Source organism: Hippocampus guttulatus, chromosome 13 (assembly GCF_054856545.1).
Source record: "Hippocampus guttulatus isolate MCC_2025c chromosome 13, RoL_Hgut_1.0, whole genome shotgun sequence".
NCBI classification, from domain to species: domain Eukaryota; kingdom Metazoa; phylum Chordata; class Actinopteri; order Syngnathiformes; family Syngnathidae; genus Hippocampus; species Hippocampus guttulatus.
In genome coordinates, this window is record NC_141273.1 from 16883282 (window position 1) to 17101770 (window position 218489).

The 218489-nt window shown below is 45.3% G+C and overlaps 8 protein-coding genes across 10 annotated transcripts; 5 read left to right on the forward strand and 3 right to left on the reverse strand.

Annotated features, from left to right (window-relative positions):
* Window positions 1–34320: 34320 nt before the first annotated feature.
* zfp36l1a (ZFP36 like 1 zinc finger CCCH-type a) lies at window positions 34321–39825 on the reverse strand. Its single transcript, XM_086127687.1, has 2 exons — window positions 39598–39825; window positions 34321–37668 (listed from the first exon to the last, which is right to left on the reverse strand). Exons 1-2 carry the CDS (start codon window positions 39646–39648, stop codon window positions 36616–36618), a joined length of 1104 nt encoding a protein of 367 aa, XP_085983813.1. The 5' UTR covers window positions 39649–39825; the 3' UTR covers window positions 34321–36615.
* Window positions 39826–39986: 161 nt separating this feature from the next.
* On the forward strand, window positions 39987–103844 carry plekhh1 (pleckstrin homology, MyTH4 and FERM domain containing H1). Its single transcript, XM_086127714.1, has 32 exons — window positions 39987–40095; window positions 41153–41230; window positions 41882–41928; window positions 85757–85922; window positions 89156–89218; window positions 89283–89432; window positions 89647–89730; window positions 90177–90258; window positions 90327–90506; window positions 90911–91629; window positions 91710–91788; window positions 93585–93676; window positions 94305–94455; window positions 94515–94651; window positions 94952–95062; window positions 95155–95241; window positions 95647–95808; window positions 96183–96263; window positions 97033–97215; window positions 97279–97390; window positions 98174–98286; window positions 98421–98597; window positions 98687–98784; window positions 99186–99363; window positions 99708–99863; window positions 99994–100091; window positions 100414–100555; window positions 100878–101032; window positions 101329–101458; window positions 101623–101706; window positions 101789–101935; window positions 102765–103844. Exons 4-32 carry the CDS (start codon window positions 85776–85778, stop codon window positions 102918–102920), a joined length of 4254 nt encoding a protein of 1417 aa, XP_085983840.1. The 5' UTR covers window positions 39987–40095; window positions 41153–41230; window positions 41882–41928; window positions 85757–85775; the 3' UTR covers window positions 102921–103844.
* Window positions 44415–54806, reverse strand: LOC147196723 (uncharacterized). Its single transcript, XM_086127715.1, has 2 exons — window positions 54606–54806; window positions 44415–45194 (listed from the first exon to the last, which is right to left on the reverse strand). The coding sequence occupies exons 1-2, from the start codon at window positions 54633–54635 to the stop codon at window positions 44562–44564; spliced, it is 663 nt and encodes a 220-aa protein (XP_085983841.1). The 5' UTR covers window positions 54636–54806; the 3' UTR covers window positions 44415–44561.
* A 936-nt stretch (window positions 103845–104780) lies between the features above and the next one.
* slc25a21 (solute carrier family 25 member 21) lies at window positions 104781–180129 on the forward strand. 3 transcript variants are annotated; one of them, XM_086126824.1, is made up of 11 exons: window positions 104781–104949; window positions 105066–105168; window positions 154011–154059; window positions 165515–165598; window positions 168441–168507; window positions 169491–169550; window positions 173322–173429; window positions 173505–173669; window positions 176815–176996; window positions 178976–179028; window positions 179117–180129. In XM_086126824.1, exons 2-11 carry the CDS (start codon window positions 105093–105095, stop codon window positions 179176–179178), a joined length of 906 nt encoding a protein of 301 aa, XP_085982950.1. In that variant the 5' UTR covers window positions 104781–104949; window positions 105066–105092; the 3' UTR covers window positions 179179–180129. The 3 variants fall into 3 exon arrangements, with proteins under 3 accessions (XP_085982950.1, XP_085982951.1, XP_085982949.1); XM_086126825.1 differs by lacking the exons at window positions 104781–104949; window positions 105066–105168 and adding an exon at window positions 150656–150689; XM_086126823.1 differs by lacking the exons at window positions 104781–104949; window positions 105066–105168; window positions 154011–154059 and adding an exon at window positions 162440–162577.
* A 1684-nt stretch (window positions 180130–181813) lies between these two features.
* Window positions 181814–187743, forward strand: LOC147196725 (uncharacterized). Its single transcript, XM_086126822.1, has 5 exons — window positions 181814–182708; window positions 183272–183812; window positions 184025–184102; window positions 184171–184397; window positions 184561–187743. The coding sequence occupies exons 1-5, from the start codon at window positions 182533–182535 to the stop codon at window positions 184565–184567; spliced, it is 1029 nt and encodes a 342-aa protein (XP_085982948.1). The 5' UTR covers window positions 181814–182532; the 3' UTR covers window positions 184568–187743.
* A 3533-nt stretch (window positions 187744–191276) lies between these two features.
* On the reverse strand, window positions 191277–198642 carry pax9 (paired box 9). Its single transcript, XM_086127888.1, has 3 exons — window positions 198510–198642; window positions 195300–195926; window positions 191277–192780 (listed from the first exon to the last, which is right to left on the reverse strand). The coding sequence occupies exons 1-3, from the start codon at window positions 198511–198513 to the stop codon at window positions 192593–192595; spliced, it is 819 nt and encodes a 272-aa protein (XP_085984014.1). The 5' UTR covers window positions 198514–198642; the 3' UTR covers window positions 191277–192592.
* Window positions 198643–206050: 7408 nt separating this feature from the next.
* Window positions 206051–208116, forward strand: nkx2-9 (NK2 homeobox 9). Its single transcript, XM_086128176.1, has 2 exons — window positions 206051–206252; window positions 207509–208116. Exons 1-2 carry the CDS (start codon window positions 206051–206053, stop codon window positions 208114–208116), a joined length of 810 nt encoding a protein of 269 aa, XP_085984302.1.
* Window positions 208117–213560: 5444 nt separating this feature from the next.
* nkx2-1 (NK2 homeobox 1) lies at window positions 213561–217923 on the forward strand. Its single transcript, XM_086128074.1, has 2 exons — window positions 213561–214221; window positions 216831–217923. Exons 1-2 carry the CDS (start codon window positions 213735–213737, stop codon window positions 217580–217582), a joined length of 1239 nt encoding a protein of 412 aa, XP_085984200.1. The 5' UTR covers window positions 213561–213734; the 3' UTR covers window positions 217583–217923.
* Window positions 217924–218489: the final 566 nt, after the last annotated feature.

Here is a 218489-nt window from a genome sequence, read left to right on the forward strand (position 1 = left end):
ATGCGGGTAACTGTCAGATCTGCGTTCCACCACGCGAAAAAGACTCTTTTTAGTGCCACTTTTGTGACCCCGTCCTGGGTCAGCTGGTGCCAGGTCCCTCGTGACCCTAATGAGGACAAGTGCGAGAGAAAATGGTTAGGAAAAGGATGACGATCTGGTTTTGTCTCCATGCCAAATGAAGATGGCTGCTGTTATGCAAGGCACTCCTCCTTGCCGTATAATCATTCCAAGCTGATTCAGGTCCTAACCTACTTCTTTACACAAGCGGGGTGTGGAGACTCTCATGCTGCTGAATGGCACCGTGAGTCATCACAGGCCGAGCGAGGAAATAAACTGCTTGATTGAGGCGTTGGGAGGCCACCACCAGGGGGTGCTAGAAGAGTGACCACAAGAGCAGGAAAGCGGGGTGAGGTTTCGTGAAAGGGGGGGGCGCTGTCAGGATGCAGGTCACACTCTAGTTATCCCCCCCTCCACTTTTCCTCTCTCATCTTGCTTTCACTTGTTTTTCTTGACTCAGCCATCCCTGCCTCGCTTTTTTTTCCATTTTGGGCCCAGCCATCCACACACTTATTGAACACAGGATGCATGCGTTTGCTTGGGCAGCTTTTCCTGCCGTCCCACAACAGCGTGGGACCAGTTGGAGGTGGCAGTGTGACCCGATGCCAGACATGCTGATGTCAATAAAAACGTTCAGGAGTGTTTGGTCCAAATCTTAAAAGTGTGTGGAATAACCATCCCACAATAGTGCGTGCCCACCGTGTGATGGAGTTTTTTTTTTTGGGGGGGGGGGGAAATGAGAGAGAAAATATTGCTTTTGATGGCCTGATGTTGGACATGCTTGCTGGATATGATGATCATCCCAAATACAATTTTTCGAGGAACCATCCCAAAATAATTTCCGCCAATTCATTTCGACGTCCCACAGCAATGTGTGACGAGCAAGATTGTTTTTTCGGGCGCTGAAATTTGAAAATGCTGTTTGGGATGACTTGTTTTGATGTCAACACAAAACAAAAAGTTTGCAAACGCAGGGCATCCTCAATGTTTTTTTCGCCAATGCATGTTGCCGTCCCACAGCGGCGTGTTACCGGTATGACCTGCAGAGTCATTTTTTTTCTTTCAACTTCGCTTATAACGACCACAAAAATATATTTCACGATCAGAACAATGTCTCTTGCCTGTGCAATTTGTCATCCCACAACAGTGTTGTGACGCCTACGAGTTGTTGGCGCCAATATGACGTGATGACAGAACATGCAGATGAGTTTGAAAATGACCGTTTTGCTCACACTTCACACGAATGCATTTTTTTTTTTGCCATCCCACAGCAGTGTGTGTAACTAGCACGAGCGGGAGATTTGATTGGAATAAAAAAAAAAAAAACCAATTCTTTTGATGACCTGTTGTAAACACGAAAAATTGTTTGCAAACGTCTTTTTTCCATCGTAACGAATGCTTCTCGCTAACGCATTTTGCCGTAACGCAACAGTGTGAATTGGCAGGGCCCGGCTGTCCCGATGTCAGGCGTAATCATGAGTTTGGTCATTTGTGTTTTTGTCATTTGTTTCTTCTCCCTTGACGTTTTTTGCCATCCCGCAGGAGTGGGCGACCAGCTTAGCTGGATGTGTCTGCTTGAAGTCCACATGCTGCATTGCACAATTGCCAATCTGGGCATCATTGAAAAGGGAAATAAACAAGCTTTCCAGCTGGATTAAATGTATTGGCAGTGGAGCGGTGGGTTGGGGGTTCAAAAGCGAGTGGGTGGGGTCCATTCCGGGATGGATGGATGTGGAAAAGTGCAGCGCTGCAGAAATGCATTCCAATGTGGAGAAGGGGAGTCGCGGGGTGCGTTGGGTTCCACGACTATCATGTTCTTTGCGGCTTTTGGCCTCCACCGTCGCCTAATGGCAGGAAAAGCGCGGCCTGTATAGCGATGATTAGCGGTAAAGAAGAGCCCCCCCAAAAAAAGAGCGAGGGAGAATGTTTTGGCCTCCAACTTTCATTTTTTATAGATGAAACCCTCATTTGGCAGAGCCGGGGGAAGGCGGGAGAAAAAAAAATCCCAGGCATTGAAAGAACAAAGCTTGATTGACTGGCTTCCTGAAAGAAAAAGCCGCCTTGTTATGCGATGTCCTGTGTGTCCATGCATGCTGATACATGTTTGGGGGGGGGGGTACTGGGATGGGGGTTGGCCTGACTGCTAATGAACTCGGGGTCCAGTGATCTTGGGGCGGGGGGCTGAAAGGGCTCTTTCTCCTGCCGGGCCAGCGGCAGTCAGCTGCCCAAGGAGCTGACCTACGGCTCTGTAATGATGTCACCGCCGCATTCATCCGCGGCGAGGCTGCACGTCTGGACAGCAATCAAATGGCCCATTAAAAACCGTCCACCGCTTCTCCTTTCACGTCGCTCGCCGATTGAGACGCAGCTGCCGCCGCCAAGAGTCGCGCCAAGCCGACCTGTTTATTGACGCTTCGGAGCGGCGCAAATTGCATCGCGTACGGAAACCTCGAGTGAGATTAACGGAGCGGGTTCGAACGGGACACCCGCTGCAAACATCGGTAACAAACTCGAACCAATATCAAATACTACCATGTCTACCCGTCTCACATCTGGACGACCGGGCCACCCTGTTTCTACTTTTCGGGGGAAAAAAAATCCAAAGCGAGACTAAGGGCACAGAGAACACGGAGCATGGCAACAAAGTGGAAATTGAGGGGAGTGAAAGCAGTGAAGCACTGAGAATCGCCTGTGTTTACCTCTCAGGAAAAAGAAGGAAAATATCCAGGGTGAGACTAAGGACAAAGAGGATAAATAGCTGTCGCAATTTGGAGACTGTGGGCAGTGATAAAAAGGAGAATCTTTTACTTTTAAGGGCAAAAGAAATTAAAAAAAACAAGACTAAAGCCATCGAGAATAAGGAGGACTGCAACAAAGTAGAGACTCGGGGCAACAAGAAACCATTTAGAGTATCCTTGATTTACGTCGAAGGAAACTGAATAAAATATCCGGGATGAGATTCCCTATGTCCTTGTTCTCACTCTTGCTATTTTTTTAAAAATATCAGCCTTTCACTCCAATGTCAAAGTTGATCTTCCCGTGTTATTTTACTGCCAAATTCTGCTTCCCGGGCCCAGAGAAAGCAAACATTTTTTTGGACATTGTTCATGGTCTTGCTTTCTTCCTTTCTGTCTGTCTTTCGGTTTTAGTCGTGTTCATTGAGCGCTTGTCACCAGGGGCAACGGGGGGTTGAGGGGCTGGGGGGGGCTGTACTCTCCACTCCTTCCCTCCCTCTCTTTTCTCCTTCACTGCTTTTGGCAGCACGCTGGGATTCTTTCACAGCGGCTGCCCGTTGCCAAGACAGAGCAACCAACCCCCTCCCACCTCCCCCTTACAAAATAAAAGCTGTGCAAATGAATGTGGGTCACCGGGAGTCAGAAGGGGCCTTTTCATCCATCTCCCCTTTTTTTTTATTCCTCTCCAACGCTCTTTGCACTCTCCTTTCACGCTGAAGTCAAGGCCGACCGACCAGCAAACAAAACGGACAACGAAAACCCACTTAAAAAAATAGCAACAACAACTACAAAAGGATCCACAGCAGATGTTTAGCCGGTCTCGCTTCCTGTCACCGGCTCGCCACTTCCTCTTTCCCTTCCCTTTTTGTCCTTCTGATAGTGGCGCACTCCCCCAACCAGCACACCCGAAAAAAAAGTATGTAAACACGAAAGATAAAAAAAAACAAATACAAATCAACCAAATCAGACAGTTTCCAGCCATGCTCCCCTGCCAACATTTGGAAAAAGATAGTGCTCACCTTCCCACACCCTAAAAAGAAAAAGACAATTGAAATGAGCAAACCACCGATCACGAGATGAGCCAAACTTTTCAACGACCCAACAGGCAATGTATCCACTCTCACCTGCACACCCCCGAACAAAACTGAATTCATATAAGCGCAACAGCTAAAGATCAGCTAAATCTGTCAACATTTGATGCCACACACAGCTCTCAACCTCCCAAATGAGATGGTGCACCACTTCTCCTGCGCAAATGCCCTGAAAAGGCGCGTCATGCAAACCAAAAAGCCAATCATCATCAAAAATCGAACAAAACATTTCAATCGCACAACCCCTCCCACATCCAACCTCAGATGGTGCACCCAAACCACAAAAAATGGAAGCCTCACCTCCCAACTGAGATTATGACCACCCCAAACATTCATGTAAATCCAAAATTTTAAAGCACGTTTTTACCCACCTCTCCATGCTCTGAAAAAGTCAATTCAAAAAAATCAAATCAAATCGTTAGGCACCCCTTTCGACATTCTGACACCCAAGGAACACCCCTTCTGACCACCCACAAAAGAAAATGTAAATACACAACCCAAAGAACACCTCAATCAACCGAACTTTTTATACCTAGCATTCCCATCAGCTACCTGACTAACATGGCGCACCACCTTTCCCTTGTAAACACCTGTGGAAAAAAAATCAATTCAAAGCGCAGGCAAACTCTTTCATGTAATTTGCTAGACCCTGTGAAAGTCAACGCCGGCGCAAGAGAAGGGAACTTAATCCTCTGCGACATCATGTACCGCATGTACGCAGAGACTGACGGAACATTTTACCCATCATCCCCCGGGGGGCTTTTCCCTTTCAGCGGACGAATACGAGGGCGGCTGACGCTAGCTGACATTTTGCCAGCGGCGTGGCATACACGGCGCCATTGTCGCCGCTGAAACGGGAAACCGGCGGCGGGCGCGGCGTCCCGACAACCCGATATCAATCTGAGGCGGTCGCGGCCCGTCCTCCTGACGGGGCGGGGGGGAGGTACGGCGGCGATATCGAGACGCGAACGTCCCATTGTGGAGGTCCCTCGCCGGCTTGGGAAGCGAAGACGCACAAAGACGAGCAAAACAGTGGATGCTCTCTTTGGCGAAGGGAATACGAGATGATGTTATCTCGATATTCGACCGAGCACCATATCACCACACGGCCATTAGGAAAAACCGTGGATGGACATCAGCTGCTGTCCTAGAAGGGGGATTTGATGGCTTGTGTATTTGACTTGACTTTTTATCGGGGGGGTGCAGAGGTGCGCCATCCCTGTGGAGATCTTTCACTGGGTGTGTGCTCCAAATGTTTTTTAGGGAAGGCTGATTTCGACGTGCTTCAGGCTTGACTCATGACTCTTCTTAGGATGTGTGCAAAGGTGTACCATCCCAGTGGAGCTTTTTTTTTTCGGGGGTGCGTTGCTTAAGAGGTTTAGGAAAGGCTGATTTTGGCATTCTTTGGCGTGTGTGTGGTTTGTGTGTATTTTGCTCTCCTTTTCGGGATTTTCAAGTGGTGTGTAGCTTAGAAATGTTGAGGAGCGTCGGATTTAGGGGTTCCTTGGATTGTCATCCCCCTGCATACCCTCTCAAAAAAGTCAATTAATGTTCACGTTCCAAACGAAAGCCCAAGTCCGCCTAAATCAACCGTCGAAGGCACGTCTTGACAGAGCTGGCACACCCCCTCAACCCTCACACACCCTAAAAGTCCATTGAAATACGCAGCCAAATTTCGTTGAAATAAGACTTTCCAGAACTTCTTCGGCCACGCACCCCTTCAAGCATCATGATTTTTAAACAAAGCGTACCCCCTCGCATGAGAGTGAGCCGTTTCTGCTAGGGATTTCGAAGACTTTAAGGCTGATTTGGCAGTTTTTTGGGGGGGCTTGTTTGTTTTTTCAGAGCACAAACCGGGGAGAGGGGGTACGTCAAAGTTAACCAGAACAAGCTCACACCTGTAGAGCGAGTTGCCAAGTTTTCCATCAACAACGCGCAGCATTACGCCATCGATCCACCCCAACACACACACATAAACACCATCCTTCCTTCGCCACCAAACCCGTCTTGCCACGTCTGTCTGCCAGATGTCCCATGGAAGCTCGGCGAGCCTTGGTGGGGGGACTGGGGGTGCGAAGACTTGGATATGAAAGGCTGCCAGGGGTGTCTTCTATCTTGAGCAATGATGACGCTGATTCTTCTGCTCAAGATATAAGACGACGCTTTCCCGTCGGTCCCTGTGAGAGTAAAAAGCACGGCCTCCTTCAGGATCGCCTTTCTTGCTTTTAGCGGAGGGTTGGGGGCAGCGCACGAAAATCTCTTTGAGGGGGTGCACAAGCTCTGTCGGTATATTAAGCCAAGTCAAGGAAATCGGCCTTTTAGTGCTCAGCTAAACCTGTTTGTCGCTGTCAGACCTCCTGCAGAATGTGCTTGAAGGGCACGGGGGAGATCAGGGGTGCACGCGAGGATCCGCTACCGGATACGTTTCTCTTTTGTACGTGACCTAGTTATTATGTTCAGGCTTAACAGCCGGCACGGTGCCGGCACACGGGTGTGCGGACGGAGAACTTTGCGCGGGGGGAGAAGCACCAACGTCGAACCACGCTGAAGCTACCATCGGAGAGTCGTCCTTTTCGAGAGAAGTTAACCACTGGGGAGCCAAAATTAAGTGAATCGACTCACCCGTGTCAGGAAATGACATGCCGTTCACTCCAATGAATATGTGACTCGATTCCGATGACGATCGGGTACCCCGTGATTCAGTCCAATTTCGATATGATTCAGTCCGATGGCAATGCAATACGATATTACTTAAATCACGATGTCTGTACGGTTTAATCTGATTACAATCGTGTTCGCTCCGATTATGATTCAGTACGATTCACTTCAATTACGATGCGGTCGCCTTCGATTATGATGCGAAACGATCCGATTGGCTCCAATTGCGATGTGACTCACTTCAAATACGTTCTAATTTTGATGCGATGGGATATCGTTCACTCCAATTACAAAATGACTTTCCCCTGATTCTGACCTGATTTGTTCAAGTTACGATGCAATAAGATTCACACTTCATCCCATGTTGTTCAGTCTGACGAGATGACGATTTAATTCACTCTCATTCCGATGCAGTGCAGCGAGAGTGACTCCAACATGCCTTTTCTTCAATCGCGATGTGATTCACTCTGATTACGATCTGATTCACTCCAACTACAGTGCAATAAGAGATCCTGTCTTCCGACAACGTGGTTGACGTCAATTATGATCCGATTCCCTCGAATTTCGATATTATTTACTTGAATTACGTGAGAATACAATCCATCCAAAGAACATTTACAATTTGTTCCGATTGAAACGCAACATAACCCGATTACGATGCAGTTGAATACGATTCACGTGATAGTATCATTCGTTCCGATTCATGATCGATTATAATTCACTCTATTTATGATATGATCCAAATGCAAATTGATTCCATTTACACCGTAACGATTTGTGCACCGGTGAATCACTTCTCCTGTGACCCGATTTTTCTCATGATTATATCGTATGATTCACTCCAATGGTGACACGATTTGATCCCGTACGAATCGCTCCGACTGCGATTCTTTCAGTCGCGTCGCTATGTCCGCTCGCATCCGCTGTCTGAAATGAGTCGAGCTGCGTCGCGTTCAAGCGCCACATCGTCACACTCCCATTGGGCTGTTTGGGCGCTCGGTAGCCGCTTGGAAAATGTGCATCACGACCACACAAGGACAAGCATTCAGGCGACGCGGCGGCCAGACGCGGGCGGCATAAAGTCAGCGCTGTCAAAAAGCCACTCGCCAAACGTCTGATCCATCACAGGTGGGTGGGGGTTTTTTGGGGGAGGGGAGGGGCGAGGTGGCCGGGGGCTAATGAGCGACTCTTTCAGGGAAGCAGACAGTTTATGGGGTGCCTGCCAGCCTCGTTACGAGCGGCTCTTAATTGGCCTTTACTAGCCCCGAAAAGCGGATAGAAGCCCGAACATCTGCTGGCCACTGAAGCGTGTTGCCGCCTTGCAGGGCCTTCTTCCTGCCATTCAAAGCCGCCACTTCTACCAAAGGCGTTCAACATTCGCGAAAACCAACCAAATTACGCAAGCCCGCAAACGCCAATATGGAGTCGACATTTTTGTAGAGTTCAAGACAGGAATAGGGTTCTAAATAAGGTTTCAAGACAGTGTTGGTTTTCCAAAACATGGTTTGGGTTTCAAGATAGACTGACAGACTTAAATTAGGCTTTCAGGCCAGGGTTAGGATTTAAAATGAAGGTCAATATTTCAAATGAGCATTTGGATCTCAAGACTTGGTCGATGTGTCAAGTATACACGAGGTTTGAAATTAGGGTTTCAAATCCACGTTAGCTTCGGGGTTGGGGCGATGAAACAAATTTTCAACGTGCAAAAAGGGATTTATTTATTTTTTTTTTACCTGAGAGATGACTGAGGGCAGCGGGTGTGTTGTAGCAAAGTGGAGATTGTGGAGCATGAAAGCAAAGGAGAGTCAGGATGTCCAGAAAACAAAAGATTACTTGCTCGATGTTTAACCTTTGCTGCGATTGTACGGCGGGGCCCCTGCTCACACTTCCCCAGTCACAGCGGGGACACGCCGAGGGTGGAGGTGTGTGTGTGTGGGGGGGGGGGGGGGGGGGTCGTGACAGTGGATGTACGGTGCCATTGGTGGGGTGTAGCCATGATGGGGGTGAGGAGGTGGGGGGTGCCTTGCTTCCTCATGTCGCTGCCGTTGCGTCAGGCCTACCGCTCCGAAGTCTCATCAGCACTTCTCACTTCCTCTCAGCTCACCCAAAAACAAAACAAAAAGAAACACCACCAAAAAAGTTTTCATTCGGGTATCGAGACCAAGACAGGATTATGGTTCCAAGACAGGATTCAGGTTTCAAATTTGACTTTGAAGACAGGTGAGAGTTTCACAGTACGGTTTCTAGACAAAATCGGGTCTTCAAATTAAGATTTGGGACAAAGTTTCGGGTTTCAAGTTAGGATTTAAAAAAATTTTGTTTGAAACCCTAATCCATTCTTGAAACCCCAATTAGAAACTGCAATCCTGATTTGAAACCTTGACTACAATCCCTAATCTTGTCCTAAGACCATTTTTTTGATACCCCAACCCTTGCCTAAAACCCTTATTTGAAACTCTGATCCGGTCTCGAAACCCTCATTTGAAACCCTACCGTTTTTCTGGAACCCTAATTTGAAATTCTAATCTTGTCTTGAAACCCTGATTTGAAGCCTTGATTAGAAACCCTGATCTTGTCCTCAACTCTTATTTTGAAACCCTAATCTTGTCCTAGGACCCTTTTTTGAAACCCTAGCCCTTGCCCGGACCCCTAATTTGAAAGTCTAATCCGGGTTTGAAACCCTCATCCTTGTCTGAAACCGCAATTTGAAACCTGACCCTTTCTCCGAAACCTTCCCCCTTTGTCTGGGACACCTACCCATTCCAGAAACTCTCATTCGAAACCTTACTTTGGAAGAGTGAGCCTCTTTGGTCAAGCCAACATGCTGACATCAGGAAATGTCGCGAGAGGTGTCCCCGGCGGTGGTTGTTGCAGGGTGGGGGGGGGGGGGGTCGCAGGTTCCAGGCGGGTCCAGGTGTAGGGAGGCACGAGGCGGGAGCAGTCAATCAGCCGTTTCCTGGCTCTCGTCTTACTCGGTAGAACAAACACCAACGTCTTGGCCTCTCTTCATTTCCTCCTCCTCCGAGATTTTTTTTCTTGCAGCTGAACAAACAGCGACGCTGTCGACTTAAAGGCAATCAGACGTCAAGCGTGGACTCTTTTTTTTTTCGGATTTATTTGTGTGTGGGAGAGGGGGGGCGGGAGTGGGGCGCGGAAAAAACCCCTGACTTGACTTGTTTGAAAAGCCCAACTCGGGCTCGAAACCTATAAACCTGTCTTGTCTCCCGAATTTAGCGACTTGTTGACACTTGGGTCTGGAATCGGAGACGATATTGGTCGTGCTTGGAACTGTGTTTGAAAACTGGAGCTAAGATGTGAAAACCCTGAACCTGCTTACCAACACGAACCCTGTCAGGATCACGAACTTGATGAGGTTTGAATGGCGGTGGGTTTCTTGCAACCCTGACCCTAACGCTTGTTTGAAACCGTGGAGAAGGTTGAAACCCCTACTTTGATACCCAAGACCAGACTTAATGCCTTAATTTGAAACATGCAACCTTGGCCTTGGCTTTATCGACTACTTTGAAACACTAATATTGGCTTGAAACCATAATTTGAAACCCCAACCCTGTCTTGAACCCCTATCTCTGGCTTGGCGCCACGATTTGAAACCCAAACCATTGTTTGAAACCCCATTCCTGTATCGAAGCCATATTTTGAAACACTAACCCTGTCTTGAAACCATAACTTGAAGCTCTACCCCATGTTTAAAACCCAGTCCATGTCTCAGCCATGATTTGAAACCCTAACCACGTCTTCCCATGTCAACTGAAACCTTAACTAAGTCTTAAACCGTAGCCTGAAACCCCAACCCTGTCTTGAAACTTTCTCACTGTCTTGGAACCAAACCTTGAAGCCCCAACCCTTGCTCAACACTCCATTCCTGTCTTGAAGCCATCATTTGAAACCCTAACTCCGTCTCGAAACCATAATTGGGGAACCGACCCCTCGTTTGAAATCCTATGCCTGTCTTCAAACCATCATTTGAAACCCTAACCCCAGACAGACCCCAATTTATAGCAGCAGTCAAACCAGATCCAAATCAAAGTCCACCGAGGCCGCACTGCCTGTGTCGTGTGGAAGCGCTACGTTGCGAACTACGCTGTGGACCTCTTGGAGGCTTGACAGCCTCTTTAACGACTTGCAGGCTGCGTAATTCAAATGCTCGTCACTCCGACCGCACACCCACCCGCGCACCTCCAGCCAGAACATTCCTCGCACATCTGGCCTCAACCCCTCATCCCCCACTCCCCCCCCCCCAATCGCTCGTCTCCCGCCCACCGCCCCACGCCGTAATTACCCACAAGCCTTGTGTTCTCCTTTTCTTCCTTTTTACGATCCTCCGCACCCCTCCTCCTTCCTTGGCGCATGCACCAGATTTCTCTGTTTGGACGTGGGAATGTCATCAATCATTTGGAGTCAGTCAGAAATCGTTCGGGAGAGAGGGGTGTGCACCATGTCCACTTAGTTTGTGTGTTTAAATAGATTTTTTTAGGGTGTGTGTGGGATAGAGGGGGGTGCGCCATCTCTATCAAGATGCAGAATGTTTGAGAATGGCTGATTAAAAGTGAGGTTTGAGGTTGAGTGTGGAGAAGTGGTGCACCATCAACACATTTGACAGATTTAGACTTTCTCTGATTTATTTCGAAGGTGTGCGCAGAAAAGAGGCCGTGCACCAGGTCCACTTGGTTTGTGTGTTTAAATTCATTTTTTTAGGGTGTGTGCGGGATAGAGGAGGTGCGCTATCTCTGTCAAGATGAAGAATGTTTGAGAATGGTTGATTAAAAGTGAAGTTTGAGGGTGAGTGTGGAGAAGTGGTAACCATCAACACATTTGACAGATTTAGACCTTCTCTGATTTATTTCAACGGTGTGTGCAGGAAAGAGGGGGTGCACCATGTCTACTTAGTTTGTGTGTTTACATTTATTTTTTTAGGGTGTGTGTTGGATAGAGGGGGTGCGCTATCTCTGTCAAGATGTAGAAAGTTTGAGAATGGCTGATTAAAAGTGAAGTTTGAGGGTGAGTGTGGACAAGAGGTGCACCATCAACACATTTGGCAGATTTAGACCTCTGATTTATTTCGAGAGGGTGCGCAAAAAAAAGGGGGTGCACCATCTCTGTCAAGATGCTGAAAGTTCGGCTGATTGAAGGGAAAAGTGGTGCACTGGGATGTTGGAGGTGACTCATCTTGAAAACTTTGACAGATTTTGTTGTTTTTGACTTGTATTCAGATGTACTTTTGTGTTTGAGGGTGCGTGCGGCAGAGAGGTTGTGCTCCTTCTCTGCGGGAGTGTAGCGTGCAGGCGCTGCCGCTTCAGGCACACGTCTGAGCGTCCACAGGAAGCCAGGGCGCATGCGAGGGGGGGTGCATGCAGGAAAGGCGCTCGCTCGCTCGCCGGAAGGCACTATTGTTAAAAGTTGTTTATTCCTCCTTTGGTCGGCGACCCGGCGCACCTCGCTCCGCCGGCTGGCGCGCCGCCACCGGTTTGTCTGGCGGCACCTCGTGTTTTCCACTTTGACCCTGTGGGAACAATCGCTTGCGACACTCGAGTGGCTCTTATCTGAATTGGATTAACGGTTTGTTTGGACCGTGATAACATCCACTTCCAACTGATACGGTGGGAATACCTGAGTCGGACGGAGGTGATACCTGACAATAGCTCTATTTAAAAAAAAAAAAAAAAAAACTTTCAAAGGAGGGAGGAGAAAAGCGTCCACAAACTTCGCAGATAGCGGAGCCTTGGCACCGAATGTTTCTTTTGTTTTGCTCCGACAGAGCGGAAGAAATCCGACACGTTTCGTGTCTGTTCACACAACGGCCTTCGCACCTTTTAACACAAAGTTCCAAAAAAACGCTTTGACAACTGCTCACTGAGGACGGGGGGGGGGGGGGGGGGGGCGGCGAGGACTCAGATCAGAAATGACCTCAAATGAGTCCAACTCTTGTGTTAGGCTGAACGATGAATCGAATTTCAATTGGCTTTGTGCAATGCAATTTTTGGGGTTATCGTTGTGAAAAACAAACACAAAAAAAAGCTTCATTTCAGGCAAAATGATAATTGCAACTATTTTGGTCAATATCAGGATTAATAATGACAGTTATTGCTCCAATGAGTTAAAACTCGCCCCCTGGTGGTTGGCTGATGAAACAGCTTGATTGGTTTGGCATCAGAGCCGCCATTTGCAATGTAAAAATCTCTGACTTTCTGGCAAATCTGACTGTGGCTGCCGAAATTGTGCTCGCGATTGAAAGTCGATGAATTGCACAGCCCTAATATGTGCTCTGATGTCATTTTTTTTTCTTGTGCAATGATCACTGAAACATTTTTGTGCGTTTCGTTTGGAGATGGAGGGCGCATGTCCAAGAAAACGGGCATGAACTTTGTCGCTCACGCAAACCGATGTGGAAGCTGATCGACTAACGGGGCCCGCGCCAAATTGCGTCCGCCAAACGGGAAAACTTGGGGGTGCGCCGTTTCTGTCAGATGTTCAAGGGGGTGCTTCAGGTTGATTTTTTTTTTTTCCAATTGCTTGTCTAGGGGAAAGTTCCAGTTAGGCATCTGGACGGTGCCTTAAACAAAAACACAAGTTCCTCCAGTCAGCAGCTGCCAAACAGATTTACGGCGACATCTTCTTTTCCTGGTTCCTGTGACATTCTGGCTGTGCCCTCAATACAAATGGAAATTCCCCCCCACCCATTTACCCTCTCCTTCGCATCCCCCCCCCCTCCCGCAAAGATCCAGGATGTTTTGAAAAGTGGGATATTGCTCCTAATGGATTCCAAACGCCGCAAAAAGTTTATTAGGAAGCAGGGCATCGTAAAAAAAAAAAAATGTCAGGGGTGGGTTTTGGGGCTAGCATAAGTGAAAGCACAGTGGGAAAAAATAGGCGGAGTGTGTGTCTGTTTTGTTTTGTTGCGCCAAGTGTATATACTGTCGAGTCACTGCGGTCTACTGTAGCGAAGTTTTACGAGCCGAGTGAAACGGCTTTAGTTACAGTTTGTTTAGAGCAACGGGCTAGCAACACGCGTTCGAAGAATGTCTGGTGGACTACTTCGTGCTAATGCTAAAGCTAGCCTTTTCTCAGAGGACACAGTTTGACATTGGGCGGTTGGTAGGCTAAACGAAGGTACTAACATACATGATTAGGTAGTTTGGTCGGTATATTAAGAGGAGGTAATGTCGTGGATCTGTTTGTGACCAACAGGTGGCACTGTAGGGCTCCGCCTGCAGTTGCACACCTGTTGGCCATTGGGTAATCAGTGCCACTTTAAAAGACTTGATGCCCCACCACTCTGTGTCGGGTCATTGTTGCTGTTTGGTTGTTGCTGTGTGCACGTGTCATGTTTTGTTTTCTGTCTTGGGTTTTTTTGCTACTTTGATTTTGCTGGACTTTATTTGAGTGAGTTTTTGGAGTTTGTTTCTCCTACCTACTCCGGTTTGTTTTTGTAAAATACATTTTGGTCAACCCACCCTGCTCCTCCCTGCTTTTTGGGGTCCTCCTAACAACTACCACCTTGCAAAACATGACAGGTAAGGAGATAGGGTTGCATATATATAAAGGGGTAGGTTGGTACATGTCGAGCTCCACTTTGGTTTTTGATGTGATGTACCTAACATGACTCAAAGTTGAACCCCTAATTAAACACCCAAAGTATTGTTTATGGTTGGAATGGTATGTAAATGAATTTTCAACGAATCATTGGTAGAAGTAGAGATCCAGACCAGAGATGAGAAACTGAATGCAGTTCTAATTTGTACTTTGTATTTCTACTTTTGTACTTTATGGCCACTCATTGAGACTCGGGATATATTCTGGTAGGCAATGCTAAAATGTTGTGTTCAAGTATTTGGGCACAAAATGGGCTATCTAATGCACTAAATACACTTAAATGTTTTTTTTTAATGTTTCTTGTGAAGGGAGAGGGGAAAGAAAATGGCTTTTTTTTGTGTATCGCTGCTGAGATGGCGGCGTACTGAAGCTCTTGTTTGGAATTCACAGCGCATCGGCGCGCCGGGCAGGCTAAGTCTCACAAAGCCTCCTTTGAGAGGTTACTACTTCCCACCACGTTCAAATAAATGCGGAGTCGCCGCGCGCATTTAACGAGCGTTATCGATCGGACCGGCGAGACGAGCGCTTGCGAAGTGAAGCGGTGGCTCAAGCGGTTTCGGCTTTGTCGTTTCCTGTCCCCCCCTCTAATCCGCCAAGTCCCTTTTCTTCTAAAACAAAACGAGGATTTTAATGTGGCAAATCCTTATTTCGCACCGCGAAGTCGCTCGTTACTAATTTGCAATAAAGCTTCCCAGGCAACTCGAAGGAATGCAGCAGTACCTCTCACAACAGTAATCCGCCGGTAGGTCGGTCGAATATTTTAAGGTACCGTATGGTAGGGGAGGTACAGCCTGGTAGGGGTGGTGGGGTGAGAGAATCATTGCTTGGTTGGTCGGGCACGATGGTTCCAGTAGGTATGTGTGCGCCAACCTGGAAATAATTATGGGACAACGATGAATCCGGGACGCAGAATTTGTATCTAATTATCCCAATTAGAGGAATTACCCATGTGCTCCTCCTTGCCTGCCTTCAGACCATTCATCTACCAGCCCCGGCAGTGTACGGACCCTGTGATCCGTCCCCCACATCACTCACGGGTCATCAGTAAGAAGCAAGAAGGATTTAACGGCTAACTTGGCCCGGGAAGACGCACTGGAGGCAGAGTGGAGGTAGGGGGTAGGGGGGCCCGGCGCAACTGTGAGAACTGCACGCGTCCTATGAACCCGTTCCCACTCCTCTGACCACTGGGCCGAGCGGCAAAGACTGACCGGTCAGATGATTGATGCCAAGTAAGGGCTAGCCTACCTACCAACCCACCCACCCACTCACCATCCCTTATATCGTAACATCCGCCGCTGTCCCAAATCTTGCGGAATGTTCATCCCCCCCGCCCCCTGATGAGTTTATAAAGATGTTCTTCACTGACAACCCCATGAATGATCCACGCCTGTTGGCAGGCGACGTGACACATCATGAAGGTTTCTGGCACTGAAGTATTTGCAAGGCTGTCATCCTCGCTTAGCATCGCCCGCGGGTGAGTCTGCGGCCAGGAAATGTTTTAAGGGAGAAAATTGGAGCAATTTTTTTTTTTTTTTTTTTTTTTTGGGGGGGATGCGAAAAGCCACCAAAACCAAAAGAAGACGTTTTGACAGTTCAGAGAAATGTCGAGAGCCGCCCACGCTAACCGCTTATTCAAAGGAGAATAAATAGTCAGTCGTCAAAAAGCTAACTCTCGTATCACGTGGATTATAAGAGTACAGAGTGTCTATTATTAATATGAGCGTCTGTATTTTGGGGGGGGGGGTGGATACTGACAGAAACAGAAAGGCGCTGTGAAAGACGCTAACGTTGGCCGACTACAGGGCTGGATGCTAATGCTGCTTTTCTGCTAAAGTAAGGCACATTTTGACAAAATACAGAAGAGGTTTATCACACGTTTTGAAAACTGCGATGAACTTAATCAACCTACCTATTTTTCTTTCATCTTTATAATATTATTGTGCGTGTGTGTGTGTGTGTGTGTGTGTGTGTGTGTGTGTGTGTGTGTGTGTGTGTGTGTGTGTGTATCTTTTTTTAAGATCATTTAGCTCTGCTCAAAAATCATCCAACACGTTCACAAATACAAAATTCAAATGGAAATTTATACTTGTGGACAAGAAAGTACAACTTGCTGCCATACACGATTTGAAGAAATAAATACAGTTGATGACAGTAAAAAAGAAGAAAAAAATCCTAAAAATTTGGAAAGTAGCTCTTCAAATGATTGATTGGCAAAACTGCTCCGTGGTGAATACAAACACACATTTCGAAGCTTGATTCCCCCCCCCCCCCCCCTTGCAGGAAAGTTGCTGCTGTGTTATTGTCATCACCTGACATTGAATTTTGTCAGTGACTAAAAAATTAGCAGGAATGAACAAAATCCGTCACCCTTTCAGTACTTTTGGGCCAGAGTTCATCGTGAATGGATGAGTGGGGGTGAAAGGTATGGTGGCTGGGATGAGTGAGTGACTGGCAAAGAGGCCTGGTGGATGTAAAGGAGGGTGGGAGTGGGGGTCCATGGAAATGCAGATTGCCTCTATTGAATTCTATTGCCGGCCTGCAGCTTTGATGTTAAAGTGGAGAGGAGGGATGGTTGGTCGAGGAGGGGGGTGGGGGTTGCTACCGACTTTCACTGCACACCTCCTCCAGCCTTCCCCACCTCTTGTCACCCCCACCTTCCTTTCATCCCCCATGGCGCCTTTCTTCACGTACCCCCGCACTGCATCGCTTCGCAACGAACAAAACAGAGTCTGGGGGGGCTTGGTCAGGAATTGAGAAAGACTTAAAAAGCTGGGCGGGGGCAGGGATAAGTAGCTTGTGGTTTTTTTGGGGCGGGGGGTCCACCCTAAAAACTTCTAAATGAGCCGTAAAAGGTTCTCAAAACACCCCACCCCAAAAAATCGCATCCAAATTTTGCCAATTTCCCGTGAAATTTTGGTTCTTTTGATTTGGTTCTTTCCCGCGTCAATCGCATCAGGAGACAAAAAAGCTTTGCGCACGAAAAGGACGAAGCCTTGAGGTGGTCCACAAAAACGCAGAGTGGGCATATTGAAATTGGGATAAAAGCAAATGGAAGTCCGATGAAAGGGGCGACGTGAGGGTGGGGGGCAGGGTGCCCTCACACACACACACACACACACACACACGCAAACAAAACACCGGGCTAATTAAATATTTTTTCGTGTCTTACTGAGGGGAAGACTAATCTGGTGGGCGAACCCGGGACCTGTACTGCTTTTTCCTTTTTTTTTTTTTTCACTTTTCAGAAACTTTTCATGTCTTGTATTTCTTGGGCCACCCTGGATATTTTTTTTTTTCTCGTTTGGACAATGCCAAGCCTCATTATTGGAGCGAGCGATGTGCTGAGACGACAGCACAGAGAAAAGCGGGACGGATTTAGAGCATTGACAAATGCCACTTTTATCTTTCGTCTGTATTCATGAATACTGTGGGTGGGTGGCAGAGTGGAGAAAAAAGGGGGCAAGGGGGGAATGACAGTGAACCCCCCAATGCTGTAAATGAGAGAAAGTTTCAGCACATTGCCAGTGATACAACGCAATACGATTCGGACAAAGCCAAATTGGATAAAACTCCAGGATAATCCATCTACTTTTGAGGCGGGCTCCAAAAATATCTGAATATTTTTTCCGTTTTCTTTTTTTAGTCAAAGTACAAAGTAAAACAATGTCGCTAAACAATTAATCAAGTACCAAAATAGCTGCCGATGAATTTGATCATCGATGAATTGTTGATTCATCCATTGATTGGTGCACGTCTAATGTATTTGGGGAAAAAAATTACGTTTCAGAGTCTAAAATGTTGTAAATGTCACGCAACACTTGCGTCCCCGGGAACAGGAACGGGGGGCGACCTTCAACACTTGCGTCTCTGGGAACAGGAACGGGGGGCGACCGCAACACTTGCGTCGCCGGGAACAGGAACCGAGGGTGACCGCAACACCTACGGCGCCGGGAACAGGAACGGAGGGCGGCCGCAACACTTAGGGCGCCAGGAACAGGAACGGGTGGCAGTGGGACCAGGCCTCTGGTCCCGCGGGGTCCAGTCGTGGTTGGGTCATTCTCTCAGGTTTTGCGAGATGGTAGTTGGAGGACAGGCATGGCGAGCAGGAAAATCGTAAGTGATAGTCGCATGCTACTTTTTCAGCTTGCAAAGTGACAATATTCATCCGATTTTCCAAATCGAATCATCTTGTCAGGCCTTTTCATTTTCAAGGCCGACGTTGTTTGCGGCGTTTTCAAATGACACAAAAGCGTTTTGGGGGAAGCGACTGGCAATCGTCAGACCACGTCGACGGGGTGCTTATCATCGGCGTGCGCATTTTGGCCGTCGACGCGCGGGCCGCGGCTGTGCTGAGCGGAAAAAGCCAATCGGCCGGCGATGTGGAGAGAGCGCGAGAGAATGCGAGGCGCGCTAAGAGTTAAGTCGCCGGGTTTCCTGAGTGGAAATTAAAAGCGTCTTGTAATCACACGGCAGGAATGCAGTCGGTGCACACTGTTAAACACTCCCAAAGCGCTGGCTCCACTTCACTGCGCTCGCCACTGCAACACAAAGAGGCCTTTTGTTCTCGGCTTTGCTCTTGAAAAGCAACGCTCCCTCGCTCTTCCTCCTCCTCCTCTTCTTTATGTCTTTGCGCTCCGTGCTTTGCTGCTTTCATTCATTCCGCTTCTTTGATTGCGCTGATGTGCGGTGCGATCCAAACGGCGACGACGAGTAACCTGACGGAAGTCATTTCCAGAATGCGACCGAATCTTCATTTCGCATTGAAAACTCAGCCGCCACAGCTGAAAATGCGCACGATCCAGACCAGATCGGAATAGAGATTTTGACCAGATTTTACACCCACTTTAAAATCCTCGTCAAGTAAATCGAAATGTCTGGTGATTTATGACACACCACAGAGGAGACCTTTGTTCACAACTCTGTCAAATTTGAGTAATTCAACTTCAGAATGGTGACCCTCACCCTCCAAAAAATCAAGCCATTCCAAATGAACAGCCAATTCAAATATTTATTTTCCCTGGTTTGTGTGTGTATATACATAATAAATATATATGTAGTATCTAAGAGTACATTGAAAAACAATTGTATCTGCAACAAGATGGTTTTTTATGGGGGGCCCCTTAACGTTTACAATAAAAGTCAAAATTTTAAGCCGATTTTTAAAAGTGCTGGCAGAATCATCGGTCAGGCCCGACTCACACGAAATTATGTGCTTGTTTGTTTCCTAAAATAATTTCATTAAAATGAACGTGTGTATTTAGCTCATTCACTAATGACTTACTTTATGAAGAATAGACTGAACCAAAACTAAAGTCAAGTAAACAATCGTACATCAACATTTGATCCATCGGTGAGCGTCAACCCCGTAGAGTGAAAGCACTTGAGAATCAAACGAGCTGCCAAAAGGATGGCGGCAACCCTCGGGCGCGGAAACTCTCCCTTGGCTCAGCAATCAGCTCACGCAATCCTAAAAAGAAGAAAACCGAGGCCACCTTCTCTCCGGAAGCTCCGCCTCAGCATCGGCATCGACACCTGTCGAGTGACGTTTGTTTTGTGGCGAGAGCAAGCGGCCCGTTAGCAAATGTGTTGGAGCCCAACGCAAGCGCCTGAGTCAGCGATGAAAGAGAGCGCGATTTACTCTTCCTTTTTTTTTTTGGCTTGTTTTCTTTTTTTAAATGTGTGAGTGATGACATTTTGGTGAACTTTTTTTTTACTGAAAAATGGTATTTGCGAGTAAAAAAAAAATGCAGCGGCAGTGACTTGCTCAAAGCGGACATGAACACTTAATATAATTTCAGGCTGTCGGGCGAAGACCAATTCCGTATGAAAATACTTTTAAGATTACGATGTTTGTTTTCGGAACAATGCGGAATTATTCTCGTATCTCGTCTGGCAATTTGCAGCCCTCGGGCCGGAGATACACCTCGGTATGTATTTACAATTGTGTAATTGCGCCGCGCTAAAAGCCCGTCAAGCGCATCGTTAGCCTTTGCCATGTCCCCGTGACGTGTTTGACAGGTCGGCTTTTATGGCCGGCGCTGCTTTGACAACGCATTGAGAAACTTGGCAGCCCCGTGAGGCCCAAATTGCATAAGAGCGCATCTTCACTGCCTGCTGGTGGTACGCTCGCATTCCAAACCACATTCGTTCTAAGTCATCAACTGCAGGCTTGGCGCTAGGCTAATGACTTCCGCGCAAACAATAATGTCTCATCAGATTTAATTTTCTTGAAGTTTACATTTTAAATTTTAAAAATAAAAACTGATGACTGTGGTCACGATTGTGATTTAAAAAACATGTTTTGGGTCCACAACGTATCCCGTTTATATTTTCACCGCGATAGCATTCACATGTCAAAATCCCGATTTCACGTCAATCAATTTCCATTTACCCATTTTGCTCACGGTGAACACCCTTATGACGTAAAAGTTCATGATAACGACTGGATTTTTCCCATAAAATACTGCAAAGGCCTTCGTCGCAACGCACTGTGGGAAGCCAACTGTCGCCTCACCTTGCTTAGCAATGCTACAGATCGACGCGTACCTTGTTGTACTTCCGGAGGCACAAAAAAACCACAACTTTATTATTTATTTTTAATGCAACTTCTCACAAGATTCAAGATTAGAGCCCAAGTTTTTGTCAAAAATGCAAATTAATTTGATTTTATCCCCCCCCCCCAAAAATATTTTTTTGGGGTGATTATGACTTTTTTCTTGAATAAAATGTCGCTTCATTCTCATGAAAGTGCAACTTTTTTTTTTAAAATTCCAAAACCTTTCCTCAAATAAATACAGCACAACTTAATTCGTTGAAGATAATTTTATTCTCAGATTCTGACTTTTTATTGTTTCATTTTATTTGACTATTTTTGGAAGTCCACAACATTTTCTCAGTTGAACTCCACAACCACCCCCCCCCCACTTGTAAACAATTTACTAGCAGGTACATTTGCGCATTTGCACACACACACATGCGCGAGTGCACATATTGCAGCCTTGACTCACTGCCCGGATGCAAGAACTGAACAAAATGTTTCTCTCGGGAGCAAACACACAAACAGACACGCACGCATGCACACACACAGTGAGGCTAACGAAGTGCGTTGTTTTGTCCAACGGAGCCCATTGATGTTTTTTTCCATTTTCCGCAATGCCAATTGCTGCCTGAAGTTATGCGCGGGTGACATATATGTAAGTTTGACCAAGCACATCAGGCACAGGTACGGTAGTATGATTTAATTAAGTTAATTAATTAATTAATTTTTTTAATCGGGTGAGTGTTTGAATGTAATCTTTGTGCCAGGTTGTAATGTGTTATATACCAATCAATCTGTTATCCGAACTGCTTATCCCATGCACAATAAAATTTAAAAATATAAATTTTCATCAGATTTTGGTCAATTATACATTCACTTATCCAACAATTAGCCAACCTTAAACTCTCCTTTTTGGCGGGTGAGCTGTGTTAATGTCATTCTCTGTGTATTTGCCGAACGTGTTAATGTGTAAATAAAACCTGAGCCCGATATTAGCCAATTTCAGAACAGCTAATATCTGTCAATATTTTTTTTCCCGTCCTGGAAAAAGAAGACAGCCGGTCACCCCATTAACTAACGAACTAACTAGCTAGCTAGCCAATTAGCTTGCTAGGTCACTCACTCACTACCTGCCTTTTGGGTGGTGGGTGTTTTAATGTCATCTTTGTCTCATTTTGTGATGTGTTGCAGCTCCGCGACAAAAGGAGCTGCAGTGTTGTTGTTTTTTTTTAACGTACACTTTATTCATTCTTTAAAACTCTCAGACGGATATTGACACGGCTCTCTCCGACAACGTTCCTTGTCTTCTTCGTTCGGTTCGAGAGGCGTTCAAAGACTGCCTCCGAAAAACGTAACTTTATGGTACCTTCAATGGCACTGAGGAAAAGCGAAAATCATGCATCAAAACAGAAAAGCTAGCAAGTAAATCAGAAAATAAATTCTATGGGGGTGTTTGTGAACACAAAAGAAAGGAAATTGTCTCTTCACATCAACGTAGGCAATTCTGAACCACTTCAGTCTCCTACAAATGTGTTGGTTAAAAAAGAAAATGTGCCCCCCCCCCCAAAAAATGTCGGTTCATTTTTTGACGATTTTAAAAGAGACAAAATCGGCCAATTAAATTAAATCGTCTGGCCGATTTTATTCCCATCCTGGAAAAACAGGAAAGCGGGTCACACCAATTCGGAATTTGAACACTGCTGTGTTTTTGGGGAGGTTTTTGCCACGCGTCAGCTGGAACTTGGGCTGACCTACTTGAACCTCACGTTGCCTGCACATTTTGTGTTCGGCAAGTGCACAACTGCTTCTCTTTTGGCTTCCTGCCCTTGTTACTTGTTGCATGTGACAAAAATAAAATGTACTACACGTCGACACCGCAATGCCACACTTGGTTTCCGGCCCGTATCTTAGGTGAGAACGACAACTGTGCACAACTCCCACAAGGCCTGATCGAGATTCACGTTATTTTCTGAGAATGTGTTTTCGTGGGGGAGGGGGAGGGGGCGACGTACTTGCAGATTTTTTTGTGGTACTTTGTGGCAGAAGAGGAAGAGAAAGGGGGAAGGCTGCGTTGCTGTGGGCGTGGTCACAGCCAACTTCCGTCATGACCAATCAAAGCGTCTCCTTTCATTCCCTTGAAATGTGTCACTCTAGTCTCAAATAGACGCAGAAAATGGAGACTCGGATATTTGGATGTTTTAAAAAATAGAATCCAATGATTCAGTTAAATGCCCACTAGTCACATATTTGTGAATTAAATACAGTTTTCAAGTTAGGCATTCAAATGAGGGTTTCTATTAAAGTATTCGCTTTTCGAGTAGCAGTTAGGGTTTCCAGTGTCTGCAAGGGCTTCAAACAAATGTTTGGGTGTTCAGGTCAAGGTTTTCCGAACTAGGTAAAGGTTAGGATTTGAAGTTTCAAGCCATTGTTAGGGTTTCAAATGAGGGTTTCAAGCCCAGGTTAGGGTTTCGAACAAGAGTGGGTATGGAATCGTACAATAGCAGTGAGCCTGCGAGGTCTGCGGCTCTTGTTTGCGCCGGATTTATGTTTGCGGACGGAGTAAAAGTTTGTTTTCTCCCGTTGCGTTCGGTGTCGTAACGGTGAAGATGTTTTAAAAATTAAGGTCTTGGGCCAGCTGGACCCGGCGTCCCTGAAGCGCTGTGAGTCAGTGTTTCCACAGTACTTTCCACCAGCCGTACAGTCGTGATTCACTTTAATTGCACTACCAAACTTTATGCCTTCACTTTCCGAGGGAAGCAAAGTAACAGATTCGTACTGTATGGCAACCTGGGGGGAAACGTTTGGAAAACTTTTAAAACCGTACTAAAGCTAACTGAACTGTACCGGTTTGTAGAAGCTAGTTTTGGAACATTGTATTGATGGAAATATCTCTCATGAGAAACGCTAATTTGGGTCGACTTAATTTCAGATTTTATTGATTTATTTATTTATTGTGATTTAATTTCAGTACAAGCTGACTCTCTGCACTGTCCTCGGGTGCGGTGGTCCCACGTTCGGTCACCTTCACTGCCTAGCCGAAGGTCGGAATTGAGAAAACTTGAATAAATTGGTGCAACCCAACTGCAGGGTCACGACTTGCTCAGTGCAATTTCTCAAACGGCTGTTTGATCTGATGTCGAGCGACACCTCAACAAACACATTCAAAATGACTCCCAAAGCTCATGTGTGACATCGCAAAGACAAAAACTATGGGGGTTTTTTTTTTTTTTACTTTTATCTCATTTTATAAATGTGAGATGTCGTTAGTTTCCGAAAAAAAAAAAAAACTTGCCTGAAGTATCTGTTGCTGGCATCGGCAATCTTAACGAGTACCCAGTACCTTGAAATAAGGCGAATATCGGCCTGATTCCGATACCTCACGGGCCCGTTCCTATTTATGCACCCACTGGTGGAAACATGGGTTGACCATTTTTCAGAAAAAAGACTGACTGCACTGGAACAAATTTTAGAAACGAATGTTGTTCATATGGATATTGCTCATGTCGTACATGTAAACATGTATAAAAGTCTGCTGGCTGAAAGAGGGAGGGTTGGTTTGAGCGTGTGGGGAGGGGGGGTGTACTCATGATGGTGGGGGTCTTGTTTACCCGGGCCGCCCCTCAGGGAGCGTCTCCTGGGCCGCTTCCCACTTCCTGCTGCCCGTCTCGTCAGCCACCTCGGCCTGACATGCTAAAAGACTTATTGGCCCACTTTAGAGGACCTATGGGAGGAGAGGTGCAAAGTTGGGGCCAGGGACAAGGGTGTGGGGGGGCACTAGGTGGGGCTAGAACGGGTTTTGAAGAGCAATAAGTAGGAGAGTGAGGGGGGTCAGGATTTTGTTGTTGTTGTTGTTTTTAATAAATCTCTCAGCCTTGCCGTTCATCACCCCCCACCCGCCCCATCCATGCACTCTCCCCTGAGTGCTTACAGCTGCAGGGATGGAGTTTGGAAGGAGGCCGTTTGGGGGGGGCTTCTTGTAGCGGAACAGACTCAGCACAGAGAGCCACCTTCATGAAGTCACATCTGGAGCTTTCCCAGAGAGCTCAATGGAGCGCGCAGCCTAATGAAAGTCTTAAGTTATGTAATTGAGCTCTTCCATGATGCGCGCCAGACGGCACTGTTGTCGGCGCAGGATGTTAGTGAGCTTTTATTGGGGGGGCGGAGCAAGAGTATTTGGAACTATATCCGCCTGTTGTGTTGTCTCTTGGCTATAACCGTTGTGGTGCTAACGACCCGCAATGGCTGGCTTGCGCGCAGCGTTTCCACAGTTACCTTGAAAAAGGTCATTTAGTTACTTGACTGAATAATTGATTTTAAAAAGTAACCTGGTTACTTTAGTGATGGCTTGATTTGAAAAGTAACTGAATTAGATTACTTTGCTAGTTACTTTCGGGAGACACCGGCAACCCCGTTTAGCATGAAAATGCTAAATACTTTATCGGAGGTGCATTTTGCAGAGTGATGCTTCAGGAGACTTTATTTTATTATTTGATTTAAAAAAAAAAAAAGAGACAGCCTTTTTTGATGTAACATAAATAAATGGTTTTATACAAAAAAAAAAAGTCCTGTATTTCACCGAACATGAATTATCTACTTGATTTTATCATGAAAAAAGGTGTCCTTTTAGACGTCACTTAACATGAATAATTTTTTGGGGAAATCAAATTCAAAATAAAGGCCTGGCTTCTTTTGACCCGACATACTTAACTGTTCTAAAAGTGAAACTAAATATTCCTAATGCACATGTTTATAAATGGAACAAAAAAATAGGAAGGACCTCATGTGATTAGTTTGAGAACCGATCGGGACTTTGTAGGCTTCAGTGTCCTGTGTTGCAACTCCAAATGTTTCTCCAGATTGCATCTCCTTTTTTTTTTTTTTTTTTTAAATTTAGATAACACTGTGGACTCTGCAGAGTGTACAACCAACTTGAATATTTCCATTTTCAACTGTCAAAAACTCAACTTAGAGGCTGCTAGTTCCATCTTAAAAAACTCAAAGCATTGGCTGCTTTTGTTTCAAGTTGTACAACTTTTATTTGGAACGGCATGAAGTTTTTGAACGGCAACTTTAAATCGGAGTACTCTATTCGATACAGTCGTGCATTGGATGACTAGTTTCTCAAAACAGCAGCCATCAGTGAGTAACATTGAGTACCAGCATCACTGCTCGCGAGCTAGCCGGCAGCTAGCGTCTCTCGTAGCTGCGTGAAAAGCCCCGTGACCATCCGGTGGGATATATTTTTTACACCTTTTTTTTCTGTTTTACTTCATGTGGACTTTTAAGTGTAAAAAGAAGTAAAGCACTGCTTTGTTTTGGGACTGAGCCACACGCTACAGACATGCTACGGGAGGAGGGTCATTATGTAAGTCTTGGAACAGTGTGGCGAAGGAGGAGTGTGGACTTGAGGGGCTAGCCGGCCCCTCGGGGCCCATATGGTCCGACTTTGCTTCTTGTGTCTTAATTGTCAGCTAATGTATATTTGTTTTTATCTGGCCCTTCCATCTCCTTTATGGATGGGTGGGCGAAGCGGCGGCTGATGTGGGGGCGGGGGGGGGGGGGCTTCTGGCATGGCGCCACAAAGTGGAGGCCGCCAGCGACGACACTTTATACGACGACAGGTTTGGGCAAGGTGTTCATTTCAGGAGCCCGCTTCCTCGCGGAAGGTAAATCAAAGCTGTGAAACATATGGGTGAGCACGTACGCGCCAGGCGAAAAATGGAGATGATCCGGCATGTCATACATAAACACAATGAAACATGCAACAATTACAATTGAATATCATTTCAAGAATGAACCAGTTTGTGCATCACATTTCGATGCCTTAATGCAATGCGGATTTGATGTCCGGTGTTCTTGCCTTGGCCACAAGGGGAAGTGTCAAGGACTTTTCATGCTGCACTTAGTTTTCTTGGGGTTCGCCGAACGCCAGAGCCCCAGTGCAAGCTTGCCCATATTTGGAAAGGCTCCTGTTGCAGCCCACCAGGAAATAATGGGGGAGAAAATTGCTGCCGTTTGTTGCATTGCCATTTGCGCTCTGAAATCACTCCGCCACCCCTTTGCCTATTGGACACACCTTTTATCGCATGGCGGCAAATGGCCGAATGTCCCGGAACGTCAAACATGCTACACAATGAAACACGAAAAGAACTGTAAAATGGTGTCATGCTGGTCATTTTTTCGCAGATGATAAAGAATATATGCCGGTGAACATTGTTTTATTGTTCGTCTGCATGTGTCGCTTCAGTTTGTGTTCGATTATAAATTAAATGTGCTCAACTACGGCAATATTGATGCTGGTTTTGTTCGGTGTTTGGGATTGCACGTTAGCATTGAGCTAGTGGACTTTCACAATGGAAAGTTTGTTTGGATATGTAATTTGCTTTGTTTTATGTTCGATTTTATCTTTAGCTTCAACTGGGCGTGGCAATGGATACCGTCATGCATTGTTGATATATATTTTTTTAACTTGTTGCAACGGGCATGTTGTAATTGCCCAATTTAAAAAAAGGTGTGTTCCGGGCATTTTCCGTGACAAGCAAACAATCTCAATTACATCTTCTGACAATGACGATTAAGTCATCAAGCATAGCCTAGCGTTTTTTTTTTTGGTTTGGGCTTTAATCAGGCTACTCGCACACATAAACGCAGGCACCCGCAAGCGCTTGGCGAGCTGTTGATTTAATAAACCCGCTGACGTGACGCAAAGGCCTTTTGTGCGCTCTAATTCTCTCGGCGTGGCCTTTGCGTGTGGCAGCAGGAGAGGAGCAGCAGGCCCGACGGGTTTTCTCGTCTTATCTGACATCCATGCATGCATGGACGAGGACGAGGAAGAGGAGGAGGCCTTGAAAAATCTCAGCAGTGTAAAAAAAAAACAACAACAAAAAAGTGAAGTCCTGTAAAAAAAATAAAATAAAAAATAATATTCATCAAAATCAAACTTTATTCTGATAAAATCACAATTTAAAATAAATAACTACATAAATAAGTAATAAATACAATCTAGATCAAGCAATTGCATTTCACTTATAGATGCATATTTATTCACCAAATACAACTCGTTTTTGTTCCTCCATGAAAAAGAATTATTTTCCTTACAAATATATATTCAATAATTTTTTGGAATGTACAGTATATGGTTTCACTGAAAAAGCAACCATCTTTTTCTTACAAACAAAAACATGAATAAATGAATGAGAACTAAATTGAAAAAAAACCTTCTAAAGTTCCTACTTCAAAAAATATTCTGGTAGAATTCTTTTTTCACTTAAAAAATAAAACAACAATCCATCTTAATTCTCTCAAGATGACCATTTTATTTTATTTTTTTAATCAAACTAATTTTTTTAAACAATCTGAATTTAATACTGGTAAAAATTCAACTTTTTGCTCAAAATAATTTGGATTGTTGTATTTTGGCAAGAGCTCAACTTTTTCCTCTAAAAAAACAAAAACATAAAAACAAAAATAAACCTTCACTTTGGAAAGATGACTACTTTCAAAACATGACTTTATCTTTTGAGAAATACAACTTTATTGTCATAAGATTACAATTTTATTCTTCTCTGATTTAAAATTTAAAAAAAGGCTTTATTCTGGTAAAAATATTTTTTTGATTAATTTTTTTTCCTGTAAAAATAAGACTTCATTCGAGTAAGATCGCCCCCCCCCACACCTACCAGCACTACCAAAAATTATCGTGATAAATTCTTTCTCCAAAAATATGCGATTTATTCTCATAGGATTCCCGTTATTTCTTACGTTTTTATTGTTTTAACTCTTTTTTCTCCCAAAGTACATCTTTAGTCAGGTCATATTACTTTTTTCCAATAAAGTTAAAAAAAAAATTATTATTGGATCTGATTCTGCTCGAATTACTACTTTATAAATTGCGTTATTCCCCTGAGGGAACCCGTCATGGACCGTTAACGTGCCTTTCCTGTGCACGCCTCCTTAGGTGCAGCTTTGTGTTCCTGTGTGTGCGTGTGCGTGTGCGTGCGTGCGTTTGAGTGTTTGCTTGAGTGTGTATTTCCTTGTGAGTGGGTGTGAGATCTGCGGTTTCTCACAGTCGGTCCTTATCTTCGTCTCTCTCTCTCTCTCTCTCTGAGGCTCATCCAGTAGATCATTGTGAAATACACACACACACACACACACACACACACACACACACACAGTGAGGGATACAAAGTGCGCTTTGAACTCTTGCCTGACCCCCCAAGGACACACAGGCGGCTTGTTTACAAGCCAAAAGCAGAAAATCCATCCTTCTGGTCTGTGTGTGTGTGTGTCTGCATGTCGCCTCGACTTGTCCTCCTGCTTCTTTCGTTTGATGCCGCGGAGCCGCCCTAACACGGCGGCCGCGATTCCCTGCAAAGTCTTGCGTCATCTAATTGCATCAATCGAGGCGGACAAAATGTCCGACTGCGTATTTGTTGCATCTTGTGGAGAGTTTTTATGTCCAGAAAATGGCTTTGTTTAGCTTGGATTTTGACGAACATGAAACTTGACTTGATGACGACTTTGTGTGATTTTCATCAGGGCTCGTTCAAAGTCGCAAAGGTCGTTCGAAGACATTCGCCCGACGTACGCCAGCAGTTTTAATGGTCGCAAACACTTTTGAACAAATTTCTTTGTGACGTGTCCCCCCCCATCGTATGATTTACGATAGTCTCAGAGAGTAGGCGGTGCACATTGTGGCTCTTTGCGAGCTGCGCAGCAGAGCAATAGCACAAAAAGTGTCTTCCAAAAGCCCAGATCGGTCCATTAGAGCCTGACTTGAGCCGCTCAACATTTGTCGAGTGGAACGACGTGTTTCCACAACCTGTCAAAGGCACATCTTGCACCCACCCATGCACATATGTTTTCCCTTCCTTTCTTGCACAGGTCAGAGGTTGCCAATTAGCCGCGGGGAAGAAAAGCACACGTGACACTGGATCCCCGGCGGGGACCTAATGGCGGTTAGAGCGAGGCCTGCCCGGGCGGAGGGCCGGCCGGCTTTTGAGCCCCGAGGATCAGGGAGCGGTCGACGCTGTTGTCTTGTTGCTGATCTGCAATCAGTCCGCCTGCGGCACACCAAGGCAAAGATAACAGCTGACGTTTATTGCCCCGCAGACCCGATTACAGCCGCGGGATGATTGCGCCCTCGGATAGGGAATAGGTCGGAGGTCACCGCGAAGGCGGCGTCGTGGAGTTTGCGTGCTTGTGGACAAAATGACACTTGCGGCTGCTTTTCCTTCCTGACTTCCTTCTTTCCTTCAGCCTTCCTCCCTTCCTACAGCTACGCTTTTCCTTCCTTTGCTTAGAAATCCTTTTTTTAGCCTTCCTTCCTTGGTTTTTACCTTCCCTTCATTCTTTCTGAAATCTTTCTTGCCTTCTTTTATCCCACGGACCGTTTTTTCCTGCCACATTTCCTTTTCTTATTGCATTCCTTCCATCCTTCCTTCCTCCCATCACAGCGAGGTTTCAATTTTGCAACTTCACATCGTTCCTTTGTCAAGACCTTCTTCTCTGCCTTGCTTCCTACTTCCTTCCTTCCTTCCTTCACTTAAAGTGGAACTAAACCAACCCTGTGTGTGCGTGCGTGTCTGTGTGCATGTGTATGCACGCGCAAGCACTAGTCAAAACACTGAACTCAAATTAATACTGCGTTAGTAAAATAATTCAAATAATTCATCAACGTTGAGTGATATTACAACCACCATAGCACTTTTGCGCGCTAAAACGTGAGAAAAGCCTGCTTTGTTAAATACAGGAACTGCAACTTATGTAAGGCTGCCAGCAGAGAGTGCAGATTCATTTCCACCGATTAAAATTGCCTTCCAAAACTAGTCTGCCGGCTGGAAACTCACGGCTAGCAGCTAGCTGCTAGCCTCCAGCTGCTAATACCAATGACGGCCGCCATCGCGGACAATTTTAAACAATGGCAAGGGAATCATGGAACAATTTGGTTGATGTAGTTTATTGAATTAGTGTTTAGTCATGATTTCAGCACGGCATTCTGTTGAAGGCGACGATTGCCATTTCAACTGTGGTCAGGCTAGCTAAAAATCCAAAAGGGCTGCATGCGATCTCCGACTCACAGCCAGCCTTGTGATCATCAACAACAATTAAGAAAGACAGAAGCGTTTGCTGATAGCATATCCCTGACTGTTACGTCGTACATACAAGTATAATCGATGCTATGCCGCGTTGTCTCGCAGATGCTAACCGACACATTATTATGATTATTCAGAGCGCAGGTGCTCTTGGGTCAACGTCGACGTGAGCGGTGACATTTGGACGCTTGACGTAATGACTTTGCTGCTACGTGGCTCTTTGCCGTTCTTCGTAAAAACTTGTTAAGCACCAACGAAGCGCAGCATTTTATTTTTTTATTTTTTTGGGGTGGAAAAGGGTTAACAGAGGTCCAAGTCATCCAGACCTATTTGCATGTGCCCGTGAATGGAGCCCGTACAAATTTATACGTTTTTTTTGTGTGTGTGTGTGTGTGCATGTGTGTGTTTTTGACACTTATCAAAGTGAGATGCAGACAAAAAGCCACTTCCTGGTGTCAAGGTGTACCATGCAAACAGGAAGCAGATGTCTTTCATGTCCTGCTCGACAGCCCGCACCAGAGTCACTTTCACGTGACATTACATTCGAGAACACGGGCACGCTTGAAAAACATTTATCTTCCGTTTTCATGTGACGATTATGTTTATTTTTTGACTTCACCACCGAAGCCTGCTCATTTGTTTCGTTAGCTCGGCTGCCCCGTGATGAAACGTTTTTTTCAATTACTGTTTAGCTGTAAATTGGTATTAGTTTTGCAAAAACTATGATATTTTTGAGGGATTGTTTTTGGGAAGAAAAAAAAACATGTTTGAAAAACTGTTGGAAGATGCCTAATGAGACTCATTTCCAGTGAGTGGGATGGATTTAAAAAAAGAAAAATACAATTATTTATTGAGTCAACCTGAAGATTAAATCTTTTTATTGCCAAGGTTATTATACACAAAATCAGCTGTCACGTCCATGCTGTGAGTTTCGCGTGACAACGTGGGAATACGGGGAGACGAGCGGAGATTAGGAGACGTGTTTGTGCGTGTGCGCCGAGGAGGCATGCAGGCAACAAGGAGAGGCCTTCATGGGTCAGCTGTGCCGGGTCAGCACCCTCCATTGTGTAAAGGGGAAGGGAGCGTTCCTGTTCCGGCTCTTTTGGCGCAATCTGAGAGAAGATAAACACATGCCAGCGGATGGGAAACCTGGGGTGAAACCAAAGCACAGGTTCGGAGGCAAAACGCTCGGCTTTTGAGGGTTGTGACAATACAGCAGTTGGCGCACCTGGTCAAGCGGTAGTGTGCAAAATTTTGTGCTCTAGGGCCGCGTTGGATTTCTAGAACCGACATTCGTGGATGAGGTCAAAAAAACAAACAAACAAAAAAAAACCTTCTCTATGTGTGCGGCATTTCACATATGCAAAAAGGTTCATGTTAACAATAAAATAATGTCATTAAATAAATACATTATTTTATTGAAAGTTAAAGTAAGAGTAATTTATATGCTATTTTGTTAAAATACTGAAAATTTGGGAGATGGCAAATTGTTTCTCTGGTATGTTTGCATTTCAATTTGAGATGAATGACTCAATTTAAAAAGGATATTTTAAATAATTGACAGGCTCATATATGTGAAATTTAAAAGGCCTTCTCTCTTTTTGGCATTATTTAAAAAAACATAACATTTATGAACTAAGTATTTCATAAAATTAAAGGAGAAATGTGAAATGGACATTGCATTCCATTGCAGTTGGACATTTCGAAATCAAACAGAAAAAGATTTATCCATGATCATGTTATTTACGATGCATTTCTTATCTATGATCTATCATATATGGATTTATTAACGTCATCATCTGCTGTTACCCACGGCCGAATTGATCCGGCAACAGTCGAATGGGTGTCGAGTGATGTTTGAGTTGAGAATCGATAGCGTCCATGTTGATTCTACGCTTACTGGGAACACCGTTAACTTAACTGGACTAACCCTCGCCATCATTGATCGCCGATCAATATGCTAACGTGTACTTTAGAGTCGAAAGTTTATCACCAGCCGGGTCAGTCGCCTCCACGCCGCTCGCCAATCAACTAGCACCACCGTGAAACACCCTAAAGAAATGTGGCAATCTTTTATAACTCCGCCAGAAATGTGAGGTAAATAATCTATGCCTCAAAACACATTTTGGGGTGAAGCCATCATGATATGGAACGAAAGACTGCGCACATTTTTTTCACCTGGGCAAGTAACGCCTTTTATACAAGATGCGTTAGCATGTACCACTGAACTTCATGTAGGCACAATTTGCGCGAGCTGTTAGTGTATGTCGCAAAGACTATCCGACCTGACAAACATAGACCATTTCAATGTTAGCTGTTAGCTAGCGTTGCAAAGACTAAGCACATTTTCCTGCGAGTTGCATATGTGACGTACCGTAGCTAGCATCAAAACATTTTTTGGTGCGAGATGCTCGCGTGTCGCAAAGAGCAAGCGTGAGACTTAGCACCTTTTCATGCGAGATGTTAGCATATATCGAAGAGAATGTCTGAACGTTTTAATGGTTGATGTTAGCATACGTCAGAAACTTTTATCCAAGCGCGTTTTGATGAGAGAGCTTATTTTGTGTAAGAATTTTTGAACAAGATGTTAGTTAATGTCTCGGACTTAATCCATTTCCTGCGAGATGTTAGCATGTCACATGAGACGATCAAACATGGCTAGCAGCTAAACACATTTTCACACAGGATGCTAGCATAGGTCTCAAAACTGAGCACATTTCCATGAGCGATGTTAGCTTATGTGGCAAAGAGTAAGCAAATATTCACGTGAGAGTTGAGCATAAATCTGGAGATATTACCTGAGCACATTTTATTGCTTGACGTTTGCATACGTCACAAACTGTTTTAGTCAAGATATGTTCGCATGTCACAAAGACTATCTGGACACATTTTCATGTGAGTTGTTAGCAAATGTCGCAAGACTGTCAACCATGGCGAGCATCAAACGAGTCATATTGGAAGTTGGGTGTTGATTACAAATGGTAAGCAGGAGACATGATGTGTTAGCATATGTCACAAAGACGAAGTACACTTTCATTTGAAATGTCAGCATTTGTTGCAAAAGACAGCAGCGTCAAAACGCATTCTGAGATAGCATGTCGCAGACTGAGCACATTTTTATGCCATGCATTAGCATATGTCGCCAATGCAATTTTGGCACCCTTTCATATGAGATATTAGCACGTCGGGGAACGAGCTTCTTCGTGTGAAACATTACGATAACCTCACAAGCACTATTGAATTTGGTGAGTGTTAAAGCATTCTCCAGAGGTGTTAGCATACCTCACAAATGGGGTGCGTTTGGAAATATGCTTGGAGTGTGTACTGGTTTACTCAGACCGTTTGGAAATTTAGCGCCTTGTTTAAACTTGCCATTTAGAACGTCAGAGTGCACCAAAAACGGAGCGATGCATGTTTGTTGTCGTGAATGTCTGTCGCACAAGCATATGTGCAATGTAAGCCATTGCGGGTGGCAAAATGTTTGGGTCCCTAAGTTCCATTACTTTTCAACATTCCAACACGACGCAGACAACACCTTTGAAACTTTTTCCGAAAAATACGGGGTTTATTGACTTTGAACTGCAATCAATATTTTACAAAAAAGAAAGAGGCAACAGAAAAGGACTGTAGTGACAAACATGACTGGAAAAAAATACATTCAACAGTTATTGTCGTTTAACTTTCTTTGTGTCCCCCCAAAAATCTGCCCTGGTTTTTTGAACTGAACACGTGAAGGCAACAGGAAAATAAACAGGTCCTCGATCGAACTCAGCTACCTGGAATGTACGCAAACGAGGCACTTGAACTCATTTTTCCTCAAGCCATTTGGTCACAGCAGACTGGGTGAAGAGGAGAAACGTTATCCCAAAAAAATAAAACATAAAAGTCTTCAAAGCACCCGAGTTACTTCTCGAAAGCACTCAAAACGTGTCGGTTGAAAAAATATATATAAAAAGGGTGGGGGTGGGGGGATCAGCAAGATTGTTCCGGTGGAATTGCAGTTACGTGGGAAGACGTGAAATAAATAACCAAAACGGCATTTTTTCCCCCTTGTCGCAGTTTAAATTCACTTTGACAAAAAAAAAGAAAAGAAAAAGTGTAGTTGCAGAAGAAGTACAATATATTAAACTGTGGCGAAAACAAAAGAAAAACAAAGAAAAATGACAAAATGTCTTCACAATCTTTAGATTAATATGGAAGATCATAATTTAACATAAAAGAAAATATATTCTATTGTTCATTATCCAGATAAATACAAAAATTAAACAACGAAAAAAGAAGAAAAAAAAACGCATATTGATCACCAATAAATATGTTCTGATAAGTTAAATAAGCAGTGACAAGCCCAAAAAAAAAAACCTTCTGTCTGGAAAGTTCTCAAATAATATTAATAATAATAATAACAACCATAACAATAACATTAATAAAAAATAATTATCAAAAGGAAGAAAAGAGAGATTGGAGATCTTGTCGAGTGAGGTGGCCAATGATGATCAGCTTAATAAAGATTAAAAAAAATAAAAATAGAAGAAGAAGCCAGTGACCAGCAACAGGATGAGAAAAAAAGGGGGAGGGGGGCAGGTTGGACACCAACTTCCAGTTCAAAAGTCCTTCCTGCAGACTCACCCTACATCACAATTACATAAGCACAGAAGTCCATTCACCCCCACGCAAAACACACTAACCCCGTCCGTCCCCGAGGCACTTTTTCTATGTATTTTTTTTTTTTTAGCTAGTCGTATCTTTCAAGGGTTGTGTGTTTTTTTTGTTTGTTCTAGTTTTTGGATGGTGGGGAAAGAGAGAGAGGGAAGAGGGGGGCAGCTAGTGCAATACTGTACAGTCCCCCGGTTTGTTTTCCAAGGCCACTCGTGCTGCTACACATTCAAGAGCAAAAACACAACAACAAAAAATGGCAGAAGAAGAAGAAAAAAAATCATGAGTCAATTCTCATGATTTTCAGTTCAATTCCTTTCTGGTGGTTTTTGCTTTTTTTGGGGGGTCCCCAGGTTTCCTAAACAGAGACACAAGGCCAAAAAGAATTCATTTTGGGCTGACTTTGTTTTCCAAACTGAGGCTCAGGGGCCCAAAATGGCTTCTGTGTCTTTTTGTGGCGGGGGTCCAAAAACGGTTTACAAGTCGCATTTTTGGAGCCGTACGGTTTCCCTAACTGAACGACAGGGGCGGCCAAAAATATTTTGTGGATTACCATGTTAGATTTTCCAAACTGGGGCTGAAGGGTTGAAAATAGTTTGTAAATCCCCCGGTTTTGGATCATCTGGTTTCAGAAACGGAGGCAGAGAGCTGCCTAAATGTTGTAACTTTGTTGGGGTTCAGGAGCCCAAACTGGTCTTAAACGGTATGTTTTTCCTAAACTGAGGCACTAAAAGGAATTGCCAGTCACTTACTTTTAGGCTTCCCAAACGGAGGCCTGGGGGGCGGGGTGCGTTTTTCCTGGGTCGTAAATTCATCAAAAGGTTTTGAGCAGTGATTCTCGGGTGTTAAGCTTCACACCCTCTGTCATGGTTGGCAGCGTTCCGCCTGTGAAGTCCCCGGGGCAACTTCAACCCCGCCCCCCCACCCGCCACGCATACCTTACACACAGGACAGCAAGCCGGCATTAAGGCGGAAAAAAAGACAGCCTCGATGGCCGGTGTGTAAGGGGGGGGGGCAAACGTTTGGCAGGGAAAAGGGGCGGGGCTACAGGGGGGACCCCCCCCTGCCCCGACTGGCTACATCCTTGTGGCAGCACCAAGGAAAAGACGCCACCCGAGGCCTCGGGCCCCGTTCTCCGCATGTCACAAAACACAAAGGGGCAAGATAAGGCGTGCCGTCTAGTCGTCTGAGATGGAAAGGCGGCTGAAGATGGGGAGTCGGCGGGAGGTGTCGAGCGTCGGGGACTCGGAGCCGCTCAGGCTGCTGCCGGAGCTGCTCTGGTAGCCCTCCTGATCCGAGAGGGAGTCCTGCGGGCTGGACGGGGACTCGAACATCTGGGGCGACTCCAGCATGGGTCGGAAGTAGTAAGGCCCGTTGGTGGGGGAAGGGGGCGCGCCGTTGCCGAGCTCGGGGGCCAGGGGGACGCCGCCCAGGCTGGGCACGAACAGGTTGGCCAGCTCCTGGCTGGAGTAGGTGAAGGGGTTGCTGCTGGGCCAGTCGGGTACGTCGTCGGGGAAGAACACGGGAGGCGGGGTGACGGACGTCGGGCTGTCGCGGAACCCCGCCGAGCTGGGGAAGCCCGCGAAGCTGTAGCTGTGCTGCAGCCTGGGCCGCTCCATCTCGCCCGAGGGCGAGGTCGAGGAGGAGCAGGAGGACGGGGCGGAGGCGCCGTTGGACTTGAGCGGCGGTCCGCGGCGCTCGTCGGCGTTGTGGATGAAATGGCAGCGGGGCCCGTAGGGGCAGAAGCCGATGGTGTGGAAGGTGCGGCAAAGCTCCGTCTTGTACTTGGGGTGGCGGCTCAGGCTGCGCAGTTCGTGGATGCCGTGCGCAAACTGGCACTTGTCGCCGTACTTGCAGGCGCCGTTCTCCTCGAAAGGCCGGCACAGCTCCGTCTTGTAGCGGCTGGAATTCACCTGGCCGCCCGTGGGGCTGGCCGGGCCCAAGCACTTGTGCAGGAGACGCTCGCCCGTCTCGGAGAAAGAGCGGTCGCGCAGACGCAGGTGGTTCTCCTTGTTGTGGCCGCCGCCGAGCCCCGTGATGAGCGGCGAGTGCTCGGCCACCTTCAGGCTATTGAGGAACTGGTTCTGGTTGAACTTTGTGCTGCCGCTGCTGACCGAGTGCCGCCGCTGGTACACCCCCGGGGAGCCCACCGCCTTCCTGTCCAGCAGGGCGCCAGAGACGTTGGCGTGCGGGCCAGCCAGGTTGCCGTTGTAGCCCAGCAGCTTGTTGTTCTGAGAGGACACACAAACAACCCTTTTATGAGCCAAGGTTTTTTTTTTTTTTTGCTGCATTTCGAATTTGGAGTTGGGCCGCCTCTTGTTTGAAACCCTGGCCACCCGTTACCCGAACGGCTTCTATTCACGGGGGGGGGGTCGCGGGCGAGCTGGAGCCTTTCTCAGCTGTCTTGGGGCAGTTGGCGGGGTACACCTTGAACTGCTCGAACAGCCTACCGCGCTCGTTTTCGGGATGTGGGAGCAAAGCGAAGAACCCAGAGAAAACCCACGCAGGCATGGGGGAGAACACGCAAACTTCACACAGGAAGGCCGCAGCCCGGATTCGAACTCACGACCTTCCCGGTGTGAGGCGGACGTGCTAATCAGTCGAGCGCCGTGGCGCTGGCTTGAAACGTTCTTGCAATTTGACCAGCGTGAAACTAAGTCGGAGATGATTTTTAACTGCAGTTGCGGCAACAGGCCACAAGAGTGGCGTGGCGCTCTATCAGAAACACTTGGAAGTCGCTCCTAGACCCCAAGAAGAAGACGAGCCGCAGATGACAGATGTTCTGACTGCAAACATGTCGGATGATTTTGTGGATATTGGAAGTACTGTTTTTTAGGGTGTGTGTGTGTCTGTGGGGGGGGGGGGGTATTTGAACCGACATTAGTAAATCCAACCATCAATCCATTTTCTTTACAGCTTTGCCTCATTGGTGCCGTTACCAGCTGACTTTGGGCAAGAGTCGTTCGTGGTACACCCTGAATTGGTGCCAGTCGATTTAACTTCTTCAATGGAGCGAACAAGCATGTTTTGGGGATGTGGGAAGAAACCTGAATACCGGAATGCTAACCACTCCTCCACCGCGGCTGATAGACCTTCTTAAAGCCACTCACAACTTAAGAGTGATTTCAAACGCACCCTCATAATTCAGCAGTATAAAAAAAAAAAAGTATTACACAACACTCTAGCCCACATGTTCACCTCATTTAAAACCGTAATTGCTCATTCATGAAAATTGGGAGCCTTAAATGTCAATGAAACGGCTCCGAACGATGTTCAAGGACCATAGAACAGGGCCTCGTTTAATTACGTTAAAGATGTTCATCTTTCCTGTTTCACGACACACATATATTTTGGTTATTCAAGGTTCAAGGTTGTTAGGGAGAAATTGTTCAAGAACAACAAAACGCGTGAAAAATGACATCAACCGTGTTTGTGCCAGTGTTGGGTAGCGCCACACCAGTGATCAGAATGGGATCATGTTTGCTTCAATTTGACCCAGGAAAACTCATGTTTGCGCTTTTTTTCCCGGGGGGGGGGCGGCGAGGGGAGTGCGGACGAGCGGATGCAAGGCCGTATAGAAGAACAGCAGCTGGTTTGGCTGGTTACCCTGGTTAGGAATGTGTGGCTGCTCTCAGTAGAATAGAGCACATGAGCTTAGAGGGGAGGCCAGCAGGCCCACAAAAGAGGCGGCATCGCTTTAGAAAGACAAAGTGGCCACCGGGCTGTACTTCTCTATACACCGAGAGAAGCATGAGTGGAGGGGGGGGGGGGGGCTGTTAAGGCGGGGGCGGCGGTTATTGGAGGGAAATCTCACACATAAAACGAGGCACGTTAAGACGTCTTTCATGCTGCGGTGGACACGCGTTAAAACTGTTTAATCCACGCCAGACAAATCTGGTGAATGATTACGCGAGCATGCGGTCGATTTTTTTAAGGGCTCGCTCATGTGCAACGAGCACGCTGAGCTCCACTTTTAAAGTAAAAAAAAAAAAAAAAAAAAACGTCCATTGTGACTACACAGAGCTTGCAAAACAAAACAGGAGCGCTTTATTGAAAGTACACGTGAATTGGTTAAAAGTAGAGCAGGAATAATCGAATCACAACGAGGGCGTCGAGCGATGCATTCCTTCACACAAACAAGCAGGAAAAAAGGCTTTTACCTTATTGATTGCTTCGAAGTCGAAGAAATGCGACACCACAGCTGTGGTCATCTTTGCAGACACCAACTCCCCCAAAAGTTGTCCAAAAAAGAAAAACAACCAAACCAGAATGTTTGAGAAGTTGCGCACACGACTTGTTGCCGGACCGAGCGCGTGTGCGTGATTTGCGGTTCCCCTGCGTGTGCGTGGGTGCGTATGTGTGTTACTGACCCTGCATAACTTCCCCCAGTGGCCCGCGCTCGCTCCGACATTTGCTTTATAATACTGCAGCAGGAGGAGCCTCGAGCGCGGGGCGTTAACTTTCTGTTGAACTTTTTCTCCCCCCCCCCCCCCTCCCCCGTCGCCTCTCCTCCTCTTTTCTTTTTCTTTCTTCTTCCTTTACTACGCCTCCCCACTTCGAGGTTTCAACTCAGATCTGCACGCATCCATGAATGCACAAGCTTGCAACGGAAACATGTTTACGGCACGCCGCGTACGACATTACAACAGTGCCACAAAGTACGTGTCAATTTAATAGCATTTAAAGCAAGGAAATAAGCAGGGAACGTTGTCTATTATTATTATTATTATTTTTTTTTTTTTACAATTTCCTCAGCATTGTACGGGCCAGTCATTTTAATTTGTCCAAATTGGGTTGCCGTACAATACTCGAAGCATTTTTCCCTCCTTTTTTCTTAGACTTCCTGTTTGTACTCGAGCTAGTTTGTGGTCTTCTGCGCATGCGTACATCGGCGACCACGTTAGAAAAATTTACGGTTTGAGATGAACCACTGAAGAACTTTGTAACCAACTATGATCGGCTTTTTAAACCGTATGTAATTTAACAGTGAATAATTCATTTTCAGTTGATGTGTAAAACTCATATAAAGCAGTGAGGAACAATCTCTTGTTAAGTCAAGTCAAGTGGAAAAATATATATATTACACAAAAATCAGGCAATCCAATCTACATAATTTTCACGCATAAATCAATAAAACAACAAAGAAAAAGTTATGTAAATAATTATAAATAAACTAACTCATTAATAAAATAACATCAACTAAGAAAAAACTAAGATAAATAATACTAATTCACATTTCAAACAAGGATACACGTGTGAGATTAAATATTTCTGAATGAATAGCAATCATTGATCTAGATTTCAATTGATCAAATCGAGAGATTCTAAATTAATTAACAAAGGGGTGGAATATAAAAATATTAAATAATGGATGTGAAAATCTCTTAACAAAATATACAAATGAAGCACGTGTTTTAAATCTTAAAATTCATCCCATCCAATGTTATTCCGTATTTTGTTTTGCTCAGTTTATAGATTTCAAGGTCATTCCAAAATGCAGCACTAATGGAGCGCTCAAAAATCAAATCAATCACGCTTTCAAGGTTCATATTTACGAAAAGAACACTTGCAATAATTCTTTAAAAACATGAATTATACGTAAAAATATGAAATGTCATATTCTTACTTAATATGTAAAATGAAACTCGAGGTAGTTTGTCCACATGCAGTTGCCGTTCAACCTTCCCTCCCATTTTTCTTCTACTTCCTGTTTAGTTTTTACTGCAAGCAAACTTATTTGCCTTCTTCCAGAAGTCACAAGTGAGCCGAGGAGCTCTTGCAAGAAACTTGAAAGTGAGTAAAGTGTTAAATAAAACCATGTACTTGGCGCAAATAATGAATTTATGGTGGGCTTTAGTTGTTGTTTACTCTTGTGCGGGCAGCCACTGTGCTTATCCTCCCCATCAACCACTGCTCTCTCTCTAATTAATTCACTCTTCATTGCCGGACTCTAACATCACTCCTGGGACTTTCCAGCCAGGCCAGTAGGTGGTTTACTTCTTTACTGTACTTCACAATTCCCCACCTTCTCATCAAGCTTCCAAATTGCCCCCTCTCCCCATTAGAAAAGCTTGAAGTGGAATTCATCTGTTCCAGAGTCAAACTGTAGGAAAGTGACAGCAAGCCCAAAGTCACCGGAAAGAGCTATAAGAAAGGAACAAAACGATGCTTAAACGTTGTCACCATGTTCAGAATGAATGAAGTTATGACATTTTAAAAGCTTCGAAAAAGCAGCCAAAAATCTCGGCAGCTTTCTCCATTGTTCCAATGGCCTATGAGCAAGTGTCTGTGTGAAGCGGTGTGAGGCTGTATGTCATAATAATAGACGTGGAATACATGTTTTCAACAAGCAAAAATATTACGAGAAAAGCCCCCCCCCACCCCACCCACTGCAAGAAACACCTAATATTACCGAAATAATATTGTATTTTTCTCTCCCCGCAGGCATTTTGCAGCCCTGCCGACAAGTGATGTGGGTGTCATTCCATCAGGTAGGAGAACTTGATACATGCGCGAGTGAGGTCACTTGATTCAACCACAGTCACACAAGGCCACTTTCAATAAAAGACGCCACGACTGTGAGCGAAACCTACACAATTCTGTGGCGGTCTGTTGTGCCGGCCCCCCCAAGTACCCATACCTCCACCACCACCTCTATGACGGAGCAGCCAGCGGCCATGTATGGAGTCAATGTCAAGATTTAGTTACAGCACAGAAAAAATGTGTGGGTGTGGGGGGGGGAGGGTTGAAGCGGAGGAGGGACTGTCATGGTGGGGGAAGGGGGTCAGGTTGGTTTTATGAGGGATGTTTATGACTACACAGGACTGCCCTGAGGAGGTGAGCAATGATGGGTGGAGTGGTGGGCAGGGCAAAACATTCCCTTTTCTTTGCCGACATGGGAGCCACATGGAGGTGGGGTTGGGGTTTGGGGTGTCAGGAACAGGACCACTGCCAAACGAGGCCGATCTTTTATGTTATGTAATAATTAAGACTGGCCATCATCAAGTTATGATGACTTTTGAAGGAGAAGCGAAGCTAGCTGGCTAGCCGAGCGCAAGCGCCCGCACGTGTGAATTTTAACATACGAAAAGGGTTTTACGAGCGGGCCTGGAGTGCTTTCCCAGACGACAGTCTTGCCTGAAATCACGTCTGTGCTTCAAAGGACCGCTACTCCGCTGATTGGCGTCCGGCACCTTTCAAACGCCAGCTTGGCTAACTTTCTCCACCATTTGCACCGAGATCGGAGACGCGGCGCTCGTCTTTCCAGGTCGCAATTGACCCATGTCTGCTTGCCGCTGCAATTTTCCCGACAATAAAATGAGAGGAAATACAGTATGTTGCGGTGTTATGCTGCTGGAGTAAAATTGAGAGAAATTCATATGAATTCTTAATATTAGCAAAAAAAAGTCAAAATCTATTGCATATGCAAAGTTTTAGGAAAAATGAGACTTCACATAAAAGTCTCTCCTGCCCTCAAATAAAAATTCATAAAATCACAAGTGAGGTAATTTTTCTCCAAAGGAAAATAAAAAAAAATCAAGTTGACAACCTTAGATTACAAGTAAACGTTGAGAAACGTTTTTTTCTCACAATTTTTCTGAATAAAAAAAAAGTTGTCATATTACACAAATAATGTGTTAAGTTTACGAGAAATAAAATAGGTAAAATGTGTAGAAAATAATTAAGAATAGTCATCTGAGAAAGAATATAAAAAAATCTGATTGTGCGAATAAAGTCTTAATATTACAAGTAATAAAAGCTATATCAAGACGTTTGTTTTTTTAATCCCGATTGAAGTCTTAAGAATGAATTTGTAGTTTTGTGAAAATTTCAAGTTTTTGGGGGAAAAAAATAACAGTATTATCAGAGGATTCGTACCATGAGCAAAAATATGACAAAGAAAGTTGCATTTTTGACGCACAGGTTCATAACTGGCAAGACTGAAAAAAGTCTCAAGTCTTAAAATCACCTCAAATAAAACACGTTCTATTACAATAACGGATTAAAAAAAAACAGTCCGAATATGACAGTCATAAAAGAAGTTTTATTCGTATGAGAATTAAGTCAATAAATATTATTTGTATTTTTTTATGACAAATAAAAGTCGGAATCAGACAAGGACACGTCCTAATTTTACAGAGAGAGGGGAAAAAAAAGAAAGAAAGATGGTAACTTTGCATGTTGCCTTCTCGATTGTGTGCGACTCCCTCACGGGCTTTCTGAGGAGGCACCTGTTTCCTGATTGAAAGGAAAAAGCCCCCCCACCCAAAAAAATCAATCGGCTCTCTTAAGGGATTGCGTCAGATGTCGTCCTCTTTGCGAAGATGGACGAGCTCCCAAACGCCAGTGACGCACAATAACAAGCAGCGTGTTTAGACTTGAGAAACTTTCAGCGAAATCCCACCGCTCCGTGGCAGATCCATTTGTGGGATGCCCGAAGGCAAAACTTGTGATGATTGACGACTGCTGTCCCCTCCTTATGCCCCCTCTGCCCCCACCCCAAAAAAAACAAAAAATCTACAATTTACAGTATGAAGGTCTTTTAGGGTCACCATGAAAGTTTTGTTTTTCATATTAACTGAGAATGTTTAATTCAAATTTGGGATTTGAAAATCATCTGGCTCTCGATGCATTTTTGAAGTAGACTATACAACGACTTAAAAAATATATATCTGGATACAGATGATTTTATTTTGTGCAACCAGCTGCCCAAATAAAATGGAAGAAATTCAACATACCTCAAAATATCAGTTCATGTCATTAAAAAACAAAAAACAAACAAACATATCTTTTTTTTTTTTTTTTTCAAAATGAAACATTTGCAAATATCTGCTTTTACTTTGGGAAAAGAATTTTGAAAAAAGTTTGTCCATTTTTGGACATGTTTTGGATCAAATCAGAAACTGAATCCTAATTAGTTTGTGTGCATTTTCTGCACTGCCAATATGACGACATCAGAATCAGAATCAGAATCAGAATCATCTTTATTGGCCAAGTATGTAGAACACACAAGGAATTTGTCTCCGGTATAACACGCTGCATTAGTATCATCGTAAACAACAAATCATTGAACCATTTTAGAGTAACCAGTAGCAGTATTTGTAGTACAAGAAGAGTGACTACGTCAGTGACTGTTTAAGGAGTTAATGGCTAGAGGGAAGAAGCTGTTTAAGTGTCTACTGGATTTGGTGCGCATGGATCTGTAGCGTCTGCCTGAGGGGAGTAGCTGGAAAAGGTGGTGGGCAGGGTGCGGGGGATCCAGGAGGATTTTCCGTGCCCTTGTCTTGATTCTTGCAGTGTGCAAGTCCTCAAAAGTGGGTAGGGCGGTGCCAACGATTTTTTCCGCCGTCCTAACTGTCCGTTGAAGTCGGATTTTGTCCTTTTTTGTGGCGGCCCCAAACCAAACCGTGATGGAAGAACACAGGATTGATTCGATGACTGCCGTGTAGAACTGTCGTAGCACCTCCTGTGGCAGGCCATGCTTCCTCAGCAGCCTCAGGAAGTACATCCTCTGCCGGGCCCTTTTCAGGATGGAGATGGTGTTGACTTCCCACTTCATGTCCTGGGAGACTGTGATTCCCAGGAACTTGAAGGTCTCGACGGTTGACACGGGGCAGTTGGATAGTGTGAGGGGCAACTGTGGAGAAGAATGTTTCCTGAAGTCCACGATCATCTCTACAGTCTTCAGCGTGTTCAGCCCGAGGTTGTGTCGGCTGCACCAGAGCTCCAGCTGCTCCACTTGTTGGCGGTACATGTCCTGTTTTTGAATAGAGGGATCGAAATAAAATCAATTATTAACTTCAGCATTAGCTGCAGCCCAACTTTTGACCTTATTTAGCTATTAAATGTTTTCACAAGGTCTCTTTAGAAAATACGATTTGTGTCAAATTTAAATGTCATTTTATTTTGGGAATTTCATAAAGGATGTTAATTTTTTTAAAATTGCAACCATGTCATATTTCAACACTTTTCAGTGATTTCAAAATATGTTTTTAAACGATGAACATTTCTCACAGTATTCCACATTATTCGGCTTCTTAGTTATTTTTAAAACGAGGACATTTGCCCATATTTTTCAGTGCTACCTGTACTCACAGTAATTTCTTTTTAATTTTTATGTAATGGTTATTTCCTGCAATGTATGAGGAAGAGGGGGGGGACTTGCTTAATAGTTCAAACTTGGGCTATGCTCACGTTCAAAAAAATCTCTTAATGTGTCTTTTCATCGCCTTTAAGATTTTCTGGAGCACGGCATCAATTTGACCCGGCAATCGGACTCTGTCACCACTCACCATCCCGATTTGTGTTTTTCTACGGCTGGATGCCTCATGAACTCATTGCCCTTCAACTCGCAGTCCGGCAAAATCCAGCGCTTGCTGTTTCCAGCGTTTTCCGGCCAAATCGTATTGTACTGAGCAGCCAGGATGGCCTTGTGTTGTCTGCATTCAGGCCGCGGCGGCTCACTCGCTGGCCGCCTTCAAACGCGCCCTCCTTCGATTAGCCAGGCGGGCTCGGCTTGAGCTCGCTGATAAATGACGGGAGTGGGATGACGGGGTTTTTTTATCTTTGCATGCAGTAGATGAAAGAAACACACACATTGGGGGTTGTTGGTGGTGGTGGGGGGTAGGGGGGGTCGAGGCGGAACCACCTGGCTGCCTTTGCGCCAAACAGTCGACAGAGGGCAGCTTTCTGCCTGTCAGGGTTCAGTGTTCAAACGCTGTCTTGTGGTTGTCCAAAGCAGTGTTTCCCTCCCTTCGTTGAAACAAGGCACTCATTTAACGCAAGATAAATCTCCTGACTGAAAATGCCCCCCCAAAAAAAAAATGACTACAAAAACAATCATCTTGACTCACACGATGCGAAATCTGACCTGTGAATGGCAACTTGTTAGTTGTACCTTGCGCCATCTAATTCTGCGTGCCATTGTATGTTGCGGGCATAGATAGATGAACAAAAACATGATCATGAAGAAAGAAGAACTTTCTTACAATTGCAGTAAAATTCGATGTTGTCAGCCCTATGTCCTGCTCCTATGACTGCGGTATCTTGCAATCTTTGCGAGGGAACGCAAAGTTGTTGGGCTTCGTTTCACTGATCACATGTTCTTTCTGGAGCGTCACCCCCGCCATAAACGAGGAATTACTGTCGATCCGAGATTAGACGTGTCGGTCAAAGTGACGTTTCTATGACTCGTTGCGTAACGACGCCACACTAAATTAGCGGCGCTGCGTGACACACACACACACACACACAGACTCACACACTTATCACCCACAAACACAAACACGGGCGGTGCGGTCATCTCCGACGCGCGCCGCACCAAATCCCTCTTTAGGCAAACCACAGGCTCATTAAGGAAGCGTCTTAAAAGACGAAATACGGCCCCGTGGAAGATCAGATACACTGAACGGGCTTGTTGACGAATGCGATGCGGCGATATGGACGGGAACATTGTCTTCACCCAAACAAAACGCTCGCCATGGATTAATTCGCCGTTACTTCATCTCCCATTCAAAGTCATGTTTATGTAACTTCCGCTTTTTTCCCAGCATGTGAGGCGCAGCAGCAGCAGAGCGTGTCTTTCGAAATACGCCCCAATACAGCTGAGTGTTGAACACCAAATAGGCTGATCCGACACATTTGGCCGCAGTGCCAAAGTCAATATGGCATCCCTATGAGAACTCACACGACACTTGAGGTTGTATTAGGTACAAATGCTCAAAAGAAATCAATTCATCCAGCATCATGCATCCACGTTTTGAAAGAATACGGTGGCGACTTGAGACACCAGTGACCCGAGATGAATTCCCCGACCCCCATAAAACACTTCTTCAAAATAGGCCTCCAGCTGTTGAATGCCACCTCCTGGTTGAAATCTGCTGCCAAAGTAAGCATAAAACAAAGAGAATTACAGGTTGTGTATTTAAAAACCAGCCCTTTTGTCTTACTAATTCTCCCACAAGCAAATACCGGCATCCGTCGTCACCTTGTTATATCCCTTCAATCATCAAATATTTAAAAACAAACCGGAATCGAAAAACGATGAGGAAGTTATTAATATGAAGTTATTATTCTTTACTCTATTCTTTGTTTTTTGACATAATGCACAACTCTCATTTATTTTTATGCTTTGGAAGACATTTATGTCTGAATTTTGGGGAGCCTGTGTAACTGAGTTGCGTGCAGCAATGCAACATGATATCCAGTCCCTTAGCGTTGACGAGAGTTTTTTTTTTCCGCCAAGTGGAGGCCAATCTTCCCCATGATCCCTCGAGGTGGACAGAGAGATTGTTCTTCAGGAAACACGGGTCAGGAAGCTCAAGCAGAAGCCAGGCCTTCTCAGTCTAAAAAAATAAATTTAAAAAATCCCCTCTCGAGAGACGTGCGGTAAACTCTGGCACACTTGTTTGGATCCGTTGTTGCTTGCCGCAATTCGGGCCGAAAACATCATTGTTCGATGGTCCACAGGTGGAGAGAAGTCACATATGTGCATGTCATTAGGAAGTTACACAATCACAATCACATCATTTCTTTCCCAGTTCCGAAAGCAGCCTTCGTACGGTGGAACGTATATCCGGCATGAAGCCGAGTTAATGATGAACAAGCTAAATCTGGTCGTTAACGTAGCTTACCTGCTTTTGTGGCTTTTATGGTGACGACTAAAGTTTGATGTTGTGGTCGTCTCATATTTTGGAGACTTAAATCTGACTTGAGTCAAGTCAGGTGACTCAAATTCCCCCAACTCCGACATGGCATCTTGATGCCCACCCAGTAATGAGAGAAGTGGGGGGGGGGGGGATCGGCGGGTTTGGCGAGCTGTGTGGGAACGCTGTCTGCAAGACCACTCGGCGGTTGACCACTAACAATGCTGCGGCCGGCGTTTGGACAATTAATCGCTGCTGGATCGTTTACCCGCATTCTCTCCCTCACAATCCCCCACCCCCCACCCCACCCCACGTCCTCTGAGGCTAACGAGACACGATGACCACAAGCCTCCAGAAGGAGGAGTGGTAAAACACAAAGCTTTACTAGAGGTCGCCGCGACCAAAACAAAACGGCGCAAAGTGGAGACACGACCTCCTGATTGTCGGTGGCTTGCGTCGTTTTCCAACACGGATGTTTTTCTTGGCTCTTTTAAATGGCGCCATATGTGGATGGCGTGATCACCGCTGGCTCAGACCAACGTATTCTGTGAAGTACACGCAGTGTAATGTTGTGCCATTTCTTCCGTGATTCAAATGAGGCACACTCGTGCCTCGACTCACGAGTTTTACCAGTTGCGAATAAAAATCCACCTCCTCATTTTAGATGCGGGACAAACCCCGGGACTTCTTATCCCTCTTCACTTGCTCCAAAAAAAGTCCACAGTCGGGAAACGCGATTCTGATTGTGCGCCCAGACAGCCACGTGATCCCGGCAAAACGCTCCCCGTCTTCTATTCAGCGAAGAACAATCAGGAAATGAGCAAAAACACCGGCTGCTGAAGAGAGATCAAGACGAGCGGCTGAGTAATCCAACCCTGCTCCGCTCGCATGATATTTTCCGGGACCGACTTCATCACAGGCTTAACTTTCCGGATTGTGTTTGTTGACCAAAACATCAGCAGAGTGTATCATCGAAGTAAATAACAGCAGCGTGATAGCAGCGGGCTCCAGCACTTGGCGCTTTTGGAATCGTGTGTTATATTCTTTTATCTTCTGATGGAGACACTGACCCCACCACTTTGCTGTTTGTGTTTGAAGCGGGTGAACTATAACCTTCACGCCACAGATCCGAGCTATACATCCGGGTTGCCCTATCGAGAGCGCGACCCCCCCCCCCCCAAACTTTATTGAATTATTTATTACATCGGAGCAGTGGTGGTGTGCAAGGAATCTTGATATATGGGAGTCGGTGATGACGCATTGTGTGGGGGGTATGGGGGGGTTATGAAAAGAAAAGATGTCTGCCTTCAAAATGGAAATCTCATCCAGACGTTGACGGATGGGACACAACTTTTCTCAGCCCGTGTTCTTAATTTGCGGTCATCGGAGCTGTTAAAACGACAGATGCGGCATTCGACCAATGCACAACCGATTCATCCTTGTAAAACAATGGCCGTGTTTTTGTCAACAGTTGCCATTTCCAAAGCAGCGAGGCTGCTCTACAAAACAACGCTTTGTTGAGAACAAGTGTTATGATCCGATATGCCGCTTAACCCATTTAATCCCACCGGTCACATTTGTGAAGGACAACAATGATTTAATTTAGAGGGCTCTAAAAATTTGGATAACTGATTACTTCAAAGGGCTACCAATGACACCTGATTTTGACTTTTAAATGTCTGGGAAAAATTTGGGATTAAATGGGTTAAGAGTGCTAACGTAGGAATTGAGACTGTTATTGGGGAGAAAAAAAAAGAGAGAGGGACTTGAACACACAGAAACTTTACATTGGATGGACCGTATTTATTCTGAACATGCAAGCGTCCAAAACATGCACCAGTGTTCATTTCCAGTCAGCACTATTAAAGTCACACATCACCTAGTGGCCAAATACACGATTTTTGTGTGACACCAGAATATGAAAACACTTCTTTACGCTTGTCAAACAGTCTTTGGATTGACTTCTCTCTCCTGACGCCACTTTTTAATTCAATTATTATTATTTTTTTACCGCTTGTAGGTTCTACAAAGGCCAATTAAAAAAAAAATCAATGGCTTTCCCAGAAATGATGGTTTGTAGTTCTTCAACCCAACCCCTGCTCATAAACAACGGCACGCTTAGTAAAGCGTCTGGCAGCCCCAAGCCGCAACGCCAAACTGCTGCCAGCCAGTCCTGGCCTCCTTTTTCACCCTCAACCCAATTGGAAGCAGCAGTTGCTCATGTTTTCTATCTGTTGCTTCCCTTAAATTAAAACAAAACAAAACAAAAAAAAGTTCACATATACCCCCTTACAAAACTATGACAAATCTTCTTGGTGTCCTTGTAAAATTATCAGACAGACCCCCCCCCCCCCCCCCCCCCCCGCTCCGCCTGCAATCAAATGCCAAGAAAAAAAAATCCCAATCAAAAAACCCCTGTAAAATTCATGACACATCGCCGAACTAATCAATAAACTTTGACGTCATGCTGCGATCAAAGGAGAGGCCACTGGCAAAAAAAAAAAAAGAATCACAGTTGAACATTGCCCAGCTGTCTTGGAAATCTCTTTCCGATTGTGGCTCATTTGCTCGTAGGAGTAATTCAAGCTGTGGAATTCTCCCCAAAATGGCTGCTCGAAACAAAATGGCGGACTCGGGCCTACAAATTTCTTTTAACGTCTTCTTATAATAGTTTCAAGTCGATTGGTGGAACCATACACAGGAACTTTTTTTTTTTTTTTTCCTTCTCATTTTTGCACGGAGCATGTTCGAACCTCAAAATTAGATTTTTTTTTTTCTTTCAAAAAAATGTCTGCACTTTTACAGGGACAGGCGTCCGTTAGACACACAGTTTTGCAATACATCCAGGCCTGGTGCACCGCTAATAGCGAGAGTTGACTGTACACACAGTGCTTGGCGCTGTACACGCCCACTGGGAATTCACCTGCTTCAGACACCCACTGCGCTATACTGTGCACACACACACACACGCGCACACACACACACACGGCTCATGGCAGTGGTTATCATATGGCCCGGGTAACACCGTTGCGTGAGACGAAGCGCTCCACAGTAGCGTAGGTGCGGAGCTTCCACCGTGGGCAGTGTTCACGCCGCATGACTCACGGCGCGGCAGCTCATTTAAATGTAGACTAGGACGACATCTCTGCGTACACATGCCCACGGGTGACGACGGTACAGTACACTGAACAACAAAGTTTCGGTCCCATTATGACACGTTGCTCAGGGTGCCCTTAAAAATTTCCTCTCTCTGATCCCATTGTAAGAAAATAGGTCTGAAGATGTTGAATATTTTGGTATTTGGATATTCTACTAAAAATCCGATGGAAGAATCAAGTGTTCGGGTAAAAAAAAAAAAAAAGATTTTGGTCGATGAGACGAAGGGACGTCAGAACCACAGTAGCTATTTTGACGGCTAAAACAACACACTTGAACGAGCCTGGTTTATCAAAAAGTGGTCAGTAGGAATGGCGACTATTGGACTGGCGTCCACTGTCATTTTTAGGTTAACTTGAGCGCTGCTAGCGACTAATGCTAAACACCAGCAACAGGTACAATACAATGTCAGCGGAATTCATTCTGGGGTTTTTTTGTTTTTTTTTTAGCACCCTTAGCGATTTAACATAATGGAGGACAGGGTTGTGATGTCGCCGTCGTTAGCAACAGTTTGTGACTGCAATAAACGCTCTAAACGCAGCACAAAACAGAAAACAAAAGGCGATCGCGAACTGAACAGGAAGTTGTCAATCAGAACAAAGCTAACTACCTCGGAAAAGCTAACAAAAACAACCCGAAATGCACAAAACATTTCCAACGGTGAAATTCAACGCTTGCTTGGCCATAGCGACCCATATGGAGCGCAGCCGTGACTCATACCCGCCGAGCTAACATCGAAGTCCACTCGTCAACATGATGAATGAGGAAAGGCTTCCATCTTGTTTATGCAACCCGACACCGGGCATCTGCTGGCCTCCGAACTTCCCCGCTCCCTGTTAGACAGCGGGATTAGCTTGGCCGTTTTGGATGCGGCAGATAGGAGAGATAGAGCCTGTCGGAAAATTACCGGCGGCCCTCGGGGGCGCTATTTTTGGAAACAAGCTTAAATTGGTGATGGTAATTGATGAGTGTAAAGGACATTCAATTGAATCTTTTAATTTACAGCTTGAGTTGTGCATCTAGCAACATCCACCAAGGTCGGTCAACCCTAACTCAATTCCGTAACGCACTCCACATACTGTATACCACATTGATTGCTGATTGTTTGAGTAGATTGGAATATTTGAGCATATGCATTCATCGCTGATCATACCCGCCGTAGATAAGTGATCGAATACCGATCGAACTCATGACCTCCCCCCCGGTCCAGTCCACATGTTGAATGAACAATCGATCACTGCCCGCTTCGACAGGTTCACCCAAACTACCGCTGCTGACAAGTATGCCGAACAACCGATTGTACAGCTTCTCACGGTATTTCCTGACCCAACCGGACCTGACAAACCAGCTGACAAAGGCTTGAAAAGTAACGTACGCCGTACATTTACTTTCACTGGGCGTGAGTGTTAACTTTATCGTTCTCCAGGGCCCTGTTTATTCATCCCTCACAATCATCGGCGCTAATGAACGGTGCAGGTTTCCGTCCAACTTGAGTTTTATGTCGGCGGAATTTGTTTCATTTAGGCTTTTCTGGGCAAGCTCGCCCGGTTTTCCAGAGTACGGGGGTGCGCGCGATGGCGGCGGGAGTTTTTGCAAAGCGTCGGGGGGTAGGGGGGAACAACCCAACCCGGTGTTCTTATAACTCAAGATGGCAAAAGCTGCCATAGACATAGGTATAAACGTCTGTGCTTGTTTTCGAGGACGGGACAGCTGAGGAAAGACAGGGGGGGGGGGGGGGCAGGCGGCGATGGGCCCATGCAGCACCAGTCGGGAGAAAGTGCGGAGTCATGCTGCAGGAATGTTGTGGAGTTGAAGGGGGGTGGGGGGTGCGGAGAAGGGGTGGTTATTGTTGGCGTGACTGCCCCATTTTTCACAGCCATAATCAGAGCCAGCTGTCAGCGAGAGGGCCCGAAATATGAAGGCCTTCAGAGCTGGGGTGGGGGAGAGTATGGATGAAGGATTGGGAGGGGACGGGGGTAAAGGCGGGGGTGGGGTGGGGGGGGGGGCGCGCTGGGCTTTTCAAAGCCTGGAAGAAGGCGCAGACTTCTGGCGGCGGATGAGACAAAGATGGGCTTTTTTTGAGATGCAAATTTCATTGGCCCCAGAAATGGAGTAAAAGCGCGCCGTAAGAAAAGTCAAAGACATGAAAATATTCATTTATGTGTGATTAGCGGAAAGATGTGAGCCAGGTTAGAGGGAAAATGTTCGTGGCGGGAGGAGCTTCCTGTCTTTCTGATGCTCCTCAGGCGAATATAAAGATTGCACGGGGGGGGGGGGGGTGTGGACGTTTGTTTTCGCGACGTCATTTTGAAATCATTTGAGAACCCGTCTCAAAACGGGCTAACGCCACCGTTGTCATGATTGTCTGAAAGCCGGAAACGTCTGTGAAGATGCAGCGGGATCGCTCTTCAGAACACTGAAGGGACCATTTGTGTGTTTTGTTTGGACCGTTTGTTTTCACAGCAAGGCCACTTTTGGGGCCTGACAACATTGGAAAACGATTCTGTTTTTGTTTCCGTCTGAACACTTAAAGGGGCCATATCATGCCATTCGAAGCTTTCCGCTGTCAACTCGAGGCAGATATATGATGAGATCATTTCTTTTGAAATATGAGTTATATTCTGGCTCCTGAAGAGCCAGGTATCATTTGTTTTCCGTTTCTATCGTAACAGAGTTGCAATATTACTCACGAGTGGGGTTTGTACACCGTGAATATTACATTTGAAAGACGTTGCAATTGTTTACGATGAGCATTTGCGATTAGCGATTAGCGCATTAGCTCGCAGACGTTAGCAGCACGAGCGTAGTCACCCGTTCGTCATGTACCAGACGAGTGGGGCGCATTGTTTTGCCACGTTTTATTTTGCCTTGTCTAATGGGGAAAATGTGTTTTACTGCCATCTTGTGGCCTCTGTAAGCAAATAGCAACTTGTTTGTGTGGGTGTCCATTCCTCACAGATCTTTGCAGCAGCCTTCAGACAATTTTGAGTCGTCAATAAACATTACGTAACTCCTCATTGACCGAGTTCATGAAAAAGGACGACTCGATGATTCCATCGTGTCGCTGTGACCAGCGAGTTTTGCAACAAGCCGCTCACGCGCGCCGCCCTCAACTTTGAGGAGTCGTCGTGGCAAAAGCAGTTTTGACAATCCAGACATTTTCAGTACCGCAGCCGTCGGAGCGTTTGCGCACATCTGCGAGCGTGTTAATGTTGCCGCCAGCAGCTGAGTGGAGCTTTCACACTCCTCTCCGAGCCCCCAAATGTAAGCCGGTGACGTGTTGATGTTTAGTCTGGCCGCGGCGCGGCACGTAGGCACGGGCCCAGTTGTGGAATCACCGAAGGTAACGTTAGGACGCAGGGCCTCACCTTCCGTACCGAGCGCCGTCTTCCAAACATTGTTACTTGGCAGGGAATTTTATATATAGCTGAGCCGTGTGGTTTATGACCTATTTTCGAAGCCACTCCGTGTCACCCTTGCTCGGATCATGGAAAAAGACTCCGGTGGGAGTGGGCTGCGCTTGTTGATTTTCTTTGGGTGATTCATGGCGCACTAAGGACTTGACCTCGTCCAAGTCATAGTTCTGGTTTTCATGTCGACCCCCCCCAACCCCCGCCCCACTCTCTCTCGTAACCTCCCCGCGGCCAAGAGGCTTCCAACAAAATTTGTGTCACCGGCTAATGAACTTTGCAGCCTCCACTCGCACGTTTCTTCAAATAAATAACTCGGAGGGCTGAGTAAGGCTGTCGTCGGGCTGCCGCTTCTGGTCGCTTTGGGAGAAACGGATCGCGGTGTTCCAACGTACTGCATTTTCATGCGACGAGGAAATGCGAACAAGTGTTTCGCCGTGACCCTTGAATGGGGGGAGGGTTATAAAAGTCAATATTTAACTCATTCACTCCCAAAGACGTTATTTAGATGTCTTTTCAGACGCCACACATTTAATCCCAGCTCCTCATTTTATATTGACTGTACGTGAAAAGGGTCTGAAAATGGCATTTTCAGACCATTTCAGATAATGTTTTTTTTGTCTTTATTGCTTGGCAATTTATGAAACGGTTTTTCGGCGAAGTGCACCGCTGAGTGTGTGGTGGCTGGGCATGAGGGAGGAACCGTCTGCCTCATCTTTCCCAGTAGAAGCGACTTATTATCCTGATTGCGGCATAGCTTTTTTTTTTTTTTTTCCCCCATGAAAGCATGAATGAGTGCGACTGTTGGCCCCTTTCTGGTCGGCCCGCCGCCGCAGGGCTTGTTTATCAGGCTCGTCCGCAAGTGACCCGTCACCTCGGCGGGTCCAAGGTACAATGTGTTCAACCGGCCGACGTTTGTTGTCCGGAAGCCAACTTTGTCCGTTATCAGAAATTTGAGGGGCACGCTGACCTCTTGCCAATGTGGCATAAATCAGTTCCTCTCTGGGTAAGACGGTGGTTGCTTTGGAGAAAGCGCTTTCTTGGTATGGCCAAGAGTCTTGGATACTCCCTGGGATACTTTTCCCCGGCTTTCTCGCTTGTTTGTTAGGCCGGTTGGTTGGCTGGCATGAGCGTCGGAGCCCAGCCTTGTGCAATGAAGTTTTTTTGTGTCAGCTTACAATCAATATTGCTCAACTTCCAAGAGGCCCGAGTCTGAATGTAAAGAGCAATTTTTATTTCGTCTTTATCGAGTCACTCATAAATCTGATCCGGATGTTTGCATGATGTTGTTTGGAGTGACTGATTCACATAAAAAATAAAAAGAAAAAAAAATTAATAAAATTTGGCTTCCTTAAAGCTGCAGATCCCCCAATTAAACAAACAAAAAAATCATGTTCGTACGGGTGTAATACAACGGCAATTTATTTATTTCTAAAAATTAATTGGTCGTGATTTCAACATCAAAGCAGGAGAAAGCAAGTCGAGCACTCATTTCAAGTGTGACGACAGCGACTGAGCCCTGACGTGAAAAACAAACTTGTAGCTATCATGGATGCCCCCAGAATTGCCCAAATTAGTTGTTTCAACCCGAAATACACACCAAAACATGATCGCAAAAATTATGTCATTTTAAATTCATCTTGACCCCCCCAAAAAAAAAACATAAACATGCATGAGACTCTTTGCTCACCTCCGCTAACAATCCAGGCTAAATTTAGCTCCTCCCCGCAAAGCTGTTCATACAGTTGAAATGTACTCCCTTGACACCAATTACTATTTTCTTATTTGCTTGGGCTATGTGTACATTGCCCTGAGCCCCCCCCCCCACCCCAATAAAGAACTGCATCAGATTATTTCACAATTTGTTTTTGAAGCTAGAGAAATGCCAAACGCGTTTGAAGCGTCATCGTCGCTTTTGGAATGGTAATTGGCAAATGGGCGGGGCCTTTCCAGAGTGGACTCGAGCATCACCTCTGCTTTCAATGAGCTTCGATGGCAGCAGTCGCCATCACGTGCTCCCTTTGGAATGCTTCGTGTGTACATTTCTTGTGTCGAGCTCACCGCCAAGCAGGATGTGAGCTCATTTCCCGTCTTATCTTGTCGATGTGAAAAGAGGAAGCTCGATTTTTACTTTCCCCAAGACTGTCTTATTCTGGGAGGGGGGTGGGGGTGGGGGGTGTATTTTGGTATTTTCACTTTTCCGAGTTGTTTTACTTCAAACCCAAAATTTTGCAGGTGTTCCGCATCTCAGTGGAGGTGTTACCACCAAGCAGCACCACCAGTAGGCTTTTTTTGTTTTCCGCGCGTGTACTGTATGCACTGCGGACTGCACGGAACATGCGGAGGAGGCGCGCTTTATGCTTGAACCCATTCCGACCCACCACAGAATAAGTTCCCCCTCCACCTGGGGGGGAAAAAGCCCACCCATTATTTTGTTTACTTTTTCATGTTTCCACTTCATTTCCATCACGTTTTGCATTGTACTTTTGAGTCTGCTTTAAAAAAAAAAAAAAAGGCAACAAATACAGATTTTAAATAGATCCAGTACAAGGTCTTTTTGAGCTATACATAAACCAACCCAAAACTAAAACTGGCAAAACACAAACTTTTTGTGCAGGAGACTCAAACAGATGGAATATTTTTGGTTTTATTTTGATATACAGTATGTTTGGTGCACCCCCCTCCCCCAAATCGATGCACATCGACATTTTTTTTTATTGAGGTGTGTGTGTTGTCGGGGATTGGCTTCAGCCCTCAGGTAGAGCCCGGTGACCCCTTTTCGTACCCCTTTGCACGTCACTGCGCAGGGACCGAAAGTGGAGGGTTTGAATTTTTAAAAAAAATGATCACAAGAATCCTGTTCTTCACTTGGACGTCTTCTCGTGGCCTAATTAGGACATGGACACCCGCCCGCCTACGACGTCAAAACATCTGGAGCCGGGTGTCGGCCGCCGTCAGGGGGCCTTCGCTTCTTCCCAAAACGCTCTCGCGTCTTTTTGTATAATCCCATTAAATCCCTGACGGATGTGAGAATTAAAAAAGAAAAAAAAATGCAGGTGGCGCTGGCGGTCAGGGGTGGGGGCGGAGAATTACATCGAACTGTATAACGCAAGATGTTTTTTTTTCTCTCTCTCTCTTTCTCTTGTAAAAGGCAGATGTTTTTGTAGCATTGCAAGTTCTTGTGCAAGAGCCAAGCACCTCATTGGAGCGTGACTCATCCATCCAGCTTGTTTACCGCATGACACTCAGATTGAAACCGCGGGGCTGAAAATCAATTGTTGGAGCGCAAATTTGAGTCAAATCTCCACACCGGGTGGAAAGGACTTCCTGAACTGATTCATCGGATTCCAACAACATCAAAGAACAAAATATGCAAGTTTTTGTTGCTGGGTTACTTTTTTTTTTTTTTAAAGAAGTCCCTTTCATGCTATTAACGCTGGCCTGCATCGATTAATGAACTCTAAATTGATGTTACAAATAGGGGAAAAACAAAACACCACAATGCTTGGCGTGCCGGATTACAGAACGGAGCAGCTAACGTTTATTAGCATCAAATGCTAAGTAGGACCAATAGGCCAGGTCATTCGTAGATTCAGTTAAAAAAAAATGCATGCTAAAAATTTCAGTTCATTAACAAGACAATACTTCTTTCTTGTTTTTCTTTGTATCACTACCACCAGCCTGATATTGAGGTATCGGGTACTCGTGGAGGTTGCCGATAATGCAGCTGATACTTAAGGCAATGAAAATTAGACAGTGAGTAAGTCCTCCTCAGCAGTAGTTGGCGCTGTACTGCAGGCAATTTTACACATCAGAAAATTATAATTTGTATCAGAACACAATTTTTGGGTGTTCATCTTTTGTCATGATGTGAAGTTAGATTTTATATATCAAAACTACAATAGTACTCATATCTCAGTGTACTTAGAGTGAACATTCGTATCTGGAAAAAAAAGTGGTATTGGACATTATTAGCATTATTTATGATCAACGTAATAGCAATGAATCGATTTATCCGTCCATTTATTATCTGTACTTTTTGCTTAATTTGATCAAGTGATCCATTTCTTGTCAATCATACGTGTAGGAGCCAAAAGAAACCATTTTCTATTGAAACGGAGTGACTTGATCCTGTTTGTGTGTCGAGACGGACGAGCTTTTCATTTTCCTTGTCACCTCATCTACAAATCACCTGCCCCCCCCCCCCCACTCCCCACCTCATGCGGTTGCCGTTACCGATTTTATCTTTGCTCCTCCGCGGCGAAGAGACGCCCGAACCTGAAGCGAGGAAAACACGCCGCTTTGGTGAAATGCGATCCTTCCACGGGGGAATAGCCCAAAATAAACCCCCTCTGTTCTCCCATATCGGGGCCCTTGTATAAATAAGATAAGCGCAGCAGGCCCACCGCGCCATGGGAATTGGCCAATCCGGTCGTGTAAACATCAGCCAATGACTTTTGGCAGGCCGGCCGGCCGCTTGGTTCTCTGGAGGCCAGCTTGTGCGCTGGAATTCATAAATAAATCACCCGGGGTTTTTTTTTTCCTTTTTCTTTCTTTCTTTCTGGGAGGATTATGTGTCCGCAAAGCTCTCGTCCTCGCGGCCATCTCCCCTGAAAAACAAACAGCAGGAATAGCCTCTACGCGCCGCCATACAGGAAATGATCCCCACTTGTAGGCTGCGCTATTTTCCTTTGCCTTTGCGTCGGAGCCGCTTGTCCTTTGGGCTTAGTCGGCGTTACACAATGCCCCCCCTCCCCCCGCACCCCCCTTGCCGCGATCGCTGGTGTGTGACTGTGTCCAACGAGCGGCAATAATGGCACACAATGGGGCCTCAGTAACAAGTTGGCACTGTAATTTGATGGCAAGGGCACACACACACACACACACACACACGCACACACTCTTTGCCGTCAAAGCTGCGGCTGTTGTTATCCAAGACGGCAACGTTTTACACTCGATTGGTTTTAGCGCGGGCAGCGCAGTGAAGTGTTGGTCGCCATGTCTGCCTCGCAGATTGGAAGTTCGCCGTTCAAACGTGTGCCCCCCGTATTGGTAATCCGCCGTCGGGAACCGTACGACGCTACGGTATATCTTCAGGATGTCGTGTGCCGAAAGAGAACGTGATTTTTGGTCTGTTCAAATGTTCTCGTCATTTTGCTCGTCGGTCGTTTACCGAAAAGTATAATTGATTGTCAATTCCCGTGTATGATATGCACCCGTATATAATACGCCCCACCTCTAATCAATCTCTGCACCCGTGTATAATGCGGGACATTGATTTGCTGGTCTCCATTATGATCGTCTGGTCGCATTTGTGCCAGTGGATGTTTTGAATGCTCCCATAACACCGTTTTTTTTTTCCTGTTTTAGCCTATCTTGGCGATTTCATGTTGAAAAAAAGATTCCAGTTGAAAACAAACAAACATGCAGACATTCTCTTAAGATTACAATTTATTTCTGAAAAAATACAACTTTATTGTCCCAAAAATCCTATTTGTATTTTTTCTCTGTGTCGAATGATTTTTTTTTCTTTTTTCTTTCTAGTGCGGCCCAAACTTCTTCCTCTAATGTTCACGAGTTCGCCGATTAACCCGGGGACACAGCCAGCGGGCGGCTGCTTTCACTTGCTACGCTAAGCTAACCTAAGTTAAGCAATTGCATTAGAACACTGGAAAAACGTGAAGCCATGTTCCAAATTTTTATGGGACTTGGCCTGGCATTCGCATCGTAAAACTTCAAAATTGTTTGTCAAGTGAGGACACACATTGACGTGCCCTTTTTTTTTTTTTTGTGCTGCGTGCGACGTCTGTTGTGCTTTTGTTTGTGCGCTAACAAGCTGCTGTCATGTTTTTGTTTTACGGCACACTTCCCCTCTATTTCTCCTTTGCAGCAAATAACTCGCAGCCCGCCAAATGTTTGGTGCTGAGGAGATGATTCACCGGCAGCCTGACTCACTCGGCACCTCAGAATCGAAAATATTATAAACACACGACCGCTTTTATGTTTGGAGTGGAAGTCCGAAAATGGCTTTTTTTTTTTTTTCATGAATGTCTTCACAAATGCGTTGCAGGTTGAAAAATCATAAGCCCCGCCGTCCACCCTCTACTCCCCCCACCCCTTTCCTCCTCCGCTTCTTTAGGTCTCTTTCGGGAAACGTAGTCGATGATTCACGATTAAAAAAAAACATACACACACACACACTCACACACAAACGTATGACACACGCTTGATCTTGGCCTTCTCTGGTTTTGATTTGTAGCCATTCAGGAGCCCCCCCCCCTCCTCCCCCCTTGCCCCTTTAAGCCCACCCTCAATGGCTTCCAGCTGGAAGTTATCCTGGGTGAGGGGGAGGAGGAGGAGGAGGAGGCCTCAACTTGCTCAACCCCCCCCCCCCCATCCTGCCCCACCCCCGTCTTTATTTGTTTAATTGGTGGAAAAAGCCATAAAGTTGAAATGTTTAATTTGTGGCTGATGTCCAGTGTCTTTAATGTCTAGCACGAGGTTAGGAGGTGAAGAAAGCAAGCGCTCCCAAAAGACGCTGACGAAGCCAAAACGAGCTGTCCCGAAATACCCTCATGTTTCCTCACCGATTTCCTCAAATATTTCCTTGTTCCGCTCATAGATGCTGTGCCCTCACTTTTCACCCACTATCTAAATAGCCCGGTTGAAATCAGCTAGTTCTGGGAAGCATTAGTTTGTCATGCTAAAAAAAAAAAAAAACGCTAAAAAAATAAAGTACCAACTAACCAAAACCAAAAAAAAAGTTAGTGCTACTTCTTGGGTAATGAATAAAGGCAAAGGACTACCAGTTACCAATCACAGAGTTGGCTTGGTGAGCTACTTTTAGAACAGGCTGGCAGGCTACTCATGCCGTGCTTGGGGGCTCACTGGCACCCCGTGGCTGAAAAAAGCATTGAAGAAAAAAAATGCAACAATACAAGTATATTAGAAAAAAACCACAAGGCCAAAATATTAGCACAAAATATAGACAGCAATCCCATATTTTAAAATGATACAAAAATCTTTTCCTGCAAACTTTAGAAATTTGACATCATCTCCTTTTATGGTAAACGGTTGATCCATTCTGACAGTTCCACTAATATAATACTATTTTGGGGAAATAAGGTGTAGCCCCCCCCCCCCAAAAAAAAATTGAAAACAAATTCACAAAAACAAATTTAAAAGATTTTAAAGCACTATGAAAATGTTTACATTTCTATATAAACAAATTTCACACAGGCCTAACATATCCCCTTTAACTGTTGAGGTTTGGTTGAATTACAATTTTTTTTCTTGACTTTCACTGAATAAATATGAAATATGAGACCAAAATAATAAACTAGAGGGAAAATATACCCCCACCCCCGAAAAAAAAAATCACAAGAAAAATGAGAAAATAAATTCGGCTAATTCCTAGCTATAGCATTTGCGTAGAGTGACAGCGTCATGGTTCTGGCTCGTGGCAGGTCTACTAATAATGTGCTTTTGGTTCCTGTTTCTCACGACATAAAGTGATTGAAAGAACACCAGTGGCCGTTTCCAGCCGCCCAATATCGATGCCACCTGTTGTGGATTACAGTTCATTCTAACTAGCGGTGGTAGGCTAACGGCAATTCGCTAACCATGTTATCTGATGCTCACAAATGCGACGTTTTTTTGTATGTGTATTGTTGACGGGCTCTTAATGACACGGAGGGCTGAATATGGCCTTCCTGGCCTTTGACTTTGACCCCTGAGCAACTTTTGAACTCATCAACGCGCAACACGCAGCGAAACTTTGGCATCAGACGACGATGCGTACGAGGGAATCGTTTACAAACACGCCTTTAATCGCAACCGCGGTATCTTCAGGATTTTTATGTCCTGAGTGACGACGGGGTCATTTAACGGCTGGCACCGGGATGTGGGATGACGCCTGGCGGGATTTCATCTTGCCCATTGAGGGGTCCTTTCAAATTATCTCGTCCAGCGCAGCATTTTTTTTAATTTTTTTTTTTCTTTGGGCGTTTGTGGCGAGCAGCCTAAATATAGATGCCGGCGGTGGGTCAGCGGTGTGGGGCGCTTCTAGGTAAATATTTCCCTTCATGGTAACACTTGTGTGCCCAATTTTTTTTCCCGAAGATTCAGCAGAAAAGACTGAGACTGTGACTGAGAAGCAGGATCAAGGACAAACCGGGGACAAAAAGTTTAAAGCGGGCCTGTGCAGATTTTTTCTTTCCGAGCAGGGCCGCGCAGAGGAAAATTTGAGTGAGGCGACGCAGGTTTTGCACATTGGTTTTCACAGGTCGACCTTTCGAGGGCACGGTCAATTTTTCCAAAATGAGCCAACATAACGACGCATTGAGTCCAGAACATTTTTGGGACTTATTTAGTCAATTTCTCCGTATACTATGTCATAACGACCCCAAAACATTTTTTTTACCTTCTTCTCTCCACCTCTGATTTCCCGGCCAAATCAAAATCAAAACGCTTGATATTCCCCATGTAGATGCTGAAGCGAGAGCTCAAACCCCCCAAATCAACACAAGGTCCAACCAAAAAGCTCAGTTAGGACGCAATTTTGACCGCTCATGGCCACTCTCGGTTGAAATAGAGATGCAACACAAACTAATTAAGAATTTGGTGCCGGTTGACCGAAAGGAGATTCTGCCAAATCACATTTGCCGGCAACCACATTCCCTATATGGTCTTCTTTTATCACTCTAACCACATCCAACCTTGTCATCGCTCCAAATCTCTTTTTTGGCTTGAAAATGACCAAAACACTTGATTTTCACCACCCATGTTCTCTGCGCCTTCGGACAGGCCAATATGTCCGTAAAGTCGGCCCACATTGACACAAAGGCTCCCGGTGTTGGTTTTCTGTGTGTGTGTGTGTGTGTGTGTGTGTGTGTGTGTGTGTGTGTGTGTGTGTGTGTGTGTGTGTGTGTGTGTGTGTGTGTGTGTAAGAAGGGGGGCAAGGGGGGGGGGTAGTGTTTACCTTGCCGGAGTGACGGTGATGACAGTCTGATGTCATCGAGGTCAGAGTTGAAAGCGGGAGGGGGAGGGCGTTTGCAGCCTGCCGACGGGAGGACGTGACACTTTGTCACTCCTCACGAACACTGCGCACGCGCGCGAGGAGGGAAAATCAGCTGACGCCTGCTCGGAGGCGCGATGCGTCTTTGTAATTCGACTGACGGTGAAGAAACCTGTTGAACGCCTTGCACAATAATGTGACTTCTGCATTGAAGCCATGATTGTCGACAACGTAAGACACGTAGCCTCCCTTTTTGCCCCCCTCCACTCCCGCGTCATTTACACAGAATCTAAAAAAAGGGGAAAAGTTGCTGTGCACTTTCACAATGTTGAAACATTCGGATGGATACAAGAAAATGAAGAGTTGAACTGACAAAGCAGACAGGAAAATGTTTTTTGGGGTCTTTTTTTTTTTTTTTTTTTTTTTGTTCTAGGTTGAATGACTCCGAGGTCATTCATAAAGGAGATTAATTTTTTTTTAAATGTCTATTTAAAATATGCGAAATGGCTAATTTTAAATCTAAGGTGCTATTTTTAGACTTTCTTTATTCAGTTAATTTTAATTATTAGTAGTTCTCAATTTTTTTTAAACATGCGACATGAATTATAATGCTCGTTTTTTAAAATTCCCAACAAATTAACCGGTTTCATTGAAAAATGAATATATATATGTATATATATATATATGTGTGTGTGTGTTGTGTGTGTATACATTTTTCTAACTTTAGGCCTTGGCGGAGGTCTGCCCTTTTTTCCAGTGCCATTTGATCAGCCTGATGTAAGAAAGGATCAATGACATACATCTTTATCACCAAGTCACATAGCGTACCAATGAATCAATCTTGTTGATTAGATAACGGCGCCGGCTTGCGCTTGTGATGCAACATTTTAGCACTTCGTCACATGTCCGCTGCTCAAACGACCGTGTGTAATCTTGTCATTTTATACTTTATTTTTTATTTTTACAAGCATCATCCGTCTCTTCTTGTTAAACGGAGAATCGTCAAATATGGAGGTTAGCTGCAACAATAGCCGCTGAACCGAAGCTTGATGAGCACCCGGGGCCCGAGACCTTTTGCGTACGTGCAGCCGCGATCTCACATTTTCGCTTTAGGAGTTGACGCAAACTCGTTGCCGTGGTTTTTAGGGGACAGTCAATTTCCCAAATTTTTTGAGGCTTTCAAGAGAAACATTTTTGAGACAAAAAAATTTGAAGTCAATCTTTTTGAAGAAAGTTGCACATTTGAAAAAAAGTCATTTTTTGAGACCATAGTGTTTAAGAAAAAATATCTAACATTCAAATAACTTTCAAGAAAAAAAAGTCACATTTTCATGGGAAAAATAAGGATGTTTCCGAAAAAATAAGTAGCCTGTTTTGATGAAACAAGTAGTAAGGTATACTGTTTTTCTCCCCCAAAATATTTTGAAGATCAAAAATATTTGTGGAGAGAATCTCCATTTGAGAAAAATGTCTGGTTTTGTGAAAAGTTGTGAATTCAAAGAAAAAAGACGTTTTAGTTACAGAAAAAATGTGGGTATTTTTAGTTTTTTTGGGGGGCCTCATTTTTTGCAAAAACAAAAACATCTGATAGAAAAAAATGTATTTGAGAAAAAATAAATATATTTTCAAGAAAAGTTTTCAGTAAAAGAAATATATTCAACTAAAACTGAAAAATGTGCAGATTTTCACGATACAACAAAAAAGTAGCTTGTTTTTGAGAAAAAAGTCTCATGTTTGGGAAAAACAAAAACAAGATATTTGAGGGGTGGTATCTTTTCAAGAAAAAGTCATATATTTGCCACAGCCAGGTAAAACCTGCATGACGGGAAAACCTGTCCTCATTCTGGCTCCACCGCAGTAGCGGTTTCTTCATGATGCCCGTCCGTCAAAATATGTCTCAATGAAATTGATACAGGGCATAAAAAAACAGCTCAGGCCACCGGTCACTGACTAGTCACTGATCGACTAGTCTGTACCACTCCGAATAGCTCTTCAAATTTGTTGGCAATTGGTTGAATTCCCTCAAGTGGGACTTGATTGGGCATCCGTGACATCGCGCAGGTGTCCTACCGGTTGCTTCGCTCATGCCCGTTGGCCCCCGGGTCCGGGTGCCGTGTCCTCAGAGGTCAAAGGGTTAATGGAGCAGAGTGGCGCCGGGCGGCCCTGCCCCAAATCCCGGCTGGATTTGGTAAACAGAGAAGCTGTCACTGCAGATTAATAAACTGAGGAGCCAGAACAGACCCCCGAGCACACTGGAAGGAGGCGTGGGGGGGGGGAGGGTCCCGAGTCAGCCATGAAAGTGTCTGTCTTCCCCATTCTCCTCCCTCCCTCAATTCCCAAAGATAAACCACTCGCGAGGAAAAGGGGATAGGTGACCGGGAAGGCAGACCAGCTTGCGTCACGGATGAGAATCCAATCGACACCAAATTCTGGTGACATCGCGTCTCTCACAGCGGCGGACCTCTGCTTTTTGCGGCCAAATGCTGCACACAAGTGCTTTGACTTCACGCTTTGCGCTCCGCCAACTGTGGGACCTTCCGCCGAGCGTTGCGCGCCTTTCCAAATTACGGGTCCAATTACGTCAATTTCCCACAGGTGGACTCCAATCCAATCTCAAGGATGGATCCGCGCAAACAGGAAGCACCTGAGCTCAATTTCGGGCTTCGTGTCCAAGGCTGTGAAATCTTCTATGCGTGTGGTTTCTTTGTTTTGATGCATTTGGGTGGAAAGGGGAGGGGGAAAAACACACACAACAAATAAACCAAACGAAAAAACATGTTTTTCACATTGTCACGATGCTATGTTGCGTGTAGAATTTTTTATTTTGTTTTAATCTGGTTTGGAATTAGGCGGTCACGTCATGTGGAAAAAATGAAGCGCTGCGAATAATTTGCGGATACACTTTGCCTCCTTCGTAGCGTGATTTGAAAGCAGGCAGACGAACAGACAACCGAGCGTGAGTCAAAATGGCTCCGCTCTGCGCTTTCACTTCCTTTGCCCTTTGCTAACCTTTCTTTAGCGCAACGATACACTCACTCTCAAGGCTGCGCGATTCGGCCCTAAAATAAATTCTCCCATTTTTCTTTTCTTCCCCCGACCGTCCCGATGCATACGCCCCATTGTACCGACCTCACAATCGGAACTTGGAAGCGGCGCGCCTCACTGTTTTCGTTGCACGGTCGATTAGGGCCTAAGCAGGAAATGAAAGCTCACCAAGTGAAAGGAGGGCTGATCCTCGACTTTGTTTCCTTATTAAAAGGCTTTAGGGATGATCCGAGATGAGAAGTCTTTTAAAAGATTGGGTTTTATTTGGCGGGGGGGGGGCTTTGCTATGACATGCCCTTTTTCCCCTGTAGCCTCCAATGTACTGTAGCCCATGATTTTGTGTGTTGCTGCACCAATCTAGTCTTTGATCAAATTGATCGCCCAAGGACCTCTTTCTCAGTGCTGTTTTCATGTTGCCCTAAGTCTCATTTTGGATAACATTAATCTATGAACGAATTAATAACCTGAATGCTTCTCTTTTGTTTTTGTTTGTTAGCATGTGTTGTTGTCCTTTGCCTCCTTATTCTGTATTGTCCCCAGTCTCCTCTTTGCTGCAGGGCTCCATTTCCCCTTTTTGCCCTCAATCTCCACATTGCGCCAGCGCCGTGTCTGCGGCATGGCTTTCGTAGTTTCTCGAGAGGAAAACCAGGCGAAGCCGAACACCCACAGCCAATATTTGCTGTTATACGTTATGCTATGGGATGGGCCTTCGACACACACATACGTGTGTGTGTGCGTGTGTGTGTGTGTGTATATACTGTATATATACACATATTTTTTAATTGATTTTTTTTTCTTTCTCTGCTATTGTTCTCCTCCCTCCTTGGGGCAGGATTCTCGAGACTCACTGGTGGAGTCATTTAACGTATGAATGATGAGAACCGTCAGGAGAGGTGGGGGGGGGGGGTGGTTAGCGGGACAGTAAGGAGCCTTTCCATCCTCTGCCGTCCTGCTTTTTCGTGAAAAGACAGCGCTTAGCCCCCGACCTTCCGCCCGCCCTCTTTCCATTTCTCTCTCTCTGGACCCTCCTTCCCAATAGGCCCATGTGCCAGCGAGCGTCTATCCAAGTCTGAATCCTCACAGAGTTTCCATTGTCTCCCGATCTGGCCCTTTGCCAAGAACACAGCCAGCAAACTCTCGCACAATCTCATCTTTTCTTTTTGCACCGCTCACCGCCCCCCCACCCTCTTTTCTTTTCTTCTTCTTTACGCCTGCGGTTATTTACTCGCCGTTGAGAGTGCTTAGCAGAGGGGAGTGCGGGCAGTGTGTGCTTGCTGAATCACTGATGTTGGACAGAGGTATTTTTATCGTTGAGTGACAAGTATTCACACACAACGCAGCACTTTCTGGGCTCCACTTGCAATTGTCAAAACAATTCCACAATAGGAATAAGGGGGGGGGGGGAATAAATTCAACTCTGGCTCAGTGCATAGCTTTGGTGCTGTCCTCCATCTCTGCTTTGCTGCGGGTTTCTGTTTTCTTGCTGCCCACACTGTCTGCTCTGTGTTTTCATCTTGCCCTCAGTCTCCTCTGTGCTGCAGCGCTGCGTTTTCTCTCATGCCCACCGATTCAAATTCGCTTCAGCTGTTAAGTCCGCATGTCACTGCAGCGTCCGCCATTTTCTTGCTGGCCTCAGTCTCCATCTCTGCTGCGTCACTCCCGTTTTCTTGCTGCTCGCAGTCTCTACTTTACTGCAGCACCGTGTTGTCTAGTTATCCTCAGTCTCCAAGTCGCTGCGGTGCTCATGCGGTCCCCAGTCTTCACTTCAGCACCGGCCTCTATTTTCTCGATGCCCACAGTCTCTGCTTTGCTGCTGAGCAACGTTGTCTTGTTTTCTTCTGTTGTTTTCCTGCCCTCAAGTCTTCACTTTGCTGGAGCACTTCATGTTCTTGTTGCTCTCACGTTTGTTGTGCGGCTCTTCACCCTTGCTGCAGCACTCCGAATTTTTTTGTACCCCACCCTCCGACTCAATTTAGCTGTAACACAACCATGAGGAGGAATTTTAATCAAAAGACCCTGACCGGGTCACTCCCAAAACGAGATGACTTTGTTTTGTTTAGCTGACCCTGCATCCCCCTTTTTAAAAAAAAGTCTCCATCCACGCCGTCGATCCCGTCGTCAGCTCAGCTTCCCAGCTGCGTCGGGTGAGGCGTGTAAATCTGGGCCCCTCCGAGCGAGCGGCGGGCCCCTGGAGAAAATAAATCTGTCCGGGGTTCACGGTGAGTTCAGCCAAGCCGCAGCTCTCCTGCTCTCTCCCCTGTTCTCTCCGATCTCTAAGCCGTCACTCGTCAGATCGCAAAAACCGACGTCTGTAACATCTTCTGGCTCGGGTGATGTCATCGATAGCGAACGTGGGAAGCGAGTGGGATGGTCGCCTCGACCATATGTTGGGACTCTTCGGAGACTCATTCAGTTTTCCCTGGGTTTTACTTTCTTTGTTTCAAGACCTAATCCAGAAACCAGAAATCTCTCCTTCGATTTTAAAATCCGCCAACAAGTCTTGCATACGTTGAATCGTGGCGAAGACGTGAAAGTCATTGCTCAGGAATTTAACATCAGCAGCCGTTCATGTTTTCAGCTTTTATTGGTTCTGGATTCTTTGAATGAAAAATAAAATGCCTCTCTCAAATAAACATTTGTCTTGCAGGCCACATAAAATGATGTGGCGGGCCGGATCAGGCCCCCGGGCCTTGACTTTGACACCAGTGATTTTCTAGTCACGGTTGGGAACAACCGGTTGAATTTCACACAAAACTACTTGTAGATCAACATGAAAAAGCCTATTTTCCACGATGGCTGCCTTTTTTCAAACGAAATCTGCTTCCCGTTGAAGCAAAGCGAGGACGAATGGGCGTGTTGGAGACTTGGCCGCCCTCTGCGGATCCTCTTCAGCTCGAAGGAGATGTTGTCATCGCCGGTCATTCGCGACGATGCAAGAGTGACGCTGGGAAAAAATAAAAAATACACACACGCACCCGCAAAAAAAAAAAAGAAAAAAGAGAAAAGGGGGCCGCCTGCAATGAATCCAATGTGGACGGAGCAGAGAGAGGGCGTCCGACGGGTGGACAGTGTCAGTGTGAGTGTGTGTTGACATAGCAAAATCCTCCCCTCTGATCTGGCTGTTTATCAGGAATAGACAGAGAGTTTTGAGGAAGAGGAGAAGGAGGAGGACGGACGCTCGCTGAGTACTTCCAGACGGGCTGTTGTCAGGATGCCGCGTTGTGAAGCCAAACGCTCCCCTCGGCACCTTTGACCCGAGGCGCGACACCTCAAGACAATTCCGCAACAAACTTCGCTTTCCTTTACTAGACGTAGTTACGAAACATCTACTTTTACTCTCGACTGGATTGGGATTCTGCAGCCCATCTAGGCGTCGAACGAAACAGGCCACTCCAAAATGTTTCCACGTTGAATGTCCTTGATTAGGGTTGCCATGACATATTCTTGGTACCGCCACAATGTGTATATTTTTGTTTTGGCTCTTTGGGTTTTGTACCACAGCCGGTTTAGGGGCGCAAACTAAAGGAAGAAGCGGCTCAAACGGTCCCGCGCCACACTTTGCCTTCCCTTAGCCGCGTTAGCATCATATGTTGTTGTTCCTGCATCAAAACATGTCATTTTACTTGCTGTTTGACTTTTGTTCTGCTGCCTGTTGAGGTGGCAAACTAGAAGGGGCTGTTTAAAACTTAGCGTTCCTTTATTTGTGAGCCTGAAATGTCGACTTGCGGTTTGGATTTCATGCTGTGGCCCCTTTCAGAACTGGATGACAAAATTACTTGTTATACTTTTGGTTTGCATTTATTCTGCAGCCCGTTTCGGCGGCTAATTGGTGAATGACTTGTCTCTGATTGTCACTACCCAACAAAACCTCTGTTGATATGATTTTAGTCGGCGTATTCGGTTTCCTCGTTTGAAACAGGACGTAGTGTGAGAGTTTTACTGCCTCAAGCTTCTGTTTGCATTTATCGTGCAGCCCATTTAGGCAGCTAATTGGTGAATGACTTGCCTCCGGTTGACATGAAGCGTATCCTAAAACACCAGTTTCCTCCCGATTTAAGAGTCTGTAATGTAGGACTTCTACCTTTTTTATACTGCCCATTTTCATTCATCCTGCAGGCTGTTTAGGCGGCCTTTGAGTAAGCGACTTGCCACAAACATTACCTTTGTGGATATGAACTCAAAAGTGCTCATGTCTGACCGTCACTTTTAAATTCACTACCGTATTGTTGACACGACCCGATTTCGTTCACTCTGCAGCCCGTCGAGGCAGCCAACGAGTGACTTATTTGCTTCTGGTTCTTACAACGTAACATTTCCCGATTCCAACAAACAAATCAAACGCGAGTGACACAATTCTCAACAATCACAAATGGAGATGAGGGGGAACGGTTGCGGGGCCCGCCGTGACCAACTCGGTCCAACAGGTTTGATCCCATTCCCTAATCCGACCAGCGCTAATTTCATGTCGCATCCTCCGATGGTGAATGACTGTGTTTGGCCCAGCGTGGCACCTTGACTCGCGCCCCTTCACCCTCATCCGTCCCCTCCTTGTCACGCCGCGCTAAGACCCCCCTCCCCCCACCCTCAACCCCGCCTCCGTCGCAACAGGACAAACTGCAGACCCTCCTAATCAGCTCATTTGGAGCAGATCAATGGCACTGATGAAAAGGGCCGGAGCCCAGACTGTGGCCCAAATGAGACTCGAACAAAACACCCTTTTTAAGCGATGGCCTTGGAGCAAATAACCCCCCCAAACCCCTGGGTGAAAAGGTCAGTAGGGTCATGACCCGAGGGGTGGGGGGGGCGGTTCAGCGGAGGAGGTGTCCGAGGTGGAAAGGGTGGCGGAGGGTGTGTTAGGTTTGGATGGGATGGAGGGGGGTGCGTCTCTGGTGTCCTTGCTGGTGGGCCAGCTGAACAAACAGGCGAAGGGGGAAACAAGGCCGAACTTTCAGAAGAACACGGACAGCGCCGGCCGCGACACTGAGCAACATTCTTTTGACCCGAACAGAACGACGGAGAAATAATGGATTGCTACAGCAAAGTGGAGATTGAGGCCTAAAAAAACAACAACAACAAAAAAACAACCGCTCAGCAAAATGGAGATTGAGCATAGCAAAAAAAAAAAGAGAGTGCTGCAGCAAAGTGGAGATTGAAGGTAACAAACACATACTGCTGCAGCAGAGTGGAGACTGAGGGCAACAAAAAAAAAATTGACATCTGTGGCAAAGTGCAGATTAAGGGCGGAAAATACTGGGTTGCTACAGCAAAGTGGAGACTGAGGGCAGCAAAAAAAAAAAAAAATTGATGTGTGGGAGGCATGCATGTGTGCGTGAACGGTTCAGCTCCATTGCTGCCCGCTTCCGATGGCGCAAGCCAGAAGGAGTCTGTCCTTCGACGTCCCCACTGCAGAGATCCAACAGACCCCCACCAGCAGGGGCTTCCTTCACTTGACAAGAAGAAGAAGAAGAAGAAGAAGAAGAAGGCCTCTTCAGCAGTCTGTCTTCAATCAGCCCACCAAAAACAGGCCCACCCAGCCCCCGCCCTCAGCCCCCCACGCCACACCACCACCCACCGACCCTCTAATCCGTACCACATGGATGACAAAACCAGGAGGAATTAACGGGAAATGATTCAGGCTGGAACTAAAGCTGCGCAGGAACACAAGATTGTTTTGCCCCCCCGCCCACCCCCTCCCATCCCAACCCCATCCATTGTTTGTCCGTCTTCTAAATCATCCACGCGACACCTGATACCTGAGCCCATTTGTCACCCGTGTTTATTTCTGAGACGGGATGCCCCCCCCACCCCCCCTCAGGAGGGCGGGTGCCGGCCGGGACGGTAGGGAGATGAGGATGGGAGGTGGCCGCCCCTCAGGAAACGCCGCTTTCATCACGTCCCTCAGAGAGAAAGAGAGAGAGAGAGAAGATTCATTTCACTTCCAAGTCAGACAATAACAACATCGTCCCGAATGTACGCGGTGTATTTTCCTCGCGCTAGCTGGGACGTCATGAAAATTCCCGATTGACGTGGTGTCCACACCTGCCACCTGGACATTTTGTTTGTGGGAAATTGTCACATGGGACACGATGAAATCATTTTCGAAGCGCTCTAATTATTAATTAAATGCTCTCGGAGGGAACTCTCGTTGAACGGTTTGAAATGTTTTATAAAGCATTTCAAAACGTTTTTTAAAAAATGCTTTCATGTTGGACATTCTGAAATGTTTTTTAAAGTTCTCGTCTTGGAAATTTTAACGTGTAAAGGAGCATGTATGATTTTAAATTCTTTCAGCCTTGCAGGGCTGTTTTCATTGGACAGATTCCAACCGGCGAACGCGAATCATGGAGCGCTTTTAGCCAGCCTCGCGTTAAGACAATAGCGCGGTGGGATTTCAGAGAAAAAAAAATCTTGAAATATTGAAAATGTGACTGGGGACGCTCTTGGGCGGATGGGATGAGCTGATCTGCAAAGGTCACCTGGCGTCAACGTCTGCAAACGGTGCAGCTGGATGCGGTTCGGCGGTCTGCGAGAAACATTTGATTGCCTGCGTTTTGGGTTTTTGGTTTGTCGGTTTTGGGGGGTGGAGGGGGGGCGATTCAAACAAATACTTGTGGGAGTGCGGTTTCATTTGCCAATGAAAGGGTGGGTGGGAAGACTCTTGCGCTCGAGGGCCACGTTTGTGTTTTTGAAAACAGACAGACAGGGCCCATCTCGTTCGTGAATGAAGTCACGGGGGCGATTTCAAATGCGGGAGCAATATTTTAGCGCCACAAATGATGATGAATTTCCATTTTTAACCCTTTTGGCCCGAAAAGATCCAGTCGGAATCTTCTATGTTCAACAGATTGTGTGAGGATTCGCTTTTGAACTGAAATGTTGTGAAGCTAATTGAGAAGTCAAACGTGAGACTTGCAACGCTTGGAATCGGTGGAAGGAAGGTGCAAGCGGGAGCTCACAGCCTCTTTTGGGGAAGTTTACGCTGAGAATTTGGGAATGTTGCACACTGGAAGAATTCCTGAGATGTCTTGATTGAGTTTCAGCCTTGGGCTTCCGACGTCGTCCGCCTCAGAAAGCTGACGGGGGACAATGGCTAAATGTGGGCAAAAGTTGCCCACTTTGAAGAATCGAAATCAGCGTTGGGCAACTCCCGTCCTCGAGGGCCACTTTCCTCGATGTTTTAGATCACGGGTGTCAAACTCAAGGCACCGAGGCTGGCTCCCGATACATTTTAGAGTTCTTTTTAAGATCCAATGATTTGTTTTCAAATCTTGAAATGGCCCCACCTTACTTCTCCGAGCTCCTCCGCCCCGACGCACCTGCCCGGAGGCTCACAGGGGATGGAGCCTTTTCCGTGCCCTCTCTTTGGAATGACCTCCCGCAAGACCCCTCGCATACCATTTTAAAAACAATTTTTTATTCTTTTGGCTTTTGACTTAGCATGAGATGTGATTTGTAGTTGCTCTGTTTTGGTGCATTCTACGGTCTTTGGAATTTATTGTTTTATTGCTTGTTGGATTTTATTTTATTTTTTTGCCCCAAGCACAGCACTCTGTATATAGCGATGGTTGTTGTGCTCCACAGATCCAGTCGAGTTGAGTTGAGGATCGTTCTCGGGCTTCTGCAGAGCTTGCTGATGAGCTGATGGCTTGAATCGGGTGTGTTGGAGGAGAGGAGCATCTAAAAGTTGCAGGATAGCCCCCCCCCCCCCCCCCCCCCCCCCCCCCCCCCCAGAGAACCAGAGTTGCCCGCGACTGCGTCCCCCGTTGTGGATCGTTGGCTCGGCTTGAACCAAACTATATCCAAGCGGAGAAGTCTTATTTTCAGCACCCTCGAGCAGAACTTTCTGAGGAAATGTTCCTTCTTTCTTTCAAAACAACCAAAAAAAGTGCCAAATGTGTAGTTTCACTTCCAGTTCTCGAGTTGAGATTAAGTGAAAAGGAAGGCAAATGCGGGCCTCCGTCGCCATGGTTACATGCTTATTGACAAGAGGGGGGGAAGCGGTTGGTGGTAAGAAAAGCCAACCGTGCTTGTCTTGGAGAGATGAGCCACCGACGACCGCAAAACCGTCATGAGCTGTGCAAGCATTACACAAGTGGCGCCTGCAAGACATTTAACCCACCAAGCCTCAGTTGACGTGCAACAATGCTAATCTTGACGCCTGATTGCCTTTCACACACCAAAAAAAAAACAACACTCAGATAACAGCCAGTGCGAGAGGGGCCACGGATGCAAAATGTTTCAGGCTCACACATTCCATCAGAGTAGCTACCGCAAAGCCTGGAAATTGTTGGTTGGTTGCACTTTGTCACACTTAGTTCAATGTTGTCGGCCTTTCCACATACAAACACAAAAATTGTGTTTGACGAACAGTGTGAAAGGGGCAACTGATGCTAAAACGTAAAGCTCAGATCTTTCTACACACGGAAGGAAGCCTGAATATGTTCAGGCCACCTTTGTCCCCTGTTTCAATCCATGTTAGTGCTTTTTACACGAAACAGTGACGCCGGGTTTGACAGGAAGTGTGAAAGAGGCCACAAATGCCCAAGCGTAAGGCTTGCACATTTCCACACAGGGCTACAAGCCTAAAAGCCCAGAAGTTGATGTCAACTGAATCTCTCGCCCCGCTAGGAAATTTACAGGTGGATCACAGCCCCCTCATTTTGTCTGTGCCTTTTACACAGAACAGCAACATCGCATTTGACAGACAGCGTTTAAGGGGTGACGAATTCTCATCAAATTTCTCAATGGATATGTCAAAGCTTGGAAATTTTGGACTTGCTCACCATGTTCCAAGTTGGAAGCCCAGAAATTTGCAGGTGGACTTCAACCCTGTCATTCCGGACAGGTGCCTTTCACACAAAACAACCATAGATAGTGTGAAAGGGTCGACAAAATGCTGATGTGCAAAGCTCGACATGCTTTACAGCACAGTGGAGAAGCAGTTCAAAGCCGCTGTGTGTGTGTGTGGGGGGGGGGGGGCTTCCACATAAACACGGGGATCTCCTTACCCAAAACAAGGAGGCTGCGGCGGAACAGGGGGCACGAAGGGGGTGTAGTTGTTCGGTGGCGTGAGCACGGAAACATGTAAACGTGGGCGGAAAAGATCCAGCCAAAAACATTCATTAACTCTAAATTACAACCTGTGCTCACTTTTTATTCTTCAAAACAAGCCACACACACCGCAGGAGCGCGTCAGCTCCTTCACATGCCTTCGCATGACGTCTCGTTCTTCAGTTAGCCGGTCTGCCAGAAAAAAAAAAATCTTCAAAAGAGTTTGTGTGGTGTTCACCGTTGATCTCCAGGCGGTATGCTAAGCTAATCAAAAATCATTAGCCACCGTAACTAAAAGAGCAGAGTGTGACATTTGTTTCTCGCCCCTCCCCATCACTATAAAGCCAAAGAAAAAGCATCTCATTTCAGTTAAGTGTGACTTATTACTGCCGGTACATGCAGCACATGTCTACATGTCAATCAATCATAACATGATCTCACATTTGGGATCGCGCCGCGCGATATGTCAGCGTTGTTAGCATGCAGAGGGCAGCCGTCATTGGCGACCTTCACTTGAAGAGTCCAGCACAGAGCACAAGTGACTCCTGGTGGAGCTCAGGAGAACTACACCACTTTGTGGCTTGGCCTTTATTGAGATAAATTTAGGACATCAAATGTTGTTTCAAAAACCATTGGGGAATTGTCATTTATTTTCCTTAAATTAGCCTGAGATATTTTCATCATAATTGTTGGAATACTCATTTATTTTTTTAGGATTGTCGTCCCATGTTCCTGGAATTACTCGAAATATTTCATTTTCCGGTAGAGAAATTCAGGGGCTTAACATGATAGGAAGTTTCACGTCTTTCAGCTTTTCAACGTTTGATTTGGTCCCAGTTGCTTTATTCTTTTTAACCTTTACGATAAACTTTCTACCACATATTTAAGTCATGCATTTTATTTTTGAGCATTTTATCGGCCATTCCTGATGAAGAACACCCCCGATTTTTCACTTTATATGTGGGCCACAAGACTGTACAAAACAAGCACAGAGTGACCAAACGCGTAACTGTATACACTACGGACGGTCATCTTGGCCATTGAGACGTTACGGACACGACACGCATGATGGTGGGCATCAAATAGTCCGATTCAGTGCAAGCGAGACCAATCAACCTCTATTTTCCTCCAAGAAGGGGAAATGATGTCAGCTAACAGCGTGATTCCAAGAAAAGGTCAGGCTTTGTGCTGTTTCTCGCTAAATGTCAGGCTCGATTAGGGTATGGATTGAGGATTGGCCCTTACACCATGCCCGCAGAGACTAGATTGTGGATCAGAGAGCATTGACCCCGATGACAAAAACTAAAGTTCGACAAGGACATGGACCTGAAAGACAAGAGTGCTCACATCGACCTGCGCCTTAACACTTAACGTCTGGACCCGAGAACTGATCTGGACTTGAAATAAAAGAGTCCAGGCATGGTCCTGTACCACAAAGAACTGAGTATGTAGCAGGGCGTAGTCCGTGACCACTAAGACTAGAGCGTGGGCATGACTCTGGAACTGAAAGGAAACCGTTCTGCCTCTGACCTGCGCCTCAAAGACTTATCTGGACCACAAAGGCCAGTGTATCGATTCAGTCGTTGTCCTTCACCACAAAGACTTAAGTGTTGACCACAACATGGACCTGAATCAAAGTGACTAGAGGAAAGACCAGGACATGGACCCTGACTACAACAATTCGTATGCGGCCCAGGGCACTGACCTGAAAAGAGAAGAGCTCAGAAATGGATCTGGACCACAAAGACATAGTCCTTGATCAGGACACGGAACCTGACCTTAGGACTAGATTGCAGAACAAGGGCCTGAACCTGGACCTGAAAGAGAACAGTTTGAATATGAACCGGCACCTCAAAGATGAGAGTTTGAATTGTGAAGTATGAAGTAGGTCACGGACCTGGTCACGAAGGCTCGATGTGGACTAGGGCATGGACTTGGAACTGAAAGACACAAAATACACACATGGACCTGCACTTCAAAGACTACAATATTGTGTGTGTGGGGTGGGGGTGTCATTGTTGTTACAAATCTCTCCTACAAGTGTGTGAAATACATATGATGTAAATAGTAAAATAAATATTAAAATAAATACGCATGGTTGCAACCCACCCATTCTTGTCTTCCGCTTCCCCCACAATAAACAAGGAGCCTGCTGTATGATGTTTTGAAACAACAGTGCTATTTTTCTTTCATGAAAACATTAAGAAAAAAAAAATCAACGAACGGTGCACATCTGCAGTCCAGATGTGCACCGTTCGTACGTGCTACCCGGCTCAGGATGTTTTGGATTCTCGTCCATGGAACATGTGGGCCGGGCCGGAGCAGCCTCCGTTGGGAGCCCCGGCTGTGTCTGGCCTGCGTGGAGATGTGCTTAGCTCCCAGGACCGGTTCAGGCTTGGCCTGGCCGCAGGGCGGGGGGGTTCGGGCACGTCTGCTGGCGAGCAAACTCGGGCCAGATGTGAAGGAGCTGACATGAACCTGGACATCAATGGCTTGATCCATATGACGAAACTAGACATGAGCTGGAGCTAAATCTGAACTCTTTCCGTTGCTCCTGACCACAAATATTAGCAAAGCGACATGTACCTGACTTTCAGTGACTAGAAAACTGATGTGAATATAGACACGGACTTGGACTTTATGGACTAGAGTACCGGTGGGTACATGGACACGAGCTACGTTTCCTTCTCTGGTTTTGTTTCTTTGAACCGCGCCAAAATCCTCAAAGTCTTTTTGGCGACGCGGTTTCTAGTCACAGTTCTCATGAGAACCGTCTTACCGTTGGCCCGCGTTATCCACAGCTGGCCAAGAAAGAACTGATTACAAGCGGACACAATCTGCCACCTGCTCCTGTGGCTTCATAGACCCTCTCGAGATGGTTTTGTGTGTGTGTGTCTGAGATGCTTTAACACACACATAACTGACACAGCATGAGGGGCCTCCATTGTCTTCCAATCAGTCTTGAGAACCAGGACGCCCTCCAATCCTTCAGTCCGGTTGACCGGACAGCAACGAGATAGCGACCGTGGGGCCAGGGGGCTTGGGGAGGGGGGGGGGAGCTTTGATCACGGCGTCCGTTGCTCAATGGGATGTGGCGTTAGAAGATGAGGATATGGGTGGGGGTCCTTTTTGGTTGCGATGCTGGAGAGAGTGCTGGATTGTATCAGGGCCCTTTCTGCAACCTTTCACCCGCTTGTTCGATTTGGGGGGGTGGGGGGGCATCCTGGAAGCATGCCCCTGCAGCCCCACTACAACAGCCTTCCCCCTTTGAACCCAAACCATCAAAGACCCTCTGGCAGAGAATTTGGATTGTTAGAACAGGGGTGGGCAGTGTGCGGCCTGGGTGGGGTGGAGGGGGGGGGCACATACAGGCCCAAATCACATTTTAATCCGGTCCACGTTATTTAGTTCAGCTCATCTTTGCAAAGAATTCAAAACAAAAATTGTCTTTCTATGTGTGTTGCGCCACTGCTTTTGTTCAAATATCCGTTGCTGAAGTAGTTATCACCCCGCCACATAGATTCTGTTATAGATTTGTCAGCCATTCCTTCTATTGCATTTCCCATTATGTGTTCGCATTCGCGTTCAACCAGCAGACGTTAAAGCCAAGATACAGTATGTGTGTGTTTTAAATACACAACCACTTCTTTTTTTCTGCTTCGAAAGAGGTGGAAATAAAAGTACCAAGAAGAAAAAAATATATATATTTTACTACTTCACGAAAAGAAAACGTTTTTAGTATTCAACAATTTCAAAAAGCAATGAGCATTTGCTGAATTTTTTCCTCGCTATTTTTACTACTTGGACATGTACATCTTTAAAAAAAAAGCTCATTTTTTTCATTAAAAAAAACAAATTATAAAAATGATTCTTTTGACTCTGACGTTTGACTCTTTGGCTGCTCTGGCGGTCTCTGGTGGTCATTTTGGAAATGACAACTGTTCCCTATGTTGTCCAGCAGAGGACAGCATGACACAGAATTTATCGTGTGTGTGCGCGTGTGTGTGTGCGTGTGTATGTTTTGGGGGGGTGTCGTGAGCTGCAGAATTGAAGTTTTGAAGACTGCTTAACAAATCTTCCTCCTCATATACAGTAGTTTATGAGAAAATAATAATTTAAAAAACTAAATAAATGTTACTAAACGTTGAATGTTCACTTTGGAGGAGAAAAGGCAGCAGCACAATGGCAATTCAGTCGCTGCAAACTGTGACAAAAACTCTTTCATTCCTTTTTGTTCTATTTATTTATGTCATTGCTGAACGTTTTCATGAAGCGCAAAGTTAGACTCATTGAATGAAGCACTGATACTGTGACTTAATGAGCTAGTGATACGGAATGACAAAACAATTGTGGTGCAATGACGCTGAATGGAAAAAGTGATGATACGACGAGAGTGGTGACAGAATGATACAGAACGATATGGAGCTATAATGATGTGGTCGATTGGCGTGTTTAAGAATATCCCGGAGTGAAAATGTGCTGCCAATCCTGAAAACCGCCGACCACCATTGTTGGCTACCGTTTTGGTTGTGGCCATAGCTGCGAAAATGTCCACGTTCACTGACTTGCAACTTCACAGCTAAAATTAAATTAAAATTCGTTTTTTAAAAAGGAAGAAGTAGAAGAAACAGCTGAAAATGTGTGGAATGACAACCTGACTGAGACAAACAACCATCCGCGCTCACACTCACACCTAGGGACAATTTAGAGTTTGCAATCAATGTGCCATGCATGGTTTTGGAATGTGGGTGGAAACCGGAGTACCCGGAGAAAACCCACGCAGGCACGGGGAGAACATGCAAACTCCACACCGGGCCTAATAAAATAAATTTATAGATAGATAGAATGTTTTTTTAACCCAAACAAGATGTCTTTCACACTAATACCACTGGAGGGAGCCTCATAGTGTTGAAACAATACACCAGAGGGATCTGTGAATAGAAGTTGCCGGGCTGTGGCGGCCATTTTGCATTCACACAAATGGCAAATTAGCAAAATATGAGTCGATGGCGTTAGAATCTATGACTGGATTGGAACTTAAGCGCTTCTTCACCATCGTTGCGATTGTACCCCGACAAGAGCGCCATGGGCTTCATGTGTCGTCTGGATCATTTGAAGTGCAACTGACACGGTCGCGATGAAGCTGCCCGACTTTTCCACTTTGCTATGTCCAGCGACGGAACTGCGGCAAAATTTAAGTCGTTGTCATTGTTGATGGTTTGTTGTCAATTCAATGAATTTGTCTCTCCAATGGGAACAATTGAAAAATAGAATGACAACTTCCTGGTGTGAATGCAATCGCTTGAAAACGATCGCTGTATTGAGCGGATCTTGAAGCCCAGCAGCAGGCTAACTCATCTTCGCGTGGGTGTGAACCCCCCCCCCCCCCCCCCCCCCCCAGACCGTCTGACGTGTAACTGCATGAAGCTGTCAATGTCCGCAGAGTGAAACCAAGTCCGTGTTTACATCCCGTGGGAGCCTTGAATGCAATATCCTGCACACGAGTGGGGGAGTGGGAGGGCCTACGAAGAAGAAGAAAAAGAAGAAGAAGAAGAAGAGGGTGAGGGGTGACTCCTTGCCGAAACTTGATCCCGCTTTGGGCCCTTTAAAGGAAGATGGGTCTGCTACTCAATGAAAGCCGGGAGGAGCGTGTGTGTGCGTGCACGCGGCGGGTTCACACACGCACGCACACGCACGCCAGGCAACTGAGGTGGCTGCCGGGAGCTCCATCAAAAACGGGGAAGAATGAATGAGAGGACGGTGGCGAGCTCGGTGGACGTTGGGAACGTGGGACTGTGAGTGGAGTCAAGCAGGCAAAAAGGTACAAAAGAGGAAAGGGAGACGTCGCCGCGCGTTTGTTTGCACCGGTTGCGAGGCACGTGCACGCCCGTTTCTTTCGGCTCTCACCGCGAGTCCTTGACGAAAAAGGAACGTGTTTTTCGGCTTGACCAAAAGAAGGGGGAGAAATCTTTTTTTTTTTTCTTTGTACCGAAACATTTCCAGTTTGTTTATACTTGTAGTTTTTGCTGAAAAAGAAAACAACATCACAGAAAAGGAAAAGCATGACAAATAGTTGACTATACATTTTTTAGAGATAAAAGTTTTAATATTTTACTCAAAAGTAAAACATTTTTTGTACTTTGCCAAAGGGAAAACTGTTTTTGTCGAACCTTTTGGATTAAAAATAAAGAAACAAGAAAGCAATTTTTAAAAACGTTGTTAGTATTTTACTCAAAACGAAAAATGAGATACTTTGTCTTTTATCAAAAGGAACAAACTTGTATTGTGGAAAGGAAATTTTAATACTAACATATGTATACAGTGGACCCTCGGGTTACGAATATGAACCTTGTTCTCAAACCTAGGTCATGTTTCCCTTTGAAAATAATAGTGATGCAATTAATCCGTTCCAGCCACAGAACGGCATAGTTAACTTATTTTGTTTGTTTAGTGGTTGAACATTTGATTCTGCGCAATATGGAAATAGGTGCAAACACAATTTATGATGATGAATTAACAGCTGGTTTGCTATGCATTTGTTTATTTTATTTGTTGATTTTTGGAAAAAAAAATTAAAATCCTCATCATCATTATCATTGGGGAAAAACAACTAAAAGCATCTGAAGCAACTGAAAGCCCCCACCCCCAAAAAAAAATCTTTTGCAAAAGTATTGGAAATTTTAAAACAAAGAAATCCCACTGTCAATACTTTTTTAAATGCACCTGAGGCAGCAATTCCAGGCAGGAGTCTTTTTAAATGCGATGCCACAAGCTTGGCACACCTTCAGTATCCGTGGCCTGTTTTGCACGTGTGCAGCCATGACCCACATCTGGAGCCTGCGAGGCGTCAGGCGAATTGGCACGGGGTGGGGGCGAGGCGGCGGGATGTGGGAACGTCTGCTGGGGATGATGTCACCCCAAGCGACTAATCACTGACATCAACACAGCTGCAAGCTCAGCAGCGCGTCGTCGCCAGCGTGCGCTCAAACGCGTGTCTGTTTTGAATAATTGTGTGCAGATTGTAAAAATGTTCCGCCTTTTCTCTTATTGTTATCAAGGAATGGGGGTAGGGCTGCAAAGTCAACTTTTGACTCCTTGGTGGATTTGTATCAGAGCTGTAACAGGCGGGATAGCACCTGTGTCTCGCGAAACATACAATGGTGGAACACTCCAAACTGCCCAACACAGAAAGGGGCCTCAAAATCAACCCAGAATTTAATTTCTGGAACTTTGAATCGGTTCCTCCGAGGTTGATGGCGAAGGTGTCCGCCATTTGCTCTGCAGTGTTTGTTCTGGCCCCCAAGCTGCCCATATGCTCGTCGAAGAAGCTCTTCCTGTCTGTCTATTGGTCCGTCTGCAGCCATCCAAGGCGGGCTTCCCCTCTGGATCCTGCCATCCTCTCTGGGTGGCCCGACGCGAAACCAGCAGGCAGGCTGATCCATGGAAGCTCTGATCTCAAGCGTACGCAACTCGAGTGTTGTAGCGTGCCCACGTGTCAAATGTTTGTTGATACAAGACAGTCGGCAAAACTGTCTCTCCTCGCCTCGCCTCAGTTCCGAGGTGGCCTTTGGTAACGCCCCGCTTGCCTTCTTTTGCTCGGTGGAAAGTTTACACTGACGTTCGGCTCACGCCACGACACCCTGGCAGAGCTCCAGCCGTTTGTTTTCCTGGGGGGGTTAGCACATCAACTTCAAGGACGTCGGAGGTTTGCTTGAACCAGGCAAGAGGTGACACCATTTGTCATCGAAGACGTTTTCAAAGCCGTGTTGTTTCACCGAACAACATGAAATTTGGTCGACGTGTCTATCATGAACAGGCCCACAAAAAAAGGCTCAAGAACCAATGTCTACAAAAACACTTCAAGTCTGCCACTGTCGTCGGAAGCCTCCATTTTCGGCAATTTACAAGGGGTTCCGGAAAAACAAACTCCTCCTCAGGATTTTGTCCAATTGCTACCAAAGTTCTTCTGTAAACAATTCGCACTCCAGTAGACTCTGACACCGGTCGCTCCACCACGCTGCACACGTCCACTTTTACGGTGGGGGTGTCCGTTGTTGGTAAATTTTTCGAAACTCAAGCATGATTAGTTTTCCGTTTCTCCCGAACTGCACAGCTTTACATCAAAGCCGCCAGCCAGTCGAGCACTAAGTGGTCATCTCAGGTCCAAAAGCCTCCGCATGCAGGACTTCTGTAATTTTGTGTGGCCAAAGCCTGTATTTACGAGCGGGCTAATTGCAGGGAGCGCTGGCGCACAGTTTTAACTGCCGGACTTTGAACGTCTCGTCTGCCGCTGGGCTGTCTTTTCTGTCTGTTACTGCTTAACTTTGTTCTCGCCAGGGTTGGTTGTTGGTGTGCTTTGTTTTATCACCCCAATTTGATAGTAATGTTGTTTCACTTAGCAACATGACAATTGGGAGACATGTCTGTCATGAGTAAACCCACCCAAAAAGTCACAAGAGACACTGTCTGAAAAGACATATTTGCCATATTTACGAGTCCGATAAGGCTTCTTTTAACTCCTTCAGTACCAGCCACTTTATTACCCTCTCTCTTGAAAAAAAAGTACTTGGAAATTGATGTGTGGAGTCTAGATAACTGGATAGCTAAATAGCTATCCAGTTATCCAGCTATCTTGATTTCTTGCCTTATTTTGCGATCTAGTTAGCTATCCATCTTGCTAGCTAGCTAGCTATCCTGTCGAGATATGCCAACCAAATTTCATGCTGCTTTTGTGAACCTATTCCTGGGGGGCTGGATTTTGCAAAAGGTCCTCATCCTTGTGTCTGTCATGATTTGGTTTGGGACCAACAGGTGGCACTGTAGGGCTCTCCCTGCAGTTGCACACCTGTTGGTCATTATGTAATTATTAGTTGTATAAAAGGACTCCTGTCCGAACACTCAGTGTCGGGTCATTGTTGCTTTTTGCTGCTGTCATGTTTGTTAGTGGCTGTTGGTATGCTACTGTCATGTTTTTGTTATTGAGAGTTTTTAGTTTCTGCCATGGTTTTTGTTTGTTACTTTGGATTCGTTTTGTTTTCCTGACTTTGTTTTGGATTTAGTTTTCTGTGTTTTATCAATACACTTTTTCAAGTACACCCTGCTCCTCCCTCCTGCCTGCTTTTTGGGGTCCACCACCACCTTGCTACGTGACGGTGTCCTGAAAGGCCTTAAACTTTCTCAACAAGCTTCCTCCACAAAAGGTGTAGCGCACCATCAGTTTCCTGTGTTCAGCACTTTGTCCATTCATCTTCACACATTCTTGCCTCCTTTCTCTGTGACTGCGAGAGCTGAAGACCCCCCGCCCTGCACTCCCCTCTTATGGGACTGTCATGCAGAAAGACACCATTGTGCCAGACCGGACTAGCATCCAGTTTCAGCCCTGCCTTGTAATTAAGAAGGGATTGCATGCGGAGGGAGGAAGGAGGTTTGGGGTTAGGAGGCAGAGCTGACCCGCTTTGGCCGGCCGGCCTGGGAGCGAATGAACCCGACTCCCCCCGAAGGCACATCCTCCCCGCTGAGGTTTTGTGTGTGGGCATGCGGGAGAATGGAAATAAAGTTTCAAGCTTTACTCTGTCCAGCTGTTTTGTTCGTTTGCGCTCCTCTCCGGCGTGTCACGGGGAGGAAGTGTTTTCAGTTTATCCGCCGCACTTTTTGTTCACTGAATCACCAGGACGGAAGTGAAATGACTCTTGTCTTGTAAATGAAAACAGATGCCGCGCTTGCTCAAGGAAACGGCATCAAGTGGCGCGTACCTCCACCCGAGGAGGTCAATGCAAAAACAGCACCTTGCGCAATAGAAATTGGAAGACAGACCGACCTTCAACTTTCCACAGTCCCCCACCTCCCCCCCCAAAAAAAGTCAACTGCATACTTGGTCACCAACGTCATGTTCGTGTCATATACTGTAACGAATGCAGTGACTCCTCTCGCCAGTTATTCACCATAAGCACCACCTTGCACAATTGAAATAAGCACAACTCTGGCACTCTCATTTCAGTCCGAGGGAAATCGTGGCCATGGCCGACGTGCTGGAGGGCGGCGCTGCTGCGGGACGCGTGGGAGCCTCCGGCGTGGATTGGCAGAAGCGCTGCGTGGCTCTGGAGATGCAGCTGCTGAGGTTCCGACTCCAAGCGGGGAAAATCCGGGAGCTGCTAGCCGAGAAGGTATGAGGGACCGAAAGGCGTCGTGGGTGATCCCGGACACGGAATTTGGGCGGGTCAAATGAGTGTCAAGTGTTCAATTTCACACTCGGTCCCGGAATTGTCGAATTCTCTCATATGTCCCGCCACTGTTACGGCTCTGGGACGACCTTCTCAGTTGTTAACATTCGACTTGATGCTCCCCAACCCCTCATTTCACGTTGGTGCTGTGATGAAATTCTTGAGCGGAAGACGTGAATTTCCGGTGTAAAGTCCGCCGCACACCGAGCCATGCGGCCGAACGGGATGGAGGTTTTTCGTAGTGTGCAGGCTTCAGCGAATCGTTTTCTCGAGTGGCCGATTATTTGGCTACAAGTGGTCAAGGATGGTATAGTTCACGAAAACAAAGAAAATAACTAAAGCTGAAATATTGATTTTGTCAACAACCTTAAAAAAAGAAAAAAGTAATGAAGCTAGATTTTACAAAACAAGCTAAAACGATAAATATCGCGAAAATGTCCTCTTTGTCTCCATGAGACAATCCAGTCCCGGAACGGTGGAAACGTTTTGGTGGCTCAACTTGAAGCCTTCTTCTTTTTTTTTTCCGTGACTAGACAAGATAAAACCGTGCACAGACCACAGTAGCACTGTGAATAAGTGTTTGCGCACGAGGCAACGATTAAATCGCCTGAGTCAGTGTTTGGGCAAAGGTGTGATGATAAACTGTGGTGTCCAGTCAGTGTGTCTCACCGGAGGTTAGTTGCACGCTTTTAATTTTCAACATAAGTCACCGTGGTGCTTCCCTTCCGGAGTCAAGCTTGTTAACTTTGCCCAGATTGTGACTGCTCCCGATTTGATCCCGCTTGTCCAAAAAGCGGGATAAAAAAAATGTCCTCAGACAATTATTGTCCATAGTGGATCATCAGCATCACAAGTACAAGACTTGGGAGGAGATATCGTCATTGTATCGTAAAATAAAGCATGGTATAGCTTCGTAAAATTATTTAGTAGCTTACAGGACACTTTCTCAATAATGATAGCATGGTACAGTAATCCCTCTTCAGTTCAATATAGTAATCGTATCACCGAATTTGGTCGACTGTAGTATCGTATAGAAAATGTAGCGTTGTGTTGTATGCTATTTTAATAGCGACTATTATGCTATAATATGGCAGAATGTAGTAGCATATAGCTTGGGAAATACACGATAACCAAGTACTATATAGCATGGCATTTACGTATACACCCAAGTACATGAGCTTTATTGAACGTTCGACATGAACGATGGCCACCGCCATTTTTGTGTAACGTCGAGTTTCTGAAGGGGCGCTTCAATGATTGGAAATGTCACGTTTCGGACTTCCGAGTTTTTCTTAAACGCACCGTGACACCCGTTTTCTTTCTTTTTCACTTCCTGTGGATGTCATCGAAGGTAACGTTATGGACAAAGCAATAGGGGCAACGTTAACACTCGATGCGATGACCAGGATTTGTGTGCGTGTGCGTGGGCGCGCGTGAGATGGTCTGTTGAGTGACGACCATTCCGTAATGTTATTGCTTTGTGTGTGTGTGTGTGTATGTGTGTGTGTGTGTGTGTGAGGGCTGCTTTTCATGGTCTCCATCTAGTTTCTATTGCCAAGTTAGGAGTGTTTTACACATTGACCCACTTTGGTGTGGAAAAAAAAAAGGCGGGCTTAGGAACGTGAGTGAAAAAAGGCAAAGTGACACGGCGTTTATCTCCCCGAGTGAGGAAGGCAGAAGGCCATGTGAGGAGTTCGTTGAGGATGCATTTGATGGAGGAACAGAAAATAAGTCCATGACATTCACACACACTCGAGCTAATTGGACTTTATACACGTTGTCCGCGACGATGCATGACAATGGAATGTTGTCATGTTTGTAAAAAGACAAAACTTACACTCTCCCCTTGGACAGTTATAAAACAATGCATCCAGTTATACTGTTTTCATATCTGCTCCCTTTGGGTTCCATCTTAAGGAAACACGGTATTTCCTTCCACTGCTATGTGGATGACTTTCAGATCTATGTCCCAATGTCTGGAGGAAATTGTGACCTGGATGGCACCGAATTTCTTGAATTTCAATGAAAAGTCAGCCAATCCTCCACAAAGCGTCTCCAGTTGGTCCAAAATGCCGCTGCTAATCTCTTGACTGGTACTCGTTAAAGGGAGCACATCATTCCTACTCTGGCATCCCTTCGCCGGCATTTTAGAGTTCTTTTTAAGATTGTTTTCAAATCTTGAAACGGCCTCGCGCCACCTTACCTCTCCGTGCTGCTGCGCCCCTTCGCACTTGCCCGGTGCCTGAATAAACTTTATTGTCAAATGTACTGTATGTATAGTATACCGTACAGCACAGATGAAATTTCTTTCTTTCTTCTTTCTACTGTGATCTGGCATGCTAGATGGATCGCAAAGTATGATACAGTTTGTGCGTCTGTGCTGACATCAGTCCGATGCTCGATGCCGCACACGCATTTAGGCCCACTCAGCAAGTGACAGTGCAACTGATGCATTCAAATGGACAAGTGGGCAAACAGAGTCAAATGTTCCAAGCTTGTGACTTGAATTCTCGTCATCCACACTGGCACGTCTTTGCCCACGCTGCATGACTCAAGGTCCAACAAGGTTGAAGAAGGCTCTGGGGTGACCACCCACGGCGCCCTTGAGTGCTTTTCGCTCTGCTTTGCCAAAGCCTCTGACTCACCGGCGAGGCTTTTGACCCGGTCTCAGACGCTCAGCGGCAACCTCGGCCCACTCACGCCGACCGGGGGCTACGTTCAACTGAGGCCTCGTGTGGAGGCCATGACGAGCCACAGAAGGACAAAAGTGAAGCCAACATGGCACCTCCTCTCACTACTCACCGCAAAACACAAAATCTCCTGCCAACGCTCACTTCACCACTCCAAGCCGATACTGCGCTCGTCATGTTTTTGTGGAAGATTTTGCAAGTCAATTATGATTTACCTTTTAACCTTCCCCAAAAACATTTCCCCACCACGCTTAAGTTTGCACTCTCGTTTGATCAGCAGCGGTTGCGTAGCGGAACATGTCTGGCGGTCGACAAAATACGATTAATTACTGTTGAGGACTTTTTCACGTCTGTCGGCCATGTTGAACTTTCCCACACGCTTCCGAGTAAAGAGAGAAAGAGGGCGGCGGGGGGTCATGCTAGAGTTCTACCCCGGACGCGTGAAACCATGGTAACCCCCCGGGCGCCTTTGTGTCTTTGACTCAGATGCAGGAGTTGGAGCAGCGGGTGATCGAGGCCGACCAGCGTGCCGAGAGCGCGGAGAAACAGGTGAAAAAGGCCAGCTTTTGTCCTGCTTTTCATTCCTCGGCTTCAACTCTTTCCAACTTTTCAGATCCACACCATGGAGGAAAAACTCAAGTCGGCAAACGTACAAAGCAGAGGGTCCGAAAGCTTATTGAACAGGAAGTATCAAGACCTGAGCGCCCGGGTCCAAGAAAAAGATGCCACCATCAAGAGATTAGAGATACAGCTCGAAAAACAGGTGCGACGGGAGTGGAACTTTCCCACGCGATTGCCGTTCTCATCCAGCTTGGGCTCTGCAAAATAGTTTGCAAAAAAAATATCACTTTAAAAACGTTCTTCACACTGATGTCTAGGAACCGTCATTCCCTGCACCTCAAGATTTTGAGAAGCCCTGCCGTAGCAAAACAGTTTGGTTTGGTCCATACATAATGTCATTTTTTCCCCTCCTCCAGATCGTAGTCAGAGCCCAGGAGGCTAAAATCATTGAGGAGAAGGCGGCCAAGATTAAAGACTGGGTGACGATAAAGCTCCGAGAGGTATGTGTGAGCGGTGGCGTCCCGTTGTGGACATGGCATGTGGAACATCCCAAATTCAGGTGCTAAATTGGCGTCAGATGTAAAAATGTCGCTGACCACTGTCTGCAAAAGAAGGTTTTGGTTACCACCTCTGCAAATTTGGCAGCGCCCTGCAGATACAAAAGGAAGTTTGAAATGATGGAATTGGAAGTGTTACAGATTGAACTGTGCTGCATATTTGGACATTTGGCAGAATCAATCCTGGTTGCATCAGGTCATCGAATCAGCTAATGTATGTGGAGCGTTATTACGCGAGCAGTCAAGTTTGTGCCAATTTTTTGCATGTGTAAGCATTTCGTGAATCAACCCCTAAGGGCCCAATTTGTGTGCAACGCCTAGTCTAGTCAGCACTGTCCGTCTAACTCTGCGTATGAATGAAAATAGAGCCCATCGTATATTATCTCTAGCTGGAGCAAGAGAACCAGCAGCTTCAAGAGGCCAACGGGAAGCAGACGCAGCAGATCAGGTTACTGCAGGACAAACTACAAGGTCGGCAAAGATCTCATCCTTCACCTGGTTCTGCATACAAAGCTGACGAGTGTCGTGTCGTCCCTCAGCTCTTTTAGAGAAACCGGTCACGTATCCCGCTGGGTCGCCCGTAAGCTCCCCCAGGACAGACATCCACCCAGGACGGAGCAGTCCCTCGTTTCCTCATAGCGGTCCCGGTACGTCACCCTCATCAGATGACAGCAGGAGCCCGGCGGTCGCCCGCGGAGCCGCCAAGAACTTGCCAACGGGTGACTGCTCATCTGTGTCTGTCTCTGCCCTGTGACTGACGGTTATAATTTGAGTTTTATGGGGTGGACTTGGCTTTTCGATGGGAGGAGAAGGCGGTGGTGCTCTTCCTCTTACCAAGTCGACAGGAGGTCGGGAAGTGTGATGTTGTGGGAGGCGGGGCACCTGGTCGTTTCACGAATTTGTTGATGGCTCAGGGATGTGCGGTTGTGATCGGTTGTTCTATTCGGGGATTGGGGGAGTGTGGTTGTGATCGGTAGTTCTGCAATAACAAAAGGAGAGTGGGCGTTGCAGGGTCCCGTTGCCAAATGGGTGGTGGGGCAATGTCCTCTCTTTTCTAGGCTTGGGGTGCAGTCACCTATCACACCCTCCCCGAGTTATTGAACCGATCTCTTCTTGCTCTCAGATTTGAAAAGATCTCCAGAACTCACCCGTAAAGGGATTTGCAAAGGCAGCATTCCAACCCCCAATCCTCACTCACAAGACCAAAGCAGCAACAACCCCGGACCAGAACCCGTCAGCTGCTCCGAGGGTAAAGACAACTCAGACGAACTGAACAGCAAGTTCCGCTCCCAGTGCCTTCACTCGTCCTCGTCATCTTCATCTTCTTCCTCAGCGTACGAGATGGACCAAGGACCCCCCAGCTCCTCAAAGTCTCCCCTCCGGCACGTGCCCCAAAGTGCATCTGTGCCACGCTCGCCCTCTACGAACAATCCCTTTCCCAATCCCACCCAGGCAGCGGGTCCCCAGTCAGGCGCCAGCCTGACTTTGCCCAAGATCCGGACTCCGCTCACACCTCGGGACAGCATCCAGCTGGTGAAGAAGCACTTCAGCCAGCCCCAGCACAGCCTGGACCGACTCCACCAGCTAGTCAGCATCGACATCATGCCGTCCACTTGCTCCACCCTTACCGCCAGCACGTCGCCCTTCTCCCATCCCGTCGAGGAAACGGACATTGACGACAAGCTCCCAGATAGCATGGATGGCGTAGTGGAAGGGTCTGGATCGGAGGAGCCCACGCAGCGGGACGGGCTCCCTCTTGTGGGTCGCTCAGAAGAATTGGAGAGATTGGAACCTGATGTTCTGAAACCACCGACACCTCCCTTACATCGCTTCCCTTCATGGGTAGGCGAGCTTAATGCGAACTCATTTGGATTTTGCATCTTGGGGTGGACGTGATAACGGAACCGATTAACTCCCCATAGGAGAGTCGAATCTACGCCGTGGCCAAGGCTGGAATGAGAGTATCTGAGTCGTCTCCTGGAGCCAGGTGCCCCGGTCGAGGTGAGTCCTTACCCCCAAACACTAACTACTCACTTGCATTCCCTACGCCACTTTAGAAAACTTTGTAGAACCACTTGCAACAACACTCCCTTAACCTCTGCAACTGCATCACCCCAAGCCAGTCTCGAAGATTTTTTTTTTCTTTCTTTTTTAGAACAGCAGGTACTGCCCCACTGTCATATGGTGTTCCACAGGGCTCAATTCTGGGGCCTCTGCTGTTCTCACTGTATCTGCTCCCATTGGGTTTCATCTTAAGGAAACATGGTATTTCCTTCCACTGCTATGTGGATGACTGTCAGATCTATGTCCCACTGAGCAAAAAGACGCTTTCTCAACCAAACCAAACATATGGCAGCCACACTCCTCAAAGTGAGTTTATTCACTTCACCCAACAGCGGCAATTGATGATCACTTGCTGTGAGTCGAGGTGTGATTCCTGGGTGGCCGATCATTCAGCAGCCACTCCAGCGCTGCGGGGTGGTCGCTTGGGATCCATCGTCACGGCCTTTAAAGTCACTTCCTGCGGCCCGAGGCCAGGCGCACCTTTGCAGGTGTGGGCTCATCTTGGGCTGCAGACACTCCCTCCCTTAAAGAAAGAGGCTCTTTAGCGGAAAGGCGGTGAGATAGCTGCTTTTTAATCACGGGCAATGAAAGGAACGAGGCCCGGGTGTAATTATGCTTTCCATCACCACGTCGATCCTTGTGTTGAGCTGGATGCTTGGCAGCACTGCTAAGAGCTGCTGTGGATGTTGCGGGTGCTACTCGGCGTGGTTTTTTTTTTTTTCCTCAACTTCAGCTTCAAAAGACTAGGGCTTCAATCGTCTGAATGTGTGATGTCACGTCACAGGCACAATATCGCACCTCCACAGGATCGTCTGTCTCAGAGGCGCAGGTGGTGCCAGCTGCCTGGATTAAAAGTTATTTTTTCTTCCAGACACACCAGAGTAGAGTAACCCTCTGAAGGGTGTTTACAGTGTTGCTTTATGGACAGTAAGCCATATGATCAGCTGCTTTGTGTCCCATTTGAGACAAAGATACTTGGGCACTGCTGTGGCTTTTAGTCACAGTGTCTGATTAAGCCAAAAATATAATCATAAAAATTAATCGACAGTAAATACCATAAAACTCAATCATGATGACATCACAACAACTTCAATATAGATCTAAATTAAATGTAAAACCAATTGTGACATAAAATTTGCATTTAAAATGAAAGTAAGTAGTTACTAGTTCGATTATAAAACATATAAAGTACAAATACCAAGTTGATATAAAATACAAATATTTGATGACATTCAAATAAATATATACGTTTAACATCAATCAAATATGAATGAAAATTCAATTTTAATAAATATTTTGAATGAAAGAAAAATCATGATAATAAATTAAAATTAACAACATGAGGTGAAAATAAACAAATTCAAATAATAAATATTTAAAAATAAATTAAATACAAATACAGCAGCAAAACTTGCATTTAAAATACATGCAGGAATATAATAACATTGTCATATAAATGAAATGAAAATAAAATAATGTCAACATTTTGCATTTCGATCCACATTTGCGTTGGCTCAAAGAAGTGAGAAATGGCATCGTCCTCAACCACTAAAACACACCTTTCTATTCAGGAATGTCAATTTAAAAAATGGATCTATTTTATTATTTTAATTAGAATTTTTCTTTCATTGTATATTTGAAACCTGACGTCTAAGAACAACAAGGATATTTTAGCATTTAAAACATCCACTCGGGTCTGCTGTACGAACTAACTAGCGTCGATTTGCCTTTAGGGTCTATCTTGCCCCCGTGCCCAGCGGCCAGTCCATTTGCGCAGCTGATTTACAAGAACATCAGCGTTCCGGTGTACACCACACTTAAAGGGGTGAGTCAGCCATTGTTGTTTTGAACCTTTCCTGAGGCAAAGCACACATTTTATGTTTGAGTTTTCTGTTTTGATGTCACAAGCAGCAAAGTACAATTCTACCATGTACACAAACATCAACCGTGTTTCATCAACTACTGTGTTCAATCGTTAGACTATTCAACCCAAGCAGACTACCTTCAGATGATGCTCATTAAAAGTATTTGCGAGCATAATAGCCTAAATAACTCGCTAGCATGAGGGATTACAGACAGCAATAACAGCAAATTTTCACCAGATGGGACCAAAGTAAGACCTTTATGGCATTAGCTAGATCATGAAAATGGTGAGTCGAGAAGTTTTTCAGCTAACAACAGAGGACAGGTTCTGCACCTTATAAAATTGACCTTTCTGTAGGGGTAAAAAGCAGGATCGAAGAGGATTTCACGTTCAATACTCTTCAGAGATCTGTCCTGTTTTCACTGTTCTTCCAGCTGTACAGCATCAAACATATAATATATAGTATAATAATGCGCCTCCGTCTAGTGGACTATAGTGGAATTGCACATGAAATAAACGGGAGGTAGAATTTTTTTTAAAACAATTTATGAACGAATTGAATAATATGGTCACATGTCAATGTGCTTAGAAAGCCACTCAGATCAGCGCGGTGCCTCTGCGGGATAACGACGATTCGAGTTCCGAGGATGACAGCGGCTCCCTCGCCAGCTTGCGGACCTCCATGCTGAGTCCAGACAAGCGGGGCGGCGTCCCTGGGAGTCCACGTGCTGTCAAGAGAGGTATGAGAACAATCACTTCATCACGCTGAAGGATGCATTTCATCGGCCGTTCCTTGCAGGTGTGTCCATGTCGTCCATCAGCTCAGAGAGTGACTATGCCATCCCACCCGACGCCTGCTCCCTGGACAGTGACTACTCGGAACCAGAACACAAAGTCCAGAGGACCTCGTCTTACTCCTGTGAAAGTACCGGGCCTGTGAGTATTCATGGGGGAAAAAAAACATAACTACAAATATTACTCATGTTGGCTGCTGGTACGAGCTGCCGATACTTAAGACAAAAGAAAGCTTACATTTTAGTAAGTCCTCCTCAGCAGTAGTTGGCACTATACTATGGCAGTTGGACACACTGACAAATCATCATCTGCGCCGGAAAGAAACATTTTGTTCATAATTTTTTTTTTTGTCATTGTGTAAAATGAATTATTTTATCAGAATGTTAGCATTTGTTGCGATTCTCATTCAAACTGTTGATGACGTGGTGTTGTTGTGTTCAGGAGACGCTGGAGAAGTGCGGCTACCTTCTGAAAATGAGCAGTCAGGTGAAGGCATGGAAACGTCGCTGGTTTATTCTGAGGAATGGAGAGATCCTCTACTATAAATCTCCTGTGAGTCGGCCCGTCTGCGTACCAGCACAGCGTAAAAAAATAAAAACGCCAAAACTTTCTTCCATATGTCTGTGCATGTGTGATGTTTCCAGAGCGACGTCATCAGGAAACCTCAAGGTCAGATTGAGCTCAACTCGTCCTGCCACATCGTACGTGGAGAAGGAGCACAAACCTTTCAAGTACGTTTCCACCTTCTGGCTCACTTCGGTTCGGAATGCTTTTTGTCGTAAGCTGCTCTTGCGCTGTTTGTCGCCCTCTTCTAATAAAGCACAAGTATTTTGTTTGTCATATTGTGTTAAAGGATTTTATTTAAAAGCACTCTGCATGTTTGGACCTGTGTGTTGTCTTTGAGACCATTAAAAAACAAGAATTCAAGTTTTTTTTGGGGGGGGCGACAAAACTCAACAGATTTTGTTGATTTTCATTGGACATGTATGAAAGGTAAAAAATAAATAAATAAACAGCCCCTTTTCACACTAAAATACATAAAATAATACATTTCCTGGGATTTTTCTCTCACTGGTCAAACTGTTAAATAATCTTTTTCCTCGGATGACCATTTTTTTGTGCTGACATATTTCCAGTTGGTTACGGAGAAGAAGACTTTCTACCTGACGGCGGATTCACCCAACATTCTGGAGGAGTGGATCAGAGTTTTGCAGAACATCCTAAAGGTTCAGGCCAGCAGCCCAGTCAGTGTGGAGCCCACCTCCGCCAAGCCCACTGTGACAGGCTGGCTCACTAAGGTACTGCCACTTTTTGGTGCGCATATGGAGAAAAGTGGGAGAAAAAAATCATAAAAAACACGGACAGCAGGATTTAAAAAAAAAATCATTACATAAATATCATGATGTTGATTTTGTTTTTCAGTAACGAAAACAATATTTTATTTATTTTTAGGATTAGAAGAAAAAAATCAGAATTTTTCGAGACACTAAAAAGTGCTCTATCAATAAAATTGAGTCGAGTATACTGTATCTTAAAAAAGATGAAAAGATCATTATCATCTCTAGTACTAGACATAACATTCAGCTGTAAACATTTTTCTCAACAGCTACAGTCCTGTATCCTATATGTTTGACATCAGTTGTAGTAATATTTATTTTTTATTTCTCCCCAGGTCAAACATGGGCATTCCAAGCTGGTGTGGTGCCGTTTGGTCGGAAAGGTCTTCTATTACTATCGCAACCAGGAAGACAAGGTAAATGATCAGCACCATTTCATAACAGTTAAGCTTGTTAGCAACAAGCACACTAACGGTCTTCAGAGGCAAGAAATGCCGAAACTAGCATGAGCAAGTCGTTTGTTTTGAATTTGTAAGGGCGGAGCTAGTTAGCTAGCATGCTAACATTCCAAACTCTGAACTATTGTATTGGGAAGCAAGAACAAATAGCTTATTTTTGCATTGTCACACACTTGAAACAGTCGCAGCGATAGATTAGCTGCAATTGTGCTACGATTCCTAACTGGCTAGAGTTGGCTAAGTTAGTATTAGCACCATGAACAGGTGGCTCGCTTTGAAAAGGCTGAGCTATTTAGCAGCTTAGCACGCTAACAGTCCTCACTGTCAAGAACAGGGGTCACCAAACTTTTTGAAACTGAGAGCCACTTTGTGGGTACTAGTGCGCTACAGTGAGACATACACTTGTGAAATGTGCACAAATTATTGACGATTTTAAAAAAAATCATCATCAATCATATTTATTTATGTGAAGACACTGATCATCTTAATGAGTTCTCACAATGATGAAAGAGGTATGTGCCTGTGTTTACATTTTTAATTGATCACTTTTTATCCAATATAACGAGAAAATTATAATGTCAGTTGTTTTTAGAACAGGTCCACGGGCCACGCATGTGGTCCTCGGAGGCTACCTGGAACCCACGGGAACTATGTTGGTGACCCCTGGAAATGCTAAAGTAGCTAGGAGCTAACATTCTTAAATAGTGAAATAGCATCCAATCCTCAGCTGCCCTTGGGCCAGCTGCAGCTGCGCTCGGCGTCCGTCCAGGAAGTGGACCGCTCGTGCGACTCAGACGAGGACTACGAGGCGGGCGTCCGCGGCGGCTTCCTGTCGTCACATTGCACCCTGGTGCTGAAGCCCACCAACCAGAGCCCCTCGTACCTCCTCGTCGGCACCAAACAGGAAAAGGTCAGTTCGCCGCGACACGCTTCTATGAAACCTTCCGGATGGTCATGGCGAATTCATTGACAGGACGCATGGTTGTACCACTTGTGCGTGGCGGCGGGAAGTGGCAGCAACCTGAAGGTGGGCACCGAGTGCGAGCAGCTCATCGGTAAACTGCTGGACGCAGACGGAGATGCAGGTGACTGACACGCATTGATACCTCCGAGATGGAGGTTTGGGATTTTTTTTTTCTACTACAATCTCAAGTCTGTTGTGAAAAAAAGTGGGGCGGGGAATTAGAGAAAATAAAGTTAAGACAAAAAAGTAGCAATTTTACAAGTTTAGGGTGAAATTTTTGAGAAAAGAGCGTTTCATTATTTTAAGAAAATAAGCAATAATTTTTACAAAAGTCCTTCAACGCCAAACCTTTTTTTTCAAGAAAAAAACGTTTAATAGTTATCTGGCAATTTTATCAAGAATCTCTTTTTAATCTTAATGTCATGTTCTTTTTAACAAAACTCATGTTTTTCTAGAGAAATTGTTTCTTCAAGAAAAAAACATTTTAATCTTGGGAGAATTTATTTTAGCTACTTTACTTAACCTCATAACCCCTCTTCACTTCTCCACGTAAAATCGGACTTGTATATTCTAGTGTGGGGCGGGGGGGTTTCCTCACTTAGTAGATCTATATTTCATTCGTATGACGTGGCGGCCTCGTTTGGCCTTTTTCCATCAGTTCAGCAGGTTGCGCTGAGCACAGTTGTTTCTTCAGGAACACAAAATACTTTGATTGACTGCACACCTCTCAGTCGTGGCTATAAATGGAGAGACGTTTATTCAGCACCAAGTTATTTTCATGTCGGCGTCTAAAGCCAGCAGACGGTGTTTACAAGCGTCTCTTACTCATTGGTCGTGTCAGCTGCCGAGTGTTGACAGCCAATCCTTTTGCGTTCTTGTTGTTGTTTTTGTTTCGTTTTCCCAGAATGCAGCCTGTGGCAGAGCGACGCCCTGAGCTTCTCCAAGGAAGGTCTGCGCTCGCCGCTCACCACGTTGCCCTCGGACGCCCTGCAGACAGAAGCGCTCAAGCTCTTCAAGGTGCAACTCGGCATACATCTGTCAAATAAAATAAAATCAATTAGACTACGCATGCACAAAAAATACAATAATGAATGCTCATACTACAAAATGATATTTATAATTTAAATTCATTTCAACTATGTGGTGTGCAGTCATGCCAGCTGTTCATCAACGTGCTTGTGGAGTCTCCGTGCGTGGACTACCACACGTCGCTGGCGCAGAACGCCCTGCAAGTGTGCCTGTCACACCCGGAGCTGCACAACGAGATGTACTGCCAACTCATCAAGCAGACCAACCGCCGCACGCCGCACAACTACTCCGTCACGCAGGTTTGCGGTTTTCAACGCAAGGCGTTTGACCGCCTTCTTCCTCATCTTCTTCCTCTTGCCAGACGTTCATTTATGATTATTTATCGCAGTGCTGGCAGCTGCTGTCGTTGTGCGTGGCGCTCTTCCTTCCCCAGCAGCACTTCCTCTGGTACCTCAGGCAGCACCTGCGTCAAAATGCCGAACCTAGGTGAGATACATCAACTCTGCAAAAGAGTCTACCTGTCATAGTCATACAAAAGCACTCCATCAAATCCACCCAATGATACATTAACCGAGAGTAGGTCAAGCTCCAGGACCTATGCTGTCTTAAATACAACTCCCCTCATTACTACTCAACCCAACTTTATTTATAGAGCACTTTAAAAACCACCATCACCGCATACAAAGTACAATGGAAACAGTAGGGGCCCCGGAATTGAACCCTGTGGAACACCATGACAATGGGACAGAGTAGCACTTGGATCTTTTCGTGTCACCCTGAGTTGCTCTGTCTGCCAAATCCTTTTTTTAAATACAAACTCTTAACATCACTAAGAAGGGAAAGGGTAAGGAGGGAAGCCATTGACTGTCCCGTTTCCCCGGTTGTAGTAGCGACGTGGGCAAGTACGCAGTGTATTGCCAGCGCTCCCTGGAGCGAACGCTGCACAACGGCGAGCGGGAGGCCAAACCATCACGCATGGAGATCGTCTCCATCCTTCTGAGAAACCCCTACCACCATTCCCTGCCCTTCAGCATCCCCGTGCACTTTATGAACAACACTTACCAGGTAAGTCACTAAATGTACTGTATATCGGTGTGGATTCGTCCGTTTGTCAACTGCAAAAGTTGAAAGACGACCGGACTCGTCTCGCTTATCTCACTGACTTCTCTTGGCAACATTTGGAGTTCAAAGGCTCATATCACTTTGCCTGCACCGATAACTGATAAAACTGCGCTATTCTTCCATCTCAAAAATCTCTCTGGCAAAGATTGCCCCAATTCCATGACAAGAATGGCCACTGATGAGCCAGTTTGCCACCCGTGAAGTCACACCCGCGAGAGACATTTCTCCCATGAAAGCGGACTTGGCCACGCCTTGCCCTGTCATCGTGCTCCTTTTCCTTCACGCAGGTGGTGGGTTTTGATGGCTCCACCACTGTGGAGGAGTTCCTCAGCACTCTGAACCAGAGGATAGGCATGCGGAGTGCTCAGCTGTCCGGCTTTGCGCTCTTTACTGATGACCCGTCCGGAAAAGACCTGGAGCACTGCTTGCTGCCCACTGCCAAGGTCTGCTCAACAGAATGTTGACTTCCTTGAAAAGCCAAACGGGTTGAAATGGATCTTGTTAAACCCAGTGTAGAACATTCAGATATTATCAGAGTAACTTTCAATTTTACATTTTTTTTTTTCTTCCCAGATTTGTGACGTTATTTCCAAGTGGGAGCAGGCCCTCAAGGAGCAGCACCCGGGGAAGAATGAGGGCACGCGGATTGTACGGTTAACTTACAAGAACAGGTGGGATGTTTCTGCCATAGAGGTAAAATGGAGTCCAGTCAAGATGACAGCAGAACTTTATTTGCAATATCATTGTGCTCAGTATAACCATTGAAAATCCCGTTCAAATAAATGTATTCATTTTTTTCATTGGGACAGTGCGCATATTAATAACATATTTTTTGTTGACATAAAATTGACATCCACATTATATCATTAAGAAAAATCTAAATGAATTGTATTGTATTATTATCTTCATCACCAAACGTGAATATGGCACTGGCATGGAAACAGAAGTCCAGAACCTTCAGTTTTTTACCCTCAACCCCCTCCACCCCTGCAGGCTTTGCTTCCGCTCTCAGGTCAAGGGCGAGACGGAGCGCGAGCGCCTCCTGCTGGCCCATCAGGTGAATGACAACGTGCAGCAGGGCCACTTCCCCGTCAACAAAGAGCTGGCGCTGGAGGTGGCTGCCCTCATGGCGCAGGTATCATCGAGAGACACACACACACATACACACACACACACAAACAGCAATACACACAGTTTTTAAACAATTCTTTTCTTTATTACACAATACTAAGTGGCGCTTTTTTTCATTTGCATTCCGGAAATAAAAACAATCAAACTAATACTAAATCTAATAAAAATTTAACTCAAATCTGCTCTAAAAATGAAATAAAACCCACAGAATTGAAAAGACATACGTCAAGCAGGATGAAAAACGAATCTAAAATCCCAAACTATTCCAACCAAGATGTCAAACGTTGAACAAGTCAAAGTGACTTTTCGCAAATCATATTTTTCAGGTGGAACACGGCGATCTGGAGCGAACGGCCGCCGCCCCTCTCTCAGCCTCCTCGCCCGCTTCGCCTCAGCCCAAGTCTCAGCTGCTGCTCCTGCAGGCATTGGAGCGCTTCTACCCCAAACGCTACAAACACAATTGCGGCGCCGAGCAGCTCAGGTCAGTCAGTCTGACTTTTTGTGTTTGCGCCTCACTGGACACTTCATTAAGTACACCCAAAAGTGACCACCAGAGCAGAAATGAAAATCATGTTATCATCTTGCTTGGAGTTTGCATCATGCCAAGAAATATTTCACTCGCGTGAATGCGTCAAAATATTAGAGATAACTCTCAGTATGATGCATATGAAACAATATTTATTATTATTATTATTGGTAAATGAGAAAATATTGACACCTTTCCTGTCGCTGTTGGTTTTTATAAATTTTATCTGCATATTGCGACCTCCTTTTCAGGGAGCTGAGCGAGCGTTTGTCGGCCAGGTGGTCCATGCTACGCGGCTGCAGCGCGGCCGAGTGTGTGAGAATTTACTTGACGGTGGCGCGCGGGTGGCCCTTGTTTGGGGCCAAACTCTTCAGTGTCAAGGTAAGACCATTTTCGCCTCATTTTGATGTCGCTTTGTCAAGCCCTTTGAAGGGACCGCCACAAGTCAGAACTCGGTTTTGACTAGTGATGGCACATACAATGCATTCTTTTCAAATACCATTTAGGATTTGCTCCTTTTTAACAAATATTTTACGTGTTTGCAGGCTGTGCCCCCCGCGCCTCACGAGCAAGGCCCGGCCTGGTTGGCCGTCAACGAGGACGGGCTTTGCGTGTTGGACTACGCCATGGTCGCTTTCTCTCTTAGGAAAATTGTCAGCCAAACTGAGCATCTAGCAAATTAATGCCACTATTTATTTTTATTTTTTTTAGCACACGCTGGCCTCGTACACCTACCAGTCGGTGGTCACCTTTGGCGGCTGCTGCGACGACTTCTTGCTGGTAGCCAGCCAGCAGACGGAGTCGGGATGCGGGAAGAAGAGCGTGGAGAAGCTGCTGTTCGCCATGGCCAAACCAAAGGTAACCGGCAATATAATAGTGCTGCCTTAAACATTTAGTTCGTTCCGTGAAGGCGTTCGTGACGCAAGTCACCTGTGTCATCAGCATCTTTCCCCGTTGAGATGAATGCAAGTGCCAATCATCTGTGACAGCCTCACAAATTTCAAAAAAATTGAGAAAAAGAGAACTCTATAATATTGTATATTATAAAAATGAACAGTGATGACATAACTGAACAAATAATTAAAACAATTATACAATTTTGTCGCATTTTCTCATTCAATTCGATTTACATTGTGCTTCTAGCCAAGGCCACCGGGGGCAGTATAAGACAGACAGACAGCTCTACAGTGAAATACTGTATGGATGTTTGTACAGTATGACGTCCTCTCCGCCCCCTACTCAATATGACTCCATCCTATTAATTTGAATGTCTTAACGTGTTGCCACACCATTTGTGTTCAAATATCAGTTGCCTAAAAGGATGACGTAATTATGCGTTTCTCATTAGGTTAGCATTTAGCATTAAGCTAGTGGACTGAAATCTGTGTCTTTTAAATACACAACATGCTATTTTATAGTTTGATGTCTACTTTGACAGTAAACTTTAACAAGTGGGAGTGGCATTAAACAGCTTGAATCCTCTTTTTTGTTTGTTGAGGAATTAGAAGAATTGCTCACCATTTGTCAATGTGCTGCATCGCAGAGCGCTTGTTTCTCATGGTTGCACTTATAAATCAGAGCAAAATTTTAAAAAATAAATAAATAATCGGTGCAACAACAGCTTGTAACCTGAAAAACCCGCAAGTCCACAACCTGTTTGTGCTTGCCTGTTTTTACTCGTCTTCAGATCCTGGAGTTGACGCTCCTCATGGCCAGCTACATGAACCACTGGACCCCGGGCGCTCCGCCCAATACCTCCCAGGAGCCCCAAGCGCACTGGGATGCGAATGCCCGCCACTTCCCCACCATGAACTACACCACCAAGGTCCCCACGCTACTCTGACCGCAGTGGCTAAAAGTGCCTAGCTCAAGTTTCCTTTATTTGTCTTTAGCCTGCTCCCTAAAATGTGTTACTAAGGAACAATCATTCGGTAAGATACATAGTAAGATACAATTAACACCTTTCCCACTTCATGGTTTTGACTTAGTTTGAAATTGTGACAGAAAAGTAGATTCTACGAGGTACTTTTTCTTATTATTTCGTCTTTATTAGTCTTCATCAGGCCAATGGGACAAAATTCATTCTCCATCATGGATTTTATTTTCCAGAAATCAAAATCAGAGTCATTTTTTGTACCACGAGTAGCAACAAAACGGAAGAGACACAACCTGTCCCAGAGACACAGAAAAACAATGACCAACTGGTGGATACAGAACGGGAGTTCACCTGTAACAGCGTGCCATTTCCCCCCATTCTTTAGATTGTGCTTTTTCCAATGATGACTTTTTTGTGGATATTAACTGACAAAAATGTGGCCTTTTTATTTGCTCCGGTACCCGTGATGACTAACAAGGTGTCTGACTCAATGCTGCCTCCAACTGGACATGTAGAATGTTACACAATTATTCTTTTTTGTTATTACAGTATTTTTTTTTTAATTGCGACGTGTGCATTAAAAAGGGACAGAACCACTAACAACGTATTTAGTGGCTAACATGTCTAGCATTTTGCTAATTTGACAGAAACTAACTTAACGCTGAAAAAAGAAAAAGAAAACAAATTGCTCTTTGAACCACTGTCTTGTTAGTGGACCAACGTTAATTTATTATTGTTGCCAAAACATTTTTTTGGAGGGGGCGGGGGGCTTTGACTGAAAAAATGTTTTCCATGCTCAAAAAGGGAAAATGTTTTGAATGTGTTTGTTCTGGATCATGAGTTACAAATGTTTGTGTGTCCCGTGAAAATAAAGTGGTACAGTTGTGTTCATTTTTAGCTCAATAATTGACAGATGTCCTTCAAAAAAATCTGAAATCACTTGTCTTTTTGGGGTAGTTTTATATTCTGCACTCACATGCTCAACACACCAAAGCATGATTTCTATCCACGATTTTGGAGAGTTAAAGGGCTAATATATTATTGTAGTAAAGAACAGACATTAAAAATGTTATCTATCCATGTTTTTCTATTTAGATTCCCCATTTATGTCTTTTTCCAGTGACAGTGCTTTTCTATTTTTTCTGTTGTTTCAACATGCTGGTTTTTCACCTTCAGTTTTACTGGTCTGACTTTCAGCTTCATGTCAGTGATCCAGCAGGTGGGGGAAGGTCTGTCCTTGAACTGTTGCTCCAAGTGGGTAGTTTTCTTTTTTTTTACTGTTTATTTCCATGTACATATCAAGTGATGCGTATCTGCTATGGCTGTGTTTGTACACGAAACAGCCCATGTGCAATTATGAATTTAGGGCTAGGTTGACCAATGCTATAAATGACAAGGCATGGTAAGAGCCGTAATGTGCACGCCTTTTTGCAGTAGGTGTCAAACTTAAAAAAAAAAATATATATATATATATATATATATATACACACACACACGCAAGACACTTAAAAGTTGTTGACCAGTATTATTGACAGATTGTTGGGACTTTCAACTTATCCTATCAGGTCTCCACAGTAAGTTGCATGTTTTGTTCAAAAATATTTTCAGTTTTATTTTTGTAAAAAAAAAAAAAATTTAATCCATAAAAATACATTTCCAAAACGTCAATATAATTACTACACGGCAATTCTTCCGGAATATTCATCCATCCATTTAATGCATTTCGATTTGAAATAAAGCGACATTTTTGGAAGCCAAAAAGTCATCTTGTGATCATGTTTGTCCTGTATTGATCACAGGAAGAGGGCGGGGGGCATGGAAGTGGGTGTGGGGTGGCCTCCAAAGTTGAACTGCAAGCTTGGAGCAAAAGGAGGTTCCAACAGTGCACGAGAGGAGTTCTGGTGTTAAATCCAAACAGGCCTGCATCACGCTTTACGTGCGTGTGTGAAGTAGAGCTGCGAGCAGATCCACGCGAGGCGACACATCCACGACACAGGTTAGTGTGCCTCACGAAAAAAAGTGACGGCTGTGACGTCACAGTAGGGGCCGCGGGACCTGTATTCAGCTAGCTAGCTAGCTAGTTGCTAACTACGCGTGTGTTTGCCCTGACAGAGCAGCCAGGGGGGAAAAGCGGCCACCATGACGACGACAAGCCCCAAACCGCGGGGCATAGTCCGGGAAGCCACCCACCAGATTATCGCAGGAGGATCCGCAGGTAGGAGCGATTTTTTTTAAAAACAAGGTTTTTATTATTATTGCGTAACTGTTCTTTGCTATCTTTGCTCAACCTCGCGACCAGGACTGACGTAACAAGTCCGCTTTGACAACAAAGTGTTGATATTTTAAAAGCACAAAATTGGAGTTCACTTTTTTTTGTTTCTGGCGGGTGCTGTCTGTGTCCATATGACGGAGATGAAGTGTCAAAGCCGAGATAGTGCTGGTCCGGTTCCGCCTCTTTCGCCACCATTCGTTACTGTCTGCTGCTCTGATGTCAATGCGCATGCGTGAGGCCATTGTTTTATTGGGAAAAAAACTTTATTGGTAGAAGTGCTTAATGTCATTGCTGAAGCCCAGAGGACATTTTTTAAAAAAATGTCTTCTTTACTTCCTGTTTGTTGATCACTTTTAAAAGTAAACACGCAGTTTAAATTTTATCCGTACGTGAAGACAAATAAGCATTCACTCACATTTGCACTTAAGGCCAACTTACAGTCTTCAATAAGCCTGAGAAACATGTTTTGGGAATGTGGAAGGAAGTGAGGGGACACAAAAAATCAAAGCAAGCACGGGGAGAACATGTAAACCATCCATTCATCCATCCACCCACTCATCTTCTTACTGCCAGTTGTGTGCTGAAGCCAGCTGATTTCAGAAAAGGTACACACTCGACTCCTTGTAAGCCAAATTTACATGTTATGTCATGCAATAATATACAACATTACTTCAGCGTGGTAACAGTTACAAGTCATGTAAAAGGATCATTAGATTAAAAGGAAAATGATATCTTTAATAGATTCATAATATTTTGAATCTAATAATGAACATATCATTAATATATTACTTTTAGCTATGGAAAATTTAGAGTGGTCACTCTGTCGATCATTCATATTTTCAGAATGTAGGAAGAAAACGGAGTACCCGGGGAAAACCCACGGCAATAAGGCATCCATGTACCGGTAGTTATGCAATATATTCTCGAGTTAGCGCCTCCTGCGTGTGTAACCGCTCACCCCTCCCCTCTCTGTTCATCCATAAAATAAGTTTGCTGTCCTCTCATCATTAATTTCGAAGGGGCGGCTCATTTCATCTCTGCAAACAGCCACTCATATTGTGCACCAGAGGCATAACATCAAGGTGATCGGCCCTGGTGAATGTTTTTTTTTCTAATCCTATTCAATAATTCCTTCAGAATCCACAGTTCCATTGTTGTATGGCTGCAGGATAAACAGAAGTAGAGCAATCACAAGTGTGCTCGCATGCCTTCCAAAGGCATTCAAAACATCCCCAAGCGGGAAGTGAGCACAAGTGCATCATCTTGTTCTTTTTTTCCCCATCTTTTTGAACCCGGCACACAAAAATTCCCGAACTTCCTCCCAGAAGACCTGTAAAAAAATATATATATATTGCGTAACATGGTCAGCAAATTGAAAACATCTGCTAGCGCTGAGATGAAGCAAACACAATGAAGCAGGGTGGGGGGGGGGGGGGCACTTCTGCCGTAGAGATAACGTACAGTACATGGAAGCAGTCTCGACCTGGCGGGCAAAAAGTTGAAGCTCATTCAAACAGACTGAAGGTGAATGTCCCCGAGTTCTTTTTTTTTTTTTTTTTTCTTAAGTGGCACGAACTGCTATGACATGAGTAAATCTTCGACCTTGAATCTGGGTGACTTTTTCTTTTTCCTTGGCTTTTTTATTTTTTTTTTAGTTAATAGTTTTAGGTTTTTTCATCAGTTACTTTTTATTTTGTTTTGACTCTGGCTTTCACTTCTTAGTTTTCATGAGTTTTTATAGCAGCACTTTATGCAACACTTATTTCAAAATAGCAGTTGAATAGGTGACGTTAAAAGAGACATAAGCATATTTGACCTCAGCTATTGAATATTCTTAGAACTGATTAGTTTATTGATTATCAAATTGAGTAATCAGGTAAGATTTGATTTTGCATGATAAACAACAAGATGTGCATGTGAGGTGCAGGTATTATGGTTGTCCACTTGGGGTCGCCACCCTTACGTACAACAGTGACTTTTAGTGTGTCTGGCTGAAAAAGTTGGGGCCTGGCGGGGAGTCAATTTATGAAACTCGTGGCGGGCTGTTAACTGGCCGTCTCTGAGCCTGTCTGCGTTTTAAATGCCTGAGCATCATTTTGGCAGCTCTTGGGCACTTCCTCCAAAAGACGAACTGTCATCAAGGATGATGTCCCACGAGGAGTGCATATCAGAGATAATGAACCTTTTATCAGCTAAGCCTCATTGCGCCTACTTGACTGTTTTATTCTTTTGGGGTGGGGGGGGGGGGGACTGAATCCCTCTGTGTCACGTCATGGACGTCAACACAGAAGCTGACTGAAAAAATTAAAGCAGAGACATTTATTCCTCACAGCAGGAGCAGTAATAGTGTACAGTTGTGTAATTGCTTTGCTGTAAAAACTGTTGAATGCAATTGTGTGCTGTTAAATTTGTATATATTTTTTCCTGACGGTTCCAAATTAGCAGTGACAAAATGTAATTTCGCTCTGAAGGAAGCGTGTTGAAAAAGTGTGTTGATTTCACAAAGGTAATGATAAAACGGATTATAAAACCATTATTATTATCTGGATTTACATGGGACAGATGTGAGCCAATCTCTTTTTCGTCAATGGACGCTACAGCTTCGCGTTTGCTTTCAAAACTTAGCTTGTAGCAGACGTGTGCACATTTTCAGCATGACGTCTCTGATCCACTGGTGAAAGGACACTTTGATCCTCTCCTCTTTCATTTATAACTGCTTCAGACAACAAAGTGTATGCAGAAAAGTGGTGAAGATTGCACGACTGTCTGTGTCCTATGTGTTGTGTTGTGTTATTTTTGTTATTTTGACTTCAAAATGGCGCCGCGTGAGTGGCTGCCTTTCCAGCAGCTCCTATATTTTGTTGTTCTACTTCTTCCTTTCATAACTTTGCTGCTGTGAATCGGGAATTTCTCCATTGCGAGACTAATAAAGGTTTTCTTTTCTTATCTTATCTTATCCGAATATAAATAATAAATAAATACACGTCCCCTCCCGCGCCCTCACTCAGAATGGTTTAGTCCTGGATTTATTCACCTGTTGAATGTGGGTTCTTCCGGCTCCGCCCCCACCCAGCACAGCAAACGCTAAGTCTTCCCAGAGCCTCGTTTTATTTGAAAAATGTCAATTGGACACTCTTGAAAGGACCAACAGCAAAATTACGAACCTTTCGTGACCATTAGCATATAATGTGACAATACCGAACTCACTTCCCGTGTCTTTCTCAGAATTTCCATTCAAATGCTAACTTTACCAGTCTTACTTCCGTTCATTTTTTTAACACCTAACTGGCAAAGGAGCAGGACATCATTTTACACAAAGCTTTAGTGTCGTTCAAAGAGGAAGAGTGGTGCATTCTGTGTGATCGTTTTTTTTTTGGTTTCTTTGTCTTCCTCTTTTTGGTCATCACCTTTTTAGTTTGAAGTCCATTTATCCTTGCATTACTTGGTTTCCTCATTTCATTAAAGGCAGCATTAGCACATATTTCAGTCATTTTCAATCTGCTAGACTTTTATTTATTTGTTTCAAATAAACATGCGTTGACTTGACTCTATTCTACCAATGTCCACAAGATGGTGGTAGCTATACACCGCAAATCTTTGTGCAATTTTAGTTGCTTGTTTTGTTGGTGGTGAGATGCTTTGGGACGCACTCATAAATACCTTCACGACTTGACAGCCATATGCTTGGAAAAACAAAACAAGTGCTCATATTTGTCACAGGGTCTTGAAAAACTAACAAGGCTTAAACTAACATAGCCTGGAATTTTCTATGAAGTCTGCAACTGAAGAGCATCCTGCTGCAGTAATAGCATCATCCATTTTAAGCCGCCGCCGTACCTAACAACGGCCTGAAAATAAAATCAAATTTTGAGTCATTACAAATGTGCTTATTTTTCAATCTAAATCATATTACATGTTGTGGTTTACAAGTAAAGAATGACTTGGAAGCACATGGGGATGAATCCCTGCTTTTCCGACGTATTTTCACAGCGATTTATTCCATAATTGCCTGCCATGTTCCTTTGAGAACAGACAACATTTTGTGACTTTCTTGGCGGAAATTAAACTTATGGGGGAAAGGAAAAATAATTGCTAGCATGGTTGCTTTGACCCCCCCCCCCCCCAAAAATAGAGCCATTAAAGGGGTTCGAAAAGTCACAAAGTGTACCGAGCGAATCGCCTAATTGGCTTATGTGAATAAGTTCCTCCCTCCATGTTGTTAGTGCAAGTAGTGCACATCAGCGGGTATGCGCTTTGAACTACGGAAACAACAACAACCAAAAAAAATCAACTTAAAAAAGCAAATCATCCTGATAACTACGTTTGCAATAATTAGCAAAACTGACTAATCAGCCCTTGTGTGTGTGTGTGTGTGTGTGTGTGTGTGTGTGTGTGTGTGTGTGTGTGTGTGTGTGTGTGTGTGTGTGTGTGATTGTGTGTGTGTGTGTGTGTGTGTGTGTGTGTGTGTGTATTCCCCCCGTCAACGGACAGGAAGCGGCCAGCGCCAATCACAGGGCGAATTAGGCCTAATATTTATTTCCAGAAACAATCGTGTGCGTGTTTGGCCGAGCCATGATTGAACTCCCGGCGGACATGTTGGAGACAGATGTGCACGGGGATGACCTCATATGTTGGAAGCCAGGTGGATTTTTTTTTTTTTTTTTTTAACCTGAGCGGTGGAGCACTTTCTCTTCCTCCTCCCCTACGATGATGAGGAAGAGCTGAACTTTTACTGTTTTAACGTGTCCATGTAAGATGTCGTCAATCTTTTGACAGGCGCGCGTCTTTACGATGTTGAGGCCTGGCTCGAAATGGCCGTGATATTGCTGCTTTTATTTTATTTTTTTATTTTTTCCATCCCCCGTCTTCATCAGTCTTCCACATCAAAAGCGGCACTTGTTATTGGAGTAACCGCTCATTTCATGTGTAATAATAAACTCGCAAGATTTATCATCTCATTACAAGTTCCTGGGGAAATGTGAACAATCGCTGTCGTCAGAAATTAGCGGAGAATGTTAAACAAATGAACACGCACGGCTTCATTAAAAAGAAGCCTAAAAAGGATAAACTATGCAACGTCGTCTTGCGGTCCTCCGACTTAAAATGAGCACATTTCTTTTGCGGCTCATTTGAGCTTTGGCCACTGTCAGTACTGTACTGTAATTTCATGTTGATTTGATCATTCTCAATATTGGAATTCAGTACAACGTGGTGAAACATGTAATTAGCCCTTACTTCCCATTGCTAACCATGTCCAACGGCGACATCATTTTATAAGATTGAAGTACTTTTTATATTTTAAAAAAAAACAGTGGCTGCTTCTCATCACTGACAATCCCTACATTTGAAGGTATTTTATTGCAGTTTGTATTGTTTCCAAGCGATGAAAATGTTTAAAATATACAGCAGAAAAAAAATTACAAACGTTTTCAGGTTTTTGTGTCCGTAGCGCATCCATATTGCAAGAACTGCGAGCCCGCTGGCACTCTTCCCACGAGTCCATCAGCTGTATCAGGCATCCCCCCATTAGGATCCTTCTCGGTCCCACTTGAGATTTAGACAATTGCTCCCAGTGGTGTCGTGTCAAACGAGAGCTCATACACTTCAAAGTGTGGCATGTCACGATGCAGTTGATTCTTACCGGACCGCCATTCATGTGGGTAAAATCTAAAACATACACGACCAGGGCCTTTTCTTTTTTTTTTTGTTTTGTGAGGGTTGTTTTATGGACGGGGTCTCGGTCCAATGGGCATCCGCGCTGACAGAAAACGCCCCCCTCTCTCTCGGTCCGCTTGCTTTTAAAAGTGAATCTGCTACAGACGGATCCTGTGATGATAAAGTACTGTAACATACGACCAGCGTGGCCGATAAGGACGTCGACTCTTTGAATGAAAGCCGCTCCACAAGGGCGCGCATGCATGGGAACATCTGGTTCTTTTCATTCTAAGAACATTACACGGACCACTACTGGGTCTTCTTGCTTGTCACTCTGGACATGATGGAAACATCTTAGTTTAGCGAGAGGGGTTCTGTGTGCGAGTGTGTAATCTTAATTTTTAATTTTTTTAATACATGATTCATGACAGCAGTGAGGCGGCGTCATGGAGTCCAGTCCGCTGAATGTTTATTTGCAGGAGAATGCTTGGCCTCGTTTTAGCATTCATCCAAAAAGACCCAGTACGGTATTCCAACCTGACGGCGTCATTCATGTAAATTATATTTCAACCAGAAGGAGTGACTTTGAGCATTTCCCTGTCAGGGGTCGCCACAGCCAGTCACTTAAACGGTTTGGTTGGCGGAGTTTTTACAGCCGATGCCCGTCTTGAGGCAGCCCACCCGGTTTTGTCCGGGCCTGGGTGCGCTGACCGGGAATCGAACCTGCACTGTCTACGTACATGACGTCAAGCCTCTTTTGTTGACAGCCCTGTCTGCTAAATGCACGTATGTATGTAGCTTGGCAACTATAGCTGCTTCCAAAAATATCTCGGCTCCCGGCTGTATAGACATTGTGATTTTTAAAATAATACCTAACCATCTTTGAATTTTGTATGTAGGCTTCCCTGTGGATGAAATAGCGAAGCGTGTATAATCAGTGGCCAAAATGCATGTGCGTTATTATCGTTCATGAAAACCAATGAAATAACCGAAACTAAAATGGAAAAAAAAAACATTTTCGTTGAAAACGAAGATGCTTTTACAAGAACAAAAAAACGAATTGAAACTACATCTTGCATTTATAAAAGTATCTAACCATAACTATAACTCTAATGTTTTCGTCTGTCAATTAAAGCCTTTGGGGCTCCTTTTAACATATTTATTTCAGCATTGTGGCATTTCCAGAGAGAAGAAGGCCTTGAGAATTGCAGTCGGCTCTACTTTATTACACAACACTAAGTGACTTTTTATCTTAAACCTGACAAGCACTCCATATATTTAAAAACAAAACAAAACTAATTCTAAAACCAAGAAAAATCAATAAAAACGAATATCTGCTCTAAACACAAATTCAAGCAGAATTTGCAACAACACCAACAACAAAAAAACAAGTACAAATGAAATCAAAAATGTATTTTAATTCTGTTGTAATGAATTCAGGTATTTACATTGCACTTTTAGTTTGAGTGTGCAACCAGGGATATGCACAGAAAGAAAACACTGCTATTTTCTTCGGGGGTTTTTTGCATTGAAGCTTCGCGTGGAAGAAGTGGCGGCTGCTTATTCTCCGGCAGCTTGTCCCTCATGAGCCTTGACGTGCATGTTGAAAAGCCCCGAATTGGCCGTTTAACCCCGCGGCCCCTCATGTGGTGGCCAGGCCGCGGACGCCGCCGACCGGTCCTCCGAAGCTCTCCTCTTGGGCCTCGCCGCTTCGCTCAGAGCGACCGTTCAACGCAACTCGATACGGCGTCGCCCGAAAGTTCAGATACGCTAATTACAAAGGCGGCGTGCTGCGCGCCGACGTATAAATAAACATAATAAGTAGTGTCAATAAGGCGAAGGGACAAGCGAAAACCCCGGAATGACATGGCAGTTTCCCCGTGCATGTGTGTGTTCTGCGGGGCTCTAGATGAGCTGCTGTGTGGACGTATACACGACATGCACAGTACACACCCACACCCACACACACACACAAACACAGGGAAACGCTCCCGTTGTTAGCTGTGCCTGTTCTGGAGCCCTGCCCGCCCCCTTTTGGGATAACTCTATCAAGATGATAGACGTCATATTGTCTTGCCTCGTACCCGGGAGAATCTTTTCTGTCTCTCTCCCGGTGGCCGCGCTCAAGGCTTCAATTAGGGAGGCTCAAATTTGTAGACACTTTGGATTATTTCGGATCTGCCGCGGTGAAGCGGATGACATACTGGAGAGCGCGCTGGCAGCGCAACCAGCGGGGATGGACAGCGGCCCGTGAGAAACCGAATGAAAGGTCGCCCTCGCGGAAGGTTTGTTGTAGAAATGAGGGAGCCTGGGTGTCCAAATTGGTCTCAGTCTAGACACCGTGTAGAGACGCAACATAGGGCGATCCTAAAAGTGGAATCGACCAGACAGTGATGTGGTTTTAGTCGGGACTCTTAAGAGCGGAAGGACGTCATTTATGGACTCAAACAACTTTTGACAACATAACCGGGGGACGTACTGGGACTCAAAGTTCGGGCCTGGGAATAGTCATCGACGAGGAGTGCGTCATGCACCGAAATGTAATCATCGATGAGGGGGAGGACGGTGGACGTCATGCGCGCTGAAACATTATCGTCATCCGTTGTTGTTCGACCGGCCCCGAAATGGACCGGCCGTTTGGGGAATCTATTGATATTCCCGATGGCCACGACGCCATTAAAGTCTTGAATTTAACTTGATGTTTTCGAACGGGGGTTGGCAACCTCTTGAGCCTCCTGCGGCTCTTTAGCGCCGCCCTAGTGGCTGTCTTCGAGCGTTTTCAAAAATCTTTTAAAATAATAAAAGATGGAGGAGGGAAATATATTTTCTGTTTTAATATGGTTTCTGTAGAAGGACAAACATGACACAAACATTCTTAACGTTTTCCAATCCTGTAAAAATGTGGCGAATAAATATCACACGTCAACATTTCTGTCAACAAAGATTTGCGACACACGTTTCTATTACAAACTCCTCTACAATGAAATGTTTGCAGCAAGAAATTTTTCACAACAGGGGGTTTTTCACTGTAGCAAATTTGATCTCAGATGTAAACACACACACGCGCACACAAATGTATGTGTACTTTTTAGTTTTATTCCAATAGTGCATAAGTATGACCATACACTTATTTGACACTTCATATCGTCAGTGTAGAAAGAAAAAAAAGGGAAAACATTGCGAAATTTACGATCAGCATTCACTTTTACAAACATCAAGTTCTTGGATAATGTCTTTTATTTTGCTTCCTCCGTCTTTTATTTTGAGCACTTTTACCCTCTCTTCCAGCGTCAGAGCTCTTCTTGTCTTAGCTGCTTGACATCCAAAGCTCCGTTTTGTAGCCATTTGAGCAATGCAACGTTCTTGCTGCATCTGAAACTAACAATAACAAATACTTCCTGGACTACTGCGCACGTGTAAACCAGTGTGATGGTTGCTGTTGCCGTTTCCGAATGAAGCAGTAGCGGTCGCTGTTGGATTAAACTTGTTGTAGTGAATCTCGTCGGGAGGCAAGAGCAGAGAAAAAAGATTTCGGATCACGCAACAGGGTTTTTTTTTCGTTGTATGGGGGGCAGGAAAGTGGGGATGGTGTTGAATGCATGAAGATTTTTTTCACACTATGGGGTATGTTCGCCCATGTAGGTTTCGTTGTAGAGGAGTTTCACTGTAGATCTTCGGTCAAAATAAGGTTGGGCACCCCTGCTCTACAGGATGCACCGCAGGGGGAAAAATGTTTCATCATTAAGGCTCCTTGTATATTTGTAGCCAACTTAGTCATTTTGATACTAGGCTAATATGGCTAATATAGCAACACACAGCATGTGGTGCCTTCGTTATAAGGCTTATATAAGGTATTTATTTTTTTGCGGCCTCATATATACTGTATACTGTATATATACAGTATATATATATATATATATATATATATATACAGGTATATATAAAAAAAAAATTGTCCAATATGGCTCTTTCAACATTTTGGTTTGCCGACCCCTGTTCTAGAATGTGAGCGTGTGTTCAATTTCCTCTCAGATGAAAGTGGAAAACATGATTCTGTCGCACAGCCAGAAGAATTTGTTCCATTCTTAAAGGCTTTCTGACTTGGAAAGTTCACTCTTACGATAAAAAGCATGCGCGTTAAAACGCCCGAAGATTGATTTCTTCCTCCCATGCGTTAAGTATAAACTCCAGCACAAATGATAATTTGGGTTTTGATTTTCTCTCCTTGAGGTTCAAAACATCTGCGACTTGTCCTTCAAAGTCCATCACCCCCCCCCCCATCCGCCCCTCATCAAATATTGGCAGCCATTTGCTGCATAGCTATTTAACGAGGATTCAAATGTTTTTGCCCTGAGAGGCGCGTGTGGTCCAAATATGTCACAAATATAATTACGGGAGCGGTGATATATCGCGCTAAGCGTTTCCGCTGGTCCCAGTAGCACCCTGAGCGGTAAATTTGATGATGATGATGATGTTGGGTTTTAGGGTAACTCGGAGATGGATCGTTTTTCTGATGCGCCGCACGGCTTCTTTCAACACCCTTGACGTGCCCTTCAATGCGCGGGGAGCTTCTCCAACATCTGTTAGCCACAAATGTCAATGGAAATGTAAAAAAAAAAAAAAAAGAATAAATATTAACCCGGCAGCAGACATTTATTCTGAGAGACTTCCAAGCTGCCCCCCCATCACCCCCACTCCCTGAACCCTTCCAGAAATGCCGCTTCTTTAAAATTTCTCACAGCGACGTCCAAAAGGTGACTCAACTGGCTCGCTCGCTGCGTTTTCTACCAAGCGTTCACGGCGAGTGGACCCAAGACCACACACGGGTCCGTTCTGCGGCCTTTGAAGCCGGTCCAGTGCAAGCGGGTCGGAGGAAGGTTAAGTTGTAAGCGGTCTGTAATCACTGACTTTTACGATAAGAAAACGTACCATTGTTTCCATAGCAACGTCCAGAAACAGAATCCGTGGCACCTTTTTTTCTTTTTTTTTTTTGCAATGTGTATCCTCTCGCCACACAAGACGAAACCCTCGGAGGGCCTCCGTTGGTATTCTGGTCTTTGCCGGGCCCTCGGGTGACTTTCCCTAACACTACGTGAAGCGTTACGGTCTGATGTACGTCACCCACGGGGAAAGTCTGAAGTCTGCTCAGATTCATTCCCAAAACAGATGAAAAATGACACGCTTGGCTTTAAATGCAACTTGAGCGTTGCAGTGAACCTCTTTTTTTTTTGTTGCTTTTATGGATAGGAGAATAAAGATACCAGGTGTGGGTATCGGGCCGATACAGGCCATATTTTTAGGGTCCTGGTCCTTGTGGAGACTGCTGACGCCAGCTGGCAATACTTAAGGCAATATATATACAGTATATATATATAAAGCGCTATATATATATATATATATATATATATATATCCATCCATCCATTTTCTGATACGCTTTGTCCTCACAAGGGTCGCGAGGGGTGCTGGAGCCTATCCCAGCTGCGTCCGGGCAGTAGGCGGGGGACACGCACAGACGAACAACCATCAGCCTGCCCCATGCATGTTTTTTGGAATGTGGGAGGAAACCGGAGTACCCGTTGAAAATCCACGCAGGCCCGGGCGACACGGCGATCAATCAGTAATTCTAAGTAATTGGATTCAATTGATTTTGCAACAACAAAATGTGCATGTGAGGTGCAGGTGGTATCACCTCTGTCCACTTTGGGTCACCATCCTCACATTCCACACGATAATATCTGTGACTTTGAGTGTGTGTGGCTTGAAAAAGTAGGGCCTGACCTGGTGAGTGATGTTGGAGTCAGCAAGTGAGAGAACATTTGTCGACAAATGAAGAATTTCTTTGTTGTACCTCCCCCAGGGGATGTTGCGATTTCACTATTAGGAGTGTGACGTGAAAACTGGTTAGCGGATTTTTCAAGGGTTGTTATTTTGGTGCCGGCCATTCAACAATATTTGGCCATTTTCTTGCATTTGGCCTTAAAGTGTATAATTCGCCGCTCTTCTGGTTATTATTGCCTTGCTCGTGACTATTAGTCATGCGAATTTTGGGCCCACCCGATACAATAACAGCGCAGCTCCGATTTGTACTTAAGTGGAGAGGAGACAAGGAAATTACCCTCGGGCCAATTAGCCAAAGGGGACCAAGGGACTCGCAGCAAGCAGCAGCAGTCATTTTCTAACCCAAACATCCTGGTCGGTTCCGAAGGGGGGAGTCGGGGTTGTCGGTGAGGGGGAGGGAGCGGGTGGTTGCCGTCCAGGGAAGCGCTTTTTGTTTTGTTTCTCTGGACGACTTGTGCCAGATGAGGAGCACCACTTTTTTTTTTTTTTTTAAGTCCATCAACAGAGGAAGTGATTTCCGAGACCACTGGAAGAATTACGTTGCAGTCATATGAGTGGCAAAATATGAAAGGCGGGTGAATTAGACACGTGTCATCTGTTGACATTAAAAAAGTGTCACAAATGCTGATTTAATGTTTTTAAATTTACATTTAAAAATGCAACAATCAGTGGTGTTGAGCGTAGTGGAATCTATATTTCGAAGCAAAAGTGTTTTGCTACATTTTAGTTAGCGTTTCACTAGCAGGGCCGTTATGACTGAAACCGTATAAATTAGTCAAGTATAACTGTTGATTCAACTATTTTTTTAAGTGACTGTCATGAGGGGTGTGGTGACAAGAAAATACTTACAATATGACTCTTATTTATTACCTATGAAAATTTAAAATGTTGGTAGACATTATCAAAAGGATCACGGAAGGTGACATGTTTGAGCTGCTTTCGCGGGCCACATAAAATGGCGTGGCGGCTCAGATCTGGCTCTCGGGCCTTGAGTTTGACATATGTGCTGTCTACTGTACCGGAATTTCTAAGTGGAGCTACAGCAACGCATTCTGCACAGAAATATTGGAAAGCTTCCCTGTTTCAAATTTAGCATTGCACGTTATAAAAAACCCAAAACTCCAATTTAATATGTAATTCTGTCCATATGGCATCTATATATAACCTGCGGGCTACAAAATGGCTGCTTTCACATGGAGGGCTGTTCCTTTTAAGACCACAAGAGGGTCTCGAACGCAAACTTTGTGTGCGTGCATCCACTTTGTGATCGCGTGGCGTTGGATCGGCGGCATTTTTTGAGTGACAGTTTGGTCCGTTCGGGAGCTCGACAGCTTGTGAGCGATACCCATCAGCGGAGAAACGGGGTGGAAAAAGAGCTCGGTAAAATCGAACTGAGCTTTGTGGGAACCTCGGGGGGAGAAACTTTTTTTTTTTTTTTTTCCTGCGCATGAAAGCGAATCAAGTCTTGGCCTCCTGACAAGAAACCATAATGAACAAACACGGTGACATCATTGCAAGGTTTTGTGGGGCCGAATTTCTCTTGATTGGAATAACGCCTCGGCCTGACTTTTCGTCAAACCGCCTGGCGAAAACTCCGGAGGATTTTGGATGTTTAGGAAAGTGATTTGGACAGCAGTTGCAGACATGATATGAAAATTGGGGGTTGGGGGTGGTGGTGGGGGGGGGGGGGGGGGGGGTTACATACAAAATGCTTATTTGCGGCAACAAATTTGGTATGACGTATGCACGAAACGCAAACAAATGACGATGTCATTCCTGGACGGTTGGCGAAGCAAATTGAGCACGTCACCTCGTGAAACAGACAGTGAGGAGGAGGCACGCCTTCAGCTGAATGATCCCATCGCTGAATCGAGCATTTGGGTTCAAATGGATTTTTCATTCTTGAATACAACAAAACGTGTATGTGAGCCACCTCAATTATTTCTGTCCACTTGTGCTCATCCTCCTTACGTTCGACCGTCGTATCTGTGAGTTTTTGCGTGTGTCTGGCTTGAAAGGGCGTGGCTTTGTCTGGTGAGTGACGTGGGTGTCAGCGAAACGGTGTCGAGCGTCCCGGCTGCTCTAACTTCAGTCCGTGTGGCAGACATTTTCCATCGACTTTTGTCCTCAAACGAGTGGAGTTATTTGATGAAATGACCTAACGACGTCACGTACTGCCGTTTGTAAAAAAAAAAAAAAAAGGTGCGCTCCATTTCTTTACCCAGATGTCTCAGTTGTTCATTGGCATGATGTGCCAAAATGTTTCAACACTCAAGGAATTTGTCTCGGGTAGTTGGCGTCACACTGCTCCTTTTGTGTGTGTGCGTGTGTGTGTGCGTGTGTGTGTGTGTGTGTGTGTCTGTCTGTTATCGTTGTTAATTTTGAACACCCTTGGTTGTCATTGTGATCGGCCGCAGTCTTTTCTGGGCCAAGCTGAGTGAGTTTGGCCGTCTGCGCTCTACCAACAAACCCGCCGCGATAATTAGTGAAAAATTTCACACTGCACATTGTCAGGGATGATGCCCTGACGAATTCTGCCGAGGAGCGGTGGTTTTTCTCTCTCCCTCGCGCTCCCTCTCTGTCACATGCTTAGATTGAAATCTTTCTATGATTTGTAAGGTTTTATTTGAAGACGTTTTTTGGGGGGGGGGCCGGGGTTGACGTGAAGGATGTGAAAGTCCGATGGAAACAATAAATGAAGACAGGACAAGGGCGGAGTTGTTTTTATACCAGTCGTTGCAGTAGTAATTTCATGAAACTAATTTTGGGATTAAATATTTTTGTTGGAGAATAGTTCCAGATGATGTTGGGGACAAAAATGAAAAGAACGCTTTGAGCTTTGCCGAAGAAATTTGCAAACTCTTGTTTTTACAAATCTTCTTCCAGTTGTAATTTCGGAAGAATTGTTCCAAAAAGTTCGAGTCTGAAAATTTTAATTAACTTTTCATTGAAAAAAGGGAAAGAGTCATAGTTCATGTGAATAAAGCCATCATTTTATTTATCTTACCCAAAAGTCATCCTTTTTTCTTTTATTTATTTTTGTATTTATTTTTTAATGCAACAACTCCCTGGGCAACAAATTTAGAAATGTTTTATTTATTTATTTTTAACCTGAAATGCAAGTGAAATTTGTGTTTTTTGGGCTGGTTCTGAATCTGCCTTTGTTTCTTATTTATTTGTTTATTTCTTTCTTTCTTTTTCTCGAGCTCATGAGGTTTTCATCATAAAATAACAATCATATAATATGTACTGAAGGCATCTCGGTTAAATATTTGCTTTTTGCCCCAGTGTAATGTTCATTTGTCAGTCATTTCTGCCACCGCGCCTAATCAGACGCTATTATTATTTTCTTATCTTAGTGAAACCAAAAGTCGTCCCTATTTCATGGCGACTTCGAAACGGCTTACGTGATCCTGCCACCAGCCGCCGCGATTCCCGACGTCAACGGTCAGCGCGCTCGTTGCGATACTCTGGAGACTCCAACACATGTCTTCAATTTCATTTGCGCCCCATTCCCCCCAGATGGGGGAAGCGAGGTGGGGGTCTTTTTTTTTTGGCAGGGGTTGGGGGGGGGGGGGGTGTCTGTGTTTTGCTTGAGGACTCGCTTGAGTTTTTATGCAAGAATAATTTGCACTAAGTAGCCGGGCGACCTGTTTGTTACGCTAGAGCTGACACTTTGTTTATGTTCCTTGAGGAGCATGATGGATGTGCTCGCACTTGATGCTAATTAGAGCAAATTGTAGCAAAGAATGCCCAGAGTCTGCAGTCCGCCGTTCACAACGGTCCCCCGTCGTTGTCCTACAAAGCCTCGTCCGTCCACGGCGCGTCTTCCCAGCTCGGCGCGCCGGGGCCGATGTCCGCGCCGCCAATTAGAAAGCTCGACACAACCGGAGTCCAAGTGGCCGTGAAATTGTTGTTTACTTAGCGAGGCTTCGGATGACCATTAGTGGGTGTCCGGATTAGATGGGGGGATGCAATTCATTGACCAAAAAAAATGTTTGCTTGGCTGCGACGCGATCAAGGAGTCACTGAAATTGTAACGTTATGAATGACAAAGGGAGGAGAAAGTTTGGCTGGTTCTGGGCAAACGTTGGTTTTCCGGAGAATAGTTGCATTGTTATAAAAATATTTTTAAATGCTGTCATTTGAGAAGAACACCTATCAAAAACACATTTTAATCCGAGATGCCTTAGCGCACGTGTCAAACTCAAGGCCCTGGGGCCAGATCCGGCCCGTCACGTCATTTTATGTGGCCCGCGAAAGCAAATCATGTGTGTTCACTTGCATGATCTTGGCTAAAATCCGGACCGAAATGTCAATTGTAACGTATAATAAATAGCGTTGAGATTTTGTATTTCATTTTGTAACTTGAACAACATTCATATGATAGTTGATTGATTTCAAAACTAGTAATCCGTTCATTTGTTTTGTACAAGTAATAATGCGATGAGATGATGAAAGATTTCAAGTTCAAGAAAAATGTCCTCCCAAACGACTTCTAGTCTTGGAATCAAAAGTGGGTTTTTGAAATCATCTACATTGAAAACGAGTCACAATGTACCCTCGCGTCCCCCCCCCCCCCCAAAAGGTGCATCTGCTTCCAAAAAATGTTAGCGCTGTGCTTGCGTGGACGACCGCGACATAACATTCCTATAAAATGGTGGAATCACTGCATCCTTCGGCCACTTCTTCCTGGTCCGATGTTCATGTGGCCCCTAATTTGTCCCCCGCTCACCCCCCCCCCCCTTCATGTGCATTTGACCTCATCTGCTGTTGCGCCCGCACTAATCTTTTGGGAAGGAGCGGGGAAATGAGCTTAGTCAAGCCCGCCAGCTCGGCTTTGGCGCTCGGCTCCAAATGCGAGGTGACCGAAACCAACCCGATGATGAGGAGCCCTCCGACGACGCAAGCCAACGCGCGCCAGTCGTTGAGCTTCACTCTGTCGCGCTGAGCTTCTCGTCCGACGAGAGCAACCCACAGTGTGGCGCGCGTTTGCTTCGTTTGCCGTCAATCACTCAAATTGGGAACCTAAAAACCCAACTTGTCCATCAACTTTTTTTTAGCCCCATTGGATTCTTCCGGAAGGGCGGAAATCCCAACGTGGAGTACAGTGGGGCCTCTACTTACGAAATTAAGACATTTCTTCCAGAACCAATACGCGTTTTCCTTGTAAATGCCCTAATCCGTTCCAAGCCCCCCCGAAATTCAGACATAAATGTTTTATAAAGCATAAAAATACATCAAAGTAGAAACCCAAAGAATAGAGTAAAGAATAAAAATGTAGAATTTATTCCGATACACAAATAGAACTCTTTTCTTGACGTTATAGCTGTATTTGTTTTACTTTGTTTTTGAAAATGCATTTTTAAAAATTCTACAAAATATTTATTTATTTTTTCTTTTCTTTCACTGTCACAGTATTTTCCCCTATTATATCACGCTACTTTTTCCATCGTAAAAATACGTCAATACACTTGGAAGATTACAGCATTTTTTTCTCTTCAAACACTATTTTGCAAAAGTACAACCTTTTTTCCCCTGCCTCTTAATATTACAACTCTTTGTGGTTCTCCAATATCGCCGAAATAAAATGTAATTTTGTTTTTGAAAATACCTTGTAGAATTGACTTCATCCTCAAATATATTCCACTTATTCCAGGACAAAATTATGACTTTGGGGGAGAACAAAATGTTATCCTCTGGAAAAAATTCAAACTTTTTATTTTATTATTATTTTTTTTTTGCTTTGTTCCTATTCAGGAGGTCTGTTGGGAAGACATCTGGAGGCACCTTTTTGCTCTTCCCATCAGAGGCTGAACATCGTAAAATTGCTGAAAACTTTTCGGTGTAAAACTTTTTTTTTTTGCGGCGCTGGATGGAAGATGTTCAGCAGAACCTGACTTGTGTGATATTTTGGCCGGGCGGCTGGAACACGGGGAAAATATACAACCAAACAATGAAGCGGAGAGAAAAGCGCAAGGTGCCGTTGCCAAGGCTTGTTTTTCTTTTTGCGGCCTCAAAATGATTTAGGGCGGATTTTTCCTTTCACTGTTTTCACGGAGGATTAAATGTTTAGGGCTTCTGTCTGTAAAGCCACTTTTGTGTCTTTGTTGGCTTTGGACTGATTTCTTCCAGAAAGGTTTTTTTTTACCCCCCCCCCCCCCCCTGCCTTGTCAATCTGTCTGAAACAATACAAGGAATTGCAGAGTGTACCCCGTGTTCGAAATCATTTTGCATGGAGGGCTTATGTGGAAATAAACATCGGGTTTTTGTTTTTCGACAGAAGTTTTAATGTGTCAGTCGGTCACGGACTGGTTTGACATGAAGTATCTCGGGTGACTCCAATGAAAGAAAAATGACTTTAAGAGGATGCATTATGGAACTTGTCGTGTCGCAGCCTCGCTAGATGTAACCGCCAATCGAAAATGACACAGATAAAATAAAGCTAGGACTCGAGATCCGTACAATAGTCTCTTAGTCACTGAAAGTATTGATTATTTGTGTGTGTGTGTGTGTGTGTGTGTGTGTGTGTGTGTATTTTTATGGTTGTTTTAACTACAAACTGTTTAATTCTCTTAGTTTGATGTTTAGTTTGACAAACTGGGAGTTGCACTAAATAGCTTATTCACAAATTCTACCTTTCAACTGTTGCTTGTGAAATGGGTTGAGTTTAGAAATAGACATTTTTGTTTTCTTTTCTTTTTTTTTTCAGGGCCATTGCCGGTTATTAAGAGTCAAGGGAGCTGATGACAGATATTTGGAGTAAAAGGGAAAATAATAGCATGAAAAAAATCGTGCAGCAAGAATCGTTATACTCAAGTTTTAGTTTGCAAGTAGAAGCAAAAAAAAAAAAAAAAAAAAAAGATTTAACAATCATCCAAAGGACCGCTCGTGTCTCGGAAAACCTCAAGTCCGGCCGCTCGTGTCTCAAGGCCCCCACTGCATGAACGAAGCTTCGCTATCACCTTTTATTGGCCGTGTCAGCTCCCTTTGGCGAAGATGAATCAGACAGGAAAGGTCATAACTTTGCCTGCCAAGGCCTAATTTCCAAGCCATGTTTTTCTAACCTTCATCTTGGGGAGAATCTGGAGGATGCAGTGAGTACATTTCCACCAAAAAGGGAACACCGGTGAAGGGTCCCAAAAGGCCGGTGAGTAATGTCGCTGGCACGGCGCAAGCATACACACAGACTAATGCCGGCTGCTCTTGTGTATACAACAAGATGACAAGGCCTTTTCAGGCGCGGGCCAGATAACTCCATCACCATCGCGCCACGCTAACGGGGCGGCATGACAAGAGGCGGGCGTGTATACACAACTTGGCCATCCGACTGGCAGGCCCGCCGGGGGGCTCCCGTCTCCTTTCCCGCGACTAACTCAATCATGCTCAGGTTTCACTCTCGTCCATCCGAGGCTAACTCGCTTCCTCTATTCGTCCCCTGACCGCCACCCCCCAACCCCGAAATCTTGAACCCAAATCCCACCCATACAGTACTTTTTATGTTTTGTTTTGTTTTCCTGAACATTTTTCATAATACTATTCCAATTGATGACAGTGAAATGCCATTAAGATCAAAAATGTTCATTTATTGTGCAATAATCTAATTGTGACATGTATTTATTACATATTTTGATGCATTTTTATGCTTTAGGAAACATTTATGTCTGAATTTTGGCTGTCTTGGAACGGATTAGGGCATTTACATAGAAAACGCGACTACTTACAAAATGTTCTCGGTAAGAAATTTCTTCCAGAACCAATTAATTTCATAAGTAGAGGTAATACTGTAAATAAATTGCTTATCAGTGGTTCATTTCCACAAGGGGTGCTCAAGTCTGGTCCTCGAGGACCCCTATGCAGCCTTTGTCAGATGTCTCCCTACTCTAACAAACCTGATTGAAATGATCAGGATCCTTCTAACACAGACCGGATGGGCCTCTCGAGGACCGGACTTGGGCCCCCCCTATTTTCCACTAAGTACTACCTCTAAAGTAATATCTGCGTGGACCAGTACCACCTGGCCCGTGGACAGGGACCGGACCGCAGACCAGTGGTTCGGGACCACTGCCTTAAATGATCGAGATACTTCCTTGGTACTAATGACAACTTTCTGAGCTTGGTGCGATTTGGAGAGTCATTCATTCTGAATTTCTCAAACATTTTCAATGTCGAGCTCAAACGTTGGATGAACATGGGAGGGGGAAAAGGAAAAAGATCTTTTTTTTTGTGAGGATTCGTCTTTTTCTCGTCAGCTGGTTACACAAACATCATAAATTGGAACTTTTTTTGTTCCTCATCCTTGCAAATCATCTGATGAGGAGCCTGAAATCGATGGCAGAGATTTGTCAATCGTGTTTTTATATTCACTGAGAACGTGTATCCCGAATCAAGTCGCGACTGAGATCACCTCCCCCCCTGCCCCCCCCCTTTCTTGATGCCGCACCGGCGGTAAGCAGAAGCAGATGTCGTAAAGTTTACAGAAATCGGAACGTTATTTTCCTGTTTCCATCGTATTCTTCTAAACACTTAGGCCAACGCGCTTTGAAGTCACCCAAGAAATCTGAAGTCTGCCGGAGAAACGATACCATCTCCTGGAGCAAAGGGAGCCAGGAAAAGGCAGGGCAGGGGAGGGGGGTAAGGGGTATGGTGTGAGGGTGGGGTGGGAGCGGGGGTCTTAAGCTAACCGAGGGAGGGAGGGACTTGGAGAACAAGACTGCTTGTCGGATATTGTCGGGGGCGTACCTTTCAGCCCTACCTGGGATGGCTGCCATCCTGGTTTGTAAGGCTTAGCGGGAGCTCCGCTGTGGGTCCGATCGCAACTGCAGATAAAGCCCGCGTTAGGCCCGTGTAATGCACGGCCAATTTTAGAACCGGCCCTCCATGTACATAATACCCGGCGGGCATGGCCATTGGAACAACCCCCCTCCGTCCCCCTTTGCCTGAAACCCCTCCTATCTGCCGCCCATATCTTGCACCTTTCCTTTATCCATTAGCACCGCCCCTCCCCACCCGGTCGACAAAACGACTAAAAATTCTCGTAACGTAAACACCCTGCGTTTTTGATCAGAGTGTTTTGAGCCGCGGTTCCCTATAGTCCAAGATAAACAGATACAGTTCTCTCTGTCTGTAAACATCACCCCCACACCCGGCATGAAGCCCAGAGAGAGGTAAGAAAGCAGAAGCGCCATCGATACAAGTGCGAACATCTGCACCGCATTAAGGCTGAAGCGTGCGCTCGGCGGGTTAAGCTGGCCCTTTTGTGATGCTCCCAAATGGATTGTTGTGGCCTGCCAGTCTTAGCCTGGCTCCACGCATCAAGACAATCGGGGTCCGTTTGTCTCCTCCATTAGGGACGTCAGGCACCTGACTCGCTTCGGGTGTGTTCAGAATGGATTCGTACAGATGATCGGAAACAATCTTGACGATGAAACGCGTTCAATACAGCGGTACCTCGACTTACCAATGTCAAAAATACAGTGTGGGCTGCTCCTCCAAGCTCCGAGTTTCCTGAACAGAACACACGAACAGCTTACTCTGCATTTCAAATTGACAACGCAGACAAACATTTTCCACTGGGGAATGATTTAAAAAATAAAAATCAGTTGCGTTCGATTTTCATGCTGATTAAAACTAAAATTGACATATTGATTGCAAAATTGGTGTCAGTTTCCCTCCACGGCTTTTTTAGGAAACTGACATCCTATTGCTCAAAAACTTGGCTTCATCCGCCGAAAAAATGAGCTGAACAGCTGTCAGAGCAGAAATCGTCCGATTGATCGGAGCGCCACAAATTATTTCATTTGTACTTGCACTGTCAATGACAAAAGCGAAGCGTGGAGAGTTTCTGTTGTCTCCAAACGAATGTGATCTTTCATAACCAAAACTACGTTTCCGTCGACACGGCGCCTTATAGTTGCCCGCTGCCGCCTCGACGTCTCCTGCAAATCGTACCAATACAGTTTTTTTTCATAGATGTTGTCTTTTTGTTATTATCCATTTAAGTTGCATGGCGGACCCAAGTCTGACTGGAATCAAGTCGCGTTGTGTTTTGATTTAGGACGCTCTTGTCCCGCTCGTCCCGAGCAGCGGACCTGCCTCCCTTCAGCCCTTGTTGTCCGCTAACGCGATGTGGCACGCGCCATGTCTTCATCGGACCTCCCAGGACCAGCAAGCCTGCCCTTTTCTTGCGCTCTCATGCCCCCCCCACCCCCAACCATGGCCTCTTCCCCTACTCTTTAACATAATCCAATAGAGAGGTTGACAATCACAATTAAGGGGAAAGGGCAGGGGAGCCTGCCCGCCTGCCTTCCTGCCATAATATGGAATTACAAAACCGTGGCCACTTACCCACCCGCGTGCGGTGGGTCTCACGCAATGGTGCATCTTTTGTTGGGCGGCGTCCAACGTACCCCCCCCCCCACATACACACACACATAGCCCCCCCCCTCCTCTGTACAAAACAAAGTGCCTGAGGATGACTTTGGACGCTTGCCAGGTCGGATTGCCCGACGAGAAGCCCCTCTGGCTGCTGGGTCTTAAAGACTGGCTCATGGGAAACGGCTCTACCTCGCATGATGTAGATGTAGAAAGTAGACCTGCAGGTATTTCCGTTCCTTTTTTTTTCCCCTTCCCTTCTTCTTCTTTGCGTGCTTTAATTCTTCTGCACACACTCCTGTGTTGTGATTGGTTGGTGTGGGCTGACGATGCCGGAGCGCTGGAAGGCGGCCCGTGTGATTTTTTTTTCTTTTTTTTTGATGGGGAACATTGGCCATAAATCTCACCGCCATTTTCCATAGGCAAAAAATGGACATCCGCCACCTCAAACAACACACACACACACACACATACAAAACCCCTCTTACGAAAATCCTACTGGGGCTTCCCTGTCGAAGCAGAAGTGTGTCACGATGGGTATTTGCCACCGAAGGGGTGTGTGGGGGCGCTAGAACAACAGGCAGGCAGACCCACCGCATTCCTCCCGATGGCAGGAAGTTGTCCATTTTTTATCCCTGGAGTCAAAAGTAGATCTTAACGGGTCCAAATTTGTATCTGCCCTCCTTTGCAATCATCTTCTGGAGGAGACTTTTTTTTTTTAAGCCAAAGATGAATCAGATAGAACTTGTTAAAAAAATTAATAAATCTTTCTAGATTTATTTTTCTCAAAATCACTTTTTTTCCCGTGTTTTTATTCTCCTTAAAATGACTTTTCTCCTTCTTTTGTCCCCCTTTGCGGTAGAAAATAAGTATCTTCCATCATTACAGTTCTCAAAGAAACATTTTTGCTTGAGGGAAAAAAAATATCCAAAAAAAAAATCATTTTCCCCAATGAAAGTCAGTTTTATTTTTTTGGAGAAAAAAAACGAATTAACATTTAAAAAAAAAATTTTTGTCCTAAAAATGTTTTTTTGCTCTTCCTGGTAAAAATACACCATTCCCCCTTTTCCCCTTAGAAATAAAAAAAATCCCCCTTCAAAGTTTTTTTTTGTTGTTGTTTTTCCGAGGTAGTCAGCACAACAAAAACGCATTGCTCCACATCTCTGTATTTGCGAGTGAAGCAGGCCCAAATGTCGTCGGTGCTCTGTGAGCCCGCCTTACTCTGGTTTTCCTCCATCATGTGCACTACTTCCGCTACATGTTGTCTTTTTGGTGCAAAGGAGGAAAAACACGAGGTCAACGACAGTCCTGGAGGACCCGAGCCAGACCGTAAAAGTTTAGACAAACAAAAATTAGGGTGGGGGGGTAACCTTGGTGGTCCGAGCTTGGGCTCCCTCTCGGTTGATGTTTTCTCTGCCCTTTCGCCGTCTTTGGACAACTGTGCTCATTGATGCGTGACCCGGCCTTGTAGTTTTCTTTGCGTGGACGACTTTTTTAAATTAGGAGCATAACAGAAAAACGGATCAACCAAGCGATAAAATTTGCCTCGAAGTCCGAGACGGGAATTTTAGCTGTCGTTGTGAAAGCTGAGCGACATTTTCGCCACCTACAAGGACGCAGATGTTTGGCCTCGGTGAGCGTCTGCTCTACGAGAACTTATTGTAGCTGTCGAGATGTTTCTGAGACGGGAGAATAATTGTGTTTCTTTGAGGAACAAAATTCCGTTTTTATTTGAGGAAGATGTTTTTTTTAAGTCATTTTGAGGAAGGAAAATCGTGTTTGTCTGAAAAAAGATGGATGTGGGCCTGTTAAGCCATTCATTTTCAAGGAGGGAAAAAAATGTGCTGAGGAAAGTTTTTTTTTTTTGGGCCATTTGGGCAAAATTCTAAATGAAAAAAAATTAAAGTCAATTGCAGAAAAAAGTGTCATGAATTCAGAAAAAAATCATATTTTTAAGAAAATCTGAGTTCATGTCAAATTTTCAAATAAATTGTCATTATGTTTTTTGTTAGGCCTTGTTCAATTTGCAAAAAAAATGTGAGAAATACACATCTTTTGTTCACAAAAACAAATCATTTGAAAAAGTCAAGACCAAAAAAAAAGTCAGTTTTCTTGTTAAGAACATTTTTACCAATGTTTCTTGGGGAATATATGTTCCAGGAATAGGCTTCTTTTTTTTTTCTTTCGTTGATTGCGCAGCATGGCTAGCCTAACGTTTCCACAACATTCTCGCCAAAGTTCGGCCGTTTCAATCGCTCTTGTCCACCCTGCTGTCAAAAATAGCGATTTCCGCCGGAGTGAGTGCTTTGCAACTTCTCAAAGGCTCTCATGCGTGGCGAACATCTGCCGTCGGTTGCTACTGAAGAATCTTTGCGCTCGCCGCATTCCAGGAGAAGTGTCCAACTGGCTTGCTGCATAATTAAAAGCAGAGCAATTTGCGTCCCCGAGAAGTTCACACCATGTTCTTTGCTCGGCGTGATTGAGCCGGTGGAGCTTTTGTGTGCACGCGGCCCATCTCGTCTGGCAATGAATGTGACGCGCTTCTCCTCGTCTGATCTCCTTGTTTGGATCAGCATTGCAACAACAGACGCGACCAGAATCATCTTGCACATCTCAGAAATTTTTTTTTCTTTTTGTGAGGAAAAAAATTAGTTTCGTCAAAAGAAAGTTCTCTGAAAGTGACTTTTTTCACCTCAAGAAATACAACTTGGCATGCAGTACTTTCGTGGGTTCTTCTTCCGGTTGGTGAACGGGGCATTGAATCAGGAAACCATTTAAATAAATTAATTTTGTCCCCCCCCCCCTGAATTGAAAAAAAAAATCGAAAAAAATGTTACCAAACTTTTTGATGATGTTTTGGGTTTTTGCGGAACGGATTAATGGCTTTCCCATTCATTTCAATGGGGAAAGATGAAACGAGACGTTTTGGGTTACAAGTACAGGTGTCAAAATGTATCAATTAATTGACCATCAAATTCATCAACTACTGTATTTGTATAATTGAGTAATCATTTAGAGCTACAATGTACTGTAAAATTGTCCAAATCCTTTGATTTCAGCTTCACAAAAGTAAACAAAATATATCCTTGTATAATATTTGTACTCCTCTATAGAATAAAGCAATTTTTTTGGGGGGGGGGCGGTATCCACCGTTTGACTATGTTAGCGTCAAGCAGAGTAGCAGGAAGCTAAAGATGTTTACGGTGACTTCACTTCCTCGATATGTCGCTAAAGTAATTGCACCATCTGCAATAAAAAAAAATAAAAAAAAGATTCTTCCGACTTTTTGATGACTTTGCGGCATGATTAGAATTCATGGTCGCGCTTGTGCAATGATCCGTCCCGTGTGGAATGAGTCCGTGGGGCAGGTGTGCGCTTGATTCTTCTCACGATGGAGTTGGCGTGTTTGAAATTGTGATGTCGTTTTGGCACCCTGCCGCCATGATGTGGTCCTTGCGTGCACCGCCGTACTCCTTTGAAACTCGCTGTAACTGTTTTTTTTGTTTTGTTTTCTGTGTGTGTGTGTGTGTGTGTGTGTGTGTGTGTGTGTGTGTGTGTGTGTGTGTGTGTGTGTGTGTGTGTGTGTGTTTTTTATTTATGTATTTATTTTTAGGATGGGTAACCTTGAGGCCCAAAATCCATGTCTGGACTTCAGATGGGAAATTTGAAACAAACAAAGGATTGCTTTTGGGGGTCGGAATCAGTGTGTCGCTATAGTGTTGTTAAAAAAAAAAAAAAAGGCATTGCAATTTGTATTTCATTACCTCTGAGTCACAAGTGATTTGAACGCTGCGGTGGAAACCGAAGGCGTCCTGAAGTTGAATTTGATCGGATTTCCTTAATGCAGCTCAGGTCCCAAGATGCTGCGGCCCTCAAACCGCAGCTCCAGGTTTCAAGTGCACTTGGACTTTTTGGGGTGAGCGTTGCTGTCAGGCATTCAGACTGTGTTTTCTTATCATTTTATTATTGCTCTGGTATTTGCATGACATGAGGGTGTTTTTTTTTTAATGTTGGCTGTTGCTTTCAGAAGTACGTGTACACATTCATCGACTTGCTGAGCTTCCATTATCCTCAGTTTATTTTTAAGTAGAAGGACTTTGGGGTGGGGGGTGATAAACTACATGGATTCAATTTTGCTCAAACTACTTCAGGATAAAAATACCAAAGATGAGTCGGGCAGTCGAACTCCAAAATTTGAGTTTCTTTTCGGGGTATCTGGCGCTTCCGGGTGCTCTCGGTCTATGGAATCCTTTTCTCAACCGACTCTCACTTCAAAACCGAGTGCTTGTTTTTCAAGCGGCCTCCCCTCTCGTGTAGTTTCCAACCCGTGGGAGCATCCCTGCCGAAACCGCAGCGGGGCAATAATCACTTAACCCAAATCAGGCGCAATCAGGATGGGCCTGGATGCAGCTGGGAGGCACCCGATCCACAAGGCTGACGGGTGGCAGCAAGTGAGCGGGAGGGGTTTGGGGGGGTGATTGGTTGAAATGATGCTCAGGAAGGATGATCAAGACATCCGCCACCCGTTTTGTTGTATCGTCTTTTCATCATCAGACGTTTTGTTGTGTTTTTTTTTTTTTTGCCGTTGCTCCCCAGGCCCCTGCTGAGTCCCTCAATCTGATCCGGACCCAAGAAGTCGCATCCCATTTTCCCAGGCCATAGTTCCGGTCTTTGATTGACAGCTGAATGGGGCGTGGTTTTTCACCGCATTCAGCGGACACGCCCTCAACGACTTCAAGTCCTGCCTGGTGACCTGCAAATGTCATCCAGGGGGACTTGTCATCTCTCCCAAATGCTCTGAAATTCCACAGCCTGACACTTCGCCTCTTACCTGAATTCTTAGATGACATGATTGAGGAGAAGATGGGTCGAGAGTTGATTCCGCAAAGTGTTGAAGCGCAAACTTTCCTCAACCCTCCGGATCACCTGTGCCTGGAAGCGAATTACCCAAATGCCCCCCATGCCCCCCACCCCATCAATCCACACCACTATGGAGCTTGGACTTCCTCTTTTTTGGACTTGTCCCGCAAATCTCATTGTTTTGATTCTCGGCCAGTTTCTTATGTTTTGCTTCCTTCTTTCCATTTTAGTTTTGATAGGATAATTGACGAAAAGTCGCAGGTGAAGTCAAACGCCCCCCCCCCCCCTCCCCACCCCCTCCACTTTTTTTTTTTTTTTTCTAAATAGGTGCTGAGTGGAGGGTTTGAGGCGTGCTCCTGCTCTGTTGACTTAAGCGCTGGGACCCGGCCATCAATCACCCCACCGTGACGGCTCGGGTCGCCCCCGCGCCACCCTTGCACCCACCGACCCTCGATGTACTTTATCTACCAGGAAGTTGGCCTATATTTGACTCTTCTTCTGTACCTTTTTATTGACTTGTTTCTGCATCGTTTCTTTTAGGAAGAAAAGTTTGAGGATTCCGTGAATTGGTCCCTTCTTCTTCTTCTTCTTCTTCTTCTTCTTCCGAGATTCAAGTGGAATGATGGTATTCATCAAAGCGAGCTCACTTAGGCCCGCGCAAAAATGGCTGAAACAGTTTTCATAAAACTTTCTCGAGGGCTGCACAGCATAGGCAACATTGTAAACTTGACGCAGGGAGGAAGATGTCAGTGAAGTCGTTTATCTTCAAAACAACTCAAAAATGTATCAGGGGAGCCAGTGAAGGGATGCCAAAGTAGAAGTGATGTGCTCCCTCTTACGAGCACCAGTCAAGAGGTGAGCAGCGGCATTCTGGAGCAACTGGAGACGCTTCATGGAGGATTGGCTGGTTGTAAAGTGCCATGACGGTCATCCAGCTGGGATATGACTTCATGTGATTTCAAATCGTTGACCAGTTCAAGACTTTTGGCTTAAGTTAAGGTGCCTGGGGGCCCAAGTCCACAGAATGGGATGTACAAGGGCCAATGTGATCAAACACCGTCACTTTTGTCTTCTTTTCATTGAAATTCAAGAAATTTTATATCCATCCAGGTCTTGATTTCCTCCAGTCATGGGCAATTTTGAAGAGGTGGTGAATTTGTCACAGACACAATGTGTGTAGTACCATGCATTAGTTGACATAGTAACGAAACATCGCATTAAAATATTCTTGGTATGTGTTTTTGTTGTTGTTGTTTTCAGCAAAAACCACTTTTTACTCCAATTTGGACAAAACGTTCTCAAAGGAAATAGCCGTCAACGTTTCCAAGCGTCCTGAACTGGTCGCTTTTAATTCATTTGTTTCTGCCTCTGCTTTCTTTTGGAAATTGGGGGGGAGCCTGGGAATCGGTTTTAAATCCTTCCGTTGGACTCCCACCCCCACCCTCCAAAACCGCCGCAGCATTTGGAAAGCGGTCCTTTGCAATTATCTTTAATCATATGCGGCCATCCCAATCAGGGCCCGGCTCTTGTGATCACATTTGCACGGTTTCAGGTTCTGCCCCCTTACGGCACGGCTGGTATATCCAGCAACAGAAGTGTGGGGGGGTTGGTTGGTATGGACCACCTGGACCTATTGTGACCGTTTCTGTCCCTTTTCTCAAAACTTGACATCAAACTTTCTCCAAGATTGGGCATTTTGCGAGGAGAAAATGTGCGTTTCCGGGTGAGTTGCAAAGCGTTTAAGCAGAATTCCCCTTCCAGCCGAAGCGGCCCACCCAGCCTGTGTGAGAGCGGCCCTTCATTTGTCTTTTCTGTGCACGGTGGAGGTCTTGTCGTGTTTGCTTCTGCTGTTCCATGTGCCCATGCTTGTGTAGACGGCTGATAAATTCCCCGGGCAAAATCACAAACTAAAGGCTCTCGATGAAGGATTTTGACACTCCTTGGTCGATTTTTAGGCCCCCCTGAGAAGTTTCCTGGAGAGGGCAAAACGGAAGACACGGGTCGGGTTTGAGTGCATCTAATGCTTGGGTCTCCCACGTAGTTGAAATCTGAGCCTCCCCTTTCTCGATGGAAAATGCAACTGTTAGCCGCAATGTCATAACGATTCCAGGAAGAAGCTGCTTCCTTGCGTCACGAAGGACTACCCTTCCCACAATCCACCGCAAATCACGAGCAATTGCCGCCGACTGGTCGTGTGCCGGCGGTCGTCGCTTTACGGCAACTGTAGTTCAGTCCTTGGCTTTAGAAAACCTCACTGGTGACTTTGCAGTTTCCCGACCTGGTTTCATGACTCTATTGGGTTTTACTGACTCGATCGAATCTCCATAAAAATCAGACGAATAAATCGGCAAAAAAATTAAAAATAAAGCCGCAAAAAAATCATTAAAAACACGACAGAAAGATTCATGAAGCTTCACGAAACACTTGAGCCGTCCGTACAGTAAGCGCAAAGGAAGATCGCGGTGAAAATTGTGAGACTCCTGAAATTGTTGAGGAGGCAACGTCGAGGTTCAGTTGTCTTTCAAATTCATTGAGGCAGTTTTAATCGGAATGATGAATGATCGGAATAAAATACTGCAACTGGTAAAAGTTGTCTCGATTACACCCGAAAGGCTAAGCCAATTCTCCCAAATTGTTTTTGAGGGTCCGGCATGGACAAAAGGGTAGCTACATAAAGTCTTTTTAGTCTCCTGAATTTGTCACAAAAACTAAGCCCCTATCCCACCGAGGGTCAAACAATCGCCACTGTTGGCGAAGGTAGAAAAATGCGCGTTTACGTCAGAGTTCGTTCAAAGTCGCAAATGTTCGCGAAGCGTTTGACAACAGTTTTTGTGATTTTTCTTGTCGCAAGGAAATTGCCAACACGCCAAGAAAAGTACAGCCCAAAATCCGCCGAACCTTGGCAACCTTGAACGAACTCTGACGAACTTTGACTTGCACGCAGTACAGGGCTACCTCTACTTACGAACGTCTCTTCGTACGAAATTTTCAAGTTACGAAACGCCCCATCAGGAAAATATTGCCTCTAGTTACGAAAGAAATGTCAAGATACGAAAGGTAAAAATAGTGTTTTTTTTTTCTTCACCTAACCTTCCAGCGAGGTCCAGCACGGGAAAAGGAAAAATTGGCAAACGGTTGTAAAACTCCCGAAATGAACAAATCGCCAAGAAGCTGCGCTTGGTGAACTTTGGTACGCATTTGCCTTTTTTTTTTTTCATAGCCGATGAACATTTCAAGACACTTTGCGCGCCTTCCATGATGGTGTCGACGTTGTCGGACCTTGACGGAATGGCGTCTTCTTTCGGCGTCACGGCAGTTGCGTCCGTCTGTTCCGCCGACTTTTGGTTCGCCGGGCTTGAAAGGCGGCTTTATAACGGCTTTCCATGACCTCAAGCCGGTACCTTCTCTCCCTCGTGCGTACGTGTGTGTCTGACATACATTTGTGTGTGTGTGCGTGCATTATGACTGCTTTCCATGACCTCCAGCCAGGACCCTCCTCGGCGTCCCGCCTGGCTTTCGCAGCGCTTGTTTAGACAACAGTGGCGCACATGTTGGCTGAAATATGGCCGGCGCGCTCGCTTTGCTCGGGTGAATTAAGCTACGGCATCTGTGTGTGTGTGTGTCTGTGCGCTTGAGTAGCGGCTCGTTGATTTATCCATATATTTAAATGATTGATTTAGGGGTCGGCCGGTACAGCACTTGTCGAAGCGGCGGGGAGGCGGCGAGCCGGGCGAAGAAGGGACAGAATTCATATCTCCCAACGCCATATTTGCTCCACCCGTCCCGCCGGGTCCCGAAATGAATTATTCACGAGCCGGGCCCAAGACGGATGTCTTGAACGACGTACGGATTGCTTTTTAACGCGCTCCCTTTTCAAATGAGCGATGAAATGTTGTTTATTATCGTCGCGAGCAATCTGTTTTTGTGCGCACTCGTCTGCTAAAGTCTGAAAGGGGGGAAAACGTAGGGAAGGACGCGGTCGGGCCGTCGTGTTGCTGCGGTGGGAGCGTGCGCGAGGCCTTCGGGTGCCAGCGTGTTTTATTGCCCGACTCGTTATTAAATGGCGCTGCCGGGCCGGGACGTAACATTCCAGCCCCCCTTTTGAAGTGTCCCTCTTTTTGAGAATACGTTGGCCTCACCAGCCCCAGTAAAACATTAATTTATTTCTTCCACACACCCATTTTTTTAATATCCGGCAGTCTTTTTATGCTTTTTATGTTACCACAAAAGTTACCGAGACATTGTTGAAAAATTACACAAGCATATTTTGCCAAACTGCTAAAAGAGGCTAATGCCGTTCGCGCTGCTCGAAAATTTTCCGACGCGTGCTGATTGGGTTTTTTTGCTGTCCAGGTTACGAGAAAATTTGAATTTGTTGCTGATTTTATGAAACTGTGAGTGGAATGAAAAAAGTCCTCATCGAAGCTAGCTCTCAAAAACTGTTTTAACCAATTGTTATGAGTAGCATGGACAAAGCGCAACATTTTCCCACTGGTGCAAATAACTTTTTATGCTATTTATTGGTACAAATGGCAACTAGCACGTCTTTTGTTTTTTCCAATAAATGTAATTGTGATCGCTCTAGTGAAAACTGGAATGAAAACGGTTGCTAGCTTGATTGTCCAAAAACTACAAAACCATTTTTTTGACAGAACTTTTGTAGTTAAAAATGAACCCCCCAAATTTTCTACAGACGGGATTAATTTTAACAAAGCCATTTTTTTTCGACAGTTGCAGATTTCATTGTTATGCTATTCGTATCACTCGCAAGTTCGTATTTTCTGCTAATTTGAAGAAATTCTCATTGGATCAAAAACGGTACTTGTAAAAACTAGCTATGTAAAACTGTTTAATCGGTTTCATAAAATTGATCATGCCGACAAGTGCTGATAAAATAAAATATTCACGTTACTACAAAAGCGAAACAAGTTTTTACATGCAATGTAAATTTGATAGTCATGAAAAATTGGAACGAAAACTGACGCTAGCTTGATGGTGAAAACTGCATAATCACTTCACAAAACACTGCAAAGTAAAATTTGACTGTACATTCTTTTCTGTGGGGGCTGATTACCGTATTTTCACGACTATAAGGCGCCATTAAAAGTCTTAAATTTTCTCCAAAATGATGCAGAGCGTCTTGTGTATGCGCTGAGTTCCAAAACCTGACTGACAGCCGACACGCTGTTTATATAGAGAAAAGGCGGAAGTGACTGTGGACAGGCATGCGGCAAAGAAGTCGGCCAATCAGTGAAGGGTGGGCGTGTATATATACATATATGGAGAGAAAGAGAGAGAAAAGGCAGACGTGAGTGACAGGCATGCGGGGAAGAAGTCCGCCAATGGGTGAAGGGTGGGCGTGTAAGTGGACGCTAAAGGGATGCTACAAGCAGGTACCAACACCTGTATAGAGTGTGGCTATGTGCATTGTTGCAAAACAACTTCGGTTTTGGTTTCTAAGAACCCCCGAAAATAAATTCTACAAAGAGACACGCCTACGAAGCTCAGTTCAAACTTCAAGCCATCGGTTATGCTTTTGGCATGCGTGCCCATCTCACAGCAGCGGTGAAAAAACAAGTCAAGCAAATGAACTCTGAGCTTGCCGTTATTCCCGGAGGCTTGACTAAAGAACTCCAACCGCTGGACATCGGCATCAACCGGGCGTTCAAAGTAAAGTTGCGAACGGCATGGGAACAATGAATGATCGATGGCAAACACAACTTTACAAAGAGTGAGAGGCAGCGCCGGGCGAGTTACGCCACAATTTGCGAATGGATTGTGGCTGCTTGGACGAACGTGTCTGCTTGCACTGTTGTTCGAGTTTTTGGCAAAGCCGGCATCATTTCTGTGGAGCCACATGGCAATGAGAGTGACTGACAACGAGAGGGAACACGGCGTTTTTGATGGATTACCGGTACTTGCACAATTGTTCAATTCTGATACAGAGGATGAGGACTTTGATGGATTTCTGGGTGATGATTGATCGAAAAACGTGAGTACATTGTACGATGGCTAAATAAAATACAACGGAACTCAGTTTTGCTTCCGTTGCCTTTTTAAAAACGTGTTTTTAGCTTGTATCTGTATGTCTTGGCATGCTACCGTATGCTTCAAGCTAACGTGTTTTTAGCGTGCGCGCATGCATGCCGTATGTTTAAGCTGGCGTATGTTTTACCACTTTAAAATTGCACCCAATAATACAGTGCGTTTTGTCTATGTGTAAAATACAGAAATAGCACCCATTAATGAGACTGCGCCCAACCATACGGTGCGCCGAATGGTTGTGAAAATACGGTACTCTTTTTTGCTGTTCATGTAACAAAAAAAAATTTAATTTCTTTCTGATTTGATCAAATTTTCCTAGTCAAAGCTAGCTCTCAACAACTGGTTTAAGCAATTTTCATAAAATGGCACAGGCAAATAATAATCAGGATTTTTACGTTATTCGTGTTTCGAGAAAAAGTCCATTTTAGTTTAGTTTGGAAAACGGGCTCCTAGTTAGAGAACCATTTTTCACAACGCTTTGCTAGTTTAAATGTGTGAATCTCCTAAAATTTTCCTGACGTTTCACCTTACAAGAAAAGTGGAAATGTTTTTGAATGAGTCTTTTTAAATCATAACACGCCTAAACGGCAGCTTATGATTCATTTTACCCATTGGGTTGACTTCTGAGAATTGCTTCCCTTGGGTACCTGGGGAAATTATTTTCATCTATTTGCCATAATCATTTCCTGTTTCGTTACCCCCCCACCCACCCCTCCTCCGCCCGCTCGTCTTTTCCGTGCCTCGGCAGCTCCGCCGTCTCTTTGCGGGCTCCAGTTTTGAGGCATAAGCGAATAATTACCTAATTGCCCCTCTTGATTGAGCTCAATAGGAAACATTTCAATTAGGGCTAAAAGTGCGCAAGGAGGAAGTAGGCTCTTACAAAGGGAAACATTCCTTGTCATGCAACTGTCAGCCCACACCGGCAGACGGGATTAACTGGATAGTCGCGGAGGAAACGGCGAGGAAGAGGGAGCTTGTGTTGAGGGGGCGGCGAGATCGAGGGGGGGGGGGGGGGGTCGGGGAGTGAATGTCGGACCGTTGGGAATGGTGAGGGCGGGGGGCGGGGGGGCTGCGAGAAACGATTTCTGCAATTACAGCGATATCTAAACACCCCTCCCCGCTGATATGATTTCCCCGTCCGGATAACACGGAGTCTTTGCTCGGCTGCCTGTTCCAAAATTACAGCCTGAGAACGTGCTAAGGAAGAGGACGGCATCGATCAAAACTGAGCTTTATTTTTAGAATTTTTTTTTTCCTCCGTCGTGGCCACGGCGGTTGGTCTCTGCATGTCAGTGGGTGACGATCGCGCAAAGAATTCAACCAAAATGATTTGCTACTTCTCAGTGAAGTCACGTCAGCGCCGACACCAAATGATGTTAGCCATGCTAGCTAGCTTCTTAGCTAGTTAGCTGGATCGTATTTCGCCAAGGACTCGAGTGTCTCATGACTTGAGCTGCCATTTTTAGGACTTGGTTTCCAAGAGAATCGACTTGACTTACATTCTACAGGACTTGACGAGTCATTTTGTTCAGTTTGAAAACTTCATTTGAACATATTTAGCCTTTTTAGAAAGGAAAGGAACAGAAAAGTTTTTGTTGTTGTTGTTTTATTTGCGCCCACCTTAACACCAACAGTGATGGGAGCATCTCGGAAGATCATTAATTTGAATGAACGGATTATTGTGGATGACGGTGGTAAAAGTAGGATAGCAACAAGGATAAAGACACAACAACGTTGGGCGCGTTCGGAAATACTTTTTGAAACTGCGGTATTCACCGTAATTTGCCATTTTGGACAACACGAAATGCAAAGTCCAGTCACTCGGCGAATTGTCTTTGTTCAGCCTAAGCCAGCAGAATTGGAGCTAGCATGCATGCGCCCTTTGTTGAGCACGTTCGCCGCCAGACCCGTTATGACAACTCCCAGCGCTGACTTGATTTAGCCAAGGCAGGACGCACACATCCGCTGTTCTAATTCACTAATTTGTGTTTGTGCATTGGGTGACAATTGTGACAAATGACTGGCCTGGAGTGAAACGCCAAACTCTGAATACCCCCCCCCCCCCCTCCCTTCACACCCGCCCCGCCCGCCTCCCTCGCTTCCTGCTGGACTCGGCCTTCTCACTCAGGTGTGCGCCGCGGAGAAGGGCTTGCATGCCAAATGAGCTGACAGGGGAGGACAAATATTTGTTTAAACTTGGATTTTTATTGATGGAAGCTTGAGTGATCATTAAGTGGGCATGGTTTGGCTTCCATGCCCCCCCCCCCCAACCCCAATCCCCCGGCCGCTCCGCCTTGATGGGTCTGTTCCGTCCGGGCGATTTTTCATTTTAAGCATATTCTGTCATCCATAAGCGAGTATAGAAGGCCAGGCAGCTGCCGGAGGAACCCGGCTAATTTTACTTACGATCCCTTATGCGAGAATTACGGATTTCATTCTCCTATTGAGCCTCCTGCCGCACCCCGTCCAAGCCACTCTCAACCACCCAAGGAAGCGTGCTTATGTTTCTACTTGGAAATATCCTTCTGTGAGACCAGCATAGATTTAGGATATAGTCCTCATATGGAGCGACTTAGCCTCCTGCCGCATCCCATCTAAGCAACTCCCGGCCACCTGGGCAAGCTCAAAGCGAGCTCTGTTCCCTTCCGCGAGAGCGGCAAATAATCTCTGATGTAATCCTCATCTGGAGCTGTTTAGCCTCATGCCGCATCCCATTTAAGCAACTCCCAGCCACCCAAGATGGCCTGCGACAACGAGGTAGCATTGAGGACATATCCTCATCAAGCATTTGAGACTCCTACCCCATCCCGTCTAAGCATCTCCTGGCCACCTAAGCAAGCCCGCTAATGTCTCTACTTGGGAAGCTATTCCACTCCGTTCTACAAGAATATTGTATAATTTAGGATGTAATTCCCATCTGGAGCCGCCGATTTGGATTAAGCGGCACCTGGCCGCCCGTCTACTTCCTCCCCTGTCAAGAAAGGCTGCAAATGTCTCTCTTTGGAAATGGAGTTCCATTCCCTGATGCAAGGTCGCCCGGCATGGAATATAGAACCGTGTCTCTAACCCTATCAGTTTGACCTCCTGCCACATCCCATCTAAGCAACTCCCAGCCACCCGAGGAACCCTTCCAATGGTTCCGCTTGGCAATGCGTTCCATTCCCTTTTTGTTACAACAGCATCGAATTTAGGATGAAGCACTCATATGGAGCAGCTTAGCCTCCTGCCACATCCCTCGGAAGCAAGTCGGGGTTGAAAAGCTCTTTGCACCTGTGGCAGGTGTCGCCTCCATTTGAGTTTTCAGGGCCATCCTCGGCAAGGTCGCTCAGCGCGCACTGGGCAAAATCGTTCTTTGTTGTCCTTTGGCCTCTTTCAAAGTATTTCCACGTGGGCTCTGCGTCGGCCGCCGCGTGTACGTGTGTGGCTTTTTCCTCCGTCCTCCTCTCAGAAGGTAGAAGGGGCTCATGTTCGCTCTCTAACTCGTCCCGCTACGAGGTCAATTGCAACCAGTTGGCCGCCAGTCTGCTCCAAAGTAAACATTTGCGGAGAGGCGACTGTACAGGCAGGTAGCTGGGGGCCTTATCAGCCGCAACCCCCCCCCCCCCGCCCCCAACCGCACCCCCGCCACATTCATCCCTGCTTCGTGTGTTCCGAGCTCCTGACATATTGCCTCTCCTTCTCGTGTCTGCTCTGGATCATTTAAAATTACCCAACGGTTAGACAAAAACAAGCTCCGTGCAGTAAATACAGTAATCCTCTTTCTGTTTAGCAGAATTTTCTGCAAAACACGTTTTCATTTTCCAGCCATTTGTTTTTAATATTGCAATTTGCTTTACAGTATGTTTAAAAAGTGTCTTTAAATGGGTTTTGGTGTGATAACAGCAGGAGGGAGCTTGAGTTTAAGGATTAAACCAGGGCTGGTCAGTACTTTTCCACTGAGGGACACGTACACAAAATACACAAAAAAATGTCTTCCATTTTGATGGAGAAGGCGCCTTAATCATTTTTTTTTAATCTAAAAACTGAAAAATGTATTATAAATTAAAACCCCAAAAACTTGACTTTCAATGTTTTAATTTTCATTCAAAATATACATGTAGCCATTTTTCTTAAACATTCAACTAAGTAGCAAAAGTAAAAGTAGCTTGATGTCTTTTTTTGCACATTTAAATGGAACAAAAAATCATTTTAATAATTTAAAATATCTTCAGGTTGTGTGTGTTTAAAGCCCGTCGGTAGGAGTGAGTTATTTCTATATATATATATATATATATATATATATTTTTTTTTTTTTTTTTTTAATGGTGTCTCTATCGCAGACCTTCATCTGAAACTTGAATGGAACTTCTGCGCTAAATCTCACTGTACTCACAAACAAACTTTTTCTCTCCTTGTGTAAGCTGTTGCTTGTATGGTTTTCATTTGCTTCAGATTCTTTGCAGCAGCGCATCGGGGTTGTGCCAGGCGGGGTCCAGAGAGCCCTTTGAGGCCGATGGCAAACGACTCGTTTAACTCGGGGGAGCCCGCTGTCTGCGCAGCTCACTTTTGTCTACATTAATCAAAGGCGCATTTCCTCGCGACGGCTATCAGCGAGGCTAGCTCGTTAGCATAATGAATGCAGAGGTAGGGCAGGCAGTGGGGGTGGCGGGGCAGTCCGGAAAGGAGTTTGTTGTGTCTGAGGAAGAGTTTCCCGCAGAGGCTGTACTAGTTTCTTGCTTTTCAACCAATGTTAACTAGCTTTTCTAGCCAATGAGACTGCGAACCGGGCAAAAGAGTTGTTGGGGTTGATTAAATCGCTGTTCTTTAAACCATTGGGAATGTTTCTTTTCAGAAAAAGTTTTTTAAAAACTTGCATGAGCGCAATATCAATGGCAAAAGACGGTCAGGAAACTTGACAGAGGCATGGGTCGTTTTAGCGAATCCAGAATCCAAAACCATCTTGAAAACAACAAAGGAGTTGATCAGGGCCAAAAAATGGAAAGTTTGACACTGGCCAAGTTCAAAACTATTTGAAGGACACTGCGGGACAGTCTTTGAAGTGCTCTGCGATTGGTTCGATTCATATCGCGTGATATATGGATGACATGTCGCGATGCGACGTCTTTGTTTCCGCCATGTTTCGAGTGCAGGCCTGCGGTAGCCTTGGTCAATGTTTGGCATTTTGTAAGTGGAGTTTTTGGTCCAATGGTTTATTCTGAGGCCGCAGGCTGATCCAACCGCCCCGGATGAGGAAAACCCGGAAAGACGAAATCACACAGGAGATGAAATATTAATGAAACAAAATCTAACAATGTTATCACGCTTTGTTATATATAAATAAGTAAATAAAAATAGCTTAGCCATGACGACGACGTGGTCCAATGAACATCAAATATAGCTGTGGTGGTACATCTACTTACGTACTTCTCTTCATACGAAATGTTCAAGTTACGAAACGCCTCAGCAGGAAAATATTTGCTCTTGTTACAAAAGAAATTTCAAGATACGAAAGGGAAAAATACAGTCCGGGCTGCTAGCTGCAGCTCTGAGTTTCCTGAACGCAACATATTGAGAGCTGTTCTGCCATTGGCCATTACCGACAAAAGCAAACGTCCTTGTTCAGGATCAGTTCTTGACAAAACGCCAGGCAAAAACCAGAGGGCAAAAAACGATGAGGATGCAGTTAAAAGTCAAATGACCATCATTTTTATTCGTTCCTCTATTTTTTTTTTTGGGACAGTATGCACAACTCTCATTTATTGTGCAATAATCTAATTGTAACACGTATTTGTTCCAAATTTTGATGCATTTTATGCTTTTGAAGACACTTATGTCTGAATTTTGGGGGCGCTTGGAACGGATTAGAGCATTTACATGGTAAACGCGTCTCTACTTACGACGTTTTCTCGTGAAGAAATTTCTTCCGGAGCCAATTCATTTTGGGAGTAGAGGTACCACGGTGTTGTGAAATGAAAAAAATATCCCTTACAGATCATATATTCTGGAACTAAATTCACTCGTGTTTGAGATCGAGATTTGGACCCCCAGAAGCGGGATGCGGACGGACTAACCGCGAGCCACCATGCTGCAGTCAATTCTCCATTGCTAGCCAAAACACATTTTTTTGAAATGAGGAGGAGACATTCACTTTTTCACTTTCAACCAGACTTCCTCTCATTTCACCCTGGGGGGTGGGCAATGTTTTTTTTTCTTCCCCCCCAGAGGGTGGGCTGCTTCTCTAATGGAGTGAAAGCATGCAAGTCAGCCAGCCAGTGGGCGTGTCCATTCATACAGGTGCTTATAATTTGCAGCACGCGATTAATCATTGTTGTGTTTGGCGGTGACATCTTGTTTAACGAATCTGTCCATCTCTGTTGCGGGGGGGGGGCACAGCCCCCCCCCCCCATTATTACGTCTGCGCGCGCGCATCCAAAAGGCACCGACCGCGCGCCCTCTGAGACGTCGCCGTGATTTAAAGCCTCAAAGAAAACAACATAAGGCGGCTCGTGTCTATTCCAAAAACTCAAAGAAGCCAACATGTGTCCGAGCCCGCCGCACAGAGGCGGCCGTGTTTTTCACCTCCGTCTGTGTGTGTGTGAGTGTGTGTTTGCTTTGGGTGGAGGGCAACAGGCTGGTCAGCGTGGCTGTAAATCAGAGTCTTCCCTGATGGACGTCCAGCTAATCTGTCCCTAGTGTGTCATTACGCTCAACCTCCCAGATAGCCACAGAGCCTCTCATCTCATCTCTCTCGCTCTCTCTCTTTCTCTCACACACACACACACACACACACACACACACACACTCAGATCCGCAGTGGGGGCAGCTTTGTGGAAAGACAGTAACACAGACACACATGTTGAACATAAACCGGTCGAACCGGTGTCAAGAGTTCACAGTCAGCATCTGTCTTAGCCCCCCAAAAAAAAAATAAAAAAATAAAAATAAAAAAATGCCCACAAAGCCGGCCTGAGACGTTGGAGCACGTGCAGCACATGCCGCGCAGCTACTCGGGCACGAGCTGGGCTTTTATTCTTTGCTTTTTTTTCCCGTTTGGTTTTGTTTTTGTTTTCCGGCATGTCGCGACTCGTCCTCGCCGTCTAGCATGAGAGGCCTCACACGTCGTGATGACATCCCCAAAGGTGCCGTCTCTGCCATTTACGAGCCCTGACCAACTATTTTGAAATAACGTTCGACTAACTTGAAACCGGAGTTGACATTCTTTTGGTTCACTGGCAAAATAAAATAAAATTAAATTAAAAAACAACAACAATTTCATCCAGCAAGAAGATCTTCCACAGCTTTACTTATTTTTTTTGAATAAGGCAAGATTTGTTAACGCTCTTCCCCGCTTTTTATGGTATCGCCAGATCAGAAACGAACTGATGTTAGCTATGCTAATTTGCTCGGTATCTGCCTCCATAGCATCAGTAAGATTGACTTCCCCAATTGCAGATGGGGCTCACTCGCATCGGTGGTTGCAAAAGATTATTTCAAGTGTACCCGCAATGGTCGGAAAGAAAATATCAACGGTTTTTCAAGAAAAGCCCTCACTTACATTTTTGTTATTCTGTTGAACATAACTCAAACTATTCACCGATGTGTTTATAGCCTTATGTTTAGTGTTGCATTACGTCCAGGGTCTTGCGGATCCTAAAAAAAGTTTTAAATCTGTTCTTTCTGGTGGTCAGTGAAAAGGTTTTGGTCATTTTGGCATTTGCGCTATCCTGGGAATGCCTCCAGATCCCCCTCGGAGGAGCTGGACGAATTGACTGGGTCGGGGGAAGGTGCCCTGTTGTCCTCCGCGGCCTGACCTTGGATAAGCAGAAGAAAATGGATGGATGGCATATATACCCCCCCCCCCCAAAAAAAAAAAAACATATATTGACTTTTGAGAAAAAAAGATATCCCCAATGTTCAAAAATAAAACGGATCCCCAGCATATTTTGGAAAGGTAGCGACAGGATGTAATGTATGCGTTTCAGGAAGTTACGACGACATCTTGCCAAAAGCCCCCCACCCCCCTTTTTTTTTTTATCGTTTTATCAGTCAAACTGGCCGCTCGTCATGAATTATTTCAGCTTTTTCGTAAGGCGACACCAAGATAAAAGCGATCGCAGCAAACCGCGCGCAGTTCACTTGGAGTTTGTCCAATGCGGTCACCGTGACCCCCAAATTACAGGACGAGCGAGTCGTTTCTTTTCCGTGCCGCTGAATTCCATTAAAGACTTCACTCGACGTCGCTTTGAATTCGCGTGTTTTTCCTCGCTTGCGCCGACAAATCCGTGCTCGCCGCCGCGCTGTGTCGTGATGAGTCTTTTCGAGGCTCCTCCCCGGAACACCGAAACGCCGGAAAGCAGAGGAGCCATCATCAGATGCCACCAAGTGACTTTAAAAAAAAAAAAAATGCGGCTTTACTCCTCTGCTGAAAGTGAATCTGAGCCCAACGAACTCTGGGAATGTTTGCTTGACCTTTTCAGTGTCACCTCGGACCTTGAAAGTCGAGCTGTCATTCATTGCCAGTCGAGCGGTTCCAGCTAAAGTCTTTCTAATGGCCGCTAACGTTGACTTAACACTCCAAGACTGCGGCGGCAATAATGACTCGTATAAGCCAAGTTTTTTTGTTTGTTTGTTTGTTTGTTTGTTTGTTTTAATTCACAATTATCTTCAATTCCTCATGCAATCACAATTCAGGAACTATTCACACCTGCGCAATAATTCGGTATCAATATTGATCCCGATAGACAGCTGATCACTATCAAGAGAAATTGCACTCAATATAATATGGATTTTTGTTTTATTTAATGAATAAATTGCGTCCCAAAGTTTAATTGAGGCGAAGACAAGTTCTCCCACCGCAGGCAAGTTCTGTTAACGCGCTGCTGTTTCCAAGTACGTAAACAAAGATGTCACGGCGTGTTCCCGACGCAGCGGTTTCAATACTGTGTTTGAATACAGGACAATTAATGATTGAATGAAAAGGTATATAAAAAAAACACCCAAATTAAAGTTTGGCAAACGTTAAATCCAATTAAAGTGACCCTAGGCAGTGACCCCCGCGTTCCACTAGAGGGAGCCGCTTACACTTTGGAACTCAAACTTGATTGAAAGTTCTTTGTCATGCAGTCACAACCACAAACTGACGTTACACCAGGCAGACGGTTGCAGGCCCTCAATTTTCAACTTCAAGCCCCGCTGCGTATGCAAGTCTTGCTACATGGAGTCAAAGTCCCCCCCCCCGCCCCCCCCCCCACTCAGGCGTTCTTCATAGCTTCATGCCTTGAAGAAGAAGAAAAAAAACAACCAACCCACGCTCCCGTTCTGGTTGTGCCACCGCGACTTGAACGTCACGCGTAGCCAGCAACTCCCACGAGGACGGACCACCATGTCGGATTACGAGATGCATCACTGGAGGATTCTCCCCGCGGTTATTTTCATTTGCATTGATCTTTTTTTTTTTGCGTACACTTGGGCGGCGTCCCGACGTTGACGCATCCCGACCTGGCGAGACTTTTGAAATCGGGACCCAAAGGCCCTCCAAACGCGGATCCAGACGCACTTCTACCTCTGTCCGAGCAAACAGCTGACGCACCGGGGGCGGGCGACTTAAGAGAGAAGGCGTTAACAACTAATTAAACAATTTACAGCCTCACTAAAACCATTATTGCTGTACGCTCACCATGATGGCCTCTAAAGATCCACTTTTATGGTCAACCGTGTTGCGAAAAGACTCAAACCAATTTTGGTGGGGGGGACCTCAACATACCCCAAAACTTACTTGCTTTGTGCAAGGGTGTGTATCTCATAGAAGTAGTTTCACATTGTCTAGATAAATTCAAACATGTATTTTTAATCTGATATCTCAGATGAAAAATCTGAGATTTCAGATTCACAAAACATTTATGTCTGAATTTCGGGGGGGCTTGGAACAAATTAGGGCATTTTCATGGAAAACACGTTTCTACTTTCTACTTACATTTTCTCGTGAAGAAATTTCTTCCCGAACCAATTGATTTCATAAGTAGAGGTACCACCGTACATCATAAGAGAACGTATGAAAAAGTCTGAGGAACCACACCTGAATTTGAAGCAGCCATTTTGAACTTATTCCAGAATTTGCCCCAGGAGGCCCTATTCGGACTGCGAATTTTTTTTTAACATGCTGTTACAATAACCCCCCCCCCCCCCCAAAAAACAATGCATTTGCAAAATTAAAAAAAAACAAAAACAAATTGTTTTTCTTTCATGCTCATCCACAAAGACCACTGGACACGTTGGGGGTTTTTCCTCCTCTTTTTGAAAAACCGTCAAATGTGACTTTGCTCATTTCAGTATGATCCTAAAACACGACCACAAATGAGAAGAACTCAGTTGTGTGTCCAAAAAAAAAAAAGATGGAACTCATATGCAGTCAAAGCAGCATTTCCGACACAATGGCATCCCAGCTGCCGTTGCGCAACCAAAACCGGGGGTGGACTTGACTGAAGACGACAAAAACGCCGGGCCGTGTGTGTGTGTGAGGCTCATCTTGCAGTGATGTGGTCACGCGGTGGTAAACATAATGATAGTGGAAAGCTCGGTTTGTTTCTTTATTTGTTTGTTTGTTTGTTTATTTGGGAGGGGTCGGGGGGGTGAGGCTTGGCGCCCGTCGCTCCGCAGCTCAGGCGGACATAATGACTTAAAGATGACACTTGTTGTCTAGCGGAAAATGAATCGCGTGTTATGATTGTAGCCTTTCGAATGGGTGAGGCTTTTTTTTTTTTTCTGACTAGGTTGGACTCGCATGCGGTCGTTTTGACGGAAGGGCGACGACGTCCGAAAGTACACGCAGCTTTTGACAGGATGTTGACATTTGCTTGACTTTCTCCATCATTTGCCCGTTTGTGTTTCACAAAACCAAGCTTGGCGACGGATCCCATGTGGATTTACATCCCACATCCTTGACTTTGCTGGCGACCATTTCTTTTTGTGGAGGGGGGGGGGTGTGGTAAAAATCTGTACGAGGCCCGAGTTGGCATGACAGGTGTCCCGCAGGGTTTGGAATGAATTTGTTTCCATTTCCATCCTGTTGGGGCCGAAGCGACACGGCACACTTCCTCCCGAGCATCAGTTGCGGCGTGTTTTGCATCCATTTTGCCCCCTCGGCCGACCGCCTCCGCCGCCACTTCCGCAAGCGCCGCACCTCGCCGCCGCCGCCGCCGCCTCCTCTCAGACATTTGCATGCCGCGTCAAAAAATGTGACCACGGGGTGTTAAGAAAACAGTGACGGTAAAATGGAGGAAGGTACATACAAGGCTGCCTGTCAATCTGTCGTTGGAGTGTCGTTAGCGCGTCAGGCTGACCCGGTTGGTCGGGAGCGCCTGGCGCACGCCTACTTTGCGCGTGAGCACGTAAACACCTTTTCGTCAGTAATCAGGGTTCATCTGTGCTTTGACAGAAGGGGGGGGGACATACCCGAGCTGTCTCAGCACGTAGCCGCCGGGCACAAATGGACCGTGACGCGTAACGATAAATCAAAACAGCGGAGACAAACACCCAGCCGATGAAGACGACTCAATTTATCATTGGCAGTGGAATTTGGAGTTCCGCCTGCGTTTGCGGGGAGATTGTACGTTCAACCCTGGTTATTGGCGGCTTCAAGGACCTAAGGGCACAACCACGATATGTTTCTTTTGTTTTATTGTACTTAGAAAACAATGATACGGTTGGATCATTTGTACCCCCCAAAAATTGAATGATTTGTCCCCCAAAAGAAAAAAAAAATCACCTGTAGATTTCTTGTGAATTGACATCATATTATTTCCCCATAAAGGGAAAAGTTTGAACAAGGTTCCCGAAGTCGCCCATCTCCGTCTTTATCTCACCCGTCTGGTGATGGATACTGCGCTGCTGCAGTTGACAAATTGGTCGGGTGAGCGACGAGCTTCTGCGCCTCCACGTTTGGCATTCCAGGCTCAGCTGCGTTTGTAGACCGATAAATAACTGAAGGCCCGAGATAGCACCTGGGGATCCCGTCAAGATGGGGGGGAAAAAAATATCTATATATACGTGTGTGTGTACGTGTGTGTGTGTGTTAAGTTTAGGTGTTTGCCACACGTGTTTGATAGAATTTGAAGGTGTTGTGCCGAATGCTTAAAAGACAGCAAGTCAAAGTTTTCAGTCAATTCCCAACTCGAGTTGAAACAGACCAACATTCATTTGCCGTGATGTTCGCATCATCTTAACTGATGAAGCCGACAAATCGGACCTTGTTGATTAAGATTCGGTCAGAAAAAAAATTAATAAATGGGAAGAGGACCTTGAAAAAAAATCCCCAAATTGAAGGGAGGCGGGTTTAAAAAATGTCCAAATCGTAATTTGATTATTCATCAAAATCATGACGGCTTTGTCCCTCATCCCCACCAAAAGCAAGGTTCAATCTCGTGCCAGTTTAAGCGTGAAAAACAATTGCGATTGGCTTCCTCTACTGATCAGGGAACCTTCTGCCGGGATGTACAGTCATTTACTGTGCGTACGTGATGGATGTCACCCTCTGACATTGTGCAAACGCTCCCTTGAGTGAGTGTGTGCGCTATTGTGTTTTGTTTTCACTTCTTTTTTTTTTTTGCGTGGGAGCAAATTGTGTACGTGCGTGTTTGTGTGTGCGCGCATTCTCAAGCCAAGCCAACAACCAGTCCAGATAATCATCTCTCGTGATGTATGAGCTCTTTTCTGGTAGGTGACTTATCAGTTTCTCCGGCTAAGTTGCAGGGCTACCGGCAGGGCTACTCGTAGCTGCTCTTCCACAAACGCGCACACGCGACGAAGCCATCTCGATGAGACGAGAAAAACGTTGAGCGACGAATGGGCCCTCGCATCCGCATTTTCATGATGAATTCACAAAAAGATCCGTCAAATTTGTCGCGCACAAGCTGCGCAGTTTAGCGCCGCCCATCAGGAGAGGGGAAAAGTGCTTTCGATCGGGGCTCACTTGGGGAAATTTCCTCGTCGGAGTTCATTAAAATGGCCGCCACAAACCGAAACGGCCAACGTCATGTTCAGTTTGGAGGGACGGCAGGTCCTTGATGATTATCAACCGTTGCCGCACACAAGTGTAACAATTTTGCTAATTTAGCTTCTGAGCTAGCTTTCATTTGATCGCTTTTGGAATTCACCTCAAATGGTTGGTTCAAACCAAAATGGCCGACAATTTTTTTTTTGGGGGGGTGGGGGGGGGTCATGTTGGTGACCCCTATGATAACCGTACCTCCATTTCCACCAGGATGCACATGCTTGCAAAAACGTTTGTTTTGCGGGCCTGTTGAAAGACCCCCAAAGGTGATTCACACATCGTAAAAATGATAACAGACACCAAAATTCCACTAATAAGTTTGTAGATATAAAATGGAAAATAATTTTAATGAATAAATTTTTTCGAGTATTTAAGATTTTTCCAACCAGTTGCTCCATAATAGTGTTTTGTGAAAACAAAGCTAGTTATGGTCTAACTAGCTTACACTGGATGTCTTCTGTAATTAAAGTCAACTACACTACAGTTACAATTAAATCAATTCAAGTATTTTGGGACAACACCCCCCATAATTTGCACCTCATCATCAATGTTGTATGGCTGGAATTTCCGATGTCATAAAAACACGGACCAAAATTGTTAGCCTACTAGCATAGTTGCCTACGTCCGATTTGAAATTTTTCCAAACACCAGCAAAGATGCACTCTTTAGCTACTACATCGGTATTCTGTATCGATTTGGTCACAATATGCTGAGAATGACTTTTTGCAGTCATGCTCTTAGGCTAACGAAATTAATGCAAATATGCAATCCGTCTTTATTTTGAGACCACCTCTTCGAATAAGGCATTTTGTGCAAGTTCCATTGAAGTAGGTTCGCCTCTACGTTCCATTTCCAACCCTGAATGGACAAATCGTGTCCATTGCTTTGGGGGTGTCGGGCACTCTGGACTCAAGTATGTCCTAATGGACGTGGCCCAGACAGCGTTGAGCTATTCACACCTTTTCTTTCGGCGTGTGTGTGTTTGCAAGACGCAGGATGACAAGCCCTGTCACTTCTATTGTGCTGGACGAACAAAAGAAGCTTCAAATGGCGCAATCCCCCCCTCCGCCGCCGCAATGTCACTCACTACGCAGCGTTGACGAGGCGCAGGTGGCGGCTCGGCGTAACGTTAGTCACCCTCGGCAAGAAGGGTTTTGTTTATTTTTATTTTTGTTTGTTTGGTGTTTTTTTTTTTTGTCCGAATATTTGCCGACAATACAACTTTTTCTTACTGCCACTTTGTTCTTGTCTTTGGGCATGGAGGAAACCGCCCTTTTTCTGCGGTTGTCTTTGCGCTGTTTGGACAGCAAGGTTGAGCTTGCTAGCTTGTTTGCTTTGCGCTCTCGCTTGTTTGCAGCCTAGCAAAACAGCGTGTTCCTCATTCAAATAAACAGCGCGCGGCTAAAAGCAACTCGAGGGCAAAAAAAAAAACATGGCGCTCTTTTTGCGGCTGTCGGGGTAGTTGAGCAACAGTGAGCTCACGTCACCCAAAAACTTTGACTGTTGACAGTAAGTTGTCGCGTGTCCAAATCGCGTCTCGCCGACGTGGAAACACCTGCGTGCGCTCTACGTGTCAATCCAAGGTCACCGTGGATTTCTGCCGTACGTTTCCTGCTTTTTGACTTGATGCACTCCAGCGCTTTTCGCTTCCGAATTTTGGCTATTTTAGCCAAGCAATTTCTTCTTTCTTAATGTTTAGACTTTTTTTTCTTGTCAAAGGGAATTTGATTGTCTGAATCGTGACCTTTTTATCGAGGAAAAAAAAATCGGAACTTTTTTCACTTCACTGGCTTTTTTCCTCAAACTATTTTGTCATTTCGCATCCGTTTTGGGGAAAAAAGAAAATCAACTTTTTCCTTTTGCGATTTCATTTTTATTTTGACTTAATCATACAAATGTATTTTTGGTAGTTTTTGTTTCCCCCTAAAAAGTTAATTAATGTATTCAATTTGAGGTTTTTTTTTAATACGTGACAAATGTATTCGCTGAATATTCTGAATTTTTTTTACTGAAAAAAAAAACGCAATATAAACTACGACATTAGAATTGTCCGACCGTCATTTTTCTAAAAAGGAACAAAAAATATACAGCTGTATATATAAAAAAACGTGATTTTTGGCGAATGACTTTCTCGTGACTTCTTACAAGTTGCTTTCTGCTCATTTGTGTCTGCGCGTGATGACCGCGCCGCTTTTATAAATCTCCAGATGTCGTTTAGACTGAATTGTACGTTCCATATTTGCATGCAGAACACAGCTGGTGACTTTTTTTTTTTTTGTCGAAACACGTCCAACGGAGTCGCATGCTCCTTGCAAAGATGACAAAAGCCTCCAAACAGCAACAGCGAGCGTGACGGTTGGCATTTTAAACAGCTCCGACCATGACGAGCGAGATAAGGTTGCGTGGAAAGTTTGAAGAGTTTAAAACAACAAATGGCTTACCTTCCGCGACCTTTTGGAATGGAGAGCAGCAACAAAAAAAAAAAAAAAATTCAAAAATGTCAATTTGAATCCAGATGACGAGCGGTGGGCGGGGTCGAATGACCCGAAAACTTGCTGCAGTGAACAAGTTCAAATTTCTTGGCGCAGCTGATAAAGTTGCAGAATGAGGTGTAGCTTCTTGAGTGATGGATATGAGGAACAAACGTTGATTTGTCCTGTGTCGACTTGCATCAATGTCAATTTCCTCCTTTAAAAAAAAAAAAAAAGGAACAACCTTTTATACAAAATTTCCATTGGAACTGATCAATGCACCACAAGGTGTAGTTTCTTGACTGATGATTAAAAAAATAATAATCCTGATGACCCTGCTGCATGAGGTCTTGAGTGAACAGTTGCATGGATTTTCTTGTCCTGAAAACTAGCTTCAGTGTCAAAAAAAATGTTTTTTTGATTTTATTTTGGGGGTTTTTGGGAGGGGGGGTTGTGCCAAGTTTGTGCAACAAAATACTCATTTCTAAACCAGAAAAAAATGTCTCATTTCAGGTCTGGTGGAGATCTGCTTGATGCATCCTCTGGACGTTGTGAAGACGAGGTAAGTCGTCCTGATGGGGGTTTTTTTGTTTTGTTTTGTTTTGTTTTTTTTAAACCTCCCTAGCGCGTTGTCGCCCGAAGTGCGCGGAGGCCAGCCTCACACCCCGGTGTCATAAACAGGTCGTGGGCCACTACTAAAGCTTTATAGTCTTTCATAGGCCTCGCCGAGACCTCTGGCTTCACATCTTAGGCCCCCTGCCCCCTTCACTGCCACTCAGTAAATCCTAGCGCCGCTGTCTGTCATTTACGGCCGCACTTTCTCTCCTGGATAAATTGCTTGGCATGCCTTTTAAAAAAAAAAAAAAAAAAAAATGGGGAAAAAATAAGCAAAGACGCTTTCACTTTCAAGGCAGCGCCAACGCGCGAATAAAAGCTAACGGCTGATACTTGATCCTCTGAAAGGAGGCTTGTGATTTATGGTGACCCGGTGGGAAGGTATGAGGGCTTTATTACAGGTAGGTGTAGTCGGAGTGGGAGGGGGCGGCGGGGCCCATTGGTCATCGCACCGGGCAAAGTGCAATGGTTTTATGTTGTGCCGCCACGCTTTTACGCCGTGCCCGCGTTTGCGAAAAAAAAAAAATTCAAAATATGTACATTTTTCTAAAATTGAACAAAGAAATTCTCAGAAAAAAACTTGTTGTTTTTAAGCGTCATATCATGGCAATTTTAATAATCGTGATCCAAAAATAATAATTTTGACTTTTCTCATAATTGTGTGAAAAAAGCAACTATTCTCATAGGAGTTCACCTGACTTCTCATCATGTACAATTCCATTTCATATTTTGACTTTAAAAAAAAAACTCGACTTTCTCGGAATATCTCAACTTTTTTTTCCTTGGGGCTGGCGCAAACGACAGCTTGCTTTTCGTACGATTGCAACTCGCGCACACGCGAGACACAAACGTCTCGGGAGCAGCTAATTGGGACGCGAGGAGACTGAAATCCATTAGCAGGCCCCTTGAAAAAGCAGCGAGTCGCCGCCTCCGCCGCGAGCGGGGGCGCGCAAGCGAGCATGGCTCCTATTAGGCTCCTCCGGCTCCCGCTTTAATGTCCAGCGGGCCAAATGGATCGCCAACTGGACTAAATTTAAACCCCTCCAAAGACACAAAATCAAAGGATATGAGGAGGGGGGAGGGAGGGGGGGGGGGGGGGGGGGGTTGTCTCCCAAAGTGACAAATTATGTTCTCACCCAGCAGCTCCCGTTTGATCGGTTTGACTTTCTTCTAAGGCTTCTTGGACTTTGCTTCTAATGCGACGCCTTTTTTCCTCCAGAGTTGGCAATTAGTTTTTGGGGTGGGGGGGTTGTCGTTGTTTCTACTTCTCAATGAAATACCTTTTTTTTATTTTATTCTCTGCTCATAATTTTTCGACTTTTTACTCACTATGTTGCGTCTTCCTTTTGATAATAAGGTGACTGTTACTTTTGTAATCGCACTTATTTGGAATGACAGCGAATACAATTTGATTCTCAAACGATCACATTTTTTTCAATGAACTTCTTTTCTCATAATAATTATGACTATTTTCAACTTTTTTTTTCCTCTTTCATTTCAACTTTATTCACTTAACGCCGGTCTAGTATGAGGACTCCTTAGTTTGGTAATATGTCAGAGGCTACCGATACCAGCCACTGATACTTAAAAGCAGAAAAAAAAAATCCGACATCGAGTAAGTCTTCCTCAGCAGTCATCGGCAGTTCTGCGTCAGAAAGTTGACGTTTTGTTTTTTTTTTTGTCTTTGTGTTCAATTCCATTTTATTTTTCTAAAGTTTTAAAAATGGGCAATGAGGGGCCTTGCCTAACATTTCAAGATTTGAAAACAAATAATAGAATCTTAAAAAGAACTTTAAAAAGGGAGCCAGTTAAGGGAAAACAGAATTCGGTTTCTGTGCTCCCTCTTACGAGCTCCTGAGGAGTTGAGCAGGTCTTCGAGGTCAATTTCGAACATCCCTCAAAAAAAAAAAAAAAAAAAAAATTAATGGCAACCTTATGACTTCTCTGGTTACGCCAACTTGACAGTTCCTTTTTTTCGTGTCATGCCAATATTTATTTCTCGTAATGTAATTTTTATTTATTTATTTTATCTTTTTTTTTTTACAATCAACATTGACTTGAATCTCAGTTAGTGTACTTTTATTGTGATTGTAGTGACACTTGCCAAAAATCTGCAGCTGTGAATAACAAATGAGCAAAAAAATTTTTTAAAAACCCGACCAGGCACACTGGCAGCTCGCACCCTTAAACAAACACCGATTCACTCTCCAGGATGACAGACACCTTTGGCAGGCAATCAAGTCGTGTTCCAGCAGCGTCGTTCTTTTGTTGCGGATGGCCGACGACACGCAAATTGCAACGTAAATAGTAGCACAGCTGATCGCCGTGAGAAGCACCATCAACATTTTCAAAATGGAAATGCAGTGACACAACAGGAGGCAAATCATTTGCCTTAAAAACAAGCCCGAACTCGCGTTGGCCATTTTTAGTTTTCATTTTCAAACCATGATTCAGAAACGGGACATGGTCTCAAATTATTATGATTCACTTCCTGGTTTGGTCCATAACATGTCGGGAAAAAATTGCAAACAAAATGACCGAATTTGATTTAAAAAAATAAATATATAAAACAAACACCACGAGAATATCTGTTTGCTTTCACGGAGGACCACAGAAATCTAAAACTTTTTCTAAAAACATCCATCCATCCATTTTCCGAACCGCTTGATCCTCACTAGGGTCGCGGGGGGTGCGGGAGCCTATCCCAGCCATCTCCGGGCAGTAGGCGGGGGACACCCTGAATCAGTCGCCAGCCAATCGCAGGGCACACAGAGACGAACAACCATCCACGCCCACACTCACACCTAGGGACAATTTAGAGCGTCCAATCAGCCTGACATGCATGTTTTTGGAATGTGGGAGGAAACCGGAGCACCCGGAGAAAACCCACGCAGGCCCGGGGAGAACATGCAAACTCCACACAGGGAGGCCGGAGCTGGAATCGGACCCGGTACCTCCGCACTGTGAAGCCGACGTGCTAACCACTGGACTACCGGGCCGCCCTTTTTCTAAAAACATTCATCGATTAATTGGGTAATCGATTGCTTGTCGATTAATCGTTGCTTCTCAACTTAAAAAAAAAAATCGACAGGCACAGACTTCGGATTTTTTCGTTATTTATTTTTCTGGAGTGTGCGTCGTTGACACTCGATGCAGTGTCCATTGATCGATGACGTCCTTTCTATTTTCTTACGTTTGTCCAACTTCCTGTGCACGTGTTGCCTTCCGACCGCCAGACTTAAGCATTCTCTTTGAGCCTCGATCCGGAACATAATCGGCCTCAAAATGTCAATGTAGCATAGTTCACACGAGCTAAACCCTTAATTGGCTCTGGCCCTGCAGAAATGTTGGGGTACTCGAAAGGGGGTTAAGGGGGAGGTTGGGTGGGGGGTGTCTTGGGTCAGACGGTGAGACCAGTTACAGCTTTTCATTAACCTGGAAAGCACCTAGTTACATGGTTCATGGGCTGGTCTCAGCTCACTTGGAGGTAACAAAGGGTGTCGGGCGGCACTTTCCGCAGGGGGCCGCGCGCTGGGGGCGCCGGCATCTGACTCTGATCAGGTGGCCCGCGCTCATTAGAGAGCAAGCCCTTTATCCCCCGCCCCCAAACTCCCTCCCCCCCTTTCGTGTAGAGATCCGGTTCTACAGAGCGCCGACCACACCCACGCGAGCGCTGCCAACGACTTCCGCCTTCCTCGTGTTCCGCACCGCCGAAAAACTGCAAAGTTCCTTTTTAAATAAACAAATTGATGCGAAATGGCAAAAGGCAAAACTTCACGTAGAACAGTGAACGCATGCTCCTGAGTCCCGCCACAAAGAGCAAGAAAAGTATTTTTGGGGGTTGGGGGGGCTCTCAAAATGTTAATATTGCCTCTAGTAATTGTTTAAAACAGTGTTTTGCAACTTCGATTCATAATACTGCTAAGGCACATAATTTACGTATAGAATCTACAGGCACAACAACAAATTTATTCTGCGTGTCACTATGCATTGCTGCCACTATCTTTGCTCCATTATTTTGTCGTAAATCAATAATTGTCTGAACCGAATACACGGAACTCTTAATTTCCCGTCTACTAGTTGATGAAATTGTTGATCTTTTTTTTCTTTGGACAGTTCTTTAGCGTCGACTCATATGAACTCACAGCTGTAACCACGCCCCCAAAAATTCAAGAAGCAACCGAGTGCTTACGTCTTACAGAACGTACGTGTCAAGATATCCCGGATGAATGGATGAATTACATACAGTGTACACTTCATGAGCACACCGTCGTGGTCGTCTGCGCAATGTTGCATCACTGCCCTTGTCCCATGCCCTGCCCGGCTCCCAAAAGTGATTCATCTCACCCTAAAATATCTCATAATTCAAGCAGCCAAAAATGCGAAAGAGAACTCATCCGTCCTTGCTTTCGAAGCGTTTTGGTGGATCGGGCTTTGCCGCACCTGAATCCGTGGGCTTGACTTGTGGTCCGAGCACCGCGGATTGAAGACCACGACAACAAAATCCGAAAAAAAAACCACCAGTCCGCCGCGCCCCGGTAGCACCTTTCCGAGATGATTAGAAAAAGCTGCCACGAGCCCCTTTAGCGGCCGTCGGTAACCACGGCAACCTGACCTCCGTTTGGTCACAGCACGCTTTAAAGTGTGTTCTTGAAAGTGATCTTTCACGAGGGCTTTGACGGATGACGTCCTGCCTTTCTGAGAGCGGGGGGGCACAACAGTGCTTTAAGCTGCGTCCCACTGTACCTTCCCCCACCTCCTTCTCTTCCTCAGCATCATTTTGCCCCCCGACTGCTTGGTGAACCCAGAGTCACTCCTGGAGGACTCCCCGACACCACCCCAACCCAGCAGGTCACAAAGCAGCGGCCGCAGCCTGATAGCTGATCTTTCCTTGTAAAGTAGCGGGCAGGTCAGCGGTCAGCGAGCCTCCCCGGCCCCACTCCCCTCCTCACCGCAATTAAATACTCGAAGGGGAGGGGGGCCGGGATTGCGTCAGAGCGTACGGCATGTTCGCTTGGGCCTTTTGAATTCAACTGGCAGAAGGCGAGGCGGGTCGATTTGCATGACGCGCACAAGACAATTCAAAGGGCTTTACGAAAAACATGACCAGCGGCGTCGACGTGCATCGGCGGCAAACTCAGACGCGTAAAATCTGCTCCGAGACCATTTCGAAATCGATCGACCGGCAGCGAGATTTCCGAAGCTATTCTTTGACAGCCAGGAAGCCGGTGTTGTGGTTTTTTTTTCATTGACTATTTCAGCTAAAACCTAAAAAGGAAAAAAAGAAAAACCCTGACCATTCGCAATGAGCGTTGAAGATGAGAATTTCTGCTTTGATGGGTTTCCCAGCACCGCAGAACACAAACCATGGAAGTGCAACATTTCCGTCTTGATGAGAAAAGGCCCAAAACATGAGCTCTGAAGTTTTCCTACTGAATGTTTTGACAGATGGCGCGCTCGCAGCTCTGCCTTCCTCGGATGGGGATTTCGTTGCAAACAGCAGATGTGCACGTCGGTGTTTGCTACCGCGCCACCTATAATCATTATCAGTCAAGTTCACATTCCTCGCGGCTAATTACAGACTGCTGCGCTTTGAGTTTGGTCAAGCCAGACTGTGATGCAACAATTTTGTTTCTCCCAACAGGCTGCTCAAAATATGCGCACCTTTCATTAGACCTATTTTTTTGGGGGGGTGGGGGGGTCACGCTATAACTCCCAAACAAGTCTCCAAACTTGTACCAAATAATCTTCCCCGTTTGTGCGCTTAAAACCCAACGTGACGCTGAACCAAATCCGCCGCATACCCGTTTTGCCGAAACTACCAAAACTATATATGTGCCGTACTGACGAGCCGATGCTAACATGAGTCAGAATGACAGTAAATCTCTGTTTCTAGGCCACCGCGTTCATGCTAATTGTGCTTAACGCAGGCGGCTCAATGGCTCCTCGACATCTGCGGTGTCATGTAGCCGTCTGTGAGAAAAAGTCGAATGTCAAAAATGGATTTTTTCACCACCGCGCTCTACTTTGAGAAAAGGATGTATTGCGCCCTCTCTCTGAGATATTTCATCCCCAAATAGGCACCATGAGACCGGGTGGACACGTGCCATCCAGTCTGCGGCCCTCAACGTGTTATTTGAATTCGCCGTCTTTCGTTTTGGTTTTCCACCATTCTCACCCGGCCATGAAATCAAATCCACTTCCTTCCGACTTCCTGAGCCAGGTTTTTATATTTTTGATTTTTTTTTTTTGGATCACGCTACTATTCAAAGTTACTCTTCTAACATTAGCGCCAGCATTTCAGTTAAGAGCGTTTGGCCAAGCTCGAAAAGATCCCATTTTTAAACACCTGAGAATTTTTTTTAATTTTATTTTTTTTATCTCTGATGCAAGCAGTTACTGGAAATGTGAGTAAATGTGCTCAGTTTTTCCGCGGAGCCGCTCCAGGCGAGTAGCTGAGGGACTTTTAAAGACGACCTGAAGAGCGATACATCAGGCGGCTGAAAATGTTTGGGTGTCACTTTTGGCCTCCTCGTGTCTCTTTGTTTTTCCAAGCACATCTTTTCCTGGTCTGCCGCGGCGAAACGGGCCGTCACGGTCGAAACATCTGGACTCCGGACTACTAAAACCCCCGTCCAAGCATGACTTTTTAAATGGGATTAAACTAGATGGCATTTGAGAAAAGCACCATCATTAATTGAAACATGGCCAAAAATTAATTAATTGCCAATATTTCAAAAATTGCGCCAAGGGATGTCAACTTGCAAGCGCAAATGTGGAGGTCCCGGCAGGCAGATCGAGCAAATATGGCGCACTAATTACGAACAAAAGGCATCCATATTTTTTCAGAATGGGCAGTAATCCTACTAAAGCATATCATATATTTTTTAAAGAGTATCCTTAATTTTTTTTTTCAAGAGCAAAAAAAAAGGCACAGTTTTGGGGATCAAATTTCTGTGTGTGTGTGTGTGTGTGTGTGTGTTTATTGTATATAGATAGATATTATCGTTTTTTAATGTATTAATTTTTTTTATAATTTTCTTTTTAAAATTATGACGTTCGAGGCGCCATGTAATGGTTTTGTTTGCCGGGTCTTCACCAAAGTGAGACTCTCGTCAACGGCCTTTGCCCATTAACATGATGGAGTGTCCGCATTCTCACTGCGGATGGCGCAAAATCATTCATCATTGACAACACCTCTTACACTTGGCGGAACGGCCCAATGGGCTTTTTTACCGTCTTTTATGATCTCGCCCGTTAAAATTTACTGTCTGGCTGTTAAAAAAAACAAAAAAAAAACGGACTTGCCCGTTGCGGCGCACTGGCAGATCGGCTCTTTTAGTATGAGAAATTTCCCTCGTCGGTTCGCTTTTCAAATTGACTGTCACTCTTCTGTGCACACTCTATGACTATCGCGGGGGGCGAGCCTTGTGCGGATGAATGGATGGATGGATGATGCTCCCGTGTGGGGACGTGTTGTGTGATTTTCGCTCGCAAAGCAAAAACCGTTGCAGCCGTCTTACGAGTCAGTCACCGCAAGAAATAAGGACAACGTTTTGAAGCCGCCATGTCGGTCGTCACCATTTCACCTCCTTTCCTCAATTTCGGCTTCTTTGTATTTTCCGATGGCCTGCCTCTCCCAGGTCAGCCTCGCCAGATCGGCCGTACGCATCTCAGATTTATCTTGCGCGGTTTCTGTTTGAGGGCCTCCTCTCCGACGCGCTCTCAAAACGATCAGCTTGTCGGAATCTCCTGCCGGGAGGCGTGAAACGGGCGTCACCTGGCCCTAACCTTTCCAAAGTCGCACCCATCAATCCACCGGGCGACTGACTGCTCGGTCCAGATGCCTGCAACCTCCCAGGGATCATTTTATTACCCCTCTTTAAGATGTTATCTTGAAGAGCAAGCCATTAGCGCCTGGACTTGGGAATGGACATGACCTCGCACAGACCTTTTTACCTCTGCCTCGCTTCGGACATCTTAGCAGATGCCTTGACGCTCATTCGGGCAGACGAGGTTCTTTTCACCCAGTCGAGTCTTCTCATCTTCTTGGCACCAACCTGCCCTCGCCTTCACCCTGATCCGGGCAGCTCCGGGCCTGTAAAACACAAACACGAGAGCGTGGAAAGTAGGATGTGGGCGCGGGGGGGGTTGCTCTTGATGAACTCTCAGATATCATCACCTCCGCGTGTACTTTATCTCCGTTCGCTTAGCCAGCCGATGATTGAATGAGTCGCTCGAAGCTTCCACAGTAGCCCCCGGGGGGGTTTCTGGGGTTTCTGGGGTCTTCTTTCCGCTGAGTTTTACGATCGGCACGGCCGACTCGGAAGCCAAATGCATCTGCCAGAAGCGCTGAGGCTGTTTCGTGTTCCGACCTGGTCCAGCGTTCCCCACCCTTTTATTGAGCCAAGACGCAGACGGGGCAAACCTCGGTTCACAAACGACACCGTTGAGACGTTCAAATGGTAACGCCAACCCTCTCGGGTCCGTCGTCCTTGCGCCTCGCTCACCGGGCGGGACTCGTCGACTGAGCTGCGTCCAACTGCGGTGGTTTGTTCACATCGGATGATCTTCGTTGCGAACAAATGATTTCGTCATCGCAAAATGTGTTTTCACGCAGTTTGGTGTTGCGCTGCATTCAGGCTGCGCGCATTCATTTTCAACAGGAAACTTTGATTCGGTTGGCGCCCGTCGTTTCCGAACGATTCGCCGTCGACTGAAATGCGATGGTCGTGGAAGAGCGTTGATTTGTTCTGCCTGTTACTTAGGTGCCGATTTGACAGAAGGAAAAATGTCACGGCACACCATCAAACAAAAACGGAGAAGTGGCAGCAAAACAGACCAAAAATCTTTGTCACGGGGTGAGCTTTAACCAAATGCAAATGTGTAGAAATCCATGATTTCAACATTTCTGAAGTGTGCTACCTTCTCCGTGGGCACTTGAGAGTGCTGTCGCCCAAATAGAGGATTTTTTAACTCTGAGAGTCACCAAAAGTCACAAACCCGACGAGAGATTGCCATCTATGTCCTTCCAACCTTTTAACTCCGAGCGTTTCAAGTCCTGCTTTCCACACTCAGCAGTTGTGAAAAGCGACATGAGTTGCTTCCTTGCCGGGGGCTCGACGCCCCCCCCCTACCCCTGCCAGCCCCCCGCCCTTTCGGCCACAAGTTCTTTTGGTGTCCCCCTATTATCTTGCTGGGCCCGCGTCTGGCCGTTTGCTCTCTGGCTTTTTATGGCAGGGTAGCGGAGGGCCACGCGGAAATGAGGTGACCCTGGGGTCACCCGAGGAGTCGGGGGACCGCAACCCGGACCCAGGGCTCATGGCCGATTTTTGTGCCGGGCGAAGGAGACGCTGGGAGATTAACCCCCAGCATCATGTGCCTTTCATTAAGCCCGATCTGAATTTCTTTACAAGCCCCCCTGTAGTCTTAAATCTTTCAGTTTTTTGCCCAAGGGTGCATCTCATTCCGCTGTCCGCCTCCCTTGCAAACCTCTTTAATACGGTGTCAGACATCTCTATTTTGAGCTACAGGCACTGCCACCAAATAAGGTCAGAGGAGACACCCCTCGAAGATGTTTATCGATGCCAAGATGTCCAAACCGCAGCCCGTGGGCCATTTGTGGCCTGCTGTCTCATTTTTGGCAAACATCTTTGGAACCTCGAACAAAAAATATATACAGTATATCCGCTACATTTGCTAACACTTGCCAGCCTTTCCCACTCAGTGAGATCCCACCTTGGGGGGGGGGTTTGTTTTGTTTTGGGGTCCCGCCCCTCCACATTGTATAGCTGGCATTCTGCTCCTGCCCAGACGGCTTTGGCTAATGAGCTAGCAGTTGTCAGACAAATATTTCACTTGGCTTTCTTGAAAGACTCTCGATCCGGCCGTTGACGAACAAGATACAAATCTGTGCACACATTGAAACAAACATGAGGAAAAACGAACCCCCCCCCCCTTTTAGTGGAACCTGGGGGCTCTTTATGGGCCCATCAGGCACCCGCATGGACGACTTACGGCTCACCCCATTGACCTTGCGGATGGAGACAGATGATGCGGAATTCTTTCCTCGTCACCTTGTTTTCCTTCCTTTCAAATTCATCAACGCCTCGGTAAATAATCTTGCGCTTGGCTTTTAATTGTGTTCGTTAAAAGTCCAGAAAGTTTGTTTTTGAATGTTTTTGACTTTTTCAGGTTGACGCTCTTCGGGTCAAAGCGTCGCAGCTACGTTTAACGACGTCTTATCGCCTCAATACGCTCGGGCCTTCATCTCTTAACGGGCGCCTTTAATTCATTCTGTGGCCCCCGGCTGGTTCCTCGCGTAAAAAAAGATTTAAACGCCGCTCTGCGCCCTTTACTGGCAAGTCTGCAAAAGTGTGCCTTCGCCGCACAGTAAGCCTTCTTCCAAATTTTGCTGGGAAAGAAATCGACTGCGTCACACGAAACATTTACACGTCGCGCGAAGAGCTGTTGGTGCGAGCTTACTAGCGTGTTAGCGCCCTCGGAGCTTGGCTGCTTGGGCCCGCTCACGGGGAAGTCGGCTGGTTAATTGGACGGCTTGGGTTAAACAAATGTTTGAGTTCTCCACCCCTCCCGATGCTAGCCCGGAGGGGGGAGGGGCCCGCTCGCACCAACCAGACTCTCGTCCTGGCTCAGGGAAGATGAACGAAAATGAGAGAGCTGGTAAAACAAGCATCCGCAAAGCTTTTTGTTTGTTTGTTTGTTTGTTTATTGGTTGCACCGCTTTCACATGATGCAATAGTTTGACACGCTGGCATCAATGAAGACTGTCTGACTCATTAAAGACAATATAATCTTTTTTATTTATAATATATATATATATGGCGGCCCGGTAGTCCAGTGGTTAGCACGTCGACTTCACAGTGCAGAGGTACCGGGTTCGATTCCAGCTCCGGCCTCCCTGTGTGGAGTTTGCATGTTCTCCCCGGGCCTGCGTGGGTTTTCTCCGGGTGCTCCGGTTTCTTCCCACATTCCAAAAACATGCATGGCAGGCTGATTGAACACTCTAAATTGTCCCTAGGTGTGAGTGCGGGCGTGCATGGTTGTTTGTCTCTGTGTGCCCTGCGATTGGCTGGCAACCAATTCGGGGTGTCCCCCGCCTACTGCCCGAAGACAGCTGGGATAGGCTCCAGCACCCCCCGCGACCCTAATGGGGATGAGGCGGTTTGGAAGATGAATGAATGAATGAATATATATATATATATATATATGTATGTATGTATATATATATATATATATATATATATATATGTAAGAAAATGGATATTTCTCCCTGTGATATGAACGTGATGGCCATTTTCGGGATGACTGTTAAATGATTTTTTTTTGTTTTTTAATTTAAGCTCAGAATTGAATTGACAGCCAAAATTGTGTGCACGCAGGTTCCAGATTCAGAGGGGCACCAGCGACCCCACCAGCTACAAGAGTCTGGGCGACTGCTTCCGTACCATTTTCCGCAACGAAGGGTAAGTCCTCGTCTCTGCGCTCCGTCCTACGGGGACGGAAGATGTAAGCATTTGTCTTGAGCTGGTCCGAAAGGCAAACATTTGGCGCCTTCCTACGGCTCAATCGGCGAAAAGTCAAATGTGCACACCGTTTCGGGTTCACTCGGAATTATTCGGATAAATCAGCAGACTTGAAAGAAAAATACACACGGGAAGTTACACTAAATTGATTTTTGACCCCACTTGGTTTTTCTTTGCACCTGTGTGACATTAAAATACAACGCGACTCACCTTGGAACGGATTAGGGCATTTACATGCGAAACGCGTCTCAACTGACACAATTTTCTGGCAGGACCAATTAATTTCGTAAGTAGAGGTACCACTGTACTTCTTTGAGGCTGAAAGTGATACTTGTACTTCATAAAATGTTGCATTCGGCATAGACACTTTGTATTAGCACGAATGACTTTAGCTGGAACTGAATCCAAAAGAATCTAAATGAAATAATAAGAATGATTCACATGCCACATTTTTTGAAAATTTTGTGTGCATTGAGATTTGATGGGGGGGGGGGTTCTTGGTTTCAATTTTTTGACCTCTTTTCACTCGCTGCTAAGTGAAGGCTGCCCGACCGGCCCCTCTTCTCCTCCTTCTACTCCGACTCCTCCTGTTGCAGTGACAGCTCCTTGAGACAGCGCAGGCGTCAGAGAAAGTGTCGGCCGCTTGTGTTTAACGGCGAGACGACAGCTTTATGGCAGAAATAAAAAATACATATATATATATTTTTTTTTTTTTAAAGCGCCTCAGGTGGCGCGAGGCCGTGTGCGGTGACAGCCTCGGAAATCTCGCAGAGTCCCGTCCTGACTTTGAAAGTGTTGGAACGCGTCACGACACACTGAAAATCCACTTCAACGATCTCGCTTGCGGGCCTAAGCGCTCAGTGGGCATTTTGTTCAAATAGTGCTGCAGCATCCCCGGGGCTCTCCTGAGTCTACCCAAGCTCTGGTTTGTTCAAATAAGCGCATGTGAAACAACAATGTTTCGTTTCCGGTTTTTGCGATGCCCGCATGCGGGTGCGGCAACAGCCGGAAGTGTTCCCGTCTGGAGGCAAAACAAAAAGTCGATTCGGCAGCATTCTTGACAGCTGCTGGCCGGCCGCCCGAGGCGTGGTCGCGGGAATATATTTAAAAAAAAAAAAAAGGCTCTCTCCTCTCGCCGTTAAAGCAAGCGGGCCGTTTTTTTAGCAGACACGCGGTCATGTTCACCTCCCACTGCTCATTTCCTGAAACTCTGCAGCGAAATACGGTTTTATTTTACCCACCGAAATACAGCCCCCGGCATAATTCTTGGCAACCCTGGTTAAGAAGTGTTAAAAGCCTTTTAATGAGTTTTTATTGCAGAAGCAGACTCTCATACTAAAAATTGGAAACGTGATTGACCTCACACAGAAACAAACTCCCCCCCCCCCCCCCCCCATTTCAGTCCCCAGACCTCAACCCCATTTAGAACCCGTGAAATGACCTAAAAATCGGAGTACAGAGGAGTGGACCCAGTTAGCTGGATGATATATGTGTGTGTTTGCATATACACACACACACACACACACACACACACACACATAAGGCTTAAGGCCGCTCATGTCAAGGTCGGAGCCGAGGCAGTAGGAAAGTGAAAATATTTGCCGATGAAGCGTGCCTGCTTGTTTCCATGTGAAAAGGTTCCCTGGGGATGGACGGAGGGCCGGGGGGCTGCTCCGTTTCTTCTGATTGTGCGCGACACGGGCTGTTACTATTAAGGAAAGTTTCATTCAAAGCAGAGGTGGGCCTCGATGTCCTTTGCGTACGGAAAGCCCTAAAAGTGTGCGCTTTACATTAGAATGCAAACCAGCAGTCAAATGGCGGCAGCCATGTTTGTCCTGTAGCAAATTTTCACTCGCTGGAGGCCTGACCACACCCGGGAAAACAACGGCTGCCATTTGCATGGTCGCCCACCGACACTTATGCCGCCTTGTTTTAGACTTTGAAACGATCGTGGCGCTTAAGGCGCCACTTCGCCATTTTTATAACCTGTCAAAATAAATGACGCTTGATGACGATTTTCACCTATCATGCGTGTGCAGGTCCTGGTGTGTGCACCTTGGCCACCAGGGGGCAATATAATGCGGATGACCAGAATACACAAAGAAGAGTTTCGCAACTAAGTGACTCGGTCAGATGCAGTAATATTGCTCTTTTTTTTTCTCAGAGGATAACAAGTGGCAGCAAAAAAAGCATTGATTGATTTGGCCTGGGCACAAAAACAGCAAATAAGTGAGTTTTTCAGCAAATAGCGGCGGATACGTTTTGAAACAAAAATATGCAAATGTATGAAAATGCAATATCAAATTGCGAATCTGTGAGGTTGTACTGTATCTTATTATTCAGATTGCCATATTTGATTTTTGTTTGTTTTTTTTAAGATGGTGTCATGGACCAGGTCATTTGTAGATGGTGAAAAAAGAAAAAACCTAAATGTTGTGTGGATGGAAAATGTGGTCGCATCAGTGACTTTTAGCGCGTATGGCTTTAAAAGGCGGGGCCTGCCCCGGTGAGTGACGTGGGCGCCCACGAATGAGTGTATAGAATTGGCCTGTGTATTGAGTGTTGTTTTCTTACCGTTTGCTCAAATAATAGTACTTGAACAAGTGGTACTATTACCGCACCAAATGGATCTGAATGGTCGGGCGATGATGTTATGCCAGCAAAATATTGGTATTGCTTTGTGTGATTTGGTTCACAAACTGAGAAGGATAAAAGAAACTGGCCGGGTGCAAAGTGGCGAGGGTTGCGTTGGCGCACTTAATGCGAGCTTCTCTGCCCACAGAATCTTTGGCTTCTACAAGGGAATTTTGCCTCCGATCCTGGCTGAGACGCCCAAGAGGGCGGTCAAGGTGAGTCGAGTCGGCGCGGCGCTAACCGTGCACGTCATGTCCGTCAAAGTCATTCGTGCCACCCGCACCGCCCGCTGCTGTTTGTTCTGTCAGGCCTGCCCAAATATTGACTTACAAGTAGTTAGTGGTGCGTCGCGCCCAAGCCCCATCTTGTGACAACACCGGGCGCCAATATTGCCAATTCAAATACAGTCAACTCTCACTAACGGCAAAAATAATAATTTGAATAATAACTAATAGCAGGCACATATTCATCTCAGTAGTAAATTATAAATGATCAGTGCGTCATGAAATGTCACTGTCAAAATAATATTGCACGGATTAAAAGATATTTTATATGACTCTGGCATAGTCAATTAGCATATAGCAGCGTACAGCTTCATCCAATTTTATTTCAATACATCCTCAATTCTTTTTATGAATACAAATATTCCTGTATGACCATTGCTGCAGCAGCAATTCAATTTCCCTCACGAGATGAATAAATGATCGCGCTAATATATACTAACTAGCTAGCAGTCTTGTTAGCTAGCCATCTGGCTTGCTCACTCGCAGCTGTTTCAAAGACTGTTTGTGATTTTTTTTTAAAACTAAAATTTTAAACAAGTTTTAAACAAAAGAGCGTCTTGGTTTCAGACCCTTTCCATTTTGACGGCTTTTGATTTCGCATTCCGCAGCAACCGTCCTCGTTCGCACCGAAAGTGGGAGGGTGTTGACATCTGTCATCACTTCACAATTGAAAATATACCAGCTACTGCTTTCCTATGAGGCTTCTTTTTGTTGTTGTTGGTTTTTGATTTCGCGATAGCGAGCCCTACCCTCATTTTTGAAATGCATCCTATTCAGTGAAGTTTGAGAATGGTTACGTTTCCAGTCCGTGCGCGACAGGTGTGCCTGCGTCGGCACGCGTTCGTCTCCATTTCTCATTTGCTTTCTGTCTCGCTCTCCCGTTCTTACCCCCCCCCCCCCCCAACCTCCTGCAGTTTTTTACCTTCGAGCAATACAAGAAGCTGCTGAATTTGACCCCTTTGTCTCCAGGCCTGGTGAGTCTTAACACTCTCTCTCACAAGCACACGCACACACACACACACACATGCACCTGAGTACACTCTCGTTGGAAAGATAAACACACACACGCACAGACACACACACGGAACAGGAAGAACATTGTACACGGTGTCAGATTTTGGCCTCACCTGCCGACTGATGCCAAGAATAATTTACACCCTGTTGAACGCATAAGTGGTTGGCCCCCATGTTTTCGATGCGGTTTCTTATTCAAGCGCGCGACAATCTAGCATGCGTTTATGACCGACTCGCACCTGGCGTGGGGTTAAAATTGTCGGAATGTGCGCTTACGGAGAGCGAGCCTCCGAACGTTGCAAACGTGTAAGAATGCATTTTGGGAGAAAGAATGGTTTGTATTCCTTTTTTTTGTTTGTTTAACTTTGCTGCTGATATTTTCCTTTTGGGGGGGGGGGCAAAACAAATGCACCAGTGGCAATGAAATGTTCAAACTGGATTCTACAGTAATATTGTTGTTATTGTTGGAAAACGTGAAAAAAAAAAAGATTCTTCCAGATTAAATATTTCCAACATTTATCTGATTCGCTTAGTAGACGTAGTGGGAATGTTATTATCATCATTATTAAACATTCTAATTATTATAATAACAATACATTTAGCCAATCTGATTTTTTTCTTTTTTTTATTGGTGTTTTCAGTGTGTTTAATAAAAAAGGAAACTCACAAATTTTGCAGGGACATTCATTTTTATTCAGGCACATTAAATTGAGAATCCTTTTTGTTTTATCCCCCGCAAAAAAAAATCTCTTTTCCAATTTGTGGGGGGGTTTTTTTCCTTTTTAAACAAAACTTCAGCACTGCATATGTTTCAGTATACAGGAACGATCAACTGTGACAAGAATAAAAGGCCACAGAAAGGTGATTAAGTTGCCGTAAGGGCTGCGGTATTAAGCTCGTAAAGCGTCTTTTTAAACAATGACGTCAGGCTTCAAATCGACTTGAGGCGTGATTTTTTTTTTTTCCTTTGGTCCCTCGTCAAAAACAAGCCAACTTGTTGCCGGAATTGCTCATTCTCATTTCCTTTGCACCCTCAAAAGTGTTAACGTGCGCTCAAAACACAAAAGGCACACCTGAGTATCGCATCGGTGTCCGCCGTCGCCGTTTCGCAAGGGGAGGGCGCGTGCGCGGCTACTCGGGTGGCGGCCAGGTGTCAGCCCTGATGCATGGCGTACCTGCAGCGCCGACGTCCGCCCCGGCACATCGTATTTCCTCGTCGTGTGTGCATGTGTGTGTTTTTTTTACAGCCATTGGTGGAGGGATGTTTCACGGCCCCATCCATCAAGCGCCATCTTATGCCCCGCAAGCCATATTAGAACAAAGTCTCCAATCACGGGAGAGTGTCGCTCTCTCTTCCTTATGCACATTTGGAATTTTAGTCCTACATTACATCAAGTCACAAGTCTGCAAAAGTCGGTAATTGGGAAGTCTAGTTTGGAAAAGTATTTGGTGACTAGAATGTTTGCATTCATCTATTTAGATTTTAGCGCTTTTGAAATGGACAAAAATTTGCAGGGTTTATTTTTTTTTTTTTTTTTTTTTTTTTGCACATCAACGCATTACATCATAAGACAAAGACGGTGAAAGTAGTGTGAAACTGTCATTGTAATTCAATATTATAAGGGACGGGAAAAAAACTTCATTATCTAGTTTTAAATTAATGAGCCAATTAATCGGGTATTGGATTTTTATCCTGCCAAATATCAGAAATGGCATCGGCCTAAAAAATTTCATATCGTTTGGACTTTTTTTTTTTTTTTTAAGGTTGAAGAGATGATGTAAGCTATGTATCTGACCTTGGGCTTATTTTTTAAATTAAAAATTAAAAAATTTATAATTAAAGCAAATTATCGATCCATGCATTGACCTTATCTATATATATATTTTTGCATTAAAAATATATTGAAATACAGGTGCAGTGCCTCGAATTTAAATAATTCAAAAGTATAAATTAAAAGAAAATGCCATGCTTTGAACCTATTTTTGTTTTATTCAAAAATATTTTTAAATTAAAATAAAGGGCACCTAAAATGAATTGCATGATTGGTTCTATTTACATGATGTGCTTTATTTTATTTTTTATTTTGGGGGGAACACGCCGGTCATTTTGGTGTTTTCGACAGTGCGGCAACGTTGCCTGTCCGTCGTTGTGTGGCGGGTGTGCAGCTGAATGCCTTCACCGTGATTAAGAAGGACGCGCCGGGGCAATGAGACCAACGGAGAATGCAAAAGGTGGTGGCGGCGGCGGCGGCCTGTGTAAATACGGCGGCCGGGGGCATGTCTGACAAGGATGGCTCCCGGCCGGGGCTCTGACAGCGGCATAAAGAGGGCAGGAAGAGTAATGAGCTCGAGACACGTTCTTGACATGCTCCCATTACGCCAGCGTGTGCGCGCACACACACATACACACACACACACACACACACTTCGTGCAAATACATGCAGTGTTGCGACATGGGTTAATTTCAGTTCTTGGGTGAGCGCTTGCAGTGAAGATGTTGCATAATAATAATGGTGGCTCCTAATCGGCCTGATATGATTTAGATGTCAGTTGTTTTCATGATTTATTTTAGATTTCCACATTAATGGCAATTACTCAGACGAGAACGCACACAAATCATGCGAGGCTGGCGTGAGCTGTTTGATTTCGAGCAGGTGGTGTGGCTTTTGGACGGTATTTCAGCGCCGTGAATTTGAAGGATATTTCATGTAAAAATTCTTCAAACATATTGTTGGTGGCTGGAAGGCTTGGTGGGGAACAACGCTGGGCTTCAAAGATGGGTCCCTTGGCAAGACCCTTGAGAACACAGGTGTTAAACTCAAGGCCCGGGGGCCAGATCTGGCCCACCACATCATTTTATGCGGCCTGCGAAAGCAAATCAAACCTGACCAAAATTTCAACTTCTCACATGTAATAAATGAGAGATATATTCTAAGCATTTCAATGTGGCCCGCGACAAAAACGAGTTTGACACCCCTGCTTTAGAAGGAGGTTCGAAGTCCACTTTTTTTTTCCAGAGCCACAGCGAGTACCGATACCTCGAGTACTTTTGATACTTTTAACACAATGACAAAAAAAAACTATTCACCAGGAACTTTCTTTCTGATGCAAATGATGATTCGCCGATGTGTCAAACTGCCGCCGTATCGCGCCAACTTCGGCCGAATAGGGCTTACTCAATGTCAAATTTTGGCGGCGTTAAATATCGGTGGCAGGTATCAGCAAGCCTTAATAAATACCCTGTTCCCTAAAATAAGTCTGGTATCATCCCGATACGGATAGCTGGTATCAATACTCGCCCCTTAACTAGCTCCTGAACGCCATATGCTGATTCCAAACCACTGCCGGTGACAACTGCAGCGACCCCTGAGCGGGAAAAATACTTCCTAAAAAATTTCGGGAATAAAATGAGTACTATTTTGAACCACACTTGTACTGATAACCTGGTCATTTCTTGCTAGCTTTAGCTCAAAAGTATGGGTAGTTTTAAACCCCTTGTTGGATCAAAATCATGACCCCTGCATGCTGAGTTGATTCCTCAACCCAACGCGCTGGGTAGAGATAATCCAGCATTGGCTCAGTCCCTTTTGGCCCCACCACCGGATTTGCAATTTCACTTCATTTGGATTCCTTTTGAGCCGGCAGTTTTAAGAGCGGAATGAACAATGTTAAACTGGACATTTTTGGGAGTTTTTTTGTCAACGCTCTAAAATCCCAACGACATCTTCAGGCACTGTCGGCCGCGGGACTCGGCGCGGGTTTGACCGAGGCGGTCGTGGTCAATCCGTTCGAGGTGGTCAAAGTCAGCCTCCAGGCCAACAGAGACACCTTCAAACAGGTGCGTGAAATAAAAAAGAGCGTCTTGGTTTCAGACCCTTTCCATTTTGACGGCTTTTGATTTCGCATTCCGCAGCAACCGTCCTCGTTCGCTCAGGCCAGACGCATCATCAAGACCGACGGCTTCGGACTGAAGGGTCTGAACAAAGGACTGACGTCCACTCTGGGACGCCATGGAGTCTTCAACATGATCTACTTTGGCTTCTACTTCAACGTCAAGGATGCCATCCCCGCCAACCCGGTAATGTGCCGCTCCGCATTGCTCACCCTGTGCGTTTGACTTTTTACTCAACTCACGTGAGAGGTAAGGTGGAGCGAGGCCATTTCAAGATTTGAAAACAAATAATAGAATCTTCAAAATGTATCGGGAGCCCGTGAAGGGATTCCAGCGTAGGAGTGATGTGCTCCCTCTTACGAGTACCAGTCAAGAGACGGGCAGCAGCATTTTGGACCAACTGGAGATGCTTGATGGAGGATTGGCTGTTTCCAAAGTGAAGCGTTATCCAGTCGAGATGCGGCAAAGGCATGAATAACTGTTTGAAAGTGCTATTTTAGTTTATTCCGGTTCAGTCCTGTAGGTGTCATTAGCATTACCTGACTTTGCACAAATCACTATTTTGCAGGAAAGACACTGACACAGCGACTGAAGTGGGACACCAGACGCCCACTTCGACCGCCCACAGCAATTGTCATTCTCTGACAAGTATGATCAAATGTGAACAGTTTTCGTACATTTTTGACGACCCTCTTGTAATACGAGGGGGAGGGGGGGGGGGGGGTGCCGTAGAGTGAGAGTAGCAATCGGTAGAGGTTTACTATAGGAGCCTGACGGAAGCCCGAATCAAGAGGGGCGCCGGGGGAGGTCTCAGCCCCACTAATGCATCGTCTGTTTGCTCTCCGTAACTTGCTCAAACGTTTCACGTTACGCATCCGGCGGGCCCCGATGGCTCAGAATAAACGTTTTTGTTTTGGGGGGGTTTTTTTTCCTTTTGTGGAACGGAAACGTTACCCTATGCCACGTGCACGAAAGCGCCGCGTCGGATTAAGTCGGAAGGACTAATTGGAAGCAGACAACGGCACTTCTCTTTGGTTTACAGTAAGAACTGCGGATTTGAGGAATCCGTGTTGTTATCTCTGACAAGTTGACGGGCCCGTTTGATGATGGCGTCGCTCCAAAGTCAATCAACAGCGTGACCCGTTATTGGAACCCAAAAAAATAAAAATAAAAATAAAAAGGAGACTCAAACTCAGCCGAGCGTGCTCGATGCTGTCATAGCGCCACTTGAGCGGCAAAGAGAAGTGGCGGGAGGAGGGGCGCTGTTTGCTTTGGGCTCTTAGGAAGTCACTTAATGGGCGAGATTTAAGGCTCGGTTTCATCAACTGTGGTGGGGGAGGGCAAATAAGATTTAAACTCGTTTGGCTGTCTGGTATAATCATTACACTTATGTTTCTTTGCCCGAATGGCACATTTGTTTTGGGTTTTTTGGGTTGTTTTTTTTTTTTTAAGGGTGTGCACAGGACACAGGAGGTGCGCCAACTTGGTCATGGTATTGAAGAAGCAGTGTGTGGTGTGCAGGAGAGAAGAGGTACACCAGCTGTGTCGGAATCAAGAAGAGTGTGGATGGCTTGAAATATTTTGGCCCTTTTGATCCAGCTGAGGGTCTTTAAGGGGGTGTGCCGGGAGCTTGAACGGAGTGCATGGCTAAAAACATTTCAGAATTTTTTTGTTTTTTAGCTTGTGTCTGTACATAAAAAAGTTTGCTGCATAGAACGGGTGCACAACCTCTGCCGGGATGTTGAAGGGTTGCACGGTTACAAATGTTTTGATACGGTTGGTAAAAACGGATCTGAAGGTGTTTGGGGGCTTAAGCGTGTTTGCGTTGTGAAAGGCTGATCTCGCTGAAGGTGGCGGTGCGCCAACTGGCAGAATCTGGGATGTTCAGGGAAAGGCTGTTCTCGCTATGGATGCGTGTGTGGGGGATGGGGTGCGCTCGCTCCGTCAAAGTTTGGGGACGTTTGTGATCATGTTGAGGAGGGTGCGCCAATTATGTGGAAATGCCACAGTTTGTGAAAAGCCGTCTCGAGGGGACGCTTGTACCTCCATCCTTGAAGTCCAGTGGAAAGATGTTGGGGATTAGCTGTTGATTTAGGCCGCCTCTCGGGGTGTGCTTGCTGTCATTTGTTTAAATTTTTTTTTTTAAATCCCCCGGCCAATTAGCTGTCAGAGCTCTCTCGAGTCTGGCCCCTTTGCTGAGGGGAGGGGCGGAGGGTGGGGGTGGGGGGGTACAGTAATACGCCTGTGCGCCGAGTCGCAGCCAAATTATCCAAATTGTCCCCATATGCCTCTGCTAGTCTGTCTGCACGAGTCCTGTTTCTAAATCCTCACGGCTCCCCCGAAAAACACGTGCTTCTGCACAGCCAATCGGGAAGCAGTTGTCGAGCGCTCGGGCCCCTCCCCGATGCCATAAAAATGATGGCGGCTTCCATGCCAGCTTTGCAATCAGAAGGCCCTCTCGCAATAAAAATGATGGTCATTTCACTCTTAACTGCGTCCTCATCGTTTTTTGCCCTCTTTAGTTCATATTCTCTCTCAGAAGTGTTTTTTGCCCGATCCGAGGACATTTGCTTTTGTCGGCTTTTCACAATGCTTCCGAAATGTCCGAGGCGAACATCAGCATAGTGGGCGATCGCCCGACTGGCGAACACTTTTTCCGGGTGATTGACATTTACGATAAACTATCGGAACGCCTCGTGGCCCGAAGGGCGAATGATGAGGACGCTGCATACGGCAGAGGTCACCTCTTAGCCAATGAGATGCCAGGATCATGCTCGGTAGTAGCCAATGGCAGAGCAGCTACAAGTATGTTGCGTCGAGTAAACTCGGAGCTGCGAGTAGCGGGCCGTACTGTAGGTTTCACCCTTTTGTATCTTGAAATGTCTTTCGGAACAAGAGGCGATATTTTCCTGTCGAGGCGTTTCGTGACTTGAACATTTGGTTTGAAGAGACGTTCGTAAGTCGAGGTACCACTGTACGGCAAAGCAACATTTCGTGGTTACGCTGCGCACAAATGGAATAAGATGCCAACAGAAGTCAAGTCAGTTTCCTCCAAATTATTTCAAATGTTTTGTTTTGTAAATGCGTCGAATGGCCGTCACCGGATGTTCTTTGGTTCTCTCCGCTTTGCCTTTGAATGCCTTTTGCTGTTCAAATGCTTTTATGTTCTCGTGGTTTTGGGTGTGTGAAGCGCATTGAGTTGCCTTGTGCATGAAATGTGCTCTTTCCAAAAAATATTTTTTAAAAAACAGCCTTACCTGGCCTTGCCTTGGCGGGAAATGTTTTTTTTTTTCTGTTTTGCTCTTTACGTGACCGAGTGTTTGATCACCAGGACCCGACCTTGGAATTCCTGAGGAAGTTCGCCATCGGCCTGGCGTCCGGAACCATCTCCTCCTGCGTCAACATCCCCTGGGACGTGGCCAAGAGTCGCATCCAGGGCCCGCAGCCGGTCCCCGGCCAGATCAAGTACCGCACCTGCTTCCAGACCATGGCGCTGGTTTACCGCGAGGAAGGGTAGGGACGACCTTCCGTCGACGTCGTCGCTCTCGTCTGTTTTCTTGGGCTTGCCTTGGCCGCTTGGCTGCCGATCTTATCGCAATATTTTGAGAATGCCCCCAAAAAGTTTTTATGACACGTGTGTTGAGACGCTGCCACATTTGCGGTAACAGTCGTCACATCGTCAGCACTCGCGATGTCACTGACGTACTGGACCGAGACGATGGCATCGCGATGGACTTTTTGTTAATATTGCCCATGAGAGCAGTTTGAAAAGTTGACACAAAATTCCAAATTGATTGACAGGGCGATACCGGGCCCAAAATGTTTGAACTTTTGCCAACAATGACAAATGTGCGGCGGGTTATAATGTTGACAAACGATGACATCGTCGTTGTCCTTTGCTTGGCATGGACGACGACATCATCATGATATCGTTTTTGTCAACATTGATCATGACGGCTAAAACGGTGAGATACTTTTGTCAACATTGGAGAGTACCGCAGCAAAAATGTTGACACGTGGTTACATCCGGCCCAAAAAGTTGACGCAAGGTCACATGGCGGAAGATCTTTTGGAAACATTGATGACAGTGGAACACCAGACCAAAAGGTTGAGAGATGGTTATGACTTTTTTCCCAAATCTGACGACGACAGTCGAACCCAACCCAAAAAAATTGTCAGCACTGCACCCAAACGTTGACGTGCGCTTCCATAGCGACGGACCTTTTGCCAAACGTGGCAATGACGGCGGCGGCGCGGATCAAAAAGTTGACACGTGTTTCCAGAATCGTGCGCCCCCAATCCACCACCGCCCCCCGCCCTCATCCCGTAACACAACGCAGTCCCTGCTAATTAGTGGTCCCTGTGGGGGACGTCGTTAAGCGCACCCTAACGAGGTGCGCCGCGCTCCTCGGGTCAATCTAATCAGACACGGGGGCAAGGGAGGAAGTGGCTCCAGCCTTATTAACGCCGTCAGAAAGTGCGGCGGCAGGGCAGGGAAGCGGTGCGTCAGGCCACGGGTCACCTTGAATCAATTAAGCGGCGCGGGGTCGGATCCTCATGGCCGCAAGCTTGTCCCGACCGAGGAGCGGGCGGTGTGTCCCTTCAATGTCCTTACAGAGACGGCACACCCCATCGCTAGGTGAGTCGTTTTGAAAGCCACCCACCTCCGACAGAGTGGGCGCACTCCCTGCCCCTGTCCGCACCTCAGACAGAGTTGGTGCACCCCCAGCTAGATCAGTCTTTCACAATTTCTTTTGTGGTGCATCCCTTTCAACAGCCAGACGGCATTGGCGCACCTCCAGCGAAATCAGTTTTTCCCTAAACGTCCTGAAACTTTGGAACGCTGCGCACCCGCATATAACCCCTCAGTCTTTCCCAAAGGCATTTTGACCCACACACCCCCTTCAAGACCCCAACAGAGTTGGTGCACCCCCAGCTAGATCAGTCTTTCATGATTATTTTTGTTGTTGTCATACTTCCCCTTTCAACAGCCAGACGGCGTTGGCGCACCCCCAGCGAGATCAGTTTTTCCCTCAACGTCCTGAAACTTTGGAACACCGCGCACCCCCACACAATCCCTCAGCGTGATCAGTCTTTGCCAAACAAAACTCTAGAAGCCACGCAACTCTGAACAGCATCCAAATGAACACGGTGCACCCATTAGCTCGATCCGCTTTTTTGCAAAACTTTTGTTCACGCGCACCCCCTTCAGCTTCAGAGATGGTACTTATTGTAATTCCCGCACACTCCCTAACATAACCAATCTTCCCCAAATGTCCAGCCTTTCCCCCACCCACCCGAAAACAAACAAAAAAAGCAATATGTTCATGCAGAAATGTTGGAAAAATGTAAAAACAAATTCAAATTCAAATTTTCAACAAGCTAAGCACTCAGCTACAGTACATCATTGATTTTCAGTTGTATGCACAGCTTGAGATAAGGGTTTCATTTGCTGAGTGATCACATTTGCGATGCTGCTGTTGTGTCCGTAGGTACTTGGCGCTCTACAAGGGCTTGGTGCCAAAGATCATGAGACTTGGGCCAGGTAACATCTGCCGTTCATTTTTATTTTGATTTTTTTTCATGAAATATCTTGGTCAATGTCCATGTCTGCTGTGTCCTTTGGACCACAGGCGGCGCTGTGATGCTGCTGGTGTACGAGTACGTGTCGGGATGGCTGCAGAGAAACTGGTAAAAGACGCGCATTTGTCAACGTCCGAAAGCAAGTGCCTTTGGGTTGCATGACCTGAATACCTCCAACGGAAAGGTATCTTTCTTTTTAGGAAGCATTTTCAACATGAGTCCAAATGCAATAACACGCATGCAGTTTTTCAGTTGCACTTGCCCTTTTTTTTTTTTCCTGAATCGATATGTGCTAAAAGCGCTATTTTGGAAGGATTTTCTTCAAAGGTCCTGTGAAGCTTTATTTCAAATAGTCAAGAGAACCTTGACGTGTCTATGTGTCTATGTAACATCTGGAAACTGCCGTAGTATGTACACAGTATGTCAATATCGACATTTTTGCAATGTGAATCATCCAGTGTTCGGACATGCAGTTGGGACCCCTTTTAAAAAAAAATAAAACTCGATGAAGTGCCTTTTGAAGTCAACTCTCGAACTCTGCAGTCTGTATGTACACGTCTTTGTAACTCTGTCAACGTATATTTATCGACACACATACTGTATAGAGAGCACAGTAACTTTTAGCTGTTGTATTACAGATTTTTTTCCAAATGTTCCAAATATGAATTTGTAGGAATTGTCCTTTTTTTTTCTTTTAATAAAAGTGACGTGTTGCTGCATCCATTTCCAAAGAATTGAAAACCAAACCAAAAAAAGATTTTGGGAGCACTTTTTCCACACTGTTGGTTTTAGTGGGGGGGAGGGGGGGGTTGTTTGTTTGTTTGTTTTAAATTTGGTGTTGGAGGTGGTGGTGTCAAGCCCGAAAAAAAATTGAGATTTTTAAGAAAAACGAAAACATCTCAGTAATCCCCCATTCACCTTTTTTTTCTTTTTGTTTTGTTTTGTTTGTTTTAATGTGCCAAATGTGATTTGGAGCATTTGTAACTGCCTCGTTTTTCAAATGAAGAAAATTGACATGTGCGTGACTCGACTGCCAAAAGGCAATTAAAAACATTTTTCATCACTTGTTTCCCCTCACGTGGGGGTGTTTGGAGCACATTTTTCACGCTGTTCGCTTTGTGGTTGTATTCCCCCCCCTCCCATGAAATTTCAAACACCTCCCATTTGGCGGCTGTTGGTGGTGGTACAGGAATAGTTTTTCCAAAATAACTCCATAAATGATAGAAAGAATCAATTAAAAATCAAGAAATAAAAAGCTATGCATTAACATTTTGACGACATTACGTGTTACCGGAAGTTGCGTAAGCGGAAATTCCACTACCCGTAACCCGGATGGAGGCATAATGCCGCGGGAACTTAAACACACGCAACGCCCACCCGATGCGACGGAAAAGCTACAACGCTGAGGCAAGTTTTCACTTCGCGCTTTTCGATCATCAGATTCTAAACGACGACGTGTAAGTGAGTTTTTATTGCCGTGCGTTTTACTGTAATTGTCAATGATTTTAACTTTATTCACTTACGTCCTGTAGAACGCGGCACTAGCTTAAAAGCAGCACCCACTCGACACGACCGAAGAAACGTGTTCGCTTCGCCGTTTTCATTCATCAGATTCGAAACGAAGACGTGGAAGTGACTTTTTATTAGCGTGCGTTTTGCTGTAATTCCGAACGATTTTAACTTTATTCACTTACGTTGTGTAGATCATGGCATCGAAACGTAGAAGAACTGTAATGACTGGAGCGGAGCGAGTGAAATGCATCCGTTTGAGCGAGGCTGGACACAAAGGTAAAAAACATCCAGTAGACACTTGGAGTCGGAAAGACGCAAATCTACGAAACTTTAAAAAACAAGGCATCGATTCAACTCCTGATGACAAGCCACCATCCAGCAAGGAAGCAATGCAAATGGCAACAAAAATCCTTCAGTATGCACAAGAATTACCAGACATCGGTGATCAACGGGACAGTTACTTGCAACTAGCAAGAAAACTGTATGACACGCAGGCAAACATTGTCATAAACCAAAGAATGCGTCCAACAAAACAATCCAAAATACACCTTTTTTCCCCCCCCCAAGACAGAAAAAAATAAACATTAAAATACTGTACGTATTTTACTGTTTAGATTTTTTTTGGGATACACCTGTATTGCAGTTTTTGTTATATAAACAGTTTTTGGACAGTATATTTTAGTATTTTATTGATTGTGTTGTTACACGTGCATTTTCTCAACATACTTGCAGGTTCATAAAGGACATGTACTATGCTCATTTTCCAAATGAGGAATTTCTGTTATCAGGACAAATTGGACAGCGCAAACACGAGTCCGTACTAGAGTATATTTACATATACGTGTATAGCCATGTGTATGTGTATATATACTGTATGTATATATGCAAAATAGTAAAAAATATAAAACAGTCTGTTGGTCTGCCTGTCATTCATTGTTTTTAAATGAATCGGGTTTCGAAATTTTTATTCTGCCAAATATTGAACTGGACAAATTAGCAATGGGTACACTCTGTCCTTCTGTGTGATTAAAGGTCACGTTTTACACACACCGTGAATAGCGAAGCACCCCCTCCCCTAAAAAAAAAAAAGATTTGTTGTTTCTAATAGAGTAATTTTGCCAAAAGTTTCGCAGCACATTTTAGTGACGACTTGTATCTTCCCGCTGCGAACATTTCGGCACGCCTCCTGACATCTGGCCGCGTCCCTCGGGGGGGGGGGGGGTGACTGATGACACGGTAAGCCGTCGTCTTCGCGATTGGCCGCCGTTCGTTCGTTCCTTTTCACCCAAATTCCCTGCGCACCTTCATCCCACCATAAATCTCACATCTTTCTTTCTCCCCGCCTCATCCGCCGTCTCGCGAATATTTCACTCGCAGGCGTTGACAGGCTTTGACACGTGCGCTTTTAACCATTAATATTGTTCATGTGCGCAGCGTACTGTATTTGGGCAAATACCTGGCGGCTTAGTGGGCGGACATTTTGTGGTGATGGCCTCAAATTCTGCTCCCCGGAGACCACACGACTTGTTCGAGTGAACCGAGTTCACCTGGAATTCTCCACGGCCATTGGACTGACTTTCTACTTTTTCAAGAAGCGAGGCCGTGCGAACGATGATCCAACCGACCAACCCGCATACGAACCGACCTACGAACACATTTTATGACCGACCGACAGCACCAACCTGCACACTGTGGCGACTCAACCAACCAATCGACTGGCCGAGCGATCTAACTCCCCTCCTACAGTGATTTCCTGTCGATCGACCAACCGCCTGACTGAGCAGCCAGCTATCCCACCTCACGACAAGACCCATTTTCGCGACCAAGGCGATGGGAAAACACTTCCTATTTTCCTGACTACCTTTTGAAAAGCTCAACAAGAAGGCGCGTGAGCGCTTTATCACACTGATCCAGGCCCTCAAATGTGACACGATCGCCTACCTCTGCGCGGTTCATGTATGGTCAAAAGACAACCCCACCCCCCGCTCCGGGCCCGGAGCGACAGTCCGTGACCGCCGCATGCGGGGAAGCACACTTTCCAAGTCAAATCCGACTGTTGACACTGCGGCAGCCAGCCGCCAAGCCGTCTTGTTTATGCCGCAACACAAATCTCCCAGCCCGCCTCAGCAGGTAAAGTCAGCAGCAGGTAAGTGTGTCCCCCACCCCCCAAAAAAATATTCATCACCCCCCTCCCCACCACTTCCTTGTTTCAACATGCCTTGTGAGATTATTTACAACACTTGACGCCTCCTCTGTAAGTGTTCTCCAAAGTGTTTTTGCATGTTTTTTTTGGGGGGGGGGGCATGTGGCTCACTTTGTTAAATCTCGTGGCGTTCCAATTTACTGTATGCCACTGAATGCAACATTAGAGTTGAAGACTTTCAAAATGGATGGAAATTGTACTTGCACTTTGTGTGTGTGTGTGCGTGCGCGTGTGTGTGTGCGTGCGTGTGTGTGTGTGTGTGTGATGTCTCGCCTCTTAATTCAGAAAATAATGAATAAAATGTAGCATTTCTGTTTCCTCCCCTTCTAAAAAATATTTTGGAAGACTGTGAATGACTGCAGCGTTGTTTTTCTTTCAAAATAAAATATCAAAACATTCTTAGTGGAGCCCTGAGTATTTTCCATCTGACCTTAAAACTAAAATAAAACCAATTGAAGAACCAACGCAAATTTCCTTTATATATATATAGAAAGATAGATGTGTGTGTGACTCCCGCCCTACTCGCTCCTGGGCCTGGTCTTCACCCTCTGCAAGTTCTACCCGCAGGGCTACCGGGCCTTCATCAACGACAACACCATGCACAGGTGGGCCGCCCGCCTTTCGCACGGGCCCCCGCAGTCCCACGCGTGTGTGAGTTTTTTGCGCAGGGGCGTGACGGAGGGCATCCTGGCGGTCCAGACGGGCCTGATGGAGCTGCAGGTGATCCACGGGGGCCTTCCTCCTGTCCATCATCCTCTTCGTCGTGGTGGCCTCCATCCTCCAGTCTACGCTGGAGATCGCCGACCCCATTGTGCCGGCGCCGGGGGGCCTCCAGGGACAGGTACCTCGGCCGCTTAAACCTCGTCGTCGTCCCCGTCACGTTTCCCGCCAGGAGCTTGCGGAAGCACTTCCGAGCCGTGTCGCTGTGCCTCTTCCCGCTGGTCTTCGTGGCCTACGTGATCTGTCAGTTCTTCCACATGGACTTCTGGCTCCTCGTCATCATCTCGTCCTCCATCCTCACGTCGCTGCAGGTCGGGCGCGCTCGCACACCTTTGCACGTGTGTTTCATGTGACTTGTACGTGTTCTACTTGAGATGCGCGTGCGGGAGAAAGACATCGGGAGACTGCTGTGTGTCCGTTATGTGTCCTGGTCCCGCGTTTTGCATGCGTGCGAGGAGTACATCTGCGATTGTGTGCGTGTGGGGGCGTGGCTGACGTGCGTCGTGAACGCGTGTGCGTTCAGGTGCTGGCCACTCTGCTCATCGACGTGCTTTTCATGGCGGAGGAATTCCGCAAGGCTCCGGTGGAGAACATGGACGAGGTCATCTACCGCGTCAACGGGACCCACGGGCTGCTGGAGTTTCTCGTACATGCACGCGTGTCCACCAGGCGGCGGTGTGCGTGGTGTGCCACGGCGTGTCGGAGACGGTGTTCGGCGAGTGGAGCGTGATGGGCGGCACCGTCATCCTGGTGCACTCGTACGACAACGTGCGGCTGCGGGCGCAACTGGGCCGGCAGAGCTTCCCGCTGCGCCGCGACGCCGTCAACAAGATGGAGAGCCTCCCCGCCGCCAGCATCTGCGGCGATACAACGACATCCGCGCCATCGGCTACCAGGTAACGCTCGCCCCCGTGTCGCCGGGGCCTTTTGCCGTCAAACAATGGCGTCTCGGCGCGTTGAATGACACTTTGACAGGCGGCGTGAGGTGTTGCCCGCGCTGTCCGCGTGACACGTATCCTCCGGTCACTGCCGCGTTAACGTCTCGACTCGCTCCCTCAGGACCTGAGCAGCGCCGTCATCACGCCGTGCCGCCGTTTCTTCCACGCGGGCTGTCTGAAGAAGTGGCTGTACGTGCAGGAGACGTGTCCGCTCTGTCACGCTCGACTCAAGAGCCAGTCGGCGGCCGACGCGGCCCCGGCCGATCGCGCGCCTGCCGGACGGGGGCCGGTCGGCGAGGAGAAGCCCACAGAGTCAAGTCAAGTCAAGTCAACAGTATTTATAGAGCACTTTCAAACAGCCATCGCTGCATACAAAGTGCTGTACATGGAGCAATTTAACATGCACAATAAACAGTAAGACAAATCGGTAATAAAGGCGGTAGAAAGCACCAAACAGTAAAACCAAGAACAAATCTAAGTCATGCTGAGTCGAATGCCAAAGAATACAAGTGAGTTTTGAGGAGGGTTTTGAAGATGGGCAGCGAGGAGGCTTGCCGAATGTTTAGTGGGAGGTCATTCCAGAGAGAGGGACCAGCAACAGAAAAGGCTCGATCCCCTCTGAGCCTCAGTTTAGTTCTTGGTACTTCTAATAAAGTCTGGTCCACAGACCTGAGGCGCCGGGCAGGTGTGTAGGGGCGGATGAGCTCAGAGAGGTAAGGTGGCGCGAGATTATTCAGAGATTTGAAAACAAATAAGAGGATCTTGAAAATAACTCTAAAATGAATGGGGAGCCAGTGAAGGGATGCCAGAGTAGGAGTTATGTGCTCCCTCTTACGAGTACCAGTCAAGAGGCGAGCGGCGGCATTCTGGACCAGCTGAAGGCGCTTAATGGAGGACTGGCTGACTCCAAAGTAAAGGGCATTGCAGTAATCGAGCCGGGATGTGACAAAGGCATGAATTACCATCTCAAAGTGTTCATGTGAGAGGAGAGGTTTTATTTTGGCCAGCTGTCTAAGGTGAAAGAAGCTGGATTTAACAACGGCACCAATTTGCCGATCGAGTTTGAAATCACTGTCCAGTTTAAGGCCCAAGTTTGAGACTGTTGACTTAAGATAAGGAGACAGGGGGCCCAAGTCTACAGGATGGAATGTACAAGGGCCACTGGGACCAAACAATATCACCTCTGTCTTCTTTTCATTGAATCTCAAGAAATTTTGTGCCATCCAGGTTTTGATTTCTTCCAGACAGGATAGGAGTGGCCTTAATGAGAAGGCGTCTTTCTTGCTCAGTGGGACATAGATCTGGCAGTCATCTGCATAGCAGTGGAAGGGAATACCATGTTTCCTTAAGATGGAACCCAATGGGAGCAGATACAGCGAGAACAGCAGAGGCCCCAGAATTGAGCCCTGTGGAACACCACATGACAGGGGGGCAGTGCGTGACTCAGAGCAGCCAAGGCTGACACAGAAGGTTCTGTCAGCTAAATAGGACCTAAACCACTCAAGAGCACTGCCGCCAATGCCCACCAAGTGCTGCAAACGAGACAGCAGAATACTGTGATCCACTGTATCAAATGCTGCAGTTAAGTCCAATAAAACTAGACACACGTGGTCTCCAGAGTCATTTGCCAGGAGGATGTCATTAGAAACGCGTAACAGGGCTGACTCCGTGCTATGCATCGTCTTGAAACCTGACTGGAAGACCTCCAAGATGTTATGTTCATCCAAGAAAATTTTCAACTGCATGTGCACGACTTTTTCCAGAATTTTGGAAATGAAAGGCAGCTTGGAAATGGGCCTGAAACTTGACAGCACATCTGGATCAAGGCCAGCTTTCTTGATCAAGGGTTGGACCACAGCATGTTTAAACTGTTGGGGAACTACACCAGAAGAGAGGCTGCTGTTGATGATATCCAAGACTGATGCGCCAACACTCGGGAGAACCTCCTGAAAGAAGTGCGGGGGAAGAGAGTCGCAAGGGGAGCCAGATGGCTTTGTCTGGCGAACTACATCCTTCAAAAGCGCCAAGGACACAGTTTCAAAAGAATTTAGCACAGCTGAACATGGAACATGGACAGAGGGGTCAGATGCGGTATTTGAGACCGGAGTCCTAGCTGTAGAGACCTTACCAATGAAAAACTGAAGGAATCTGTTGCACATCTCGGGTGAAGAATCCGAGCAAGTAGGCAGAGGGGGTTTGAGTACAGAATCTATTGTTTTAAATAGTGCGCGTGGGTTGTGACGGTTAGCTTGAATAAGGTCCGACAGATATTCTCTTTTGGCCTCTTTTACTGTGAGCTGGTAGTTACGCCAGCAGTCTTTCCAAATTTGATAAGAGACATGCAATTTGTCATTTTTCCACTTGCGTTCGGCAAGTTCAGAGGGAGGAGCCGCTCCGTCTTCGTCTCGTGCGGACCGCCGATCCCCTTCTGACGTGTTGGACACCACCCCCCTCGTCTCCAATACCCCATCTGGAGGGCTCCCCCCCCCCCCCGTTGCTCCCTTGGGGGGGGGGGGGGAGCCACGGCCACACTCAGCATCCGATCGGATGATCCCGGATCATCCCTTCATATCTCCAAGACCCGTGACGCCGTAAGAGGCGACGTCGTGGGCATGTGAACTCACACGTTCCGAGCGCTCGGTGCCCCCCGCCTGGTCTGGTTGCCAAAACCCTTTCTCGCGGCACTGAGATTTGGACGCGGTGGACCTCGACCGTTCCTGAAAACGTCCACTGGAGATCTCGCGGTCAGGAATGAGCGAATAATCGGACACGCGGTGGCGATGGCTGGCTCGTTTCCCGACTGGCCGATGCTGAGCGCGACATTCGCATCACGACGCATGCTGCAACGTGAACGCCCGCACGTTTCCAACAAAGCATCTTTCTTCCTCGATGTGTGTTCCAGACTGTCATTTGTACGACATACGACTTGACCGTTGACACCCCCCGGCCCAAATGACACGTCCCTCCCAGCTGGTGTGATCACTCCACCCTCCGGAATGGGAGCAGCGGGACGCAGATGGCGCCCGTTACCTTGTCGCAGTGTTATCGTGGTTCAGAATGAATACATCCGCAATGAGCAATGTATGATGAACACCTGCCAGTCCTTTTTCAGTTGTTCTTTTTTTTTTTTTTTAAGATGTGACGTGTACTTAGTGTTGCCTTCAAGTTTGTGAAGAACTCAACCGAGGCTGACATCAGCACTGACTTCCAATTTCCGCTCTTGATTTTTCAAATGAGATGATGTGCCAGCTCATTTTGGAGATGACCCCGAAATAAAGGAAAACCAGGTCAACTGTCAATGAAATGTCCATTCATTCCAAAGCTAATCATGGATTCTCCGTTGCTTTGAAATCTCGGTACCGTAGCCACTCTGGCGGTTTGATTCGCGTTTCATCGGCCGTCTGCGCTTGAAGGAGGTCGCGGCTGCGCCGCAGGTTAGCTCTGCGTCATGAAAGGGTTTCCGTGGTGCATTTTTGACCCGAAAAAAAACAACCATGTATGGTAAGGCGTTTTTAGCCCAAAAAACGACCATGTATAGTAAGGCGTTTTTTGCCGAAAAAAACGACCATGTATAGTAAGGCGTTTTGAGCAGGAAAAAAACGACCATGTATATAGTAAGGCGTTTTTAGTCCCAAAAAAACGACAATGTATAGTATGCCGTTTTTAGCCAAAAAAAACGACCATGTATTGTAAGGCGTTTTTTAGCCGAAAAAAACGACCATGTATAGTAAGGCATTTTTAGCCGAATGGTCGTTTATTTTTGGCTAAAAACGCCTTACTATACATGGTCGTTTTTTTCAGCAAAAAACGGCATACTATACATGGTCGTTTTTTTCGGCTAAAAACACCTTACTATACATGGTCGGTTTTTTCGGCTAAAACCGCCTTACTATACATCGTTTTTTTCGGCTACAACCGCCTTACTATACATGGTCGTTTTTTTCGGGTCAAAAACGCCTTACTATACATGGTTGTTTTTTTTGGGGTCAAAAATGCCATACTATACATGGTCATTTTTTTCAGGTCATTAACGCCTTATTATACATGGTCGTTTTTTTCGGCTAAAAACGCTTTACTATACATGGTCGTTTTTTTCGGTAAAAAACACCTTACTATACATGGTCGTTTTTTTCGGCGAAAAACGCCTCACTATACATGGTCGTTTTTTTGGGGTCAAAAACGCCTCACTATACATGGTCGTGTTTTTCGGGTCAAAAACGCCTTACGATATATGGTCGTTTTTTTCAGCTAAAAACGCCTTACTATACATGGTCGGGGGTTTTTTCAGCTAAAAACGCCTTACTATACATGGTCGTTTTTTTCGGCTAAAAACGCCTTACGATATATGGTCGTTTTTTTCAGCTAAAAACGCCTTAGGATATATGGTCGTTTTTTTCAGCTAAAAACGCCTTACTATACATGGTTGGGGTTTTTTTCAGCTAAAAACGGCTTACTATACATGGTCGTTTTTTTCGGCTAAAAATGCCTTACTATACATGGTCGTGTTTTTCGGGTCAAAAACGCCATACTATACATCGTCGTTTTTTTTCACCTAAAAACGCCTTACGATATATGGTCGTTTTTTTCAGCTAAAAACGCCTTACTATACATGGTCGTTTTTTTCGGCTAAAAACGCCTTACTATACATCGTTTTTTTGGGCTAAAACCGCCTTACTATACATGGTCATTTTTTTCAGGTCATTAATGCCTTATTATACATGGTCGTTTTTTTCAGCTAAAAACACCTCACTATACATGGTCGTTTTTTTGGGGTCAAAAACGCCTCACTATACATGGTCGTTTTTTTGGGGTCAAAAACGCCTTACTATACATGGTCGTTTTTTTCGGCTAAAAACGCCTTACGATATATGGTCGTTTTTTTCAGCTAAAAACGCCTTACGATATATGGTCGTTTTTTTCAGCTAAAAACGCCTTACTATACATGCTCGTGTTTTTCGGGTCAAAAACGCCATACTATACATCGTCGTTTTTTTCAGCTAAAAATGCCTTACGATATATGGTCGTTTTTTTCAGCTAAAAACGCCTTACTATACATGGTCGGGGGTTTTTTCAGCTAAAAACGCCTTACTAAAAATGGTTGTTTTTTTCTGCAAAAAACGCTCTTCTATACATGGTCGTTTTTTTCGGGTCAAAAACGCCTTACTATACATGGTCGTTTTTTTTCAGCTAAAAACGCCTTACTATACATAGTCGTTTTTTTCGGGTGAAAAACGCCTTACTATACATGGTCGTTTTTTTCAGGTCAAGAACGCCTTACTATAAATGGTTGGGTTTTTTTCAGCTAAAAACGCCTTACTATACATGGTTGTTTTTTTCTGCAAAAAACGCTCTTCTATACATGGTCGTTTTTTTCGGGTCAAAAACGCCTTACTATACATGGTCGTTTTTTTCAGGTGAAAAACGCCTTACTATACATGGTCGTTTTTTTTCAGCTAAAAACGCCTTACTATACATAGTCGTTTTTTTCGGGTGAAAAACGCCTTACTATACATGGTCGTTTTTTTCAGGTCAAGAACGCCTTACTATAAATGGTTGTTTTTTTCTGCAAAAAACGCTCTTCTATACATGGTCGTTTTTTTCGGGTCAAAAACGCCTTACTATACATGGTCGTTTTTTTCAGGTCAAGAACGACTTACTATAAATGATCGTTTATTTTCGGCTAAAAACGCCTTACAATACATGGTCGTTTTTTTTCAGCTAAAAACGCCTTACTATACATAGTCGTTTTTTTCGGGTGAAAAACGCCTTACTATACATGGTCGTTTTTTTCAGGTCAAGAACGCCTTACTATAAATGGTTGTTTTTTTCTGCAAAAAACGCTCTTCTATACATGGTCGTTTTTTTCGGGTCAAAAACGCCTTACTATACATGGTCGTTTTTTTCAGGTCAAGAACGACTTACTATAAATGATCGTTTATTTTCGGCTAAAAACGCCTTACAATACATGGTCGTTTTTTTTCAAGTCAAAAACGCCTTACTATACATGGTCGTTTTTTTCAGCTAAAAATGACGATGCATAGCACAGAGTCAGCCCTGTTACGCATTTCTAATGACATCCTCCCGGCTAATGATGCTGGAGACCACGTGTGTCTAGTTTTATTGGACTTAACTGCAGCATTTGATACAGTGGATCACAGTATTCTGCTGACCCGTTTGCAGCACTTGGTGGGCATTGGCGGCAGTGCTCTTGAGTGGTGTAGGTCCTGATTAGCTGACAGAACCTTTTGTGTCAGCCTTGGGTGCTCTGAGTCACGCACGTGGCGTTTTTGACCCGAAAAAAACGACCATGTATAGTAAGGCGTTTTTGACCTGAAAAAAACGACCATGTTTAGTAAGGCGTTTTAACCCGATAGAAAGAACCTCTGCAGAATTTCTAGCTTCTCCCCGTCAAAATATAACGACTGAAGCACGTCTTCTCCACTTCAAAATAAAACAGATTTGAAGAGCCCCTGTGGCAGTGCTATTTCCTCTTCCTTCAAAATAAAATCAAAACCACTTTGCAAACTATGTGCATCTGCAGATACACCAATCAAAAAACTTGAAATAACAGCAATAAAATTACTAAGAATGAAATATTTTAAAACGAAGATAACATCAACCAAAGGCAGACTGTAAATACAGTAGTCTTTGTGATGTAAAACACTCGTTTCCAATTTTTTTTAAAGCATTTAAAACACAGCCAACTTGAAAATAATTGTAGTTGTTCAGAAAAAGAAAAAAAACTGAATATGTTTTGTGAATCAAACCATGCGTTTCCTGTCCTCGTTGAGTGAATTTATCTGTTTCCCTTCACAATAAAGTGCCAAATCCCAAAGGTCCATAACAGCCAAACAATTTAATAAGATACATTCAATTTCATTGTGCAACATCGTGTGTCCGTTGTCGTTGTTCAAGTCCGGCGACAACGGACGTACATACGCCAATTGTAAGTCTTTACGGCTAATTGCACTTCATTCTACGTGCTTTGGATTCTAATAAATAATAATAAACACAATGAGAAGGGGGGAACTCGATTTTTCGGGGGGTGGGGTGTTTGATTTTTCCTCAAGTTTTGGGGTGGGGGGGGGGGGGGGCAATGCTCTGTAATACCGTGATTCCCAACCAGTGTGCCCTGGCACATTGATGTGAAAAAAAGAATCTCATTTCCTTCATTGCTCCAAAAATGATGTTTCCTCCAAATAATCTAGCTTTGTTCAGCTATCTATGCCGTTTATGGATAGTGACACAAATCTTTCACTCCATGGCAGGAGGTACGCAATTCACCTGTGCATCAGTTTGTGACATTTGTTCCAATTCTAACACAGGGGCCAAAACCGGACGATGGGGGTCTTTAATTCGGCCTGCAGGAAGAATTTGAAAGTGAGGGGAAAAAACATTTTGGTGGGGGAGGAGGAAGAATAATCATTATTTTGGTCCTTAGACTAGTGGGGGCAAAGTAAATGTTTTGACTTGAGCTCCCCTTGAAGTACTGTATTTTTCAGTTCCAAATGCCTGCAGCCTAGAGTCCTGTCTTGAAACGCGACCCTTGTATCAGGTGCTAGGATGATAAATCAAAGCATCTTTTAAGGTATCAGCAATTAAGTTCTTGGTTTCCCTTCTCTTTTTTTTTCTTTGTTTGCTTTGAAAAATCTTGGATATGACGTGCATTTTTTACATCGTTGTTTGTACAATGAATGTAACGTTTGCATTCAGTGGTTATAGCCATCTATTTGTTTTCTAAGTCAACTATCTAGTAAAAGATATATTTGCTTGAAGTTGCTGAGATTTTATTTTTCAACTGTAAAATATGTGCCTCGGCTCAAAGGTTGGGAGTCGTCGCCGCAATAAACAGAAATCATATAAAAGTAGAAAATACCATTAAGAAGCACCCTGAAAGCAACATTTTCCCTCTTCCATCTGGAGCGTCGATTGAAGGTCTGCGCATGCGCGTGGAATGCCAATTTCGGTCCACCTGTCGCGGAGTATTCCGTGGTGTGCGTTCGCAGCCACGTCGGAAGTTCAACAATTACGTCAAAAAAAGTTGAAAAAATAAAATAAAATCCTGTGGTCCTTCATTTAAGAAAAGCAGTCATGGCGGATGTCTTCGCCAACGGGTGACAGCGTCCCTGCCTGGCGAGTCCGGCGAGCCGCCGTCACAGCTGCCACTGCCCGGCGGCGGCGGCGGCGGCGGCGGCGGCGGCCGCCATGTGTGTGCGGTCACAGAGGCCGACGTGGTGCCGCTGTACCCCGTGGAGGCTGACGCTCGGGTGGTGGGCCGTCGGGAGGCCGGGATGCTGGGTGCTGTGGCACAGCTGCTCGCTGTGCGCAAGCCACTCGGCGTCTGGTCGGTGGGTGACAAAAAGAAGTCATCAAAAAAAAAAAAAGCGCCCAAATTCAAATCAATCAATTAAATAATCAATAAGACGAGTATGATGTCAACTCTGGTTGACTTAAGGTCCCACTGATTTATATTATAAAACAATACAACATCCATATTGGCAAACTAACGATCAGAAAGTACAAAATAAGATATCCAAAAAGTACATGGTGAACTTAAGTATAAAGATAACTGAAAAATCGATTTAAGTACAGTAACAAAGTATTTGTACGTTGTTCAGAAAACCTTTACCAATTTCAAACATAAAATAAACAAAATGTAAAAAAAAAATGGACATGATCACTTTGCACCATGTTTCCGTTGTGAGAAGTACAGTAATGAAAATGTGTTTACTCGTGTACTTCAGAAAATTTCAGAGTCTGTACTTTAAGTAAAGATTGTTGAATCAGTCCTCGTTCTTCGGCCACTTTGTTTTTATAGTTGGACTTAAGTGTCCACTTTTGTCACCTTGGGTGGTGCGGCTATAAGGACAAATAAATTGTTACGATTCCACCAATACTCATAGTTCATTCGAATAAGTAACCTACAAGTCAAACGGTCAACCCTGGCAAGTGTAAAAAGCGCCATATTTTGAAGACGGCTCTCGTTACACGGGCCCATGTAGTGCCCAGATAACATTAAATTACACTTGTTTGTCGTATTTCTTTGACCTCATTTGCCCGCTGAACGGCGCCGAAATGTTCGGGCAAGCCCTCGACGTCAGATGGCCACGCTTGAACATCGTTGCAACGTACAAGTCAAACGATAACCGCCGGTGAGTGTGAAAACCGCCACGTTTTTTTTATCGGATTCTCGGCAAAGGCCTGCTGGTGTCCCTAATGTTGTGTCTGGTTATGAAATCTGATTTGCAAATTGCGCTGTATGTTAAAAAAAAGGGGGGGGGGGTGAAACGCATGTAATCTTGGGTGCAGCGATGCATTAAGTGGACCAAAAATCGCTTCTGAATTCACGTGTTAATTTTGTCTATAGATTTTTACACGATTTTTGGGCATATAATTTATGTAATGGATCCACATTTCGCCAATCAGGAGTGTGTGTGTGTGTGTGTGTGTGTGTGTGTGTTTTGCCCCATTTAGTTTCCGTCATTCTTGATGGATTTTTCTTTAATATTTCACTGGACGGATCACATTTTAATGTATTCTTACTTCACGTTATGTTTGATTTCATTTTGTGTCATGATTTTTTTTGATTGATTATATTTTTTTCCTCATTAATTGTACTACAGTAGCATTTTAAATTTCTATCTTCGACGTTTATGGGGGGTGGTCATGATTGTTGATATTATTTATGCATGCTTCTACTTTTTTTTTCTTCCGGTGGCCTTTCTGCTTTTTATTTTAAACCCACATTTTAGCCTTTCATGGTGGTGTTGAATTTAAATTCAAACAAATGCAACTAAACACACTCCCACGATTTGTTCGGCAACATCATATTTGCACTCGACATTCCAGAAAATTGTTGAGATCGTATTTTACTTGGTCACATTTACTCAAAACTAGTTTGATGCAAAACTGCATATTGCATCGAATGAAAATTAAAACACTCGCGAAATCCCTACGCGTGACGTCGCCACACACACCCTCATTGAAGTGTACGCGTACTTCTTACAGCTTATCTGTTCGGCGGAACTATTATGGGATGTCAGCCGACTTCTGATAACACAGTGGAAGATTTAAAATCCTTAATACACTTCTCTTAAAATAATGACATGGCCTGTACATTGTTTCCCACCAGGCACAACTCTGCGTGCGCGCGTGTGTGTGTGTGTGTGTGTGTGTGTGTGTGTGTGTGTGCGTGCGTGCGTGCGTGCGTGCGTGTGTGTTTCCTAGTCCACGAGAAATCACACGATGTCAATCAAAGTTGTCTTTTAAAATGAAACTTCCCAAGTGCTCATGTTGAAGCCCGAGTGCCCGTCCAAATCAAACAAAGCGAGGTCCTTAGAATTATTATTATTTTAATTCTTGTTTCAAACTCGTCCTCCAGAGCTTTAACGTGGAGTTTAAAATATTATCGCACGCGCAAATTCATCTATTGCAACCAATTCCTCCGTGAGCCTCCCCCGCGCGGTGCAGCTGCGTGTCGAGCCGGGGAGAGGAAGCCCGGCGGCGGCCTGACAACCCTCCCCTCTCCCGCCTCCTCGGAGAACCGCAAAAAAGAAAAGCGAAAGCAAAATCTCGTGTTGACGTCGAGTATTAAGGTTGATTTACATCGTGTCGTGTTACACGTGTTTCCGGGGTAAGGGGGGTGGTGGTGCGGGCAGGGGGGTGGGGACAATGGCGGCTTTTCGGATTTGGCTTGGTATACCCTTTAACGCACGCATGACGCAGCCCACAAAATGATAACACTTTTTAAAGTGAAAAATCCGCTAAGGGATGCTGAAAGAAATGTCCACACACACACACACACACACACACAGGGAGTGAGACAAGGACAAGAGCAGGCTAGGCGTGCACCCGACTTACTTTGCTGCTCGGTAATGGATCGGATCCCCAGAATGTCCGTGACCGAGTGCGACGAGGGCCATATCCGGTGCATGGCCATGTGTCCGGGGAGCGCGGGCATGCCCGGCGGCGTGGCCACCTTGGAGCTGGGGTAGGAGTACAAGTGGTTGTAGGGCTGCGGCGGGTGCGCGTGCGGGTGCGCGTGGGCCTGCGGCGGCTGCTTGGCCGCCTCGTAGGGGCCCTGCTGAGCCAGGTTGCCGATCTTGTTGCGCAGGATGCGGCTGATGGAGCTGACGGAGGGCAGGTTGAACTTGTCGCACACGCCGTCGGCGAGCAGCCGGTCGCGGATCTCCCAGGCGAAAATGCCCGGGTCGCGCTGCTTGTACGTCCGTATGTGCTTGACCACGGTGGGCGTGGTGACGCGCGGCTTGCTGCCGCCGATGGCGCCGGGCAGGATGGAGCCGGTCTCGTTGTAGCGCGCCAGGATCTTGCTGACGCAGCCGTGCGAGACGCGCAGCTGGCGGCTAATGTCGCACGGGCGGATGCCCAGCTGCGCCAGCTCCACGATGCGCAGCCGGATGGCGTTGGGCAGCGGCCGGCCGTTGACGAACACGCCGCCCAGCTGGTTGACCTCGCCGAAGGCCGGTTCTGCAAGCCGGAAGGGCAAGAGCGGTTAGTCGCCGCCGGGCCCGGCCCGTTGCAAAGCCGCTTTTTGCACAGCGCTCAAACGACGTTGCCCCAATTGCCTCCTGTTCTCGCACTTGATATCAATTCCACCGAGATGCGGCGCCTTCGTGTTATTCTTTGCATGCTTCGGGGCCAAGTTGAACGGATCAGTCACTAAAGCCGTCTTTTGTTCTCCGGATGCACTCAAAAGTCAATCGAGGGTAAATTCAAGATCAACTGCATTGTTGGTTTTTTTTTTGGACGCTTGCATCATCATGCTGAAAACAAACTGTATCAAAACAAAAAGGGAGTTCATGCTGCAAGGCCACACTGGCAGCGCCGTAATGTCTTTTACGCGCGCATGCGGAATCCCAAGCACATCAAACGTCATCTATGAGTCGTTTATGCTTCGGTTATGCTTGACTTGCTTGCACGCAAGCATCATGCTGAGACTCAAATGTTTCAAAGGCCCCAAAACGAAAGACCGCGCGTGTCTTTTGCTCCATCGGATGCAAAATGCATGCTTGCGTCTTGGCGCTGACATTTCAAGTATAACCTCGGGATAAATTATTTTTATTTTTCGCAGCATATGCTCGCGTCATGCCGAAACACGTGCATGAGCAAATGTAAAAAAAAAAAGATATCTAAATAAATCACAGCCCGAGTGGTTGCGATGCACCTTTTGGAGCACGGTGTCGAAACGCAAGTGTATCGAAAAGAAACAGTTTTGCACATCGTCGAGCCGAGAGTCAGTTGGAGTGGATTTTGCTCTCGATCACGCTTGTGGAGCATGCTGGCACTCACGCGCATCGTGCGATGCTGAAACTCACCTGCGTGTGTCACTTCATTACAGGTTGGCGCATTGCTTCATGCTGAAACTCGGGCGTTACTTGCATTGATGTCCGAAATACTTTTGAAAGTTGAAAGCGAGATACGGGGTGCATGTTGTGTCTCATGCTGAAACGCAAACGCGACAAACTTAGCGCCAATGTTTCTTCTTGCACCCCCCACCCCCCCCCCCCCCAAAAAAAGTATACGCGCAAGTATATGTTCCTGTGTGTACTTTGCGTGGATTAAAAGCAACTTGCAGTTGCTTTTAATTCATTTTGCAGAAAATACCTTGCTTGGTTTGATTTTTTTTTTTTTACTCGATGCAGAGATTGTACAACAATGTGGGTGCACTGTATAGTTATGCATCATGCTGAGATATAAGTGTAAAAAATGGCAAATCTCATCATCAATTTTTTTTCCGATATAAGGCTGAGATTTACATCCAGGAAAAAAGAAAAGAAAGATAAGCTCCAACCGAACTATTACAATTTCCATCTCAACGTGCACACATGCCCAAATGCTGAGACTCGAGTGCAGAACACGAAACAGTTGGAGGTCGTGCTGAGATTTGGGTGTGTCTACATACATTTGGATTTACAGTATTTATTTTATTTTTTTTTTGGAATGGATGCACCGTACTGCGACTTGACTGCAGAAACGCGAAGCAGTGACGTGATTGCGTTCTGGACGGATCCTGCTGAGACCGGCGTCTCAAAAGGCGAGTCTCGCCCAAATAATGCTTAGACTCGAGTGTCTGAAAAGTCTGAAGATGAATTCCGAGCTGCAATCGTTATTTTTTATTTTTATTATTTTTTTGCTCCACCGCACGCGTCCCCCCTTGACCCTGAATACTGAAAGTCAAGCGTGTCAAATCCCAAACGGGTTCATTTCGACAGCGATGCAACACGCATGCTGAAACTCTTTCGTACACGTGCAGGCAGAGCGACGACTTGCATCGAGACGCTTCCGGCTGCATGCAAGGGCCTCGAGCGTATGAACGGTCCAAAATCTACATTTGGTTTTTTTTGTTTGTTTGGTGGACGCATGCCGAGACTTGCTCTTGATTTGTTCTGTTGACGAACTTGACAGGATGCGCTTATCCTGAATCGAATGCTGAGATTCGAGTGCATACGCTCAAGTCATTTGGAGAAATGCTCGGACTAATCTGCTTATTTTAATTTTTTTGCTTGGGACCGTCTGTGCTGAATGCAGAGACGCGAGTGGAGCAAAAATCAAGTCCAAAAGGCCAAAAATCGACCGTCCGGTGCTGAGACGCGAGCGAAATCAAACTTGACTCCAGCAGAAGCCGCCCGATGGCTTCATGGAGGAGCTCTTCTATTTTGTCATGTTACGCCTCTATTCTTTTTTAATTTTTTTTTGGGGGGGGGTCGGTCTTATTTAACTTTTTCAAACATGCTATTCCCTGTATTATTTCTCTCACATTCCGTTTGGCATTCGGACGTCAAAGAATTCCATCGCACATGCAAAAGGGGGAATCGAGCCACTTGGAATCATTTTGACGCCTCACGTCGAAACACGAGCGGTGTTTTGAAAGTTAGCTTCTGACAACCCCCCCGATCTGTCTTCTTACACACACTTGGACCCGCACGCCACCGGCGCACAATCAATCCTATCCGGCAGCCGTCTCTCCGTCCACCCCGCGTGGGGCGCGGAGTCCAAAAGTGTCCCCCCCCCCCACCCACCCTCGCGCATGCGTGCGCGGTGGCGACTCACCCATGGCGTTCAAGCCGCGAAGCAGGAACACGGCGGCGTCCGCTTGCTGCTGTTGCTGCTTCTGCTCCCGCACCGCGTCCAGCGTGTCCAAAACAACCGAAAAAAACTCCTCCTCCACGTCGTCCTCCCCCCCCCCCCCACCCCAACTCCCACCCTCCACCCCACCTGCAAGCAGCGACCACCGGGCTCCTCTCCGGCCCGGCAGCGAGCACCGGCAGCGGAGCCTTGACGAGACGGGCGAGGCGGATCGCGAAGCTCGGATGCGTTTGGCGAATGAAGACGGCGAAACTCCCGAGCGGCTTTTTTGGCCATTTCCTTCAAGCTCAGCACAGTTCGGAGGCAGGACGCGAGAACGCTTCCTCCGTCCCTGATTGGCTGAGAGCGAGCAAGGCGCGCTGCTATTGGTTCGCGGAGTCAGACATGACACTTGACCCTCCCCCCTCCCTCCCTCCCTCTCTCCCTCCCACCATCCTCAGCCATCACTCTGATTGCATGTCACCGCCAATGTGTTTGTTATTGAGACTGATAGTACACCAGTGGCCACATCCACGCTGCCTGGATGCGGACCCCCCCGCCCCCAACCGTCTCCCTCCTCCTCCCAGGAAAAAAAAAAAAATCCCACTTCAAAAATTTGATGTCATAAATTTGCCCAACAGGAACGAGCGATTTCAGCGATAAAGTGTTACGCAAAACAACAACAACAACAACAACAAAATTCAGCTCTCGTGAGGCTTTGTTGGTGCGTTCTCACGGTTGGGACACGCCACGACGCGCACGCACTTTGCTGACATATTTTGCCGATAATCTTCAGGTACGTGCTTTCAGTTTTCAACGAGAAGAACAACACGGCCTGTTGCCGCGAGTTTGTTTTGTTTTGTTTTCTACGCGTAGGCAAACGCACGCTTGCTTTTGGTTTTGGTCGAACAAGTGAACAAAATTGAGCAACCAAAAACGACCCGTTTTGAGTCTTTTTATTTTTTTTTAAGGAGGTTTATCAACTGTGAAATGTGAACTCATTATCGTGTTCTGAAGTACTGTACCACGCCGATGTTTTTGGAGCGAGAACGCGTGATAAATGATTTGTATCATATATATATATATATATAAAACAAAATGGAATCACAATCATATTTATGAGAATGGATCCTTGACAACAGGCAAAACTTGTGTCCTCAAGCGATGACAATTTCCCCGCCATAATCCATATTCGGGGATTCATATTCTAGAGATGTGTTTTCTCTCTTCAGAATGTATTGCAGATTTTTACTTAATTTTAGATTTTTACTCTTAAAATAGTAAAAAAAAAATGCTATTTTTGCAAATTTGCTGGATAAAAAAAAATCGCTGTTCATACGGACAATACGATTACGTGTGTGTGTGTGATTGTTGCACGGCCTCCATGCACCTCGCTGCGTGCGTCCGTGGAAGGATGCACAGGATGGATGGATGGCCCCCCACGGGCCCACGCAAGGCAACGTGCACGGCGCGTGCGTGACGTTGATTTCGGCTCTTGTCTTTGGGATGCGTTTGAGTTGATGGCGCCGTCGGATTCAAAGACGATGCTGGACTTTGATGAAGTTCTGCATGCGCGCGCTTGAAATGTTCCTTTCCAAAACGTCGAAAGAGTCAAATGGTCGATGGGCCCAAATGTCTTCATATGCATTTCAATTTAGCGTCTCCATCAATCACTCTGACAAAAATAGCTGATAAGTTGCAATATATATATATATATATATATATACACACCTGTATATATGTGTGTGTGTGTGGGGGGGGGGGGGGTTAAGAATCATCTTATCCCTCCCGAAAAAGCCAGTAAGCAGCAAGCAGCTTTCTACGTGTGAACGCTCCACAAAACGTCCACCGCTGTAAGATATATCGCCACAAAATCCATCGGTGCAGCACCGATGCAAGTGTGTGCCGTGTGAACGCCCCTCATGACAATCAGCGTTCTCAAAATGACAAATCGCAGCCTTGCGATGAGATTGGTGCGATCACGAGAGAGGAATCGTCTTAAAATGAAATGATCGTCATCGACTGAAAACAAATCTGTTAGATTCACCCCCCCCCCTTTTTTTTTTCCAAGAAAAGTTTGTACTGAACATGAGTTGGGCACTTCGACACCACGCGTTTCACCCGCTCGAATATTGCACAAAATAACCTCTTCCTGTTGATGAACCCCGATTTTAGTGTTCGTACTTTGTTTGTTTTTTTAAAGATGCAAATCCAACAGACGTTTTTTTTTCTTTGACCAATTTCATGGCTGCATCATGAGAGGCAATACCCTAAAAAGTCATTTTAAAAGCAGCCTGCATATCATCTGTTTCCGTGATTCTTGTTCGCCCCCCCCCCACCACCACCACCATCTCAAATCAAAATAAATAACAATCGAAATAAATAAATCGTGCTCACCTGAATTGCTGGCGTGCACGTCGCATCTCCTAGTATGTGTGCGCAATTTTACCAGCTTCTCATTGAAACAACAGTGCTGTCGGCACTGTGACGTTGACACCTGGCCTACATGACAAATGGAACATATTGACACGTAGGGCAATTTTTCCAGCTTTTTTTTTTGTGTGTGTGTGACGCTTTGTTGTCACTTGTAATAGAAATGAGACACGTTGCTTCATATTTCAAACTGCAGCATTCAAACCCCCTTTTTGGGCCTCCGTGTCACAGCTTGAAAGCACACCAAGTGGCGTCACTACACGTGGGCACACACTAAATGTTGGCGCTTGCTCCAGGATGACTTTTTTTAAAATAATTATACACACACACATATATATATATATATATATATATATATATATATATATATATATATATATATATATATATATATATATATATATATATATATATATATATATACATATATATATATATATATATTTTTTTTTTTTTAAGGTGAAATCAGACATTGTTTTTAAATCCAATTTTTAAAGCTTTTTTAAAAACTTATTTGAGTTATATTTGGATTTTTGTTTTGTAATTTTCGTTAGTATTGTTATTTCTCAGTATATCCTTTCCATTTATTCTTCATTCATTCATCCAGCTATTTCAGTGGAACAATGCCGAAGAGATAGGCTATGACATCGTTTGTGTACAACGATGTCCCCCCCCCCCGGAAAAAAAAACAGACCAACATGCTTCAAATCTATCTGTTTCCACTTATGCTTGAAAGGGAGTGGCAAGAACAAGAAGGAGTTGTTAATTTTGCTTGGTCGTAATAGTGTAGCAGGAGAATTAGACAGTAACAACCACCAGCCCCCCCCCCTCCCCGCGAATATAAAATATAAAATGTGCCTCTACCAAAATAATAATGCTGACTTTCGATTGACGCTTTCACAGACGTCTTTTCAAATGTACCAGGCATAATAATGTCAAACTGCGCTGTGTGTGTGTGTGTGTGCGTGCGTGCGTGCGCGCGCGCGCGAGCACGTGCATGCACTTTGAGGGGCTGGGCCCCATCGAGATGCTACAGCGCCACCCGGCGGTAAGCATAAGGTGACAAAATGTGAGTGACAGGTGCTGCTGTCAGTGCACGCAAGCGTCCTGTAGAGGGCAGCAAAGGTTCACACATCGGAAGGAAGCAACGTGCACGTCACAAGGCCTCCAAAGGGCACGTTTCAAAGACAACAATTGAGGGAAAAAGATCTCCGAAACAGATTTCTAAATACTTTTGAAACACAAAAGACTTACAGCCATTGCTTTCGAAGGCGCACAAAAAGGAATATGACACAGTGAGGCTTTCTGCAGCGACTCGTCTGAAGAGACACAACGTTTAACTACCCGCAATGCATTGCAATTATGAGAGAGATTTTAAACACAATTACCTTTTACGTGGAAAAACATGAATTATGACGTTTCAATTCAAGAAATGGTATAAACCCTTTTTTTTCTTTTAAGCTTAATGAAATGCCCCGAAACTTTTACTGTGGGCAGAATACCTTCTACGTGCTAGTTTTTGTTGTTGTTTCGTTTTGCTGCTTTGTTCAATTTCAATTAGCGGAACACAAAAAAAAAAAAAAAGTCAAATGTTATTAACAGTCATGGAAAGTACGGACTTTAATTTAGCAATCCTCCCGAGGCACGTTGCTCAAAAGGGGCGTGTCATATTGTTGGATTGATTATTTTTAGTCATCATACATTCGCTTATGCCTGACATGATAAATTGATTATGCTTGCAATCATTAATTGACTATGCCTGCAATGAAGAATGCTTCTGCTTTTAATAAAGATACATTCTTTATTATGTACTCACATTTTATCCATTATATACTCACTTTTATCATCAAGAATGCTTGGTGCACTGTGTGGAAGTTTAGGGACGCAACCACCTTTCCGAGGACGTGGTTGGGACGAGATAAGTGTTAAGACTAAACAGTGAGCAAGGGTGAACAGTGGATGGAGACATCAACACCAGCTGCGGCGTGATGTTTTTGTGACAATTGAACACATGTACGTAATTTGCACTCACATACACACACATAGTCAAACAAGTTCAGTGTGTGTTCAACAGCCCCCACCCTTTAGGTTGGACACACCTATGTAGTAGCTTTCCCAATAAATGAGGAGGTGAAGGAGGGAGATCGTTAGGGGTGACGTGCCGAGAACTGAAACCGAATGCTTCTCCTCGTTCCCTCCTGGTACCAGAATCGAGTCTCCAGTCTCCTCCTTTTGTTTATTCCTGAGTGTCAAATTGGACAAACCTGACATCATGTACATTTTCATATTTACGGTTGTTGGTTACTTGCTTACATGTCTCTTGAACTTGCTATACTATACTGGTTTTGATAAAGTAAATTGTTTTACAAAAAAAAAAAAAACATATTTACCATTAAAATGTCCACAAAAGATTCCAAATTTAGGTCACGCATTGAACAGATTTACATTGTTGTCATTTCAAATTCAAAAATGTCAGCTCCTTTTAGTTCACGTGCCAAAAATTCATCATTTTCTCTACTGCAATTCAGACCTGAAGAATCCCAATTGATCCAAAGTGACAGCTCCAACTAAACAGATTCAGAGCCTTCCCGTTTCAAATTCCAAAAATTGTTTTCTTAACTTTTCTTTTGACAGCGGCGCGGACACCCGCAGTGGCTCCTCTTGTTTTATGTTGAGAGGGATGAAATGTAATCTGTGCTGTATGTTACACATACAGTACATTTGACAATAAAGTTTTATCCAATCCAATTCAAAATGTTCAACTCTTCAATGATACATGAAACAAAATTATGACATTCAATATCATTTCACATCAGTCGATATCGTTGAGTGTCTTTCCACATCATTCGACATACTTCCATATTTGTCACGTTTCAGCCTTCAGATGCAAGAATCAACAATTTTCTCGTGCGCTGTGCATTTTTGTATGAAATGGTGTTCTGTGCGGTTGGGTTCAAAGTGTGCGCGTGCGTGCGCGTCCTCTGTTCGATATCGATACAGGCAGGCGCGCGCCCACGTGGGCTCCGCCACCCAAACCCTCTTGGGTGGTCGTCCCTGCCCAGTGTGTGGGGTGTGTAGGGGGGCGCGCCTCGGTGGGGGGGCTTACAAAGGAGGAAGATGTCGAGCATTTGTTCCGCGCAGTCGCCATTTTGCGTTTGATTGACGCCCAATGAGCGCCACAATGTGCGTCACGTTGGCGGGATAAATCCCGGCTTGTTCCGTGTTGTCATGGCTCTCAATGGGAGACCCCCGCAAAGCAACCCCCCTACGCCCCCACCACCACATCCCCGCCTTCTAACCCTCCCCAAAGCGATATTTTTACACGTGTGATGCGATTAGTGTTAAACACGCCTTCACATGCTGCTAATTCCCATTTCGTTCTTCGAGGTAGGAGTCACTGAAGAGTTTCCCTTTCAAGGGGTGTGTAAACTTTTGCGCGCAAGGGCCACTTTTCTTTTTTAACATGGGCAGAAGGGCCCAGTTCTCCGAGTTTATTTCTTTATTTGGAATTTACACTTTAATTTATTTATTTTAAATATTAAATTTGATTTTAAATGGTGTCAATTGGTCAAATGTTTTTTATACGAATGCTGGATGTTTATTGTTATTTTCATTACATGAAATGTATCAACTGTTTTTAAAAAATAATGTTCATTGTTAATTATTATATAAAGGTGTTGCCCTTTATTTTTAATGTTACGATTAATTTAAATGAATCGCATCAAGTATGAAACGTTCACTGCCCATGATCTATTTTTAATAATGATTTTAAATGATTTGATTAGCTTAAGAAATATTTAAAACACTCAACGTATAAGTCAATTTCTTTCGCTGCAATAAACGAACGGTTTTTAAACGTATTTAAAACATTCTATGCCTATAGAAAATGGTTAATGTTACGAAGATATTCGTATTTGATTCATTACAATATATTCACTAACCAAATATTTTTAAAGCAAAGCAATGCAATACAGCTTATCAAATCCTACAAAGTCCCTATGACACATCTGCACTGTTACGATATGTAGGTAGACAGATAAGTTGATGTAATTTTTGTGAACCATTTATTAGCGAGTTTTAGTTGAATCACACACACACAAAAAAAATCACATTTTCTCCCAATTTTGATACACGATTTTTGTTAATCTGACACCCTTGAAACTGCTGGGAGTTAAAAGTAACCCAATTTTGGTCACTTTTATTTTAATGGCTGACTGCTACTTGGGTCAATTTGACTAAAAAAAAACAAAAAAAAACGTTGATTCAGAACAACAGAAAGTTGGCTCAAATTCACCAAAGAGTGATTTTTCAGAGTGTCTAAAATTTGATGACAAAATGACTTTTGAAATCATGGACATGCTCGAAGTGCGTCCAAAAAAAAACCTATCAAAGCCTTTCCTCAATGTGGCGTCACAACACACCTTCAAAGACAATGCACCGAAAATATCACCAAATAATCCAAAACCCTTCTCGAGATTCTGCCGAAATTCATTCCGGAGTCCGACCAAATCCTCAAGTGCCTCCGCGCGCAATTGTGTGCTACCAACTTTGCACAAATTAGTTGGACCAAGTCGTTAATTGGTCACTTTATATGCAAATTCTAAACACGTTGTTTGGGCTGCAAGAGGGGGGGGCACTGGGATGTCAGGGTGGGGAGGGGCGTGGTCATTGTGTGTGTGTGGGGGGGGGGGATATGCTCCGTCGGGGCTCTTGTTGTCACTCGCCACCCAAGACGGTGATTGATGGGGGCGGCAATTAGCGTGACGTGTCGGGACGAGCGACGCGTCTCCTGATGACTTGTGGCTTTCCTGCGCTCATTCGTCACCACCTCCCGCAACCAAGTGACACCACCGCCGCCCCATTCATCATAAAGAGGGGCGCGGCAGGGAAGGTGGGGAGGGGGGGGACTTATATAAAACCCAGGATGTGTTTATGTAAACACTGTTGGACCAGCCCGTCAAGTGGACTTGCTGGAATCCCTTCAAGTGCTTACTCTTTTTTTCCCCTCCCTCTCCTAATTATTTATTTGCGCCGAGCAAACACACGGCGGAGGTGGATTTTTTTTTTAACTTCTTTTTGGGGTGTGCGCCCACATGGCAGCGCCCACCAAGTTCAGCTTCTCCGTCCGGAGCATCTTGGACCTGCCCGAGCGCCACCCGAAGACCGTGCCCGGGTCCTCGTCCCCTTTCTCGGCCGCGCGGCCGCCCTTGGACCACCTCACCTCCATCTCCGCCATCTCGTCGTCTTCCTCCTCCTCCTCTTGGATGCTCGACTCGGACCCAAGCTCCTGCATGTGTGAGTGTATCTTTTTCTGAGTGGAGACATGCATGAAAAGATGGACAGGCTGACGAATGGTGACAGAAAAGTTTGGCAATCACAGAGTTCCTCCATCCGTGACTCTCGTCAGTCAGAGTAAAAAATAAAAAATAAAATAAAATAAAAATAGACATGTGATTATCACCTGCACAAGGCATCGCTTATGTGTGATGCACAGTCCAGGGAGCTGCATTACGCAATCATCATCGTCATCATCATCATCAACCATCGAGATGGATAATGTGGAAATTGTAGAGATTTTTACCTTTCTCGACAATGACGATTTTTCGGTGAGGGGGGGGGGGGTTCTCAGAATTGTTTATTGTTAGAAAATAAAACATTGATCTTCAATTGATTTTTTTTTCAAAATGAAAATTTCCTGTACAGATAAATGCTATTTAAAAATATATAGTTTTGTGGGGGTTTTTTTTACAAAACATATCTGCATTTAGACAATTTATTAACATAAACAACTGTTATGTTAATATGTTTAAACCTTCTTTTACTATTTTTTATACTTGAAATTTTGAGTTCACCAACTTATATTAGTTGAAAATAAGGGACATTAAAAAGTCCCTTCTTTTCAGTGTGATGCTTGGCAACGAGGGAGTTGCTGTACCCTCAAAACTGCTGGGTCAAAAACTGCCAAATTTTGGTCAAAAATTGGACCGACCTACTTTGGGGTCAATTTTTCTGCTGAGTTGTTTCGTCTCAAATTTCTGGGTTGTTTTGTACCTAAAAAGGTTTTGGGTACTTTGTACATTCTCAGAATCAGAATCAGAATCAGAATCATCTTTATTGGCCAAGTATGTAGAACACACAAGGAATTTGTCTCCGGTATAACACGCTGCATTAGTATCATCGTAAACAACAAATCATTGAACCATTTTAGAGTAAACTTCACCCAGAAGTTTTAATAGCGTGATTTTTTTAACCCCCAAAAGGGGATTTGGAATTGGAGTGGGGTCGGGAGGGGGGGGGGGGCGTTGAAATTAGTGTCAAAATTCAATTTTTTTTTTTTTTTTTTTTTTTTTTACAAAGAAAGCCATTCATTGTGAATTAATTTCTTAATGTTTTTAAAAGCAGGTCTTGGTTTGTTTATTTGTCACTGTCGGACCTCTGAATGACAAAATTGATCTCTTGGAATGAATGCCATTTAAAAAAAAACACAATCACAACTTTCAGTGAGTAAACTTATTCACGAAAAGCTGACTTGTGTGTCCCCCCCGCCGCAGCCTGGGACGAGGGCAGCAGCCTGGAGGCGTCGCCGGACTCCACCAAGCCGGACGAGCCGTCGCCGGACGCCGAGCCTCGGTGCGCCCCGGCGGAAGAAGCCAAGAAGCAGAAGAGCAAGAAGCGTCGCGTGTTGTTCTCCAAGGCGCAGACGCTGGCGCTGGAGCGCCGCTTCCGCCAGCAGCGCTACCTGTCGGGCCCCGAGCGAGAGCAGGTGGCCCGCCTGCTCAGCCTGACGCCCACCCAGGTGAAGATTTGGTTCCAGAACCACCGCTACAAGACCAAGAGGGGGCGGGGGGCGGCGGACGACCCGCAGGAGATGCAGCCGCCGGCGCCCCCGCCGCCGCCGCCGCTGCTACGCAGGCTGCTGGTGCCGCTGCTGCTCGGCGACGGGAAACCCTTCCGCGCCGCCTCGTGCGTGCTGGACTGCTCTGGGGCCTCCCCGCAGCCGAGGACTCTCCGCTGGCCCCCGGGCGCCTACCCGGGCCTCCAGCCGCCCGCAGCCGTGGCTCTGCCTCCGCGCCATCAGCACTTGGAAAGCCCCGCGGCCTCCAGGCTGGCCTGGGCGGACTTGTGGGGGGACCCGGTCCACTTTGCTTCGTTCAAGTGACACGAACCAACTCCGAACAAACGCAACTTATAGATGATGGGAGATCTCTTTGCACATTTTCTTTCGCCGTATTTCCGCTACTTATATTTTTGAAATGTTGTTCACATTTTTTGTAATTGTGGTAGCCTGTAGATCTTTGTTCTTTTACTATCCGGTGCTATATGTATGTTATTTCGTTTGCTGAATGATGCTCAATATTATGCAAATTACCGGTCAATATTATAGAATGATGGAAGAATAGAAAGATGTTTAAAGGGAAAACGTCTTCCTGAAGCAAAATGTTGCATTATTTCTCTTGTAAAGGAATGCATAAATAAACCGTTTGTGTATGCTGTTAAAAAGTACACACACACCCGACTTGTATTTATTTATCCATCCATCCATTTTCTGAACCGCTTGATCCTCACTAGGGTCGCGGGGGGTGCTGGAGCCTATCCCAGCCGTCTTCGGGGGACACCCTGAATCGGTTGCCAGCCAATCGCAGGGCACACAGAGACGAACAACCATCCACGCCCACACTCACACCTAGGGACAATTTAGAGCGTCCAACCAACCTGCCATGCATGTTTTTGGAATGTGGGAGGAAACCGGAGCACCCGGAGAAAACCCACGCAGGCCCGGGGAGAACATGCAAACTCCACACAGGGAGGCCGGAGCTGGAATCGAACCCGGTACCTCTGCACTGTGAAGCTGACGTGCTGACGTGCTAAGCTACTACCGGGCCGCCCTGTATTTATTTATTGGAGGTCAAATTGTTGGAACAACAAAGCAAGATTTTTGCTCCAAAACGATTTTCGTCATGTGTTTTTTAACTTTTGATTTTAAGCTGGGGGAAAATTAGACTTGTCAAGTCGTATTTTTGTTTATTTTTTGTTGAAAATGCGGGAAAGCCCATTTCACATAAACTTCAACTATTTTGTTAAATTCACCAACTTAAAACTTTATTGACTGGAAATTTTGAGTTGACCAACTTTTATTTATTTTTTAATGTCCTTCATTTTGAGTGTGATGCTTGGCAACAATACGAATTGCTCCATCCTCAGAAGTGCTGGTTCAAGAATAACCACATTTTGGTTCAGCTTTTGGGACATTTTTTTGCTCGAGATACTTGGGTTGTTTGGTCTCAATTTTCTCTGTTGTTTTGTACAAAAAAATGCTGTTTTTTTACTTTGTAGTTTTTTGACCCAGGAGTTTTAATAGTGCACATTTTTAAACTCCCAAAACGGATTTACAATTGGGTACGGGGGTGCCAAAATTGGTGTCAAAGCTCAACATTTTTTGCATACCAAATGACCGCTTAGCCCATTCATTGTGATTTTTGGGGGGGGGGGCACCCCAGAACATGCTGTAACGAGGATTAATGAAATCAAAATATCACGATTGGTTAACCCCCCACCCCTTCAAACTGGTTTAAGAGCCTTCAATGTGGTCTCCTGAGAGGCTTTTCTGATGTTTAAAAAAAACTCATTATGCAGCTTAAAAGCTGTGCAAACACTATATTTTTTTTTAATTTAAGGGGAAAGGGAGAGCTTCATCGAACGAGAAGTTGGCGAGGCACCCTGTTTGTGTTCCTTTCAAGTCAAGTCATTCTCTTGCCACTTTTAAAAGACTTGCAAAGGCTTCAAAGTCTGGAGAACGCCGAAGAGATGAAAGATGAATGCCGGTTGGATGAAAATGAATTCCCCGCTTACGGTAACACGAACTTTAATGCGCCACACACAATGCGCCATTAGACAGTTAATTGCAGGTGAGCAGATTGATTTGATATACATTTTTCTATCTTGAAAATTGTGCGGAAACTATTTCCGGAACCAGATCAACGTCTTCTTCTTCGGCCATTTTGGGTTAAAATGCAGTGATAGCGCCCTCTAGCAGGTGCTAATCCAATCACCGAACGCGCACCTCCAGTGTCGACCTAAGTCCTTCTCGCTGCCCCCGGTGCGCAGACTCGTGATCTGATTGGCTATTGCAAGCTGACTGTGCCTGTTCATTTACAGCGCACAGGGGCCTGCTCCGTTTCATCTGAAGGCCCTGAGCAAGTTTAGTTTACCTGGCAACACAAGCTATCTGAAATATGATTGGTTAAAAACTCTACCATAATAAATAAGTTATTTATCGAGTAAGTGGAAATAATATGACGTAAAGAATACAAAGAATAATTTTGTTTACATATTTATGAAAATAAAATAAATTACATTTAGGTTATTCTCAGAAAAGTAAATTTAATAAATTTACTTTTCTGAGATTGTTTAGGCCAGCAGAGAAGGCCTTGCTGGCCCTGACGGAACGCCACTGACAGTCTTTTACATCTTGAGTAGACTGGAAAGTCTTTTCCAAAGTCATTTTCGCGAGAGCGCCATTTTAATCCGCGACGCTAAAACACTACGCGAGAGGCGGAGAGGAGCAATACGGAGAACAAGTGTATTTTTCATCACAGAGAGACTGCGAGGGAGGCTCTTTGTAACACCGCGTAATGAGTGTTTAAAGTCATGTGGGTGTTAATGCTGGATGGCGGTGTTGCGCGGGGGGCAGATGAGGAGGGGGTCGGGTGGTCTCGTGTTTTCCCGCCCCCCCAGTAATGTTGTTTGCTCGTCCTGTGACCCCGCAGCCTATCGTCCTTGTCACCTGGTCCTTTGTGGCCCTAGCCGGGGCCACCTTGCATCACATATGGAGGAGGGAGGAGGGTCTTTTTGTCTCCCCCACCCCTGAATGGACCATTGTCGTCCCCCCCCCCACCGCCACTTTTTCTTCCCGAGGTGGGGGTCCGCAAAGGAGCGAGACAAAATGTTTAGTGTTTCAATTTGCCTGATGTTTAATCAGCCCCTGCGAGCAATTTATGAGCACGGGGGCCACAATGCCGTTGTGGGTGTGAGCACGATGGGGCCTTTTGGGGGGCGGACAAAGAGCAGCTTTGAGGGGTTGCCATTGGTGTCTTCAAGTTGCCCCCAAGAATTGGCGGCGGCCCGCTCATCCCGTCCTGCTTTTGACTTGCTCGTTTCACACCAGTTAACTGGCTGGGACGCTCGCAAGCTGGAGGAGTTAGTGGATATCGTGTTACTCGGTAGTTGAAGAGAACCACCGTGACGGCGATAATTACTTGTTGGAAATCAAAATTTAAAAAATAAAAATAAACAACGGGTTAACTTGTTATATCGAGGTTGGCTTGCTTCAAGCATGCGTTATGGACATGTTCCTCGAGGGCCGATGGGATTTGTTACGGTTCAAACGGCTTTGTGGAAAAGTAAAAAAAAAAAGGGGTCAAAAGTGTTCATTTGTGAGGTAGCTTAATGCTCTGTCACAAAACATTATGACTTGAAAGCCGAGGGATGGTGAGATTCAGTTACAATATTTTGTGGGGCTGTTAAAAAAAAAAAAAGCTGTCAAAAGGTTAATATGCCGAGACTGCCTTCCTCCAAGCTTTGACATGGACATTTAGTGTCGACGAGAACCAGGGAGAATTTGATTTTGTTGCAGTTCAAACCACTTGTGGTGGCCCGGTGGGCCAGTGGTTAGCGCGTTGACCTCACAGTGCAGCGTTGACCTCACAGTTCGATCCCTGAATGGAGTTTGCATGTTCTCTCCCGGCCTGCGTAGGTTTTCTCCGGGTACTCCGGTTTCCTCCCACATTCCAAAAAACATCTACGGCAGGCTGATTGAGCACTTGAAATTGTCCCAATGTGTGAGTGTGAGCGTGGAGGGTTGTTTGTCTCTGTATCGCCCTGCGATTGGCTGGCAACCGGTTCAGGGTGTCCCCCGCCTACTGCCCGAAGACAGCAGGGATGGGCTCCAGCACCCCCTACGATCCTTGTGAGGATAAAATTACTTGTGTAAAAATATATATTTTTTATACGTAGAGTCTGACTTGCTTCAAACCGTGTCATGAAAATGTTACTGGAGAGCCGAAGAGAGCCAGGGACTGATATACTGATATCCGTACTCTTGCAGTTCACGCTGATCGTAAGAAAGCAAAAAAATGAAGAAAAAAAAAATAGAATGAAAAGGTTTTCATTTGTGTAGCATTGCAAGACTATGTCCACTAGATAGCGCACAAACACTCCTATTGCCAGCGCGCAACTTCAGCGGCCTGCAGTAGTGTTTTTCTCCAGAAGGGGGCGCAAGCTTACCATGTTTTTGCACACTGGCCCGCGTGTGACGCCACGAGGAAATTTGACCTGTTTTGTCTTTTTGCGTCACTTGTTGAGAAAACCACATTCAGGTCAGTACTGGAAAAAAAAAACACATTTCAAATATTATTACAATTAAATGTTCACACTTTCTAATTTTTCTTTCGTGTTTGTAGTTCAAATGAGGAAAAAAAACCGAGTCGATTTGCACCTTTTTGAAATTAAATCGACTGTTTTTTCCAAGATTGAAAGTCATTTATATAGTATTAAATAGACAACATTTTTACCCTACAAAAAGAAAAGGCATTCTTATTTACAAATAGAAAACGATCTTGATCGTATAAAATACATTTGCAGGCTATAAACGATAACAATGTATTTTATACCATGACATATTTTTAAATGAACGAATGTTTCATGTTGAGAATACATTGTCGATTTTAAAATAAAAATTGATTTTATATTGTAAGATTATTTTCTGTTTTAAATGATAAATCAGGTCATTTCTATATTTGAATCGTAAAAATGTTCGTCTACACGTCATAAAAGAACGATATTGCAAAATATGCATTGCATTTTCAAATTAAAGTTATGCTGAAGAGATAGATATATGTTGAAACAATGTATTTCATATGGTGAAAATAAATTGGAGCACGGTGTGTTTATTTAACATAAAAAAATACTCCAGGATGACAGTATATTGTTTTTCAGATTTTTGGAAAAATTGTCCGGAAAATGGATTTTTAGAGTACACTGAAGAAAAATGGAATCTGTTGAATCTTACTCCATTTCATTTTGTTAAGTGTTTGCACACTTACAAAATCATCTGGAGGCAGACACACATTTTGAAGTGGAGGCATAGTCGTCTTCAAGAATGGATCTGGATCCAGATGATTTTATTTGGAAATCAAATGGAGCACATTCACCACTCCATTTTGTGTACGTGTGTGAGGGGAGGCGGGGGCAACTGTCCACTTGATTTCCCAATTTCATCGCCGGACTCACTGTCACATGCGCACGTGTCCGCAACAAACAAACACGGCGGGCCTGCGAGGGCACGAACACTCATGGGGGAGGGGGGGGGGTATTCAAAACAAAGCGACTATGAGGAGCGAGTGTGTTCTCCTCTCAAGTCCTGCCGAAGACGAAGAACGAAGACGTCGACGCCAGACAGCCCACTGGCCGCCCTCGCGACGCTCATCAAGAGGCCCTCAGCAGTCAGTGCAGTTGATCAAGTGCGCGCTGACGTCACCACAGACCCCGCCCCCTCCACCCCCTCCATCCCCTCTCCTTCCTCCGCCTTAAACGCGTGCTGCGTGGACCTCCGGAGCCAGCCACGGACAGCTCCCACGCCAGCCAATTAGCAACGACCAGGAGCACTTGCCACAACTACGAGAAGAGGGACATTTATTATTATTATTAAAAAAATAAAAAATAAAGAACAGGAGAGAGAAGAACAAGAGGAAGAGGAGACAACCCAGCCCAGGACAAATAATGTCGATGAGCCCCAAGCATACGACCCCCTTTTCCGTGTCCGACATCCTGAGTCCGCTGGAGGAGAGCTACAAGAAAGCGGCCGCCGCCGCCGCTGCCATGGAAGCCGCCGCCGCCGCCGCCGCCGCCGGCGGAGGAGGTGGAGCGGTGGCGGCGGCCCCCAGCAACTTGGGGGGCTACCGGCAGCTTCAGGGGTCCCACTCGGCCATGCAGCAGCAACACCACCACCATCACCATCAGCAGCATCACCACCACCACATGGGACCCAACTCCGGCGGTGGCGGCGGCGGGGGAGGCGGCGGGGGCGTTGGGGGCGCGGCGGCGGCGGCGTCGTACCACATGAGCGCCGCCGCGGTCAGCGCGGTGGGCGGCTACTGCAACGGCAACGTGGCCGGCGAGCTGGCGCCCTACCAGGACGGCGTCAGGGCGGCCGCCGCCACCGGATGGTACCCGGCTAACCCCGCCGCGGACCCGCGCTTCTCCACTAGTGAGGACACACACACACACACATTCGCGCGTGCAGGCTCACGGGAACAATTTTCAAGGACGTTTTGACGGCAACAACGAACATAATATAGGCACACTTTTTAAATTTTCCTCCTGCCATAAAAGAGAAAACAATTATAGTTTTTATGATTGAAAATGTAAAAATAAAATATGCTATCCCCGCCTTCAAAACTATAAAATACAAAACAAATTTTAAAAATCGTTACAATATTTTTTTTACCATATTCACCCCCCCTCCCCCCATCAAATGTTATTACTCAGGACATTTTCTGTATAATTAATAATTAATTTAGCGCTTACTTTTTTAAACTTAGTAGAGATGTTGCACGTTTTACAACGTAAACAACCATATTCAAATTCAAAATATAATTTCTATTTAAAATATGAAAAAACTATGCTATGCTTTTTCCCTTTTCAAACTAACACATTTTATATCGAGATTTTAAGCGTTCACTACATTTTTATTATTTAAAAAATAGAGAATTATCATGAGTACCTTCGACATGTCCCCCCCTCCACTCCATATGCGTGCGTTGATCCGTCTTGTCACGAAATAATACAAAGGACGTGAAAAAACATTTTTACTCTTGAAATTGAAAAAAATATCGAGAGTAACAAAACATTTTTTTTTGTGTGTAATTGTTGACATCCATCCCTGCAAAACACCCCCCCCCTTTTTACTATTTCATAATGTTGACGCGTTTTACACTTGGTTTATTTTTTAAATAAGACTTATATTGATAAATATTGACAGAATTTAATACAAGAAAATTTAAAAGAAAGAAGGGAACATTTATTTTCATTTTCAAATGAAAAATGGCAAAATTGTACTGTTGGAAACTCGAAAATAAGACCTTGCCATTTAAAAATTGGAACATATGTCGAAAATATTCATTCTTAAAAATAAATACTGGACAATGTATTGTTATGAATAATATAGTATCAATACGATATTTTTACGATAATTTTTTTAAAACTGAACATATTTGCATGTTCATAAATTCATGAACATCAAATTTTTTTCGTTTTATTCTATTAAATCATTTCATAACAATAGTTGACTCCTCTCCTTTTATGGACATTGGCAGTCAACATTTCAAGCAAGTTACAAGAAAAAAAAACACAGTTCTTATTTTTTAAATGTTAAAATAGAAAATGAACCCAAATTTTAATTGCAACTACAAAACCCTTTCTATTCTACAAGAAAATAATTTTACTGTTCAAAGTCGAACATTCAAACTTTTCTTCAGATTTTTTTTTTACCATATCAAAATAAAAATAAAAAGCTCGGTGCTTTCATACTTATTTTGTGACAGATTCTTGCTCCTCCAAGTATCGGCCGTATTTTATCATGTAAATTTGAAAAAAAAAAGTATTATCATGGATTATCCATAACTAGACGCAGCAAATAATGACTTTGTTTAGGATTTACAACGAAGAAAACAAGACTTTAGAATAGCAATATGAAGAAAGAAAATTTGTAAATAGAAAATAAGACGTGTCTTAAGTACAGTAAAAATTTAGAACAAAAGTCTATAGGGCGGACAAAAAGGAGCATATTAAACGGAAACTCATAAAGATTGCTTTATGAGTTTCCGTTTAATATGAAAGTGGTTTCAACCCGAGTTCAAAATGAACGGGTGGGCGGGGCTCACCGATATTTTGCCAACGTCACCTTTTGTTTGCAAATGCCAACTATAGTGAATTGGCATTTTTATTTTATTGCTTTGTTTTTGCAACTCATATGTTGTTGGGGGGGGTAGTGAAAGTCCCCTCCCCACCTCAAGATGTACGCCCCTGTCTCTAGCTTTCAGGCAACCGCTTTTTGGGCTACTCCGTCGTGGTTCTCATATTATTTCAGCGCACCAAATGAGCAGCAGGTGATGATTATTTGTAAATTCTCATTCAATAGCAGTAACGTGCAGTAAAAATGGCACTAAAAGTATTGTTGGTGTGCTTAAAAAACAGTTGAATTGAATAATGGGCATCTCTGCAGGTGATGAACTTGTGGTGCGATGATGTCATTTTTTTACCTTCTTGCAGATCACGCGTTCATCTCACGCATTTGAATCAAGTGTATAATTTCGATTGAAGTCCAGTCCAAGGATTTAGTTTTCTCCCCAGTGTACATGAAGGACCAAGAATACAACTTTGAAGCATTTTTTCCTGGAATATATTAAATACACACCTGCCATTTTGGCACCACAAGTAGAGTAAGGAAGAGTAATTCACGGTTGCACGTGATAAAATTGTGGTAAATATTTTATACTAAAACAGACTTTTGAAAAAAATAATTTCATTTGCTTTATGAAATTATTTTTTTACTGTTCAGTTGAAGATGTACTGACCACGCAAATGCACTTTTGGAACTTTACCAATACGTTTTTTTCCCTTGGATTTGGGAAAGTATTTCCATTGAGGACCAAAAATAATTTGCTATTAAAAAAAGGGAAGACTGGGTGCATAGTTTTTAGATACAATTTTGCTTCTTGAAGTGGAGTTTGTGCACTGAATAAAAGGAGTCTCTTGTATTTATATTTATATTTGTGTGTGTGTGTGTGTGCCGCCCCCAACCCCCAACCCCGGCAGTCTCCCGCTTCATGCACGGCTCGTCGTCAGCAATGAACATGGGCGCCATGGGCGGGCTGGGCGGGCTGGGCGGCCTGGGCTCCTTGGCCGAGGCCCACGCCAAGGGGGCCGTGCACGGCTCGCTGGGCTCCGCGGTGCCGCGGCGCAAGCGGCGCGTGCTCTTCTCGCAGGCGCAAGTGTACGAGCTGGAGCGCCGCTTCAAGCAGCAGAAGTACCTGTCGGCCCCCGAACGCGAGCACCTGGCCAGCATGATCCACCTGACGCCCACCCAGGTCAAAATCTGGTTCCAGAACCACCGCTACAAGATGAAGAGGCAAGCCAAGGACAAGGTGTCGCAGCAGCACATGAACCAGCAGGAAGTGGGCTCCGCGTCCGCCTGCCAGCAGCAGCAGCAGCAGCAATCGCCCCGCAGGGTGGCGGTTCCGGTTCTGGTCAAGGACGGCAAGCCGTGTCAAGGGAGCGGACCGACGGCGGCGGCCCACCAGCAGCAGCATCACCAGCAGCAGCAGCACCATCACGGCCACGGGCATCCAGCGCCGCCGCCGCCGCAGCAAGCCGCCAACGTGATGCTCATGTCCGGCCAGCAGCAGGTGGGCAGCGCCGGCCACTCTCCGGAGCTGTTGGGCGCCGGGGGGGCGCCGCTGTCGCCCGCCTGTCCTCAAGTGGGCGGACTGTCTCACCTCAACTCGTCAGCCGCCGAATACGGAAGTGCGCTGCAGTGCTCGGCGCTCTTGTACGGCAGGACGTGGTGACCAAAAAGGGTGGCAAGAACGCGAAATATTTCGCCACAAGAACACATAAAACCCCCCCACAACTTTTCATGGGAAGGATTTTTCGGACTCGCTTTTTCTACCGCAACTCGTGGATTTATTTATGTAAATTATATCTACTCTGATATCGATATCCATTAACAGTTTTTTTTTGTCCTCCCCCCTCACCCCCATGTAAAAAGTCAACACTTCCCCCTCTATTGTTGTACAGTTCTCTTTTTTTTGTTACTGTCGTTTGGTTTGGTATTTGTATTATTTGTAACTTATAGATATTTGACTTACCACACACACTAAAGTCCTATTAATAAATTATGGAAAGCTGAGCAACGCCCCCCCCCCCACACTAATTTGTGGAATGTGCTGACAAAGTGGCTCGTGAAATCTTCATTTAAAAAAAAAATACAAGTAACACGACAATGAAAACATAATGGCGTAGTCAATTAAAATGAAACTTCAACAAATATTATCTTCATTTCAATTAAAACACTCCCGTTTATTTATGTGCACTTTATTAGAATTGCCCCTTAAGACATACATTTAAATCTATTTAAAAAACATTATTACATTTTGCATTAGTTAACATGTGTTATTTATATACATAGTAAAAAATAGAAAGTTTGTGTCTGTAAGCATTAAAAAAAACCTTTGTGTTTTTTTTCCGACTATTTAGCACATTGTTATTGTATGGTGCCAAAAAAAAACATCCCATGAACAACATCGTAAACCATAATGAGATGAAAGTGTCAAAACAATCCACATCTCTCGTGTTATTAGTCCCCCCCCCCCCATTTCATGATTGGTGATTGTTGACCATCCTGTTGCTTTTCCCTTTTTTTTTTCTTTGAAGTCCTTCGGGTTTGTTTTCTCTCGCCTCAGGCTCTGTTTTCCG

What these genes read in the sequence shown, in the direction of transcription:
- zfp36l1a (XM_086127687.1), bottom strand. Translation starts at nt 39,648, where the DNA reads ATGACCACAGCTGTGGTGTCGCATTTCTTCGACTTCGAAGCAATCAAT. An exon ending in ACTTCGAAGCAATCAATAAG is followed by an intron (nt 37,669 to 39,597) that starts GTAAAAGCCTTT and finishes GTGTCCTCTCAG; the next exon opens with AACAACAAGCTGCTGGGCTA.
- nkx2-1 (XM_086128074.1), top strand. Translation starts at nt 213,735, where the DNA reads ATGTCGATGAGCCCCAAGCATACGACCCCCTTTTCCGTGTCCGACATC. An exon ending in GGACCCGCGCTTCTCCACTA is followed by an intron (nt 214,222 to 216,830) that starts GTGAGGACACAC and finishes CAACCCCGGCAG; the next exon opens with TCTCCCGCTTCATGCACGGC.
- slc25a21 (XM_086126823.1), top strand. Translation starts at nt 162,447, where the DNA reads ATGCATCTGCCAGAAGCGCTGAGGCTGTTTCGTGTTCCGACCTGGTCC. An exon ending in ACCATTTTCCGCAACGAAGG is followed by an intron (nt 165,599 to 168,440) that starts GTAAGTCCTCGT and finishes CTCTGCCCACAG; the next exon opens with AATCTTTGGCTTCTACAAGG. An exon ending in CCCCTTTGTCTCCAGGCCTG is followed by an intron (nt 169,551 to 173,321) that starts GTGAGTCTTAAC and finishes CGACATCTTCAG; the next exon opens with GCACTGTCGGCCGCGGGACT.
- pax9 (XM_086127888.1), bottom strand. An exon ending in ATCCATTACCGAGCAGCAAA is followed by an intron (nt 192,781 to 195,299) that starts GTAAGTCGGGTG and finishes CCCACCGACCAG; the next exon opens with ACGCCGAGTGGCTTGCGCAC.
- nkx2-9 (XM_086128176.1), top strand. Translation starts at nt 206,051, where the DNA reads ATGGCAGCGCCCACCAAGTTCAGCTTCTCCGTCCGGAGCATCTTGGAC. An exon ending in GGACCCAAGCTCCTGCATGT is followed by an intron (nt 206,253 to 207,508) that starts GTGAGTGTATCT and finishes CCCCCGCCGCAG; the next exon opens with CCTGGGACGAGGGCAGCAGC.
- plekhh1 (XM_086127714.1), top strand. Translation starts at nt 85,776, where the DNA reads ATGGCCGACGTGCTGGAGGGCGGCGCTGCTGCGGGACGCGTGGGAGCC. An exon ending in CCTGTGAAAGTACCGGGCCT is followed by an intron (nt 94,652 to 94,951) that starts GTGAGTATTCAT and finishes TGTTGTGTTCAG; the next exon opens with GAGACGCTGGAGAAGTGCGG. An exon ending in TGCGGCGCCGAGCAGCTCAG is followed by an intron (nt 101,033 to 101,328) that starts GTCAGTCAGTCT and finishes CCTCCTTTTCAG; the next exon opens with GGAGCTGAGCGAGCGTTTGT.
- LOC147196723 (XM_086127715.1), bottom strand. Translation starts at nt 54,635, where the DNA reads ATGTTTGGAAGACGGCGCTCGGTACGGAAG. An exon ending in GACGGCGCTCGGTACGGAAG is followed by an intron (nt 45,195 to 54,605) that starts GTGAGGCCCTGC and finishes ATTCAAAAACAG; the next exon opens with GACATGTACCGCCAACAAGT.
- LOC147196725 (XM_086126822.1), top strand. Translation starts at nt 182,533, where the DNA reads ATGTATGGTCAAAAGACAACCCCACCCCCCGCTCCGGGCCCGGAGCGA. An exon ending in CTCCCAGCCCGCCTCAGCAG is followed by an intron (nt 182,709 to 183,271) that starts GTAAAGTCAGCA and finishes ATATATATATAG; the next exon opens with AAAGATAGATGTGTGTGTGA. An exon ending in CGGTGGAGAACATGGACGAG is followed by an intron (nt 184,103 to 184,170) that starts GTCATCTACCGC and finishes CGTGTCCACCAG; the next exon opens with GCGGCGGTGTGCGTGGTGTG.